Raw genomic sequence first — 250000 nt, 5'->3', positions numbered from 1 at the left:
TCGCTGCACAGAGCCGTAGACGATCATGTCACATATCTAATGTAACCTAATATTCTAGCCATGCGTGTTGGTACGTGTGTGTGTGTGCGCCGTGTGCCGGTGTGTGTGTGTGTGTGTATGTGTGCGTGTCTGTGTTTGTGTGGGTGTGTGTGTTAGTGTGTGCGTGTGTGTGTGTGCCGTGTGCGTGCCTGTGTGGGTGTGTGTGTGGGGAGAGAGAGAGAGATAGAGAGAGAGAGAGAGAGAGATAGAGAGAGAGAGAATGTATGTGTGCATGTGTGTTTTTATGTGTGTGTGGGGGGGGGGGGGGGGAGTAGTTAAGTCGCATACAGCATTGTCTTTCATGTGATTTATTTCCTTGTTTGTCTGTATTTGATTCGGTTTTATCACTCTGGATACAGAGACGTTTCCTGACCCTCGCATCAGTCAAGAGAAACCATGGATTCAAGACCACTGCCAAAACAAGGAACGTCTTCTGAAGACACGGTTCGCGAAGGTATGAGGCGAAAGGGTGAGAGGGGGGGGGGGGGGATATGCCTGCTCGCTTGTGTATTAGGTGTGTGTGTGTGTGTGTGTGTGTGTGTGTGTGTGTGTGTTGTTTGATTAAGTCACAAATAAAATTATTTTGCAGTTGATTTATTGCCCTTGTTTGTTTTCATTAGGTTATCTCATCCTGGATGCAGAGACTTCCCTGGACCCTCACAATCTCCCGGAATCTGTCCAGGAAAAAAGCTTGGATCCCAGACCACTGCCAACACAAGAGGAGTCTTCAGAAGAAGCGGTTCATGAAGGTAATTTACACCCATCAATGTTGGAGGCCCGTGCCCTGGTCGACTGGTCTTCATGTGCGATACGCCAAACAGAAACAGAAGAAAATTAGTAAATCCGACACAATCAACATTTGCCAAAGCTGGCGTGCAGACTGGGTACGGTCGTGTCGTCGACAATATTTTGAAACTTGAAGCCCTTGGGGATTCGTCTGTGTTTGTTTTGAACAAGGATCTCCTTGAACAAGGTAACGATATGAAGACAACCTTTGAAGAGAAAAAAGCTGTATGGCACAGAACCTGCAGGAACAAATTTGATACCAGAAAGTTGCTCGTGCTGAGAAGAGATACTTGAAAGAAGAAGATAATGACCAGAAAGAACTGCACAGCCCCGTCAAAACAAGGAGGACGATAGGACCTGTGTGTGACCGCGATGCGGAAAAGATGGTACTTCTGAAAAACTTGTGAACGCATGTACATTTACCATCTACCAAACAAATTCGTGAATATGCAGAGATTGTGCAGGACCGATCACTCTTGGGAAAATTATCAGAGGGGGATATGCATGCCTTGGACGCCAAATCATTCATCTTGCAAGTTGACTTTGTACAATAAATCTAAAAAAAAGCCTTAGCAGAACGGGGAATTAATGACGCACACGAACAAAATGAGTTAACAGTGTTAAGTCAACTCCTTTCTTTCATTGAAGAAGAGAGAGAAAGCAAGTCCATGTCACTGTTCAAAATGTCTGAACTGTGCAAAGTGTATGACAGCCAGTTTCGTGAGCTGGACTGTTCATATAACAAAAAGGTTCATACAACAAGACTCAAAGAAAGACTTCTTCATATGGTGCCAAATCTGCAAGCTCAAAGGCAAGGTAAAGAAACTGTCCTTATTTTCGATACAGACGTCAGCAGTTTGCTGAATTTTGCAAGAACATTAGATGATGACGCATTTCATCTTGCACGTGCCGCACAGATTGTCCGTAAAGATATCCTTTCCAAAGACTATTGTTTTGACAGTACTGTTAAGGCCTCAGCAGACGTTGTTCCCGAAAGTCTGCGTGCACTCAAAGGTATGATAATGCATGGAAACGTGTCTGGTTCGACTTTGACGGAGATCAGCAACAAGCAGAAGTCAGTGTCGTCAGTTTCCGAAGTTCTGATGTTCAACACAAGGAAAGGAGACAAGAGAAGTAAACGACCCACATCTTCAAGGTCATTTCACTCAACGTCGAGGGAAACACCACTGGCCAGAAAGAGAAAATGTAAGTTTTACGCCCTCACGGCAAAGCCATTAGGGGCATGTTACACGGAAAATCGGCCTTTGTATGAAAATAAAAAATAAAAATGCAGGGGGGGGGGGGGTTGTAGACCGCTGGCTGCCGGCTGCTAGAGGAGACCTGAAATGAGCTAGGGACCGGGTTGGGTCGTCTTGGGTCAGTGCTGAAATGGTTACAGCGCCTCTACCGACTGGGCAAACTCCCCACCCAATATGTTGGGGTCAAGAAGTTCCATGGAGGGCGGGGGGTATGGAGTAACACATAGTGTTTTGCTCAGAACATTCCCACCCAAGCAGAGCCGCGCTAGGGGTACGCATTACCGTGGAGCTGGCAGTCAGTGCTACCAAATGTCGTCTGTGTCTACCACTCGGTGGTGACTTAATGTGGGTTTATGTAAGCAGATGCCAGCGCAAGCAATCTGATGCAGAGTCAGGAGGCGGTTTGGTACAAGAGAACCTTAGAGGCCACAGCCTCGGCCGTCTAAGGGATCTGTGTGTATGGAGGCACATTTGGTTTCTGAGGTTCAAGCGGAGCTGTTGCATCTGCTCCCAAGTTCCCGTCTCTCAGGAGGCGTTTTTGGTATGGAAGCAAACCTGTAGGTTGGGGCCTCTGCCTCTGCCTTTCAGGATGCCAGGACTACAAAATGTGTGTCTGTGGATCTGTGCTGTGCTGGGTCTGCTGCAAGCACACTAGAACCAGCTCGCAACAGTTGAGGTGAACAGATTGGTGACCAAGACCATCATCGGTATCTCTCCGAAGGATGGGTGTGGGCGGAGAAAGTCTCCCAGACTAAGGGCATTCTCCCCTCTGTAGCGGATGAGACTAGCCATCTCTTCCTTGAGAGTGTCACAACCTTCAAACACGTGTTTGAGGTGTCCAGTCTTGCCACACTGACAGACTGCCTTGTCCCAGTAGATGCGGCTGCTGACCGTGCGCAAGCGACGCAACAGGCTCATGGGTCTCGGGGGTAGTGGGAGGTGGTGCCCTTTCCTATTGTAGGGGAGGTGTATCCATCCTCTCTCTTCACATGTTTGTGACAGAGTCTGCTCTCTTTCCTCTCTTTTTAGCTTGGCTAGCAGCAGTTTGGCTTCCTGGCAGGAGAGCCGAACGTCTGTCATTCAATCAATCAATCAATATGAGGCTTATATCGCGCGTATTCCGTGGGTACAGTTCTAAGCGCAGGGATTTACTGTTTTATTTTTTATTTTTATTTGTTTTTTTATTTTTTTTATGCAATTTATATCGCGCACATATTCAAGGTGCAGGGATTTATTTATGCCGTGTGAGGTGAAAATTTGTAAAATTGCAGTTTAGCTGTAAGAGTTCTCACGGTCAGAGGAGGGGGGGGGGGGGTAAGATCTAGGGCAGAGGGATGGGAACGGAAGAATTAGGAAATCTGACAGTTGACGGCTAGCAGGGGTAGCGGCGGGGAGGGGAGGGCAGGTAGAGTGCGGATGGTGGGTATGCGTGGGCGTGAGAAAGTAGTCACTGAGGAAGGGAGGGTGAAACTCTGGAACTGGAGGGAACTGAGGGTTAGTTGTAGGTCACTCAGTCGCCAGCCGCGCTACAGCAAAGCAGCAATTTCAATTCAATTTTTATTGAGTATCGTAGCAGCTAAATGGAATTTTTTTACACAATACATCACGCATTCACATCGGCCAGCAGATCGCAGCCATTTCGGCGCATATCCTACTTTTCACGACCTATTATTCCAAGTCACACGGGTATTTTGATGGACATTTTTATCTATGCCTATGCAATTTTGCCAGGAAAGACCCTTTTGTCAATCGTGGGATCTTTAACGTGCACACCCCAATGTAGTGTACATGAAGGGACCTCGGTTTTTCGTCTCATCCGAAAGACTAGCACTTGAACCCACCACCTAGGTTAGGAAAGGGGGGAGAAAATTGCTAACGCCCTGACCCAGGGTCGAACTCGCAACCTCTCGCTTCCGAGCGCAAGTGCGTTACCACTCGGCCACCCAGTGGTTGACATAGCCGCTGGCCATATATGTATATACTGGCCTTCTTTAATACCTCAGAACAAGGCAGAAGGAAGTCATGTGCTCCTGTGGCGGCTCATGCTACAGAAGTGACATCCAGGCCTGATAAACATCGAGATAGACGGAAGTTCTGTATTGTTGTTTGCGGGAAAGTAAGGTAAGTGATATCAAGCTCATGATCACTCAAAATGCGTGTCAAGCGATTTAGTGATCTTGTTACCTTTCCAATGGATACATTGTTTACTCTGATAAGCAGATATGGATCCATCAAACATTGCTGTTTTGCGAAAGTTTGAGAAGATGTCGCGTAGGCATCGTTTCCCTTTTCGCGAGTTAAACGAACAACACGCGCCCCGAAACCGAGTTTACAATTTGGTGAAAGATGTATTTCTTTCACTGTGAACATGAGACTGCGTGCTTTTGTGTGTTTAATTGTCGCAGGGGATACTAAAAAGGATGTGTTCTTGCTCTGTTTTGCACTTTTACTAACTTGCTAATTTTGTGTGCGATTTTAGGAAATGATGCTTTATTTTTTATGACGAGTATAATCGTGATGATTTAATCAAATTGTCATCCTCTCATGCCATTAGGAATACTAAAGGGCTTTCTTTTTCTCATTTTGCAAACCTGATTCTGACAGAAACTGGCAGTATAGAGACTTTTAGAAATGATGCGTTTCTTTTTATGAAGAGTATAGGTTTGAAGGTCATGACCTTTTCCGATCAGTTGTGTCATCCTCTTATTCGATAGAGAATGTAAAAAGGTATATGTATGCCAATTTTGGTGCTTTGTTCAATGATATGCAGTATCCTGCCACGAGTCCCCAGACTAATCAGTCGTTTGCTAGACTATGCTGGACAGTGTGAGCACCTGCGAATTTGAACGGGAGTACGCAGACGGTCACCATCGAGGAACAACATAATGGTCTGTTACTGGTAATACCAAATTCATCTGTACATACCACATGTGACAACATCAAATTCATCGTAAAGTGCCCACACAAATCTGGCCTTGAATCGAGACCTACATTTCGAGTCAATCACGGACCATGCAGCAACCAAAAACAGTTCTTTGTACAAAAAATGATCACATTTTAAACAAGACTGAGAATAGCGTAGTCATTAGTACCGATCATTAAGTAAAGAATTTAACATGTTCTATAATGTATACCATAATTATACCATAACCATAATCAGTTTTGATTACAAAGGATATCATTCAGCACATAAATCTCATTGTTATGTAAACTTTCAGTATGCACAAACGGAATACGATATGATTAGAAAGTCTGACCATAATGGCAATATTCAGCCAGTACAAGTAGTCATTTTGCAATTCAAAAAGAGTTCAGATAATCTGGTCGTTTACTGAAATAATAAGGTAAACAGTACAAAATAAAGTAAAAACTTATCAGGTCACTTTATAAATGCATAACAATCTCACCGAAATACGATGTTTCATGATATGAACTGAAGTTTACTTAGAGAGTCATATATATATATATATAAACATGTTAGAATAAATCAAAACTGATTTTATCTTTTGGATGTGGAGAACATCTTTAATGTTTCAACGCCTTCAAGAATGTACCCAAGTTGCAGCATTTTAACAACACGGGGATTATACAAGTGGAATGTTATCAATTTGAGGCGAAAAGTAAGAGCAAGTTAATTCATGTACACTCCTTCACATGAAAACAGCTCTGCTGACTATCTAAGATCTGCACATGCTTTTTACATGAGATAATGATGTTATTGTCAGTCAAGAAACAAATTCATCTAAAAATTCCTCACTCTACACAGAAATGTTCAAAGCACTTGATTGTTGGTATGTGTTTAAATGGAAGAATGGTACTTTTCCCGTGTAAAAGCCTGGCTAGCACTAACACGGGGACCTAAATCGTTTACACGGGAAGGTATGTGCTTTTAATGACAAACGATACCGACTGAACAAACCAAGACTTCTCTTCTTGACGCTGTATTCCAAAGTGACATCTCTGACGTCAAAAGCGAAACAAGTTGGAGAAGATGTCATAATACGTCACGTAAACAATGTGTCACTTCTCCGAGGAACTGACAAAGAATTTCAAAAAAGAAGTCTGTCTCAGTGACTCCTTCATATCAACAGAAGAAATTGGATAGTAAGGTCACCGCCAGGCTGTGCATGTGTCTGTGTCGGATGTCATTAATACCGTGTCCCACAAGGTTGGTCCTACTTGATTGACTTGCCATCGTTCTTGCGAGCGACATGGAAGATTTTCTATGCTAGGTAGAAAATTCTGTATCGTAAGTGTTTGTCTGTCTGTCCGCTTTAAAGACCCTTTGGGTGGAAGTACCGTGATTGTAATGTTTTGTTTTGTCATCAATCAAACGTTCCCATAGCTTACCATTATTGCAGACAGCCTTTTGCGTGATTCTCAGTTTGTTGACAAAATGAATGTGTTTTGGGAACAATATATGAATGATCATTCCGAGGACAACCCCCACGACAAATGGGATTTCTGTAAAATTCAGATAAGGGAATTCTGCATACGATTTAGTAAAAATAAACATAAGCATTGATAATAAATCTATGTTGCAAAAGCAACTTAACGAAACAGATAAGAAATTGTCAATTGATACAAAAAAATCAGGATTTGTTAATACAAAGAGAAAATTTCAAGCACAAACTTGAAATATTCAATATTCAAGAAGCAAAGAGTGCACAAGTAAGATCTCGAGAAAGATTTATTGAACTGGGTGAGAAAAACACTCGCTACTTCTTGAATCTTGAAAAGGTAAGAGCAAACGTTATAAGATAATGGACAAATTAATGGATGATTCCGGGAATATGATTACATCACAAGAAAAAATAATGAAAGAGCAAACAAAATTTTACCACGATGTATTTGGAAAAAATATTGATTTAGACGAAAATAAAGCTGAACGTGAAGTTGATGGATTGAATATCCCACAGTTAACACAAGAACAGAAAGTTGACATGGACCGTGAATTTACTATTGAAGAAATTGGCAGAGCATTACAGTTATTAAGGAACGGATCATCACCAGGTTTGGACGGGCTTACAGCTAGTTTCGTGACGTTGTTTTGGCCGAGCCTAAAGACGATGGTTTTCAATTCTCTACAAACATCCTTTCAAGTCGGTGAGATGTCGACTACAGAAAAAAGAGCAGTTATTTCCTTACTCCACAAAGGAAAAGACTTACCACAGGACAGCCTAATTAATTGGAGACCAATTTCGCTAACAAATACTGACTATAAAATATTTGCAAAGTGTTTAGCAATTCGCCTCGCATCTGTCATTACTGATATTATTTCAGAAGATCAAGTCGGTTTTATTAAAGGGAGAAAATCAAGCGATGTTATTCGATTGATTGATGACGTAACAGATTTTATGAATCAGAAAACTGAACCAGGCATTTTACTTGCCCTTGATTTTTCACGTGCTTTTGACAAAATTTCCAAAGATTATATATATTGGGCATTTAGAAAATTTGGTTTCGGTGATAACTTTTTGAATTCCGTAAAAATGTTAACGAATAATACCACAAGTTGCATCAATTACATGGGATGGATCTCTGAGGAATTCGACGTATTGACCGGAATTCGTCAGGGGTGTAATTTTTCACCGATGGCCTTTGTCCTTGGCCTTGAACTTTTAGCCATTAAGATACGCAGTGACCCGAATATAAAAGGATTAAAATTCCCGTCATTTCATTCAAAAACCAATGTGGAATATATTTTAAAATTGGCAATGTATGCAGACGACGTAACAATGTTCCTTAAAGATAAACACGATCTCCAACAAGCACTGTTAATAGTAAAACAGTTTTCATGTATTTCAAATTTACATCGGAATGAAAATAAAACAGAGGCAATGTGGCTAGGATCCATGAAGAACAGTCTTGAGCAATACTGTAATATAAGATGGAAAAAACAGTTGAAAATTTTGGGTATAATCTTTAGAAACGATATCGGTGCTTCTGACATTGAAGAGAATTGGTCAGTACGGTTTGATAGAATTGAAAGAATTGTTGGAATGTGGTCAAAACGGAATTTAAGCATAAGTGGTAAATTGTCTATAATTAAAACTTTTTTGATATCCCAGTTTGTATATGTTTTGCAGGCACTCTCTGCACCGACAAAAGTGCTTGATAGATTAAATACTATCCTTTTTAGATTTTTGTGGAAACGGAAATACTCAAATAGTAAAGCTTTTGAAAAGGTGAAACGAACAGTTGTATGTAATAAAATAGAAATAGGCGGTATTAACATGATAAATATGCATGATATGCAGACATCCTTTTTGTTATGTTGGGCAGCCAGGTTACAACAAACAGATTTTGCAAATTGGCAATTTATTCCAAGACATTATTATGAGGTTCTTGGAAGCCAGCTGTGTTGCTTTAAATCAACTGCCAAACCGAAACAGTTTATTAATCTGACCAGAGTTAAATAAAAATTTTGGCAACAAGTTTTAAAAATATGGATTGAGAACAGATATTTTGTTCAAAAAGAAAGTATTTTTGATCAATGTTTGTGGAATAATGCAGATATTATTTTTTAGAAAGAATGTGTTGTGTTTTGATAAATGGATTGAAGCCGGTGTGAATTGTGTACGTGATGTATGGATAGACGAACATATTGTGTCATTTGAACATATTTGTGCCATTGTCGGATATAGCGCCACAAGGCTGTTTGAGTACAACGCTTTGCACACAGCCCTCTGCGCGCGAGCACTGCGAGACAACACAGTTAAAGAAGACGCGGGTGACGAGCCTCCTGCGACCTATTTTCAGGGCATGCTAAATAACCCTTCCTCGAAGAAGTTTCGTGCGATATATATATACATTGTGGACATAATGTGGGTTGGAAATGGCAGCCATTTGCAGCGAATAGTCAAGCTTAATTAAATCAGGATATACTGCAGAATAGCCATGACTAGAATCTAATAATTGCCATTGAGTAATGAAAGCGTACCGGTGCATGCTAGACTGTCACAGACAGCAGAACCTCTCAACAAACAGTTGGACTGGTGATGTCAGCCATGCAGTTGTCACAGCCCCCTTAACTATCTCTCTCCCAGCGTCCAGTGGTGGTGTGGACGAGAAAGTGCCAGAACTCAGTGGGTCCTAAGCGCTGTGTAGGTTCGGTTGAAATTGTGGTTTGTTTGCGATTTTTACTAGTGCTTGGTTCCCTTCCAGTTAAACACTATTTTGTGCATACTACCCCTGAAACCCATGTGCATCATGCTCGAGCAGGCGGGTTGGGGGTAGGAGTGGTTCACTATTTCGTGCACACTACCCCTGACATCCATGTGCATTATGCATGTGCAAGCGGGTTGGGGGTAGGAGTGGTTCACTATTTCGTGCACACTACCCCTGAAACCCAAGTGTATTATGCTCGTGCAGGCGGGTTGGGGTAGGAGTGGTTGACTCAAGGAACGAGCATGATGAGTTGTGACAGACAGCGAGAGCCCGCCACAAACAGGTTGGACTTGTCCCAGTTACTGTACCGCCTCACGTCCTCCTCCCGCCACCACAAGTCGGAAAGGTCAACGCCTGACCTCGACCGTGACCCATCCCCCGTCTTTGCAGGCGTCGTTGGATCGCCACAAGATTCTGGGCTTCTGTGGTTGGATGTTGTCTGGTCTGAACCTTCAGTATTCTGATTTACACAAACACGGCTTGTCGTTCCCTCCCCAATGTTCAGCCCCGAGACCGCCTGGTTTAATGTTCCCTGTTCACCCAAGCCTAACTCATAATCAGGTTGCGGAGGACAGACACTAGGGATGGACACTGTTCGCTCAGGGATGTTCAGTTCTGAGGGCGTCTTTGTTGACAGCGCTCGTTCAACATCGTCAGGCACTGAGTCAGTCCTTGGACTTCTCACATTAGAGGTGCTCAGTGCTCTCGCAGCAGCAGCAGCAGCAGCAGGAGGAGCAGCAGCAGCAGCAGTAGTAGTATTCACATGAGGACCGGACACAATTCTCTCAGTGGTAGAAGTGGTAGCAAGCTCACACAACGCCCCAGATTTCACTCCCTGTACCGACATCAGGTTGTGCAGCGTGGTGGGTTCCCACACTTTGGGTTGGTCTCTGGGGACGGAGCGGAGCCCTGGGGCTGGGATCTCCCTGACGTGGGGGTCGGGTAGCCAGGGCGTGTCCCCGGGCAGGTAGACGACCACCTTGTTCTCCAGGCCCTGGTAAGCGTAGCACCAGGCCGCCAGCACGTCTTGCTTCAGCTCCAGGTCATACAGGCTCCAGCACGGCAGATCCTCGATAACCTGCGGGTGCGAAGAAACGAACGAATTTTATTACTCAAAGATGAAGAATTTAAGCTGACAATCTATCCCTGCTAAAACTACGACGTAAAAATGGAGACCATCAAACCACGAACAACGGTAATGAAGAAGTGGTGAGGACTTTGCACTCAGATCATAACCCATGCAGGCATGCCATAGATTTTCGTTAAACACAATAGAGGCGTGAAGACTATTCCAAGAAAGGTAGAAGGTCTGAGCTACATATGTACTCAGCATCAGATATTGATACCACCAGCACCACCACCACTACTACATGTACCATCAGTGCCATCACCATCACCATCATCATCATCATCATCATCGTCATCATCATCGTCGACGTCCTCCTCTTCGTCGTCATCATCATCATCATCATCATCATCATTGTCATTGTCATCATCATTGTCGTTGTCGTCATCAGCATCAGCATCATAATCATCAACATTATCACCCACCAAACGCATACCACCAAGATGCACACCCCACCCTAGCCAACACACACCTTGACAGGTAAACCAGCCTGACGCAGAGCGACAATCAAGGGGCAGGTGGTGAGGTACGCCATGTAGTGGTTGAAGTCCTCTCTTGTCGTGTCCAGAAAGCCCCGCGCATCGGGCTCGTACAGGTGACGAGGGATGTTGACCAGTATCACCACATCGCTGCACAGCAGGCTGCCGGACTCGCGTGACGCGCCAGGGGTCAGCGACAGACCCTCGGTCAGTAGCGAGGTCAGCTGATCGGCACATAGCGTGCACTCTGTGATGGACACCTGGGGGTGGCTCTGGGGAAAGATTGAAGAAAAATGCTGTTGTTTTTAAGACAAGAATGTATGTCTTGCACTTGCTCTCACTCTTACGGCAAGTGGTCAGCAGCAAAGTCAGCTTACACTCTGTGATGAACACCTGGGAGTGACCGTGGAAAGAGGGAAGACATTTTTTAACACGTGCTGTCCGTCTTACGCGCACTGACACTGACAGACGCTTGGTCACCCTGAGAAGCAAGGTCAACCGAGCGGCACACAGCGTTCGCTATGTTCTAGACACCAGACAGAAATAACAAGATTCATGTTTTGCAGGTGCTGTCAGGCGGAAGGCCAGGTACCAAGGGGAGGGAAAGCGGTCATAGCCAAAGATCAAAGTGAGTAAGGGTTACTTATGCTTCACCAGTTTTTCAGCACCTGTAAAAAGTAACAAGTGAAAAATTAAGAAGCCATGAGAGTAAACGTGGCAGAAATTACTTTCAAGCACGTGAAACAAGCAGTTAATAATTATTTAAAATGGGATCAGCGACTTTGGTCTACTATACAGTTTCTAAAATTCAGGCAAGATTTTAACAGAACAACAATGGCACATGATGTGTTAACGCAGCGGGTTCATCCTCTCAACTTGGCAGCGTTCCCTTAAAATACACTTTAAATTGAAACACATTATTTACAATGTGACAGAAGCTCTTCCAGCGTGTGACGTACCTGGTGACGCACAGAGAGAGGCGTCAGGCCCGGCGTGTAGACACCAGACGAGTCGGTGTTGAGTCTGTAGCGGGTCATCCTCCGCTCGTCCCAGTCCACGGCGTGCAGCACTTTCTGCACCAAGGGAGGGCAGCGCAGCACGTGGAGCAGGTCCGCCTGTTCGAACCCCGGCGGGTTGCGGCTGTAGAGCCCCGCACACCAAATGTGGCAGCCCGGGAACCCTTCGTTCAGCACGTCCAGCACGTCGCTCCAGTACTCCTTGACGTAGATCTCGTCCACCACGAACATGACGTCATCCGGTTTGACGTCATCGGGCAACCAGTGACGGATTTCGGCCTCGAATTCTTCCTTGTTGAACGAAGGCCGGTCTATGTCGACGTCGACGGAGTTAACGCGGTCGGAGAAGTCCATCTCCGTTTCCTGGGCTTTCCTGTTTGCTGTCGGCGACCCGTGAGCTTTTCTCGACGAGGGGGGCGTTCCTAGGTCTTTCCTCGGTGACGTGGGTGTGTCCTCCAGTTTCGTCGACACCTCTGGTCTGCCTTGCTTTTTCTTGGAAGCCTGTTTCTTCTTTTCCGCCTTGGACTGTGATGGGGCAGTATCCAAACGTTGTCTTGCGGGCGGGAGGGGGTCGACTGGTCTCGACAGCGACGGAGCGGTGTGGAGCCTCTTCCTTGCTCGGGGAGAAGTGTCGAAGGATTTAGATTGCGACGGGGGAGTGTCCAGTCTTCTTCTTGGTTGCAGGGAAGGGTGTGGATCTTTGCTAGGTGTGGTGATACGTCGTTCAGTAGAAGGAGATGCGCTGTTTGGTCTTTCTGAGGAAGGTTGAATCTCTTTGGCTTTTTCTGCTGACTGGGGCGTGTCTTCTGCTGCGTGTCGCTCCTCCCCTTTCTTCTTCTTCCCTTTCGATCTAGCCTGTGTGAACAGTAACAGGGTATTCAATGCAGTACACAAAGTGAGTGATGAACAGACTTACTTTTGAAAAACCATGGAGCCAACTTTTTTATAATATTGAATTTTCTTATTTCATGACACTGCATTTGCCCTTTTCGTTAAAAAATATACCCCAAAATCACTATAATGTAGAAGTACAAAACCAGACATGACTTTTTCATCGTTATTTCCCAGCGTTTGAACAAAAAGGAATAAAGGGGATTTCCATTACCTTGCCCTTTCCCAGAGGCACACGAAAGCGAGCCACACTCTCTCTGATGAAATGACCAATGGCACGCCCCGCCGCGCCTCTATACATATTGATGATGATCACGTGACCTCCCTGTCGTACAAACTGGCGAGCGCGCAGAACCAGAATGACAGTCTTCCCTGATCCCGGCGGTCCACTCAGATATCGTCTTTGGCAATTCGCTGACAAAATGTGCAACTGAAATAGTAAACAACACAACTATTATCAAAAGCTGAACTTCTGCACTGGTTAAATGCACTGTTAACGGACCAAGGGAGTAACTAATTTGGAAAAAAAATACCGCATTACATTCACTCTCACTGCCATTAACATACAAACAAAAAATCAACTAACGATATGGTTGTTTTAACAACGGCGAGTATTAGGAGTCAGTTTATATCTACATGTATAATAACTGCGACCGCATTGAAAGTGTACTGGAAAATGCCGTTAACATGAACAACATGATCGCCAGAACCATCCACAAAAAGAATGAATCCACAGTGACATAACGTACGTAGCATGAACACCAGCCATTCAAAAACGAAGTGTGTCATCTGGTTTGCTTTTCTGAAAGAGTCGTGCCTCACGTCTTCGTCTTCTTCTTCATTTCTCTCTCTTGAATGCAGCCTTTCTTTGTGTTTAATCTTCGCTTGGTATCGACATTTCCAAATTCACTTTGTGTTTATTTCTGCTTTGTCCAACTTAAAATGGTCCGCTATTAAAAGACTATGCTTGAGTAGGGTTCCCAACATCACATCTGTACCTTTGTCACGATGCTGTATTTGAATATTGTTTTGTTTTCTAATTTCAATTTCAATTTCTTTATCATCCCATTGCTGGTAAATTCGGGTTGCTCCCTCACAGCGGAAAGCTAGCAGCAAGAAGACCATCAACTTTTGAAGATGTCTACCTACCTGGTGCTCGTTAAGCAGGATACGTCGAAACATCATGCTGCACACGTCAACGGCGTCTGACGTCACACGCACTTCTTTGCGCAGGTTGTTACCTGTGTACACCTCCACTGCTGACAGCATGCCCACGTATCTGTTGTGCCAAAGTTGTTAGCAATCATACGCATTTTCAGTCAGTTCACTCACACGTTAAATTACATGGTAAACTTACCAAGTTGAATTTATTATGACTTTAATGATCGAAGTCATTAATTAGTTTTTATTAAGATTAAACAGACTAAAAAACCGGATATGACGTCATCAAAGACATTTATAAAATGTTTAAAACAAACTTGTCTGGGGTATCCTCTGGAAGAATTTGTACCTAAAGTTTCATGAAAATATGTCGAGTAGTCTTCTGGTAATCGCTCTGCTCGGACACAGACAGACAGACAGACAGACAGACAGACAGACAGACAGACAGACGACAGACAGACAGACAGACAGACAGACAGACAGACATACATGTATCAGCAAAGTTTATTCAGGATATAGTGATACATAGTATACAGAAACACATTATTTATCTCCTGAAAATGGACACATATTTACACCTCGTATTCCATGCATACTTCACCATGCTCTCATGGACAGACTGTGGCCCCTACACTTCAAGCACGTGTCTATTTTAACATACACAGTTTAATACGAATAAAGTACACACACACACACACACACACACACACACACACACACACACACACTCACACAGACAGACTGACACAGACAGACATAATGTGTCACATACACCACCACTCTCGTCTCCATTCCCAGTCTTTATTAAAACATTTTATCAAAACTTTACTTAATGTAAAAAACATAACTTAGGAAACGTCATATTACGAAAAGTACTTACCTACTTACAAGATCCTTCATGAATGACGTCGACAACTTCCCATCAATTCCAGCAACGTATTTATTCCACCACGTCATCAGTGACGTCACCTCCATGTCAGCTTCCGGTGTTGCAGGATCTCTGGGAAGAGGAAGGTCGTCTTTGCACAGGAATACAACACCCTTTGTCTGAAATGTAAAGATAGCCAGCCGTTCAACGCCTCGTATCTTCAACTTTTGTTGTAAGCAAGGTAAGGTTTTCCTTCAACAAATTCTACTTGTTTTGTTCAACTTGGCATGCAGAATGAAGTAGTCTAAACTGAAAATCCAACATGAGTATATCATCTTACTTCTGAAGTTATTAGAATCCAGGTGTCTCCTAACTATGCAGGTTTTCCGCATTCTTCTCATACGTAGTACTGAAGCAATCAGTTGCTATTTGTCTCCACCAACCACACCGCCACCCCCACCCCAATCCCATCCTCTCACACACACACACACACACACACACACACACACACACATACACACACACACACACACACACACACACATACATATATACATATATATACACACACGCACACACACACACACACACACACACACACACACACACACACACACACACACACACACATTCACACTAAAGTTCATACCATCTGTGGGTTTTCAATAAGTCCCTTAATCTACTGTGAAAAAAGGATTCACATGAGAAAATAGAACACATGACTTTTTGTCTTAAAAAAACACCAATGACAGGTGTCAAAATGCTGTACATGCCAACACGACGCAACTGGCCAAACCACGAGAATGGCTGTGTTCTGTATTCCTACAAATTAACGTTTCACTTGATTCTTGAAGACTGAAGCATCAGAAGTCTTTTTGTTGCAGATGGTCCCTTAGAACTACAAATTGGTCACAAGTGTCTTACATGTTCAGCCTCTTCTGAAGATGGGTCCAGGTCGGCGGGCGGCCAGAACGAGGCTATTTCCTGGTGCGTCAAGTTGGGCAGCGCCACCACGCGGGTGACGTGACAGGAAGGGGTTTCCGGCATGTCGTGCAGCACCCAGCGCAGAATGTTCTCGTCCTTCCTCAGCTGCTTGCCGCCCAGCACGATCCGCTTGTGAACCTCCGCCTCCGTCCGCGACTCGGCGTTGTCCCCCACTGCCTTCACCTGGCCAGGGGGAAATACAGTCAGATGTATGTACACACACACAATGAAATTAAAAGTCTGGCGGCATTGTCCCCAACTGCCTTCACCTAGCCAGGGGGAAATACAACCGTGATATTGGTTGCACAAGCAAGACGTCGTTGTACCCTTCCCAGTCCATCTTTCAAGCTTGGTGATGAATCATTCGTATAAAGATGACAGTGTGGGCGAGGAGCTGGATCAGGATGCCAATGCCACTCACATTCCACTCCTTAAAGATCACACACATGTATAAACATAACACCATAAGGCAAGTGGACAAGCAAGACTCACCTGTATGAACATGACGTCATAAGACAGTCGGACAAGCCAGACTCACTTGTATGATCATGACGTCATAAAACAGGAACACACGCGAGACTCACCTGTATGATCACGACGTCATAAGACAGTCGGACACGCCAGACTCACCTGTATGAACATGACGTCTCAGGACAGGTGGACACGCCAAATTCACCTGTATGATCATGACGTCATAAGACAGGCGGACACGCCAGACTCACCTGTATGAACATGACGTCATAAGAGAGGTAAACACGCGAGACTCACCTGTATGAACATGACGTCATAAGAGAGGTACACACGCCTGACTCACCTGTATGAACATGACGTCATAAGAGAGGTACACACCAAGACTCGATCACCTGTATGAACATGACGTCATAAGACAGGTTGACACGCGAGATTCACCTTAAGAACATGACGTCATAAGAGAGGTACACACGCGAGACTCACATGTATGATCATGACGTCATAAGAGAGGTACACACGCCAGACTCACCTGTATGATCATGACGTCATAAGACAGTCGGACACGCCAGACTCACCTGTATGAACATGACGTCATAAGAGAGGTACACACGCCAGACTCACCTGTATGATCATGACGTCATAAGAGAGGTACACACGCGAGACTCACATGTATGAACATGACGTCAAAAGAGAGGTACACACGCCAGACTTATCTGTATTATCATGACGTCATAAGCGAGGTACACACGCGAGACTCACCTGTATGATCATGGCGTCATAAGAGAGGTACACACGCCAGACTCACCTGTATGAACTTGACGTCATAAGAGAGGTTCACACGCCAGACTCACCTGTATGAACTTGACGTCATAAGAGAGGTTCACACGCCAGACTCACCTGTATGAACTTAAGAGAGGTTCACACGCCAGACTCACCTGTATGAACTTGACGTCATAAGAGAGGTTCACACGCCAGATTCACCTGTATGAACTTGACGTCATAAGAGAGGTTCACACGCCAGACTCACCTGTATGAAGACGACGCCGTGAGCGGGGTGCAGGAGCATGATGTCAATGTCCCCCCTGTTCTCCACGTCATCGGGCAGGGCGGGTGAGAGGTGGGGGTGGTGGCGCACCCACCTGAGCATGTTGTCGTACTCCAGCCCGCTGATCACGAACAGGGGGTGCGTCAGTCGGGGGCTCAGCAGCTGTGTGGGGAGGATAAGGTAAGGTAAGGTAAGGTAAGGTAAGGTAAGGTAAGGTAAGGTAAGGTAAGGTAAGGTAAGGTAAAGGGTACGGTGAGATCAGATCAGATCAGATCAGATAAGCTGAGCTGAGCTGAGCTGAGCTAAGCTAAGCTAAGCTAAGCTAAGCTTAGATAAGACAAGACAAGGTAAGAAAAGATAAGATTAAATAAGATAATGTAAGGTTAGGTCAGAGCAGAGCAGAGCAAATAGAGCAAAAGATGTTTTTTGATGCTTTATTCATTGTGTTGTGCAACTGTGTTGGAAAGACCTGTGGCCGAGGTCTTGTCGGCTACGTAGCGGCTTTACGCATATGCGCAGTCTACGGACACCGTAAGCTATAAGATGAAATCGTGGTGGGCATGACGCGAGCGTAGCGCAACTTGCGCCGCTACGTTCACCGTAAAGTTACGACAGCTCCCCCCCCTGTCGTAAACCTTTGCGCAGCACGCGTGAGGCGAAAAAACATGGCGGGCAGCACGTTATTTTTCGGATGCTTTTGCGGCGGAACTTTAGCCGTCAACGGATGTTGCTGAACAGATCCTCATTGCTTTGCTTCTTTTTTTCTAGCAAGGTGTGGATTTCAACTTCACTAAAATGTCCGCCGCGGTGCTTTGGAGCTCCAGCTTCGACAACGTGATAAAGAACAAAACGAAATTTAAAGTCAAAACCAGACTGCAAATATTTGACGTACACTGAAGAATATTTGCTACACGTTATTTTCAAACCTTTGCCTCTCTAATTATCAATCAATAAATGCTACAAATGCTTTGCCAGCCAACGCTCTATTTTCGATCAATCAAATAAGTAAAAAGCCAACGTCAGGCTGCTGAATGTTAACTTACACTGAAGGTCCTGGTGACAAGACTGTGTGCCTTCTCTCCCTTTGGGGAACTCTTCTGTGGGTCCTGCAAGACTTCAGCGCCCGCCGCTTGGTTGTAGCGCATGCTGTGCTTGTGCACGAACAGGGGCGGAACCACGTAACTGCGCATGCCCACATCCGGGTACAGGCGTTCCGCGTGCTCTCGTGCCCACTCCACGAACGCCTTGACCTTGTCCCCATTGTAGACGACCTTGAAGGCTTCAAGACTCTGTGGGAAGAAAGCACTGAGGTGTGCACATATTTCACTTTTGATATGGCTCTTTTACCAGCTGGTTTTTGTTTAGAAAACAGAACTGTTCTATTTTGTATTTCAGCATTATAAAGCGTTTAGATTATTTAAGGGTCTGCGCCAAAAAACACCACATCATTATCATTATCAAATATGTTATCTATACTCGCGTGTTTATCCTTATCCTCCTGATTCCCGTTTGAAATAAGACACATCAAAGACACATCAAAGACACATCATTTCTTCTACAAAACAATTTACTTACGAATTTACTGACACTGACTCACTAAAACAATTGCATTTACGACGCACGCTAGGTCAACATACAAAATGGGAAGGGCCACACATTCCTAGCACTGTACGTGTAGGCCTATATTATTGTCAAACTATCTGGGAACATTACGACCTTGGCTGACTCAACGTGTAATTTATTATTGTTCGAGTTCCAGTTTGTTTGTTTCTTTCTGTCTTTGCCGGTCTAACTTGAACTATACTGCTTGTTCACTCCTACCGATTTACCTGATATGTCTTGTTTTCTTTTGTCTTGGTTTGGTGTTGTTGGTGTTGTTGTTGTTGTTGTTGTTGTTGTGGTGTGTTTTTGTTGTTGCTGATACACAATACAATACGATACAATACAATACAAAACAATGCAATACAATACAATACAACACAACACAATACAATACAACACAACACAACACAATACAATACAATACAATACAATACAACTCTTCTTACTTGTCCCCAAAATGTACAATATAATACACTTCAATTCAATTCAATGGAAATCAATTATATATAAATCTTAAAAGAGGCAGTCATGCAGATGTTTTGGTAGTTGCTGTGGTTTATATTTGCATTTTATTTTTATTTGGAGGAGGGGGAGAAGGGTATAACAGATCAGAATGTCTAACGACCCACATTACCATGTCTGTGTCAATGCTTACCTCTAGTTCTTGCCGAGCCCCTTCTGGTTCCGCGGCGGCCATGACAACAGCAGTTGTCTGCCCCTGAGTGTTCACTTCCGTTTTGCCATAGGGGTCAGTGTGGAGGTCACGAGGCGGTCATGATGGCGCAGTGGATGCTGAGGAAAGGCGAGTGCAGCTACATCTGTTACAGCCCACATCTCCTTGGGTGGTTCTGTTACATGTTTGTAAACATATTATTTACACAATTAAATTACAATATTCAAACTGGTTCGCTGATCATAACAGCTGAACTTGGGACTATTCGTTGGTTCATTCGCATATGAACAAACATTGTTGTTTCGTTGTGTGTTGAGTAGTGTGTTGTTTTAACCAGTTTCTCCATACATATCTTCATCTTTATGTTGCACGGCACCCGGCATCAACACCCCCCCCCCAAAAAAAAAAAAAACTACCCACTCCCACCCCCCCCCCCAAAAAAAAAATTCCACCCCCCACTCCTACCCTGCTGGCACGTCTACTACTTTACCATAACAGATATATGTAACAAGAAGATATCTCTCTCTGTCTCTCTGTGTCTGTGTCTGTGTGTGTCTTCTCTCTCTCTCTCTCTCTCTCTCTCTCTCTCTCTCTCTCTCTCTCCAGTGTCTCTCTCTCTGTCTTTCTCTCTTTCTAAGTCTCTGTCTCTGTCTCTCTCTGTCTCTCTGTCTCTCTCTCTGTCTCTCTGTCTCTCTCTCTCTCTCACTCACTCTCTCTCTCCGAGGCTCCCCCTCTTTCTCTCTCTCGCTTGGGCCGGACTAGGAGCTCTTATCACCGTGCACGCCACAAAGTCAGTCACTGCCACGTCATGATACAAAATAGATACGTCAACCTAATATGTACACTGAAGCGCAGGTGTACACCAAGCCAGGCCGCCCTTCTCCTGACAAGTCATCATCAGAGGCTCCGCTCACATATGTAACTTCAGCAGGACCGACGACGCACTGCAGATTATCCCAGCCCGCTATTACGTTGCATGAAAGGAAAACAGGCCAAGTACTCGTCATAATCCCTATCGCGGCATATATAGGGGGGAATAGGACCGACACACGCATTTTGCCCTGTAAAGTATTACTCCTATCCAGAACAAAAGCGTTTTAAATGCGCAGTTATGCTACTGAGGGAAAGAACTAGATCGGCCCGACAGTATGTGGCAGTAATAAGACATTAATTTGTCCCCAAACAGGTTGAAACTGCGCAGTTAGGCCTAGAGCAGATAGACTAGGTCCTGTCCCATTTAATGAAACACACCGATCTGTTAAACACACTCTTTGTGCAAGTCTCTCTCTCTCTCTCTCTCTCTCTCTCTCTCTCTCTCTCTCTCTCTCTCTCTCTCGTGCAGTCTCTCTCTCTCTTTCTCTCTCTCTCTCTCTCTCTCTCTCTCTCTCATGCAGTTTCTGTCTTTCTCTCTCTCATGCAGTCTCTCTCTCTCTCTCTCTCTCTCTCTCTCTCTCTCTCTCTCTCTCTCTCTCCCCCTCTCTCTTTCTCATGCAGTCTCTCTCGTGCAGTTTCTCGCTCTCTCTCATGCAGTCTCTCTCTCTCTCTCTCTCTCTCTCTCTCTCTCTCTCTCTCTCTCTCTCTCTCTCTCTCTCTCTCTCGACAATGTCAATAAAATACACAACTTACCTTCTGACTTGCAACAATTCCAACAGAGTTGAAAGTGACTGGGACAGTCTTATGCAAACGACGTACACGAGCATAAAAACGACTCGAAACGTAAAAAGAGCCCTCTCTACCTCCCCCTCTGCGCTGAAATACACAACTATCCTTGACATTGCAGAGAACAATAGCAAAAGGGTTTAAACTAACTAGAGCGATCGTATACACTAACGCAAGAGAGCACGGCGACATTGAACCTTTAACATTCCAAGCTGATATGAAACCATGTCAAGGTTAATTCCCCGCTTGTAAAATGCAAACAGCGAAGATTTAAACTAAATACAGAAATGGACAAGAAGAGATATTGAACGCTGAGCGGAACAGGCCTGGATTGTTTGTATACCTGTTTGGCTCGCTGTGTGTGTGTGTGTGTGTGTGTGTGTGTGTGTGTGTGTGTGTGTGTGTGTGTGTGTGTGTGTGTGTGTCGTTCTTATGAACAAACGATGTTCACCTTCAGCTTTCATCTGATTCAAATAAAGTGTTATTAATTTAAATTACTACTGCAACGCTATGACTGCTCCATTAATTAATTAAGTCGTGTGTCGGCCTATTCCTTATTGCATAACGGAGACAGCACGGAGCCTCAATGTACGCGGGAACACAGAAAAGGTCACACAGTTCGCTTGGGCGCGGCATGTCACGTGTTTGTTCACATCTCGCGCTGATTTAGTGTACGTCAGTCTTCATCCAACACGGCATCTTTTATTGCACAGGCGCCAGAAGAAGAAGAAAATTAAATGCGCTTATAAATGTCTTCACATTAAACGCAGATTTGGGAATCTTTGTTGTAATTCAGATTATTCATGTGCATGAAAAAGAAAAATCAAACTAGGCTTATGCGTGTTAATTAGAGGTACGTAGCACCTTAACCATGCATTCCTTGTTGTCAATGTTAGCGGTCATTCACTCCACATGTTTGGCTTTTACAAGGGATAAGCATTCTTCAAACAAACACATGTAAAAACCAACAGCCTGACTTCTTTTTGAGCAAACGTTGGGAAGTTTTTGTTGAACAAATTTTCTTTTCTATTTTAATGTATTCATTTTGTATGGACAATAACGTGTTGTTATTACTATGGTCAAGTTAAAGCCGCCTAACCGTGTCAATCTGCCACAGTTCATTCAGCAAAAAGAAAGCTGCCACCCGTTGATTCTTGGTATGTTTCTAGTGAAAGGATGCGAAGATCGGGAGGAATTATTCTGCGAGTACGAAGATTTGATTAATGGCCTCCAGATGCGCAACTGACACTCACACCCTCCATCCAGCAAGTGTCTGGAACTGTTTAGATAAATCTTTGATTACTGGACCGAGAAAAAAGGGGAAGTCACTGTTTCGTTCACTTTCGTGTCTTCGTGTGCCAGAACTCAGTGTGTGTGTGTGTGTGTGTGTGTGTGTGTGTGTGTGTGTGTGTGTTTCAGTGCTTTTGTGTGCGTATTTGTGTGAGTCCATGTATGTTTGTATTTGTGTGTAACAATTGTATGCATTATTTTACACTGTTCTAAAAACTCATATTCCGAGCAGTTATAACTTTTGTCAATGTATCATGTATCCATTATGCTGCCCAGAAGGAACAGAAGGAAAAGTGTTACCCATGTATACAAGCAATTTTTATCCACCACAAATTAAACATCTGGGAAATAAGATTTTTGTAAACGAAAGTAAACAACCAAAGGGTATTTCTTTGGGCTTTATTAGCCTGTAAAGAGAGGTAAATCTTTTGTATTCGATTTATTGACCTTCTGACCAACCCGCCCCAACCCATCCTTTTCACCCATTTATAATAAAGTGCAGCATAAAAAATATGGTCTCAATAGCTACTACGATGATAATCAGAAAATGACGAAGAATAAGACGAAAATGTTTTTGGATCGTTTTATAAAAAAAAAATTAATTACAATTTTTTGATTTTTAATGACCAAACTCATCAATTAATTTTTTAGACTCCAAGCTGAAATGCAATACCAAAGTCCGGTCTTCGTCGAAGATTGCTTGGGCAAAATTTCAATCAATTTAATTGAAAAATGAGGATGTGACAGTGCCACCTCAACTTTTACAAAAAGCCGGATATGACGTCATCAAAGACATTTATCGAAACATATGAAAAAAGTGTCTGGGGATATCATTTCCAGGAAATCTCATGTAAAGTTTCATGAAGATCGGTCCAGTAGTTTACTCTCAATCGCTCTACACACACACACACACACACACACACACACACACACACACACACACACACACACACACACACACATACATACACCACGACCTCGTCTCGATTCCCCCCTCTAAGAAGAAAAACAACAAGTCGCGTATAAAGGCGAAAATACCACATTTAGTCAAGCTCAGTCGAACTCACAGAATGAAACTGAACGCATTGCATTTTTTCCGCAAGACCGTACACTCGCAGCATCGTCTGTCCACCGCTCGTGGCAAAGGCAGTGAAATTAACAATCCAGAAAAGCGCGGTTGCGGTTGTGCTGAGGAGGGTAGCACGCTTTTCTATATCTCTATTCTTTTTAACTCTCTAAACGTGTTTTTAATCCAAACATATCATATCTATATGTTTTTGGAATCAGGAACGGACAAGGAATAAGATGAAATTGTTTTTAAATCGATTTCGGAAATTTAATTTTAATCATAATTTTTATATTTTTAATTTTCAGAGCTTGTTATTAATCCGAATATAACTTATTTATATGTTTTTGGAATCATAAAATGATGAAGAATACGATAAACGTAATTTTGGATCGTTTCATAAAAAATAATTTTAATTACAATTTTCAGATTTTTAATGACCAAAGTCATTAATTAATTTTTAAGCCTCCAAGCTGAAATGCAATACCAAAGTCTGGCCTTCGTCGAAGATTGCTTGGCCAAAATTTCAATCAATTTGATTGAAAAATGAGGGTGTGACAGTGCCGCCTCAACTTTTACAAAATGCTGGACATGACGTCATCGAAGACATTTATCGAAAAAATGAAAAAAGTGTCTGGGGATATCATACCCAGGAACTCTCATGAAAAATTTCATAAAGATCGGTCCAGTAGTTTACTCTGAATCGCTCTACACACACACAGACACACACACACACACACACACACACACACACACACACACACACACACACGCACAGACAGACAGACACACACACACCACGACCACAGGCACTCGTCACGAGGTGGGCGTGGCCTATGTCTTGGCTGTCACTTGTGATGGACGGGGGTCTTTTCTTATGGTTTATAGTAGAAGTCTTGAGAGCGCACAGGCCCCGCCCATTTTGATCCCGACCCGCTCGTGACGAGTGCCTGTGACCACGACCCTCGTCTCGATTCCCCCCTCTATGTTAAAAAATTTAGTCAAAACTTGACTAAATGTAAAAACAGTCCGATTCATTCCGACGCTGGTTATGTAAAGGCGCGTAAAGCTCGTATCTCCTCTTTTACTATAGGTAGGAATCTAAATTGCCATACACCGTAGATAATCCAATTCCAAGCTACACACCAAATGTAAGTTCAGTCTACCCATAAGTACCAGAGATAATATTATGATTTAAGTTTGGCAGACAGACAAACAGACAAACAGACAGAGCAAAACCTATACACCGCCATATAAGGCGGCGTAACTAACTATAAACATGCAACAGAAAAACGACAATACGCATTCGTAGCTTCAACAGACTAGCTTCTGATTTAACGCTCTGACAGGCGCCTGGAAAAGGAATTGTATATGCATATCTCTCAATGTAATGCGGCATCTGTCCAGGTTCAGGCACTAAAGACGACAGAAAAAGCTAGAATCAACAGTCAAAAGTATGTAAGTCAACACAGTCTTCAATCATGTATTCCTTGTCACGGCTTCAAAAGTTTTCTGGCGCCTGTAATTAAAAATAAAACCCAACGCAGAAAAAAGAAACTTAAAAGGGCGTCCGCCCAGAACAGTGTTTATTGCCTGTGTCGGACCAGCCTGACACCCAATATGGAGTAAATGTATCTAAACAGAAAGTAGTCATGTATAAATGTGGTCGCTGAGAGTTTCTAAACTGTTACAGAGACACTGTGTTGACGTAAAACACTCAAAACTACAGACCGAGGCAGGACACTGACACGGACAGATAGAAACAGACAGAAGGACAGACGGAGACAGGCAGGCAGACAAGCATACAAACAGACAAGCAAGCACAACTCGGTCATGCAGACCTTATATATAGATAAATACAGACAAACCGGTAGACAGACAGGCGAAAGGACAAACTCATACAGATAGGCTCACATCGGACAGACAGGCAGAAAGACTGACATACAAACATGAGCAAACAGAGTCGACTCGGACTACAAGAGAGACAGAAAGAACAAGAAATTCCTCCGAGGTAGGAAAAACACCCCCGTCCTTACCATTCTCACTGCCACCAACTGAGAAGGTTATTTCCCTTTGGCCATTAATATGTCCCTCTATAAGTCCTTGTAGAATCTTAATCCACCAATAACTCCCTAACCGTGTGTTTGACTGGTCCCAATTTTTGTAAGGACCGTCTCAGGAATGTATAGAACCTGTTCACCAAGTTTGGTGACGATCGGTCCGTTCATTCTTGATATCTATATGCGAACACAAACACACAAACACACAAACAAACAAACAAACACATCGACCGAATCCTATACACACCCCTATACCGGGGGTGTAAAGACATGAAAGACCAAGCAAGCCAAGGCGGTGACAGACTTCAGTGAGACAACTCCAGACCATACCGATAACAGACAGGCAAAGTGCAAAGTTGAATTCAAAATGGCTTGCACATATGGCACGATGTGCGTGTCTGTTTGTCTTTTCAAGTTTGTGTGTGTCGGCCGGTGGGGCGGGTGTGTGTGTGTGTGTATGTGAGTGAGTGTAGTTTGGTGTGAGTGTGTGTAGGCTATGTGTGCCACATGTGTGCCACGGTGTGTGTGTGTGTGTGTGTAGGTGTGTGTGTGTGTGTGTATGTGAGTGTGTGTGTGTGTGTCTGTCTGTGTGTGTCTGTCTGTGTCTGTCTGTCTGCCTGTGCGTCTGTGTGTGTGTGTCTGTCTGTCTGTGTCTGTCTGTCTGTGTCTGTCTGTCTGCCTGTGTGTCTGTGTCTGTGTATATGTCTGTCTGTGTCTGTCTGTTTGTGTCTGTCTGTCTGTCCCTCAAACCGTGCTAGACACAAAACAGTATTCATGGCAAACATTCTTGAGATGCTATCGTGAACACACCTTGGCAACCGCGGGACCGCACATCATCACAAATTAAACACGCACAACCATTTCCACACTCTCACTGATTCACTTCATAATTAATCAGAGCTCAGACACACACGGGCAAAACCTCACTGCCTACCTTCCCAGCGGTCATTGTACTCCAGTGTCTCCAGTGAACTGAAGCGGTCACATCTTATCGGTCATATTATGTCCATTGAAAAGTCTGAGCCTCTGACATGGAGTATAGCACATATGCACAGTCGGCGGCGCACACACACACTGAGATGAATGCTTACATAAACAGCCAACGAGATTTTCAGCTCCGCATAGTGACGTTTGTATCACACACGCACACAGACACAGACATGCTGTCTCTCTCCCTCTCTCCCTCTCTCCCTTCAAGTCTCTCTCTTTCCCTGGCTCTCCCACTCTCTGTCTTTTCCACCATCTCATGTGAACCGTGATTCCGTTCACATTGTGGCAGTCTGCACACACACTGGACGTAATTATGGCGGAAAATTAAGCAACAGTCAAGTTATACTGACACAAACCACAGGCGTCTGAATCACACTCTCTCTCTTGGTCGATCCCGACTATGCACTGTGATTATTACAAACTCACGAGCGTTGGCATCATACACTCTCTCACCACTCCTATGCATAATTATATGCACTGCGCATCCTTCGTTGTCTGCCCGCAGTGTGAGTGGACGAACAACAGTATCCACGTACACACTGACGGGCACAGGTGCTGGCCCTATCACAGATGCCAGCGTAAACATGGCATACCCCATATATTTTTTGATTCAGGAAACGATAGAGAATACAACGACATTATTTTTTAATCTGTAACAAAATCGTCAATCCTAATTTGAATTTTGAGAATTTTCAGTTTTTGAACTTCCAAGCGCAGCTGAAATGCAACCCCATAGTCCGGACTAGGCAAAGATTGTTTGACCAAATGTTCAATCAATTCCGGATTGAAAAATGAGGTCGTCACAATTCCGCCTTAAAGGTACTGAACTTGTCAAATCCAGGTGCACGGAGCCCCTGGGGCTTTTAGTCATACCTCAGGCAGTTATCCGTTAGAAGAACTACCAAGTTTCATTGACTTGCACCCAAAGAGTCAAGAACTGCGATTTTTTTACGAATTAATTTCGTACTCGGACCCGGCTGGTCTTGGCCTATTTTTGGATCTAAATTTAGATCAGGTAGATCACCACATCATGCACAAAAAGACACGTCACTAGCAAACTATGTCAGACGTGATCATGAGTTTGTGTAAAACAAAATGGAGGCCGGAATCACTCAGTTGAATCGAACTCCGACCAAACACCACGTAATAACTAGGTTAATTTATGCACTCGCGTGAACAAGAAACTGTCGAGCTTCACAGATGTTGTCGTTGAGCAGTTTTGGGTTTGTTTTACTACCATAGGAGGATTTTTGAACTGTAAATGCACTCAGCTGCAACAAAAACGCAAAACGAAGGCTGTGAGCTGCACTGTGCCTTTAACTTTTGAAAAAGCCCAGATATGACGCCATCAAAGACTTAAATCGACTGAATAGACAAATACATGGTGACTACTGGTGATTTAAAAGATGGTTTCCACGGTGAGCCTGAGCACGGTATCTTTAAATCTTTCATGTAAACACTAAAACAAGATTAGCCTCAATCCGGGTGGGATATTGAGAATTTTGACCTTCCCAAGCGCGCGTAAAACATATCTCATTGATAAAAAAAAATTAAATAAAAAAAACCACTCGGACAAAACTGTAACTTTGCAAGTCTAAATACCGGCCGCGAAAAACGACTGTTTTCATTTTAGATGATGCGCAGTCGGTGAGTCTGCGTGTTGGCGTAATACGTACATTGAGGGCACAATTCTTCCCTTGGACTCACCATCTCAGCAAAGATATTCCACTGCTATGTCTCATATTTTACCAGGCTTTTACATGGCATAAGACCATCACTCCAATTGGACACATACCAAAAATGAACTGCTATCCGTGCGGAGTGGGAATTGTGTGTGTGCAATAAGTTCTTTACATGATCATATATACAAGTGCCAATCTGTGACTCGAATATCGCTAGACTGACACCGGCTATACTGTCCGGTAACATATCAGGGTGTTGATTTCTTGTACGTGTCCATATCCAAGTGGATGTATGGTCTTATTCCATGTAAAAGCCGGCCTGGCAAGATCAGAGATGGTGAGGTGAACGTTTACACGGTAAAGGATGTGCCTACTGTCACCAGAAACAAAGACACTCAACAACTCACTCAGTGTGTGGAGCACTGACTCTTTCGTTGCCCCTTTGGCAGGCCGCCTCTCACAAGTAACAAATAGCGACACGATAAGAGATGGCAGTGCTCTCTCGGCTTGCTAACCTTAGATTGCCGCCATATGGTGGCGTGTGCTAACAGTCTTATCAGCTTGAGTTCGCATAAATGTACTTAACAACTCGGAGTGAACTTGAACTACATTCGGGTCGCGATTACGAAAGTGAAAGAACTTCTGAGTTCTGCGAAGAGAATTATCATCCTGGTTGGCCAGTTTTTCGACACAAATGATTGTTTAAAAACGGGTATTTTGTTTCGACACCAGTTGTACCCGTTGTTGTTTTTCGTCGGTAGTTGTATTTGCGTTAAAGGCAGTGTTTCGATACCACTAATATTCTCCTTGTATTATCCCTTGTTTTTCTTTTCCTTTTTTTGGCCCGAGCCACAGACTAACACTATGTCTGTGTGTCTGTGTGTGTGCCACGGTGTACGGTGTGTGTGTGCCACGGTGTGTGTGTGTGTGTGTGTGTTTGAGTGTGTGTGCGTGTGTGTGTGTATGTTTGTCTCTGTGTGCGCGTGGGTGTGTGGTAACGGTGTGTGTGTGTGTGTGCGTGTGTGTGTGTATGTGTAAGTGTATGTGTGTGTGTGTGTCAGTGTGCGTGTGCGTCAGGTTGTGTCACGGTGTCCGTGTGTGTGTATGTGTGTGTGTCTGTGTGTGTGTGTGTCTGTGTGTGTGTCAGTATGTGTATGTATGTGTGTGTGTGTATGTGTGCGTGTGTGCCAGTGTGTGTGTGTGTGTGTGTGTATGTGTGTGTTTGTATGTCCGTGTGTGTGTGTGTGTGTGTGTGTGTGTGTGTGTGTGTGTGTGCGTGAGTGTGTGTGTGTGTGTGTGTGTGTGTGTGTGTGTGTGTGTGTGCCATGTACGCAGTTGCTAAAATACCACAATTGGAAAATCCCCACCTCACCTACCCTGAGGCTTATGTGTGTGTGAGAGTGTATGTGTTTGTGTGTATGTGTGTGTTTGTGTGTGTGTGTGTGTGTGTTTGTGTGTGTGTGTATGTGTGTGTGTTTGTATGTCCCCGTGTGTGTGTGTGTGTGTGTGTGTGTGTGTGTGTGTGTGTGTGTGTGTATGTGTGTGTTTGTATGTCCGTGTGTGTGTGTGTGTGCATGTGTGCGTGTGTGTGTGTGTTTTAGAGTTTGAACCAATATGGTGCTCTGTTATCCAACAAAGAGGGGTTAACTCGTCAAGTACAATCTGGATCCTGGTTTCAGTTAAGTTGTCTACCTTCGACCAAACTCCGGCGCCGGTCAAAACTTACATTCAAGCAGTGTGTGTGTGTGTGTGTGTGTGTGTGTGTGTGTGTGTGTGTGTGTGTGTGTGTGTGTGTGTGTGTGTGTGTGTATGTGTGTGTGTGTGTTTGACTGTGTGTCTCTGTGTGTCTCTGTGTATCTGCATAGTTGCGTTCTTATTCAATCGTTTTGCTCCAAAAACAAAACCAAGAGACTTCATACAACAAACTCATCTTTCATACAAAAACTGGAAAAAAAATAAAAAAATTAAAAAGCAATTAGCTTGGAAGCTGAGTGCACCAAAACAGAAAAGCAGTAATATGGTTTTTGTTTAATTTTCCGTTAAATCATGTTATTAGCGTGAACAATGAAAGGTCGGCTTGTGCCGTTTAAAATGAGATCCGATCATACATGCATATAAGCAGACGTTCACACAGAGTTAGAGTATTTCAGCGAATGGGCCCAGTGGCCCAGTGGATAAGGCGCCGGCCTCCAAAGCGGAAGTTGAGTAGGCTATTCAATCCCGGTTGGAGATTTGTCCGATCACCCAGGTCAACTTATGTGCAGACCTTTTAGTGCCATATTCCCCTTCGCGTATACATAGGTAGGACCAAGTACACACGGAAAAGATAAACCTACTCGTGCACAAAAATGAGTGAACGTGAGAGTTTCAGCCCATGAACGAAGAAGAAGAAGAAGAAGAAGAAGAAGAAGAAGAAGAAGAAGAAGAAGAAGAAGAAGAAGAGAGTAATTTAGCGTATCAATATATTCTCGTACATGTCCCTAAATAGGCTAGTGACCTGTGAGGACCGGTTAAACCACCATTAGTTCTATTCAGAGTTAGAGACTAATGACACATCTCATGTCTCATGACACATCTCATGTCTCATGACACATCTCATGTCTAATGACACATCTGATTGATTGATTGATCTCATGTCTCATGACACATCTCATGTCTCATGACACATCTTATGTCTCATGACACACCTACACATTGTTCAAAGTCAACAGCCTGACTGCTTTCTGTGCAGATTGACACAGGTGTCACTCATTCATTTGTTTCAGCAACAAACAAACAAAATGTGAAAATCAAACCTTGGTCACCCATCAACAACGTAGTGGGGGAGCGGTTGAGAGAGGGGGGGGGGGGCTATCTTTGGTAGCGACTTAAAGCAGTTTGTTCGCAAGGAAGTCCTTTTAATCAAGATGTTTGTTTCTCCGTAAAGCGTCACACCAGCCAGAAGAGAACAGATCGCTTTATTATTTCTTGAAGAGTGCTGGTAAAACATCTATCAAGGTGTGCTGCCTTACACTGACCAACAAACAAAAACTTTAACAACTGGAACAATAAAGAAAACACCCGCTCCCAAGTGATAACGGTACAAGAATCAGCTATGTATCTCCATGTAAGGCTTCAAACAAACCTCTTTGCGTTGTGAAGTTGCACTACCTTGTTTTGCCTACAAGGAACAGACAACACAAGTCGCGACTTTACCGCTGACATAGGGAGGGCACGGCAAGCTGCCGCATGCGGTTCCCGTATAGAAATAAAGGTTCGAAGACTGATCATTTGAAGACCCTGGTCTGTCTTCTATTTGAGCGTCCAGACACACAAACTCTGTCGCTGCTGCCATGGTGAAATCATGACCCGCCAGGTGCCCGGTGTACTGCAGTGCCCAGCCCGGGGGACAGGTGAGAGTGGCAGGCACCATGATGGTGGTGGAGTGAGGGGCACGGCATAGGGCACAGGGCATGTCCAAGTTCTCGTGCCCGGGAATGCCGTCGTACTCAGCACCGTAAATCCAACCCCTGTTACTTGGCAGGGTGACGTTGTCATACTGGGGCTGCATGGTCAGACACAGGCGGTTGGCGCCAGACCCTGTTACTTGGCAGGGTGACGTTGTCGTACTGGGGCTGCATGGTCAGACACAGGCGGTTGACGCCAGACCCTGTTACTTGGCAGGGTGACGTTGTCATACTGGGGCTGCATGGTCAGACACAGGCGGTTGACGCCAGACCCTGTTACTTGGCAGGGTGACGTTGTCATACTGGGGCTGCATGGTCAGACACAGGCGGTTGACGCCAGACCCTGTTACTTGGCAGGGTGACGTTGTCATACTGGGGCTGCATGGTCAGACACAGGCGGTTGGCGCCCGTCCCTGTGTGACCGTAGTATCCTCCTCCCGCAATGCCTGCAATTATACAGAATCTGTCGGTTTCGCTTTGCCAAAAAACACACATGTGATAAGATGCATAAATGTTACTGATTGAAACTAGTCTCAGTTATTTAATGAATGCATTAATTAAAACATTTTTCCACTCTGCACATGCAGCAGGATGTTGATTTTTGGTATATGTTCAAGTTGAGGGATGGAGTTACACCATGTAAAAGCCTGGACAGGCGGTGAGCCGAATAGTTTACACTGTGTCTCAGTTTTCGATGAGCACTATCGTCGTTCTTTGTGTCATCGTCGTCGTCGTCATTGTCAGAAATGGAATTTGTGATTTTAGTTTGTAACACAATACTTGTAGAATTAAAAAAAAAAAGTTATGAAACAAAGTCAAGGAAAACCTGGTGACTAACGTTATAAAAATGACGACATTGATGATGAAGATGATGATGAAGATGATGATGATGATGATGATGATGATGATGATGATGATGATGATGATGATGATGATGAAGATGACAGTGTGCAGGACTACTCACCGCTGTACACCAAGACAGCGTTGTCCGGGCACGTGGTACGGCCCCACCTCACAAAGGTCGACCCTGAAAATGCAGCAAACGGCAGTTAATTCTTTGTCCAGCTTTGGGTATCATTTGTGTTTCATTCATTTATTGGGGGGATGAGTCAAAGGGTGTTAAGGCAAAAGGTAAACAATAAATGAAATAAAGGAAGTTTCTTTCATTTTTCAACAGTACACATTTTTTTCAGTGTAAAAATTGACCTTTGCTTCTACAGAAAGTGTGACTAAAGCTTAACAATTACCTGTGGAATTGACGGTGTAAGGCAGCTGACTGAGCTGTGTCCCTCCCTGTCCAGTGTGTGTGGCCGTGTCCTGCAGGCTGACCGGTCTCGCTGTGGCCGTGTCCTGCAGGCTGACCGGTCTCGCTGTGGCCGTGTCCTGCAGGCTGACCGGTCTCGCTGTGGCCGTGTCCTGCAGGCTGACCGGTCTCGCTGTGGCCGTGTAATGCAGGCTGACCGGTCTCGCTGTGGCCGTGTCCACCTGGGTCTGCAACGACTCCAGCTGAGCGCTGACCTTATCGTTGGAGCTCTGGAGCTTGTCTTCTAGGGCCGACACTTTGTCTGTGACACCAGATATCTTACTATTGGAGCTCTGGAGCGTGTCTTCTAGGGCCGTCACTTTGTCTGTGACACCAGATATCTTACTATTGGAGCTCTGGAGCGTGTCTTCTAGGGCCGTCACTTTGTCTGTGACGCCAGATATCTTACTATTGGAGCTCTGGAGCGTGTCTTCTAGGGCCGTCACTTTGTCTGTGACGCCAGATATCTTACTATTGGAGCTCTGGAGCGTGTCTTCTAGGGCCGTCACTTTGTCTGTGACGCCAGATATCTTACTATTGGAGCTCTGGAGCGTGTCTTCTAGGGCCGTCACTTTGTCTGTGACGCCAGATATCTTACTATTGGAGCTCTGGAGCGTGTCTTCTAGGGCCGTCACTTTGTCTGTGACGCCAGATATTTTACTATTGGAGCTCTGGAGCGTGTCTTCTAGGGCCGTCACTTTGTCTGTGACGCCAGATATTTTACTATTGGAGCTCTGGAGCGTGTCTTCTAGGGCCGACACTTTGTCTGTGACACCAGATATCTTACTATTGGAGCTCTGGAGCGTGTCTTCTAGGGCCGTCACTTTGTCTGTGACGCCAGATATCTTACTATTGGAGCTCTGGAGCGTGTCTTCTAGGGCCGTCACTTTGTCTGTGACGCCAGATATCTTACTATTGGAGCTCTGGAGCGTGTCTTCTAGGGCCGTCACTTTGTCTGTGACGCCAGATATCTTACTATTGGAGCTCTGGAGCGTGTCTTCTAGGGCCGTCACTTTGTCTGTGACGCCAGATATCTTACTATTGGAGCTCTGGAGCGTGTCTTCTAGGGCCGTCACTTTGTCTGTGACGCCAGATATCTTACTATTGGAGCTCTGGAGCGTGTCTTCTAGGGCCGTCACTTTGTCTGTGACGCCAGATATCTTACTATTGGAGCTCTGGAGCGTGTCTTCTAGGGCCGTCACTTTGTCTGTGACGCCAGATATTTTACTATTGGAGCTCTGGAGCGTGTCTTCTAGGGCCGTCACTTTGTCTGTGACGCCAGATATTTTACTATTGGAGCTCTGGAGCGTGTCTTCTAGGGCCGACACTTTGTCTGTGACACCAGATATCTTACTATTGGAGCTCTGGAGCGTGTCTTCTAGGGCCGTCACTTTGTCTGTGACGCCAGATATCTTACTATTGGAGCTCTGGAGCGTGTCTTCTAGGGCCGACACTTTGTCTGTGACGCCAGATATCTTACTATTGGAGCTCTGGAGCGTGTCTTCTAGGGCCGTCACTTTGTCTGTGACGCCAGATATCTTACTATTGGAGCTCTGGAGCGTGTCTTCTAGGGCCGTCACTTTGTCTGTGACGCCAGATATCTTACTATTGGAGCTCTGGAGCGTGTCTTCTAGGGCCGTCACTTTGTCTGTGACGCCAGATATCTTACTATTGGAGCTCTGGAGCGTGTCTTCTAGGGCCGTCACTTTGTCTGTGACGCCAGATATCTTACTATTGGAGCTCTGGAGCGTGTCTTCTAGGGCCGTCACTTTGTCTGTGACGCCAGATATCTTACTATTGGAGCTCTGGAGCTTGTCTTCTAGGGCCGACACTTTGTCTGTGACGCCAGATATCTTACTATTGGAGCTCTGGAGCGTGTCTTCTAGGGCCGTCACTTTGTCTGTGACGCCAGATATCTTACTATTGGAGCTCTGGAGCGTGTCTTCTAGGGCCGTCACTTTGTCTGTGACGCCAGATATCTTACTATTGGAGCTCTGGAGCTTGTCTTCTAGGGCCGACACTTTGTCTGTGACGCCAGATATCTTACTATTGGAGCTCTGGAGCGTGTCTTCTAGGGCCGTCACTTTGTCTGTGACGCCAGATATCTTACTATTGGAGCTCTGGAGCTTGTCTTCTAGGGCCGACACTTTGTCTGTGACGCCAGATATTTTACCACTGATGCTCTGGAGCTGTTCCGTTAGAGCTGTCATTTTCTCGGTCAGCTGTTCCATGGCGGCCTGGTTCCTGTAAGAGAAACAGACACGTGTCGATGTTGCAAAGAGAATGACAATGTATCCTACATACGTGAGAGAGGCCACTCACTGCCAAACCTCGTATTTTTCAATCCCCAAATTTGGAATACATTTTCGAAAGAGCATTAGAGTAAGACCATTTAACCTAAAAGAAACTTATCATCCCATATCTCAAGGTAATGAACACCAAATATGAGGTCATTCGGTGCACACATGCGGGGGAGTTATTAGCATTTTAGAGGGTGGCATTTGCAAACTGAGTTATATCCAGTAAGCACGGCTCACAGGTTGACCACATATTATCGGATAAATAAGCATCTATGTAGCAGCAAGAACGATAATGAGTTTATTGCTGAGATGTGCAGTAGAGATTTTCGCGCAAGCATCCTTCTCTGAAACGAGGACGATGATGAGTTGCGGACAGAGATTAACAAGCATCCGTATAGCAGCAAAAACGATAATGAATTAATTGCTGAGATTAGCAGTAGAGATTTTCGCGCAAGCATCCTCTCTGAAACGAGGACGATGATGAGTTGCGGACAGAGATTAACACGCATCCGTATAGCAGCAAGAACGATAATGAGTTATTTGCTGAGATGAGCAGTAGAGATTTTTGCGCAAGCATCCTCTCTGAAACGAGGACGATGATGAGTTGCGGAGAAAGATTATTGGATAAGGCAAAAAAAAAAATAGGTGTGGTTACGGTAACATAGCCAAAAAAAATAGGGTAGGAAGGTAGACAATCACTTTTTTTTATTTTTACTTTTTTTTCTAATGTGTACAAATTAAACCTACTTGACAGGGAAATAAATGTGCGACTCGAGCGCTTTCGCTTTCATTGCGTTTTCTGCACTCGTTTTCTTGTTTTTTTGTTGTTGTTGTGACAAATGTAATAAAAAGTTATAGTGTCGGCCCCTAAAAATAGGGTAGGTCGGGTTACCGTAACCACACCTATTTTTTTTTTTAGGCCTAAGTAAGCATCTGTGTAGCAGCAAGAACCGATAACGAGTAAATTGCTGAGTTCTGCATACTGAGCTTTGTTGAATAAATATGCCTCTGTGACTGAGAACGAAGATCATCGCATGAGCAAGCATCCTCCCTGAAACGAGAGCGATGATGAGTTGCGAACAGAAATTATTGGACAAGCAAGCGTCTTTTGTTTAGACAAAATAATCACGTTTGATTGGTGGGCTGTTAACATAGACTATAGCTAAAATATAACCGGTGGCTGAGCTTCAAATTGATATCATGTAGGGGAAGGGCTCTAAATATGGACCCCTTTTTTGTTTCATGCTGATAACTACAGTCGAACCTGCCCTTAAGACCACCTGTCTAAGGAGACCACCTGTCTAAGGAGACCACCTGTCTAAGGAGACCACCTGTCTAAGGAGACCACCTGTCTAAGGAGACCACCCCAAAGGATCCCCAAGGGTTTTTACGACTGTATAAATCAACAAAAGAGACCACCTGTCTAAAGAGACCACCTGTCTAAAGAGACCACTTTTGCTCTGTCCCTTGGGTGGTCTCTTTAGACAGGTTCGACTGTAGCTTATTTTCTTGCGAAAAGGATCAGTGAAGAGGCCTTCACGAATCACTATTAAAAGCCCCCTATTCTTCAAAATAACATGATACAACTTAGTGTGCAAGTCAGATTAATACAAATATGCTTTAGATGTATATGTTTCAGGTTGATGAGAGCATTATTTGAAGCATACCAGGAAACTAAAATAAATTATCAAAAACAGAGTGAAAATAAATAAAATTATCAACTACCACAAAAAGAAGACTATTGGAATTTTTTTTTTTTTAAATCTCGAGGGCTAGTTACAGGGTATTTTCAGCAAGCTTCTTTATGAATTAATGAAAAAAAATCTGTTCACAAGTATGGAAAATGTGCTCTGTTACTAGATCTAGGGGCCTGTTAAGGGTGAAATATAGCACACTTCAAAGTTCTATCTTTATTATTCATGAAGATGAATGTGTCCCATTAACTACATGTTTTACCCTAAAAAATAAAAAATAAACGTCAATTCTGAACCAGTAGTACTTCAAATATTACTTTAAAGGACAAAAAATCTTTTTTCTGAGTTTTTTTTTTTATCGAGGACCTTAAAAAAAAAAGTGAAATGCTTTCCAAAGAAACAAAATCTAATGTCCGTGCAGTCTTTCCCCTTAAGTGAATAAGGAATTATTTAGCTAAATAAAGCATTCTTTAGATAAATAATGAATTATATATTTGAATAATGCATTATTTAAATAAAGTTCAACATTATTTACACAAATGTAGGAAAAGCAATGTTTCTAACTGTATGATTCTTTCATTTACTAAATACAGATTTTATTTAAAAACTCTTTTAAACAACTGATTGTGTACTTAATGAACTGTTTAACAATTTGAGCATTATTTATTAATAATGCATCATTTATTAATAATGCATTATTTAATGCATTATTTAGTAATAATGTATTATTTAGTAATAATGCATTATTTATTATATTATACAGTATTTATTATCAAATGTATTATTTATGATATAATGCATTGTATTATAAATAATGCATTGTTTGTTTTATAATGCATTATGTATTGTACAATGCATCAGTAACGCAAGACCTGTCGCGATATAACCTTCGTGGTTGAAAACGACGTTAAACACCAAATAAAGAAAGAAAGTAACGCAAGAGACAAACACGTTTCAAAACGCACATTTTACGACGCGCATTTTAATAACTGTGTGGACAGATCTTGTAGGACCTACTTTTGTGTGTGCTGTCTCAAGTTTGTCGTTCTTTCAGTCACTTGAAGACAAAACTCTTACCTTTGTTTTTATTTCTGTTGGGAAATTCCAGTGTAAAAAAGCGTTTGATAAAGTTCGCCGTGCATTTTTATGGGAGAAATTAGTTATTTCTGATGTTAATGGGAAGTTTTTAAAAACTGTAAAAAATGTGTACGAAAATGCCAAGTCTTGCGTTAAAGTTAATAGTGAGTGTTCTGGATATTTTCCCAGTTTGTGTGGAGTTAGACAAGGGGAAAACTTGTCACTGCTATTTTTTGCTCTATTTTTAAATGATCTAAAGCCTCGTTTTCTGTTGGAAAACAGTAATGGTTTACAATCTATGTCAAGAGAGGCTATTGTGGTTGGAATGGATGATACTGATGTAAATGCTTTGTTTCAAATGTTTTTATTACTGTATGCTGATGATACTGTGATCTGCTCAGAGTCTGAAAAAAACCTGCAAGAATGTTTAAACAAAATGCACGAATACTGTTTAAAATGGCGTCTAAATATTAATGTAAACAAAACGAAAGTTATAGTTTTTTCCAGAGGTACAATTAGAAATAAACCATTGTTTACGTACAATGGCAATTTAATCGAAGTAGTGTTTGATGTAATGTAGGGGAAAGTCGCTAAACCTGGAACAGTTAAGGAGAAACAGCCGTACCAGACTAAAGAATGGATATTGCAAAGCGTTCTTTATATTGTCACATACTAGACTCTATCAGTAAATAAACGAACCACATAAAATAAAATAAAAGTCACGCAACTCATCAGACTGATCATAATAAAAATGTCTGCATTTGTTCCAAGTTGGACGCATGGGTGTGTAAAGTGGAACACTGTGTTGTCAAACTCGGAACACATACAAACACACCCTGACTCTCTTTCTAGCTCTGTCTGTGTCTCACACACACACATATACACCCAGCCACTCTCATTCACACACAAACAAGCACACATTGCCACACACACAAGATAAATAAATACGTCATAACATTTTGATTAAGCCATTTTATTTAAATGTCTTTTTTTCAACATCATATTTTGATCTTTACCAAGGAAATATCAAATCGGATAACAATTTAAGCCTTAAATGTAAAACAAAAAGATAAATAAGGGCTAGGTCTAAAAAGGACTGAGAAACAAAACCTTAAAAAACAACAGGACAAAATAGGCAAAGAACCGATTTCGCAGACAATGTCCTTTGTCTTCTACTGTCAGCGCAGTCATCGTGTGATTACTGTGTGCACTTCTGGTACTATAACATATCCTCAGGGGAGTTGGTGCCACACATGAAGCAGTACCACGAAATTTCGCAGCTTCATTTGTACCCCTCTTCTGTTGACAAATAGATATAAAAGGGCTACCTGCCCAATTGACTAAATGTAAAAATCATTACGCATAAAGTCTCAAAGCAAATAACTAAGAACAGATTTAAGAACAGATTTTGCAGACACAAAAAAATGGCTAAGTACAGATTTCGAAGTCCTTTTGTCCGCTGCTGTCAGCGCAGTCCTCGTGTGCCCACTGTGTGCACCTCTGGCACTGTATCATGTTCTCAGGGGAGTTGGTGCCACAGATGAAGCAGTACCAAGTGCTTTCCTTCGGGATAGAACGCATCGTCGCGAATGTTCTCCTTTTTTGCCATCTGACCAGAAGATATTCCCCTCTTGTTTTTCTGAGCAGAAGATTTTGTAGCTTCATTCTTTCCTCTTTTCTGTTGACCTGCACGCCTTTTTGCAAGTGAAATCTCCAGCTTTTGCTTGTAAGGAGAAGATTGTTTTTTTCGTGATGATCTCTTCGACGAGCTTGTGGTTGTGCGTTGCAGGACATCAGCAGCAGGTAAGCTTACATTTGCTGCTGACACCAAGCAATCATAATGACCAGAATCTCCATGTCCAGTGTACAAAACAACGATGGGGGTGACGTTGGCAAATTTATTTCAGCTTCAAGAATGCTATTGATTAGTTCTTGTTCTATCTCTGGTGTTAATGTAGAACGTCTTCCTGTGAACTTTACTTCTTCTTTTGCAAATTTGGTTTTTTTTCCTTCTAAATGACTTTTAAGAGTTGTGACAGTGTAACCGAGTGCCGAAACACTACGATCACCTCGGGAAGCGAAGTGCAATCGAACAGGATTGAAAATGTTAGGGCTAATTTCTTAGCCCTATAAAAACTGTTATGCAAACCCGAAGGTTTCCATGAACATACAGACAATCGGGAGCCACCAGACCCCATCACAAACAGAATTCCACAACTCACCGGTGTTGACTTAAAGGCCAACAACTCGGGTGCAGAGTCTGCTGTGAAAGGAGCGGTAGCCTCCCCTGTCACAACAGTAACACCATATGCTCTTGATGCGCAACACAAACCCATATCTCCGTTTTTCACTGCCGACAAAGCGCAGCCCATTTCTTCTGGTAACCACCGCCGTTCAGGTCTCATAATACTGTCAAACAAATCAATCAATCATTCAATAAAACTTATAGAAGGGAAAAACACAACAAAACCGAAAAGAGAATTGAATACGTGAATAAAACAGCAGTGTTCAGTTTATTGTTTGATGAGGGTAAGATGGAACAGAATGCGGCAAAGCTGGAACACTGTTCCATGTTTGCCTCTCTTATGTGTTCCATCATTGCCGCATGGCACCTGCATGGATTTCGCGTTTTTCTGTTGAATACACGTGACGTTTCAAATTTTTTTTCCGTTCAAGTTATTGCAAATCTATGAAGGTTTATCACAGCAATCAAAATTTTACGTGAACGTATATAGATAAAGAATAATAATACGAATTGTAGACGGTAGAAATAAGAAGAAGAAGGAAGAAAAGTTTAAAAAACGTACCATTTTTTTTTTTTTTTTTTTGCCGCGGTAGTCATTTTTCTTTCTGGAATAATATCAAGGAATGTCACTAGACATTTCTGCAAAACAATTGTTCATGAATTGTTCCCCGTTGATCGCATATTGAGGTGTTCCAAGTTGGCCGACTGTTCCAGGATTGGTGACTTTCCCTTACTTGGGCCTTAAGATTAATTATAATAATAAATTTTCAGTCGCACAGAAGAATCTATATGATCGTGCCTCAAGGGCAATGTTTATTCTTTTGCATACTCGTAGACAATTGTCACTGCCTGTGGACATACAAGTTGACCTGTTTGAGAAAATGATTGCTCCAATTTTACTGTACGGATGTGAAGTATGGGGTTTTGGTTCCTGTGAACTTGCTACTAAACTTCAATTGCGTTTTTATACAATTGTTTTCAAACTAAAAAAAATCAACTCAAAATGCTATGATATTTGGTGAACTTGGAAGATATCCACTAGATGTTAATATGAAATGTAGAATGCTTTGCTATTGGTATAAACTGATCAGTCATATTCATACAAATAAATTTTCAAGTATTGTGTATTGCTTTACTTATAAATTGTATATCAATAAGATGATTGAATCTAATTATTTATGTTTTATTGAAAAAAAACTTAAATGATATTGGTCTCTCTGGCCTTTGGACTTTTCAAGAAAATGTTCAATACTCAAGCGCATGGTTTAAAAAGAAAGTAAAAAGAAGCTTGTATGACCAGTATATCCATAAATGGTTTACAGAAATTGGAAAAAAAAATGTTTTGGAATTATCGAATGTTTAAAGATATTTTTGCATGTGAAGACTATGTCACACACCTGCCATATCAGCAATGTGTTTCAATGATGAAGTTTAGAACATTAAACAACAATTTGCCTGTACAGAAAGAACGTTATCTTAATATCCCGAGGTCAGAAAGAATTTGCACCAAATGTGTATCACAAGACATAGGTGATGAATTTCATTATTTATTTGTCTGTGATTTTTTCAAAGAAGAAAGAGCTGAGTTGTTACCACCTTACTATTGGAAAAAACCTAATGCACTTAAAATTAAAAAGTTGTTTGCTACTAAGAAAAAGAAATTGCTAAAGAATATTTTGGACTTAATTAATAGAATTTGTAACAGTTTTTCATTAAAAAAAATTAAAAATCTTTTTTTTCCCCTCCATTTATTTACTATATTAGCATATATCATGATTGTATTGATTTGTATTTATTGTTCAAAATGCCCCCATGGGTTATGGACTAATAAAAAACTTGAACTCTGTCTTTTATTCTTGTGTATTAATGACTGAAGTTCTCAGTTCTCAGTTCTCAGTTCTCAGTTCTCTTTCTTTATTAGCATCTGTTTCTTGCCTTTTTGATCTGTTCCAATTTCCTTTGTTTATTTCATAAACTGGATAATTTGTAATAGTGACCTTTGAGTCGGTCAATTCATGCGTTTTGTGCTTAACAGGCAGTGCCCACTAATATTGTCAGCTATGCTAGATAGATCGCCATTTTACCTGTATTACCACTTCCATGCAACTCAACTATTAATGTTAATATCCAGAAGAGACACACAGTTCCTCAGTGTACACGCAGAGGTGTTTTTTTCTCCAGCGGAAGCAGAATCAATTTTACTCTCTAGAAAAATGTTTTTTAAACACAAGTGCAAGCAGATTATATTTCACAGTTTTGTTTCTATCACTATATGCTTAAAAGAGATTTTTAAATTAACATGATGATTTGACTCTGCTCAAATGTGCTATTTAGATACTTTATCCGAGTTTTCCATACAGCATTTTGCTGCAGTTATAGCAACGCGTATTCATCAAAGTCATAGTCGTCTGCAAAACCCAACAGAGCAAAACACACACAAAACCGCATGTTAATCATTACAAGACAAAGTAACAATATGTTTATGGTAAACATTTTCCAACGTTGACTTTGAGCCCCTTGACTGCAAGAAGAATTGTTTTCTTAAAATATGAAAAACATAACATTTAAAGTGAAACAATTACACAAAACTGAGAGAAAAAAAAAATTGTCTCCAGGGGAGGCAATCGTCTTGCTGCACTTCAAAAGGCAATATAGAGCGGTTGTTTCCCTTGCCAGAGTTTTTTGTGTTTTATTTTTGATGTTGTTTTTTGATGACAGCAAAAACGTACCAGCCAGTCAAGGGATGAAGGACGAAGTCATTATTTTAGAAGAGGATTAAAAGTCCAAGTAGTAACCCTGGATAACAATTTGTCTTAGACTTTAATAGTGTAAGATAATGTCAAAGAAAATAAATTAGTTGCAGAGAATTGCGTGCGTGCGTGCGTGCGTGCGTGCGTGCGTGCGTGCGTGCGCGCGCGCGCATTGTCTGTATAGCTTTGACTCTCTGTGTAAATCTGAATATGAATCTACTATTTGTAATGTAAAGCCTGCTGTTGGTTTCAACTTTCAACAGATCACCAAGCCACATACTGTTCAGCAAGCGGACAACAACTCTTCTATTTCTAACGCTTCTGTTGGTGACAGTTATGTCACTTGCCGTCTCTGTTGCGAAGGCTACCTTACCCAGAACTTAACACTTAAAGGGATAATTCCTTAAACAAAAAATATATTAAAAAAATGTAAAAGATCCTCAGAGCACTTTACAAAACAAAGTGTTTTTAAAACTTCATTAAATGTCAAAGTACTGGCAAACAAAGAGGACTCTTGGTGATGGATGGGTTTGGTTTCGTCCAAGGAGTTATTTCCCTTGTTTTTGTACGTGATGCCTTTTACTAGGCGGCCGCGTCATTGACTGCGCGAATCGTCTTGCCGCCAGGACTGAACTTCTCCACTACTATTTGCATTTTCCAACACCGGAGAGAAGCAACACCCTGGAGCTCATTCACTCACTTTGATTTAATTAATTACCATACTTGTGGTGAGTTTTCGAGCAAATCGTGTCGTGTGCGTCTAGATAAGGTGCAGTGGATTCCCCACATTCTTCAGATTCGTCAAATTCGTTAAAATCTCCCCCCCCCCCCCCCCCCCCAAACGGTCAGATCAATAGTATTCCTTTAAGGACGATGACGTCAAGACTGCTCACGAAGTAATCGTTTTGTCCTATAACTAGACCAACAGCATTGTCGTGGACGAGTCAGCAGGCCTATATCCAAATCTGACTGTTACCAAGCACATCGGGCATGTGCCTCAGAGGACCTACTGTGTGCGACAACCAGTTCCAAACAGACGAGTGATGGGTAATGGTTTGTCCTGTTTTGACTCTAATGCATCCTCCAAGAAGCTGGTTGGCATTGTTAACTGCAGATCGGTCTTTTGGAGACAAGTATTGTTAACCTGGCCAGACAACAAACACATTTTGTATGAAAAGTATGATGCCACACCTGTTCCATTGATGAATCAATGTATATATGGAACAACATGAATATACAATATAAACATAAATGCCTCTTTTTCAAAAATTTTATTAAATATCATATTTATCATGTAAAGGATGTCATGAATGAAATCGGTAACATGATTTCATTTGAAGAATTATGTCAAAAGGTTGGTTATAAACCAGCCAGACAATTTGAGTATAATGCGTTATGTACAGCACTTAAAACAAAACTGATTAACGCATTGCCATACCGATATGTTCTGTTGCAGGGTTTGACTCGTATTGGTAATATTACACCAAGGGAAAGTAAGAACTGTTTTGGTTAATTTCGAGGTACAAACTCCGAGCGCCTGTTCTTTTTGGCAAAGAAAGCATAATGTTGTTCTGGAATCAAGACACTGGCTGTTAGCTGTTAATTGTACAAAAGAAGAACGACTGCGTCTGCTTCATTGGAAAATTTTACACAGAATTTACCCAACGAATATTTTACTAAACAAGATGGGTTTATGTCAAACTAATAATTGTGAAGTTTGTAATGAACTGGATACACTTGAGCACTTCTTTTTTCATTGTCAAGAGGTGAGGAACGTTTGGAAACTATGTAAAGACTTTATTTATAAGCAAATTTATTATAATATAACTTTGAATGAAACAGATATATTATTTGGTTTTTGGAATGAAAATTTAAAAAACGATCAAATTTACTTTATAAATTATTGTATTTTCAGTGATAACAAAAATGACCATAGGAAAAATTAAGTATGGGAAGAAGTTAGACTTACGTATTTTATTGGAATTAGAGTTAAACATTAGACAGAAGTTTATGTTTTGTATAATATAAAGTTGATTATGTTATACAGAAAAAGACCAAGGAAGAAGGATGCTCCCCGCCTAAAAAAAAAACAAAAAAACAATCGGGCAAAAAATATGGGTTGAAGCATCCTGCATGCAACTGAGGTCAGAAAAAAAAAAAAAACCCCAGACGAGTGACACTCTCTATGGTCGGAGAAGAATGAAAACCATTTGGGAGGGAAAATCTCGAACCCTCTAGAGTGCAGCCTTCGGAAGAAATATAGTGAGATAATAACAGCAAGGGGAGATAAGACCCACTGCTGACAGTAAGCAGAGCGCTGGTGGAAACACGTTGCATATCAAATTGAAAGACAGATAAATATTCGTCATTCTTGCCAAAAACTCATTAGTTGCGCCTTGCCGTTTGAGCTTTGTATCCCTTTATTTTCAAACTATTTTCTCAGTTAAACCTGAATGTCTTCATTTGGGACCAATGCTGGGAGAACAGCACGTCGAGATGCTGTTCTAACGGCAGAACATTCCGTGGGGATACTGTTCAGTCGGCAAAACATCACGTCAACGTATTGTCCTGTTGGTAACTTAAACGTATTGTCCTGTTGGTAAAACGCATTGTCCTGTTGGTAAAACGCATTTTCCTGTTGGTAAAACGCATTGTCCTGTTGGTAAAACGCCAGTTGCACTGTCGGCACAACGCCGCTCGTCGTCAGCAGATCGTTAGTCACGCGAACTGTCCGTCGGCGAAACACTACGTCATAAAAAACACTACATCAGAAAACCCTGACTTGCTTGTGTAGAATTCCCGTCGGCAAAACACTACATCAGGAAACTCGTACTTGCTTGCGTAGAATGTCCGTCAGCAAAACACTACGTCAGGAAACATACCGTGGCGCTTACTTGCTTGCGTCGAATGTCCTTCCGAAAATCTCTAGATCAGGAAACCCTTACTTGGTTGCGTAGAATGTCCTTCCGCAAAACTCTACGTCAGGATACCCTTACTTGCTTGCGTAGAATGTCCGTCAGCAAAACTCTACGTTGGGAAACCTTTACTTGCGTATATGCCGGAACGTGACAGCACAATCTACCTTTGGAGGCGGCGAAGTCAGTCCAGTCACACAGAATTGAGATTTTAGCGCTAATTTCTTAGCCCTATAAAAACAGTTAAGGGTACACAAAGGTTTCCAAGAAAATACAAGGAGACAGCAGCCGCCAGACCCGATCACAAACAGAACCCTACCGTGAATCCACAAATGTCAGCGACGTTAAAGAAACGTTGAGCTTTAAATAGCTCGCGCTTCTCAACGGCCGATAACTCTGCAGAGACTGCTGTCAAGGATGACGGTAGTCTCCCTGTCACACGTAGATTGTCTGTCGGAAAAACGTCGTCGGATGACCCTCATTGTCCGTCCCCAAAAGGTTGTATCGGCAGACAGTTTCTCATGTGGATTGAATGTCGGCAAGACGCTATGTCGGCAGACAATGAAGGGACAAAGATACTTCACGTCTGTCGGCTCAGTGTCTGTCGGCGAAACAGGTCATGGGGAAAGATAACAAAATGTAAAACGTTATTGACATCTGACAACACAAGGACAATCTCCACATGATTGGTATCATCAGGTGTTATATTTTGGCAATATTAAATGAGTGTGGTATTACAAGAATACATACATGTATATTCACCCTGACACAGACACAAACACACACACACACACAACAAGACACATACAGACAGAGAAAAAATTATTTCCTCAGTTACAACAACCCCCACCCCCCCCCACCCCCTCCCCCCCCCCCCCTTCTTCCTTTTCCTACCTTTATCTCTCTCGCCCCCTCTCTCTCTCTCCCTCATTCTCTTACTTCTATATTTCTTTCCCTGTCCCCTCTATCTGTAATATCTTCTAGTAACGACAGTGGATCAGTTTGAGCCATTCAAAGTGGTGAGAATAACAGTCAAAACTCGCCGAGCTACGTTGCACGTGCAATTTAATGCATGACGACGGGAGCAGTGGCCTAGTGGATAAGACATCGGCCTCCTGATCGGAAGGTCGTGAGTTCAAATCCCGTCCGCGGCCGTCTGGTGGTTTAAGGGTGGATATTTTTCCGATCTCACAGGTCAACTTATGTGCAGACCTGCTGGTGCCGTAACCCCCTTCATGTGTACACGCAAGCACAAGACTAAGTGCGCACGGAAAAGATCCTGTAATCCATGTCAGAGTTTGGTGGGTTATAGAAACACAAAAATACCCAGCATGCCTCCCGAAAGCGGCGTATGTCTGCCTGAATGGCGGGGTAAAAACGGTCATACACGTAAAAACCCTATCGTGCAAAAACATGAGTGAACGTGGGAGTTTCAGCCCATGAACGAAGAAGAAGAAGAAGAAGAAGAATGCATGATGTGCAGAACTCTTCGACGTCTTGCAACTCTCAGATCTTCCGAAAACACACGCTGCCCGACTGTACAAACACAGGACACAAGGTGAAAAGAAGCACTCTTGTTGGCACACCAGACAGGCACCGACTGTACAAACAGAGCACACAAGGTGAAAAGAAGCACTCTGATTGGCACACCAGACAGGCACCGACTGTACAAACAGAGCACACAAGGTGAAAAGAAGCACTCTGATTGGCACACCAGACAGGCACCGACTGTACAAACAGAGCACACAAGGTGAAAAGAAGCACTCTGATTGGCACACCAGACAGGCACCGACTGTACAAACACAGGACACAAAGTGAAAAGAAGCACTCTGATTGGCACACCAGACAGGCACCGACTGTACAAACAGAGCACACAAGGTGAAAAGAAGCATTCTGATTGGCACACCAGACAGGCACCGACTGTACAAACAGAGCACACAAGGTGAAAAGAAGCACTCTTGTTGGCACACCAGACAGGCACCGACTGTACAAACAGAGCACACAAGGTGAAAAGAAGCACTCTGATTGGCACACCAGACAGGCACCGACTGTACAAACACAGGACACAAGGTGAAAAGAAGCACTCTGATTGGTACACCAGACAGGCACCGACTGTACAAACAGAGCACACAAGGTGAAAAGAAGCACTCTGATTGGCACACCAGACAGGCACCGACTGTACAAACACAGGACACAAGGTGAAAAGAAGCACTCTTGTTGGCACACCAGACAGGCACCGACTGTACAAACACAGGACACAAGGTGAAAAGAAGCACTCTGATTGGCACACCAGACAGGCACCGACTGTACAAACACAGGACACAAGGTGAAAAGAAGCACTCTTGTTGGCACACCAGACAGGCACCGACTGTACAAACACAGGACACAAGGTGAAAAGAAGCACTCTGATTGGCACACCAGACAGGCACCGACTGTACAAACACAGGACACAAGGTGAAAAGAAGCACTCTTGTTGGCACACCAGACAGGCACCGACTGTACAAACACAGGACACAAAGTGAAAAGAAGCACTCTGATTGGCACACCAGACGCACACCAGACAGGCACCGCACACAGGACACAAGGTGAAAAGAAGCTGTGACTTTTATCGGCACACCAGACAGGCACCGACTGTACAAACAGAGCACACAAGGTGAAAAGAAGCACTCTTGTTGGCACACCAGACAGGCACCAATGTGTATGTGGTCCGTAATTTCCCCTCCCTCACTATCATCTTAAATAGGCTCCTTGGCCTATATACCTTAACAATCTGCTAAATAGTACTGCCAGGCACTTCGCGAACTAATTAATCATTTTGACGCTTGTAAATAAAGGTGATAACATCACCAACAGTGTTGAGGATTATTAATGCATTGTGCATTATATTCCTGGGCCTATTTCCGTCCCTCAAAGCTCATCAATTAGCATCGATGATAACCAATGATGACATTTAAATGAAAGTACGCAGATTAGATTCATTTGTACTTGTCGAATTTCAACATTAGATATAATCTGTCATTGACAGTGGAAGTTCAGGTATTACTTTCTTGCATTAATGTTTACTCACACACACACACACACACACACACACACACACACACACACACACACACACACACACACACACACACACACACACACACACACAAAGAAATAGTGCCTTCATCTGTAAATGCATTTCTGCGAAGAATGTGTGATTGATTAAGAAATTAGAAACAAAGGTGATATAAGTATTCAGTCATTGGCATTACTGTCATCAGATTACAAACACATATACATCTCCATTAGCCATGGTTCTGGGAACAATACATTGAAAGTATGATAAATGGCACATTGAGTCGATAACTACATTTGTAAATGACACCCCCCGCACACACACACACACACACACACACACACACACACACACACACCCCTACATTCCGCGAGAACTTAATGTATTAAATGTCAACAAACGCATTACAACCACCCCACTTCAGTTGCTGTTTTTGTTTTGCGATATGTTCAAGAGTTTCACCTGAGCAACCACATGTCTCTGCGTGCTTTTATATCAGATAAGGGTGTGTGTGTGCTTCAGAGCAATACCTAACAGTGAAAGTCACTGCAGGCTTTCCTGAGGGTAACGCTATTCACATCATGTCCTGTGAAGATCACGTATATGGACGTCAAAGAACGTCGTGACAAATACTGTTGTGTAGATACTCTGAAGGTTTTATTTCGGGACGTCCCCCCGGACAATACTTTTAATTTTAAAAAGTAGATCAAGATTTTAACAAGTAACAATTGAGAAAAGACGAGAGCTTTTTTGAACCATCTACATTTACAGCCAAAGACCAAAATGTAAATGATTCTAAACACGGTCACTGCCGTGTGACCTGAGAAAGGAAACCAACGTGCATCGGTCCCGGTGTAGGATCCGGTCCGGTCCCCCCTCTGAAGTAGTCCCCCGGGGGACCAATTCGTGGCAAAAACTGCTCTATAATGGTCCCCCCTTAGACATCCAGCCTCGTTGATCTTAGGCATTCAAGCCATTTTCAATCTATATCTTCGTCCGGTATTATGTAGTGCACAGACAGCAATCTCTTTGTTTGACTATATTTTGCAGAAAATAAAATAGATCTGATTTATAATGCCGTTCAAAAGAAAAATGACATGAAATAAAATGAATAATAAATAAATACTGATAAGAAGAAATGAAACCAGTCTCTGATTCTTTCCTTTCTTTTCTCTAAAATTGCTGGTAACATTACTAACATTGTAACAAGAAAAACGAGGCTGGATGTCTAAGGGGGGACCATTATAGAGCAGTTTTTGCCACGAATTGGTCCCCCGGGGGACTACTTCAGAGGGGGGACCGGACCGGATCCTACACCGGTTAGCCATATAGGTTGAAGGGACGTTGAAACAAGGACCAACCAACGAACCTTCTCCTGTGGCCCGAAACATGGAGTTATTGCCATCGGAGCCATCCGGGACGTGAATTTTACATCCAGTGAGCTAAGCAGTGTTTCACGCAGTCAACTATTGAAATTACGAATGTTGGACTTACAGATATCGATTTGCTTACCGAAGTAACTTTTGACAACGTGTACATATCAGGACCTTCTGCCAGAGCCTGATATTCTGTCAGGACTTTCCAAACAGAGACACAGTGCACACATTTGAACACTTTGCTGTTTGGTGTTCTGCCCAAAACTTTAAAATAAAGTCAGAGTGTTCTCAGCTGGACCCGTTGTCATAGTCTGGTGTGATGACAGAAGCTTTAACACAGAAACAAAATGTGCACAACTGAAGCTTTTGTCATAGTCTGGTGTGATGACAGAAGCTTTAACACAGAAACAAAATGTGCACAACTGAAGCTTTTGTCATAGTTTGTTGCGATGTTATACTGTTCAAAAAAAGAAACGCATAGTTGCTACTTGCCAAATTTGTTTTATTTTTCGAAAAAATTAACAGAAAATCCAATATTTAGATTATTTGTTTGAAATTTGGTATGGACACAGTTGAATGCACACACAGTTCATTTGCATCTTCAAATCAATCAGTCAATCAATACGATTGGGTGCCGAGGCTGTCAAGTCAGTAGGGGGTGTGACTGCCTTGAGCAGCAACAACTGCCCGGCACCTTCTGGGCATGGACTGGATCAGATGCCGGATATCTTGCTGTGGGATGGTGTCCCACTCCTCCTGATGTGCCTGCAATAGATCGCGGTGATTTGCCGGCGCTTCTTCTCGCCTGCGCACACGTCTGTCCAATTCATCCCAGAGGTGTTCTATCGGGTTCATGTCTGGCGACATGGATGACCAGGGAAGCACCTGGACATGGTGGTCGGTGAGGAACTGGGTGGTGAGTCGTGCTGTGTGCGGGCGAGCGTTGTCCTGCTGGAATATGGCATCCTGGTCAGCCAGAAGAGGAAGGGCGTGTGGGCGCAGAATTTCCTCCACGTATCGCTGGGCAGTTATGCGCCCTTGGACGTGCACCAGGGTGCTCCTTCCAGCGGTATTGATTGCCCCCCACACCATGACGCCTCCACCACCATGAACGGGTGCCTCATCCACACAGTTGGGCGCATAACGTTCGTTTACTCTCCGGTAGACCCTCCTCCGACCATCATGTCGCTGGAGCAGGAAGTAGGACTCGTCGCTGAACCACACGTGTCTCCAGTGATTCCGGACGGTCCAGCGAAGGTGCTGGTTGCCCCACTGCACTCGGTTCTGGCGATGGCGGCGGGTGAGGACAGCTCCTCTGTGAGGTCTGCGAGCTCTCAAACCAGCTTCATGCAGGCGGTTCCGCACGGTCTGGTCCGATAATCGGTGTGGCCCGGGGAGAGCCTGGACAGAAGATGAGGCCGACAGGAAACGATTCCGGAGGTGGCGGAGCCGTATGAAGCGGTCGTGAGCAGCAGTTGTCGCCCTTGGTCTTCCCGCTCGTGGCAAGTCAGCAACGGAGCCAGTGGCTTGAAACCTGACCCACAGTCTACTGATGGTGCTCTGGGACACGTGGAAGTGCCTGGCGATTGCACTTTGACTTTGGCCTGCTTGTAAACGACCCAATGCAATTTGGCGGTCTTCTCTGCTCAATCGGGCCATCTTTCGTCGCTGAATTGTCGTCTGATTTCTTTGTGGCGAACAATCCGCTTTTATGGGTTTTGGAAGACATGGTGAGAGCTCAATATTCCCCGAGTTTCACGAGATTACACTGAAGCATGACGAGTGGTCATGCCAAATGAGCAATTTTGACATTGTAGCCACTGATAACGCATGCGTCACGTGCAGAGCTCACTTGTGGCAATGGACGAAAGGTCGACGACCAGATAAACATTTTCTGCAGTTTGGTGGATATCCTTGTAGCCATATAACTAAATTAACCAAATATTACAAGCTATGCGTTTCTTTTTTTGAACAGTATAGAAGCTTGAAAACAAAGTGTACACACGTGAATATTTTTGTATCATGGGTTGGGGTGATGTCAGAGCGTTAAAACAAAGACAAAGTGTACACAGCTGAACGTTTTATCATGGGTTTCGGTGATGTCAGAAGTTTCAAAACAAAAACAAACAAATCCGGAACCTGTCATACTTTGGAGTTTTGCAACAATCTTCAAAAATATATCAAAAGTACAAATCCGGACTTTTCAGAAGTTTCAAATAGATACAAACAATACACATCTGGACCCTCTCATAGTTTGTTGTAGTGGTAGAAGTTTCAAACAGATACAAACAGTACACATCTGGTGTTCTGCTAGACGTTTTAAACAACAATACACGTCTGGATCCTCTCATAATTTGTTGTAGTGGTAGAAGTTTCAAACAGATACAAACAGTACACATCTGGTGTTCTGCTAGACGTTTTAAACAACAATACACATCTGGATCCTCTCATAGTTCGGTGTTCAACTAGGAGTTTCAAACAGTACACACTTGGACGCTCTGCCACAATGTGAAGTTCTCTCAAGCGCTGTCCATGTGCTGCCACAACCACAAGAGCAGCACCGCTGCTTCAACATTTCTCCACCCTGCCGACTGTATTCGGTAGATACAGTCTACGTTTGACCCCCACAAGTAAAACGAAGGACAAAAGATGTCTTACACCACAAGTTCCAATAGACTGTGTGTCTGCTTGACTATGCACTTAGCAGCCATACTGTTAGTCACACAAGGTCTTTGTCGTGGCTTCAATCTTTCCGGCAACCAGTATGAAATGTCCTCTATGGATCTGGGCGATGCACGCTACAAACATCTAAAACCAAATACTCTTCAAGGTCAAATGTCACCTCTGGGTCTGAATACTGTAAGCTACGAACATCTAAACCTGAACAGCCTTCAGGCACAGTACAACAGAAAAATTGCAGACTCTGGAATGGTTGTAAATAGAACCTCGCCCACAGCAGGAAAACTAATGGAGAGTTTGCTAAGTTTCCACACGGCTAACAGCACAATGAAGGCGGATAACCAACTGAAGGTATCTTCTGATCCTTTGCTAAGTTTCCTGACGACGAACGGCAAAATGAGGACTGATCGCCAACTGACGGTGTCTTCTGATCCTTTGTCTCAACATGCTGTGACAATGCAGAAAACACAGCCTGACTCTGTATTTCAAACTTTCCATCTCTTTGCTGATGACTGCTTTGGGGAAGACAGGGATTTCATTGAGTATTCTGCCATGCAGGGTGAAGTACTTGGTCTTTACATCAAAACAAGCATTATGACCAAAATTGTGTGTCAGTGGAAGATATCGGTACCAGAAGGCCATTTCATGTTCGTAGAGTTTGATTCCACTCTAGAACCATGCCCTTTTCAAAAGATAACGGTTGCCTACGAATTCCCCGTCTTTTTGGAGGATATTATCGGATGTCCGTATGGAACAAGCTCTGCATCTTATATCCCCCTGTTCAACTTTGTCCACTTCAGGCTGGAGAGTGATGGAGACAATTTCTCTAACATAACACATTTTCGAGTGAGGTTTAGGGCAACACGAGAAAACCTCCGTACAAAGCTAAACGTGCTCGATACTACAGCGGTCTCTGGATACATGACCTCACCAGGTTATGATGGCAAGCGGCTGGCTCCTCCGTTGATGCGGGCTGTGCACAAGCTAGACGTACCAGAAAACCACACCATCATGCTCAGCTACGAATCTTTTGCCTTAAACTATATGGCTTGCGGTGATGATATTTTATTTGTACTGATTGACAGAGCAAGTCAAAAAAAGAAAGTCATTTCGACGTGTAGAACAGAGCTTGGATCCGTTAGTATATTAAGTGTCCCTTTAGAAATCCACTTTATTACAGACCATCACGTCCAGCCAGCTGGTTTTAAATTTTACTTTACAATTCAGCCGTTCAGCAGAACTCCCCAGATACTGAAGAGCGGGCTGTTCAACTGCTCCGTGCCTTACTACGCCAGCTTCAAGCAGCACGTGCACTGCAACATGAAACAGGAGTGTGAGGGAGGGGAGGACGAAGGGGGTCACTGTACCTTCAGCAGTCCCGCCTGTAACGGTTCTGTGGCCGTCAACAACAAGTGTTACACGCTGTATCCTAGAAATTTTAACAGCGTTTCTCCGAGCGATTCTCTTCAAAGCTTATGCCTGCAGAAGAACGCCAAAGTTGGTATGATGAAGACGAGAGAAGAGTGGGAAGCATTTTCACTGCTTCTTCGTCGTCGGAATAAGTTCGGAGGTGTGGGTGACAAGATTGGCATCGGGCTGATAGGTTATGAAGCGGGCATGCCGCAGTACTACAGGCGCATGTTCAGATGGATGGACAATACTGTCAGCTTCAACATTAACGCCTCATCAGCATTGATTAAAGACTTCAACTGTGAGCGATTCGTTCCAGCTATTTGTGCGTTTTATGATGTCCAGACGATTCCACCTGTCAGGGCAACCTATTGTCAGCAGGTGTATTCCAAAGATTTTGTTTGTGAATTCTATGTTGGCTACGCGAACAAGACCAAGGTTTTACGACCTGATCTACATTTTACACCGACAGACTTTCAGTGGAACAGACATTCTGTTGTGGTGTGTCCTGATGGTCAGACGGCTTTCAGGTTTTTGTCGTGTCACAGAACGAGTCAGTGCGGTGTTTTGACATCCCTGCACCACTGTCCGTTCTCGTCGTCATCTGTTGCACCACCACACACTCTACACAGCGACTTACCACAGCTTCCTAAAGCTGTGTCAACATTTCCCTGTCAAGATGGAAACGACACCGTTCCCTACAGCTTCTTGTGTGACTTCTGGGAAGACTGTAGAGACGGATCAGATGAAGAAATATGTGATCACAGCCAACCGTGTGAGGGGTACAGGTGCAGGAACGGCCAGTGCATTGAGCTGAGCCAGGTCTGCGACACATTCTTGCATTGTGTTGATTACAGTGATGAAAATGATTGTCCCGTTTCCATGGGACACTGGAATCCACCTCGGACCTACTCAGTGCATCCTCCAGCAATCATCAATTTTACCTCGTCAGGATCCATCACTCATGCAACGATGAACGCAGCTGATGCATGTCCAGAAACTCACTTTCGCTGCCAGGGCCAGCTAGACTACTGCCTACCTGTGTACGTTCTGTGTAACGGAGTGTATGACTGTCTGGGTCACGAGGACGAAGCAGGCTGTGGCAAGGCAGAGCTGTGTCCAGGTTTCTACCGCTGCTGGGACTCTGCCGTGTGTCTCCACCCTAATCACCTGTGTGACGGCGTGTCCTCGTGTCCGCGCAATGACGATGAAATGTTTTGTGCTGGGACATGCCCTGAAGAATGTCAGTGTCAAGGCCATGCATTTGTCTGTACTGGGCGTTTTCACACTCAACAGTTTCCTCAACTGAGATACCTAGATGCTGCTGGTTCTGGTATCAAGCCTCAAGATGTTTTAAACCACTCGTATCTAATTTGGACCAGTATGCAGTCGTGTGGAGTCGATTATCTGCCAAAAATGTATCATCCAAACCTGAGATTCTTGGAACTGAGTGAGAACCTTTTGACAGTTGCCAGCATGGATGTCTTTGTGGACATGATGAACCTTGAGACTCTGAGCCTGGCTGGCAATCCCTTAGTCTCACTGCTTAAAGCCACGGCGGTCACAAGAGAAAGTAATCTTAAACAGCTTGACCTTTCAAGAACGGAGTTACTGACATTTGACGGTGACGCACTTCAGTATTTTTCTTCTATACAGGTACTGAATATTTCTGATGGAAAGCTGATCCGGATTTTGGAGAACAGTTTTCAGTTTGCTTCTTCTTTACAGCGTCTAGATATCCGAGGCAATCCAATCAAAGAATATCCCTTCGATGTTCTCAAAGGTCTCTCTGCGATACAATTTCTTTACAGCAGTGATTTTCGATTTTGCTGTAGAGCTATTTTACCAGACCATTATGACAGTATAGTGTGTCAATCGCCACAAGATGAGTTATCTTCCTGCCAAGACTTACTTCGTTCAAACACATATCGTGTATGCCTGTGGCTAATAGCTGCCATGTCTTTGCTAGGAAATGCAGGAAGTTTTCTGGTCAGATGTGTTGCACAACACAGAGTGGCCAAGACAGGTTTTAACGTCTTTGTGACCAACCTGTGCTTGGCTGACCTGCTGATGGGTGTGTACCTGGCCATGTTGGGCACAGCTGACTCCCTGTACAGAGGTCAGTACCTGTCTTACGAGAGATCCTGGACGGCCAGCGCTGTGTGCAAGATGGCGGGGTTTCTGTCCCTGCTGTCCAGCGAGACCTCCGCCTTTGTCATTTTCCTCATCACACTGGATCGCTTCATCGTGCTGAGATTCCCACTCAGCCCCAAGAAGTTTCGTACAAGGTCTGCACTGGTTGCCAGTTCCATTGTCTGGATTGTTGGTAAGCTTTTGTCATATGACTGCCTTTCAAAAAACAATAAACAAAACTTGTTTGATTGCTTCGAGTATACTTACTCCACTTTAACCACAGAGTTTTGCTTTCCTATACTAGAGGCAGACTGGTCGAAATACCGTAACCTGTCCTGTACCAAACAACCAGACTATTATAGATTCATTTCCCCACGTAGTTTAGGTCAAGTGCCTCATGCTCTTGTAAACGTTGCATTAATCACTAAAAACAGAACACCACCCATAATATTTGCGTTTATTGAGTAAAAGTGGGTGAGTAAAAGTGCTAAAATGCGTTTGGGATGGTATTCCGGCTTTTGTTGTTGAGATTACAACATCGACATCATTTTTTCCCCACCAACTGGGGATCGAGTAGACAATATTTTGCAAGTTTCTTTGAAGAGCAATGATTTTATTGTTCTTGGATTTTTAACATGTATATTAAACTACTTGTAGTAGCTAAAGGTCTAAAGCCTTCCTACTCAACTGAATATTAATCCTCAACAGGTAATATACATTTAAAATCTCCAGAAACCATATCAGGGCAGTCCATGAAGATGTTGCTTGGAGTTTCATTTTGGTATTCTCTTCCCCACGTATATATGTACTGCAGGAATTCAGACCACAACACATTAGTTACAGGCATTTAAAGAAAACTGACCTTGGCCATCGGTTGCAAATCTGTTGAACTTAACAACAAGATTAACAACATATTTAAAAGATAGTTAAGTCATTTAATTCGTTGGTTCTGTTTGTTATTCAGAATACTATTCACGAACAATTTCGTCAATCTTTTTTGTCAAATGCACTGACTTCCCATTATAAGATATAATGAGCAATTTTCAACACACTTTTGAGTATGGTAAGCACACAATAGAAAAGTGAGAAATGTAGCCAGCCCATGTTTTCTCATTTCAGGTTTCCTGCTAGCAGTGGTCCCCTTGCTACCTGTGACGTCACACTGGGAATTTTACGGTCAGAGCGGAATCTGCATCCCCCTGCCTATCACCAGAAAAACTTTCAAGGGACGTGACTATTCCTTTGGCATTATCATTATCCTTAACTTTGTCATTTTTATTTTCATCGCTGTAGGCCAAATCGTCATCTACACATCCGTTCGCTCCCATCAGTTAACAACAGACACAACGAAGACATCCCAGGACTCGACCATCGCTCGTCGTCTGCTGACAGTGGTGTTGTCGGACTTTGCGTGCTGGTTTCCTGTCGGCGTGCTGGGTTTGCTGGCGTCGGCTAGTGTTCCTATCCCAGGCGAGGTCAACGTGGCTGTGGCCATCTTCGTGCTGCCGCTCAACTCGGCGCTCAACCCGTTCCTCTACACCTTCAACATGATGGCTGAAAAACGACGGAAAGCTTTGGAGGTGAAGCTGATGAAGCTACTGGATACCAGACCCGTTGCCAGGGAAACCGAACCTGAGCAGAATGCTGCGTTTCCTGGATCCTCGAACATTCACGACGATCTGACCATTGAAGACGCTGTCAGCTTTCTGGCCAAGAGTCTGGTATCTAAGGCAACTACACGGGAGAAAATTAAAGCTCTTCTCGCCTACATCCCGTGTGAAGAAAACGGTTTAACGTGTAGTGAAGACGATAACTTACAGTGAAAATAACTTACAATGAAGATAACTTACAGTGAAGAAGAGAAATGTATATGAGTGCATAGTAGGGTAATACTGATATCCGTTGAGTGGAAGCGATGAAACAGTGTTTAAGACATATAGACTACGTTCCTTTCCATGCATGTTAGTCAATAGAACGATTTAGTTCCTATTTCTATAGACTAAGTGGTACATCAATGTTTGTGTATACTACTTGGACATGAAGGAGCGTTTTTACCCAGGATGCCAAGTCAAACAGTCTAAGAGTTCACGTTAGGATTGTTTTTAACAAAGTTCTGCCTGCTTGTCAATGCCACCTTGCTGAAACTTGTACAATTGGCGAGGCACGGAAAATGTATATCTCGTCTTCATTCAATCAAAGAAAAGGTCATGTGAATGAATGCCTGGTCGATGAGCAAACTGATTCCAAGTCGTGTCCTGTGTCTGACTGTATGTGTTTTTGTGTGTGTCTGTCTGTGTGTGCGTGCGAGCGTGTTTTCTTTTTGTTTGGTCGCTTTGCAATGGGGAGACCATACGCCACATTTAAATAAAATGAAAGATGCGCAGAATCTGCTTATATCAAAAGTATGAGGACAAGCACATGTGCACATTCAAAATGCAGGATTCGTCACACTCAGGAAGTGAGAACAAATTTAAAACATTCGCTCTATCTCATAGAATGCTTTCGTTTGATCATCATGTGACACAGGTACTTTGTGAACATTATAATTATTATCTATGATTATTATCTGTCTTCACATTTACATCAGATCCTAGTCACGGCACCAATATGTCACACATACACAAATGATAAAAGTTCTTCTATGATTGATTAAATCTGGGCATTTGTAACAGGACGTTCAACTGAAATGACGCACAAGAGCAGGACAGGTGAATTCCCAGCAGAAGTTGCAAGCAGAAAGACATTCCGTGTGGGCAAAGATACGAACAACTCGCTCGGTCTGAACGCAGACACCAGTACAATGAATGCAGAGGGCAAGCCGCATAAATCTTCTGTTCTTTCCACAAGATACTCCACAACAGTGGCGACCCAACAAACCGATTCGCCGTTAGAAACGTTCCACCTGTATCACGAAGACTGTACTAGCGGTTATGGCAAAACCTTTTCCGCCATGCAGGGTGAAGTGTTTGGTTATTACTCAAAAATCCGGACGAAAGGAATGTACCAATGCTTTTGGAGGATAGTGGTACCCTTTGGTTATTTCATGTTAATTGAGTTTGACTTCTTACAAGAACCTTGCACTTCTCCAATGCAGATATTTGTGAAGTACGAATCTTTTTTACCTCATGTGTCAGATATGATGTGTTGGTACAGACGTTTTGCAACTTTCATACCATCATTAAATTATGCAAATTTTTACATAAACCGCGGAGACGAGGACCTGTCTAACCAAACCTTGTTTAGAATCCGATTCAGAGCAACGCGAGAAAATCTTCGTGAAAAGCTGAATACAGTGATGACCTCACCTATTTCTGGTCTCATTACTTCCCCGGGTTATGACGGCAGGCGATCGTACCCCCCATTCATGGACGCTGTGCAAAAGATAGACCTGCCAGCAAACCATAGCATCATGATCAGTTTTGAACGCATGGATATTTACAATCAGAAGCGAAACATAGGTGACGAATGCCAGAATAACGTTACTTTCACCACAATTGACAGAGCAAGTCAAAGAACAAAAGAGGTTCTTGTGGCCTGCACAAATGAAGATCTTCCTATTCGTACTTACACCTCACCTTTGAACATTCATTTTACTACCTTTGATGCCGGTCCACCGTGGACCGGGTTCAAGTTCAAGTTTACAATCCAGCCATTCAGCAAAACTCCCAAGAGACTGAAGAGCGGGCTGTTCAACTGCTCCGTGCCTTACTACGCCAGCTTCAAGCAGCACGTGCACTGCAACATGAAACAGGAGTGTGAGGGCGGGGAGGACGAGGGGGGTCACTGTCCCTTCAGCAGTCCCGCCTGTAACGGTTCTGTGGCCGTTAACAACAAGTGTTACACGCTGTTCGTACAACCACTTGCGTTATCAGGTACTTCATCTCACAACTTCTGCCAAAAAAGAGGTTTACAGCCCGCCATGATGAAGACGACAGAAGAGTGGGGAGCATTTTCAAAACTCTTATTCAGCCACAGTAGGGTTCTCGACGAAAAGATTGCTATTGGGTTGGTATACTATGACTGGAAAATGCCTCAGTACTACAGGCGCAGTTTCAGATGGATTGACAACACCATCAGCTACAACATCTTCACTGAAGGATATACTCGTTGGAGTGGTGTGAAAACGTGCAAGCAACATTTGCCAGACGTGTGTACATATTACAATGACCGGACGATGCCACACATCTACTCGTTTCTCTGCGATGTGTTCTTTCTATCCGTGTATGCCTGTGAGTTCTATGTTGACCAAACACACGGAAGGAATGAACACCAACTGTCACGACCCGCACTGCATGTGCCCAAACTGGCTGTCCATCACTACAGATATTTCTTCAAGGCGTGTCCTGCTGGCCACTTGACTCTAGACTTCCTGGCGTGTCATGTACAGGGTAACTGTGGCGTTTTAAAATCCCTGCAACACTGCCCGCTCTCACCCGACAGTGTCGATCGTCCACAAAAGACCAACAACGTTGAACTTACAAATGTAAATGCAGTTTCAAGTTTTCGATGTAAGGAGGCAAACATTGCAATTCCCTATAGTTTCGTATGTGACTTTCGTACAGACTGCAAAGACGGATCCGACGAAGATTTCTGTGACCACAGCCAACCGTGTGAAGGTTTCAAGTGTGACAGTGGTCAGTGTGTTGAGCCAAAAAGACGTTGTGACATAGGTATTGACTGTGTTGATAAGAGTGATGAAACCGAATGTGAACACGTTCAACAGAAATCTCAGGTAACCCCCATCTTACCTCCAGCAGTCATAGACTTTAGTAGCTCACATTTGATACCCGTTACACATGTATCTATGGACAGAGGTGACTCTTGTCCAGAAACACACTTTCGCTGCCAGGGCCAGCTAGACTACTGCCTGCCTGTGTACGTTCTGTGCAACGGAGTGTACGACTGTCTGGGTCACGAGGACGAAGCAGGGTGTGACCAGGCAGAGTTGTGTCCAGGTTTCTACCGCTGCTGGGACTCTGCTGTGTGTCTCCATCCTGACCACCTGTGTGACGGCGTGTCCTCGTGTCCGCGCAATGACGATGAAATGTTTTGTGATGGGACATGCCCGGAAGAATGTCAGTGTCAGGGCAATGCATTTATCTGTGATGGGCTTTTTGACACTCAACTCTTCACTCAACTGAGATACCTAGACGCTGCTGGTTCTGGTATCAAGCCTCAACATGTTTTACATTACTGGTATCTGATCTGGATCAATATGCAGTCTTGTGCAGTTGATTATCTACCAGTGATGGATTTTCCCAACCTAAAATTGTTAGACCTGAGTGAAAATCTGTTGACAGTTGTCAGAATGGATGCCTTTATGAGCACGAAGAACCTTGAGATACTGAGCCTTGCTGGCAATCCTTTAGTCTCACTGCTTGGTACTGTGTCGGTTACTCAAGGCAGTAGTCTCAAACGGTTTGACGTTTCCAGAACTGATTTGCGAACATTTGACAGCATCGTTCTAACGAATTTCACTGCTATTAGGGAACTTAATATATCTGACGGCAAATTGCTTCAAATTGCGGACAATGGATTCCGTTTTGCACCCAGTCTATGGCAGTTAGACATCAGGGGGAATAACATTAGGGAATACCCTCCAGATGCCTTTAAATCACTCAGAGAACTAAGAGTTCTCTACGCTACTAACTTCAGATTCTGCTGTAGAGATGCTTTACCAAAACATTACACTGACATAGTGTGTATATCATCACCTGTAGGAGATGAAATATCTTCTTGTGAAGACCTTCTTCATTCAGGCATGTACCGCGCTTATCTGTGGTTAATCTGTGTCATGTCCATCGTTGGAAATGTAGGCTGTTTTATGTTCAGATTTGTGACAGAACATAAAATGACTAAAACAGCTTTAGACATTTTTGTGACCAACCTGTGCTTGGCTGACCTGCTGATGGGTGTGTACCTGACCATGGTGGGCACAGCTGACTCCCTGTACCGAGGTCAGTACCTGTCTTACGAGAGGTCCTGGACGGCCAGTGCTGTGTGTAAGACGGCGGGCTTTCTGTCCCTGCTGTCCAGCGAGGTGTCAGCCTTCATCATCTGTCTCATCACCTTGGATCGTTTCATCGTTCTGAAGTTTCCGTTCAGCAAAAAGAAGTTTCGAACAAAGTCTGCCTTGGTTGCCAGTTTCCTGGTCTGGACTGTTGGTAAGGCTCCGCTGGGTTGCTGTCTTTGAGCGTACTAGTGACATTTTAATGTATCCTGCTTCAAGATTTTGCTGTCATCTAAAATGTTGGTTTACTCTTTCGTGTTAGTCTCGACTCTGTCTGCCTTCATATTCTTTCCAGTGCTTGCAGTTATTGATACAGGACGCAGATGACACCCGTGCTAAGCTGGGTACTCTAATCTGTAATCTAGTAAATGCGTGTCACCGCTGTCAGGGGCGAGAAAAAAAAGACGAATCGAAAACAAGAACAGAGTACACGCGGACACACAGTCTGCAGTGATTACCCAAACATAGAATTAAAAATGTGAATAACTGAAAGTTCAAACACTGATTTTAAGGTATCCCTTGTGTGTGGTGACATTATTACAAACCGCGCTGCGAAGATGTGAGACTTTTTTCCCGGGGAGTATCCTTACAAAACACACACACACACACACACACACACACACACACACACACACACACACACACACACAAGTTCCTATTCCTCTCAGGCGTTTTAGAGGCCATCGCGCCATTTGTTCAGTCAATTCCGGGCCAAAGCGTTAATTACCAACTTGAACTTCTACCCGACTGGCAAAGTGGCTTTATCTATTGTGTAGAACTTGGAAGATATCCCAGGACACGGTTTTCAGGTAGTGGAACGTAGACACGGCAGATGACAGAGGGTAAAACAATTACAGCTGCCACTGACATTCATGTGTTATTACTATGTCTGTTTAGTTTTGCAAATCTCAGAAATAACATAGATACCGCTGTAAGCCAAACGAGAAGCAAATATAAAACCACTCACATGCATTCGCATACAAATATACCAACATAAACTACAACCCAGAATTGTTTAAACGGTTTCAGGGTTCATGATGGCAGCAATTCCCTTGCTTCCGATGACGTCTCACTGGGAGTTTTACGGTCAGAGCGCGATCTGTATGCCAATGCCCATCACCAGTGAAACCTTCCAGGGACATGGCTTCTCTTCCGGCTTCATCGTCGTCAACTTTGTCCTCTTCATCTTCATCGTTACAGGACTAAGCATCATCTACAGTTCTGTTCAGTCAGAGGTCCTGTCACAAACATCCCAGGACGTAACATTCGCTCGTCGGCTGTTCGCCGTGGTTGCATCAGATGCTGCGTGTTGGTTGCTGATCGGAATACTGGGTCTGCTGGCGTCTGCTGGTGTCCCCATCCCTGGCGAGGTCAACGAGGCTCTGGCCATCTTCGTGCTGCCGCTCAACTCGGCGCTCAACCCGTTCATCTACGTCTTCAACATGATGGATGAAGCACGACGGACAGCTCTGGAGCTGAAGCTCATGGTCATGCTGCAAGCCAAAAACATTGCAAAGAAAACAAACACTCGGAGGCATGGACATGAAAACAAGCCAGAACATCTGACAGATGGTGTCCAACACAGCTGTACTGTGGGAAGTTAGAGCCGTTTGTCCGTCACTTGACCGTAATATACACTCCAAGTCGTCTCCCCTGTGAATTTTCCGATTACTTTAGAATTAAAGTACAGACAATACGACAAGAACTTGACTCTCAGCTAACCTCCACCACCAGCAAATTCACAGAGAAAAAATTCTCAGGAACATCTTTCTCGGGTTTTCACCATGTGTCAGAATGTTTTGTCAGAGAAAAAATTGCTGAATCCAACCGTAAGACATGTGAGCTTGACCCATTGCCCTCGTGCATTCTCAACCAGTGTATTGATGCGCTAGTTCCATGTATTACCGGTATCGTCAATAATTCGCTGGCCACCGGGATCTTCCCATCTGTATACAAATCGGCGGTAGTCCGCCCTCTGCTTAAAAAACCTTCCCTAGACCCTAACTGCCTAAAAAACTTCAGACCCGTTTCAAATCTTCCTTTTTTCTCAAAATTACTTGAAAAGATAGTTCTCTCTCAGATCATTGGGCACCTCACCCAGAACAAGCTCCTCGACCCCCATCAGTCCGCGTATAGAGCTGGCCACTCAACAGAAACCGCTCTCATCAAAGTTGCAAATGACCTCCTCTTAGCTCTCGATCAAAAGCATGTGTCTGTCCTTTCTCTATTAGATCTCTCGGCAGCATTTGACACTATTGACCACTCCGTTCTCCTAACAAGACTTCACAATTCTTTTGGTATTTGCCACACTGCCTTAGCTTGGTTTAAGTCCTACCTCACAGACCGCTCTCAGATAGTCTCCATTGACGGCTTCCAATCTGCTCCATCCCCATTGACTTTCGGTGTCCCCCAGGGATCTGTGCTTGGCCCGGTGCTGTTCATCATGTACACGAAACCAATATCTAATGTCATCTCTCGCCACTCTGTTTCCTATGAAAGCTTTGCTGATGACACTCAGTTACAAAAATCTGGCCCTATTACTGACCTCCCCAACACAATCGAGACAACTAAGAACTGCATCTCTGACTTGAAATTGTGGATGACCGAAAATAAATTGAAACTTAATGACGACAAGACCGAGATCATGCTAGTTGTACCCCCTTCTCTTAAAAAAGAACCATCCCTTCCTGCCCAAATCTCTATAGCTGGAACTGATATTCAGTTGGCTTCTCAAGTACGAAACCTCGGTGTCATCTTCGACGAAACTCTCTGCTTCAAACAACAAGTCTCCACTGTCTGTAGAAATGCCTACTATGAACTGAGAAAAATTAGCTCCATCCGCCACTGCCTTTCTTCCGATGCCACAAAAACCCTCATTTGCTCTCTCGTTCTTTCAAGGCTAGATTACGGAAATGCCCTTCTTTCTGGTTCTTTTGACTATCTCATTGAAAAACTGCAGAAAGTACAGAACAACTCCGCTAGATTAATCACAAAGACCCCTAAAAGACACCACATCACACCTGTTTTGAGATCTCTTCACTGGCTGCCTGTAAGAAGTCGTATTCAATACAAAATTGCATGCATTTGTTTCTCTTTCTTTCATGGTACAGGACCTGCTTATCTCTCTGAGATGTTATCAAAATATTCAAACCTCTCCTCTCTTCGCTCTGCAACAGATACCAATGTACTTAGTAAACCAAAAAGAAACAGAAAATCAACTAACTATGGATTTGAGAGATCCTTCAAGTACCAGGGACCTCTTGTCTGGGAGAAAATCCCCCGGAGCATTAGGGATTCCCAGTCACCATCTGCCTTTAGAACAGCCCTCAAAACACACATGTTTAAGTTAGACCTCTGAAGGAGATCCCATGATCGGTGAGTCATTGGCGCTGCCACGTGTATTATCTACTAAAGTGTGGCGTTCGTGAAGATGTGTATGTGCCTGTATGTGTTGTACTAGTATAACGTATGCGTACATGGAATGACATTGCGGGTTACCTGAACATTGACAATGACGAAAGAAAGATTGTGTGTGTGTGTGTGTGCGCGCGCGCGTGCGTGTGTGCAGGGGCGGACGAGGGGGGGGTTTCAGGGGTTTCCGGAAACCCCCCCCCAGCCAAAAATTTTTTTTTTAAATGGTGTTTTTTGGGGGTATTAATCAGTGACAAAATCTGCTGCCTGAAACTGGTAATGATCATCCTCAAAATGCACCAGATTGCACCATTTTGCATCCTTTTTTACAAAATTTTCCGGGGGGGCATGCCCCCGGACCCCCCTAGCAAGCTAGGCGCTTTGCGCCGTCGGCTCGGCGCTTCGCGCCTTCACACCCATATCTTCACAATATACTTTTGGAAACCCCCCCCATAAAATGAACTGATCCGCCCCTGGTGTGTGTGTGTGAGCGTGCGTGTGTGGGTGTGTGTGACTATGTTTGAATTTATTCGGATTTAGGGAAACTGGTAATCTTCCAGTAGGTATTAATTTAGTTTTACTAAAGCCTGCTGGGACACAAGTAATGGGTTAGTGCATTTGTAAACAGGAATCGCTTGACAAGTGGCCCCCTTCATCCCCCCCTTCCTCGTCCTGATATGGCTCTACGTAGTCGGCTGGACGTTAAGCAACAAATAAACAAACAAACAATTCGGATTTAGTTCTCTTTCCTTGTTTGTATTATGATTATGTAAGTGTAAAGCGCTCTGGGCTTGTCACCACGAGGTTTACGCGCTATATAAGTAATCGTTATTATTATTATTATTATTATTATTAATGAAGAACTCGTAGACCTGTACGTTTCGTGAAAAACAATGCAGGCTTTCACTAATGTTTGTCAGATTAGATGGGTTTCTTCTTTGTCGGTTATAAATCTTCTTTGTTGACCTATGACTTCTCCTCAGACTAACCAGACAACTGTAACTGTGTCAACGCAGTTACCAATTTGCCTTCCGACCTTTTTGACAAAACTCCCCCTGTAGACCATCTTGACCATCTGGTGCTCATTCAAAAATAAGTCAAAGCAACAGTTCTTTATAAGCGCAGCTTGGCAACCTTTACATACGAGAAGAACGAAAAATCATTTATCTATCCAGAACAGCTTTTTTTGTTATGCTATCTTGCGTATCTCTTGTGTTATGTCATTTCTACCGATGCAGGTGTGGAACGCATGAGCAGTAGAAAACGAGAAGATTTTGCGTCCATTTTGAGGGGTACCATGACAAAAAGCGCTTTATTTTAGCAATGCCTTAATGGATTGATTCAAAACTTGGATCACTACATGTTTGAACTCAGATATTATGCACTCTTCCGGAAAATATTTTTAAACCCATCACAGGTTTGTGAATTTACATTCAAAAATTCATGACTTTGCATGCACACAGACAAATGGTTGTTACAAGAACTTCCAAAGTTTCATTTGAGTATGACCACTGACGGACATTTGCTAGCCATGTAAACACATGAGTAGAAATTGAACGTTCAGGCTGTTTGCTATTGACAGCGGTTATATCGCTGAATGCCTCTGAAAACATGCTGCGGTCACGGATGACTGAACATGGCAGTCGCGCTGCAATCCTCCAAAAATATTTGAACGTGTTTACAGGACTAGGAAACGTAAACTGGTGACTGTATTTATGTAACCGTGTGCCGAAACACTACGATCACCTCGGGAAGCGAAGTGCAATCAAACAGGATTGAAAATGTTAGGGCTAACTTCTTAGCCCTATAAAAACTGTTATGCAAACCCGAAGGTTTCCATGAACATACAGACAATCGGAAACCACCAGACCCCATCACAAACAGAATTCTACAATACACCGGTGTTGACTTTTAAAGGCCAACAACTCGGGTGCAGAGTCTGCTGTGAAAGGAGCGGTAGCCTCCCCTGTCACAATGATGTAACCGAGTGCCGAAACACTACGATCACCTCGGGAAGCGAAGTGCAATCAAACAGGATTGAAAATGTTAGGGCTAACTTCTTAGCCCTATAAAAACTGTTATGCAAACCCGAAGGTTTCCATGAACATACAGACAATCGGAAACCACCAGACCCTATCACAAACAGAATTCCACAATACACCGGTGTTGACTTTTAAAGGCCAACAACTCGGGTGCAGAGTCTGCTGTGAAAGGAGCGGTAGCCTCCCCTGTCACATTTATATGAAAGTTTGGCAGTATTTGTAACATTTATTTGTCTGTACGCATGTAAAGTCATTATTTTTTCTTATGTAAACTTTCAAAATTAAAAAAAACGTTTTAAAACACTTTCCGGAAGATTGCTTATCATCCCAAAATATATCTGTAACGATGCAAAATTTTACCAGACGTATGTCTCGTATGAAGACTTAAGATCCTGAAAGTTTCAAATCAATCCATTATGGCATTGCTAAAATATAGCGCTTTCTGTCATGGTACCCCTCAAAATGGACGCAAAAACCTCTCAAGCGTTCAACACCTGCATCAGTAGAACTGACATAACACAAGAGATACGCAAGACAGCAAATCAAAACAACCTGTTCTGGATAGATAAAGGATTTGGCTTTCTCCTCGTTTGTAAACGTTGCCAAGTTAAGCCTATTCTGAATTTTTGTCGATTTTTTAATGGGTACTTGACGTCAGGTCGATTTTGGGTGTACCCTGACTTCGGCGGCGGTCACGTGATACTTAAAGCAGAAATCTTTGATCCGAAAAGTGTGCCAGGTAGCCAAGTGAAGGGCCTTCAATGGCATATAAAGTTTGAATAAAATGACACGGGAATGATAGTTTTAGTTGGGGTACGACAAGGGGTGCAATAATAGTTTTGCTCAGTTTATAACCCATCGAACTCTGATATGGTTTACAGAATTTTTTTCCGTGCGCACTTTGGTAGTGCGACAATGGTTGTCACTGGCTTTAATAATTTCTTGTGGTAAGAAACGACCTGAATTCCTCAACACTGGGATAGTAGAGAATGGAATGACATGAATGATGCATTATGCATGCGGAACAAAACAAACTATGAATTAAAGTAATCTGTGGAGATGTCATGCCACATCATTGCCTTTCAAAATAAGGCAGAATAATGTTTGCGATGCTTTTAAGCCGTTTAGTAAATGAGCCTTTATTGCTTTTGTACTGACATCTTTTAAGTAAGATTGGTTGGCATGAATTTCTAATAAATCTCTCTCTCTCTCTCTCTCTCTCTCTCTCTCTCTCTCTCTCTCTCTCTCTCTCTCTCTCTCTCTCTCTCTCTCTCTCTCTCTCTCTCTCTCTCTCTTAGATCGTTGTGTAAAACCATGTCGAGGAAAATATATTTGTTGAACAGAATAAAGCACTTTCTTGATCCACACTCAAGGTTATTATTTTAAATGCATACATACAAACCATCACGGATTATTGTTCGACCATCTGGGACTCTGCCAGTGCAAACATTTTAAAACCACTGTACAGTCTACACAGACGAGCACTAAAATCAGTTCTATTAAAACAATCCAGTCTTGTTTTCGACGATTATAAAAAACTTAAGATTTTGCCCTTAAAAGAAAGATTTAAATCAAATAAAGGCGTGCTCCTTCACAAAATCCTTTCCGGCCATACACCGAGTGCTTTCATTACACAATTTAAAGCCAAACCAAGCCGAAAATTCAACGTCCCCATTCCGCGGATAGATCTCTTCAAATCAAGTTTAGCTTATTCTGGCAGCGTTTTGTGGAATTCTCTCCCGGAATCAGTTCGAGTCCCAACAAGTCTCAATACTTTCAAAAAACACCTCTCATTACATTTAATGTCAAATTACGAAAAGTCACAGTGATGGAAGACTTCGTTCTGATTATTTTCATATTGATCATATCTGTCCATAAAGCATCAGTGTTTCATAACGCGAGAATGTATGTATAGCCTACAACGTGTGAATAGTTTTTCTGCCTTTTTTTTTTTATTTTTTTTTTACTGTCATGCTTATCTTTTGTAATTGTTTTACGTTTGTATATATATATATATATATGTATTCAAGATTAGAATAGTCCCTCTCTGGGCGAGGGCTGGTTGAAAAGAAGCTCGTTTATATTGCTTATGCCACAACCCTCGTAAAATGAAATTTGATTTGATTTGATTTGATTTGATCTCTCTCTCTCTCTCTCTCTCTCTCTCTCTCTCTCTCTCTCTCTCTCTCTCTCTCTCTCTCTCTCTCTCTCTCTCTCTCTCTCTCTCTCTCTCTCTCCTCTCTCTCTCGGGGTCCACTAATGAGCGAAGGGATAATGGATTAACCAGCAATCATCTACGACTGGTTGCCATGTTGCTAGAGGAAACCATCGCAATGGTTATCAACCGCTCATTCTGGCTAGAGTAACAGACACTGAATAGTTTAAAGGCACAGTAAGCCTCCCGTAAACCATCACAGATACTGTCAGGCTTTTACACACAGTAAAAACACCCTTTCATTTAAACACTCACCACTTGAGAACATCCTAGGTGCCCTCTGTAAAGAGCGAGCAATTTTCAACGAATTTATTTTTGCGTGGTTTATCTTACCCCTGATCCAGTTTCCCTTTTTGGCTCACGAAGTGTAGCCTATGCGATGCTAACTTTTGTCTGTCTGTGCGTGCGTGCGTGCGTGCGTGCGTATGTATGTATGTATGTATGTCTGTGGTAGAAACTTTAACATTTGAAGACGTCATATTACATTGACGTCACATTATGACGTACGAGGGTTAGACGTCACGCGATGGAATTACTGAAAGTCTCGGTGACTGTTATTTTGAGCGGGCCGAGACTATTTGGCAGTCGTGTCCATGTAAGTAGGCTACATGCAGACAGACAGATCTAGATCTAGTGTCTCGCTTTCTTGCACAGTTTCACCTATGCTCTTTCTGTGTGTGTGTGTGTGTGTGCGTGTGCGTGTGTGTGTGTGTGTGTGTGTGTGTGTGTGTGTGTGTGTGTGTGTGTGTGTGTGTGTGTGTACTGTGTGTGTGTGTGTGTGACGGAGTGATTGAGTTTGTGTTACTGTTTGTTGATTTCTTACGTGAGCCTTGAAGGCTTCGCCTCTTGTTCACAATGCAGTCGTCAGTTAGTAATTTAAATGCGACTCGAGCTCGCTGTGAGCTTATCTGCAATAGCACGTTATTATGTACCTCTGACTATGCACGAAACAAACGGCTGTAGTTCACAAGAACTCTCGCGATGGTTTTGACTGTTCAGAGGAACTGGCGATAGGCATAAACCGTCGTCTGCTACGAGAACCACGACCTTGTGTGACCTTGCTTCCGGGCGTTTCTTTTTTCAAACTTTCAAAACTTCGAATTGTACTGATCTTGTCTTGATGAAAAAAGAATTTTTTTTATGATTTAAGAATGTTTGTGTAACAAGCTGTCAATTTATTATTTAGATTTTAAAAGTTAGGCCAAGCGCCAAAACGCACCGCTGTCCGATTGTCTCTGAGACAATCCACAAAATTAATTCTTTGAAAATTGCTCGCTCTTTACGTAGGGCACCTAGGATGTTCCCGTTTGGTGAGCGTTCAAATGGAAGGGTGTTTGTACTGTGTGTAAAAGCCTGACAGTATCTGTGATGGTTTACGGGAGGCGCACTGTGCCTTTAAGGTATATTCCCAAACACAAAACTGTTTCAGATCCCCACAGAAATACTATGAGCTCTGCACATGATGACAAACACACTGCACATGATGACAAACCGACACACACACACACTCTCTCTCTCTCTCTCTCTTTCTCTCTCTCTCTCTTTCTCTCTCTCTCTCTCTCTCTCTCTCTCTCTCTCTCTCACACACACACACACTAACACTACCACACACTCACACACACACACACACACACACACACACACACACAAACACACTGACACACACACACACACACACGCTGACACACACACACAGCCCCACATTCATCCTAACCCTCCCCCCCAACACACACACACCCTCCTCGGGAAACACACACACCAAAACCCATCCCCCCCCTCCCAACCTATGCGCACACAGCGCTGCCAAATGATCTTGCGGAAGACAATTTCTTGCGCCTGTGAACCACTAAACAGCAGTACGGTAGCTGGCCAGGGCCCGTATGCATGAACTGGAAGTCAGAAACACTGGAAGTAGAGGCCTCTTTTGAAAGTGGGAACTCCCGAAGTTAACTTTCTAACTGTTCCCTATGCATGAACGCCGTAGTGCTGACTTCGAGAGTATTCGGTCAAGGTCGCAAAAATTTTGGGGAATCCCAACTAGTACATGCGTGTGTTAACGGTAAGCTTGGCGACCAGAAGAAACAAGTCTCATCGCGAGTTCAAAAGGGCGAACATTGAGCGCGCTGTATAGTACCAACAGCGTTATTGCTGTTGTTTTTTGAATGGTTAAACGAAAGGGTCGGTTCAAACCTGTGATGATTGTCTTGGAATCGAATGACTGCCTAGCTATGACAATGACTTTGTTGACTTGAATGTTAGGTAGAAAAATAAATGATTATGTTGAACTTTTTTTCTCCTTTTTTATTTTAATTTTTATCTCAGTTGCATGCAGGCAGCTTCAACCCTTTCTTTTTTGCCTCTTTTTTGTTTTGTTTTGTTTTTATTTTTGTTATTGGGGAGCATCCGTCTTTATCGATCTTTTTTTCTGTTCTTTTTTCCTGCTTTTTATATTAATGTACAGTTGAAAGTCAAGATTGGATTTTTTGTGAAAGCATAGGACAGTTTCTTTACACAATTAAAAACAAGTCGCGTAAGGCGAAATTACTACATTTAGTCAAGCTGTGGAACTCACAGAATGAAACTGAACGTAGTCCGCCGCTAGTGCAAAAGTGACGAGCCTGTTTGGCGCGGCAGCGGTTGCGCTGTGCTTCATAGCACGCTTTACTGTACCTCTCTTCGTTTTAACTTTCTGATCGTGTTTTTAATCCAAACATATCATATCTATATGTTTTTGGAATCAGGAACCGACAAAGAATAAGATGAAATAGTTTTTGAATCGATTTCGGAAATTTAATTTTGATCATAATTTTTATATTTTCAGAGATTGTTTTTAATCCAAATATAACATATGTATATGTTTTTGGAATCAGAAAATGACGAAGAATAAGATGAAATTGTTTTTGGATCGTTTAATAAAAAAAAAATTTTAATTACAAGTTTCCGATTTTTAATGACCAAACTCACTCATTAGTTTTTAAGCCACCAAGCTGAAATGTAATGCCAAACCCCGGCCTTCGTCGAAGATTGCTTTGCCAAAATTTCAATCAATTTAATTGAAAAATGAGGGTGTGACAGTGCCGCCTCAACTTTTACAAAAAGCCGGATATTACGTCATCAAAGGTATTTATCGAAAAAAAGGAAAAAACGTCCGGGGATATCATACCCAGGAACTCTCATGTCAAATTTCATACAGATCGGCCCAGTAGTTTAGTCTGAATTGCTCTACACACACATACAGACACACACACACACACACACACACACACACACACACACACACACACACACACACACACATACACCACGACCCTCGTCTCGATTCCCCCCTCAATGTTAAAACATTTACTCAAAACTTGACTAAATATAACAAGTCGCGTAAGGCGAAAATACAACATTTAGTCAAGTAGCTGTCGAACTCACAGAATGAAACTGAACGCAATGCAACGCAGCAAGACCGTATACTCGTAGCATCGTCAGTCCACCGCTCATGGCAAAGGCAGTGAAATTGACAAGAAGAGCGGGGTAGTAGTTGCGCTGAGAAGGATAGCACACTTTTCTGTACCTCTCTTCGTTTTAACTTTCTGAGCGTGTTTTCAATCCAAACATATCATATCTATATGTTTTTGGAATCAGGAACCGACAAGGAATAAGATGAAAGTGTTTTTAAATTGATTTCGAAAATTTAATTTTGATAATAATTTTTATATATTTAATTTTCAGAGCTTGTTTTTAATCCAAATATAACATATTTATATGTTTTTGGAATCAGCAAATGATGGAGAATAAGATGAACGTAAATTTGGATAGTTTTATAAAAAAAAATTTTTTTTTTACAATTTTCAGATTTTTAATGACCAAAGTCATTAATTAAATTTTAAGCCACCAAGCTGAAATGCAATACAGAAGTCCGGGCTTCGTCGAACATTACTTGACCAAAATTTCAACCAATTTGGTTAAAAAAAAATGAGGGCGTGACAGTGCCGCCTCAACTTTCACGAAAAGCCGGATATGACGTCATCAAAGACATTTATCCAAAAAATGAAAAAAAGGTATGGGGATATCATACCCAGGAACTCTCATGTCAAATTTCATAAAGATCGGTCCAGTAGTTTGGTCGGCTGAATCGCTCTACACGCACGCACGCACACACACACACACACACACACACACACACACACACACATACACACACACACACATACACCACGACCCTCGTCTCGATTCCCCCCTCTATGTTAAAACATTTAGTCATAACTTGACTAAATGTAAAAATGAACACAGAGACAAAAACCGGTTGTTGCAGCCTGAATGCAATTCAGGCCTATAAAGAAAAAGATTAATAAAAAAAAATTAAAAACATTTTTGTTCCCAGCGGCACTTGAACCCAGAGCGCCGGATCGAATTTCCGAATCCGTAACCACTGCACCATGCTACTCGTGTGAAAAATGCGTTATGATAAGATGTAATATGGGTTATTCAGTCGTGATGGTTTGAAAGCTCGCCACCTTCGCCGAATGACTCGAGCTCGTTTTTTTCGGTTAGTAACTGATCCAACTGTCGCTTTTGAGCCACTCTGTTTCAAGCATTTCATCTAAATTAAACAAGAATGTCACAGTTCGTGTCTATGGTGCAAGGTAGCCGACCGTCTCATTGTAGCCAAGTTACGACAGTTGCTCGATTGACGCATTTCACGTCTTCGATATTCTGTCTGAGCTCATTTCACAATGAGCTGCCTTAAAAACAGGAATGTCCTGCAATTGTAGTATGCGTTGGAGGTTTCTTTTGGATGGGTAAGGACCCTTAAGAAGCGATATCGTGGTATAATGATGTCAAGTGAGAGACCCTGCAAATTAACATTGAAAGTGGGAACTTCGGAAGCAAAGTTGCCAGCTACTCGGTATGCAAGAGCTAAATTGAAAGCCGAAGTAGTGGCTTCGAGAGTTCTGAGGTCAAGGTCGAGGAAATTGGGGGAATCCCAATTAGTGCGAATGCGTTTGTAAACGGTAGGCTTGGTGACCAGAGAAAACAAATCTCATCGCGAGTTCGTAAATGGGCGAACGTTGATCGCGCTGTAGCTTTTACTATAGTTGTTGCTTCTGCCTGGTTGAACGAAAGGGTCGGTTCAAAGCTGTGATGATTGTCTTGAAATTGAATGACTGTCTATAATAATGATTTTGTTGACCAGAATGTTGGGGAGAATAAAACATTTTTTGTTTATGTGGTGGCGAAGTCGGTTATGTTAAACCTCTTCTTTTAAATGATTGTGTATCGGTAAAACTGTTTTGGACAAAATAGGTTGGTTAGAGCGAACGTTTGGGTTACTGGTAAATTTGAAAAGGCAAAAATCAATCAGTGTTTGGGGAAACAAGCTATAAGGTGTAGTGAAAAGAAGATAAATTCAGTGACTTTCATATTAATTGGGAAAATGTGTGTCCGAAGTTTTACAAAAGATAAATTGTTGTACTTTGGTATTTGTAAATTTTGTTTGTCCTCGTTAATTGTGAACAGGATGTATGTTTATATAAAGTTGAAAGTCAAAATTGGATTTGTTTAGCCTCCGCGCGTGTGTGCATGTGTGTTAGACATAGACATGGACATGGAACACTTTATTATCTCAATTACGAGAAACTCGGGTGTGGTGAATCACAATAAACAACATAAAATGTAAGAAAATAAATAAAATATCGAGGCGGCAATAATCAGCTCATAATAGTGTGTGTGGGGGGGGGTGGGGGTGCACACACACACACACACACACACACACACACACACCGTCGAACACACACACACACACACACACACACACACACACGCGCGCACACAAACAATTATACCCGCACGCACACACAGGCAGGCAGGCACTCGCACAAATACATACAAACACTTTCACACACACACACACACACACGCACGCACACACACACACACACACACACACACATGTGCGCGCGTGCATGCAAACAAACGAATGAATGAACAGACGCACACCTACACACGCACGCACACACACACACACACACGCACAGTCTCACACAAACACACTCACACATGCACACAAAGACGCCCATTTACATAGAAACACCCCCTCCTATAAGCGGGGATGAAAGAGTGGTGGCCAGTGACCCAGAACGAACAAAAGTCAAAGCTGGCAACTCAGGTTTGTATTCAGGGAAATTTACACGAAATGCACGCACGAGATACGACTTTTCTTTCTATTTTCTCTCTTTGGGACTTGCATTTGTGTTAGATCGGTTTGATATGAAAAACCGAAGAAAAGCCCTGCTATTTTGCACTGAGAAACTTTGGAAGTAGCGTGTTTACTCCTGGGTTTTGCTGTAGTACAATCACCCTCACTTACTTACTCGCTTGCTTCAAAAGTAAGCAAACTACCATCAATTACTTCCTCGCTTTGCTTCGAAGTAAGCCCTTCTTCCGGCCCATGCATACGAAAGTGAGGCAAGTTCTTCCGATGTCACTCAAAACTTCGGGAGTTTTCGCGAACTTCCCCCATAAGCATACGGGCTCTGACTTTGTGATCATAGCTCGGTGGAACGCGACCGGTTGAACATTGACTGTGTGCACTCTGGCGATATCAAGTCTAAACGGTAAGTGAAACATGTCATGCCAAAAAATGTTCGTGTGTGTATGTGCCGTGTGTGTGTGTGTGTGTGTGTGTGTGTGTGTGTGCGTGTGTGTGTATGTGTGTGTGTGTGTGTCAGTGCGTTTGTATGTGCGAGTGATTGTCTGTGCGAGTGATTGTCTGTTAGTGCGTACGTGTTTGTATGTGGGTATGTGTGTGTGTGCGTGTGTGCCGTCGGAGTGTTTGTCAGTGTGTGTCAGTGTCAGTCTCTTTGTGCACGGAGTGTATGTGTGTGTGTTAGCCAGTTTGTGTGTGTGTGTGTGTGCTTGTGCTTGTGCGTGTGTGTATAGTCAAGCCGTTTTGTCGGAGGGGGGGGGGGGGGTATCAGCCCTCAGTGTCGGTGTGTCAGTGTAGGTCCGGGTGGCACGGTGTGCCGTGTGTCAGTGTAGGTCCGGGTAGTGTGCTGTGTGTCAGTGTAGGTCCGGGTGGTGTGCCGTGTGTCAGTCGGTAGGTCCGGGTGGTGTGCCGTGTGTCAGTGTAGGTCCGGGTGGTGTGACGTGTGTCAGTGTAGGTCCGGGTGGTGTGCCGTGTGTCAGTGTAGGTCCGGGTGGTGTGCCGTGTGTCAGTGTAGGTCCGGGTGGTGTACCGTGTGTCAGTCAGTGTAGGTCCGGGTGGTGTGCCGTGTGTCAGTGTAGGTCCGGGTGGTGTGCCGTGTGTCAGTGTAGGTCCGGGTGGTGTGCCGTGTGTCAGCGTAGGTCCGGGTGGTGTGCCGTGTGTCAGTGTAGGTCCGGCCGGTGGTGTGCCGTGTGTCAGTGTAGGTCCGGGTGGTGTGCCGTGTGTCAGTCAGTGTGATTTTAGTTGAGTCGAGGGGGAGTGTGCATGTGCGTTTTCGTCATGCGTACGTGCGCGAGTGTGTCCCGCTATGGCTAAATAGGCTGTTGCATCATGTGTCACGGGTCGGTCAGTTGCACCCTAGCTCTGCCTGTCTGTGTGTCCCGCTATGGCTAAATAGGCTGTCAGTGCATCATGTGTCACGGGTCGGTCAGTTGCACCCTAGCTCTGCCTGTCTGTGTGTCCCGCTATGGCTAAATAGGCTGTTGCATCATGTGTCACGGGTCGGTCAGTTGCACCCTAGCTCTGCCTGTCTGTGTGTCCCGCTATGGCTAAATAGGCTGTTGCATCATGTGTCACGGGTCGGTCAGTTGCATCATGTGTCACGGGTCGGTCAGTTGCATCATGTGTCACCCCGGGTCGGTCAGTTGCATCATGTGTCACGGGTCGGTCAGTTGCACCCTAGCTCTGCCTGTCTGTGTGTACCGGCGCGTGCACAGGGCGCAATTATTAATTAGTTTGGCTCAGTGTTCAACGGCTGTCTTGTTACACGCCTCGATCTTGACTGACAAATGCCTTCAATATTCATCCTTGACTGAATCATAGTCTTGAGAGCACATGTCCTTGAGTGCAAAGGTACGTCGGTGTCAAAGTTCTCATGCACCCCAGTCACACCCGCACACCTACCAAAACTGAGTCAGTTCAGTGGCGACTGAATCTCGGCGGCTGCGTCCTCGTTTGGGTGTACTTGGTACATAAGCACCGAAAACGCTTGGGTTTTGTGTACCGAAAGTTGCCACTGCGTCTGCCCAGTCACGATAACAGGTCAGTCAGTGCTCGGTTCACGCCGCGAGTTGTGCAATCCTTGCAAAACATTTTATTGTCACGGTGTACCGACAGCGACAATCTCTGGGTCAAAACAGTGGGGCGAATCAGTTGAGACCTGCGGCAGTCTTCAGACATTGGACATTGTGTACGATATTGCTGAGTCAGTCTCGTTCAGTTACAGGAGGCTCACATCTCAGTTTTGAGAAGGTGAAAACAGTCCATCGAATTTTCGAGATCTATTCTAGAAGTCTGTTCACTGACGCTCAAGGGACTTGGCTGCCATTTATATCGTCAGTCAAGGTCAGTTTGTTCAGCAGGCCACGTGTGTCGTTTTTTGCCAGTCAGTGGCTGCTCGGGTTTAATGTTCAGATGTTGCACCCAGTGAAGAATGACGACAAAATGAATTGCACAACAGAACGAGATGTAGGCTAAAAGGCTGAGGATTAGCAGCAGGGGTGGTAGGGGAAGGTTGCCTCAGTAATATGGACCGGCTCCTATATATACATGGGTGCAACTCTGCCGGCTACACGCCGGCAGCCGGTTTTTGGTTTCATCGGCTGCCGATGTTGTTGTTCCAGGAGAGGGTTTTTTTTTGGCATTTTAAATACTAAAAAAGCTGGACCCCAACTTTTGCCGGTTTTTGGAATTTTCCAGGTTGCACCCATGTATATAATACTAGAATGAATACCCGCTTCGCCGGGTAGCCGGCTTCGCCGGGAAGAAGTACTTAGAGCCGTACGCCGAACTATGGACCCGCCAAGCTTAGGTCCCTCCCAGATTCGTGGAATGGGAACAGCACGAAAATGATTCAGTGGCCATAATGCCATTCCTGACCATATCGAGTCCCATCCTTGTCGACGAATGTAACCGTGTTAATCACCTTTGGAGGCGAACTCCACTCAAACAGGACTGAGCAAGTTATGGCTTCTCAAAGGAAGGCCAGTACATAAAATTACACAAAAGCCGCCAGACCACATCACAAACAGAACTGAAGAATGCACAGGTGTTGCTTACATAGAGACACACACACTCACACACACACACACACAAACACAGAGAAGCCGTATCTATAGAGAGATAGATGACAGTGTATTTTTCGCGTGGCTATAAATTGATTCGACCTTTGCACTTTTACAGTGAGGATAATTTACGGGTCCAATTTACGTTCTGTACACTGCGTTGACCTTCTAAAAATAGGTAACAGTAACAGAACGCCGGGAATATCCGAAGACGCTCAGCGCAGTGGACAGCGCAGTGTAGTAACTTACAACTGAACGGGAAAGCCACACGAAGGAAGGGAGATAAACGCCAAACACTGGAGAAGATAAGGAAGAGTTACTTATAATGGTGAAATGAACACAAAAACGAAAATGAGTTCAGCGCTGCGCGCTGAGAGCACGTGTTGAAATATCTCATCGATGATATTGTGTCCGGGGTGTAGCTGAATACGGTGTCCAAATTTGAAAAAGATCCACCGAGAACTTTGGCGTTGTGATGTGGTGTAGCGGCTATGGTGTGTCGGTATGGGGGCCCGGGTAAGCTGAGGTGGAACCAAAATAGCTGAGGTGGAACCAAAATCGGTTCCGCGCTGCGCGCTGAGAGCACGTGTTGAAATATCGACCAGGTTGTGTCGTGTCCCGGGTCTACTTGAATATGCCCACCAAATTTGAAGCAGATCCATCGAGAACTTTGGCCGTGCATCGCGCACAGATACACAGACAGATACACAGACAGACACACAGACAGACACACAGACTCTAGTCGTATATATATATAGATGGAGCGCCTCCTGTTCTCACAAACTCAAGTTACTGTGCTTGATCGCTCAACTAAACATGTCATTCGCTGCATTTACACTCTCTGGATAACTTGCACGTGTCAGAACGGTTGCAGAAACACAAACCACAAAACCGTTAGGCTTTTTCTCTTTTTACATTTAGTCAAGTTTTGACTAAATGTTTTAACGTAGAGGGGGAATCGAGACGAGGGTCGTGGTGTATGTGCGTGCGTGCGTGCGTGTGTGTGTGTGTCTGTCTGTCTGTGTGTGTGTGTAGAGCGATTCAGACTAAACTACTGGACCGATCTTTATGAAATTTGACATGAGAGTTCCTGGGTATGAAAAGTCGGTTTGTTCGGAAGGCCCTTCAAAACAGTCGGAAGAGCCTCCCGACTCAGACGAATAGAAATTTGTCGGGTGGTTGTCGTAAGCGTGTCGGTTTAGTCGTAAGGCGATTCTGATTAGTCGTAACGGTAGTCGGAAGACTCGTAAGGGTGGTCGGATTTGTCGGTAGCACTGATGATAGTGTCGTTCGGATTAGTCGTAATGGTGTCTGATTTGTCGTTAGGGCAGTCTGATTTGTCGTTAGGACAGTCGTTAGCTAGTCGGTTTAGTCGTTACACTGGTCGTGAGAGTCGGCTATTGTTCGGAAGTTTTTCAGCTAATAATCGGGCCTGTCGTTCTGCAGTCGGAATTGTCGTTACTGCAGTCGGAAGTGTCTGGACACATGTCGGATTTGTCGGCCCTAAAGTCGGGTGGTTGTCGTCTGCTTGTCGGCTACATGGTCGGATCAGTCGTAAGGACAGGTCGGGAGTGAAATTTGGAGCCGAATTTGCATCCGACACTTCCGACCTAGCCGACTTAACTATCCCCGACACTTCCGAAAAATCGTATATGTGAGACCCAGGCACAAAGAGCGAGCAATTTTCAAAGAATTTATTTTTGTGTGGTTTATCTTACCCCTGAGCCATCGTGAACCCGTGTGATGCAGTTTCCTTTTTTCACAATGTAGTCGTCAGTTTGTAATTTGAATGCGACTCGCTGTAAGCTTATCTGCAATAGCACGTTAATGTACCTCTGAATCTAAACGAAACAAACGGCTGTGATTCACAAGAACTCTAGCGATGGCTTTTGACTGTTCAGAGGAACCGGCCGGGGTGGCGATAGGCATAAACCGCCGTCTGCTACGAGAACTACGACCTTGCGTGACCCTGCTTCCGGGCTTTTCTTTGTTCAAACTTTCAAAACTTCGAAATGTACTGATCTTGTCTTGATGAAAAAATAATTCTTTTATGATTTAAGAATGTTTGTGTAACAAGCTGTCAATTTATTATTTAGATTTTAAAAGTTAGGTCTAGCGCCAAAACGCACCACGGTCCGATTTTGTTATTAGACAATCCGCAAAATTAATTCTTTGAAAATTGCTCGCTCTTTACGTAGGGCACCTAGGATGTTCCCGTTCGGTGAGCGTTCAAATGGAAGGGTGTTTGTATTGTGTGTAAAAGCCTGACAGTATCTGTGATGGTTTACGGGAGGCGTACTGTGCCTTTAACTTTGACGCTTAAAACAGACTAGTTTCTGTCCACAGCCAAAGCTGTTATCACACAACAATTGCTATATATGACAGCTAAGTCTGTATTCATTTTGTTACATTTTAGCAGTGTTGACCCGGAGTTTCTAAGGCAAAAAAATAATAGCAAAAACTCAAAGCATGCATGTTCCCTATAAATATGGACCACCTTCAACAAATAGAAGAAAATAAAAGCTAAAGGCTGGTTTTATAAATACATTAAGAAGCTTGCTGAAAATAACCTATAACTAGCGCTCGAGCTTTCACAAAAATATAACAAATAGTGTTCTTTTCGTTTAAGTTGATAATTTCATTTATTTTGTCTCTGTTTTTGATAAATTTCTTTAGTTTACTGTTGTGCTTCAAATAACGTTCTCGTCAAACCGAAACAGATACAGCTAAAGAATATTTGAATTAGTCTGACTTGCACACTAAGTTGTATCGTGTTATTTTGAAGAATATGGGGCTTTTTACGGTGATTCACTGATCCATATTAGGCGCCCAGGCTCCTAATATTTGGACCATTTGTGAATGTTTCTATATTTAATATTTGCTGAATGTCTATCAAAGCTAATTCGCTCTAATTAGGCCTAACGGTAAACTAAAGAGAGAAAGACTACCAAACACAAAATCAAACTTCTTTGCAAGAAAACAAGCTATATTTATCAGCATGAGACAAAAAGTGGTCCATATTAGGCAACTTTCCCCTATTTGCCGCAGCAATTCCGCATTGTTGGTGTAGTAGTAGTAGTTAGTAGTAATAGTAGTAGGTAGCTAGTACCGGTAGTTTCTTCGTTTTCTTCTCATATTATTTTGTCGCTCATCTTCTGCCATAAGCATTATCGTGGTTTTTTTTTTTAAACTTTCTTCTTTTTCTTCTCATGATATATTCTTGTTGCTCATCTTCTGGCATAAGCATTATCGTTGTTGTTTTGATGGCGGTGCTAAATACATGCGTGTGTGAGGAGAGTGTGTGTGTGTGTGTGTGTGTGTGTGTGTGTGTGCGTGTGTGAGGAGTGTGTGTGTGCGTGTGTGAGGCGTGTGTGAGGCGTGTGCGTGTGTGAGGAGTGTGCGTGTGTGTGTGCGTGTGTGAGGAGTGTGTGCGTGTGTGAGGAGTGAGTGTGTGTGTGTGTGTGTGTGTGACGGTATGCGAGTGTGCGTGTGTGCATGCAATGCACGAGAGTGTGCGCTCAATTTTGTGCGTTTGTCTATCTGTCAGTGTCTGTGTGCCGCGCTTTCTTTCAAATCTGCATCTCATGTCAAGTGGGGGCTTGACCCTGAAGACTATGATCAATGCATGGTAATCCCACATATTACTCAGTACTGTTCTCAGGCTTAGGCCACTCAGACGCTAACGGTTTTGACTGATATGACGCATTGTTCTGACCCTTGGCCTGACCGATAATTTGACATGTAGGAACTTGAGATGTTCTAATCTGACAAAGCCAGAAGAGTTGGACCTATACATATTTTCAATCCAGGTCCAAGTGATCTATTGTCATCTCAGTCTGGGAACAACACTGGCTGCTTATCCTATATGTTTGTCTGTATGCAGGGAATCTCCTAATAGAGACAAATTCAACCTTCAGTAACCTAGACTCCAAACAAGACTACCAAAATGGCCCCGGGAGGACTGAACGCCGCGCTGTCGCTGGAGAATCCGGTGTTCAAGGCTTTCATCACCTACGCCGTCATCGTCATCGTCAAGACCATGCTGATGAGCATCGTCACTGCCCTCAATCGCTTCAAGAACAAGGTCAGCAACAGTTTTGAAGGAAAAAAAAAGAAACGTAAAAGTAAACAAGCGTTGACTTTTACTGTGACGCGGTCAGGACATCACACTGACACACACACACACACACCCACAACCTGTATCTCTCTCTCTCTCTCTCTCTCTCTCTCTCTCTCTCTCTCTCTCTGCATAGTATGCATTTGATTTTATGAATAACCACATATGTATGATCTTCATGCCTCATCTTTATCATCATCATCATCATTATCATCATCATTATCGTCATCATCATCATCATCGTCATCTTTATTATCACGTTTTCCGACCTCCTTTTGTTGGTTAACTTTTTAACTTTTTAATTTTTAATTTTTTTTATTTTTTTTTGTTTTTTTAATTATATAATTGTGTGTCTATGCGTCCCAAGGACAGATTGTAAGAAAAGGCGTAGCCTTAAATCTAAATCCTTGTAAAATAAAGTTCAATTCAATTCAATTCAATTCTCTCTCTCTCTCTCCTTGAAAAATAAAGTTCCATCATCATCTCAGTCTCTCTCTCTCTCTCTCTCTCTCTCTCTCTCTCTCTCTCTCTCTCTCTCTCTCTCTCTCTCTCTCTCTCTCCCCTTGAAAAATAAAGTTCCATCATCATCTCTCTCTCTCTCTCTCTCTCTCTCTCTCTCTCTCTCTCTCTCTCTCTCTCTCTCTCTGTCTCTCTCTCTCTCTCTCTCTGTCTCTCTCTCTCTCTGTAATGTTGATAGAAAACTGTGCATTTGAAAGGCAAAACCCATGCTTTATCTGCAGGCCTTCGCCAACCCGGAAGACGCGCGAGGCATGAAGGACAAGGAGGGGGGACGGCTGAAACCTGTCACAAACCTCGATGTGGAGAGAGTGCGAAGGTAAGCTAAACAACCAACAAAACACAGCCTCACAAACTGCTTTGCTTCCATAGTCTCTCTATCTGTCTCTGTCCCATAGAGAGAGAGAGAGAGAGAGAGAGAGAGAGAGAGAGAGAGAGAGAGAGAGAGAGAGAGAGAGAGAGAGAGAGAGAGAGAGAGAGAGAAATGAATTGAATTGAACTTTATTTAACAAGGATTAAGATTTAAGGCTAGGCCTTTTCTTACAATCTGTCCTTGGGACGCATAGACACACAATTATATAGTTAAAAAATTAAAAATTAAAAAGTTAAAAAGTTGACCAACAAAAGGAGGTCGGAAAACTTCAGCACGTGATAATAAAGATGACGATGATGATGATGATGACGATGATGATGATGATGATAATGATGATGATGAAGATGAGGCATGAAGAGCATACATAATTATGTGGTTATTCATAAAATCAAATGCATACTATGCAGGTAATTATAAATACAAGCTGGTAGCAATCGAACATGTAGCAATAGTAAAACAAAAATATGTTCAGAACATACAATGCCATTGACTGTCAATGCACAGCATATCTTTGACGTAATACTAAGTGTGGTAAATCAAAAGGCGTTAAAGGCACAGTAAGCCTCCCGTAAACCATCACAGATACGGTCAGGCTTTTACACACAGTACAAACACCCTTCCATTTGAACGCTCACCAAACGGGAACATTCTAGGTGGCCTACGTAAAGAGCGAGCAATTTTCAAAGAATTTATTTTTGCGTGGTTTATCTTACCCCTGAGCCATCGTGAACCCGTGTGATCCAGTTTCCCTTTTTCACAATGTAGTCGTCAGTTAGTCATTTGAATGCGACTCGATGTGAGCTTATCTACAATAGCACGTTTTTATGCACGAAACAAACGGCTGTGGTTCACAAGAACTCTAGCGATGGCATTTGACTGTTGAGAGGAACGGCGATGTGCACTGATAAACCGTCGTCTCAGTGCTACGACCCTTGCGTGACCCTGCTTCCGGGCTTTTCTTTTTTCAAACTTTCACAACTTCGAATTGTACTGATCTTGTCTTGATGAAAAAAGAATTCTTTTATGATTAAAGAATGTTTGTGTAACAAGCTGTCAATTTATTATTTAGATTTTAAAAGTTAGGTCTAGCGCAAAAACGCACCACGGTCCAAAAACATTTTGATAATCATCGATTCACGGCTATCGCCAGTTTACATCGATAGAATGAGACCCGAAGGGAAGTAACTCATGTTTGACCTGAGTTCAGGATGGGTCCAAAAAGTGTTCGAGACAATCTGCAAAATTAATTCTTTAAAAATTGCTCGCTCTTTACGTAGGGCACCTAGGATGTTCCCGTTTGGTGAGCGTTCAAATGGAAGGGTGTTTGTACTGTGTATAAAAGCCTGACAGTATCTGTGATGGTTTACGGGAGGCTTACTGTCCGGGCGTGATTTCCGGTATCATAACAGCCGTCCAGCACCAAAACGAGGCGCCATTGGTGTTGGACCAAGTCTACGAAAATAAATTCTTTGACAATTTCTCACGCTCGACAGAAAGCAGCCAGTATGTTCCCGTTCGGTGAGCGTTCAAATGGAAGTATGCTTGTACTGTATGTAGACGCTCGGGGAGCTCTGTGATGGTTTACGGGAGGCTTACTGTGCCTTTAAACTACTCAGACATTAAGTGGTTTTTAACACATTTTTAAAAACTTTTTAATGACTTTAAGTGCTTAAAGAAAGCGAATTCCAAACTGAAGTACCCGAAAAAGCAAGACTGGTCTTTTTCAGGTCAATTCGTGGAATCGGTGGGATCAAGTTGACCGACCCATATCTGTGGGTAGTTTTATTAAATAATGATGTAATGTAAATCGGCACTTTACCGTAATACAATTTATGCATGAAAATGGCTTTGTTTAACTTGAGATGCTTTTCCAGTGGAAGAAAGTTAAGCATTTTTAATTTCATATCTGTTGAGGCATTATCCTTTTCGATGAGTTTGGCCGAGCGACGATAGAGAGAGGCTAACTTTTTCAAGTGGACATCACTGCTGCCATCCCAGAGCGTCGAAACATAATTAATGTGAGGCATTACATGAGCATGGTGGAACATTTCCAGAGTCCTTCTGTCCGTAAATTGCTTTAACTTGGATAGGAGGAAAACGTTCTTGGCAACTTTCTTGCAAATATGCTGTAATTGTGCCTGCCACTTGAATTCACAATCAATAATTACCCCTAAAACGCGATGCTGTTGAACTTGTTCAATTGATTGCGTACCAATAGTAACATTTAGTTTGAGTGGAGAAATCTGGTGTTTTTGTCTGGTTGCAATTTCCATACTTTTAGTTTTTATTGGATGGACAAGCATAGCATTAGCACTACACCAGTTATTTACATCGTTTAAAGCTGTTTGAAGGGAGGACTCTATTCTTTCTTTCTTTCTTTATTTGGTGTTTAACGTCGTTTTCAACCACGCAGGTTATATCGCGACGGGAGGACTCTATTACTGGAACAGACTTTCCACTTGCATGAAGAGAAGAATCGTCAGCAAAAAAATCACTTCTTACATTACTATCAGAAATGTGCAGTGGCAGATCATTGATATACAGACAGAACAAGATCGGCCCAAGCACTGAACCTTGAGGCACCCCGCATTTCACAGTCTCCTCAGTAGATATTTTACAGTTTAGGGCAGTATATTGAGATCTGTCATGTAAATAGGAAGCAAAGAAGTTACACACTGAACTGTTTCTGACATACAACTGTAATTTCTTCAATAGAATTGAATGATCAACAAGATCAAACGCTTTTTTAAAGTCGAGAAACACAGCACCACTGATTTCAGATCGGTTTGTTGCAGACAACCAGGTGTCGCATAGCGCGGTAAGGGCGCTATGACAAGAGTGATTTGTTCGAAAACCAGACTGAAATTGATGGAAAAGGTTTCTGCTTTCTATGTACGCGAGCAAATGTTTGTGAATATGTTTTTCCAATGGTTTGGATATAATGGGTAATATGGGAAATGGGTCTAAAGTTATATGGGTCGGATAAATTTCCGCCTTTATGGAGTGGAATTACTTTTGCTTTCTTTCTTTATTTCGTGTTTAACGTCGTTTTCAATAACGAAGGTTATATCGCGACGGGGGAAGGGGGGAGATGGGATAGAGCCACTTGTCAATTGTTTCTTGTTCACAAAAGCACTAATCAAAAATTTGCTCCAGGGGCTTGCAACGTAGAATTACTTTTGCTCTTTTTAACAAACTTGAAACTAGGTACAGTATTTTGCTTTATGCAGAGATTATACACATAGGTGAGTGGCTCCACAATAAATGGTGGAGCTAGTTTGGTCAAGTAAGGAGGAATCTTATCAGGACCCATGGACTTTTTATTCTCAAGTCCTTCTAGCAGCTTCCCTACCTGATGCACTGCCATGTCTGGAATAGTAAACAAGTCGCGTAAGGCGAAAATACAACATTTAGTCAAGTATCTGTCGAACTCACAGAATGAAACTGAACGCAATGCAACGCAGCAAGACCGTATACTCGTAGCATCGTCAGTCCACCGCTCATGGCAAAGGCAGTGAAATTGACAAGAAGAGCGGGGTAGTAGTTGCGCTGAGAAGGTTAGCACACTTTTCTGTACCTCTCTTCGTTTTAACTTTGTGAGCGTGTTTTCAATCCAAACATATCATATCTATATGTTTTTGGAATCAGGAATCGACAAGGAATGAGATGAAAGGGTTTTTAAATTGATTTCGAAAATTTAATTTTGATCATAATTTTTATATATTTAATTTTCAGAGCTTGTTTTTAAACCAAATATAACATATTTATATGTTTTTGGAATCAGAAAATGATGGAGAATAAGATGAACGTAAATTTGGATCGTTTTATAAAAAAAATATTTTTTTTACAATGTTCAGATTTTTAATGACCAAAGTCATTAATTAATGTTTAAGCCACCAAGCTGAAATGCAATACCGAAGTCCGGGCTTCGTCGGAGATTACTTGACCAAAATTCAATTTGGTTGAAAAATGAGAGCGTGACAGTGCCGCCTCAACTTTCACGAAAAGCCGGATATGACGTCATCAAAGACATTTATCAAAAAAATGAAAAAAACGTCCGGGGATATCATTCCCAGGAACTCTCATGTCAAATTTCATAAAGATCGGTCCAGTAGTTTGGTCTGAATCGCTCTACACACACAGACAGACAGACACACACACACACACACACACACACACACACACACACACACACACACACACACACACACACACACACACACACACACACACACACACCACAACCCTCGTCTCGATTCCCCCCCTCTACGTTAAAACATTTAGTCAAAACTTGACTAAATGTAAAAAAATCGTCTGGTTTACATTTCAGAGAGAGAGAGAGAGAGAGAGAGAGACTGCTAGAGAGATAAAGGTTGTGTGTGTGTGTGTGTGCGTGCGTGTGTGTGTGAGTTGGAGGTCATCTTCATCACAGTAGTGTTGAACTAGTATTTGAAAGGATCTTGAACGAAAAATTAGTACCTCAACACGGTTGCCTAGTGGGTAAGGCGTCCGCCCAGTGAGCGGGAGGTCGTGGGTTCGAACCCCGTTGGTCCGGTGTCAGAATAATGTGACTGGGTGAGACATGAAGCCTGTGCTGCGACTTCTGTCTTGTGTGTGGCGCACGTTAAAGGCTGCCCTTTTCGTAGCGTTCATTAATTAATTCCTATTGTTTACATGTGCCAATAATGTTATAAAACTGTACCTAAGGGGATATAATAACGATTGGCTGTAGCTTTCGAACACAGAAAAAATTATTTCAGTATTGCAAAGTGGTGTTGATAGTGTCGAATGTAAACAGAACAGTCTCAAAGTGAAAGTGGATGTTTTCTGGAAATTGTGAAGTTAACAAGAATACAGAAAAGCGCGCTTTCCTGCTTAGCACAATACACTACCGCACTAATCTGCCTTATCTGGCGTGTCAATATCACTACGTTTTGCACGTGGAAGGTGAGCGATTTCCTTCACGCGGGGATTGACGAAGCTGTACTGTCTGTGTTGACGGTCTAAAAATAGCCCAAGACCTTGAGAACTGTTGCTAAACATAGCAATAAACTTTATAAAGAATTAATTATTTCTCGTAATTGGTAAGGACTTCAAAGCTAAAACTTTGCAGGAAGCTTAATTTATACATCCCCGTAAGGATGGGAAAAGCCCTGGAAGTAATTAAAATTATTAAATAGGACTATGTCAGCCTTTAAATGTCAAAGCAGCACCGCCCGTGGCCGGACTGGGCGTTAAGCAAACAAACAAACAAACAAACAAACAAACCGACAAACAAACAAACCGGCAAACAAACAAACGAGAAAGTAAGATTCCGCTTGCATGTTGAACACGGAAAATTGTTATCGTTTTCACGAGTTTTCATTCACAAGCACCTGGGAAATAAATCTCATGTTCCCCAGGCAATAAATCCCCGGTTACCATAGTTGCAGGAAGCAGGTTATACATGGATAATCAAAAGCAAACCCAATAGAAACGCTCGGGGATTCTTCGGCTCTTTTCATTGGCGTTTCCCCAGACCTAAACAGACGACACTGCTTTGCAAAGTTCCACAAACGAACTGGCAAACTGGCAAAAGTAAACAAAAAACAAAACTACTTCATGAAAGGTCATAAATTCATCATAAACAAATGAAACCTACCGATATGTCTTGTCTTTTTACAAAGTCATGGAGTGCGTGTATCTGTGTTTCGATACACAGACGTTCGGAGAAACACGAACGTCAAGTTCAAGTCAAACCAATTGACCCCTGACACACACATTTTGACCCGTGCACAATACGTTGTATCGATAAACGAAGCGCAAATAAGAAATGATAATAAAAGCAAAGAAAATAGCAACAAGACATGCAAACATCTAACAAAGCCGAGCAAGCAGAATGACAGGTCTAATGAAAAACAAAGAGGCACTGAGTCGGAAACAAGATCGCGATTCTTTCCTTCGCTGCACGACGCAAATCTTCTGTGACCTTTGACCCAACGTAGCTTCCACATTCGATCAATAAGCTTAATATTTACAACTGAAAGCCGAGGGGGTGGAATACCGAGATGAACCTACAGAACTGTGCATCCTCAAACCTGACATATTCATCCCAACATTTTATGAACTCAAAAACACAGAAAGTTGCTTTCACACGCCAGCTTTGATTGACAGTGATTATCAAAACAGAACTCGTGTGGTTATCAAAACAGAACTCGTGTGGTTATCAAAACGATACTCGTGTTTCAAAGCATGGCTCCCTGTGTTGATTGTGCACTTATTTTCTCACTACCAAAATGATGACAAAAACGATGTCGGTCCTCGGGGGGCATATCGACTTTTGTTTCATATAATATGAAACAAAAGACATCATATGAAACAAAAGACGATATGCTCCCCCTCGGACCGGCAAAAAAGCTGGTCTGTCAACAACCCATCAAACATCTTATAATGTCTTGCACAAGAACGGCATTTTTATTTATTTGCCAGTACAAACTCAGTTGTGACACGAATTCAGAATATGGCGAATCAAAATGGGCAAGATGCGTCCAATAAAAAAACTCCTGCTCCAGCCCCCCCACCCCCCCCCCCCCCTCCGATAAGTATGTGTGAGTAATCGTATCGTATCTTGCAAATATAACACAGGTTTATTATGACATTGTTTCAGATGCCACCTGAACGACCTTGAGAACGTGATCCCCTTCGTTCTGATTGGTCTGCTGTACGTCGCCACGTCACCGGCTCTCTCCACCGCGCTCTTGCACTTCCGGCTGTTCGCTGGTTCCCGGCTGTTCCATTCAGTGGCTTACCTCCTGCCGCTGCCTCAGCCCTCGCGAGCGCTCGGCTTCTTCGTGGGATATCTCACCACCTTCTCCATGGCCTATTCCACCGCTGCAGCTGTCGGCTTCGCGCTTTAGAATCATTGTCATTCGCTCAAATTCTTAGCGCCCTGGCGTATGCTGCTGTGAGGTGAATCCAAAGGTCGTAAGCTAACATTATATCAATGTTGTCATCACCGAATCGTCTGCATTATCTTTTGTGGGGAAGGAACACAAAACGTAAATCCACTCTTTTGTTGATTTTGTACATTGTCAGCTTGAGTGAAAGAGCAAAGAAACGTGATTATAGGAGTGTTTTTGTTTGAAATTCAGATTTTCATTGTTGAAAGAGAGAGAGCGAGCGTGTATGTACTCAACTTTTGTACATGACTATTTCACAATACCTTAAATTGATCCACTACAATCCCTCCATTCTTTTTTCTTTCTTTCGTATTAACATAATTATAAAAACATTTTCTTGTTTTTAACTGTTATAGACATTTGTTATAAGTTGTCTGTTGTGATTTTCTAATTCGTTGAATTAGAAACGGGCAAATACAGAATAAATTTGGAGTGCAAAGAATGTGTTTATGTGTCTTTTGTTGTTTTTGTTTAGGCTTGGTTTCTGGATTTAAAAAGAATAGGCTTATTGCTAGATTTGTTTGCTTAACGCCCAGCCGACCACGAAGGGCCATATCAGGGCGGTGCTGCTTTGACATTTAATGTGCGCCACACACGAGACAGAAGTCGCAGCACAGGCTTCATGTCTCACCCAGTCACATTATTCTGACACCGGACCAACCAGTCCTAGCACTAACCCCATAATGCCGGACGCCAGGCGGAGCAGCCACTAGATTGCCAATTTGTAAAGTCTTAGGTATGACCCGGCCTGGGTTCGAACCCACGACCTCCCGATTACGGGGCGGACGCCTTACCACTAGGCCAACCGTGCCGGTTTATTGCTAGATAAATGTATTCGTTGGTTTGTTTACTGGTTGATTAGATTGTCACAAGTTGGTTTTATTCGGTTTCATGTATGGAAAACTGTGTTTGATATTGTCATTCGACGCGCATACCTGCAATTGAAAATTTGCTAGCCTACATTGTGACTTTACATTATACATTATATTAATTGATCTACAATGAGTGAAACCAATTGACTTCCAGTAGGGCGTCAGATACCAATTTTCATTTCAGTCAGAACATTTGTGCGAATGGTTGATGTGGTTTACGAGTAAAGATAACAAGTCGCGTAAGGCGAAAATACAATATTTAGTCAAGTAGCTGTCATTTTTCAGCAAGACCGTATACTCGTAGCATCGTCAGTCCACCGCTCATGGCAAAGGCAGTGAAATTGACAAGAAGAGCGGGGTAGTAGTTGCGCTAAGAAGGATAGCACGCTTTTCTGTACCTCTCTTTGTTTTAACTTTCTGAGCGTGTTTTTAATCCAAACATATCATATCTATATGTTTTTGGAATCAGGAACCGACAAGGAATAAGATGAAAGTGTTTTTAAATTGATTTGGACAATTTAATTTTGATAATAATTTTTATATATTTAATTTTCAGAGCTTGTTTTTAATCCGAATATAACATATTTATATGTTTTTGGAATCAGCAAATGATGGAGAATAAGATAAACGTAAATTTGGATCGTTTTATAAATTTTTATTTTTTTTACAATTTTCCGATTTTTAATGACCAAAGTCATTAATTAATTTTTAAGCCACCAAGCTGAAATGCAATACCGAACCCCGGGCTTCGTCGAAGATTACTTGACCAAAATTTCAACCAATTTGGTTGAAAAATGAGGGCGTGACAGTGCCGCCTCAACTTTCACGAAAAGCCGGATATGACGTCATCAAAGACATTTATCAAAAAAATGAAAAAAACGTTCGGGGATTTCATACCCAGGAACTCTCATGTCAAATTTCATAAAGATCGGTCCAGTAGTTTAGTCTGAATCGCTCTACACACACACACACACACACACACACACACGCACACACGCACATACACCACGACCCTCGTTTCGATTCCCCCTCGATGTTAAAATATTTAGTCAAAACTTGACTAAATATAAAAAGTAAGGTTGGATTCTGTAATGCCGACCGCATTACAAACCGAAGATTTAATTGTTTTAAAAAGACGAAGGAGTCAGGTTTGGATTAATCTTCCAACCTGTGCTTTAAACTTTTTGAAAATGTATCAATAATATTTGCAACACATCGAAATGCATTGTGATTAAAAAAAAGCAGGAACTGTCATCGTAATCTCACACACACACACACCGATCCAAAAAGAAACTGCGCACAACATAGTGTCATCAGAAACGTTCAACAGGCCAGTGGTATGTGAACGATAACAAGCATCCGAATGTCTCGTGGTATTTTATTTTGGAAAAAACACCAACAAGCAATCTCCAATTTCTGGCACTAAGTCTGCTGGTCTGAACCACATGAAATCGGTCACAATAAGGAAGCATTTCGTTTCAGCTTATATCAAAATTGGATGCACACATAGTACAAAATCATGTATGCGTGCGAGTGTGTGTATGTGAGTGTATGCGGACATGCCGTGTGTGTTTGCGTGCGGGCAAGTGTGTGTGTGTGTGCTTCAATTACATACTCGCCAACGGTAAAGCCATCTTCAGTTTCAGGTATAATGAAGTCCTGTTTCATATTAGGGCACACTCCTTCTCGTGAAAACAGTTCAGCTCGCCATCCTAGATATGATCTGGCCAGGCGTTGTCCATGGCATCTGGCCCTCCCTCCACATAATCACATAGCAACAACGGACACCCCGGCTGCTCTCTGTGCACAGTGCAATTGTTTTTTTAAATAAATCAATTTAGTAAATACCACAGAATGTGAAACAAATGAAACATAATGGATAACAGTTTTGGGATGCACATGTAGACCGTAATTTGGACCACAGTGACTGTTTTCGCAGAAATATTCATCTTCCCTAAGTGCTATGCTGGATGTCCCTGAACAATCACTTGAAGAAAGTGGTTCTGGCAATAACAAAAAAGGCCATGGCGGCAGTGGCCCCCCAGCCAACAATGAAACACGTGGCGCGGGACGGCTGCGGCAGCGGAAGCAGATACGATGCGGTGTGCAGAAAGCGGGAAGCGGCGAAGATCCGGAAGATGTTAATGGCCCTGTCGGGGTCAGGGTCAGCGCTGACGTAGAGCAGACCAATCAGCGTGAAGGGCACGACGTTCTCAAGGTCATTCTGGTGACACCTTTAACAAAAATTGATGAAGAAAGTTTAAGACGAGAGAGAGGGGGAGAGAAACACACACTCGCACAAACACAAAGAAACACACACTCAAAAATTAGAGAAAATGAAAGGAAGACATGGTTCCGGTAGTATTAAGACAACCAAACAAGCTGAAGAGACTTGCGACAACAAAACCCAGTGCTGACATTAAATGGGGTCAGGACAACCCCGTTCCCCATGCAGTAGCTAGAATTCCAAAATCTAAGAAAAAAAGGTTTCCACAAGCTTCCAAAGTTTACCATGAGATTCTGCGTTACAAATAATGCTACCGCGCAGGTGGACTGCCTTCACTTTGCAAACGTAGGGGAAGGGCTCATAATATGGACCGGCTCCTAATATGGACCACCTCCAGTTCTGACAAACTTACGGCGCTAGAGCGCTCAAAATAATTTCATTCGCTGTATTCATCCTCTCTGGATAACTTGCACATGTCAAAACAGTTGCAGAAACACAAACCTCAAAACCGTTAGGCTTTTTCTCTTTTTTTCACTTTTGGCAGCGTTCACTCTAAATTTGCCGCCTAAAACGGACTCGTTTCTGTCCACAGCCAAAGCTTTTATCACACAAAACTTGCTATATATGACAGCAAAGACCGTATTTGTTACATTTTAGCAGTGTTGACCCCGAGTTTCTACTGCAAACAAAAAATAATAGCAAAATATCAAAGCATGTGTGAGTCTCCTAATATGGACCACCTTCAACAAATCGAAAAAAATAAAAGATAATAATAATAATAATAATAAATAACTTTTCTATAGCGCGAGTCCCATCAAAAGGCTATTTTCATTAATTCATTAAGAAGCTTGCTAAAAATAACCTATAACTAGCCCTCGAGATTTCAAAAAAATATAACAAATAGTCTTCTTTTCGTGGAAGTTGATAATTTCACTTATTTTCACTCTGTTTTTGATAAGCTTCTTTAGTTTCCTGGTGTGCTTTAAATAATGCTCTCATCAACCCAAAACAGATAAATCTAAAGCATATTTTAATTAGTCTGACCTGCACACTAAGTTGTATCATATTATTTTGAAGTATAGGAGGCTTTTTACAGTGATTCGTGAAGGCCTCTCCACTGGTCCATATTAGGCGCCCAGGCTCCTAATATGGACCATTTGTGATTTTTTTCTGTATTTAATTTTTGCTGAATGTCTATCAAAGCTATTTTACTCTAATTAGGCCTAACGGTTAACCTAAGAGAGAAGGACTACCAAACACAAAATGAAACTTCTTTGCAAGAAAACAAGCTAGTTACATATCAGCATGAAACAAAAAGCGGTCCATGTTAGGAGCCCTTCCCCTAAGTGTATTGAAAGCATAATTAAATGTCATAAACTAGGCAAAGAAAGGGCATCTTTGTGAGAGTTGGGTTTGACTACTTCAAATCTTATGGTGAGAGTCCACAAGGGCTTGACAGGTATGAGAATGAGATGGCGTTTGTGTACGTGTTTGTGTTATATGTACTAGGACCACCGCGTCATATCATGTGCTATCCGTCTAGCCGCCAGGGGCTTCTACGGCCTTGAAGCTCATTCACTCACTTTGATTAAATCAATAACCATACTTGTGGTGCGTTTTAGAGAAAATCATGCCGTGTGCATCTAGATTAAGGTGCAGTGGATTCTCCAGATTCTTCAAATTAGTCAAACTCGCCATTGCTTCTTGCCTTACCGTCTGGGGTAGTATCTGGCGAGCTTGATTTATGTTTTCACGATGCGGAGAAGGCCTTGAAACTTACCGTCTGATTCTCTCGACAGTGGGGTCACTGGCGGTCAGCGCTGTGCCCGGGGCGGCGAACCGCTTGACGTCCTCTGGGTTGACGAACACCTGCCGCCATCACACAAAGCAGTCAATCAAACACTCACCTGGCCAGCTCATTAATTCACTGATTAACTCATCTTTATTTGTGGCCATTTCTACGAATTTGGACACTGTTGACAGAAGTCTCTGATTGGAAAAACGTGGGGTCAAAGTTGGAGCAAAATTTATGCACATTTTCCTGACGGCTCACTGACTCTCAATTCAAACTGAATTTCTAAGAATGTCAAGAGTGTAACAGTGATATCACACAAATAAATAGAGCTTAAACAATGACCACGAGTTGATTACTGGAAAATAAACCACTCGTGGGTATTTGCAGCCGCTTGGTAATTCACGAGTGTGCGGAGCGTGAATTACCAAGCGGCTGCAAATACCCACGAGTGGTTTATTTTCCAGTAATCAACGAGTTGTCGTCATTGTTTAAGCTATTTATACAACGAACAACACGGGTCGAACATGCAGTCATGCAGACGACATTTTGTAGGCAATTTCATTTCAGCCTAATCACTCAGAGTGTCAAATGCGCGTCATTCAAATAGTCCCTATTCTTTTACTTTATTCTTAGTCTCCGACTCGTCGGCATTATACTTGTCTCGTCTAAATATCGGACCCCATTGCTACGATTAAAACACAATAGCCTTTATATAGCTATTCTGACATTACATTCTGTGTTAAAATCATGTTTTTGTCAGCAACAAGGACCAGAATGGTCCATGTCGTTGATAGCAGACGACGGTTCCCTTTCCGCATGAAGCCACGGAAATAACCGAACATTGAAAAAAAAACCGGACATGTATTACGGAGAAAACTCGGGATAACCGGATGTTTAGCATTACGTCAATATGCTAGGAATCATATGACGTCATGACGTATCGTGCTTGCCTACGTAGATTGTATATGTTCGAAAGTCTGACTTCTGTTGTGAATTCGCGTGGTGAAGACTGCGGTAAATCTGTAGATGATAAGAGAACAAGGATTGTCTCAGAAGAAACGACTAAATGTTTCAGACCGGTAACTTCATTTCAACATTGCACTATATAATGGACGTTCTATGTGACAGGAGAGTTTGCTGATTTTGTGTTAAACATTGGAGAGATCGTCTGCTAGAATCAGAGATAGGTCGCTTCAGATTGCAGCTTCTGGAAATTTGCAAGGTTTGTTGCCTGTTAAAGAACTGGATTTTACACGTACAGTAAGCAACAACAAAATCACACACAAAGCAAATGGCATCGTCTGTCGACTAGTCACAGAAACAAACCTGGCGAGGTATGCGTGTACTTCATACACGTCAGCCATTGTTGTTACAGTTTTGAGTCAACGTTGTACGTATTCTTCCGCAACAGGGTCCAATCGTCTGGGTTTCAAATGTTCTAAAAATAAATTCTAGTGTTGATTATTTTTTAGCCCTCTTTATTCTTACTTCGAATAATCCACGTGTGATTTTTGGTGTAATCAAAGTAGTTCGTTCTAATTTCTCACTTGTCTAAAAATAATCAACTAGATTTAATCCACCCCTCGGTTGCATTGCAGGAGTTGTATAAACAGATGTAACTTATGGAAAACAGTCTTGGGATACATATAAACATAATTTTGACCACAGTGACTGTTTTCGCAGAAATGGCCGCAATTTGATAACCCCGTCGGCCGAAATTCAGGGCCAGGGAAGGCACAGGCAGCGAGGGAGAGAAGTGGGCACCGCCCTAATATAGCTGGCCCGAGATTAGTCGGGATCTCTAACATCTCGTTCCCCTACAACTAAAATTGGTTATGGGACTACCTATACCTTTACCAGCCGATCAGTTTGTCATTGCCATGATCGTCTGTTTCTTCAGCATCAGTATCTTGTTATAACTCTCAGCTGAGGCTGTTACAATTCAATGCCGTGGCACACAAAATAAGAGATTTTGTCCCCTAAGTTTTCTTCTCTCCCGTACCCTCGATTTAATACGAAAAATTGATGTTTCTGTGTATGACCTGTGTGTGCGTGTGCGTGTTTGTGCGTGTGTGAGAGAGAGAGAGAGAGTGTGTGTGTGTGTGTGTGTGTGTGTGTGTCTTTCTTTCTTTTTTTCTTTCTTATTTTCGTGTTTTGTTACCATGTCCTTAAAGGTTACCATTAACCTGTTTTCGAGGAAGCAGTTGACAAACCAAAAGTCTAGGAAAAGCTGATTCGCAGTAAGCCAGCTCAGTGACTGGCGTACCACGAGATAGAACTTGAAGAGAGAGAGAGAGAGAGAAGGAGAGAGAGAGAGCACCCATTGCACACCGGTACGACCGAACTAACGTATTCTTTCCGTGACTGAGCATAGTTTCAGTCTTCAATCAATCAATCAATCAATCAATGAGTCTTATATCGCGCATATTCCGTGGGTACAGTTCTAGGCGCTCTGCAGTGATGCCGTGTGAGATGAAATTTTATACGGCCAGTAGATTGCAGCCATTTCGGCATATTTACCTTTCACGGCCTATTATTCCAAGTCACACGGGTATAGGTAGACAATTATTAACTGTGCCTAAGCAATTTTGCCAGGAAAGACCCTTTTGTCAATCGTGGGATCTTTAACGTGCACACCCAATGTAGTGTACACGGGGGGAGGTTCGGACACCGAAGAGAGTCTGCACACAAAGTTGACTCTGTGAAATAAATTTCCGCCGAACCTGGGATCGAACTCACGCTGACAGCGGCCAACTGAATACAAATCCAGCGCGCTACCAACTGAGCTATATCCCCGCCCCAGTCTTACCGAACTCAGGGTGGTAAATAGGCGACAACATTCTCTTCCATCATATAACATGTCACGTGACGTCGTTGAGACCGAGTGAAGGTATATCTCCGAGGTATAGGGTATTCTTTCAACAGTAATTTATTCCAGCGTCGCGGACGACGCTGGTATCTGCGGTCGGGAAAGACTTTCCACGAATTTGCCACAGGGCGCCGCCATGTTTTCTGTGCTCGACTGCGAGCAGACCACAGGCACATTACACCCAAAATTCTTGTAGGCATACACAGACGCAACACAGCATATACAGACAATAACACCCACAACACTTCAACTGCATATGAAAGGAATAAAAATAAATCCGCAAATCAGTCGCGCACAATACACCAGTTAGAAAAACAAGGAGTACCAAAGCGGCGTGCAGAAACTAAACTGACTCGGAGACTGAGAAGAAACATTTATCACACGATGTGGATAGCAAACATTAAAATAAAACAGATAAGTCAAGCAAAAAATAAACACAAATATCGAAAACACAATAAACAAAGGTAAAGAAAACAAAAAGAGATGCTTGCCGACAGTCAGTGTGTGTGTGCGTGGTTTGCCGTGTGCGTCAGCGGGGTGTGTGTGTGTGTGTGTGTGTGTGTGTGTGTGTGTGTGTGTGCGTGCGCGTGCATGCGTGCGTAGGCTACGTTCTTGCGTGTGTGCGTTCGAATGAGAAAGAAGAGAGAGAGAGGATTGAACAATGAGGTCACGTTCTCTGTCACATGAATACATATACACACACTGAAGGCTACTTCGGACACGAACACTTGCCAACAACTGTGGTTGGACATGCTTTTGAAATGTAATATTTTTTCGACATGATTTCTGGACATACGAATCCCGCTGTGTTGCCTACTGATGTTGCGAATGATGAAGGTTTTGAGTTGACTGACCTTGAGGAGGGATTGCATCAGGCGTTTATCGTCTCAAATTATATCCTTGCTACTTTTCAGGAGTCAACTATTGCCATTCATGGTAACTTGGATAGTCAATGTTTTTATTTGTTTGATTCCCATCAAAGAAACAGAAATGGTAACCATTCTTCAAATGGCGCTGCAGTTTTGATGTCATCAAGTTAATTCCTTTGCAGAATTGATTGATTTTCTCAAAAGCCATTATCAATGTGTTTATCAATTTCTGTTCATTTCTGTCCAACTGCAATGCAAACTCAATGTGGAGGAAACAAGGATTCATTACAAACAAGTCATCCCTGTACATCAACAGATTTATGTACCTCAATCAATACTGCTAGTATGAGTGACAGGAATCTAAAAGAAAAAACAACCAAACGCAAATGTACTACTACTTCTACGACTCGTTTGAATGTAAAACAGAAATGTAACACTATCTGTGACAATGACGGTTCTACGACTCGTTTGAAGGACAGTATAGATCGAACCTTAACCCACAACTACGACAATTTGTGTCAGACTTTTTTGAACAGGAAAATATGCCTCTGTTCAACAGTAACCAAAACATGGAAGATGTTTTTGAAACTTTACAGAAATGTAACACTAGCCTATCTGTGACAATGTTGCTTTTGAATTGAACCCACATTTGTTGAACAGGAGAGAATGTTCCTGTTCAACAGTGCCCAAAACACTGAATCTGACGTTTTTGAATCTTTTCTGTCATCTAACTGAATCTGACGTTTTTGAATCTTTTCTGTCATCTAACCCAATTGCTCATGACTTCATCGATCTTGAACATGCCTACTTTTCAAAGAAAGACAGACAAAAGCGAAATCTGCATGTTAGCCATCTGCCTGAAATGGTCAATGCACTTTTGTAAAATTGTCACAGCTGTTATGCACTTTTGTGAAATGGTCAGTGCTGTTGTGCACTTATGCAAAACTTGGTGCTGTGCTGTTAACATTTGAACAAAATGCATTTTGTTCAAATGTTTAGTGCAACTTGCTACTATATAATCGCTGTATGCGCTTTGTGGTAATAATGCACTGTTGTGAAAAGTTTGCGCTAAATGTTGGCACTATGCATCATTGTTGGAGCACCCTCCTGTAGATGCACCACAGTGCTGAAAAATGTACTTATGAATCAAGCATTGACTGAAATAAACAATTTATATATCCAGCACAACATGCAATTCATTAACTTTTGACCCTAACCTTTAACACTTCCCAAAATAAATCTTTGGTGGACATTGCATCGACGCTGTTCATTTTGAATGAACATTTTTCTTGTTGATACCTTAGTTCGGTCGTACCGGTGTGTAATACCTCTGAGGAGAGAGAGAGAGAGAGAAAGAGAGAAGGAGAGAGAGAGAGAGAGAGAAAGAGAGAAGGAGAGAGAGAGAGAGAGAGAGAGAGAGAGAGAGAGAGAGAGGAGAGAGAGAGAGAGAGAGCTTGAAGAAAGAGAAAGGCAGAGATAGAGAGAGAGACAAACAAACAGACAGACAGACAGAGACCGTACGGCAGAGCGAGTCCATAAATCAGGTCACCAGTCCAAAACACTCACCGTGCTGAGGCTGAGTAACTTCACGCTATGTTAAACACTCAGTGGGCTGAAAATACTAGACTCTCTAACTACATCCACAGGAGCGTGTATTAAAACGCCGGGCGATCTACTCCTTTGTACAGCGGAGAGGTTGAAAAGGAGTAGATCGACCCGGTGTAACACGAAATTATTACTCCACGAAAAATTTACTCCGGAGTAAATATTTCGTACGAAATTCTTACTCCGAGTACACTTTTCGAACGAGAAAAGAACTCCCCAAGGCACGAAAAAATTACTCCCTCCACGAAATTTTTACTCCCATTTTATTTTACTTTCAGTAAAAATCTCGTACGCAAAAATGGGATGCGGGCGAAGGGATAATGCCAATAAGTGATCTCGCGCACACGAATGTCGCGCTACCCTCCTTCCACCACCAAGACTAACAGGGGACAAGGGAGTAAAAATGTCGTACACCTGGCATGGGAAGTTAAATTTATTCGTTATTTATTCGTCAGGGGAGTAACATTTTTGTACCAAATGTTTACTCGGAACTCACTTGTCTTGGGGAGTAATTTTCTCGTGTTATGGGGGAGTGCTTTTTTCGTAAAGGGAGTAACTTTATCGTGCGAAATGTTTACTCCGGAGTAAAAATCTCGTGGGAGTAATTTTCTCGTGTTACACCGGCGGCGCTTTGAGACAAGCTCCTGTGATGACATGTTTCCGCCAACCTTGTTTCGGCCTCGGAACATGGAGGTGAGAGGCCCCATGATGAGAGTCTTGCTCAGTACGAGTCCAGAGTAGAAAGCAAAGTTGGTGAAGGTCTCATTGCTGAAACCCAACAGGTCCGACATCTTTGCCGCTTAGCCTTCAGTCGGTTGGGCCTATCGGTCGCAGTAAAGCGGCAAGGTGACTGAAACAGAAAGACCGTGCGCCGTGCAGTGTTGAAGTTGGATAGATGGATGGATGGATAAGATTTACAGTCCAGTGAGGTTACCCTCATGGAAATTCGGGCTGCTTTCTCCCCGGGGAAAGCGAGCTGCCATACATACGGCGCTACCCAAGTTTTTTTTTTTTTCCCTGTATGCGTGTATTCATGTTTCCTGAGACTTAATGCCGTGTGAGATGGAATTTTTTTACTTTATTCCAAGTCCCACGGGTAGGCTATTTGATGGACATTTTTTATCTATGCCTATACAATTTTGCCAGAAAAGACCCTTTTGTCAATCGTGGGATCTTTAACGTGCACACCCCAATGTAGTTCAGGTAATTCTGAACTGAGTCTGTTCAAGCTTCAGCATATGGTGCGCACACAATAATGACTTGAAGACACTGAGTGGCACTGAGACAGAGATCGAATCTCACAACAATTAATATCCACAGCCATGTGTGTCTTCTGCCTCCGAACACACACGCTACAGAGCTCGACTCAATGTGCGCAGTTTCGTATAAAAATTATCTTCCAATTTTCCTACTGTGTTTTATAAAATAATCATATTATGAAAGCACATACATTCTTATCTTAGTTTTTATGTATTCATTGTTAGCAAACATCGGCACTATTCATGTTTTATTTTAAACGCAATCATTGTTATTTATAGATCACAGGCACTTGATGTAAAGTAGGTCACACACGTGTAAATGTTGTGCCCAGTTCTTGTTTCTGTCTCTGTTATTATTTTAGTTAGCAGGTCTAGTTGAGCACGTATTGTGCATCATGTACCCTCTACTAGTCATTGTGCATTTTAGTTAATGGACTGATGATGTCATTTGTATGGAGTCGACGCACGTGCGAGGATATGTATGTGTGGGAGGGGGGGGAGGGGCGCGGGAGATGGAAACTTGCTGTATGTTATGTAATGTATATATTGTGTGTGATACGTGGAAAATGTGATACTATTTATTTGCATGTGTGATACAGGGACAATGTGATATCTGTAGGCCTAGGCCTATACTAGTGATTACTGTGTGCATAGACCTATATCTAATATAGGTCCCTGCTGTGTGTGATACATGAAATGTGATATGAATGCTGTTTTTATATGTTATACTCTTACTTTCTGCCTATGTCTTAATCCCAAGCGCAAGACAAATTCTTCTATGTGAAAATTGAAGCCAATAAAATTTGAGCAAGTTGAGTTGAGTCAGTTGAGGTTGACAGGCGTGCACACACTGGCCGCGCTCAGACACACGTCGGTCACGCAAACTGGATCGACTGAGCACATGATACGCGGCCAGCAACACCGCCACCGTCACACGTGACACACACACACACACACCGTCACACACACACACACCCAAGACATACATACACACATACTACACACACTATACACCGACACATACTACACACACACCGTCCCGGGCACACACTGTGACACACGAAATAAAACTAACACTCACACAGAGCCGCCTACAGCGGCTGACACACACACACACACACACACACACACATCACCACCACCACCACTGACCAACAACAACAACAACGACCGGCAGGAATACACCAAATAACACAAAACACGGCCCCTTCGCCTAACAGAAACGGTAGTGACAAAATGTGGGCATGCTGCTTGAAGCCCCGCGGCCCGAATACCACACCCGTCCGCTCGAACAAAACAGAACTACTCAAGTTTGTGACTGCATTCCGCATTGTCATCTTCCATAAAAGAAACGCCCCTTCACAGCCTATATATATCTTATCAAGCCTTCTTCGACACTGAATATCCTGGCCCCAGGTCGGTTTAGGTTATGCGAAGTTGGCTCATCTGTGTAGCAGGTCGGTGGTGATCACAGCACTATACCGTGTCCCCCCCCCCCCCCCCCCCAACCAAGAAACACCCGCACTCTAAAGCTACAATAGCAAGATAACTGAATAACCTCAATCGTGGTAGTAAATAGACTCACCAGCAAGTATCAACAATCTGATCTCACAGACCGGTAAGGTGCTTTACGGTGTGTTGAAGGTCGGCTACACAAAAAGTACAACCTCGCGGTGGAAATTCTTTTGACCCAGAAAATAGTAACTCGGAGCCCAAGCCTTCTGTGTACATGTGTGTGTGTGTGCGTGCCGCTTGCGTGAATGCGTGTGTGTGGGGGTGCGGGGACTAGGAAGGGGTGGGGGGAGGGGAGGGGGGGAGGCTCGGAGTATGTGTGTGTGTCAGCGTGTGCGGCTCGCGCGCGTGTGAGTATATATCTATGTTACAGTAAATTTGCGAAACTGGGAAATTTGCGAAATCCCTGAACATTTCAGTAAATTTGTGAATTTCCTGTTTCACTCAGGGGTTTCACAAATTTCCTAACAATTGTAGGAAATTTGCGAATTTCCTGAAAATTTTAATAAGCATGCCATTTTTTCACAAATTTACTGAACAGTAAAAAACGTTTCAGTAAATTTGCAAAATTTAAAAAAAACACCAAAGAGTCCGTTTTCTTTATTTTACGTTGTGATTTTGATAGATTTACTGCTAGAAGATAAAAAAAATTGTAAAAAAGTTGATTTGAGCATGATTTGAACCGAACATCTTCAATTCAGTTTGGGTCCGACACAATACCAACCCGCCACGCCAGCCACACGAAAGAAAGTGAAAAAAAATCATAAGAAGTTTGTGGTGTTGGGATCACGAAAACTACCAAGTCTGACTTTGCAGTGCAGTCCGCGTTTGGTTCATTTGGCTAATAGGCAACCCAGCATTCTTGCTCTGGCTGTCTAGTCTGTTTGTCTGTCTCTCTATCTATATCTTTATCTCACTGTCGCTCTTTTTATCTGCCTGTCTGTCTGCTAGCCTGGTTGGCTGGGTGGCTTTCTGTCTTTGTCTCTGCATATCTCGACGGGCCATGGTGGGCGTGATCGAATGATCAAAGAAACACAAAGGAAATATGCAAACATTAGTACGAAATCGCTCGAGATTTTTAAGTCACTATGCGATGAGTGTCAGAAAAAGATAAAGAGACCCATGACAAAAGGTGTAGTTGTTCGTCCAATCATCAGCAAGGAATTTGCATCTCGAGGACAAGTTGATCTTGTTGACATGCAGTCCATGCCAAGCAACGGTTACAAATGGATCATGGTGTATCAAGACCATCTCACCAAGTTCTGCGTCCTCCGGCCTATTAGGAGCAAACGCGCTGCAGAGGTTGCAGCTGGCCAGCTGCTTGACATCTTTCTCGTGATCGATGCTCCTGCAATTCTCTAAAGCGATAACGGCACTGAGTTCACAGCCAACATCATTTCAGAACTAAAAGATTTTTGGCCAACATTGGTATTAGTTCACGGGAAGCCGCGACATCCACAAAGCCAGGGATCGGTTGAAAGAGCAAATGGTGACATCAAAGACATGCTGGTGGCCTGGCTGGCGGACACTAAACTCAAGATGTCACAGCAGCCAATCCTGCACCAATAAATAAGACGCACCATGAAGACATTTTTACACATGATCGTCTTTTCATTGCCATATGTCTTGGTTTAAACACGGTTTTATTCAATTAAACATGAGACAATAATAAAACGAGAAATGATAGGGACACGAACTCAAGAGGATGCTTATTACGTGCCATAAGTCTGTGCTGTACATGCCCTGCTTGGTTTGTTTTTATCTTGTGTCATAATGGTATGTTCATATTTTCAAGCAAAAATGACAGTATAAGAGACATACAGAGAAAAGGAGAGAGAATTGAATTGAAATTTATTTTACGAGGGTAACAGAATAAGCAATATATACATGCTTCTTTTCATCCGGCCTTCGCCCATTGTTACCCGTAACAAACACGAAGAAATAGAAGATAAGTTTAACTATAGTACAAATGACATATTTACCATAATTAACATTAATAATAATTAATAATGAGAGAGAGAGAAAGAGAGAGAGAGAGAGAGAGAAAGAGAGAGAGAGAGAGAGAGAGAGAGAGAGAGAGAGAGAGAGAGAGAGAGAGAGAGAGAGAGAGAGAGAGAGAGAGAGAGAGAAAAGATGAGTGTCATAATGCCTTGTAATGTACTCCTTCAGATTTTATGTTAACAATTCTTATAAAACATGACAGTATAGGAGAGAGATGTGAGTGTCACAATGTACCTTTTAATGTACTCGTTTAGATTTTATGTTAACAATTTTATGAAACATGACAGAATAAGAGAGAGAGAGAGAGAAAAATATGAGTGTTTCATTTGCATCAATATAAGGAAACCAGAATCATTAAATGGTTCACAAGCAACCAACAAAGCACTTGTTTCCCTTCAAATGTGTTTCAGTAAATTTGCGAATTTCTTGCCCCTTGAAATCAGGAAATTCGCAAATTTCCTAGAATTTTTAGGTAAATTTGTGAAATCCCTGAGTGAAACAGGAAATGATTCACAAATTTACTGAAAATTCAGTGATTTCGCAAATTTCCTGGTTTTGAGAATTTACTGTAACATATATATGACAGTGGTTTTGTTTTTATGTGTGTAGGGGGGGGGGTGTTATCAGTGTGTGTGTGGGGGGGGTGGGGGTGGGGTGGTGGTGGTTGTGGTGGTGTGTGTGTGTGCCACCCATGTCTCAATTCTAGTCAGATTGTAACTTAAGCGGAAGGATGTTCTTATCCGTTCTAAAAGTGATTTGATTATTTACAGAAGTAAGAACGGTTTAAATTATGCTGCATTACGATTTACGTAACCAGTATCCGGTATAAGTAATGGAGTGTATCTAGCTCTGTGCTGCAGTTGAGCCAATGATAATACTGTAAAAAGAAAGCGAAAACCATTGCCCAGCTGGGTGCAAATGTCCTGCAGGTTCACTTACCAGTAACAATGACGTGTAGGCTCAGATCTGTCACGTCTATGCGGCAAATACGACAAAATCCTTTGCAACAGTTGCACCAGAATGTATGGAACAGTGGGGTGCGTGGTTTAGCGTACGTGTAGCTTTCTTTGTTATTATTATTATTATGAAGAGCTTATAAAGCGCGAACCACAACTGTGCTCTCCGCGCTTTACATATTAATTTCTGCCGTTTGAAATGGAATTTTTTACAGACAGACAGACAAACAGACATTTTTTACACACAATATATAACGCATTCACATCGACCAGCAAACTTCAAGCCTATTAGACTTGTTCTAAGATGCATTTCGTTTGTCTGTCAGTCTGAGAGAGAGAGAGAGAGAGAGAGAGAGAGAGAGAGAGAGAGAGAGAGAGAGAGAGAGAGAGAGAGAGAGAGAGAGAGAGAGATGGTTGTTGCTTTTCGGGTCCAGCGGACCATAATAGGCCAAATCAGGACCCCAGAGAGAGAGAGAGAGAGAGAGAGAGAGAGAGAGAGAGAGAGAGAGAGAGAGAGAGAGAGAGAGAGAGAGATTGTATATGTATGTGTGTCAATCGTGTGTGTGTCCACGGTATGTGTACCATACGTTTTTGTCAGGTCGATGTTGAAGGTACCGTTATTTGGGCGGCGGTCACGTGACCCCTGTAAAAGAAATCTTTGATCCGAAAAATATGCCCGATATCCAAGTGGAGGGTTATTAACATTAATGGCATAGAAAGTTTGAATGAATTGATACGGGAATGGGAATGAATACTTTAGTTGGGGTACGAAAATGGGTGCAATACTTTTTTGCCGAGTTAATATCGAACAAGAACACCTGGAGAGGTTAAGGAGAATTCTTCTAAATGGAGGAAGATTCTCATGCCTGAGATACTTTCTCTCACTCACACGGATGCACTCTTTCTACCTCTTTTCGAACACACACTATCTCACCCACCCACAAACATTCATTCAGCAAGAAAGAAACGGGAGAGCGTAGTAATACTGTTCATATTTATTGAACTGCAAAGTAACAAAAATAGTGCCCCCTACACGTCGAGCCAATCAGTCAATCAATCAATCAATGGTCAAGCAGCAGAGAGGTTCCACTCCCTCGTTCACTGACCGTGTGAACACGTGGCATGGTACCAACTCGCAGACACAATCACAATACCCTAGCAGACACACAAACTCGCTCATGGCTTGAGGACACAAAACTCACACGAGAGGACTCACGGACAATTTTTTTTTGTACACAAACTGCCTTACGATAACGCTGAACAAACGTACAAAGTCGTGTTACAACATGCGTACGTACACACTTCGGTGGTGATACTGATACACACACAAAAACATCCTGACATCCACAGGAGAAATTTGATGCCGGCCAATACACACATGCTGGGCTCACCCCCAAAAATAAGTAGGTCTGGAAATTACAATTAAAGTTGATAGGTAAGAACCGGTGAAACGGGTGATTACAAATGAGGATATGTCAATATACACAGGGGCGATATATAATATATGGACGATGTGTGATGTATGAGTTTCCTTTGAGAAGGAAATACAAGTATCTGTACAGACTGCTACAGCCACGGATACGACTAACGACAAAGATGATGGTAAAATGAGCAGACTGCTACAGCCACGGATACGACTAACGACAAAGATGATGGTAAAAATAATGGTGATAACTATGAGATGCTTAGTTCAAGAGAATGATCTTTGTTTCGGGTCCTTTCCACGGGACCGCCCACACCAGTGATTGAGGATAAGGACACTAGCAGCAGACCACAGAGAGGACAACACACACACTGCCCTTCTTTGTGCATACAGGAAAATGACAAGTAGGGTTGATCTTTGTAGCACTGTCCTCAGATCACAACACAAAACTATCAATCAGACAAAACCGTCACAGAATGAAACCTGTTCAGCTTCAGACAGTTGTGAGAATGTTCCCCAACCAAATCAGTTTTAACAAAATAAAACAAAGAAGTGGGGTTGGGTGTGGGAAGAGGGGGATAAAAGTAAAGAGAGAACCCATAATGTCCAAAGCCAGCTTTGCAAAGTGTGTTACCCCTGCTTTCAAACTGACTTCCATTCCCACAACAATATCACAAATCTCACCGCTGGAAAACTACAAGATAAATGGACCACACGTACAGAACACATGACTTTCTTTATTTGGTGTTTAACGTCGTTTTCAACCACGAAGGTTATATCGCGACGGGGAAAGGGGGGGAGGGGGAGCTGGGATAGAGCCACTTGTTAATCGTTTCTTGTTCACAAAAGCACTAATCATAAAATTGCTCCAGGGGCTTGCAACGTAGTACAATATATGACCTTACTGGGAGAATGCAAGTTTCCAGTACAAAGGACTTAACATTTCTTACATACTGCTTGACTAAAATCTTTACAAAAATTGACTATATTCTATACAAGAAACACTTAACAAGGGTAAAAGGAGAAACAGAATCCGTTAGTCGCCTCTTACGACATGCTGGGGAGCATCGGGTAAATTCTTTCTCGTCCCAACCAATATGGGACTCCCCCTAACCCGCGGGGGGACATTTTGTGGTTATAAAAATGCTAATAAATATATTAAACACAAGATGTTTAAACATGCTGCAATCATACACCTTTGTACAGAAAACTTGTGTCCAGTCACTTTGACTAGACCACCAGAAAGCTCAGGTCTAGAAGAAACCTAATGAAACTTTAAAAAAAAAACACCTAAAACAACAAACAAAAACCTATAATACAGTTAATAAAAAAAGGGACGCAAACATGCAAAACAGCAGAATTTGTTTTAGCACTGATTTGTGTTCAAACTTCAATGTACCGACAACAAATGCATAGCTACCAAACGTAAATGTAGAAATATAGCGATGACTCCATACCAGAGACTATGATGACTACACACGTTCAGAGCTAACTGCTCTCAAAATATCCAGCCAACATACTTTTTTTTTCGCTTTTTTTTTTTTTTTTTCCAATTTTTACAAAATCCTCCATGGACTAGGAAATATCAAAATCATATCACTACCTGATAAAAACACAAAAGACTGAACAATAATCGTGCCATTAAAAAAATGTAAAACGCATTAGTACTGTTGGCCTTAGTTTTTACTGTGGTTGGGTCACACCTGCCCTCTAAAGGTAAAGGTTAAACAAAAGGATAGCAACAGGATGCAACAAATTACCTACTTCAACATCGAACTATCACTATATGTACTTTTGAGTACATATGCACAAGCAAACAGCATGTGTTTTATTGCAAACTTTATAACAGCAAATTCTCCTGTTTTTATGTGAGAATGTTCAACATTTCCCTAAACTAGTATACATGTAACTCGTCGAGTTACACTGCATAACTATAGCTTTCACAAAACCTCACACCAGCGAAAACCAGTTACTGATAATGTTATTACAGGAATAGCATTTACCGGAAATATTTGATATTTTACTGGAAAACGTGCTTTACTTTACTTTACTTTATTTGGTGTTTAACGTCGTTTTCAACCACGAAGGTTATATCGCGACGGGGGAAGGGGGGAGATGGGATAGAGCCACTTGTCAATTGTTTCTTGTTAAAAATACCAAAACTTAAATTGGCAAGCATTTATGCCTAAAGGTTGATGTTTCATTTGCCACAATTTCTCCGTCTATTGTTTTGACAGGAGATGTACCATGTCGGGAATCTATAATGCTTTGTTTTGCCCTGACTACATACACACCATGACAAAGAATTCAATTAACTGAGTTACACAGTCCCTCAAAGTAAAATTCTCAGCCAGAATAAAATATTAGGGCATAAAAACACCTCTTGGTTTCAGCCTGAAGGACTATTTCAGCCTTTACTGTTTACTGCAAACAATTTTCAGGACTGACTGCAACACCTTCATCTTAACACCAACTTACAAACATTGCTTCTCACACAAATCAACCCCTGAGGGGGAAAAAAATACTCAAAACAAGCAGTTAATGTTGAAACAGAAAGTGACCAGAAAACTCAACCACACTTCCATTAGCCGTCAATGCTTATCTTTTTAATTAAAATAAAAAAAGCTGTAGTCAGGTAAACGTACCTACCCAACAGGTCTTGCCTGAAAATGATTTCAGTCTTTGACTGGTAGTGGTACAGACAATTTTATTCACTTATTTTCTTTCTGTCATTTTCTGCACATCAACTACAAATATGTGAAAGCAAGTCAAAAGTTATTTTCTTCATTCATTCACCCATCAATGTTTTCTGTGTTTATCAACTGCATGAAATTGTTATATTTCAAGGACTTGCGATTCGAACATTTTTGACTGGCTTTAACTGTGTTTTAATTTCAGTGTCCCCTGGTCTTCATTTTGGAACATGAGCATTCCATCTCCTTTAGATATAAGCTCTTATCTGACATCCTCATTCTATATCTTATATGCCATCCCAAATTTTGTTTCAGGCAGAAAAAAACCAACACCAATTCTGCAACAGAATTAGAAAGTACAGTGACTATGAAACAAATCCAATGAGACACATTCTGAACTTGAAGCTTTGCAACAAGAACAGACCCACAAGCTACAGGGTGACCCCCCCCAAAATACCACCCTCTAAAATGCTCATAACTTCCACATGCGTACAGCGAATTATTTCACATTAGGTGTAAATTAGCTTGAGATGTGGGATGATGATTTCAGACAGTTTCAAGTATGTAGGTTTCAAATTCTGAGATTGCCTCAAAAGTAGGAGGTTTGACAATGAGCACAAGCCACACTCATCCGACTTGAACCCTCCAGACTCCCGCTTATTGCTGTTTTAACTTGTACATTGTCTGAGGAGTGTTTTTGTATGTAAAGCCCTTCAGAAAAACCAACAGGTAAAAATCTGGAGTGCTAAAATCGGGTTAGTGTGGCTACCACTTGTGCCAAATCTCATACTTTTGAGTCAATACCCAAATTTGATTTTTTTCTGAAAGAGCATAAAAGTCAGAACATTTAACATATTAAATTGAAACTGTTTGAACTTATCATCCCATATCCTTAGTCAATGTACACCAAATATGAAGTAAACCGCTGAAGTAATTAAGGAGTTAATAGCATTTTAATGGGTGGCATTTTTGGGGGGGTCACCCTGTATTTTGTGCAAATGATAGGCAACATATGGACACAAAGCAAGTAGACTGCTACCGCTATGTACACATGCCTAAGTTATAATATATTAGAACTTTCACACGCACACTCAAAACGCCAGCCGATCATAGCAGATCTTGGTTTTCTTGGGAACCGAGCACGATTGTTTAACAATTCTTGGGAAGCAGAGAACGATTGTTTAACAATCAACGTTAACCACCTACATCACAAAATGCATGACTGAACAGTTCTCAGCAAGAGAAGACTGGAAAAAGAACCAGTGGGGCTGAGAGTAAGCAAAAGTCTTGAGAAATTCAAGTCCAGGGGGAAAAGAGAGAAGAAAGAGTTTTAAGGCAAGTCTTGTCGATGCCAGTTTCCACACAGGAACTCTTGACATAATTGTTGGTGGGCAACCCTTACAAGCGCATATTACCTGCCAATCATTTCATCACTCAAGTCTCTTGACAGGTAATAGCTGGTCTTTTTCACGTCATGCATTACTAACTCCAGCCCGTTCGCAGTCACGTATCACAAATGTTCCAATGCCAGCAATTTCTATGAAGATTCACTTCACATCCCGGTCATCAGTCCCAAATCAGACTCCAATACTGCATACGACCCCCTCACCCCAGAGTCATAAGCGTTTCCTCTCATACGGCCGCGAGGAAAGCTCGGCCAGAGGCTATTTCTTGTGTGGCGTATAGCACACGCACCATTGTTCAAGTACAGGTCTGTCAATGTTTCTGAGTGTGATCACCACCACTAAATCAACACAACTTTTCTGGCAAACCACCAGAAGTGTGCAGTATGTCTTTCTCCTTGTCTGTCCAGGTTGTGTGGCACAAAGATAACTGAAAATCTCTCAGCTGTCACCAATTGCCTCCATGTTGACGGTCTACTGAGATGTACAGAAAATCTTGTCTAGCATGTCTCTTCAATCCGCAACCTTGTCTCTTTCTCTTGGATTGACAAAAGCAACTGTAGCCATAAGCTGTTTGACACCATCAGTGTGTTTGGTAGCGTCCCACCAGCACAACGGTCTCCACTTGTGTGGGGAACTAAGTCCCTTCTATTTGGTCCTGCAGCGTCAGCCGCTGGGCCTAGATGTTCTGCACCATCTGCCTGGAGATGTTCTGCACCATCTGCCTGGAGATGCTCTTCACTATCTCCCTGGAGATGCTCTTCACCATCTGCCTGGAGATGTTCTGCACCATCTGCCTGGAGATGTTCAGCACCATCTGCCTGGAGATGCTCTTCACTATCTGCCTGGAGATGTTCTGCACCATATGCCTGGAGATGTTCTGCACTATCTGCCTGGAGATGCTCTTCACTATCTGCCTGGAGATGCTCTTCACTATCTGCCTGGAGATGCTCTTCACTATCTGCCTGGAGATACTCTTCACTATCTGCCAGGAGATGCTCTTCACCATCTGCCTGGAGATGCTCTTCACTATCTACCTGGAGATGCTCTTCACTATCTGCCTGGAGATGCTCTTCACTATCTGCCTGGAGATGCTCTTCACTATCTGCCTGGAGATGCTCTTCACTATCTGCCTGGAGATGCTCTTCACTATCTGCCTGGAGATGCTCTTCACTATCTGCCTGGAGATGCTCTTCACTATCGACCCGGAGCCATTTTCACTGTCGACCCGGAGCCATTGTCACCATCTCTGTACTGTGTTCAACAATGTCTTCCTGGAGGCACACCTAAATTGAATGAACTTTTTTCAGTCACTTCCACACCTAGGCCTTCCAAATTCTTGTTACAACTGAAGTCTCCGGCATTCAGCAACAGTCTGTGCCAAAGCCAACCCTCTCCTACCACCACTAGGATCTGTCTGCATGTATCAAACCTTCTTTGCCTTTCCGTCTTCATGCGGAAAAGATTGAAATATATATGCAGCAATCCAAAGCAGTTGTTACGATCCGGCCTGGGTGTGAATGTTCAACAGGTCTTCTTTAATGTAGAAAGCACATGCAAGCCAGATTTCACACGTGCTGATTTACAGTCAACTTTCATGAAGAAAACTCAAATCTCAAGCAGTCCTTCAAAACCCAGGAGGTCCATTGCAGTCTCCACAGCCAAGAAAGGATGATGCCGTTCACATTGATATGAGCGAGCTCCAACTAAGATTCCTGTCACATCAGCTGGGTCTGAATCGATTTGTTTTGTTGTTGTCGTCTGTTGTTGTTCACAGCATTTCCTCAAATGTGGCCATCAGCTCACTCTGGGCGTTCATGTCGATAGGGTTCACCATTCTCTGCAACACACAGTTTATTTTCTCAGCTTTGGTAAGCTAGTATTTACAGCACAGCACATTCTGATGGATTTCTAATTTGAGAGAGAGAGAGAGAGAGAGAGAGAGAGAGAGAGAGAGAGAGAGAGAGAGAGAGAGAGAGAGAGAGAGAGAGAGAGAGAGAGGGAGAGAGAGAGAGGGAGAGAGAGTGTAAGGCTTCTTTTTAAGCCTACTGTCTATATGATACTTACCGAGACAGTACTATTCTTGCACATTATCTATTATAGGCCGAAAAAATTGGACAAAACGCTGAGTGGGTACAATTATCTCCCATAACCATGCGCCACCGTGGATCCCAAGCACTGTCCGAGTGCTTCCCCCTTACAGGATGTAGGTGGCGCGTCCTCTTTCTTTATGAGCTGCAGACCCTCAAAAAGCCCATAACATATCAAGAGGGGAGGCGGGAGGGAAACTCTAATAGTACTGTCTCGGTAAGTATCATATAGACAGTAGGCTTAAAAAGAAGCCTTACAGTCAATATAACACTTACCTCGACAGTACTATTCTTGCACAGAATACCAGAGTGGTGTGAGGGTGATATGTAGAGTATTAAACTCCTTAATCAAAATCACTTAAATCCAAGGATTAAGATACCCAGGCAATTTTCGAACAGTACTACCGTAAAAGAAAATATACCCAAGAAACATACCTTAGACTGACGTGACCATGCTAGCAACCACTGCTGTGTGGTGAACTCAATGTCAAAGTCCAGGCCACTCAAAGCTTGAATACCACTGAGTCTACGGCAAGTGGCTAAAGCGATGAGGAACAATTAGTCTTAAAAATCAGCAACTTGATACTGATGCCTGCCAGGGGTTCAAACTCATTGCTACGCAGGAGTTTGAGGACCAGAAAGACATCCCCCTTGGGAAATGAAACCCGAGGTTTAGACACCGCTGCATTGCTAATACCCGAAAGGACATTAGCGATGAGGGAGGACCTGATCAAGTGTTCAGTTCTGCGACCAGTAGCGGCCGCAATCGTGGAAGCGATGGCAGATCTGTATCCAAGAAGAGTCTTAGAAGAAAGACTCTTCTTTTGATACACTTCCACCAGGAAGTTGGCCAAGTCCTGTGTTGAGGGATAAAGCGGCTTTATCCCCTTGGACAAGGCGAAGGTGGCCCAAGCTCTCCAGCGTAAGTCGTAGAGCTGATTAGTTGATCGCCTCTTAGCGTTCAAGGAAAACTCTACTGAACTCTTGTGCAATCCTAGTGCAAGCAGTTTGGAGCGCACAAGAGCCATGCGGTCAAGCACAGACTCTCTGGACGTGGATGAGGGAGGCATGATCGAGGCTGGAGCAGACCTCCCCCGTCCAGATCCAGAGGTAGAGGGTCTACGTGGGTGAGACCGCGAAGATCTGGAAACCACGGAGCTGTTGGCCAGTAAGGCGCGACCAAAATCAGTCTTGGTCGTTCCTGCAGATATTTTGCCAGCACCCTCGGAATCAGAGATGTCGGGGGATAGGCGTAAGCATCGAGGAGCCTCCACAAGAGAGTGAATGCGTCCAAGTGGAACGCATTCATGTCTCGAAAGGGGCTGACGTACCTGGGAAGCCGAGCGCTGAATCGAGTTACGAACAGATCGATCAGAGGACGGTCCCACCTTGCCCACAGACGCTGTAGAACGTTGTGAGCGATGGTCCATTCTGTGGAGAGAACCTGATCGCCCCGACTGAGAATGTCGGCCAGGGCGTTCAGTTTCCCCGGAACGAACTGGACTGACATCCGGACCTGATTGGTCTGGCACCAGAGCAGAATCTCCTCCGCCAACAGGGAGAGGGACCGAGAATTGGTGCCCCCCTGGTGGCGAAGGTAAGCTAAGCATGTGGTGTTGTTGTCCCCGTTGAAAATCAGAGGGGCCAAGGACAGGCCGAATGGGAGGGCCCGAAACTCGAACACTGTGCCCTCCCAAACGAACCGGAGCAGATGTCGGTACCCCGGGGCCACCAGGATGTGGAAGTAAGCATCCTGGAGGTCCCAGACATGGCCCAATCGTTTGGCCGGATGGCCAACCGGACCGACGAAGGGGTTTCCATCTTGAACTTGCACCTGTGAAGGTACAAGTTCAAGGTGGAGAGGTCCAACACCGGCCTGAACCGGCCGTCCTTTTTGGGGACGGTGAACAGGCGGGAGCAGAACCCCAGAGAAGGCTGAGAAAGGGGGTAGACCGCCTTCTTCTCGACCAACGAGTTCACCTCGTCCTGAAGAGCCTGCCATCTGGCAGGCTCTCGAGGAGGGGGGAACGTCCAAGGTAGAGCGGACAATGGAGGTTGTGACGACAGCGGTAGAGAAAACCCCGACCACACCACCCTCAAGAAAAACTGGTTGGAGACCAGTCTGCCCCACATGCCGCGGGCCCGAAAAAAGGGAACCGACGGACGAAAGAGGGGCAACTTGAGGGGGCGTCAACGTAGGGCCGGGACTCACTGAAAATTCTGCTGGCGGGCAGGCGCAGGCTTGCGACCACCCCCCCTGGTGGTGCTGCTTCCCCTTACCTGTCTGAGCACCCTTCGTCTTGCTTGGGAACGCAACAGGCGCCTAAGAGGAGGAAGAAGGAGGCAGTGAAACTGGCTTCTTCTTCTTCTTCTGAGGCTGGGAGCTGGAGGTGACTGTAGCACTTCTCTTACTCCCCGCCGCCGTCGCCGAAGCAGCGAGGCCAACCATCAGAGAATCAGTGTTCCTCTGGCGTGTGGACTCCACCACAGAACGAACAGTGTCCGGATGAAAGAGGGAAGAAGGCTGAGGAAACGTGTTCCTCAGACTCTTCCTCATATCCGGAGGCACTATAGAAGTAGGCAGAAAATGATCACGGAACAGGGCCAATAAAGTGGACCCGTGTTCCAATGGCCAATTCTGCCGCAGACGTCACGCACGATCGCACGGCATGCAAAGCCCGATCCACTCGAACCGTGTCAAGGACCCGAGTGGAATCGGACTCTGCCCGATCGGGAGGGTCCAACAGTGTGGACAGCGTGCTCATCCATGTCAAGGCCTGTGATTGGGCCTCGACTGTGGAAGAAACGGTGGCCTCAAGATTGTGGAACGAAGCAGAGCTCAGTTCCACCTTCTTGACCGAAGGCACCTCCCCAACGAACACATCACCGTCAGCCCCACCCTAAACACTCGAAGTCTGGAAAGGGAGAGTTCGAGAGTCAAAGGGAAAAGGGAGGGACGAAACAGATTGGACACGAGGAAACAGTGGAGGTGCGCCTCCCGAAGGAAAGCATGGCACTGAACCCGCGTCCTCCCGAGGAACATAGGTCGCGTTTGCACGTGAATCTGTACTCCTCAGGCGATGTGCTGCCGCTTCCACCGTGGCACTTAGACTAGGGTGGAACGCGAATTGCCGGCGGCCGGATCGTTCATAAAACGAGCCGCCGGCAGACGCGGCGTGAGCCTCCCGCGCCCGGGCCGAAGCGGACTCAAAGGACGAGAGGGCGTCTCAGGGAAGGACGTCCTGAAACTGTTCAAACGTCCTTCTAGCTGTGCGAGGACGAGCCTCCTGCCTCTCGTCCTCAGACCCCGGGTCCACGTCCTGTGTGTCAACACTAGACGACAGACGCTTAAGAGAGGCATCCGTGACGTCAAGACGCCGCGTGATGTCTGTCATGTACTGTTGGAAAGTACGAAGCATAGCTTCGGAAGTTCCATCAGAAACCGGCAAGGGTAGAGGTTCAGTGTTAACCTCAGGGCGACCCTGATCCTCCTCCCTATCGTCCTACGACTCACTCTCCTCTTCACTTCCCGACAACTCCTCAAAAGCAGGAGTGTAGGGAGCTTGAGGGGGAAGAGCCGAAAGCGATGAAGCAGGCTGTGAAGAAACGCCCACAGAAGCAAGAGGCCGCGAAGACCCCTGCCCCAAAGACGAAACGTCTCCAGCAGCCGAAGGGGGAGAAAAACAACAACCCTGCGACTGTTGGGTCAGCCCAGCCAACGAACCCCCGCCATTTATAGACTGAACAGGAACCCATCGGGTCTGATCAGAAAAGAAATGGTCCGGTCCGGTCGGGGGTGCCGATCCGGTCCGGTAGGGTGGTCCGGTCCGGTGCCGTACCATCCGGAGGTCCCGTTCAGCACCGAACCATCGTACCCACAGAAGTGTTCGGGTGGTTAGGTCCGGACGTGGACATACCGTACCATCCGGACCCGTAGGTCCGGTGGTCCGGTATGGTCCGGTTCGGTGCCAGACCATCCAGACCAACAGAGGTGGTCGGGTGGTCCCGCACCGGACCATCCGGACCCGTAGGTCCGGACCCGTAGGTCCGGTACCATCCGGAGGTCCTGTTCGGCACCGAACCATCCGTACGCACAGAAGTGTTCGGGTGGTTCGGTCCGGGCGTGGACGTACCGTACCATCCGGACCCGTAGGTCCGGTTCGGTGCCAGACCATACGGACCAACAGAGGTGGTCGGGTGGTCCGGACCGGTCCGGTAGGGTGGTCCGGTCCGGTGTTCCGGTCCGGTCCCGTACCATCCGGAGGTCCCGTTCGGTACCGAACCATCCGTACCCACAGAAGTGTTCGGGTGGCTCGGTCCGGACGTGGACACACCGTACCATCCGGACCCGTAAGTCCGGTATGGTCCGGTTCGGTGCCAGACCATCCGGACCAACAGAGGTGGTCGGGTGGTCCGGTCCGGACCGTAGGTCCGGTCCGGTCCCGCACCATCCGGAGGTCCCGTTCGGCACCGAACCACCCGTACCCACAGAAGTGTTCGGGTGGCTCGGTCCGGACGTGGACATACCGTACCATCCGGACCCGTAGGTCCGGTTCGGTGCCAGACCATCCGGACCAACAGAGGTGGTCGGGTGGTCCGGACCGATCCGGTAGGGTGGCCCGGTGTTCCGGTCCTGTGGTCCGGTCCCATACCATCCGGAGGTCCCGTACGGCACCGAACCATCCGTACCCACTGAAGTGTTCGGTCCGGACGTGGACCTACCGTACCATCCGGACCCGTAGGTCCGGTGGTCCGGTATGGTCCGGTTCGGTGACAGACCATCCGGACCAACAGAGGTGGTCGGGTGGTCCGGTACCGGACCATCCGAACCCGTAGATTCGGTCCGGTCCCGTACCATCCGGAGGTCCCGTTCGGTACCGAACCATCCGTACCCACAGAAGTGTTCGGGTGGCTCGGTCCGGACGTGGACATACCGTACCATCCGGACCCGTAGGTCCGGCATGGTCCGGTTCGGTGCCAGACCACCCGGACCAACAGAGGTGGTCGAGTGGTCCGGTCCCGACCGGACCACTGGTCCGGTACCGTACCCTCCGGACCCGTAGGTCCGGTGTGTTCCGGTTCGGTGCCAGACCACCCAGACCAACAGAGGTGGTCGGGTGGTCCGGTCCCGACCGAACCACTGGTCCCGTACCGTACCATCCGGACCCGTAGGTCCGGGGGGTCCGGCAAGGGCCAGAGGTACTGTCCCGCACCGGACCCTAAGGTCCGGTACGGTCCCGTACCATGGGTCCCGTCCGGACCAAACCCGGAGGTCAAGTCCAGTCGGGACCCGTGGGTCCGGTTCGATCCCGACCCGTAAGCCTGGAACGTTCCGGACCCTTGGTCCGGACCATCCGTCACCCGAACACCAGACGCTAAGGAATGGCGTGGGGTCAAGACGGTCCGGTCGGAGGTGTCGGTCTGAGCAACAGAAACAATGTTCCCGTCGCCCTGACCATTCGACAGAAGTACCACGTTCTGTCGAACACCTCCACGTCCAGTAACTAGTCGGCCGGAGCGTTTCAAGAGGGACAGCCACCAGTCACACGGACGTCAGAGGGAACCGTAGTAGCAGTGGTCGTAGGCACGAAGCCTGAAACCCCTGCCCCCACAGGACCGCCCTGAACGGGGTCAATTCGCATCCCAACCCCAGCGGGGAGGGAATTCAGAGACCCCGTCATCTCCTCCGATCTCCCCCCCCAGGAGGCCGAAACTACTGTCAAAACAGCAGCAGACGACCCAGCGAGGGAGTTCAGAGGAGGACCCGTGTCCCTCCTGGCTTCCACAGCGGTGGAAACCGAGGAGGGCACAGGAGAGGCACCGGAAAAGGAAGATTTTAATGCCAACTGCACCCGGTGTTCCCAGGCGGTCACCCATCCAAGTACTAACCGGGCCCGACGTTGCTTAACTTCGGTGGTCGGACGAGAACCGGTGTTTTCAACGTGGTATGGCCGTTGGCTGTCAAAACCTGAGTCTCTCCAGTAGCCCCTAGATCGGATTCACCAACCCCCAAAGAGGGTTGGGAATCGACCTGCCCCCGGATTCGAGCCAGGGGGGAGAAGGAAACCTTCCCCCCAGGCTTGAAACCGGGAGGAGCTGAAGCCTGAGACTGAGGGCCGGACAACGGCGTCGAAGGGGGGGAAGCCTGTTCCACTGAAGGAGAAGGAGAAAGAAGCTTTTTCTTTCCCCTCGACCTTCCCCGAACCTTCGACGGCGCAGCCCCGCCCGAAGTCTCAGGCTCAAGCCCAGCCTGTTTGAGCAAGCTCGCATTGAGCTTGCTCAAACAGGCTTTCTCCGCCCTCCCTCGCCGCAAACGCAAAGCGTTTGGGGAGGGAGAGTCGGAGCGCCGAAAGATCCCCTTCTCCGTGCGTAAAACATGACGCTGGGCGCCCGGAGAAGGGTTGCCCCCGGCAGACTCTGGTTCCGTAGAACCAGAGCCCAAAACAGGACGAGACATCCTACCTCGCCCTGTACGTACCCTTAAAGACCGAGAATTAACAAAATTCAAAGAAAATTTAGGTCAATACTCAAGTGAATGCGGCGAAACGAGAAGCAGACGACCGGTCACCACGAAGTAGGACGGGAGGCACGCCGAGTCCGCCACACAAAAACGGAGGCACAAGTTGAAGGAAACACAACGTAGCCTCAAGCCAGAAGTGGAATAACACACAATAATCCAACAGGTGATAGTCCACACAGAAAAGGAGCCTCTTAGTCCAAAATAATCCGGGAGCGTAGCAGAAACACAGCCGGTCTGACACGCGCGAAAAAAGAAAGAGGACGCGCCACCTACATCCTGTAAGGGGGAAGCACTCGGACAGTGCTTGGGATCCACGGTGGCGCATGGTTATGGGAGATAATTGTACCCACTCAGCGTTTTGTCCAATTTTTTCGGCCTATAATAGATAATGTGCAAGAATAGTACTGTCGAGGTAAGTGTTATATTGACACACATGCTGAAAATTGTGTGTGCACAATTTATTTCTGGTATTTGAGTGGTGTGCAAGTAAATACTCCAAAACTCCACAAAATGTACAAATTACACAGGTGACCAGAACTGAAATTCCCAAATTCTCAACATGGACACTGACCCTTCGCCGTTCCTGCTCTCTCCGTCGTTGCTCTTCCCTGGAGAGTGGGACGCCCGACGGTTTTTCCTGGGGCTTGATGACGGGCGGTGCCTGCATCTGAATGTCGTCCAGAGGCTGCTGGACAGGTGGAGGGAAGTGCTCTTGCCGTTGCCGCTGATGCACCACTCGGTTCAAGGCTTCATTCTCCTCGCGCTCTCTGTCAGAGAGGAGAGAAAAACAGGCCGTGAATGCTACATTCTTATCTCTAAAAAATTGAATGATAGGGGTACAAACAGGCTGACCACTTGTGGTCTGGCTTCACTCTCATAATCAAAGTCACCATCCTTTTTGTTATGCTTCATCTGGTTTCAAGTCAAGTACATTTTTATCCTCTCAAAGATGAACAATTTATCAGGACTGGTTAAAGGCCAACATCAGCGCGCGGCAGATGTAGCGCTAGTTTCTCATGCTGGCAGCGCTAAATCTAGCTCTGTGGCCTACTCAGGGCCTAGCATTGGAAGAAGTGAGTTCAGCTTACAAAGGCAGGGGGTCTGGGGGCAGCAGGAGGCCCCTAGTGGGGCCCAGGGTCAAAGCCCCTGGTGAGAGTTCGGAGGGTTATTTGAAGATTTGTGGGTGATTTTTCATCCAAGATGAGTCCTCCCCAAGAAGATTGAGCAACTAAATTATGCCTTCACCAACAAGCAAAAAAAAGACAGAAAACAAGAAAACAGAATCTTGTGTTATTTGGTCTAAAAGTGCTTACCTTCTTCAAACAAACACAATGTCACAAAACTATACACACTAGGCATGTCTTTAGCACAAATAATGTCCCTCCTTTGCTCGAGTTGAAAATGTTGAAAACTATACACAGAGAACGAACTGAACTTGTTAAAAACTATACACACTAGAAATGTCTTTAGCAGATGCCGTCAGATGATCCTTCTTGGCTTATTGTTGTTTTTTAAAAAGATTCAAGCTTGAACTGCTTGGCCTTGCTCTTTGAAGTACAGCCATTCCCACTTCCAGGAATACCTGGATTCTTTGTCACTGAATGGCTGACCACGTTCCATGTTCAAGATTGTCACTTCATGACATTGTTTAACAAGTCTAGAGACACAACACACCGGCACAAAGCATGCTCGCGCGATGCCAGAGAAAGTGTGTGCTAAAGCAAACTATCAAACCGATTGAGAATTGAACCGAACGGCGCACAAAACGAAAGCTGAGACTGTTTGGGTACACTGTTTGGGAATAACAGGTTTTTGCATTTCGGCATACACCAAATCGAGTTCCGCGTACTGGAGATGTCATTTCGGCGTAAAGTACGCTGAACGGCTTACAATGCTAGGCCCTGCCTACTACAACAAGGCTTGGTCTCCTGGAGACAGATTTTCGCTTTTAAAATCATTCCATTTCTCATAATCAAGGTCACCATCCTGGTTTTACACTGTATCTAAATTCAAGTCAAGTAAACGTTTATCCTCTCAACCATGAACAATTTCACAGGACTGGTAATCTTAAAAACCTCCCCACCACCCAAGAAAGAAAAGAAAGTAGTACAAGACAGGGGTTGGACCACAAAACTCACTTTTGTCTCTCCTGCTCCAGACGCAGCCGTTCTTTCTCTTGCTGCTCCCTCTGCTGTCTGCGATACGCCTCCTGTCTCTGCATGGCCCTTTCCTACAACACAGCACAAGCCACTCAAGCAAGGAAAACAACACCTTCAGACCTGTTTACCCCCATAAGTGTTTTGGAGTAATGCTCAGCCCCAAAAATAGTAATCCTGGCACAAAAATAGTAATCATCCAGCATTCGTCGCCAATTACAATGTACATGACAACTGTGTCTGCGAAACGCAATCATGCACATATATCGATCATTCACAAACAAAACACATCAGTCAGTTTTTGTAGTCATCATAATTTCAAAGAAGATCACATCAAAAGCACATGCATCACTGATTCTTTTTCTTTTGCTTGTAGTAGGCCTTTTTCAGTGTGTCAAGCGCTTCTCTACTGTACTTGCGCTTGCCGAATGAGTGAGGGCGAGATTTCACCACTAGAATAAGGCTCTCCAGCGTCTCATCAGACAGACATGATCTCTGGTCAGTCCTGTGCTTTTTCACCCCATTTTGCCATTGAAAAAAACAATGCCAAACATGTGAATTGATAAAAAAAAAAAAATTAAACAAGAAGGGCAAAGCCCATACGACTCACATGCTTGACCTTGACATGACCTTGACCTTCAGGGTCAAGGTCAAATAACTAAACCTAGCAATGACATCATACACTAAGAACTGCTTTACACATTTTTCCTACCAAAATACATGTGACCTTGACCCAAGGTCAAGGTCATCCAAGGTCATGCAACACAAAGCTGTTAATTCAAGACATAGGAAGTACAATGGTGCTTATTGGCTCTTTCTACCATGAGATATGGTCACCTTTAGTGGTTCACTACCTTATTTTGGTCACATTTGATAAGGGTCAAATTGACCTTGACCTTGATCATATGTGACCAAATGTGTCTCATGATGAAAGCATAACATGTGCCCCACATAATTTTTAAGTTTGAAACAGTGATCTTCCATAGTTCAGGGTCAAGGTCACTTCAAAATATGTATACAATCCAACTTTGAAGAGCTCCTGTGACCTTGACCTTGAAGCAAGGTAAACCAAACTGGTATCAAAAGATGGGGCTTACTTTGCCCTATGTCACAGATTCTCACTTGATCTTGTCATTAGCAATGGACATCGACCAGCTCAAGTTTTGCAATTTTGTCAGCTACTGCTCACTTTCTGTCTACGTGACGATAGCAGACATGCATTCATGAGCCATTTCCATTTCAACCCCATGATGCTTGTGTCATAGCAGCATTTTGATCACCTGAGTACCATCTCACAACAAGAAGGGCAAAGCCCATACGACTCACATGCTTGACCTTTACATGACCTTGACCTTCAGCTAAACCTAGCAATGACATCATACACTAAGAACTGCTTTACACATTTTTCCTACCAAAATACATGTGACCTTGACCCAAGGTCAAGGTCATCCAAGGTCATGCAACACAAAGCTGTTAATTCAAGACATAGAAAGTACAATGGTGCTTATTGGCTCTTTCTACCATGAGATATGGTCACTTTTAGTGGTTCACTACCTTATTTTGGTCACATTTCATAAGGGTCAAAGTGACCTTGACCATATGTGACCAAATGTGTCTCATGATGAAAGCATAACATGTGCCCCACATAATTTTTAAGTTTGAAAAAGTTATCTTCCATAGTTCAGGGTCAAGGTCACTTCAAAATATGTATACAATCCAACTTTAAAGGACCCTTGCGACCTTGACCTTGAAGCAAGGTCAACCAAACTGGTGTCCAAAGATAGGGCTTACATTGCCCTGTATAGCATACATAGCTAAGGTTGCCATTCTCGATAACTTCAGAAAAAAATGCGAAAATGTGAAAAATGGTCGTTTTTAAGACAACAATTACGGCCCCTGTGACCTTGAACTTGAAGTGAGGTCAAGTTGCCGCACATGTTTTTTGAGATCTTGTAACCATACACCATCAGGCCAAATCAGGTGTTGATAGACTTAATAGTGTCCAAGAAATATCCAACGTTAAAGTTTTCCGGACGGACGGACGACTCGGGTGAGTACATAGACTCACTTTTGCTTCGCATGTGAGTCAAAAATCCACTGTTTGATTGCTGACTGTAGTACTCCTCTTGCTCACTGTTTGATTGCTGACTGTAGTACTCCTCTTGCTAACAGTGGCATTAAAATAATTAAAACTAAGCTATGCTCTCTTGGGGGGGGGGGGGGGGGGGGGGGGGGAAGGGAAGTGCTTAAAGTACTTTTTGTGTCTACATAGGCACAAAAAAACTATGCAATGTTTCAGATTTCCTGACCCACCCTATGTTTTTCCTCCTTATCCTGTACTATTTTGGACCCTTACAAAAATGTACTTCAAAAATGACAAATCTTAATTTTGCAGGCTTACAAGGAAATTGACTCTTCTCTTACAACCAGAATACACCATGATTTCAAGCAAATAAAAAACTACATGCACCTGAGAAAAAACCCACTTTAATTCAAGAAGTTAGACCCCCTAACCCCAGCTTTTCAATTCAATTCAATACGTTGTTGATGTTGATTATGGGGCTTAACGTCCTTTCTTTCTTTCTTTCTTTCTTTGGTGTTTAACGTCGTTTTCAACCACGAAGGTTATATCGCGACGGGGAAAGGGGGGGGAGATGGGATAGAGCCACTTGTTAATTGTTTCTTGTTCACAAAAGCACTAATCAAAAAATTGCTCCAGGGGCTTGCAACGTAGTACAATATATTACCTTACTGGGAGAATGCAAGTTTCCAGTACAAAGGACTTAACATTTCTTACATACTGCTTGACTAAAATCTTTACAAACATTGACTTTATTCTATACAAGAAACACTTAACAAGGGTAAAAGGAGAAACAGAATCCTTTAGTTGCCTCTTACGACATGCTGGGGAGCATCGGTAAATTCTTCCCCCTCACCCGCGGGGGGGGGGGGGGGGGTGGGTGGGTGGGGGGCTTAACGTCCTCCCAGGTAACTAGGGACCTATATTGGGACATGATTTTTTATACAATGTTAAAAGTGGAGGGTGTAATGGGGGGAGGGGGACTGGAGGGTGACGGGGTGTAGTCGCTAATAAGTTTAAAGGTGCGTTTATTATCTAATATACCAGACATTTTGTTTTGGCTGGTGTACAGAATAACATCACATAAATTGCACTCGCAAAACATACCAAACACATAAAATGTACACATCAGTACACACATAACCCAAACCACACATCCAGCACCATCACACACATATCCACATACATACTCTAGTTTGTTCATTATAAAAATAAATACATTATGATTAATATCATTACTAGTCAACTTAAATTAAGGCTCAAAATAGTGTTTTTTTGTTTTTGTTTTGCTAAGCACATCATTGTGGGGCTTTTAATCAATAACATGCATCCGTCTACAATGTATCATCATTCATCCATCAACATTTATAATAAACATGTAAATGGCAAGTATACAAGACATATATATATATACAACATTAGGACATAACAGACAGACGGACATATAACATACCGTTCGCCTACAAGTAAGGCCGGAGCTTAACATAACATGCAGATTACAGTACTTGACATTATGGATGTATTACCTGCTTAATAATAATACAGTCAGTTAATAATATTGTAAAAAAAAAAAAAAAACCCCAAACAACAAGTCGCGTAAGGCGAAAATACAACATTTAGTCAAGTAGCTGTCGAACTCACAGAATGAAACTGAACGCAATGCAACGCAGCAAGACCGTATACTCGTAGCATCGTCAGTCCACCGCTCACGGCATAGGCAGTGAAATTGACAAGAAGAGCGGGGTAGTAGTTGCGCTGGGAAGGATAGCACGCTTTTCTGTACCTCTCTTCGTTTTAACTTTCTGAGCGTGTTTTTAATCCAAACATATCATATCTATATGTTTTTGGAATCAGGAACCGACAAGGAATAAGATGAAAGTGTTTTTAAATTGATTTCGACAATTTAATTTTGATAATAATTTTTATATATTTAATTTTCAGAGCTTGTTTTTAATCCGAATATAACATATTTATATGTTTTTGGAATCAGCAAATGATGGAGAATAAGATGAACGTAAATTTGGATCGTTTTATAAAAAAAAAAATTTTTATTACAATTTTCAGATTTTTAATGACCAAAGTCATTAATTAATTTTTAACCCACCAAGCTGAAATGCAATACCGAAGTCCGGGCTTCGTCGAAAATTACTTGACCAAAATTTCATCCAATTTGGTTGAAAAATGAGAGCGTGACACTGCCGCCTCAACTTTCACGAAAAGCCGGATATGACGTCATCAGACATTTATCAAAAAAATGAAAAAAACGTCTGAGGATATCATACCCAGGAACCCTCATGTCAAATTTCATAAAGATCGGTCCAGTAGTTTGGTCTGAATCGCTCTACACGCACGCACACACACACACACACACATACACCACGACCCTCGTCTCGATTCCCCCCCCTATGTTAAAACATTTAGTCATAACTTGACTAAATGTAAAAATCAAAGCAAAAACGCATATATATATATACGCAAATCATCACATCTCTGCCCAACCTAGCGTACTACCTAACCAACTCTTCATATGGGGACCATAAAAATAGACCTTAAGATGGATGTTATTTAGTGTAATGAAGAGATTATAAAAACAAACAAGAAGGGCAAAGCCCATACGACTCACATGCTTGACCTTGACCTTTACATGACCTTGACCTTCAGATAACTAAACCTAGCAATGACATCATACACTAAGAACTGCTTTACACATTTTTCCTACCAAAATACATGTGACCTTGACCCAAGGTCAAGCAACACAAAGCTGTTAATTCAAGACATAGGAAGTACAATGGTGCTTATTGGCTCTTTCTACCATGAGATATGGTCACTTTTAGTGGTTCACTACCTTATTTTGGTCCCATTTCATAAGGGTCAAAGTGACCTTGACCATATGTGACCAAATGTGTCTCATGATGAAAGAATAACATGTGCCCCACATAATTTTTAAGTTTGAAACAGTTATCTTCCATAGTTCAGGGTCAAGGTCACTTCAAAATATGTATACAATCCAACTTTGAAGAGCTCCTGTGACCTTGACCTTGAAGCAAGGTAAACCAAACTGGTATCAAAAGATGGGGCTTACTTTGCCCTATATATCATATATAGGTGAGGTATTGAATCTCAAAAACTTCAGAGAAAATGTGGAAAATGTGAAAAATAGCTGTTTTTTAGACAACATTTATGGCCCCTGCGACCTTGACCTTGAAGCAAGGTCAAGATGCTATGTATGTTTTTTGGGGCCTTGTCATCATACACCATCTTGCCAAATTTGGTACTGATAGACTGAATAGTGTCCAAGAAATATCCAACGTTAAAGTTTTCCGGACGGACGGATGACTCGGGTGAGTACATACTCACTTTTGCTTCGCATGTGAGTCAAAAATAAGCTATGAGAAAGAAAGTATGAAAGAATTATGCCCATTCTCCAGTGAAAGTTCTGCTGATTGTGGTAACTTTTTTTCTGTCTAAAACAGGCGTTGGAAAAAAGTTTGAATACTGTGCCCAATCTACACCGGAGGGTCCAGGCGAGTAGAAGAGGTGAAGGCTAAGTGGAAAACAACCATGTCAGCACAAGGGGCACGGAGACAGCTTCCTGAAATGCCTTTACAGTGACTTGTCCGATGAACCACGAGCCTGGATAATAAAAGGTAAACAAAGACATTTTAACATTTACTACTCAAGATTACCTCCCTGAGATTTTTTCTTTGACATGTATGAAAATCTACAGGTGATAGCATTATAGGTTTTTCTCCTTCTCTTGTTTTAAACTTCGAGCTTAAGTTTTGACATTCTACCCTCACACCTTACTTTTTCATCAGGTTATCTGAACGAGCTGTTTGAGGAGGTGGTGATCCTAACACTGGCCTATGGCAACACTGGCCTATGGCAGCTACAACAAAGCTCTGCATACACAGCGAGACTACAATGCAACAGTGCCCAGACTTTGACTGCTACAGCTAGACCAGTTGACAAAGCTCAAGTTGTCACCAAGCAGGACGCCTCAACTGGCGACCAACTATATAGACTGAGGCTGCCTATCTCCAAATCTGACAAAGCAAGAATTGTTACGCAAGCTCCACATCTGTTTGCAGTTTAAGCCGACCTTAAGTATGCAATAGTTATGCACCCCCCCCCCTCCACCCCCTAGTTAAAGATGTAATGTACCTTTTATTTATGTCACATATTTGAAGTCTGTGTAGCTTTGTGACAGAAAGAGGTCTCTGATGGCAGCGACCAGACAGGCAGGAAGAACTTTCCTGTTCTTTCGGCAAGTCAGTATGCAACTTGTCTGTATGTCCTGAACACATTAAAACATTTTCTTTAATTTAAGCTACATAATATCATGTGGATGCACTGATTGGGTGTAAATAATAACAGCAATTGGTACAGTCAATTCACCAAATGTGCAACAGAACCCTAATCATCAGACATTTTACAACAGCAAATTTCAAGTCCTTTTACTTTCCTGAATGTCATTATTATTTATTAAAACAGGCATCTAGAGCAACATACATATATCTAAATCTTCTTTTATTAAAGTTCACCTGAAATTCAGGCTGCTTTCCCATGCAAAGTACAAATGCAAGTGTCCATAAACCAGGGTTTAATAGTATGTGAGTGAGTTCTGATGAAAAAGTGATTGTGTTGTAATATTGGTTATTACTGAGTGTTGATGTTACAATGATTACATTATAAAAACAACAACAAAAACAACAGAACAATGTGAAGAGCAAACTTCTTCTGTGGGCATGCAAGTGAGTTAATTATTGTGTGTGTGAAACTATATGTGACTGAGTGTTACAAATTTAAATGACAACAGTTGTTCAGTTTAAATTTTCTTGGTAGCCTTTAAAGACAACAAATAAATACATTTAAAAATCAAACAAATATAGGCACCTCAAAAAAAGTTGTATGTACACCTTCGTGGCTGGTGATACATTCTTGCTCCCCTGCAAGTTTTCATTCTACAATGTACCTCAGGGTAGCTTCCTCTCTCTCCTCTTCTGCCCCTCCCACACAGTACAACACGTACAGTGGCCACTCTGACACCAGTCTCTGAAATCAAGAACAGTTAAAACTGCGATGAGCTGTTGTTCTTTCACTCGTGAATGCAATGCATGAACACTTACACAATATCACACTTATTCGCGAGTGCGTTGTTATTTCAGTACACAAACAATCATGAGCAAAAACACGAGTGAAAAAATAGCACAGACTCGAAAGCAGACGATAAGTTCAGCACAGAGAGTGGGTGTGTTTACCTTTGATCGCTGAGACAAACAAGAGTCGCAATTTTCGTCGTCACTGTTCTCACCACTGCTGGAAGTGGCCTCCTCATCTTCCGTGCTTGATTCTAGCAGAGAAGCGAGTGGTTTGAACATGTACGGTTCAATTTCGTCTGCAGTTACGCTTGTTGGTGCAGCACTCACCATCTTGACACTGTATGACGTCACGGATAATTTATTCATAAGCCAAGAGTTCCACCAGTCTCGCAAAGAAAACGAGACACAATGGCGGGTCGTTTTGGGGAAGAAATGCGTCGCTTCAGGCACAAAAATCGTCGGATTACGGCTTTAGAAGATTCCGAAATAAACCAAACATTGTTGAAGACGGTAAGAAAGCGGTTTTCTAACTAACTGCACACATCGGGAAGTGTTCGGTCACGCAGGAACACGATTCGAAGCGTTTTTGATGCTAAAACAGCATGGTCTAGTCCTTTAAGGGGAGAGGTGGCACGAAAAATGAAATCTGAATATTTGTAAGTTTTCTTTGAAGTTTAGGGGTACTTTATAGAAAGAAAGCATGAAAAAGCACCTGCATGCCCAGTTTTTGACCAAGCAAGTAATATTTTCATAAAAAAATACCAATTTCTTCCAAAAAATACGAAAATTACACACCACGCCCCATGAAATTCAAAAGACATTTTTGAAGCTACAGGCTTCAAATGCAGTGAAAATTACTCCCAGATATCAGTTTCAGACTTATACAGAGCCATTTTGACCAAATTACCCCAGTTCGAATTCAGCAGCATAAATTGAGAGATATAAATTTTTGCCCCCAAAATACCCAATCAGGCTTATATTATATTCTCTAAAAAAAATTTTTGATGGGTTTTACAAAAACCGCTCTGTAAGAGTCTAGCAAAATCAAATCTTACTCCTGTAAAAGAAAAATTATAACTCTACCACAAGTAGTTCTGACGAAATATCATTTCCCGCGTTGATACCGTCCTTGAAAACCCATATTCAGAGAAAATTGCATTTGAAAGTTTGTGAAGTGTTTCTCTACACATTATGAAGACACATTGCTGAAAAAAGAGTCTGGGTGTGTCCACGTATTGTTCCGAGTCTTCTTCGAATGATGTTGGTACTTATTCCCCTCCATCCCCCATCAGTCCAGCACCGTACACCTCCCCCTCCTGGTCTTCTCGCTGCTCCAGCTGACGTTGACGACCAGCACATCTTGCCCTACGAGCTGCTACAGCGGCCACATCTGTTGCTCTCTCCGCCTTCTGGACCCTCACCTTGTCTTTATTGGCCAAAGCAGAATGAGTAAGCTCAGTAATTGGCAAGCTCATGTGGTCCATGACCTGTGCCAGTGCAAAGTTGCCTCTGTTGAACTTTGCAACAGCCTCAGCGGTGGCTGCTTCCACCCGGTCTTTCCCAACAAAGACTTCTTTGGGGCAGTGTCCCCACATGACATTGTGGAGAGACTCGTTGCTGTTCTGGGTCTTGCCATGGGCCACGCGCTTGAGAAGAATGGGATTTGTCATTCTCCTGTAGATGGGCAGAACAGCATGCGAGACTTCCCTGGACAAGGCGGTGCCGTTGTGCCCTGCGTGTGGAGGTGGTGGTTGCCCTTCTGCCCTGGCTCTTTGAAAAAAGCACCATGAGGCTGGCCCGGCTGGACATCTGTCGTGGTGAGGGTCCTCGTCAGTTGAAGTCACATGGAAAAAAGTGGCCCAGATCGCCTGCTCCATGGCTCGCTGATCTTCAAGGTTGTTGAGGATCGCGCTACGGAAGTAGTTTTGCAAGCGTTGACACTTTTCCTTGGTTAGTCGCCCCTCCCCTCTTCCACCAAGCCTTCCATCCTTTGATGCCTTGCGGAGAGCTGTGCCCATTCTCTTGGGGAGGTGGTTGGTGCATTCTAGCTTGGTGATTGGACGTGTGGGACCGTAGGGCTGAGCTGCAGCCAGAGCATTGAACGCTGTGGAATCTCCGTCCGACAGCATAGTTCTGTACCTGAGGTTGTGACGCTCAACAGACCTGCAGCATAGAAAAATTCTAAAAACTTAGTGTAAAGTACTGGCTGGATAACTACTGTTTTGAAAAAAATATGAAAAAGACTGGGGTTCATGGGCCAACAAGGTCCTGGTGAGATACAGACGCAGACCCACGAATGAAAATGATTTTGGATATTACTTTAGTGAAGAGTATCAGGAGCCCTCTCCTAGCAGAAAATACATACATGTATTATTATTACTGGAAAGTGTGCCAATTTACATTGCTTGTGTACTAAGTCTGTATAAAGTGATTTTTTCATAGAGGGTGAACATTTAACTTGTACTTGTTAGAATATATACATACACACATCTCTCTCCCTCTCTCACACACACACACACACACACACACACACATACACACACACACACACACACACAGTGACAATGAGTTTGATCCCAACTTGTTTGGGACACTTTTTCTTTTCAATAGAAAAGTTTATCAGGTTTCCTCTGAAATTTGCAGATTCAATAAAAATTTCCCAGCCTGATCCTTTAGGACATTGTGAACATTTAATGATTTTTCAACAAAAGAAAATGTATTTGTGAAGGGTTTGTGGACAGTGTTTTGTTGCAAAAATATGTGCTTCTGTGTTGTGTTTTGTTGGTCTTCATCTTTCTTTGTAAACAAAAACAAACACCCACAATGTACCATGCTTTATACAATTTTAAATAAATTTTACTTTTTAGCGCAACCTTATTCATGTTGTCTTATTCTGTATTTGAAAATAAAGGATATAGGGAAGAGTGTATAGGCTATCAGAACAGTATTCTTACCTTCCCCACAACTCCAAGGCTGCATCCCTCTCCATAGACTTGGCAGATCCCTCATGGTTAATGCTGCAGTCAGGCTGGTGAAGCTGCTTCCACTGTAGTTGCTCAGCAGCGGTCATCCCCTCTAGTTTTTCTTTGTTCATCGCACATGTGTGACAGTATGTGGATTTCACACAGAAGTCCAGCACATACCCAGTCAGAACATCAACAACAACGCCAACTCCATAGTGTGAGGAAAATCCTCTCTTGTGCCATGTACCGTCAAAGGCAACATCCACCCAGAGAATGCCATCATCATCTTCCCAAGCACCGTCTTCCTCACCATCATCATTCACAGCATTCACTCTGCCTTGAGGAAATGTTTCCCTGTAGGCTTCCCTCACAAACTCCACTGTTTCGTTAAGTGTGGCATCTGTAGCTTCCACAATGCTGGCATTGACTCGTTTGTCTATGCGATGATAGGAACTCTTGTTCATCGCTGGCATTCCAAAGACTGTGCACAGTTTGTCCACACTGGAGTAGCCCTTACCTATCTCATGAGAGTATAGCACAATCTCTGTGTTCACTTCAAAGGGAACATTTTGTCTGTGGTTGAGGTTGTTTTCTCTTGGCGACGAATACTCTGTGCGTGAATACTGGCAGCTGTCGCAACACAGCACTAGTTCTTGGGACAAGCCCATCGAGTCACCAACTCGAATTGTCACATGTCCTGCCTCGCACTCCGGGCACTTCACATCAGAGAGAAGCGAGTTCAACTGACTGCACTCGGCAAAACACCACGAACGGCGATTTAGCTCAGCTGGTGGTTGAGCATTCGGGTCGATGCCTGCACCACTAAATCTCCTCAGTTTCGTCGCCGAAGCAGAAATACCTTCGATTTGAGGCTGATTACGGTTTACATCGCCCAAAACTGGCCGAGGTTCGACTCCGAGTCGATTCGAAACATACGCGTCACCACTATCTCTCAAAACAACTGTCTCTGCTCTGCCAACTTCAGGCGCGTTCTCGTCGCCTGCTGGTTTTTCCTTCCTCGTTGTTCGAGCATCTGAAAGCTGATTCTTCCTTTTGCGGGAAGAATGCGTTGGGAAAATCCTTGCGAATTTCGGAGTAGACATTGCTGCTTGCTTTATCCTGGAACGCCGAAGAAGAAGAAGAAGAAGCTGCTTGATAGTTGCTGATATTGCGTTACGTTGAATCGACACTGTGTTTACAACGGATAAGGCAGTTTGCGCATGCGCGTCACTGTGGTCATTGACAACGACCAACCAGAGAAGTTTCTCAAAGGTTAGAGGTTGTTCTCATGAATATTCATATTACTGTCTGAAAAAGTTGATGCGCGATCCGGCCGTTGTACGGAAATAACGGACTGTTCATGTCTATTTTTAACGTTCACAGAAAACGGGAATTCCCGCTCAACCGTTCGATGTGTTACTGCCAAGCTTATTCGGGGAATCGTGGTTGTTGCAAGGACTTGAAAACATAGATTGTTCAGCAATTTCTCACACTTGCAGCACTCACACATGTACACATACTTTGAAAATCACCACTTTATTGCAAAATAAACGATGAAATTGACAAAATAAACAACACACAGTGATTCTATGATGTTCAAAGTACCTGAAAAACACAAAAACCCAAAACACGTTTTTGAACAAATGTTTGCTAAAATTCCGTGCCACCTCTGCCCTTAAAGGCACAGTAAGCCTCCCGTAAACCATCACAGATACGGTCAGGCTTTTACACACAGTACAAACACCCTTTCATTTAAACACTCACCGATTGAGAACATCCTAGGTGCCCTCCGTAAAGAGTGAACAATTTTCAAAGAATTTATTTTTGCGTGGTTTATCTTACCCCTGAGCCATCGTGAACCCGTGTGATCCAGTTTCCCTTTTTCACAATGTAGTCGTCAGTTAGTCATTTGAATGCGACACAATGTGAGCTTATCTACAATAGCACGTTTTTATGCACGAAACAAACGGCTGTGGTTCACAAGAACTCTAGCGATGGCTTTTGACTGTTGAGAGGAACGGCGATATGCATAAACCGTCGTCTGCTACGACCCTTGCGTGACCCTGCTTCCGGGCTTTTCTTTTTTCAAACTTTCACAACTTCGAATTGTACTGATCTTGTCTTGATGAAAAAAGAATTCTTTTATGATTGAAGAATGTTTGTGTAACAAGCTGTCAATTTATTATTTAGATTTTAAAAGTTAGGTCCAGCGCAAAAACGCACCACGGTCCAAAAACATTCTGATAATCATCGATCCACGGCTATGGCCAGTTTACATCGATAGAATGAGACCAGAAGGGAAGTAACTCATTTTTGACCCGAGTTCAGGATGGGTCCAAAAAGTGTTCGAGACAATCTGCAAAATTAATTCTTTCAAAATTGCTCGCTCTTTACGAAGGGCACCTAGGATGTTCCCGTTTGGTGAGCGTTCAAATGGAAGGGTGTTTGTACTGTGTGTAAAAGCCTGACAGTATCTGTGATGGTTTACGGGAGGCTTACTGTCCGGGTGCGATTTCCGGTATTGAATATTCATAACAGCTGTCCACCACCAAAACGAGGCGCCATTGTTGTAGAGGAGCAAGTCCACGAAAATAAATTCTTTGAAAATGTCTCACGCTCAACAGAAAGCAGCCAGGATGTTCCCGTTCGGTGAGCGTTCAAATGGAAGTATGCTTGTACTGTATGTAGACGCTCGGGGAGCTCTGTGATGGTTTACGGGAGGCTTACTGTGCCTTTAAGAGTAATGTGACGTGGTGCTAAAAAACAAATTTCCATGTTTATGTACAATGAAAGTGGACATTAAAGTATTCTTATCTTATCTAACTTACCCTTTCTTCCTTTTCTTTTGCCTGTTTGCGGAACTGAGCGAAGGTGTCGTTGGCGTCGGGGAGTGTGCGGGAAGCAACGGGCATCCTGGCCTGAGAGGTGGGTGTGCTGGACAGGCTGCCCCAAGACTCAGCGTTTTTTAACTGCACAAGTGACCAGGAAAACAAATGAGCATTATTCACTCACAGGCTGAAACAAAGATTATGACTGGGTATTTCTTCCTTTTCTACACACACAAAATCAAAATGTGTTGTTTGGTTAGAACACTGTTAGCACTTTTCTCCATTATTTTTAAATTTCCATCCTTTACTATCACCACCCTCATGGGGGGGGGGGGGGGGGGGGTGTGGGGCAAGTTGGGGTGTCTGTTTTTTAAAACTAAACCAGAAACAAGTCGCGTAAGGCGAAAATACAACATTTAGTCAAGTAGCTGTCGAACTCACAGAATGAAACTGAACGCAATGCCATTTTTCAGCAAGACCGTATACTCGTAGCATCGTCAGTCCACCGCTCATGGCAAAGGCAGTGAAACTGACAAGAAGAGCGGGGTAGTAGTTGCGCTAAGAAGGATAGCACGCTTTTCTGTACCTCTCTTTGTTTTAACTTTCTGAGCGTGTTTTCAATCCAAACATATCATATCTATATGTTTTTGGAATCAGGAACCGACAAGGAATAAGATGAAAGTGTTTTTAAATTGATTTCGACAATTTAATTTTGATAATAATTTTTATATATATATTTAATTTTCAGAGCTTGTTTTTAATCCAAATATAACATATTTATATGCTTTTGGAATCAGAAAATGATGGAGAATAAGATGAACGTAAATTTGGATCGTTTTATAAATTTTTATTTTTTTTAAACAATTTTCAGATTTTTAATGACCAAAGTCATTGATTAATTTTTAAGCCACAAAGCTGAAATGCAATACCGAAGTCCGGGCTTCGTCGAAGATTACTTGACCAAAATTTCAACCAATTTGGTTGAAAAATGAGGGCGTGACAGTACCGCCTCAACTTTCACGAAAAGCCGGATATGACGTCATCAAAGACATTTATCAAAAAAATGAAAAAGACGTTCGGGGATTTCATACCCAGGAACTCTCATGTAAAATTTCATAAAGATCGGTCCAGTAGTTTAGTCTGAATCGCTCTACACACACACACACACAGACGCACATACACCACGACCCTCGTCTCGATTCCCCCCTCTACGTTAAAATATTTAGTCAAAACTTGACTAAATGTAAAAAAGAGACGTTTACATAATTTATAAATGTATTGAATATGGCCCGTGTGATTGTATGCTTTATTGTGTTTTCCCGTTTTGTTGTTGTTGTTGCCTCTTTTTTTCCTTTGTCTTTGTTAGAGATGCATAGTTTTGTAAGGTTGATGTTATTTGATGTTGCTGTGTGATGTTGATGTTGTGTACCAAAAAGAAATAAAAACGTGTTAAAAAAAAAAAAATATTTATATGTTTTTGGAATCAGAAAATGATGGAGAATAAGATGAACGTAAATTTGGATCGTTTTATAAAATTATTTTTTTTTTTTTACAATTTTCAGATATTTAATGACCAAAGTCATTAATTAATTTTTAAGCCACCAAGCTGAAATGCAATACCGAAGTCCGGGCTTCGTCGAAGATTACTTGACCAAAATTTCAACCAATTTGGTTGAAAAATGAGGGCGTGACAGTGCCGCCTCAACTTTCTTGAAAAGCCTGATATGACGTCATCAAAGACATTTATCAAAAAAATGAAAAAGACGTTCGGGGATTTCATACCCAGGAACTCTCATGTAAAATTTCATAAAGATCGGTCCAGTAGTTTAGTCTGAATCGCTCTACACACACACAGACACACACACACACGCACATACACCACGACCCTCGTCTCGATTCCCCCCTCTACGTTAAAACATTTAGTCAAAACTTGACTAAATGTAAAAAAGAACATCTGGAGCGAATATCCATGGTTCAATTGCTTAATATAGAACTATTTTAAAAATTGCCTTTTTAATAACATGATTGTATTTTACATGCATAGAGTGTATGGCTGTATGTTTGTTTCCACACCAGAACAAATACCAATAGCTTTTATGCTATATGGCAGATTAAATTCTTGTTCTTGAGAAACTGTTGTACAAGAAGGGCAAAGCCCATACGACTCACATGCTTGACCTTGACCTTTACATGACCTTGACCTTCAGGGTCAAGGTCAAATAACTAAACCTAGCATGGAACACAAAGCTGTTAATTCAAGACATAGGAAGTACAATGGTGCTTATTGGCTCTTTCTACCATGAGATATGGTCACTTTTAGTGGTTCACTACCTTATTTTGGTCACATTTCATAAGGGTCAAAGTGACCTTGACCTTGATCATATGTGACCAAATGTGTCTCATGATGAAAGCATAACATGTGCCCCACATAATGTTTAAGTTTGAAACAGTTATCTTCCATAGTTCAGGGTCAAGGTCACTTCAAAATATGTATACAATCCAACTTTGAAGAGCTCCTGTGACCTTGACCTTGAAGCAAGGTAAACCAAACTGGTATCAAAAGATGGGGTTTACTTTGCCCTATATATCATATATAGGTGAGGTATTCAATCTCAAAAACTTCAGAGAAAATGGGAAAAATGTGAAAAATAGCTGTTTTTTAGGCAACATTTATGGCCCCTGCGACCTTGACCTTGAAGCAAGGTCAAGATGCTATGTATGTTTTTTGGGGCCTTGTCATCATACACCATCTTGCCAAATTTGATACTGATAGACTGAATAGTGTCCAAGAAATATCCAACGTTAAAGTTTTCCGGACGGACGGACGGACGGACGGACGGACGGACGACTCGGGTGAGTACATAGACTCACTTTTGCTTCGCATGTGAGTCAATAAATCAGTATACTATTTCAATTGGTTCAACCTCTACCTCAGTCATTGAATCCTCAGAGTGCACATTATGTTCCTCACCACTTTAATCAAGTTTTTGATCGAGATACAGTCACTTTAGACTATTCAAAGGACCCCATATTCAGGGCCTAGCATTGGAAAAAGTGAATTCAGCTTACAAAGGCGGGGGCCCCGAATTTGAAGATTTTTTTACCTAAAATGATCTCCCCCCCCCCAAAGAAGATTGAGCAACTAAATTATGCCTTTACCAACATCTGCGTTTCACAGTGGCCTGTGATAGCAGCGAAGCCCTTGTTCGCGTAACCCGCTTTCCGGCACAACTGACAGTATGCTTTGCCAGAAATAGCAACCTTTCGGAGCCATAGTCCGTATCGGCACATTACTTCTGACTTGCCTTCCGCCTTCGGAAGGAAATCCAGCCATTCCCACTTCCAGGAATACCTGGATTCTTTGTCACTGAATGGCTGACCACGTTCAACAATGTCGCTTCGAGACATTATTTCAAGTCTAGAGCCACAAAACACTGGCACAAAGCATGCACGCGCGATGCCAGAGGAAGTGCGTGCTCAAGCAAACTGTCAAACCGATTGAGAATTGAACCGAACGGCGCACAAAACGACAGCTGGGACTGTTTGGGTTTACCGTTTGGGAATAACAGGTTTTTGCATTTCGGCGTACACCAAATCGAGTTCCGCGTACTGGAGATGTTATTTCGGCGTAAAGTACAATGATTAAAAGCAGTGATGACTGAAACAAATGGACAGAGCATAAAACAGCAGGAAAAAGCAATTATCGCGACCAGTACCTTTGATTTGGGAGCAGAGGAATGCGGCGTCTTGGCGGGCGGTCGCTTGGGCTCCGACACGGGCGTGACGGGGGGAGCAGGGTTGGACACTGGGCCTGATCCCACTCCATATGAGATTCCCACGCCATGAGCCGCTGAAACACAATGCACCAGTCTGTGTCATCATCATGGGCAAAACTAGGCAACTTCTAACTTCTCCAAAACAAAATACAACAATCTGAAAAAAACTTATAACCACACCGTTCCAATAATCACCTCCCGCTCAAACGAGTTTTTACTTACGGTCGCAAAGATTACACAGCCGAAGTAAATTGTGTTACCCCATTTGGAGTTAACTTTTAGCCATTTAGCACAGCAATCACAGGGGCAGACAGTTTGTTTGACTAGACTTTTTTTAGCAGAACAATTTCACTTGTTCATATTCGGCAGTCCGATGAGTCGTAAAACTATCTGATGCTGAGCATGACACAATCCTACAAGATAAATACAGCTTGCGGGAAAAATATCTATGACAAAGTTTAAAAGATGTTTTAAAACCTTGCTGCCCAACACAAAGAAAGCCCTTTGGTTCTAGACATACATACATCTATCCATACACACAGAGGCCAACAAATGAACTCACAGACAGTAGCACCAGGAGGGGCAGGGGGAGCAGGTTTGGTGGGGCTGGACACAACAGGGGCGGGCGGGGGGCTGATGGAATCGTGGCCCCCGAGAAAGAAGTCGAGATCATCCATATCGGCTGAGAGGGGCAGGATGACAGGCGGAGGCGCAGTGGTCATGGGCGGCACACGGGACGCCATGTTGGTGAGGAAGTTGTCGGGCTGGTGGTTGCGGGCCAGCTCCGCCTCCAGGTGAGACGTGGGGGCAGCGGCCATTGGAGCGGCGATGGAGGGGGGCGGAGACACCTTGCTGTTGGCACCCATGGCCGGGGGGACAGCTGTTCAAACAAGTAGAGAACCGGTCTTCAGACATGGGAACACAGACACACTCAAAATTCAAAACAGTTAAATACGTTTTTAAAATATACATTAACTGTTGAGAACGTATCACAGAAACTGCTCTGCAACTGTATGGTGGCACTCACAAAAAAAGGCTGATTACAGCTAAAAGCCTGAAGATTCTCACATGTGACTGTGTTAGCACACGCATCACACACACTGCTTGGAAAATGTAAGGCTGAAATGGCATGTCAATCCCCACAAATACTTCTAAAAATAATTAGTTTGAAAACTTAAATGAACATGAACAACTTTTTGTGTGTATTCCTTGCACTGAATTTTGCTCCTACTACACTTTACTGCAAACAGCACTCAAAATAAAACTGTCAAACATTTACTGTCATTAATTTATTTTACTGTTTATCCTGCCCCTTTCACTTAATTTTTGTCCGATTACAGTTCACTATAAACATCATTCTAGACAAAACTTAAATCAACTGTGCAATATAAGCTAATCACACATCATAATGACAGAAATGAAGTGGCTTTTCTTTCTTTATTTATTTGGTGTTTAACGTCGTTTTCAACCACGAAGGTTATATCGCGACGGGGAAAGGAGGGAGATGGGATAGAGCCACTTGTCAATTGTTTCTTGTTCACAAAAGCACTAATCAAAAATTTGCTCCAGGGGCTTGCAACGTAGTACAATATATTACCTTACTGGGAGAATGCAAGTTTCCAGTACAAAGGACTTAACATTTCTTACATACTGCTTGACTAAAATCTTTACAAAAATTGACTATATTCTATACAAGAAACACTTAACAAGGGTAAAAGAAGAAACAGAATCCGTTAGTCGCCTCTTACGACATGCTGGGGAGCATCGGGTAAATTCTTCCCCCTAACCCGAGGGGGGTAGTGGCTTTTAAGCCTGAATATTTGAGCTAAATGCAGTACATGAATACAGATACAATTGCATGTAAGTTGTTCCTTTCCATTTTTAAGGAAGAGCAGTCAGAAGCATTCCAATCACAAATCATATTGCAAACCGATGCCTGAATTGAAAACAACAACTAAACACAGGATTAGGAACGGTAAACAAAATGAATCTGTTTAAAAAATTTGACTGTGTCTGTGAAATTATGGATTGGTAAAAAATGTTACAAATCACGACTAGAATTTTGTTTTGTGGAGCAAACTATGCAATTGAAGAAGGAACATTTTATGCAACCGAAGAAGGAAAATAGTTTAGGCCGCTGATTTGTCTTCTTCTAACATTTTTCTTCTTCTAAAACCAATGAGAAAGGCAGAAGCTCAGTCATTCTCTAAACTATGAACATGATACCAGCACCAACAGAGAAGAGAAAGCGTGTGTGTGTGTCTGTGCGTGTGCATGTATGTATATGTATTCATGCGTGTAAGTGCATACACACAAGTCCTTTTGGGTGTGTATGCCTTTAAGCTGTGGAGTTTTGTGCAGTTTTGTAAGGCTCTGTGCAAAAAGCAGAATCAAGGAGGAGAGACCAAAGCAAGCCAAACAGAAAACGGAATCATTCCAAAACGTGCGGTGTTTGAAGTCAGGCGGTGAATGATAAAAGTGATTCTAAAAATGTCCACTTGGAGGAAAAACCAAAGTGAAGAAGAGAATGATGGCAAAGCAGAAAGAAAACCCTGAGGCAGGCAAGAAAAGCAAAACTGGCTGCTACAGGATGACCCAGGACAGTGTGTGAAATCGTGAGAATGCTAGGGGGTAAGCCAAGCGCTGAGGGTGAGATTAGTGAGATGGGTGAAGACTAGAGATGTGTGAAGATTAGAGATGGGTTGAGACTAGAGATGTGAGGAGATTAGAGATGGGCGGAGACTAGAGAAATGGGTGCACCCACCAGAGGGCAGTTTGGCACCAGGGAGGGGCTGCGGCTTGGCGGTGGCCATTGCCGTGGGCCTGGCTGGCTGCGGCGGTAAACTGGTGTGAGTGCTGGGCCGACCCGTCGCCGACGCTTTGCCCACCCCTGTCATTGACAGACACTCAATCAATCAATATGAGGCTTATATCGCGCGTATTCCGTGGGTACAGTTCTAAGCGCAGGGATTTATTTTTTTATATTTAAATTTTTTTTTTTTAATGCAATTTTATATCGCGCACATATTCAAGGCGCAGGGATTTATTTATGCCGTGTGAGATGGATTTTTTTTTACACAATACATCACGCATTCACATCGGCCAGCAGATCGCAGCCATTTCGGCGCATATCCTACTTTTCACGGCCTATTATTCCAAGTCACACGGGTATTTTGGTGGACATTTTTTTTATCTATGCCTATACAATTTTGCCAGGAAAGACCCTTTTGTCAATCGTGGGATCTTTAATGTGCACACCCCAATGTAGTGTACACGAAGGGACCTCGGTTTTTCGTCTCATCCGAAAGACTAGCACTTGAACCCACCACCTAGGTTAGGAAAGGGGGGAGAAAATTGCTAACGCCCTGACCCAGGGTCGAACTTGCAACCTCTCGCTTCCGAGCGCAAGTGCGTTGCCACCACTCGGCCACCCAGTCCTCCTGTTGTTAGCTCTCACTACCGCTTTCATCGTGTGTCTTGCTCTTTACTTACCTCCCTGTGTTCACTAGTTTTCAATCATTTCTGTCTTCTGCACAATCCTGGATTTTTTGTGGTTAAATAATAATTTAACCTACTTGGCCGTGTTTAGGTGATATTTACCTTATCAACCTTAGCAGTGAACTTTGCTTCTTGCAATTTTATAAAACGTATTCACAACAAGACATTGTGTTGAATCAAGCGTTCTCTGCCTGCTCCATCTGTGCATAGCACGGCCATACGCGACAGTGTTTCTGAAAAAGTGGCACAAGCCGCACCACACACTTTTAAGTTGCTGGCAGGTAATGATTCACTGAATTTTTTTTAAATTCAGTCTACGCGGTCAAATCTACCCACAAACCAAACGGTTTTGCAATATTACAAAAGCTCCTTTCACTTTACAAACAATCTCTTTAAATTTACACAGTATATCAAACTAAACTCTGTCTCGCCTTATTTTTTGTACTCCCCGTTTTGTTTCCTCTCCATACAACAGGCATGAAAACTGAAAAAAAAAAAAATACTGAAAAAAAAATTCGAAGGCGCGTAGCGCCAAGTTTTGCAGGCGCGTAGCGCCAAGTTTCGCAGGCGCAAAGCGCCAAGACTTCTAGGGGGGTCCGGGGGCATGCTCCCCCGGAAATTTTTTTTTTCAAGGGTGCAATTTGGTGCAATCTGGGGCTATCTGAGCCTTAGAATTGGATTCAAACATGGCCCCAAAACTATTTTACTATAACTGTGACTAGGAAAAAAAATAAAAAATAAAAAAAAAAAATTAAAAAAATTAAAAATTAAAAAAAATTAAAAAAAAGGAAAAATACGGAAATTAAAAAAAAAATACGGTTTATTTTTTTCAAAAATACGGAAAATACGGAGAATTTTCATGCCTGATACAAGTTCATTCGCATCAGTGTAAAATAATGTTCGTGGTCTCCATTCACAATATTACATGTGTGTGTAAAATGTATGCAGTCTCCTTTCAGGATCAGTTTCAAATCAAACACGACTGTGTAAAATCGATGCCGTCTCCTTTCAGTTTTACATTCAAAATGTAATTCTGTGTAAAATCCATGCGGTCTCCATTCATGTTTTCATATAGATTCAAAGATGTCTGTGAAAGTGTTTGCAGTCTCCTTTCACATTCAACCATGTTTGTGTAAAATCCATGCAGTCTCCATTCACATTCAAACATGTCTGTGTAGAATCCATCCATTCTATTCTGTTTTCATATACATATGTAGGTTCAAAGATGTCTGTGAAAGTGTATGCAGTCTCCATTCACATTCAAACACGTCTGTGTCCAATTTGCCTGGTCTTTGTTTGCATACAACGCATATATATATATGGACTGCTTTATCACAACGAGAACATAAAACACTACCAACCTGACTCTGGTGAAAAGCTGTTGTCAAAGTTGGAAGACTCAGACTCGGAGTGGACCCCTCTAGGGGGCGACAGCGGGATGCCCAAACCAGCGTCCATGATAGTGGGGTATGATGGGGGGTAATTGGCGGAAGAAGGGGCGGAGGTGGGGGGAACACGGGGGGAGGAGCGGGTGCTGGGCTGAGGGGGGAGGGTGCTAGTCGCGGAGGATGTGGTGGTCTTGTTGTTGTTGTTGACGGAGGCTGGAGGGTGGTGGGCTGTCGCCGTGGTGACAGGCGCTGTTGTCACCGGTGGAACCGCAGCCGTGCCATTCTTGGTCTCTGCCTGTGTGTACCATATTTCACAATAAAAATAATGTGGGGAAGGCAGCTCATCGCTGAATGCGGCGAAGTCCAGAATGTAAACAATGTTAATTTCAGCATAAAATTATAGAATTTTAAAGTTAAATACTTCCAATTTTTTTCCCCAAGAATTACTCTAGGACAATGTTGACCAGATTTTTTTCTGGTCGACTCGAACCTTGCAAGCAATTAGCATTCACCTACATACATGTACAAATGCAACAAGTGCAATGAAGAATCAGAAGGTCAATGTGCTGATCTTGTGCATTTAAAAAAAGCACTATTTACAGCACTTTTCTCTCTCCAAATAATTGCATAAATGAAACAGAACACTGAAGCCAATTTCATGAAAGTAATGTGGACTCTTTCCAAATTCAAATCGTGTATCCGATTCAGAGCAGCTTTTCTATACCTCCGCCCTTTTCAACGAAACACTGAAAAAGCTATGATGCTGTTTCTTTATTTGGTGTTTAACGTCGTTTTCAACCGTTCAAGGTTATATCGCGACGGGGAAAGGGGGAAGATGGGATAGAGCCACTTGTTAATTGTTTCTTGTAGACAAAAGCACTAATAAACAAGAAGAGCAAACGCTCGATCGAGTCACTTTCGCAGTTCTGAATATTATATGAGGCATCAGATGGACAGGAAGAAATTGCTATTCACAACACAATGAGTCACGTTCACATAAAATTTGAGCCCGGTCACTTTTATAGTTTCCGAGAAAAGCCCAACGTTAAGTTGTGTGTTGCCGAACAGAAAAGGCTAGTTATCTCCCTTGTTTTTCTGATAACGTTCGTAAAAGGCTACAGATGTAAATACTTTGATGTAAAGAATAATCCTACAAAGTTTCAATCACATCTGATGAACTTTGTCAAAGATATAAAATGTCTAATTTTTCCTTTGACGCTGACCTGTGACCTTGAAAAAGGTCAAAGGTCAACGAAACCATCGTTAAAGTGTAGAGGTCATTGGAGGTCACGACTAAACAAAATATGAGCCCGATCGCTTTGATAGTTTCCGAGAAAAGTCCAACGTTAAGGTGGTGTCTACGGACGGCCGGCCGGCCGGCCGGCCAGACTAACACTGACCGATTACATAGAGTCACTTTTTCTCAAGTGACTCAAAAAATTGCTCCAGGGGCTTGCAACGTAGTACAATATATGACCTTACTAGGAGAATGCAAGTTTCCAGTACAAAGGACTTAACATTTCTTACATACTGCTTGACTAAAATCTGTACAAACATCGACCATATTCTATACAAGAAACACTTAACATGGGTAAAAGGAGAAACAGAATCCGTTAGTCGCCTTTTACGACATGCTGGGGAGCATCGGGTAAATTCTTCCCCGCAACCCGCAGGGGGTTATGATGCCGTGTTATTATTCATGAACTCCAAACAGAATGAGTTGTTTGCAAATTTTTCTCTGCCGTTTTGAACTGAACATTAGAATGTTATGTGTAACTAGCATGACAAAGTTGTTGATAAGGCAAGCAGGTTGTGCAGGGTGACTTACAAAGATTACTTACCCAGCGTTTGTTATCGGGGCCACCTCCACCTCCCTTCTTCTTCTTTGGACTAGGGGTCTCTGAAAGGAATAGCAGGGCCTGTCAAAACCATGCTCCTCACAACTTAACTTATTGAATGAATGTTGTTTGACTGTAGATAGCAAAGTGGTACCTACAATACCAGAACTAGAAGAGAAAATGAAATCAAATTAACAGCTGCTAGAAGTCCAAAACTGTTCAAGAAAAGATCATTTTCCTACTTTCACCCTGAATGCGAGTCTTTTTGTGACCTTGAAATTTTATCAGGATCAGCTCGAGCTACCTCATGTCCAGAGGTCATGAATGACACCCCAAAAATCTATGAACAAGCTCTAACTTCCAAATCATTCACGCAAAATAATTTCTTCTTCATTTTTTGGAACCAAACTTGACCCTTGTGTGAACTTGATATTTGACCAGGGTCAGCCCGACTTGGATAATACCTGGAGGTCATCCAACCATGGAAGTGTGTAAAGTGTCAAAGCTCTAGATTCAGAAGTGTCAGCAAATAAACATCTTTTCATGTTTTTACGCTAACGTGACCACTCTGTTACCTTAAAAGTCTACAAGGGTCAACCAAACTTGTCTCATGTCTGGAGGCCATCAAACCCTGGAAGTGTGTGAAGTTTAAAGCTACCCCCCCCCCCCCCCCCCCCCCCCAATTTGCCACCCGAACTTGACCCTGCTATGACTTTGCAATTCGATAAGGGTCAACCAAAACTGGGACATGTCCAGAGATATTAAAATCCTTGAAGTGTCTACAGTTTTAAATTTGCAACTTCAATAACATACTTATGAGAATTGACAATTTTCCAGTTTTTGATGCGAACTTGACCACGTCATTATCTTGAAATTGGACAAAAGGTGAATCGGATTTGGAGCACGTCTGGAGGTCATCATCCATTCGATGTGTCCGAAAGTTTCAAAGCACTAGCTTTAATAACATCCGAGAAATCCTTCGTTAACAAGGCTCTCCAGATTACTCAGTTGAGCTACATAGGTGGCCTGACAAAGTCATAGCAGGTATATTTTGGACGGGCGCAGTGGCGTGGTGGTAAGACGTCGGCCTCCTAATCGGGAGGTTGTGAGTTCGAATCCAGGTCGCTGCCGCCTGGTGGGTTAAGAGTGGAGATTTTTTTCCGATCTCCCAGGTCAACTTATGTGCAGACCTGCTAAGTGACTTAACCCCCTTGGTGTGTACACGCAAGCACAAGACCAAGTGCGCACGGAAAAGATCCTGTAATCCATGTCAGAGTTCGGTGGGTTATAGAAACACGAAAATACCCCCCCCCCCCCCGAAGTCGGCGTATGCTGCCTGAATGGCGGGGTAAAAACGGTCATACACGTACAAATCCACTGGTGCTAAAAACATGAGTGAACGTGGGAGTCTAAGCCCATGAACAAAGAAGAAGAAGGTATATTTTGGTAAAGATACTAGACCAAAGAAGTGCAAAATGCATCCTTTATTGGGTGGGAGGTGTTCTCTCATCGAAGGGGCCACAGTCAATCATTGCAAAATAAATCAGTCAAGATGTAACGTTACAAGTGTTTCAGTTTTGGTATAAGTGTAATCCATTTTTTTTTTTTGCATGTGTAGGAAAGACGCTTTAGGTTCAGAGAGCTCTGTAATGGACACGTACTCATTTTGAACTATTTCTCATCTTTTTAAACCGTATCTCTCCAACTCATGTTACACTAATTCAAATCAATTGATTTTAAAATGCTTATATGGTTTTCAAGTTGAATATATTCTTTCTCCTTACCACCTGTACCATCAAGAATTCTTTCCACTTTCACCAGTACAGTGGTACCTGCGATGAAAGGACACCCTTATGATCGGGTGTCCCTACATTGAAGGTGACCTGTCAGGACAGGTTATGTTTATTTTCTTTCAGTCCAGATAATTATTATTAATAGAGAAAGTGTCGGCTGAAAGTGTCCTCTATTGGAAAGGGTCCTTTCCCTGACGGGGCCTGGCATCAAAGGTACCACTGTGTGACAGGGGAGGCTACCGCTCCTTTCACAGCAGACTGCACCCGAGTTGTTGGCCTTTAAGTCAACACCGGTGGATTGTGGAATTCTGTTTGTGATGGGGTCTGGTGGTTTCCGATTGTCTGTATGTTCATGGAAACCTTCGGGTTTGCATAACAGTTTTTAGAGGGCTAAGAAATTAGCCCTAACATTTTCAATCCTGTTTGATTGCACTTCGCCTCCCGAGGTGATCGTAGCGTTACGGCACTCGGTTACAACTGTATCACTGGAACAGCCAGAGCTGGATTCTCACCAAGCATACTTGTTCGTTGATCTTATTTTCAGTCTCCATATATTCCTTTGTTTGAGTTTATGTATTGGCTATATCTTTCACCAGATGTGTGTATGCATCATTCCGATTCACTCATTGCATCGTTGTGTTTGTAAACATTTACTGTGTCTTTTCCATAAGTGCTTGCCATTTACTCATGCAAGCTGTGTTGTAGGAATTTTGTACTGTTGATGCCATAATGTTTGTATTCCCTTGTCTGTTTGCAAAGTGTTCATAATTAGTATTCAACTATTGTGACTATATCTATATGTTTGAGAATAAGTGTGAACAGTTCCTCTACATGTGGACTTAACTCGGTTAGGCCAATCATTCAGTCAAGGCTTGTACTGCTGTTGCACCTTATCCAGAATGCTATCTGAAGGGACATAACCTGACCAGTGGTGTTCTTTTACACACACCGGTAACTAACAATTGTTTTAACTGCATGCTTGTCAACTTTGATTACTCCTTTTCATTTGCTTTTATGCTCTGGCATATCCTGTTGGCAAGTGACATCATCCGAGTATCAACCCTTTAAAAAATGTTGTCAGCATCTACCATAACATGTTTCAGGTGCAATGTATAAACAATATTCTGTTTCCTTTCGAATGTGTTGCTTTGTTCTACAGCTATATAAACAAGTTTAAAGCTCATGGAACACAATTACGTGTTCCGGTGAAAAGACTCTGGGTCTCGGCCAACTTTTTTTCACGCTGCTAAGTTCCTGACTGCCAAAAGAAAAGTGCTCAACTTGCACTATAGACATTCTTGTGTGCCTTGCATGAACGACCAACTCATCCATGCATGTTACCTTTTCTACAATCATGATCAGTATAGAAACCTTGATCAAAGATACCCCACTTCTTGATCATGAACATAATCCTTTCGAACTTTTGCACGAGGTCAGAGCGTTTTTCTGCCTACACATATCGGGTAATACCCAGTCAGCAGCCTGGGCTGCGGTGCACGAAACAAAACTGGGTACCACCCAAAGGGATGGCATACAGCTGTGGGGTAGGATTGGTTGAAATTGAGATTTGTTGTAATGTTAACCATGGCTCGTTCCCATCCAGTTGGGTGGCACCCAGTGTTGCTTCATGCACCTCAGCCCTGGTTGTTTTCTGTGCGTCATGGGTATTTTGGATTCATTTGGTAGATTGACATGGTTGTCAGGTAAGACAGTAATTCAGGCAAAAATTGCCACTCTGCACAGAGGACTGGTGGGCTGTGGACGTTTGGCGGGTGTCCAGGGGGATGGAAGCTTGACCCCAACCATTCCGTTAGGATTTTCAACATACTCAACACAGGAAGGAAAATATCTGCCCTAAATGTTGCCAAGGCAAAAGAATCTTATTTTTAAATGCATCATTATCGTTGTTTTTTTTACCACCTTTTAAAACTGTGACATTTCTGAAAATCTGCTTTAGAATGATCTAGTTGATCCATGCTCTTTGAACACAGGATGTCCGCTTCAGTATCACCAAGACATGTGTTTGCATGCATGAGGTAGTTGCATCAGACATATATATGCGAATACCCTTGTGTATGTGCACATGTATGCAAAAGAAAGAAAGAGAGAGAGAGAGAAAGAGTGCCATCTCACCAAGACCTGAAAGAGAGAGAGAGAGAAAGAGTGCCATCTCACCAAGACCTGAAAGAGCTTTTCTACTGTTGTTTGATCAAAGCCAGTGATTGAGCTAATCATTTTCAAACAAGATCAAATTGTAGCTTCCGGTCTTACCTTTCACAACAAAATCAAATCGGGCAGCAACTTTGCAATGTCCAGTCTATTTTAGTCAAGCTGACTGCTTGCTGATTTTGTTTCAGTTACATGTACTTCTGATTTGTCAAGCAAAATATCAGTTGCTGATTTTGTTTTTTATTTCTAGAATTTTTTTTGATAATTGGCAGATATTTACGCTTTATTCAATCCCTATTCAAGACAGATGCTACTGCATGACAAGAACCGAGTTCTCTGCCTTTGCATGTGACTTTTGAACACCCACAAGAATCTTGGCTGTTCTTCCAAGCTAATTGACCTTAGGCCAACAAAAAAAAGTTGTATGTTTCTGGTAACATGGCTACAAAAAATAGGGTAGGTAGGTAGGGATTTTTTTTTTTTGTGGTCAGGGTAGAAAAAAACTATACAGTGACGCAAAGAGACTGGACTTACTATACAAAGAGAAAGACAACACATTACAAAACAAATGAGACAAAAGGGATGCGGGGATCCCCTTGTGTCGTCTGCCGTCTGTTACTTTCGTTTGATGCTTTTTTTTCCTTTTTTACAAATGCAATAAAAAAAAAAAAGTCTAGGGTCGGCGGGAAAAAACTAGGTAGGGTCGGGTGACCAGAAACATACAACTTTTTTTTGTTGGCCTTGAGGCCTCTTCTAATTCTACCACAATTCGCATAAGGAACCTGAAGAAGTTACGCAAGTATCTAACCACAAATTTCATCCCATTATACGGTCTGGAACCCCTCCACACGACCGAAATGGTAGCTGTCTGTTCGGCCGTTCCAATACGTGTAGTCATGTTTCCAAAGGAGAAGGATAAAAGGCTGAGTGAGCCCTTTCTTTCTTTCTTTATTTGGTGTTTAACGTCGTTTTCAACCGTTCAAGGTTATATCGCGACGGGGAAAGGGGAGGGGGGGTGGGGGGGGGGATAGAGCCACTTGTTAATTGTTTCTTGTTCACAAAAGCACTAATAAAAAAATTGCTCCAGGGGCTTGCAACGTAGTATGACCTTACTGGGAGAATGCAGGGCGGGGATGAAGCTCAGTCGGTAGCGCGCTGGATTTGTATCCAGTTGGCCGCTGTCAGCGTGAGTTCGTCCCCACGTTCGGTGAGAGATTTATTTCTCAGAGTCAACTCTGTGTGCAGACTCTCCTCGGTGTCCGAACACCCCCGTGTGTACACGCAGGGACAAGACCAAGTGCACACGAAAAAGATCCTGTAATCCATGTCAGAGTTCGGTGGGTTATAGAAACACGAAAATACCCAGCATGCTTCTTCCGAAAGCGGCGTATGGCTGCCTAAATGGCGGGGTAAAAACGGTCATACACGTAAAAGCCGTGGGAGTTTCAGCCCATGAACGAACAAACAAAACTGGGAGAATGCAAGTTTCCAGTACAAAGGACTTAACATTTCTTACATACTGCTTGACTAAAATCTTTACAAACATTGACTATATTCCATACAAGAAACACTTAACAAGGGTAAAAGGAGAAACAGAATCCGTTAGTCGCCTCTTACGACATGCTGGGGAGCATCGGGTAAATTATTCCCCCTAACCCGCGGGGGGTTGAGTGAGCCCTGCTGAGTGGTAATAACTTGATGGCTTTACAAGAACAGACACCACCCAACCAGGCAGACAACATCCAAAGCAACCTTTCACAAAGAATATAGCGTTCCATTCAGCCCAAAGTGCAGAATACATCAAAGTAGAGGCCAGCCAGTGTTCGTATCATTGTACATCATACTTTCTTTTATTTACTGGATGATAAAAATGACTCTACCATTGACAAGTCTACAGTATGACGCAATTACAAAATGGACATTGGCGACAACACACTTAAGTCATTTATCATTACATGTACACAAAGTTTTGCATAAAACTGTAGAAAAAGTTATCTTGATTTCTTTAAAAGGAAAATACAAAAGAAACAAAAATTAAATCCAAATTTGGTACAAAAGAGAAAGCATGCCTAGACGAAGAATACATTTTGATCATAGATAATCCTTGCCACAAAAACGGTAGCAAGGAATCATTTTGCACAAAACGGACACAACTTTTCAGTGGGATGGATCGATGAAGTGGTTGTGAGAGTACAGCTCTGAGCCAAAGACTGACAAAGAAAATTCACCAGTTCAACACAGGTACAGACAGACCTTTTCTCTTGCAAGGAATGAGGCAAGACTGCCACAGTTAGCTACAAAATAGGTGGTGTGAGCCTGCCAGTGCAGTGACGTGTGGAAGCGGAGGCCAGTCAACTTTAACATCATGCCCCTTGAACACCAACATAAGCTGACAGACGCAGACAAAACGCAACAGAAAACAGTCTACCCAGCTCCCTGTGTTCACTCTAAACACACAACAAACAAGACTTGAGGTGTACTATCATCTTGCATTACTCTAAGAGTGAAAGAGTTCCATAGGAACCATAAATTCTTATTCAAATGCAGTCAACACTGCAACTTGACGAATTAAACAGGTCTACTGGACAGAACAAGGAAAACGGATATAACAAGATGGGGGAGAAGGGGGTGTAAAAATGAAATGCTGTCATGTAAAGTATGATTTATGCAGATGAATATTCTAGCACCATCGTTTGAATAAAAATATGCACGACAAATAATCTGATTAAAAGTGTATTATGCCCTAGTGACAAAACAATATCAAGCAGGCTAGTAGATGTGATACTCCTTCCATCCATCCCACTGAAAAGCCTCAATTCTAGTTGGTGCTGCACGCAACTTGCGACAATTGCAGGCAACACATCGGAAGTTTGGGACTAGACCAAACGGGGGGAAAACAAAAACAGAAGTAGGATGGAAAAAAAAAGATGAACAAAATTGGCTGGCCGGCCTCTACTTTACACACACAGTCTGCACTCTTGGCTGAACTCACACTTACCACAGACCTACAAAAAAGAGCCTTTTCTTGTAGGTGAAATGCACAACCAAACTTCAACCTCAATTGCCCTCTGAAACAGTGATTACATCAACCCTGCCTCCTACACATACAATACTTTAAACACACACACCCTCTCTTCACAATATCCATGCACTCTCTCGATCACAATTTACCAAATCGGTGAAATCGAAGACACATCTATAGGGATTTTGCCTTCCCATCAACTTGCACACTTCCAATGCCTTGGAGACACCGCATTTACAATGCACAAATCAGTCAACATTAACCACACAGAGAAGATATCCAGCAATAGAGCAGATCTACTTTTGGTTCAAGTAATGCCTGCCACACTTTGCGACAGAGGGTGACAATGCACACAAAACGAGATCAACGCTTGACCAGACATTGTCACCAGCTTTACAATACTGTTAACTCGACAGACATTTTATTTTCTCAGTGCCAACACCGCAAGGCGGCAAGGCTAGCCTTGACCACCTCAACATCTGGCTGTATTCCCTGCCTTTGAGGCTCCATCCCGGCCAGCCCTGTCACTGGCACATAAGACTGGAGACCCCCCAAGATGCAGAGGGCCAGGCACAGTTTGCTATTGGCCGACCCGCAGCTTACAGCTTACCATGCAGGCCACTGCTCGACACCATAGGTACAGCCCATGTACTCTACGGCTGCAAACACAGCTGGCCAGCACACTCACTGTCACCAGGTGGCTTTCCCTGACCCACTCTCTCTGCCCACCACCGCCTACTACTGGCCCCTTCACCCTAGCACACATTTCAGCAACAGTCCTGCACTGCACAATGTGCGGGCAAAGCTCCACTGGAGGGAGGGCCAGCCTGCCAGCAAGGCGGCTACACCCGCTCTACACACACTGAAGCCCGACTGCCTGCGCAGCCTCCCCGTTCTGTAGACCCAAGTCCCCCGACACAGGGGGCAGCAAATCTAACCTGTTTCACTCTCCGATTCACTGGACTCGGACGAACTGCTGGCAGAACTGGAGTCACTACCAGAGCTGCTACTGGAACTGGCCGACAGTCGTCCCCCTGCGTTGGCGTCACCACCATCACCTGCACACACAGCACATACTTTCACCATCAACTTCCTGATGCTTTGTCATGATGGACAAGGAAATAGCAGCACTCAGGTTATCAGTTGGGAGCGGGGAACACAATGCACAAGAAAAATGTGAAGATATAAATGGGATGTCAAGCTTACCCTTCTTGTTTGGCTTTTTGACAGTCTGACCCAACTGCTCCTGGACCCCTCTGAGACGGCTCTCCAACTCCTGCTTCTTCTCCTGCTGTGCTACTTCCTTTGGCTTGTTCGACTGTCTCTTTGCTGAAACACACAACGGGAAGCTGTTCACAATTTGCTCATGCCAACATGTGCACACACACACAAGCTAGAGGAAAAGAGAGAGAGGTCACAACATTCTAACCTTGCACCTCTTTTTCTAACCGAAGTACGTAAGCACTTCTATTCCAGCAATCACTTTAGCACAGTACAAAAAACAACAATCAAACCAATAGTTTGCAAGAAGAAACACAATCAATCAACAAGCCACAAAGGACAAAAATACAATCAAACCAATAGTTTGCAAGAAGAAACATTTTACTTTTTCTTTATTTGGTGTTTAACGTCGTTTTCAACCACGAAGGTTATATCGCGACGGGGAAAGAGGGGAGAGGGGATAGAGCCACTTGTCAATTGTTTCTTGTTCACAAAAGCACTAATCAAAAATTTGCTCCAGGGGCTTGCAACGTAGTACAATATATTTCTTTCTTTCTTTATTTGGTGTTTAACGTCGTTTTCAACCATTCAAGGTTATATCGCGACGGGGAAAGGGGGGAGATGGGATAGGAGAAAGGGGGGAGATGGGATAGAGCCACTTGTTAATTGTTTACAAAAGCACTAATCAAAAAATTGCTCCAGGGGCTTGCAACGTAGTACAATATATTGCCTTACTGGGAGAATGCAAGTTTCCAGTACAAAGGACTTAACATTTCTTATATACTGCTCGACTAAAATTTGTACAAAAATTGACTATATTCTATACAAGAAACACTTAACAAGGGTAAAAGGAGAAACATAATCCGTTAGTCGCCTCTTATGACATGCAGGGGAGCATCGGGTAAATTCTTTCCCCTAACCCGCGGGGGGTAGAAGAAACACAATCAATCAACACGCCACAAAGGACAAAAATACAATCAAACCAATAGTTTGCAAGAAGAAACACAATCGAATCAACAGTGTACAAGACAAAATACTATCAAACCAACATCACTGGGAAAAAAATACAATCAAACCAACACCATACACCACAAGATACAATCGTAAATCAACGGCACTCACTGTACGGTTTCCTGGGTTTCTTCTTTAAACACGACAACACATATTTCTCCAGTTCTCGCAGAGTTGAGGGCTTGAGAGTCTCAAAGTCTATTTCAATTTCATCAGGATTTGAGTTCCGTAAAGATGCCTCTCTCGTCTGGATGATGTGCACAACCCGTCCCAGCTTGTCACCTGCAAACACACGAAGGTCAGCTCACATCAACTCAAGAAAAACACTCACTTTGCCTGCAAGATGCATCCTTGCACAACCAGCTATTAAAACACACAGCACTATCTCATCCTTGCACAACCAGCAAATATTCCAACAGGCAGCACAATCTGCTCATTCATGTAACATATGATGACAAGAAAATCAGCCAAAATAAACAAACATGAACTCAACCCTAATTGCCAACACATTTTCCGAGTGCAATGCATATAAACACCAGTCTCTAATATTTCAAGAGGGAAAAGGCAATATTTCTTCGTTAACAGGGTTCAGTCTAGGAGAAACATGGGGGGTAGGGTGACCCCAAACCAAATACTAATGTGACAAAATGACATGTAGGCCAAGTGTGGGCTGCGGATATGAGCCCTTTGACTCGCTGAAGGGAATTATTTTTAAAGATGTTATGCCCTCTGGTGCATTGGTAAACCAAATCCTGCCGTTTTGAAAACTACTGTGCAACTCAAGGCACCCACTGACTGAACGAACTAATCATGTGAAAAAAATGATAAACCACCTTTTCTCGCCTTTTAAAAACAATAACACATGCTCTCATGAAAGGAAAACACCACCATCAAACTAACACTCGCACACACAACAATAAAAGTGAACATACATGTTACCAGTTCTTCACAAGCAACCGGGAGAAAGTCTCAACTCAACTCAAATTTTATTGGCTTCAATTTTCACATAGAAGAATTTGTCTTGCGCTTGGGATTAAGACATAGGCAGAAAGTATGGGTCATTTGACCCCAACAACCAAATACTGACAAGACCTAGTTGAAGGTGCAAAGCACCATAAAAACCAGGAAGTCCAGCATCTCTGAATAAGCCAAATGATTCAATCTAGTGCCATCTCAGTTTACAATTTGCCAATGTATAACATTACCAAATTGTGTCGGTGCATGTTATCTTGTTATGCCCTTGCGACTCACTGAAGGGAATTCTTATGGGCAATTTTCAGATGTCAATGGTGCACAAATTTACCAAATCCTGATGAACTTCTACTTTTTAAGAGAGCAATCCCGCTTGCCTATTTTTTTAAACTTAGTTATCTTCCTTTGGCAAATAATGGTTTAGTGGATGTTGTGAGTTGTGACTCCTGATTCAGCCAACACTCCTTTGTCACCACTTTTCATCCTGTTCCAATAAAGATGCTTGTAATCAGACCTCAGATGGTAAATCATCTTCCTCCCAGAACCAATACTCACCAGCCCCCCACTGGCAGAACGCTAGCAGGGAACCAGAAAAGCAGTGGATGCCAGGAGGCTCAAATGACACGCATGATGTCATCATCTTACTCTTTGTGTCCCCATAATAAAACAGCCATCACTCTGGTTGCATATATCCTGAGCCACCATTTTGGACTGACTGTCAGAATCTGAGGCAAGGTAGGCCCAATGGTATGTTATCTTGTTATGCCCTTGTGACTCACTGAAGGGAATTCTTAGGTGCAATTTTCAGATGTCAATGGTGCACAAATTTACCAAATCCTGATGAACTTCTACTTTTCAAGACAGATGTCATGCTTGTCTAATTAAGTTATCTTCCTTGCATAAATAATAGTCCAGTGGTCCACTGGATGTTGGGAGTTGTGACTCACTGATTCAGCACTCTCTCCTTTACCTCTTGTTCATCCTATTCCAAGAAAAATGCTTGTAATCAGACGTCAGGTCGTAAATCATCTTCCTCCCAGAACCACCACTCACCAGCCCCCTACTGGCAGAACGCTAGCAGGGAACCAGAAAAGAAGTGGACGCCAGGAGGCTCAAATGACACGCATGATGTCATCATCTTACTATTGTGTCCCCATAATAAAACAGCCAGCTACTGACCTGGAAATATGTCACACTGGTTGCATTTATCCCGAGCCACTATTTTGGACTGACTGTCAGAATCTGAAACAAGGGTGGCCCAATGGTATGTTATCTTATGCCCTTGTCACCTTGCGACTCACTGAAGGGAATTCTTAGGTGCAATTTTCAGATGTCAATGATGCACTACCAAATCCTTATTGCACTTCTACTTTTTGAGAGAGACGTCTTATTAATTTACCTTCCTTTGACAAATAATAGTCTAATGGATGTTGGAGTTGTGACTCACTGATTCAGCACACTTTCCTTTACCTCTTGTTCATCCTATTCCAAGAAAAATGCTTGTAATCAGACGTCAGATCGTAAATCATCTTCCTCCCAGAACCACCACTCACCAGCCCCCCACTGGCAGAACGCTAGCAGGGGACCAGAAAAGCAGTGGACCCTAGGAGGCTCAAATGACACGCATGATGTCATCATCTTACAGGGTTCCACACAACCCCAAAAGTCAAGGGTATTCATACCTTTCAGGAAAAAAGTAAAGGGTTTTTATACCCCTTCCAGATTTTTCACAGGGTATGAGTGACAATCGGTGTATCCATGAAATGTCTTTTTTTCCCCATATGATTGCCTGTCTGGTAGTTATCACCTTTGCCATTTTGAGGATAGGCTAAAGCGAACTGTGCCATCGAGATGATCAGTTTAAAGATATCGCGCAGTTTGAGGACAAGGGAGACAACCTCTGCTTCACGGCGTGTCAGTGTCGACAGGAGTGGCACGAACACGGCGTGTACTTTAGTGGTCTCAGGAGAGCAGGCGGCCTGTGTGCTGTTGCTAGTAAACTAGCAACGGCTATACCCTTTCAGCGTTTGACTCGTACGTTGTTTTTTTTTACCTCTTTGGAAGAAAACAGTTACGTATTTATACCTCTTCAGAGAGCATCTCGTACGTGATTTGGAGGGTCAAAGAGTATTATACCCTTAATTCTACATGATGTGGAACCCTGATCTTACTCTTGTGTCCCCATAATAAAACAGCCACCTACTGACCTGGAAATGTGACATAACATATTGTCTGGCCAAACAAATTCATCACTCTGGTTGCATATATCCTGAGCCACTATTTCGGACTGATTTGCAATTTCCTGCTTTGATCATTTCTGCACTGGGTTCGAGCATGCACTCTTACGCAGACCTTCCAACCCTTGCGAAGCTTCAAGTGAAACAATTTTGTCTAATTTAAGTTATCTTCCTTTGGCAAATAATAGTCTAGTGGATGTTGGAGTTGTGACTCACTGATTCAGCACACTCTCTTTTACCTCTGGATCATCCTATTCCAATAAAGATGCTTGTAATCAGACCTCAGATGGTAAATCATCTTCCTCCCAGAACCACCACTCACCAGCCCCCTACTGGCAGAACGCTAGCAGGGAACCAGAAAAGCAGTGGATGCCAGGAGGCTCAAATGACACGCATGATGTCATCATCTTACTCTTGTGTCCCCATAATAAAACAGCCACCCAGGGTTCCACACAACTCCAAAAGTCAAGGGTATTTATTTTTTTTCAGGAAAAAAGTAAAGGGTTTTTATACCCCTTCCAGATTTTTCACAGGGTATGAGTGACAATCGGTGTATCCATGAAATGTCATTTTTTCCCCCATATGATTGCCTGTCTGGTAGTTTTTGTTCTTTCGTTTTGCGAGGCATTTTTTTGAGCAGGCGACAGCACCGGATAGGCTAAAGTGAACAGTGCCATTGAGATGATCAGTATAAGGATATCGCGCAGTTTGAGGACAAGGGAGGCAACCTCTGCTTCACGGCGTGTCAGTGTCGACAGAGGAGTGGCACGAACACAGCGTGTACTTTAGTGGTCTCAGTAGAGAAGGCGGCCTGCGTGCTGTTGCTTGTAAACTAGCAAAGGCTATACCCTTTTAGCGTTTGACTCGTACGTTTTTTTTACCTCTTTGGAAATGGAAGAAAACAGCTACGTATTTATACCTCATCAGGGAGCATCTCGTACGTGATTTGGAGGGTCAAAGGGTATTATACTCCTAATTCTATGTGATGTGGAACCCTGCCACCTACTGACCTGGAAATGTGACATGTTATTGTCTGGCCAAAAAAATTCATCAATCTGGTTGCATATATCGAGCCACTATTCGATTTCGGACTGACTTTGAAATTTCCTGCTTTGATCATTTCTGTACTGGGTTTTAGCATGCTCTCTAACGCAGACCTGCCAACGATTGTGTAGCTTAAGTGTAAACATTTAGTTTTGGGGTAATTTTTAGCGTAGCAAATGGTGTTTAAATGTAGCATTGTCTAATACTCATTAGCACATCTGCATTTGTGCTATTCTGCGAAAGAATAAACATAAAGTTTATTTAGAAAGCAGGAACATAATAATGCCCTTAGAAAGTCTGTAGTGCTACTTTTCAGTGTAGACAATGTTTTATGACCCATATTCTGACCGCTACATGGAGTGAGAAGCAGAAATGAGTACTAGGACTATAAGAAAGGTAGAACAGTTGAATGCTTGTGAATTTTGTTTGAGCGTAGCAATTTTAAGCTGGGCATAACAGCGCAGCAGTTGCTATTAAAACATAGCATGCTGAATACGTAACAGATTACAGCTCTTCTAGCGCTTATTTGGGCAACCTGAAAATTTTTTAGATTTCCCTACCCAGAAGACCAAAGTACCCTGAAGGTTCTAATGCATTCCCTTCCCTGCATGCTCAAAATGTCCACTTATTTTGGACAGCACAGCACTGTAAGATCAACACTGGCTAAAAGCATGCCCGAGTGTCAGCTCCTTCTTACAGTTACCAAACAGAACCAGAGCAGTGGCACCTAAAGCTTTCTCTTCCGACGTGAACTTTCCAATTGAGTTCATCTACAATACTGAACACTTTGGTGGTCAGTGTGGTGCAATTAAGATTTTGTTCAAAATAAGGCCTGTAGTTACATTTGTATTGTGGCAATGCATTAAGATAATGATAATGTATAAATTCATATATTTTCTGCTGTCTGCATGATGCATTTAATTGCAAACTGATAATAAAATGTCAAAATTGTGACCCAAAATGGCTTCCCTAAAGAGGAATGGCTTCAGTGGGTCAACTCAAACAGTGATATTGACTAGGCCTAAAAAAAAAAATAGGTGTGGTTACGGTAACCCGACCTACCCTATTTTTAGGGGCCGATCCTATAACTTTTTATTACATTTGTCAACAAAAAACAAAAAAAACGAGTGCAAAAAACGCAATGAAAGCAAAAGCGCCCGTGTCGCACACTTATTTCCCTGTCAAGTACCGTACTTTCCGGGTCATAAGGCGCTTTCCGGGTCATAAGGCGCGACTTTTTTCCTCGAGTTCGACCCCTGGGTCTTGTATAACGAAGCGCCTAATCCGTGTATGAAATACGAAAAAAATCAAAGAGACCGCTTGAGTACCAGTCAAACAACTTGTGATAATGCATGTTTCAGCTACTAGGTACTGCCCTGCCTTTGATCTGGCCGCAAACACAGATTTCCACTCTGTTAAACTCGGTCACTGACCGGTCACTGACCCCGATGCAGGAAGTGTTTCCTCTCTCAGATATGACAGGGGAACCACCTCTCATGGCAAAAACTGGGTCATTGACCCCTGGGAAGAAGGTCCTGTCTTTTAACAAGGCCACCCAGCTATCACAATGCCTTTGGTCACTGACCGGTCACTGACCCCGATGCAGGAAGTGTTTCCTCTCTCAGATATGACAGGGGAACCACCTCTCATGGCAAAAACTGGGTCATTTTGGTGCGCCCTATTGGCCCCCTGCTCCAATGGGTGACTGGAGTACAATTTTTTTTTTAAAAAGAAGGGGGTGCGTCTTAGATAACAAAGCGCCTTGTCACCCGGAAAGTACGGTAGGTTTAATTTGTACACATTAGAAAAAAAAGTAAAAAAAACAAAAAAAGTGATTGCCTACCTACCTACCCTATTTTTTTTGGCTATGTTACCGTAACCACACCTATTTTTTTTTTTTGGCCCTACATCAGTGCATCACCACAAGAAATTATGCTTTTAATTTAGGCTTCATGCATTAACAAAACATTGTGCTAAACTTTTTTTTTAACTTTAGAAGTGGATATTGACGCAAGTATGGACGAAAAATTGCGTTTCAGACCCATCACTAAGTGTCCCATTGTGATGTATTTTTTCACTTTCCCAAAGTCGATGACAAGATAAAATCAGATTGTCCACTATGCACATCAACAAACTATACCCAAAACACTTCATTTCGCACCCTATTAGCTTACAAATATTCGAAAGATTTGGATGCTGAGAATATTTTTAATCAGTCAATCAATCAATCAATCAATGACGCTTATATCGCGCATATTCCGTGGGTACAGTTCTAGGCGCTCTGCAGTGATGCCGTGTGAGATGAAATTTTATACGGCCAGTAGATTGCAGCCATTTCGGCGCATATTTACCTTTCACGGCCTATTATTCCAAGTCACACGGGTATAGGTAGACAATTATTAACTGTGCCTAAGCAATTTTGCCAGGAAAGACCCTTTTGTCAATCGTGGGATCTTTAACGTGCACACCCAATGTAGTGTACACGGGGGGAGGGTTCGGACACCGAAGAGAGTCTGCACACAAAGTTGACTCTGAAATAAATTTCCGCCGAACCTGGGATCGAACTCACGCTGACAGCGGCCAACTGAATACAAATCCAGCGCGCTACCAACTGAGCTATATCTCCGCCCCATAGCGGTGTCTCAAGTGTAGCGTCTGAAACGCAACCCAAACAATCGCAGAAAATGTGTTCGAAACTGGAGTTCAGACCGGTTTCCTTGCGTTGACGGAATTCTCCGGGAAATTCCACACAAACCCATGACGTTTACACAGAAAATCCAAACACATTTTGACCTTGGGATACCAAAACAAGAAGGGCAAAGCCCATACGACTCACATGCTTGACCTCGACCTTTAGGGTAACTAAACCTAGCAATGACATCATAAGAACTGCTTTACACATTTTTCCTACCAAAATACATGTCAAGGTCATCCAAGGTCATGCAACACAAAGCTGTTAATTCAAGACATAGGAAGTACAATGGTGCTTATTGGCTCTTTCTACCATGAGATATGGTCACTTTTAGTGGTTCACTACCTTATTTTGGTCACATTTCATAAGGGTCAAAGTGACCTTGACCTTGATCATATGTGACCAAATGTGTCTCATGATGAAAGCATAACATGTGCCCCACATAATTTTTAAGTTTGAAACAGTTATCTTCCATAGTTCAGGGTCAAGGTCACTTCAAAATATGTATACAATCCAACTTTGAAGAGCTCCTGTGACCTTGACCTTGAAGCAAGGTAAACCAAACTGGTATCAAAAGATGGGGCTTACTTTGCCCTATATATCATATGTAGGTGAGGTATTCAATCTCAAAAACTTCAGAGAAAATGTGAAAAATGTGAAAAATAGCTGTTTTTTAGACAACATTTATGGCCCCTGCGACTTTGACCTTGAAGCAAGGTCAAGATGCTATGTATGTTTTTTGGGGCCTTGTCATCATACACCATCTTGCCAAATTTGGTATTGATAGACTGAATAGTGTCCAAGAAATATCCAACGTTAAAGTTTTCCGGACGGACGGACGGACGGACGTCCGGACGTCCGGACGGACGACTCGGGTGAGTACATAGACTCACTTTTGCTTCGCATGTGAGTCAAAAAAGTGACGCGTCCAGTCTTCCGGTTACTGGTGCATCTGAAACGGAAAGTAGCACTTTTGAGGAGAGGGGTCACTTGCCATCGTAGTGCGCTGTGGGCCGGCTGGGGGCGGGTTGCTGTTTCATGTGCCCGTTTCTTTGTTTATTTCCGTGTGTGAAATCGGCCTGCGGGTCTGTTTTTCCCTTGTACGTGCGCGCGATAGCTCTCGCGATGTATGAGTGCGACTACACGTGCCTTGGCGATGGAAAGGTGTCCGGTGATGCATCAGAAACGGGATCGTTGATTTTAGTTTGATACATGTTTAATGTTGAATTAAGTTTTGTTGTTATGATGCAGAATCTTGTTGGTTAATATAGTTTTTATTTGTTCCATATTTGTGTGATCATGATCCGACTTTTGAAGTTTATTGTTAGCTGTGTTACAGACATTTCGGTGGACACCATTTTGGAAAGGTGTCCCATGATGCGCCCATTATCAAAACTTCACAGATTCTGATTATTGCATAAAACTAATGTCTTTATGGAATTTATTGCACACAATGAACAGTTAAAAAAAAGAAACTTATACATTATTTGTCTTTAGTATTTCCCCCCTTCATAATCAATTTAAAATTCAAGGCAAAAAAAAACAACAATTAAATCAGCTATCGTCACTTAAAAATAAAAAATAAAAAGTCTGTTTACGGTAACCCGACTGACCCTATTTTTTTCGCGCGACCCTAGACTTTTTTTTGGCATTGGGGAAGAAAGAAAAAAAAAAAAAAAAATCCCGACCTACCGACCCTATTTTTACATTTAGTTAAGTTTTAACTAAATATTTTAACATCGAGGGGGAATCGAAACGAGGGTCGTGGTGTATGTGCGTGTGTCTGTCTGTCTGTCTGTCTGTGTGTGTGTGTGTGTGTGTGTAGAGCGATTCAGACTAAACTACTGGACCGATCTGTATGAAATTTGACATGAGAGTTCCTGGGTATGAAATCCCCGAACGTTTTTTTCATTTTTTTGATAAATGTCTTTGATGACGTCATATCCGGCTTTTCGTGAAAGTTGAGGCGGCACTGTCACGCCCTCATTTTTCAACCAAATTGGTTGAAATTTTGGTCAAGTAATCTTCGACGAAGCCCGGACTTCGGTATTGCATTTCAGCTTGGTGGCTTAAAAATTAATTAATGACTTTGGTCATTAAAAATCTGAAAATTGTAAAAAAAAAAAAATTTATAAAACGATCCAAATTTACGTTTATCTTATTCTCCATCATTTGCTGATTCCAAAAACATATAAATATGTTATATTCGGATTATTCTTCTTCTTCGTCGTTCGCTATATTCGGATTAAAAACAAGCTCTGAAAATTAAATATATAAAAATTATTATCAAATTTTTTTTTTGAAATCAATTTAAAAACACTTTCATCTTATTCCTTGTCGGTTCCTGATTCCAAAAATATATAGATATATGTTTGGATTAAAAACACGCTCAGAAAGTTAAAACGAAGAGAGGTACAGAAAAGCGTGCTATCCTTCTCAGCGCAACGAATACCCCGCTCTTCTTGTCAATTCCACGAGCACTGCCTTTGCCACGGGCGGTGGAGTGACGATGCTGTGAGTTCGACAGCTACTTGACTAAATATTGTATTTTCGCCTTACGCGACTTGTTTTGGCCTATGTTACCGTAAACAGACCTTTTTTTTTTTTTTGCCCAAAGTTTCACATGCTACATATGTTCTTACAATTTTGTTTTTCAGTTTGTCATGTGGACACTTGCCTTGATTTTAAATTATCTTTGTTAATAAGTTCATTTGTATTTTGGGTGTGCCTTACTAAATTGCAGACCTGTTTACTTTAAACCCAAAGCAAGAGTACTTTCCCAAACAGTTGAGTGTAATTTTTCAAAAGGTTGGTGTACTTTGCAAGCAAAGCCATATGGGCTATGGAAAATGTGCGCGTGGGTGCAAACGTGTTTGTGTAAGAATAGCATGTCTTGTGAACACCTTCAGAACTTAACTCCTTCCAATACAACAGGGATAAAACAATTTTATTTACCTGTCAGTTTGTAGCATTATAACCAGTGTCTTCCAAACAGATTAATAATGAAAAGATGAACTTCGTGAAATAACATCTGCGGTTGACAGTGGCAAGTTCATTTTTACAATCATCTCAGAAAACATTGCTTCAGCACGGACTACAGCCTTTTCTTCTGGCAGGATTAGCTTTGCGGGAATGAACTTTATAATTCCTTGGCAGCTTTCAGCGGATTTCTTTGCAGCAACTTTGTCAAGGTGAGTTTTGGAACTGCAGTGTCGTTCGATGTCATATTTCCCTGTGTAACACGAGAAAATTACTCAGAGATTTTTACTCCGGAGTAAACATGTCGTACGAAAATTGTACTCCCTTCACGAAAAACTTACTCCCCCATAACACGAGAAAATTACTCCCCACGACAGGTGTGTTCCGAGTCACATTTCGGTCGAAAATGTTACTCCCCTGACGAATAAATAACGAATAAATTAACACGAGCAATTTACTGCCCACGCCAGGTGTACGCAACTTTTACTCCCCTGTCCCCTGTTAGTCTTGGTGGTGGAAGGGGTGGAGGGAGGGTAGCGCGACATTTGTTTGCGCGAGATCACGTAGGCCTATTGGCATTATCCCTTCGCCCGCATCTCATTTTCGCGTACGAGATTTTAACTGGAAGTAAAAAAAATTGGGGAGTCAAAATTTCGTGGAGGGAGTAATTTTTTCGTGCCTTGTGGAGTTATTTTTTCGTACGAAAGGTGTACACCGGCATAGGCAACGGAGAAATTTGATTTACAATACTTGGAGTGTGCATGACTGTTTCCCACAGTAGACTCCACAATTCCTGGCTCTTTCTTATATTTCTCCAAGAAAATCTGCTGCTTCTGCTGTTTAGACTTGGTAGTCATCCGAAACTGGCAAAACTGCCATGATTGTCCAGACGATCGCACGTGCCAACAACTGAACAAGGTTTCCACAGCTGAAAACTCGCTGTCAGGGTTATCTCCCTTAGACCAAAACCGGTATCAGTTGTACCATCCCGTAATCAGCACACCAACACTGGAAAACGTATTCTAGACTTTTTCTTAGTCGTATTTTGTGCGTGTGTCGCGTATTGTCGTACCGATAATAATTTGGCGTACAAAATACGCCCAAATCGTACTGGTAAACAGGTCTGAAATTGTTATAAACTAAATTGTGTTTTAGGTGCCATGTTAAAATTTCTTCGAGTGTTGGTCAGACTGCACATGTGACATTGAAACTATAGATTTTCTGATCAAACATGTCCACACATGATATATAATAATTTATATTTTGTGTGCATGCATGACTCCATAACTTAATCTAAATCAAAAAGACAGCATTTCAACAAACAACAAGAAGGGCAAAGCCCATACGACTCACATGCTTGACCTTGACATGACCATCATACACTAAGAACTGCTTTACACATTTTTCCTACCAAAATACATGTGACCTTGACCCAAGGTCAAGGTCATCCAAGGTCATGCAACACAAAGCTGTTAATTCAAGACATAGGAAGTACAATGGTGCTTATTGGCTCTTTCTACCATGAGATATGGTCACTTTTAGTGGTTCACTACCTTATTTTGGTCACATTTCATAAGGATCAAAGTGACCTTGACCTTGATCATATGTGACCAAATGTGTCTCATGATGAAAGCATAACATGTGCCCCACATAAGTTTTAAGTTTGAAACAGTTATCTTCCATAGTTCAGGGTCAAGGTCACTTCAAAATATGTATACAATCCAACTTTGAAGAGCTCCTGTGACCTTGACCTTGAAGCAAGGTAAACCAAACTGGTATCAAAAGATGGGGCTTACTTTGCCCTATATATCATATATAGGTGAGGTATTCAATCTCAAAAACTTCAGAGAAAATGGGAAAAATGTGAAAAATAGCTGTTTTTTAGACAACATTTATGGCCCCTGCGACCTTGACCTTGAAGCAAGGTCAAGATGCTATGTATGTTTTTTGGGGCCTTGTCATCATACACCATCTTGCCAAATTTGGTACTGATAGACTGAATAGTGTCCAAGAAATATCCAACGTTAAAGTTTTCCGGCCGGCCGGCCGGCCGGCTGGCCGGACGGACGGACGACTCGGGTGAGTACATAGACTCACTTTTGCTTCGCATGTGAGTCAAAAACAAGGAGTAGGAGTTTATGGTGTCCCGTGTAATTCTGTAACACTGTAATGGTTTGTTTTTTTCTCCTGAAAACCAAGTGTGACCAAATTTTATACTAGCTGGGCTACAACAACTAAGTGGTGTTGTTAACATTTATAATAAATTTAGTTTCATTGTACTTTCCTTTGCTAATTTAGAGAAAGTTTTGTTTCTAGTGTTGCGGATGCTACGGTGTCCCATTGTATTTACAACTCTTTAAGTTCACACATGCAGTTGGGGGTGCAAGGTCTGTTCTAAAAGTCTTATTGCAATGTCATCAAGCATATCATAATCAAAAATTTACTACTTTTTTTTGTAATATTGATGGTGATGGTGTCCCAACGTTGCATCCGTAACGCCAGAATACCCCCCGTACTAAACATGCTGCTCCTGGTAAAGGATTCATGGTATTCATTTTGTCATTTCAAAATCTGTTTCTACATTGTTCAAGGTATCTAAAACCTTAACAGTTATTGTTTTTATTTTTATTTTAAATTTTAGCTCATTTTCCCCCTTTTGGTACTAGTACTGTAGATGAACTCAATTGCAAATGGCCAATATCTCCACTTCTGACATGAACTTCTTTCAGCTACCGACCATAACCATGGCCAAAACTTCCACTTTTAACTTTAAGTTAAATATCATCCGTACAACCGCAAATTGTTTCAAATGTGCTTGTAATCAGACGTCAGATGGTAAATCATCTTCCTCCCAGAACTACCACTCACCAGCCCCCCACTGGCAGAACGCTAGCAGGGAACCAGAAAAGCAGTGGACGCCAGGAGGCTCAAATGACACGCATGATGTCATCATGTCTTACTCTTAGCCACAGGCTGACTTAAAATCTGACTAGAATTACTTTCTGGCCAACAAAAAATGTCGGACTGGTTGCATATATCCTGAGCCACCATTTTGGACTGAATTTTCCATTTATTTCCATTTGTACTCTTATTATCAAGTAATTTTTGTACCGAATGTGTGTGCAGGTGTGCTCTTCTACCGATTTTGAATGACCTGAAGCATTTCTGATCCCCCTACACTAAATAAGTTAATAACCCCTGGTGTCCCTATCTATGCAGAATTGTTTTGGGACAGCAGCTGCTGAATACATCATTTTGAGATTGATACTGCTATACATTGATGAATATTCATTGTGGAGATGATTTGGGAGATCTCTGTGGGTAGCCAAAAATTGTCTGTGTGTGTTGTAATCTATCTTAAAATTGGTCTGGAATATTTTCATGAAAGAGGATATGAACATAATCACTCTCATAGAGCACTAAATGTCCTTTATTAACACCCCCCCCCCCCCCTTGCTGTGGTAGGATGCCACCACAAAGTGGCAAAATTGTCATTGTGACAGACTGCAGGGAACAATGTAACCCTAACAATGATCATCAGAGGCTATAATTTTACCAAGTTTCAAAGCTCTAGTTTCTAAACATTCAGTGATTCACTTTCTAAAAGAATATAATTTCCCCCTTTTCTCTTTACCCGCACCCAACCTTGTTGCGACTTCGACATTCAACAAAGATCAACCAAACTCGTGTTATAATTGGAGATAAAAAAAACTGCAAACATTTGCGCCCTGTCAAAACTAGGTTCTGACGTGTTTTTTTTTTAAAGGGGTAATTTCTGTATTTTTTTCAAATTTGACCAGACTGTGTGTGACCTTAAAATTTGACTCAACCAGACTTCCAGTGAGTCAGTAGGTCATTCATTTATTAAACCCCAAAAGAGTGGTAAGGTTTTTTTTAAAGTTAAATACTTCAAGGACATGGTTAATTGTTTCCATATTTTAACCTGGATTAAACCCCGATGTAATCTTGATATTTGATTTGTCAACCAGACTTCATCATGTCTAAAGCAGAAAAATATCTGAGAGAAGCGCTATAGCAATACAGGTCACCAAACCCCAACATTGTATTAGGTATCAACGCTCTAACTTCATAAACTTCTGAGGAATTGATCATTTTTTCTTCTTCTTTTTACCAGAACTTTACCACACTATGACCTTATAATTTGCCATGGGTTTAACTAGACAGTCAATGTGTTTGAGGGTCAGAAAATCCTAGATTTCTGGCAAGTTTCAGAGCTCAAACCAAATTTAAACGTCAAGCCTTTTTATCTGAGGACAGCCTGACATGGCTCATTACGAAGACTGTTCCCAGGGCTCAGGCAAGCATAAAAAAATAAAAAAATAATACTGTAACATAACTTACAGATGAGGTATCTGAATAAACAGTTCTACAACATGATGCTGAACAAAGACAGATTTCTGGCAGGCAGCAGCAGTCATTTTTCCCACTCAGATTTGTGAAAGCTTGAGTTCCGTTTTCTTGACCATTTAATTTTAAAATTATTTGATCTTGACAATGAGCAATATCTTCCCTCATCATAATTAACTTGATTTAATTGCTAACATTATTTGGAATAAACAAATTTCTTCCCGTTTTGTGCCAGGCTAGTACAGCATAAAGGGACTTGTTAAGGTAAACCTTTCGGGATCTATATATATATACGACTAGTGTCTGTCTGTCTGTCTGTTCGCGATGCACGGCCAAAGTTCTCGGTGGATCTTTTTCAAATTTGGACACCGCATTAAGCTACACCCCGGACACAACCTCATCGATGAGATATTTCAACATGTGCTCTCAGCGCGCAGCGCTGTTCGCGCTGAACCGATTTTGTTTTTGTTTTTTGTTGTTGTTGTTGTCGGGATCCACTACCAGTAACTCTTCCTTATCTTCTCCAGTGTTTTCAGCCGCGATTATCTCCCTTCCTCCGTGTGGCGTCAATCCATATTCCCGTTACTACTTTTAGAAGGTCCCTGCACGTTACTATTTTTAGAAGGTCTCCAGTGTTTTGCGTGTTTATCTCCTTTCCTTCGTGCGCCGGCAAAGCTGGCGAAAGCCGGGTCCCAGGCGCAGCCTGGTATTCGGCTCTACTTCTTCCCGGCGAAGCGGGTAATCATCTAGTCTTAAATATATCAAGGACTTGCCCCAACTTCCCAAAACTGTTTAACATAGCTCTTTGATGGCTCCCAAAGCAACATGCCAGGTAAACCACACTCTTAGCCGTCACAGGCCTACTGTACTTGTCACTACATTCCAGTTCATGGATGGAATGCAGTATCCAGGGCCATCTTACCAAATACTTTGGCACTCCATTATCATACAAACCACAGGTAAAAATCCATCAGAAAATGAAGGTGCAGACTGAAGATGGCATATCCAGCGCCAGAATAAACAGGAGGCACAACACAGAGCAAGACCAGCGCTTTCTTCTCTCACTTCACAACCACCTGCCACACGGGCAGTTAGCACACACACGCTAGCCAGGCAGCTGAGTGCTGTGCAGAGAATGAGTGAACTGACACCAGCACCCACACTGACAACACTCACACACACCGCTCATAACCAGAGAGGAGAGACAAGCTGCAGCAGAATGAGAGGCTGACACAACAGCCCTTCCCTTACCTGGCAGCTTGTTGATGTCCAGACTCAGCTGTCTCTTTTCATCGTACGACATGGGTTTCACATTGTCCTCGTCCTCACTGTCAAACGTCGGCAGCCCCGGTAGCGCCTGGCTCCCAGCGGTCGACACCTTGGCTTTGGAGGTCTTCCTACTGCTGGGCCGTTTTGACCGAGGTGATTTTGGTTTCTTGTTTTTCTTTGGCTTGGGAGTGTCTACAAGAGCCCCTGAGGGGGGAGCGCTCGGCACAGCACTGTTGGGCAGGGATGGCATGATGGGGGGAGGGGGCACCACTTCTGCAGTCTCTTTTTTAAAGTCAAACACCTCCTTCTTCTCTTTCTTTTTACGCTTTTTCAACTTGACTTGTTTTTCTCGCCTTTCCTTCATTTTTTCTAAATGTTCTTTTGTGAGAGCTGCAAGTTCTTCTTGTGTGGAGGACAACTGAAAGAAATTGTGAAATAGGATCATCACCAATTAGCACAGAGATAATAAAAAAAAAAAAGGTCATAAATCACAAAATACAATCGACACACAGAAAATGAGTAAGCAACAAGTACATACTTTGATCATAAATATCAATTTCAGATGCAGTGACCTTAAATCTATCACAAAACACATCAGCAATTTTCTGACTAACTAAACGCAGCACACATTCACTTATTAGGGGCAGCTTAATGAAATCTCTTCAGACTTCCTAGACAAATCAAACACGCACAACCTTGCACCACACAGACCAAACACTCAGAAAAAGCACTTACCAGCTGCTGTAACTCTTTAATCCTCTTTTCTCGTTCCTCTTCGCTGATTGTGCCGTCGTCCTGGTTGTCCGACTCTTCCTCAGAGGTCAGCATGGACTGCTCCACATCCTCACCCTTGACCATGCCGGACACGCTGGGCGGGGGAGTGGGGTCTGTGTGGGCTGGCTCCTCCGGCATCTTGGCAAACTTCAGCTCAAACACATCCTGCAAAACCACACCTTCTTGTCAGCTCCTTACAGACACCAAATATACCCTTGGCTGTGGTGCCTCAACATGTCGCTACTGGCACATACTTAATAGATCAGGCCATCTCATCAGCTCCTTACAGACACCAAATATACCGAACATGTCGCTACTGGCACATACTTAATAGATCAGGCCATCTCATCAGCTCCTTACAGACACCAAATATACCCGTGGCTGTGGTGCCTCAACATGTCGCTACTGGCACATACTTAATAGATCAGGCCATCTCATCAGCTCCTTCTTACAGACACCAAATATACCCGTGGCTGTGGTGCCTGAAGGTTTTGCTACTAGCAGTCATTTCATCAGCTCTTCCTTCCAGCTATCAAACAAACCCATGGCCAAGTTTGCTTCAGTCTTGAACATGCTTGTAATCAGACCTCAGATGGTAATTCATCTTCCTCCCAGAACCACCACTCACCAGCCCCCCACTGGCAGAACGCTAGCAGGGAACCAGAAAAGCAGTGGACGCCAGGAGGTTCAAATGACACGCATGATGTCCCATCTTACTCTTGTGGCCCCAAACTAAGCTCGCTTGTGGTCTCGCTTCCCAGCAAGCGGCTGAACTTTTAGTCAGATAAGTTTAGTCTAATTAGTGTTCGTCTGTGCACTTAAAAGACCACTGGGTTGATATACCTGTACGATTCCCTATCTAAGCAACCAGCTTCAAAACTTAAGTGCTGTAAGATCAACACTGGCTTAAACCATCCCTTAGTGTCAGCTCCTTCTTACAGTTACCTAACAGAACCAGAGCAGTGGCACCTAAAAGCTTTCTCTTTCGACATGAACTTTCCAAAAGCAAATGGCCAGTATCTCCACTTCTGACATGAACTTCTTTCAGCTACCGACCGTAACCATGGCCAAAATTTCCACTTTTAAGTTAAATATCATCCGTACCAGAGCAAATTATCTTAAATGTGCTTGTAATCAGACGTCAGATGGTAATTCATCTTCCTCCCAGAACCACCACTCACCAGCCCCCTACTGGCAGAACGCTAGCAGGGAACCAGAAAAGCAGTGGACGCAAGGAGGCTCAAATGACACGCATGATGTCCTCATCTTACTCTTGTGGCCTCTAGCAGAGCAGCCAGCTTCAAACTTTAGCCAAGGCACCAGACAATCAGAAGTGTAAACAAGGCATCTTACTTCCCAAACAGGTCTCTGTTTGAACATTACCACCCACTTTAGTCTCCAAGTCAGTTATAAACAGAGTTGAACAGCATAGTAAAAGCAACTGACCTGCAGCTTTCTGGCCATGATGACAACATCAGTGTCGGGAGCGTTGTAGCGGTAGCAGTTGGAGAAAATGAGACGCATGTCCTGCTCAAACTCTTTTGGAGTGTTGTAATCTCGCCTCTCCATTTTAGACTGCAAAAAGTTTCCACAAACACTCAAAAACACCTTCAAACAAGATAAGCAAATACTCACAATCTTTGTACGTACTATGAATTAGAAACAAATCACCTGTAGCTCCACAAATGCTGAAGCTAAGGGTTGTTCCCTACTTTCTGACCCACACCTGCCCCCACATTAACCTTGAAATTTGAGTAGGACCTAACAGATTTTGGTCATGCCAATTGTGTGAGGTTTTATAGATCAAACTTCACAAATGTTCAAGGATATTTTCATGTTCCATTTCAATTAAGATGCAAACTCAACCCCCTGCAAATTTGATGAGGGTCAAACAGACTCGGGCCTTACCTGGCGGTCTTCAACACGAACCAAAAAGTGTGCACAGTTTCAAAATCCAGTTTGGAAAAAATTTACAAAAATGATAGTTTTCTATTATTTGATATGATCATGACCACACTGTAACAAGGGCCAACCGGTTTCCAACATGTAGTAAAAGCCGTGAGAGTTTGAGCCCATGAATGATGAAGAAACATCTACTTTCAATAACATCCAAGACCTGGACTTAACTTTTGTTGTTGTCAGACGTCCTAACTCTGCTTATTACTAAGACTCTCCACTTCCCTGGTTTTCCCACAGGACCAAATGACAGAAAACCTACCTTGACGGTGCCCAGATCCATTGGCTTTTTGATGACGGTGAAATAGTCCTTCAGACCAAGAGCATCAGCATCCACTGGCTTGAGAAAGGGCCAAGCAATGGTCTGGAAAAGCAGCCAAACTTGCATAATAACCAGCACGTTTGCTTCCTGGCGATCACATTCACAGCAACATAAACAAATGCTTAGGCCCCCCCCCCCCCCCCCCCCAAAAAAATAGTCTGTTTACGGTAACCCGACCGACTCAATTTTTTTCGAGCGACCCTAGACTTTTTTTTGGCATTTGGGGAAAAAAAAATAAAAAAATCTTTAACGTAAAAATATGGTTTTTTGGAAAAAAAAAAAAAAAAAAAAAATCCCGACCTACCGACCCTATTTTTTTGGCCTATGTTACCGTAAACAGACCTCTTTTTTTTTGGGCCTTATTTCAACTAAGGAAAGTGGGAGTGAGGGTTGTGAGAAAGCAACCACCATGATGGTTTTCAAGAGATTTCCTTATAAGAATGCAGATTGTCTGTTTAAATTGACCTGCACCAAGGCATCCTGAGTAAGGGCAGTCTTTGTGTACATACCTGTCTTTATTATCAAGAACATTCTGCTTGTGAACTTAGTGGTTGCAAACAAGAACAAGTTAAGCTGGCAACCAATGGAGATATAACCGTGCTAAACTGTTTGGCAGACTGACCTGATGCTTTTTGGTGTGAAGCTCCTTGACAATCTGTGCACAATACTTGAGCTGCTCTGAAAGTTTGCCCTTCTGCTTCTTGCTGCTTCCCTGGGCCTGCAAGGTACAAGTCTAACCTAAATTAAAATCTTGTTAATCTTGCAGCAACCAAAACCAAATCCCTTAAAGTGTTAGTAATTGCTGAAAGCAGAGAAAAGCAGTGGAAATGAGAAAAGTGCAATATTATTATACAGATAAGATGTTAATTTAGTAAAGATTTCCTTACTCAGTATAACATTACAAATTTAAACACACAAAAATCTTCTTTGCAGTGATTCGACGACTTCAAAGTGCAGGGCACAGTAACTCTGGGTGGATCGAACATTAAATATCTCGAAACCGAACACGCTGTGAAACATTAGGCGCATAAATGTGAATGAAGGCTGAGGCTGACTGTCTGTGGTGTTACAGTTGACAACAATCTACACTCATGAGTGCTAAGTGAAGTGCTTGACAAAACAGACAAGATAAGGTTGCCCACAACCAGCGGTGCAAAGCCTGACCAACAGACGTCTGCTCCCCCAACTCCATGTAAAGCAAGTAGTCTCTCAAGTGTGGAAGAGAGAGAAGACTGACAGCAGAGCAGATAGGATACGGTAGAGTACATGCAGCAAACATGCAAGTTTTTATAAGATCAATTCACCTCTGAAGGTGTCAAAAGATGGCTATTTACCATCGTGGATACTGGAGTTCCCTGTTCTTCAGGCAAATCACGCTTGGGTTTCTTGATCTGCCGAACACTTTCTCGACGAGCAGGAGTTGGATGGGCATGGGTATTAATTTTTTCTTGCTCAAAGGACTGGTCACCATAATCCAATGGTGCCATCTCATTGGCGTAAGCACTAGGGGTGGTTGTGTCCGCTTTCCTTTTCACACCCTTTCTTGTCTGCAAGCACAACAAACATCAATACTAGCTTGCCACAATCAACACATTGCTTACTAAGTTTATAATTATCAGGTTACTCGCCTTAAAACCAATTTTTAACAGGCACAGATCCTTCATAGACTTTACTATGCATTAATAGCATAAAAACCCTGTCAACTGATGTAGATCAACAAGAGGATGTGAACCACTGACAATTTCATTCCTTAAATTTGCCAGAAAGATTGTCCATCTGAGTGGCCAGCGGAGGACGTTTTGAATTATCTAAAATAAAGTCAAAGCAACTTTTACATGGCGATTAGTACTGTACTATTTTGCTCTACCATAGTACATTTTTGAGTGATACAACCAAAAATGGATATCAAAATGTGACATTGAGCCCATGGCTCTTTTCGGGGTATAAATGCGAAGCGTTTTTCTTCTTGATTTGCAGAAATGTATGCGTACAGGGCTCAAACTACGAAAGCTGGAAACAAGCAATTTTATTTTAAGACAGTACTTTTCGTTCTTAACAACTTCTCTTCTTAATCACTTCATAAAAGTTGCCTAGATTTTTCAAATAATTAAAAACAACCTCTTTCTGCCCCTCGCCCAGACTTTAACAGAAAACCCTTGAACCTGAGCATATCAAACCCAAAAGGAAGTCCCAAACTCGCCACACACATAATGCAAAGGCTAGCAGCACACCTACCACAAGCCCCCTCAAAGAAGAAGAGCAAGAGAGAGCAATATCTACCTTTGTGGGTTGTGCGGGAGGAATGACCTGGTGTTCAGAGATGGCGGGCTGCACTGACTCCAGGTCCACAGAGGGGTTGAGGGACATGGCGGAAGAGCCCGCACCATAAGGGTTTGATGACATGGAGGAAGGTGGAGAGTAGGCAGTCTGAAATGGCAAAGCAAAAAATGCATCCTTCTGTGTGGAACAACAAAGCACACACAACCTGACTTCATCCTTTCACGCTATATGATGCACAAAAACTGACTGCATTCTGTCACTTTATATGATGCCAGTAAACTGTAGGAAAAACTGGCAAGGAAACTTCTGGTCAGATTGTACAAAGCTGCAGATCTCATATCACACAGTTTGGAAGCTCGACTGATGATGTGTCATGTCACCAAGCCATGAATCAGTCATCTCTACATAGAGAGCTGGGATTAAACTTGGGTGTTGGTCTCACCTCCATTGATTATGGATCAACCCACGGTCCCTTGTACAGAGACAAGTTGCCCTTGCCCAGGAGGTGTAAATGCTAACACGAGCGGGAAAGGAAGCTTTCTAAACCCCACTCACAACACTAACCTCATACTGCCTCACAAATCAGGAACCCATAAGATGTTTTCATGATTACTTCCTAACAGTACCTGTGTCTGGGAAGTGCTGTTGGAGTTGGAGGGCAGCTTGCCAGTGAGGGCAGCGGTAAGACTAGGCGGGGAGGAGGACTCGCCGCCACTCTCCATGTTGTTGGAAAAGGACTCCAGGGAGGGAGGTGCGGCCACGCCAGGGGAGGTGCCAGGTGTGGTCAGGGAGGTGGACCGCCTCAGCTTAGTGGCTGCAGCCGCCCGTGCTGCTGCTCCCTTGGCTCCTTTCTTGGCCCCCTTCTGTTTGCCGCTCTTAGTCACCTCAATCTCCTGCAGCCCCACACGCATTGGTTTTACACCACACATTCATCCAACATACACCTCTTAGATAGCTCCACTTGCATTTCTTTACAATTTCAACCAGTAAAACCAAGTGTAAAACACAGTGTTTAAATAACTCTTGCAAAGGAAACCGCTGCCAGGCATACATCCTACTGTTCATATGATTTAACTAAGATTCCTTCAAATAAATACCTGAAATCAGCAACCAATGACATTGCTGTACATTTGATGCCATGTGAAACAATGAAGAAAGAAAAGCAGGCCTTCTCAAGATTAATATGTATGAAAATCACCCAACCGTACATGCCTTGAAATTCTAACAAGCTCAGTTGACTATGACACTTTTCATAACACATTGCAAAGACATTGACACAGTACCTCTGTGGGCATCTTGGCCACCTTGAGCAGGAAAAGCTTTTCCAGCTCCTGTGCCATGACAGTGATGTCATCCCCGGGCTGATTGTAGACATAGCAGTTGGTGAACATGGTGTTGAAATCCTGGACGCACTCCTTGGCCGACCAGTATTGGCTGCCTTCCAGCTTCCTCTTGATGCTGCCCAGGTCCATGGGCTGCTTGATGATCTTGTGGTAGTCCTACAACAACACAGCCATAGCTATCATCAAGTCTCACCAAATGCCCTGGTGCAGCTGTCCCAAGGCTTCAGCTACGCAGCATTCCCAATGACTAATGCAACACCTTTAACAAAGCCTTTTTTCATGTTGAGATTAAACTTTGCAATTTTTTTTGGATCAGACACAAGACGTGACTAGAAGTAGAACAAGAAGGGCAAAGCCCATACGACTCACATGCTTGACCTTGACCTTTACCTTCAGGGTCAAGGTCAAATAACTAAACCTAGCAATGACATCATACACTAAGAACTGCTTTACACATTTTTCCTACCAAAATACATGTGACCAAGGTCAAGGTCATCCAAGGTCATGCAACACAAAGCTGTTAATTCAAGACATAGGAAGTACAATGGTGCTTATTGGCTCTTTCTACCATGAGATATTGTCACTTTTAGTGGTTCACTACCTTATTTTGGTCACATTTCATAAGGGTCAAAGTGACCTTGACCATGATCATATGTGACCAAATGTGTCTCATGATGAAAGCATAACATGTGCCCCACATAATTTTTAAGTTTGAAACAGTTATCTTCCATAGTTCAGGGTCAAGGTCACTTCAAAATATGTATACAATCCAACTTTGAAGAGCTCCTGTGACCTTGATCTTGAAGCAAGGTAAACCAAACTGGTATCAAAAGATGGGGCTTACTTTGCCCTATATATCATATATAGGTGAGGTATTCAATCTCAAAAACTTCAGAGAAAATGGAAAAAATAGCTGGTTTTTTAGACAACATTTATGGCCCCTGCGACCTTGACCTTGAAGCAAGGTCAAGATGCTATGTATGTTTTTTGGGGCCTTGTCATCATACACCATCTTGCCAAATTTGGTACTGATAGACTGAATAGTGTCCAAGAAATATCCAACGTTTAAGTTTTCCGGACGACTCGGGTGAGTACATACTCACTTTTGCTTCGCATGCGAGTCAAAAATCAAACTATGAGGCAAATAGCAAGCAAGTTTTTTCTTTTAATTATTCACTTCATGTTCAGTTGAGGTTTTTTTAGCATCCTTGTGGCACAAGCGATAATACATTCAGAAGGGCAACTCCAACCAAAAGGGTTCAGAACAAATTGCACTAGTACTACTAACCTTCAAGTGGAGCTTATCAGCGTCAACAGGGACGTGGAAGGGCCAAGCATAGTGATGCTTCCAAAGCGGGTACAGCACCTTCTTCAGCAGGTAGCTCAGCTGGTTGGTCAGCCGTCCTCTTGACCGCCCCTGTTGCGACGACGGGCCTGCGCCCAAAGACCCTGGCTTGGCCACTGGCTCATCATCCTCGCTGGCGTGGTTGTCAAAGTCATACACCTGCACACAATGTCCACTACGTCAGCATCAAGAAAATATTTCTGCAGTCAGTTTAAGCATTACAAAGTTGTTGAGAGTAGACTGAACATTCCCATCAAACTGCCTATCCCTCACAGGCTAGGCTTCACTTTGTCTCGGGCATATGTGATTTGGTCAGTTTTTACTATCTTCTCCATGCAGGGTCCCCACTGGTTTTTAGAAACAAAATTCCATGACTTTCCCATGAGCCTCAATAACATTTTCCATGACTAGATCCACAGGTCGCCATTTCCGAACACGCAAACTTTTTACGTCTTGTCACTACCAGTTTTGACACTGGCTTGCTTTGCACTGAATTTGAGTCAGTTTCTACGCAGTGTCTCTTCGACAAGCAAGTCAAGCATTTGCTACGCAGTCAGATTATCGGTAATGCTTGCTGGTCCTGTCATTTCACTAAACTGGACCAGCCACTGTTTGTATCCATCTGCACTTTCGTAAATTCCGTTTCGTAACCGTCACTGTGACTTGACGAACTGTCATTTTTTTCACCGCGATACACAGTTCATTGCGAAGATCTTCCTCGGTAATTCGTTCCAATTCTGCATACTTTTTGTTGTCAAGAAACAACTCGAAAGAAAGTTTCAAACTCATCATCCTCCATCTTGCTTGTCGAAGCGCTAAAGTACTTTATCGATGCAAAAACAAAAGCAGAAAACTTCGACGAAACCGACATGACGAGATAACGGAAGGAAGTGAGCCTCGCTTTGGCTCAAGTGCCGTTAAAAATACCGTTATTCTCGTATGCAAATACGAACGAGAAGTTGGTCATACGAACAAGCCTTGTGCTGGCGACGCAAATCGGGGAATGGCTGGGCAACGAAAATCGCCACTGGCATGCTAAAGGTTAATTTTTTTTCTTTCTTATTTTTGTTCAATTCCATGACTTTCCAGGCCTGGAAAATTAAAAATCAAATTCCATGACTTTCCATGACCTGTACGAACCCTGCCATGGCACCCATTTCCCTTGCATTCTGGATGACTGGGGACCCTTACAAGGCGGACAGTGAAGGGCGAGGGAACAAACAAGTGAAATGGCAATGCAGTGTCACTGAATTTGTAGTTTTGTACTTGTGCACTGATCAACGATCTCAACCCCCAAAAGGAAAATATAATTAGTTAAAGTACATTCCTACTAGATTATGTATGCCAGGATGAATCTCGTGGGTCAGACCATGACCATCTTCCTAATGCAAGACAGAATGCCCCCACGGTTGCTCAATGAACTAATATTCAGAAGAACAGCCCACTTTCACAGCTCCAATCCCATGCACTGCACCCCACCCCCCCCCCTTTTTCTATGTTAATAATAATATACTCACAGAGTTGTCCATCTTGGAGGGTGACTTCATATCACCATTAGACCTGTGTAAAACAATATTCAGTTAAGACATCTGGCAAAAAGAACTGCACCAAACAAAGGCCAAACAATGCTTGCATTAAACAATCCTCATTCCATTGAACTATTTTGATTAATTTTATTTCAACATGGTGCATTTTTGAATCAGGTGTTTGAATGTTCGAATGTTTTTGCCTGTGTTAGTATGCTTGCAGATTGTATTGATGTAGTGTTTGAGTTTCGTTGTTCACTTGTGTGCTGAATGCTGCTGCACATGCTTTTGCTTTGCTTTGTATGTATTATGTATGTTTGTCATTGTAAAGCGCTTTGAGAATGTAAAGCGCTCTATAAATCTCCCATATTATTATTATTATTATTATCTGCTCCCAGCTGGTTTAAGCTCAGCACAAGCTAACCCTGATAATGTCAGACAGACAAAAGCTTTTATTAACTCAAGTTGCAATAACTCAACAACATTTACCAAACCACACATACACAAACAAGGCTCTTTAACAAGCAGATATCAATTTCCTACTGAAAATATGACATCACTCTGAAAAATTGTAATCTCAAGTTGAATAACTTTTGAAAACAGCCGCCATATTTGCATCTGTATACCTCATATAATATCAGCTACTGTGACAAGGTGTGCATGTGGGGGGTGACCAATTTCAACTGATCCGATTTCTGTTCGTATCTTGCCATTTTAACTGATCTGATTTCTGTTCATATCTTGTGTAAGCTGACAGAAGGTTGGTAGGGTATGCTGTTTTGTGGTATGAGACATAGATAAAGAATACAATGAGTAGTTCCTGGTTATTATTATTTATTTTATTATAAATTTTTTTTTAACTTTAAAGGCATATGTGACCTCGAAAAAAATGTCTCAGGGAGCAATATTGTGTAAACTAATTTTTGCATGTTAGAACATTCCCTTTCACTTGCTTGTTCTCAGACTTGCGAAGGACCCAATTATAAATCAATGTATGAATAAAGTAAGTGCTGATTTGAGTTTTGTTTGTTTGTTCATGGGCTGAAACTCCCACAGCTTTTACGTGTATGACCGTTTTTACCCCGCCATACGCCGCTTTCGGAGGAAGCATGCTGGGTATTTTTGTGTTTCTATAACCCACCGAACTCTGACATGGATTACAGGATCTTTTTCGTGCGCACTTGGTCTTGCGTGTACACCGAGGAGAGTCTGCACACAAAGTTGACTCTGAGAAATAAATCTCTCGCCGAACGTGGGGACGAACTCACGCTGACAGCGGCCAACTGGATACAAATCCAGCGCGCTACCGACCGAGCTACAGCCCCGCCCTATATGAGTTTTCTGAAAGAGTTGTCTTCGTTGCCAGGGCATGATGCAATAATTACTGTTAACCAGTATCCCCTACCCAGGATAAGTTTGGGAGCTCTGCCCATAAAATGGCACAGCAGATTTGGGGGATTTCAAATAAGTTCAGGCATTCTGCCAACACAATTGATGGATGCTCCCCTCTTCTTTTTGAAAGACAATGCCTCTTATAGTGAGTATCATTCACTTTTCACACTAGCATGTATCAGTTTTGTCCCCACCCCAATTATTTGGTGTCTTGTTAGGTAAGAATGGGGGTTAGATGGCCTTTTGCTAGCAGTTACATGTACCTTTACCTATCCAATATGCCCACATGTGGAGGGCCAAACACTTCACAGCAGCCTGCGACAGTTAGGCTATAACACATGCAGCTTACACTTTACAGTCGAACAAGTCACAAATTGGCAAATGTCACTATACTCTTTCCTATCATTAGAGCAAATCCAAACACAAAGACTGCCAACATTAGAGCAGTTTCTTAATAATTTTAGTCCTCATGTATACAGAACAGCATTTAAGGACGCGAAGAAAATCATGACATTATAGACGTAAATGGTACTGTAGTGGCTTCAGTGTCCGAAATCTTCGCTTCTGCATAAGCCACAACATTATGAACCTTCATTATTTATTTAAAGAATAGGGACTCCTTGATGGATAGAAGCACAGCCTATCGATTTAACTGATAATAGATGCAAATTCCAGGAAAAAAGCACTATTTCCTACACGGAATGTCCAAAATCTAGTGCAATCTCTTGGCAGTGTCAAACCTTTGTTTATTCTGTGGTGAATGCCGTCTGTTTCAAGCGCGAAATGAGAGCTACCGACCCTGTCAACTCTACTCAGTAATGGAATACAGTCTGGCAAACTTTCGTGCCAAATAAACGCTAAACGTCGTACCTCACATTTTCACAGGAACGTGAAAATTCTGCGAAAAACTGTCGCTACGTGGTCAGTGACTCATTTTGCATGTGACCGACAAGGGAAAATGGCGGACACAAAGAGGTTCAATGAATCGCAAAGCGGTCAACGCAAAGAATGCCGATTGCCAGTGATTTTGCCATTACCTATGCTCAACATAACATTCATAATTCTAGGACACACACCAAAAATATATAGAAGACACTGAAAACCACATACCAAAGCTACATTTGACAGAGAAACGACACAATACAAATGTCGCGTTTCGACCTGACGCAAGCCGAGGTTGTTTATTGTCTGAAAGCGTCTAGACATGCGTCCGAACCGTTAATTCTACAACATACTCGTTAATTTTCGACTCATAACATAGCACAATAGATTCCTCGAGTAAAATGGAATACCTTTGCTGAACCTTGGGAGTCAAGTCGCATCAAATCGCCTATTTACGCCTCAAATGACTTTCAGCACACAGCGCGAGACCGTCCAGACATGGCGGCTGCCTTCAGAGGTATTCTGTGAAGATACTCTGTGAAGTTTTCACAAATAATCAGCCACAAAGTGTTCAAACACTAAAAATTACAACATAGTACCCTGCATTGACGTTTGGGACTTTCTGCTGGTACCCTTGCAGCGCCGGATGGCTCTTTGGGTCCATAGTTTAAGCTAGATTCACCGGCACACCATTGGCATTGGTCAACAGCATCCCACACTACCGCATACGATTTGGGCCTATATTTATAGCTTCAGTTTAAAAACGGTGGATTTGATTGGTCAGTTTCATCACATGATGGAAAAGAGTTGTTTTCTCAGCATTAATATATCTCATTTTCTGATGTGAAAGAAATTGTTTAGCTGTTTTTGATCTAACTTAACACAATACACACCACATCCATGTAATCAAAAGCTTGAGGAATGAGTATTGTGCTATGTTTCTTCGACTACGTTTCAACCACAGCCGACTCCGACAACCGGGTTGTGGTTGTGCAATGTGCGCTCTGATGCGATTGGTATGCAATGTCACGTGACGACAAAAAAACTCCGCATTTGTCCTGAAGAATACCTTATGTTATACGGTTAACGGACATAAAGTAAGCTTACTGGACAAAAGTCAGTTTTGTATAAAAGCATTTTTAATTACAGGCCAAGCTATAAAACATAAAAGTTTATTCGCGCATACTCTGGCGCGAAGAACACCACAATACTTCCGTCTTCATCTCATTACGCATGCGCAGTCGGTTTACATGTGCTTCCGCAGAATCCTTCAACTTACGCTCTGTTGAAAAGAGAGGAACGATCACAATAATTATTATATCGTTAGGTAGGTATTATTCCCCTTTCCAAAAATAACGTGAACATCTCATTAACCTCATTACTTGTCTGTGTCAGTAGATAAGTGGAAGTTGTTCATTTGACAATGCATCGACATTTATAAGTCCGTTTAGTCATTGTTTACAGTAGCCTCGAGAGGGCATACGTTGGGATGTCTACTCTCTTCTTCTTCCATTCACTCGGATCTGCATGTTATCGTTATGGCTGTCATCGGCTTTTAGAAACATTCACGCAAAGTCAGCGAGTCGTTGTTCTGATCATCTGTGTTTGGTTCGAAACATGTAAATGTAAGGTTGTTAAAATCGGAGTGGGATGCAACCTTTCAGAATTTCAGAATATTTTCGTCACGTCGTCAATTGCTGACTTTTAGTGACTAGCGCTCTTTAAGAGGACAAAGACGGAGAAAAAATCAAAAGTAACTGAGGATAGAAAAGACTTAAGCATAAAGGAAGTAGTCAAACGAAACAAAACGATCAAGGAGGAACTGAATATAACTGAGACCCTACTCTAACTTTGAAACAAAATAAGGAGTGGGGAGGAGTTAGAATGAGAGTTTGGAGAGCTCCCCTCTGAAAGATACCAGAGAGGGAGCCTCGGCAGCAGCTGCCGGGAGGGAATTCCACACGGGGATGGTACGCGGGAAGAAGCTGTATTTAAAATAGTTTGTACGGGCGGAAATTTGGCGAAGTTTAAGGTTGTGGTTGGATCGAGTTCTGCCAGTGCCAGGGGTGAGGTAGGGGTCTGGGGGGATATCTACCAGGTTGTTGATGATTTTGTGGAGCATTGTGAGTTGGGTCTTGGTGCGCCTACTTTCTAGGGTTTCCCATCCGAGTGACTGCAACATGGAACTGACACTACTTTCATAGCTATAATCGTGTGTCACATACCTTGCTGCCCTACGTTGAATCTGTTCTACCTTTTTGGTCATCTCTACGGTGTGCGGGTTCCAAACTGCACTACAATACTCTAAGTGTGGTCGTACGAGCGTGAAGTATGCGTTGGACTTGGTCTTCTTGTTGGTTGTGCGTAGGTTTCTTTTCAGGAATCCGAGAACGCCGTTTGCTTTCTTGGTAACACGGTCGATGTGGGACTTCCATGAAAGGTCACTACAGATATCTACACCTAAATACTTGGAGCTGGTTGTCTGCTCTAGTGTGAAACCTTTCAAAACATAGTCAAAGGTGGTTCTCTTGCGTGATCTGGAGCAAGTCAAAACACTACACTTCTGTGGGTGGAATTCCATACCCCAAGTCCTTTCCCACTGTGACAAGGTGTTTAAATCACTTTGAAGGAGTCTACAATCCTGTATGTCTCTAATTTCCCTGTAGACAATGCAATCATCTGCGAACAACCTGGTTTTAGAGATGAGTTTATCTGGGAGGTCGTTGATGAAGAGGAGAAACAAAAGGGGCCCCATTACTGTTCCTTGTGGCACTCCGCTCACTACTGGGACTTGGTCTGATGTTTCACCATCTACAACTACCTGTTGAGTTCTGCCTGATAAGAATGCGTCAATCCATTTGTGGGTGGTCCCCCTAATGCCGTAATGGTCTAATTTTGCCAGGAGTCGACGGTGTGGGACACGGTCGAACGCTTTAGAAAAGTCTAATATTACCATGTCTGTCCGTTTACCTAAATCTAAGCTAGCGGCCAGTTCATGTGTGAGAGTCAGAAGTTGAGTTTCGCAGCTGCGGCGTGCTCTGAAACCGTGTTGTGCGTCTGTTAGGATCTTGTGCTTTTCTAAATGGGCCATGGTGTTGCTGGTAATAACATGTTCCTGGAGCTTACAACATAAACTGGTGAGTGAAACTGGTCTGTAGTTGGCTGCGTCGTGCCTGCTTCCTTTCTTAAAAATGGGGGAGACGTTCGCTCGTCTCCAATCCTCGGGGACTGCCCCTTCTTCCAGTGATTTGTTGAAAATTACAGTTAAGAGTGGTGCAAGCTGGTGGGCGCACTCTTTGAGAACTCTAGCTGGAAGGCCATCAGGACCGGAAGCCTTGTGAGGGTTTATCTTCGCGAGAAGTTTGAAGACACCCTCTTCCGTGACCTTGATGTTGTCCATGGATGGATAAGGACATCCTTCGGGAGTGGGCAAGTCTCCTTGTAGATCTTCTTGTGTGAAAACTGACTGATACTGTGTGTTGAGTATGTTAGCTCTATCCTTTGCTGCTGAGAACAGCATGCCCCTAGCTGGGTCCCTCAGTGGAGAGACTCCAGTTGTGTCTCTGCGTAATGACTTAATGTAACTCCAGAATCTTTTCTGGTTACCGCCGTTGGCAGGGGCACCCTCTGCCACAGATGGTGGGTCAATCAAGTTGTTAATGTATGACCAGTAGGCGTGTCTAAGTTCTTTTTGGACTCTTGTCTTTAGCTTGGTGTATTGTGTTCTTGCGTCTGTGTTATTCTTGGCCTTTTTGTGCATGCGCTGTAACTTCTTGTTAAGGTTCCTAGCTTTTGGCGTGAGCCAGGGTCGGGCTGCCACGACACCGCTAATTCTCTTTGATGGAATGTACTTGCTCATGAGTGAGGTTAGCATATCCCTAAACCTAGTCCACGTTTCCTGAACTGATGATGTTTGTGTTTCCGCAATAAAGTCTTGTTTTTTGCTATCAATTTCCTGCCCCATAGCCTCAAAGTTTGCTTTACGAAACTGGAGAACGGTTTTTGGTGACCTTTTGATGTAGAATGGTCGTAGTCTGCTTTCGACCACTAGTGTCTCGTGATCGCCGATACCCGGGGTTATGTCAGTGTTGTTGACGAGTGTTGCGTTGTTAGTGAAGAATAAGTCAAGTATGTTTGAGGTGTCCTCAGTTATGCGTGTGGGCTGGTTATTGATCTGTTCGAGGTGGAAGTCTCCACAGATATTGATGAGTTCCCTGGATATTGTAGCGTGTGTAGCATTTGGTTTAAGTGATTCAGTCGGCCACTCCACATCAGGCAAGTTAAAGTCGCTTCCCAACATGCATGTGTTGGTGTCCATTATGCGAGTCTGCGACATTTCTTTTACATAATTTGCACTTAGGGGTGACGTTACATACTAAGGGAAGAGCGAACATTTGAGATTGGTTCGGTGTGATGGTGAACCTTGCAGTAAGTACACTGGGTTTGGTCTGGATACTACCAAGTACAGGAACCTGTCTGCTGACCACTTCATCAACCGCACAGTTGTAGAGCAACACTCAGTTTTGTCATACTTAATCAAAATGCACACAGAATGCGCACCCCACAAATTGATAACATCTGAATTGTATCTACCTTTTCGGCATCTGAGCAGCTCTCATACGATCTCTGCGAGGCATGCTCTTTTTACGTTTTGAAAATCGCGAGAAATCCAATCATTGGCAGATGCAGCTCTTGCGAGATAGTCGTACAACTTACTTTGATGAGAATTGACGTTTGCAAGAGCTTGGAATACTGACTGATAGGGTCTATTAGTATTATCCAAACAGATGATGACAATATATATTCAGTTTTACTGTGGCAGGGTTTAACCTAGGAGAAAAAGGCAATGGGACATTTGTCCCCCTCAACCAAATTTCGATGGGATATAGTCTAAGGCAAAAAGCACCAAAGAGGCCTGTACGCGTTTTGACTAAAGATTCAAAATGATGCAATATGGTGCCATCTGAGAATTAGCCACTATATCCTGTTATCTGTGTGTGTGTGTGTGTGATCCGATATAAAGTGTACATTTGGTGGCGCAGTGGTATGTAATCTCAATGCGCCCTTTGATGCACTGAAGGGAATTGTGATGGGACATTTTCAGATTTAATGCACCAATGGCGCAGGGCGCACTAGTAAATGAAACCCTGCTGTGGAATAACTGCTTTTTCCGTGGAATAACCAAATTTTGTCATCATCCCCCTCTTGACTTTTGGTTGTTTCCTTCATAACAAGGTGTGGTTGTGATACCTTGCCAACAGGTTGACATTCTTTATTTTTATGTTTTCTTGCAGGTGACCTTTCAACAGAGGGGTTTTTCTAGTTCTGTAGGCCTATTGATAGTAATTAGTATATTATATCGCTCTAGCAAGTATTTTTTATTCTGTGTTTCAGTCAAGAGGTGATGTCAGCAGAAGACAGTAAAGGGGCGGGAGATGCCTCCGAGTCCAAACACTCTGCACCTGCTTCTTCAGGGAGCAAGTCCTCGTCTTCATCTCAGGTACTGAACACGAGACATGCTATGCATTAGACTTCAGTCAATGTGTGTTGGGCTTTTCAACTTCCTGTATCTTTAGCACACTGTATGATGATTTTTATTTCACATCCAAGCATGTCGTTATCAAAAATGACTGAAAGTGAACGAACAGTACATTTTTTCTTTACTTAGTCAAATGTTGGCCAAATGATGACCAAATGATATGTTAACCTTTCCAGGAGAAAGAGTGATATGCTGTGAGTTTTGAGTGTTTGCACACTTGAGCTCTTCTTTTTAAAGGTAATTGCCCATTCTTATTATATGGGTCATTCTCAGAAATGGTGGTCCAAAGTGTTACATACAAAGTAAAAAATAAAGTGTCAAGAAATACAAAATAATTGTTTTTACTATGAAGTCTATTGTTTGCTATACATAATAATGCAAAAATTAGACAAAAAGAGTAATTGGTTGCTGAATAAGAGACGTTTTAAAGTGTATTTACGTGATGAATGTTGTAACATGGAAACCAAATTCCAACTTTAAACCACCTAAGCCTTCAATCCTTTGTGCATTTTTTATCAGTTCTGCAGTATTTTTGTGTTCTACCTGTCACTGCCTCTCGTCAAATGATTCAAAACAACGCTGGGACTGGTGTACTTTTATTTGTCAATAGCACCGTAAAACTGCAAGAGAATAAAAAGGTCATCAATACAAGACCCATGTTCACCAATGATAAAAGTTAGAGGAACAAGAAGCATGGTCACAAATCTTCCGACAAGACAATCATTTATAATGCTAAAACCATGAGAAAATAAAAGAAACATCGAAGCGCTATTACATAATTACTCATACCTCGTTGTCCAAGGAATCTAGAGGCAGAGAGAGTTCCATGAGTTCAGTGGCTTTCAGTGGGAGCGACCCAGTGTCGCTTTCATGAGGTTCTCTTGAGCGAAAGAACCCAAGATGGCTTACATTTACCGCTCAGCCGGAAACCCGCGCATGAATACAGAAAACTGTTACTTGAAACAATCCACCGAAAAACCATCGAAAAATCCCGAACCACAGCTACTCATCCATCAAAGGGCAAGTACACACATCAGTAAAAAATGTCCATAAAAGGTGGCAAATTAAGAGAAAGAACCCGGAAAGATGGAACTATATCGCGTTATAACTTAGGAGTAAAAAAAGGGTTTCCCGAAAGTGGTCAAGGGGAAAGAATCCATGCAAAGTTATAAAAAGTTAGTTACATTTAAGGGGTTGCTTCCCTTTAACTGCATGGCAGTTACACTCCCACCTGAATCATCTACTTTAACTTTAAGATGATTTAGAAGTCCAGGAATATCAAACAGGTAATAAAAGTTCGAGTTAGAACTATCGCTAGAGAACTTAGAAAAGGCTATTCACGTTCACTGGGTTAACTACTGAATGTTCAAGCAAAAAAGCTGTCCGTAGAAAGCTTAAAAAGGATATACAAGTCCAGCGGTTTGGCTAATCATTGTTCGAAATGTTCTTTGGGAGAAGAACAATAAGTTTGTGAACTGGTCTTTCCAGGTAGGACCTCTGGCGCAGAGGTTTTCCATGTTTATCAAGTTCAGAGGTTGCCATGAGTAGTTTCACCCTTCTGACACGTCCGTCATCGCCGGGAAAGGTTTTCACAACCCTGGCTGTTTTCCAGTCTGTCCTGCAGATCCCATCTTCTTGGAGTAGGACAATGTCACCTTCCCGGATATTGTCCTGCGTTTGTTGCCAGATGCTTCTGGTTTGCAGAGTTTGCAGGTATTCCTTCTTCCATCTGGTCCAGAAAGTGTCTGCAAGGTACTGCACTCGCCGCCATCGCTTCTTCAGGTACAGGTCTTCCTTCTCGAAGACTCCAGGAGGAGGAGGCATGACAATGCCAGGCTTCATGGTTAAGACATGGTTAGGCGTCAAGGGCAGTGGGCCGTCTGCTCTTTCAAGGTTTTCCACAGTCAATGGTCTGCTATTGACGATAGCCATCGCCTCGTACATCAGTGTTCTTAGGCAGGATGTGTCGAGTCTAGCAGCACAGTTGTCCAGAATGCCTGTAAGGACGTTGCGGATGTTGCGTATCTGTCTTTCCCAAATTCCACCCATGTGGCTGGATGATGGGGGGTTGAACTTGAATTCGCAGTCCAGCTCAAGCAATCGAAGTGCGACTGTTTTGTGGTCCAGCTCCTTCAGTTCTTCTTTTAGCTCATGTTTCGCCCCAATGAAGTTTGAGCCTTGGTCACAGCGTATCATTCGGACCTTGCCTCTGAGAGCGATGAAACATCTGAGGCCATTCAGAAATGCATCGGTTGTCATGTCATCGAGTACCTCAATGTGTACTGCTCTCATGGCCAAACATGTGATCAAAAGTCCGTATCGCTTGACTTCCTTACGGCCTTCCTTCACAGTGAAGGGTCCAAAACAGTCTATTCCACAGTAGGTGAATGGCGGAGATGGCTCTACTCTTTCCTTTGGGAGGTCAGCCATCTTTTGGCCTTTCGCCTTTCCACGATGTCTGATGCAGGCTGTGCACTTGTTGATAAGTGACGAGACAACTCTTCTGCATCCCAGGATCCAATATCCGGCAGAGCGGATTGCGTTTATTGTCAGGCTCCGACCTTGGTGGGCTGTCTTTTCATGTTGATGTGCAGTGATGAGGTGAGACACGTGGCTGTTTTTCGGCAGGATCAAGGGGTGTTTTACGCCATAGAGTTCTGAAGTCTTCTTGATTCTGCCTCCAACTCGCAGCAGGCCGTCTTCTTCAAGAAATGGGTCAAGCTGGCTGAGCGGGCTCGACTTCGACTTCAGATCACTGACGTCAAAGCTCTCTCTTTGGATACATTTGACAATGTTCTGTTCAGCTCTCTTCTTGGCTTCGACATCCGAGATCTCCTTTCCCCGTTTGCGTGCACAGCACATGACGATTCTGGCAACAGCTGTGACTGCGCGTCTGAGGCTGGAGAATCTCCTGATTCTCTCTTCAAAGGTAGTGAACTTTGCCCCTTGTGTAGTGTGGACTGTTGCGCTCTTGATTTCTTTGTCCTGAGGGTCCACTTCAATGTCTGCGTCATTCATTGTGATTTCCCTTTGCCAGAGAAAATCTGGTCCTTTTAGCCAGTTTGATGTGGACAACTCATCCACTGACAATCCACGAGAGGCATGGTCTGCTGGATTCTCTGATGTTGCAATGTAGTGCCACTGGTCAGGATTGGACCTTTGGCAAATCTGTTCCACTCTGTTCGCGACATACATGTGGAATCTTGTTGTCTTGTTTTTGATGTATCCCAAAACCACCTTTGAATCAGTCCAGAAGAAGTTAGTGATGTTTGGGTAGTCAAGTTCAGCATCCAGAAAAGCTGCCGTCTTCGCTGATAGTACAGCTGCCTGAAGTTCCAATCTTGGAACTGTTGTTGCCTTCAGTGGAGCTACTCGGGCCTTTGCCATGACAAGAGTGCAGTGTGCTTGGCCGTCGTCACTTCTCAGGCGCAAGTATGAGCACTGCCCGTAACCTTGCAGCGAGGCATCGGAGAAGTGGTGAAGTTCAACTCCGACTGGCGAGCTGATGTTCCCCAGGTAACATCTTGGGACTTTGAAGTCTGTGAGCTTTTGCAGGTCACTCATCCATTTCTCCCATTGTGGGCGGAGGTCTTCAGGGATAGGGTGGTCCCAACCAGCTCCGCCTCCACACATTTCTTGGAGAATCATCCTTCCCACTAGGACTACAGGTGCAATGAGGCCCAAGGGGTCGTAGATTGATGCTACAGTGGCCAAAATTCCACGTCGTGTCAGTGGGTTGTCCTTTGGGTTCAGCTTGAAGCAGAAGCTGTCTGATTCCATACACCACTGCAGCCCCAGGACGCTCTCAAGTGCGGTGGTACCAAGGTCCGTGTTTTTGTTGGCTTGAGCAGCACCCCCGCGCTCAGACTCTGGAACGCTGTTCACGACCTCATTGCTGTTTGAAACAATCTTGTGTAGCCTCAGACCGCCTTTTGAACAGATGAGCCTGGCCTTTTCGAGCAGATCAATGGCTGCTTCAGCTGTGGACTCTCCCTTCAGGCCATCGTCCACGTAGAAATCGTTCATGAGAAAATTTGCAGCCCTTTCTCCCAGGTGTTCGTGGTCTTTGGCAAGTCGCTTCAGTGCGAAATTGGCGCATCCAGGTGAGGACGATGCACCAAACAAGTGGACTTTCATGCGATAATCGACTGGAGCCTTGGAGAGGTCTCCATCCTCCCACCACAGAAACCGTAGATAGTCTTGGTGTCGTCTTTCCACCCGGAACTGGTGGTACATTTTCTCCACATCGCATGTGAAGGCGATGGGGCCTTGTCTGAATCTGCAAAGGACTCCCACCAGTGAGTTGACGAGGTCAGGGCCCTGAAGCAGATGATCGTTGATACAAGTCCCTTGGTATCGAGCGCTGCAGTCGAAGACTACTCTGACCTTTTCTGGCTTTTTGGGGTGGTATACTCCATGATGGGGGATATACCACTGAGTGTCGTTCATTTCATCACTTGGGACCTTCTCCGCATCCCCTCTGTCAATGATTTCCTTCATAAAGGCTGTGTAGTGTTGTAGGTACTGAGGTTTTCTTTCAAACTGCCGTTTTAGAGCCATGACTCTATGATAGGCTGCTTGTCGATTGTTGGGCAGCTTTGGCTTGCCATTTCTGAAGGGAAGTGGCATTTCATAATGTCCATCCTCTGTTTGATGAATGCCTTCTTCAAGTGTCTTCAGAAATTGTTTGTCTTCTTGGGACATCGTTTGGTCAGGTGGGCTCAGTTCCTGGAAGTCTTGCTCCATAATTTTCACGAGATCTGCCGTCGTGACCTCTTTAATGTGAGTCTTCTGCACATAGGTCACTGATCTCTCTGGGTGGTAAGCTGAGTGAGCAACTTCCCCTGTGATCACTCTATGTGAGGTTCCGATAGCATCGAAGCTTTCTGTGATGCCGCCGACGATGCTCCAACCAAGCTCTGTCTCAACTGCATATGGCTGATCATCGTCTCCAGTGACACAGTTCAATGGTGCCAGTGCTCTCGGGCAGTTATATCCAATCAACAGCCCAACGGCGCAGTCTTGTTTGGGAACCAAGACGTTCTCCAATCTGCTCAAATGTGGCCATCTGCCTGCCGTTTCTGGTGATGGAATGTGCTCATCGTCAAGCGGGATGTGATCTCTTGAGTAGGTGACAGGCAGGTGTATCGTCTTCTCCGAGTTGAAGCCTCTGACCCTCAAGTTTGAGTACTTCTGACATGCCACTGTGACGCTAGTGTCTGTCATCGTTGTCAGCTTCAAAGCAGCTGGTGTGGAGGAAGCCTGCAAGTCCCTTGCCACGGACTCCAGAACAAATGTAGAATCAGACATCGTATCTAGGAGTGCGTAGACCAGTATCTCCTGGTGTGGGTTTTCGTCTGTCGACAGAAACACTGGGACGGCCATTGACGTCAAGCTGCTCTCTGTATTTGAGAGAACCTTCCTGCATGATCCATTCTTTAGATCAGTTTGTTGAGTATCCTTCTGATCATCCCCTTTCATTTCCTTTGGAGGACGCTGGTGATTTGACGACCAGTTGTCGTCATGAAGGCTCGTAGGATGTTTCTTGCTGCACTTCTTGCAGTCACACCGTTTCGTGCAGTCCTTTGACATGTGCCCTGGTCTTAGGCACCCAAAGCACAGGCCTTCCTTTCTGACGAAATCCTTTCTTTCTGACATCTGCTTTCTCATAAAGTCTCTGCACTCATTCATTGAGTGATGTTGCCTTTTACAAAACAGGCAACTTGTCGAGGATGCAGACGTCTGGGTGTTCTCATTGTGGTTGTTGGAAACCATGTTGCCGTTCGTATTCAAGACTGTCTTCGGAGGCCGAGGTTGTTCATGATGCCTTTGGCTTTGTGGCCTTGGACCCGCTGGTAGAGGCTCAGCGGAGAGGACTGGGTCATTCACAATCTCAGATTCTTCGACAACAAATTGCGTGAATTCCTGGAACGTCGGGTATCTGGCCTTGTCTCGCTTGGTTGTTGCCGTTGTCCGATTCCATCTGTGGGCTATCCAATCTGGAAGCTTGGCTGTGATCTTTCTGATCTCACGCACGTCGTCGAGAATTTTCAGGTCAGGTACTTCGGCAGCTGCAGCTTGACACTGGAGAAGGAAGTCAGACAAGTTGCGAAGGCCCGCTTTATCCTTGTTAGCCACCTTAGGCCAGGCGTCCAGTTTGGTGCGGAAAGCTTCAGAAACGGCAAAAGGGTTGCCAAACCTCTTTTCCAGAATATCCCGTGCTTGCCTGTATGCATCGTCACTTCTGAGCATGAAAAAGCCACTGACGGCCTCCCTGGCCGGCCCACCTAGGTAGCGTTTCAAGTAGTGGATTTTGTCTGACGGTGCGATACCTCTATTCTCAATCAGTGAGGTGAATGAGAAAATCCAGTCAGGATAGTGAAGTGGATCGCCAGTGAAGATGGGTGGCTCTGGAATAGGCAATCGACTTGTGGTTATTGCCCTTGCTAGGGCATCTGCAAATTGTTCGGTAGTTTGGCTCCAAGGAGTAAACACTGGAGCATCATAGTTCAGGTTTGTTCTTTGTGCGTGAGTATCAGACTGATGCAAGGCCTGAGCTTCATGACGCAGGTTCGTTCCTTGTGAGCGATCACCAATCTGACGCAAAGCCTGAGCGTCGTGGCGCAGGTTTGTCTTTTGAGCACAATCATAAATCTGATGAGAGGCCTGTCTATGAGGCATGATGTTGTTCCAATCATCAATTTGATGCAAGGCCCGTCTGTGTGGCATAATGTCTTGTCTCTGTGGTGCAGTGTGGCTCCCTTGGCTTGATTGTGAACCACTGTTAGGCTCGTCAAGCACTTTCAGTCTTGCTTCCTCCATTTTCAACTGAGCCACAATTTTTTCTTCTTCTATTTCTCTTTTCATCTTTGCCATCGTTCTTTCTGTTTCCATTCTGCGTAGATTTTCTTCAAATTCAAGCTGTTCCAATTTTTCTTGTCTTTCTTTCTCAAGACGCTGTGACTGTAGCTTGGCTTGTAGAGCGGCAGCTTCAGCTGCGGCCAGAAGTCTCTGTGATGAAGTAGAAGAGGCCTTAGATCGCTTTGACGCATGAGAAACTACTGAGCGTACAGGATCATTCATGTGCTTTGTTGCAGTAACAATCTTGTTCATGGTTGAGACTGCCATATTTGCCACGTCGTTGAGCAAACCATCAGTGCTTTCTTCACCATCATCCAATTCATTTATCTTCTCAGCAGTTTCTCTCAGTAGGCTGATTCGGGATGTAATCGCTTGGCGCCTTGAAATCATATCTTCACAGTCCACAGTGCTCTGTTGTAGCAGACTGTCAGTGTCAGTAAGAAAGTCCAGCAACCCACAATGTTCAGAGTGAAAGGCTTGTAAAAGTAGTTCTTTCTTGTAGCTTCTGCCCTTTTCTGTCAGTTTTTGTTCCCTTGCAGAACGTCTGACGCTTTCTGAGTTCTCTTGTCCTTCGTTCATTTCAAGAGGGTTCAGATTTTCCTTTTCCATAATTTTGCCAGTCGATGTCTTCCAAGTTCTGGCCGGTTGTTGACCTATGTCGAAGGTCAATGGTTGAAAGGTCGCCTTTCTCTTCAGGCGCGTTTTCCTTTACTCTGGTAGCGAGTTCGTTTTACTCTGGGAACGAGTTTTACTGTCACTGCCTCTCGTCAAATGATTCAAAACAACGCTGGGACTGGTGTACTTTTATTTGTCAATAGCACCGTAAAACTGCAAGAGAATAAAAAGGTCATCAATACAAGACCCATGTTCACCAATGATAAAAGTTAGAGGAACAAGAAGCATGGTCACAAATCTTCCGACAAGACAATCATTTATAATGCTAAAACCATGAGAAAATAAAAGAAACATCGAAGCGCTATTACATAATTACTCATACCTCGTTGTCCAAGGAATCTAGAGGCAGAGAGAGTTCCATGAGTTCAGTGGCTTTCAGTGGGAGCGACCCAGTGTCGCTTTCATGAGGTTCTCTTGAGCGAAAGAACCCAAGATGGCTTACATTTACCGCTCAGCCGGAAACCCGCGCATGAATACAGAAAACTGTTACTTGAAACAATCCACCGAAAAACCATCGAAAAATCCCGAACCACAGCTACTCATCCATCAAAGGGCAAGTACACACATCAGTAAAAAATGTCCATAAAAGGTGGCAAATTAAGAGAAAGAACCCGGAAAGATGGAACTATATCGCGTTATAACTTAGGAGTAAAAAAAGGGTTTCCCGAAAGTGGTCAAGGGGAAAGAATCCATGCAAAGTTATAAAAAGTTAGTTACATTTAAGGGGTTGCTTCCCTTTAACTGCATGGCAGTTACACTACCCAACACATTCTAGTTATGAAAGGTAAGGACTTCAACTAATATTGGTTAAAAAATGACATTTGGAACTGAATAAGGTGAATGTCGCAACACAGAAACGAAATGCTTGAACCACTTTCGGTTCCTGTGCGACAGACATGAATCTGCACTGTTTGGCCTTTCCTGCCGGCAAAACCCGTCTGACCCAAAATAACTACACAAAACACAATTCGTCAGAGTTTGCTGTATTTGTTGAAAGTTCCTGTTGCGTTCAGATTACCCATTTTAAGTACTTGATGAATGTCGAACATCGACAATCAGAGGATACGAAAACTTCTTGGCTGCTTTGTTCCGCTAAACTTCGCGCTTTGAGAGACTGTTTGCACTCGATATCCTTCCGACACTACATTGTCGCCATCCGCGGTGTGTAAGTTTGTGACAAAGCTTTGCAGGCTCGACAATTAAGTAAAAACTATCTTCAGTAGGTCGGGAAACGACGCCATGAGTTTCAGCAAATGATATGATTCTGGTGTTTTCTGTGAATATTTGGCTGTGATTCAAAGGACTATTTTCTTGTTCGAACTTCCTGTGCGCCAAAGAGCTAAAAATAGCCGTGATGTGGCAAAGTCATGGAGCACATTGCTGTCCGATGTTCGCGCGTCGAGTCCGGATACGATGCGTTACAACATTCATAATTTTTTGTTCGAAGCCCGTAACTTCAAATTCAGCGTGAGTTTTTGCAAAGATGTGTTGCTACGTCCAAGACTGAACTCCTGACTGTCGATTGCAGTAATTTGTTCATGTTTGCATTTAGCCATGAGACTGAACATATTGTTGATCACGAAAGTCGTGTAACGCTTCGGCGATCCGGAAACGGCCGAACTTCGCAATTGAAAAGCACACAAAAACAGCACCGACGTATAGAAACCATTTTTATTGACATACAACAATGCTTTAATGTCTCAGGAATAGATTCAGATGAAAAAAGTCGTGGTAGAAATAATTTTAATTTACTTTTTCATGATTTCAAATGTGTCACCCCTACTCACTCTCACTGGACCACCATTTCTGAGAATGACCCATATATCTTATTATGGATGTGGCTGCTACCATAAGTTGAAGGTTGGCCGTTGTGTCATTGCACAGAACTTCGGCAAACGGAACAATAGAGTAACTCAGTGAGCTTGAATGTACAATGGCACCTGTGATCAGAGGACATTTTGGGGCCAGCTGAAAGTAAAAGTGTTGTTTTTGTGGTAGGTGTTCCTTCATGATGTGTACACTTTTTTTTTCAGAAACCCAATTACACACTCAAGTTTACACTGGCAGGACACACAAAGGCACTGTCTTCAGTCAAGTTCAGTCCTAGTGGAGAGTGGCTTGCTAGCTCATGTACGTTTATAGTCAGTTAAGTTGTTCTGTTGTCCTTGCCACCCTAGTACTTTACTTGCATTTGTGCACGTCTACAATACTGGAACCCGACAGTGGGGCATAGAAACTGTAACCTATGTCATTTGCTATCCTCTCAGCATTACACCCGTATGGAAAATGCTGACTTCTCATTTCATCTTTTCATTGGATGCACTGAAAGCAAAAACAGTAGAACATCAATTATGTGTTGTGGGTTTTTATGTACAGTGGAACCCCCCTTTTAAGACCTCCACCAATCTGAGAAAATCAGATCTTAAAAAGGAGTGAGACTTCAAATTGGGGTAAATTTACCGAGCTTATGAACAAAAAATATAAAAAGACAAGGTCTTAAAAGGGAGGAAGTCTTAACTTGGGGGTCTTAAAAAGGGCGGTTTCACTGTATATGTTAGAAGCTGAAAATTAATAACATGGGTTCTGAAGAAACATGTCCCCAGTTCTGTAAATCACTAAATGTCAACATTGGCAAGGTTTCAAAACTGATTAGAGAGAGAGACGTTTTGCGTTTTTCCTGGTCATCTTCTTGTAATTTTGGGATTGCCAGATCTGTATCCTTTGTCAGTGCTATTTACAAATCAGTATTTGGTCCCATTGTCAGAATAGATGATTCTGACCTCTTTGTATTACAGCGGCAGACAAATTAATCAAGATCTGGGGAGCCTACGACGGAAAGTTTGAAAAAACTATCAGTGGTCACAAGCTGGTGAGTCATTGATGAAGAAAATGAAGTCATTCTTTTCCAGCTGTTTTTCTCAGGGGTTTCTTGGAGTTTGTTAGTTTTAGATTTTAAAGTTTATGGGTTGGTAAAAGAATTGAATCTGTAAAAGCACTGTTATGAAGCAGAGCATTTTTTTAACAATTTTTAAGCTTTTGGTTAGTAGTGAATGGGTGTGTGCATGCATTTGTGTGTGTGTGTGTGTGTGTGTGTAACTTAGTAAACTACTAAAGAAGTGGAATGTGTTAAATTGTAGCCTAAAAGCCATTACAGTGGTACCTGTGATGAAAGGACACCCTTGGGATCATCCAACAGTGTCCCTACATTACAAGTGGCTTTTATAACAGGCACATTTTAACAGGTGTCCTCTAATTGGAGGGTCCTTACATCACAGGTACCACTGTAAACGTATTCACTCAGGGTGTTTGTTTTTGGTACCCTGTTTTGTTAGCACACCATTATTTATTCAACCTGGAAAGGTAAATAATTTTCAGTTTGTTACTTTTGAAGGCATCTTATACTATAACTTGTATCATAGTGTTGTGCTTTTGTGGGCGACTCTTTAGTGCTGCATGGCTGACACGTAACATGGTGCATCGTATCAAATCCAACTGTTGTGTGGTGCCCTGTTGATCATAGTGTAAGTACTGTTGAAGGTATCACATTCTGACAGCAAGTCTCATTCTGCAGGGTTTATCAGACGTGGCATGGTCCACAGACAGCAAACTTCTGTGCAGCGCCTCTGACGACAAAACACTCAAGATCTGGGAGTTCTCCACAGTAAGGTTTTTGCTTTCATAGCCAGTCAATATGGCGTATGTTGTGCCATTGCATTGTTTTGTTGCAGGTATGTGATGTGAAGAACCAGGGCTCCCACTTTCGAACAAAGTTGCGGATGTCAGAAATGTTGAAATGTGAAAATGTTATAATTAAATGTGTACAGATATATGTCAGATTGCATCATTTTGTGTGAAAGTTTCAAAATCGCCTGAAAATTGCCAGCGCTGTTTGAAATATGTCAATTTATTTATAAAGGAGATTTCTCAGTCACTGTGGCATTTTGTGAAAACTGAGTATAGTACTGTAGAGTATTACTTGCGACATTTGTTGTATAAAACATGAAGGCGTAGACACACTAGGTTTGACAGTTTGTGGTTATTTCTTGCAGGGCAAGTGCCTGAAGACGTTGAAAGGCCACAGTAACTATGTCTTCTGCTGCAACTTTAACCCTCAGTCAAACCTCATTGTCTCAGGCTCAGTAAGTATACATCTTGTTATTTTCCCCCCTTTTGTGTTCACTTTGCTACAGACTTTGTACAATGCATGCATGAAGAATTTACAAACAAAACAAAAGAAAATATTTTGTGCAAAGGTCTTCTTTAAATTGAACACGAAGTTGTCTTTGCGAAGTCTTTTTAAAGAAAATTCAGTGACGCAGCTTCGGGCAGCGGGCACGTTTAAAGGTTGTGCTTGTTTGGTTGGGTTTTTATTCTCAGATAGGTATTGAGTTAATTTGTATTTTTCTATACTTTTCATAAAGTCTTTTCCATTACTACACCATTGTACATGTCTTGTCAGCCCTTATGTAACACCAACTGAAGTTGCCCAAAGAAAAAAGGATAAGATTTTAAAAAAATAAAATAACGGGAAACTACCAGGCATGACAAAAAACATTGGTTCAGTAATAAAACGGTGCATGCAAGCTATGTTTTGGTAGACAGAGCATGTACTTATCTTCAACATAAAAATAGATGCTTTGTGGAAGTAACTCTGTTTTTTTTGCGCTGTGGCACAGTTATTTTCCTTGAAAGTGAGTTGGGATGCCAACACCAGGATAGCTTCACAGTGCATGATTTCAAAAGAAAAAGTCATCATATGGACTGGACACTGCAATTGAATTTTTCCTTTCAGCGACATGCACTTAAGAGCTCATTGCTAACGGTGACGCTATCTGTGTGTTGCATGTTGCCTCACCTTCAAGGAATAAAACATTTCCACAACGCATTAAAATCCAACATCCTCTGTTTGAAAAGCTGTTTATCTGAGTTTTTCTGAGAAGTCCTGAGTTTCTCGTCTTGAGATAATTAAGTGGTCTATGTCTGTTGAAACTGGTGTTGTTTTACTGACTTCAGTTTGATGAGAGTGTCCGTATCTGGGACGTCAAGACAGGGAAGTGTCTGAAAACGCTGCCAGCGCACTCGGACCCTGTCACAGCAGTGAGTACTTGAACTCCAATTGATTCTCCGCTGTTCCTGGTTTTCTTTCAACATTGCTAACAGTGGTGGCTGACATGATGAAGGGATGTAATATGACCAGCACTGTCGCTGCTTACCAACCCACCCATTTACCACCACCTCCACCCCATTATACTAACAGCAATGTCTTCTCTACTGTTCCTTCTTTCCCCCAAAATGCTTTGTTTGGACATTCATCTTTACACTAGGAGTTTGTCAGTAGAAACGGAGATTTTTCTCAGCAAATCTAAACACCAAAGAATTGTTTCTGTTGTCGTTGTGATGTTTGTTGTATTGATGAATGTGTTTATTGTTTTCCACTGCTTCTGCTAATCAGTTGTTCATTCGTCTGTTGTATCAGGTTCATTTCAACAGAGACGGCTCGCTCATTGTCTCCAGCAGTTACGATGGTTTATGGTGAGTCTGTTCAGTTTCTTTTTGTGTTTGAATGTAAAACATGAAGAAACTCATTTTGGATTAGGCAGTTTTCTGTTGTATTCTTTTGGCAGATTAACCCTCATTTTTTTGTTTAATGCTCTCTCCTAATGGCATTAAGAAAGCGCTATATTTGTGAAGCATGTTTGTCAATTTTTAACGAGCTAATTTTCATGTATTTTTTGGTTCTTGATTTTTGCAGTCGTATTTGGGACACAGCATCAGGGCAGTGTTTGAAAACTTTGATTGGTAAGTTTACTTTGCATTTGAATAAGCAGAGTTGTTAAGTTCATATTAACACATAAAGCAAAGAAACCTGGAGTTTTTGCCTGTACCTGTTGAAGAGATTTTTGACTGACATGCGAAGCAAAAGTGAGTCTATGTACTCACCCGAGTCGTCCGTCCGTCCGTCCGGAAAACTTTAACGTTGGATATTTCTTGGACACTATTCAGTCTATCAGTACCAAATTTGGCAAGATGGTGTATGATGACAAGGCCCCAAAAAACATACATAGCATCTTGACCTTGCTTCAAGGTCAAGGTCGCAGGGGCCATAAATGTTGTCTAAAAAACAGCTATTTTTCCCATTTTTCCCATTTTCTCTGAAGTTTTTGAGATTGAATACCTCACCTATATATGATATATAGGGCAAAGTAAGCCCCATCTTTTGATACCAGTTTGGTTTACCTTGCTTCAAGGTCAAGGTCACAGGAGCTCTTCAAAGTTGGATTGTATACATATTTTGAAGTGACCTTGACCCTGAACTATGGAAGATAACTGTTTCAAACTTAAAAATTATGTGGGGCACATGTTATGCTTTCATCATGAGACACATTTGGTCACATATGATCAAGGTCAAGGTCACTTTGACCCTTATGAAATGTGACCAAAATAAGGTAGTGAACCACTAAAAGTTACCATATCTCATGGTAGAAAGAGCCAATAAGCACCATTGTACTTCCTATGTCTTGAATTAACAGCTTTGTGTTGCATGACCTTGGGTCAAGGTCACATGTATTTTGGTAGGAAAAATGTGTAAAGCAGTTCTTAGTGTATGATGTCATTGCTAGGTTTAGTTATTTGACCTTGACCCTGAAGGTCAAGGTCACGTAAAGGTCAAGGTCAAGCATGTGAGTCGTATGGGCTTTGCCCTTCTTGTTGTTCTTACAAATACAAAAAATGAGAAAAGACTCAGTAAAGAAAGCATAACACCCAATCACACACATACACTCACACATACACTCACAAACACACACACCTTCAAAGATATAGAGCCATAGCAAGTTTTTGTAGCGTATCAAGAACATGATTGCCTGTTTACAAGTTCAATTGTTATGAAGTTTTGTTTTGAAATGTACATTTAGTAATAAACAAAATTGTTTCTTGTTTGACAGATGATGACAACCCACCAGTGTCTTTCGTCAAGTTTTCTCCCAACGGAAAATATATTCTGGCAGCTACACTTGACAAGTAAGTCACAAAGCAAGCCATGCTAGGGGCATGCAACTCATTGTGAAAGCCTCAAATCTACTGATGCCAATAGTTCTCGGCTTTTGTTAAGATGGACAGAAGGCTGCCGGAAGGTTACACACAAGTGACAATCTTTAATGTTGCAAATTGGTCGAAACTGAGTCCTAGTCAAGGAAATACCTTTGGACTGTGAATGGATTGGTAAACTTTTATTATGCATAGCTGTTGTTCAATCAAATCAATGTGTCTTCAATTTGTGATTCACTTCATTTGTGTATACATGTACTTGTATTTAATTACTGGGATGCTAAATGTCCACCTTATTCATGATTTCTGGATTGGAAAAAAGTTCAAAAATTGATTTCTGGTTTGGCTCTCAGACATGTTTCATAACTTTCAGCAACGTATGTTTAAGTTTGGGGCTCTGGGGATTTCGAATTCAGGTTTGGACTTAATGTGCCCCCCAAACAACCCTGTAATAAATTAAAATGACTATTCATTGCTTAGGCTATGGTGCATAAAGCCATGTGGCTTTGCAGATGTGGAAAACACCTTGTGAGGGTTTGTGCTCCCCGCTTCAGTGCAGCAGTGAATAGAGCAAAGAAATACAGCCTTTGCCATTAAAAACGCGACAAACGATCGACGGAGGTTTTTATGTTACTGGTTATAGCAAGCACCTGTGGTTTAGACTTCGTCAAAAACAAAAAAAACCTGCACGGAAAACTCATGCAAGAAGACACATAAAACACGTGGCGTTTCATTGAGTACAAAATTGAAACGAAAAAGCTGGAGTTATGAATGGGTTATAGTGTCGAGAACTGCACGTGTTTTCCATTATCGGTACTTACAGCTTCAAATCAACACAAGTTGTGGCCGAAGCAACCGACAGTGGCATTGACAGTAATAAAGGTCACGGGTTTTGAGTGAATGAAACGTTTTACTGAATTAAACGCCACGTGTTATACGCGTCTTCTGACATGAGTTTTCCATGCACTTTTTTGTTTTTGATGTCTAAACCACAGGTGCTTGCTATAACAAGTAACATAAAAACCGCCGTAGATCGTTTGTCGCGTTTTTAATGGCAAAGGCTATACTTGCTTGATTTTGCCAGAACTGCATATGATCGGGTAAACTTAAGTTACGCCCATTCACATTCCTAAATGTCAGTGCTTTCACTTTTTGATTGAATATTCTTGCTATGTTTCAGCACATTGAAACTGTGGGACTACTCAAAAGGAAAGGTAAACTAAACATCTACTCTTAAAGTTTTTGTGTAGTAAAAATGCTATCTTTTCCTTTGCAATCTATTTCACCAGAAAACTCTGTTTTTGAGTCACTTGAGAAAAAGTGACTCTATGTAATCGGTCAGTGTTAGTCTGTCCGGCCGGCCGTCCGGCCGGCCGTCCGGCCGGCCGTCCGTAGACACCACCTTAACGTTGGACTTTTCTCGGAAACTATCAAAGCGATCGGGCTCATATTTTGTTTAGTCGTGACCTCCAATGACCTCTACACTTTAACGATGGTTTCGTTGACCTTTGACCTTTTTCAAGGTCACAGGTCAGCGTCAAAGGAAAAATTAGACATTTTATATCTTTGACAAAGTTCATCGGATGTGATTGAAACTTTGTAGGATTATTCTTTACATCAAAGTATTTACATCTGTAGCCTTTTACGAACGTTATCAGAAAAACAAGGGAGATAACTAGCCTTTTCTGTTCGGCAACACACAACTTAACGTTGGGCTTTTCTCGGAAACTATAAAAGTGACCGGGCTCAAATTTTATGTGAACGTGACTCATTGTGTTGTGAATAGCAATTTCTTCCTGTCCATCTGATGCCTCATATAATATTCAGAACTGCGAAAGTGACTCGATCGAGCGTTTGCTCTTCTTGTTATTTTGGTTGTAGTTGAAACGCCAAAAAATGGATAACCATGAACAGATCAGCTTTCTGGTGTAAAGTACAAGCATTAGAATTTGTTGTATTTCTGTATTTGGTTATAAACAGTTTTGATTTCTTGTCTTGCCTCTGCAAAGGAACACTCCGTCTGGGGGCAGGGTAGCTCAATTGGTAGAGCACTGTACTTGTGATCTTAGGGTCACCGGTTCGAATTCAGGCCATAACAAACATGGGTTAGAGTGGGATTTTTTTTTAATGAATTTTGAAAGTTTCATATTTTCAACTGCGTGGAAAGCAACCAGGGTTTTGATTGTTGGTATCCCTCCAAGAGGAAGAATGATTTCCTCACGTTGAAAAGCCTGGACAGATGTTTGGTGGTGAAATATGTTTGCTTTCGTGAAAAAACAATGTACCTTTAACAACAAGGACTTTTGTTTCAGTGTTTGAAGACATACGTGGGACACAGAAACGAAAAGTACTGCATCTTTGCCAACTTCTCTGTCACGGGTGGCAAGGTAAGTCTGCCCAAGGCACAGTTCTGTTGGTGGGTAACCAAACATGAACATCTTCAGGCGTTTGGCTGAATTCATTTATTTGAGCTCCTTGGATACAATTTCAAACCAATTTCTCTGATTCATGCCCTAATTTTCTTCTTTCTTTATTTTATTTATTTTTTTTTATTTTTTTTTGGGGGGGGGGGGGGGGGGGGGGGGGTCATGGTTGACTTTCAGACCTTGTTCTGCATCCCAGTGAGATGCTGAGGTGTGACTAGGTACCTATAGATGGGGTTGGCTAACCTAATACAGTACAAAACTTTAATAATATCTCACATTAGGATAAATTTGTGTTGTGTCTGACAAGGACTGAAGGAGGCAATTGAGCGTCGTGAACATATAATAATACTGCAGTTCAGGTTTCAAATGGAATCAAAACAGGTAGGGCTGACCAGTTAATGATTTTATTTTGTCATAAAAATCCGGTCAAAATAATGGAATTTTGGGGATTATGCACTCTGTCACTACATCTTGCCGCCTCTGTATGAACTAGGACTAGAGGCGACTGGAGTTGGGGTTTTTTTTTGGGGGGGGGTTGATCCAAACTGTTGTTTATAAGTCCCTCTTTTGTTTAGGTGATGTTTAAAATAGAAGGTTGTTAAACAATTTCTTGTTAATGCATGCACACAGATAATAACACTCATGAGTGTAAAATACAAATGCTACCAAATCCTTTCATTAGTTGGGTGTACCTACCAGTGGATCACTGTTTGTGTGCTTGTGTTTGTGTATCTGGACATGACTTAATCCCTAAAATGCCATGGATTTATGTTCACAGTGGATCGTGTCTGGGTCAGAAGACAACATGGTGTACATCTGGAATTTGCAGACCAAGGAAATTGTACAGAAACTGCAAGGACACACAGGTATGGTTAACCAGTGTTTTGTTCAAGAAATTGAATGTCCTACCACGGAAGTACCACTGAGAAGTATTTTTTTCTCTCATAATTTGTGTAAATTACGGGTAGTTTGATGTATCCTATATGCATTCTCACTGCGAGGCATGCATCACACCCTTTGTTCCAAGTATGTGCAAAAGATGTGAACTTTCATGAAGTAGATGTGACGTTTTGTGGAAAAGATTAGAAGTATTGTTGGGAGTGAGATTTGCGGGCAGAAATTATTATAAGTGTGAACCACGAAGGCTTTTATACTATTTGTAGCTTTTCTTCTAAAAATAGAGAAACATATCTGTGTGTGTGGATGTGTATTCATTATGTATCTACTGGCCGTATAAAATTTCATCTCACACGGCATCACTGCAGAGCGCCTAGAACTGTACCCACGGAATATGCGCGATATAAGACTCATTGATTGATTGATTGATTGATGTATGAGCATGTTTGTTTTGAGACAGAGAGAGAGAGAAAGTGTTGTTACTCCATTCTTCTTTGTGGTTATTTCATTTGGTTTGTGCATTGTCCCCTTTGCATTTTGTCCAGGAATAATAGAGAGAATACTAATACCAGGCTCTTTTTCTTTTCAGATGTTGTGCTGTGCTGTGCCTGCCATCCTACAGAAAACATCATCGCCTCCGCCGCTTTGGAAAACGACAAAACCATCAAATTGTGGCGAAGCGACATCTAGCGTCTGCCTGTGTTGAGCATCTCATCTCATATTCACAGGACAGTTTCACCCCTCATCAACATGTATGTTTTACACTGCAAGTAGCTGTTTGGAATGCCTGAGGAAGAGAAGGAAAATTCCTGGATGTATTTAAAACCATTAGAGAACAAACTCAAGTGGTGAAAAACGTTCACGCAATTGTTGTTGTCTTGGACTGCTATGTTGCTTTGAAGTGCAACAGATCATGTTGAGCTGTGTTGAAGTATATTTCTTCTCGAGGAAGGATCGACAGACCTGCCCGCTTCTATGATTTTACTACAGTAAATGATCATCTACTACGGGCGCTACATAATGTTTTGGAGAGTTTGTTTTTACTTGTTCGTTGTCGTTGAATCTAAATTGACTTACAGCAAGCCTTCAGATGGTCATATGCGATTGACTAGGCTCTAAACTTCAGTAACTAACTGGCTGATATTGTGTGTGAGTGGTGTTTTTATTCTAAGAAACATACATTTGTGAGCATTTGTGTTGCCTGTAGCAGTTATTTTTAAGAAACGGGTTTTAGCTGCTGCTGGAAACAGCGCTTGACTGAAAACGGCGCAGCACAGTTTCACCCCTTATCAACATGTATGTTTAACACTGCAAGTAGCTGTTTGGAAAATGGTTGAAAACGACGTTAAACACCAAATAAAGAAAGAAAGCTGTTTGGAATGCCTGAGGAAGAGAACACTGGAATCAATGCTACCAAGGAATCATTTTACAGGTGGGCAGGTCTGGAAGGATCACCTGTGTTCATGTCAGCTCATTTGGGCATCGTTGTCGACTGACGATATTTCACATTGGCTTGACAGCAAGGCACCTGAGGAACACCGGCTCAAAGTAATTGAGTCCAGCAGCGTGAGCTTTCCTAACTCTGCCATTAGTACTCATGGACAGGTGTGGTTGGAAACAGTTTCAGGTCTGGATATTTATGCTCCACTGGTGTGAGAGATCATGTTCAGCGCGACAGATCTGTTCAGGCTTTTAAACACGATACGTGCATCCTTTACATCCACTAAACGCTTGCCAACATTCTATAGCCTGGCTACTGCCTGCAGACCTGCCACTTGTTACACTTTCAGCGTAGCATGCTACGTTTTCAGACAAATTGCTACGCTGTTATGCCAAGCTTAAAATTGCTACACTCAAACAAATAATGACGAGAATGCAACCGTTCCCTTTTTGAGTCACTTGAGAAAAAGTGACTCTATGTAATCGGTCAGTGTTAGTCTGTCCGGCCGGCCGTCCGTAGACACCACCTTAACGTTGGACTTTTCTCGGAAACTATCAAAGCGATCGGGCTCATATTTTGTTTAGTCGTGACCTCCAATGACCTCTACACTTTAACGATGGTTTCGTTGACCTTTGACCTTTTTCAAGGTCACAGGTCAGCGTCAAAGGAAAAATTAGACATTTTATATCTTTTCTCGGAAACTATCAAAGCGATCGGGCTCATATTTTGTTTAGTCGTGACCTCCAATGACCTCTACACTTTAACGATGGTTTCGTTGACCTTTGACCTTTTTCAAGGTCACAGGTCAGCGTCAAAGGAAAAATTAGACATTTTATATCTTTGACAAAGTTCATCGGATGTGATTGAAACTTTGTAGGATTATTCTTTACATCAAAGTATTTACATCTGTAGCCTTTTACGAACGTTATCAGAAAAACAAGGGAGATAACTAGCCTTTTCTGTTCGGCAACACACAACTTAACGTTGGGCTTTTCTCGGAAACTATAAAAGTGACCGGGCTCAAATTTTATGTGAACGTGACTCATTGTGTTGTGAATAGCAATTTCTTCCTGTCCATCTGATGCCTCATATAATATTCAGAACTGCGAAAGTGACTCGATCGAGCGTTTGCTCTTCTTGTTCTTGTGCGTTCTGGTACTCATTTCTGCTTCCTTCTCCGTTTATCAGTCAGAATATGGATCAAAAAACAATATCTACACTGAAAAGTGGCACTGGAGTCTCTCTAATGGTCATCATTATGTTCCTGCTTTCTATTTCTAATAAAAACTTTTTAAATGTATATATATATTATTGCGCGAGATATCAAAAATGCAGATGTGCGAATACATTTTAGACAATGCAATACTTTAACATCATTTGCGACGCTGAAAATTCAAAACAAATCAAGTGAAAGGATGATCTTATTCCAGGTGAAAGCCTGTACAGATCCATGGTGTGAACATGAACGTGTTCAGGTAGGGACGGTTCCTCAGGGGTGTACATTTGGTATTACGTGCTGCCGTAGGTATCATATGATCTCATGAAAGGCAAGCTCAATATGCAGTTCAGGTAATACTTTTTATTACAGTTGTTTCAGCAATGATTGTTATAACTGTGTCATGTTCTGACAAGATAACTGTGTTGGATGGAAAACATGACAAGCAAGATTGTGAGAAAACAGGCGCAGTTACAAGTATTTTGGAAAAGCAGTTGACTGTTGTTTATAATTTGTCATTGCAGCTGCACAATGTGGCGGTCATCAGTGGAGTCTCCAGAGCCATTATAAGGTCATTCATAACAATAAGAATTAGAAATTACTTTGTATTGGCAACTCAGAAACAACTATAAGTGTTTGTTTTGCAGAGGGAGTTAACTTCACTATTTTTATTTTATAAGTTTAATGGCTCTGGGCGCAGTCAAACCTGTTGGTTTTAGGTATCCATTGGATAAGTTTCATATTCCACACAAAAACAAAACTTTTTTATTGGTGCATGTGGAGATGTATGCAGGCCAGATTCCCTTTGCACTAGCTCGTGTGTGTGTGTGTCCCCCAATGTCTGTCTCTCCCTTATCTTTTCCATATTTGTTGATATGGCAGTATTCTGCAATACAGAGGATCCCCCCTTTTATGACCTAAAAATCTTAGAAATCCAGGTCTGAAACGGAGAGGAGTCTTAAAATAGAGTTAAAATTATACTAAATTACATCACGAACAGAGAATCTAACAAAAAGGTTCAAAAAGAGGGGAGGTCGTAAAAGGGACTACACACCTTAGTTATTTAATTACTGTGGTTGGCAACATTTCTTCTACGAAATCTCCAGGTGCTAGTCCAGTTATTGACAGAAAGAATCACGTAAAGATTTTCCTGAGTTATCCAAAAGGGACTGCTGCTATGTTTGCTGAAATGTAAAATTGTGGTCTGCCATATTTACTGACCCTGCCAGTGTTTAGATTTACATCTTAAGTTTACATACACATGTAGACACATTCGCAAAAGTCGAGGAGAGGTTTCTCTTGCATGTAACAAAGTACATTTGAAACTTATTTGTTGTCACACCTCAAAAAAAAAGAAAAGGAATAGAAACATGACACATTCCTAATTTTATTCATACCTGAAGTTGTTTCAGATCAATATCAGTAGTTTAAGTTATGATACATTGTGATAATTTTCAGTTTTTGTATGTTCCAACGTAACGGGTTTGGAACTGGAAGTTCTTAAGTCATTCTATTTAGCTTATGAAAATTGAAAGGTTTGGATCAAGCAGCCACTTTTTCAAAGCAAGACAGGCACACTGCGAAAGGCTAAATTTTACGGCAGATGATTTTGTTTCTCCTCACTCAGAGAAGAGCGACATCAACATCATTTGAGTTACAATGTAGTTCTAAACATTATTTCGTATTTGACCTGTACATATAAATTGACGATGCAATAAAAGTTGTAACACTGCTTCTGTATCTCAGAAAGAGCAAAAGAAAGAATGTGTATGACTGTGTGTGTGTTTGCTTGCCTATCTTAAACCTGAAGAGTAGTGATTAAACTACATGCAATTAATTGACTTTTGAGAGAAAGAGGCGGACACAATGAAGGTCTGGGTCATTCTGCCACAAGTGCCGATGGCTGATACCACCTAAACACGCATACACTTCTGACTTGTGCATCTCATCTTAAGTCGGGGTAAACCCCAGGAACATGCCTCTAATGGCTTTGCGGTAAGGGTGTAAAACTTGAATTTCTCCATCAAGGTTTCAGTCCAACTTCAGCCATAGAGTGCATGAAAGAATCTTTCAAAGTGGCTTGCTTTCGACAGAAGTGACAGGCCCTATTGTTTGCAGTACGACCGAGCACTTGAGACAACTGCTCTGGCTTTTTAAAAGGCACGCAGTCAAAGATTTGGGTAGGACAGTAGGGACCCTCACATGCACATGAAAGAACAGTATGCATAGGCAAGCCAAAGGTGGATCAGAGGTGCTTTGTGTCCAAAAGTGTATTTCACTGCACGTATAGAATCATCATTCCGTTGCGTAAACTCATTAGCTATGTCTTGGCACAAGCACTTTTACTGAACATTATAGAAGCTCAACTGCACTATCAGCTACATGTTTTGACCCAACATGCAGTATAGCCTTTCCGTGTCTTGTGAATGTCTCCCCAAACTCAACAGTATCATTTTAATTTCTTGCAGACACACACAAGCTGATGCTGCTAAACACAAAACGATGAACATTTACAAAACATCATAACTCAAAAGAAATAACAAAAAAGTTTTGGGGCCTTTGATTTATTTCTAAGCATCTCTCTTGTTTGCTCTCCAAACGTCCCTCATAAAGCTCGGGCATACATGCAAACACATCCACACAGCATGCATCTGAAAAACAACTACACTGTTATTATAAATTACAAACAAGAATCTCTTCAAAATCTTTTCCTGCCAATTCTAGGATAAACAAGAAAATACATTCACACCCAAACAATGATTTCTTTCACAACCATGAATCTCTCTCCCTTCTCTGTTGCTGAAATATGTCTCTGGGAAACTGCGAAAGGACACATGCACACCCTTGTATTCAAACAACAATTTCAATTACAGACATGACTCGCTTTCTTCTATCGCGCAATTACTCAAGCACACGTGCGCACACACACACATTGTCCTTCATACACACATACACAAGCACAAACAACAGTGTCTTCCAACAATAACAACACCCATGGTTCAAAGCCACAGCCAGGTGTTAACAGCAGGCCGTGGCTTTCTAGGCGGCAGGGGGTCAGGGTCACATTCACGTCTGGACGCTGACGGCACCTCCTCCTCCGGGTCTGGGTGCCACAGGCCGTGAATGACGCGCTCCAACGCAGGACTGTACACGCTGTGCGACGGGATCACGCTGCGGTTCAACTGTCACGCACAACACACAACACAGAGGTCAATCACATGGGATCGACTCACTGGATCCAAAAGGGTTCTCGTAAGTACAAGGGTGGGCTGAGAAACGTGTGCGATACATTACATAAACTCTTTTTAAGACCCACAATTTATGACTCCCTTTTGGTTTTAAGACCCTGTTTTCTCAGATTAATTTTCTCTTCATAATTTCGTTAACTGTACCTCCATTTTAAGACTCCCTCCATTCCTAGGCCTGATTTTTTCACAATTTTCAAGGTCCTGAAAGTAGTCATTTAAAAAAAAAAAAAAAAAAAGTATATTAAAAATTTATATTTGAAATTTCCATTGTACCGGTACTGTTTTCCATGTAAAGATACATTCCTTCCGTGCAAACAACCACACACACCTACACAGCTCTGTCCATGTGATACATGGGATAGCACCATCCTTCTGCTTATGTCATGAATTCATTTTGCAGCTTGACCCCACAGTCAGTTATGACATTAATGAATCAAGAATTTCCTGACCTGCACAGAAAAAGCAGCCAGACAATTTGGGGGGGGGGGGGGGGGGGGGGGGGGGGGGGGTTATGTCCAAGTGCAGAAACATAAGGTTAATGCAGAAATTATGTGCGTCTTTTTCTTCAATGCCCATGCTGCCTGAAAAATATAAAATATTTAGCTGCTGTTCTGTGAATATTTTGTCTTTACAAAAAATACAACAAAAAACAAGTTGTTCTGACGTGCTAAAGTCAGTACGCAAAAATCTTGCTCATTGGCACAGTTTCCCCCTGGTAGCTGCGTATGCCTTACACATTTTTTGTTTAAAGCAGATACAGAGAGGGCTATACACAGAAACCCAAGCGGTTCAAGTCCAGACTGACCTGTAAAGTTTCCAGGAGGTCAAACATGGAGATGGGAGGCCGGTACACTGGGGGTCTGTCGGCCAGGGCTATCTCATGGGCCGCTGCCTGCTCCGCCACATCCACTGATGGCTTGAGGCTGGGGGTGTGGTAGCCACTGTTGGTGATGGTTGTGGCTTCGCTGGGGGGGAAAATGACACAAGATCTTTCAAATGACAAAAGATCTCGCTTCTTCTTTGTTCATGGGCTGAAACTCCCACGTTCACTCATGTTTTTGCACGAGTGAGTTTTTATGTGTATTACCGTTTTTACCCCGCCATTCAGGTAGCCATACACCACTTTAGGGAGGAAATTTTTTTTTCAAACTTGTTCTCTTTATTCTCATAAAACAAAAACAAAAACCAACAAATTCTCAGACAAACAGAAGTGAAGAAGAAACAAATATGAACACGTACTGCCACCCCTCCCCTCCTTACACCTACCAATAGACGAAATCCGTCAATAACTCAATGGGGCTTGTATGAGTTGTGAAAGGGTGCTTTCAGGCAGACAAACATTCCATGGGCCTATCAGTTGCCAGTGGTGCGTCTGAAACGTGTGGACAAGGAGCACTTGTTTTTATTTGTCCCCAAGGGTATTCACTCTTTCACACATCCAACATCGTCTATTTTCCAACTTTATGGAAGCCTGCACTCACCTGTTGAGAGAGGTGTCATGTGTGATGGCCGTCTGTCGCAGGTACGGGTTTTTCACCTGACAACCCATGGAGAAGCGCATCCGCCCTTCTCGCACCTTGTAACCGCTTCGTTTCTGCATCACCGCTGACAGGATTTTCTTCACCTGGATCTGCACACATCAATGAACCCATTGGTTTTGTTTTTTTCAGAGTGGAAGCAGGCTATTTTTGCGTGTGAAGTGAGGTAAGAGCATTTCTTTGTGAGTGCTCATAGGAGGAAGACAAAAACAGGCTAGCATCTCAGGTGCAAGAAAATGATGCAGCCACACAGCTTGAAATCAAAAATGTTAGTAATAAATTTTCATTTGATTAATATACTTACCCAACTCACATATAGCAATTAACCCTAGTTCAGTGCTGGTGACGCTGTACGCGTCCCCTAGGTAACAAGGGAAGACAACTCTAAAAAAGAGTGACCGTAGACCGTCAAGGGGTCAAGGCCAGACCGAGATCGAGGTTGCCTTCCGTATGCGCGTGCATACGCCGCCATGTATTCATTCTAACCGAAGCCCAACTCACTTCTTTTTTAGATAGATATACCCCCAACAGCGGGGAGGCGGGAGGGAATAAACGATGCGAGTTGGGTAAGTATATTAATCAAATGAAAATTTATTACTAAAATTTCTGATTAAATTACATATCTTACCCAACTCACATATAGCAGATTGCTACTGTAGGCGGAGGGAAATTCACAATACCAAGAGCGGAGAACTTGTCCTGCCGATACCATAGCTGGTAGAGCAGAACTACCGTCCTGTCGCGCTACCGCGACATTTCTGAGGTAGTAAACGATAAAAGAACGTCCTCTGAGCGCCAGTAGGGTAACTCCAGAACCTCTGAGAGGAGACCGGAGCGGAGGACTGCTATTGACCAGGCCCAGGTTAGGACCTCCTGAGCTCTGACCGCAGTAGGCAGGACTGCTTGATTGTCACATGACTGGCCTTACCATCAAAGACAGGCCTACCTGAGTTGATGGAGATAAAGAGTAGTTATTTGGCTTACGGAACTAATAGGCAATGTCCGGGCCCGGTATCGGATGAGAGCCCTAACCGGACAGTTAAACAAGTCATGGTCTCCGGGAGCAAGTACCTCACTCAGGGAGGGGATGCGGATAATAGGGGATGATAGACCAGATTTCTGGTTTTAGTAAGGAAATCTGGCCTAAATTTGAGAGAGAAAGAGCCATCTTTTTCAAACCGAATACCAATCCCGGGACGGGAGCTGTGACTTATACCATGCTGCGTCAAGGGAAGAGCCCTTGAGGACGCTAGCAATACTGTGATGAAGGAGAAAACTCCTAGCTCATTGCAAAGTAAAGAAAAATCAAGGAGCCGACGTAGTGAAAGCTACCACCGAGTGTAGCTTCTTAACTCGCGGGAGAAAAATGGCCCTGAGGGACGTAATGCCTAAGTTGAATCACTGAACCAGAAGGAATGTGATTCTATTTATTATTGGCAAAAACATAGATGATCGATGTCTTTTGCGTAAGTGGAACAGAAACAAAACCAAAGCTAAAAGCTTCTGTGCCAAGACTAAGGTCAGCCACATGATGGAGTCCTTAGTTCTTTCCGTAAGCTCTTAAAACAAAGTGCTGAAACTATGGAAGTTTATGAAAGCACTTTGTGTTGCCCAGCGAAAGTAGCTGACAGAAGCCTCTACCGTAAGGGACAGGTTTCGCCGGAAAAGGTCAATCTATGAGATCGCGGACCGTGGCTCATTGACCCTAAGGATATTTGAGTCAGAATATGCACCAGTAAGTTGAGCATGTTCTGGCGAGTTTCGTGAGTTACGTCTTACGGACAACCGGAGAGAGCGTCAACCTCACTGTCTCTGTCTTTGCTAGTAGAGTAAGCATGACCGCTTTCCGTGTTAGATTAGCAAGGTTAGTTTTTATAACGGATCAAAGAATCCGATCTCAAATGCTCCAAAACTAGGCCATAGGAGCAAATCCCAAGCCAGTCGGGACTGGAGATTTGTTTTCAGCCAACCGAAAAGAGGCTCCCTTAATCATGCTGGCGAATCGCCCCCAAATGAAATATTGCGACCTAGCTGTTTCAGTGTAACTGATATCGCGTATCGTCTTACTTCAAAGACGTGGGAGAAAATTCGGAAAGCCAGGATAGGTGGTTTGCCACCTGCATTGAACGGAGAGAAGTGAAGTTCTTTCCGTTAACATTACGCCATTTGGTCCAAGCCAGTCAATGTGACACGTAAAACGAAGACGTTGAACCCCTATGGGATCTCTGGACCAAATCCAGAGTTGAGGCAGAATCCCCTGAGCGTCTCAATGATTCCCATACAGTAGCCACCCGTGTGGCTTGAGTGTAAAAAAAAAAAAATTTAAAAAAATAAAAAAACGGTGCCCTCTTGCCAGCCTTAGAAGGCCTGAAAACCAAGATTGAATGGGCCCATACGGTGCGACCGGCAGGCCGCTCAAAATAAAATCGAGAGTATTGATCTTCCATGCTTCGGGGTCCGGGAATCGGGAGACGAACATCGGCAGAAGGCGATAGTACTGAGTGGCAAATAATTCTATCAGCGGCTTCTCCAAATTCGCCCGAAGGAGTGGTGAGATAGAGTCCATTCTGTGTGGACATTCTTGGCCGACCGACTTAGAGAGTCGGCCAAGTCATAGAGGCTCCCAGGAAGGTACTTCGCTGCTAATAAGATCTCGTGGTGGTAACACCACATCAGAATCTCGCATGCTCGATGTGGCAGCGATAGGGAGCGAGAGGCCCCCCTGCTTGTTGAGATAAAACGCCACTGTGGTGTTGTCTGATTGAATCAACGCATGTTCTCCTCTGACAAAGGGAAAGAATTCCACAAGAGACAGAAAACTGCTTCGATGGTGGAGGGAGAACCAATGGGAACGCCTTGCATGAGCAAAGGTGTGAGAATCCATTATTTGATCGTGTTTGAGAACCAGTCGAGAAAAGACACTAGCATGTTCCAGCCCTTTGTTTGTTTGCTTAACGCCCAGCCGACCACAAAGGGCCATATCAGGGCGATGCTGCTTTAGACATTTAATGTGTTACAGTCCCGCAATTTCAGTTTCCACCTGGAGTTCAGGACTTCTAGAAAGGGCCGCTTGTACAGTCTCCCCAAAAGGGATCAAAGCGTCCATGGATTCCATTTGACTTGGAATCAAAGTCAGAGCCCTGACTGAGGCTCTGAATTAAATAAAATGTTGCCACTTCCGATCTGTTTTGTGTATCAAAATGTGGAAGTAAACATTCGTTCGATCTATGGAAGTGACCCAATAGGAAGGCCCCAGTGTCTCCCTCAATAAAATGGGAGTCCTAATCCCCACCAGCCGCTGTGTAGTGGTAAAACACAAAGGCGGGAAGAAGGGTGATGCAGAGCACTAAAACTCCAGTTGATATAACTGCCAAGAGTGTGAGTGAAAGCACCGACCCCCACCGCTAACCTTCCCCGAGGGGGGAGAGGGGTGGGTATTTGGCACAGCGCCCAAGGAGAGAGCATGAAGATAAAAAGCCAAAGCCGAGACCGGCTAGCCTAGTGCTTTTCTTTTGATAACAAGACAAAGCCGAGGCCCGCCGTGCGCTTTCCTTTGCTGTGAGCTTCTCTTTGTCAGAGAAGAGTCCGCGTTTGCATAGAGGCGGAAACGAAACGAGAACCTTCGAGCAAGGAAGAGATTAAAGTCTCGCCAACAGAACCATACTGTCGGCCGAGGCCTTCTACGAGGCGAACAGCAAAGCTACATCCTTTGTATATGCGTCCTGACAGAACACAAAGGTATCCAGTGAGGAAGTAACCACACAAGGGAGAGAACGAATCAAAGACGATAATTATAAAGAAGTGCGGCCACAATCTTCCACAGCCAGGAGATCCTTGTTCTTGCAAACAGACAGTTCTCCTTGCTATAAACATCCAGATGGATACCAGCACATTGTGGGATACCAGGAAATGAAAGGGCAGATGAGCTGGCGAAAGAAGGAGCCGTGGAAGACCAACCTGAAAACAGTGTCAGCTTTAGTGAGCAGAAGACAATCATCAAGGCATTGATGAGGCCAAGGACAAACAGAGATGACTACCACTACCAAACAATGTCCAGAGAGCAGCAAGTCAACCTCATCAGGCTGCGTACTGGCCACAACAGGCTCAATGCTCACATGAACCGAAAGTTCAAGCTGACGCCATCACCAACCTGTGCCTGCGGTCAAGAAGACCAAACAGCGGAACACATCTTACAGCGATGTCCCTTACTAGATGAGGAACGAAAAGAAGTGTGGCCGTCACCAACTCCCTTGCAGACCAAACTAAATGGCAGTCGACAGGAGTTGGAGAAAACGACAACATTTATCACCAATGCTGGACTGATCGTGTAACCTCTGCGAACGCCAAGAAGAAGAAGAGAAGGCCAGCAAGGCGATATCCGTCACCCCGGAAGGAAGAGCCCGAAGTTCCGCTCTTGTGGAAGAAATCTCCGCAGCCAAAGATGAAACCTGCGAACTGAGCGAAAGTAGCAAAGCAGCTACGTCCACAGCAGCCCCCCCCCCCCCCCCCCTTAAGACCCCCAGATTTCAGACACCCCCCCTTTAAGACCCCCAGATTTCAGACACCCCCCCCCCCTTTAAGACCCCCAGATTTCAGACACCCCCCTTAAGACCCCCAGATTTCAGACACCCCCCTTTAAGACCCCCAGATTTCAGACACCCCCCCCTTTAAGACCCCCAGATTTCAGACACCCCCCCTTTAAGACCCCCAGATTTCAGACACCCCCCTTTAAGACCCCCAGATTTCAGACACCCCCCTTTAAGACCCCCAGATTTCAGACCCCCCCCTTTAAGACCCCCAGATTTCAGAAACCCCCCTTTAAGACCCCCAGATTTCAGACACCTCCCCCCTTTAAGACCCCCAGATTTCAGACACCCCCCCCTTTAAGACCCCCAGATTTCAGAAACCCCCCCTTTAAGACCCCCAGATTTCAGACACCCCCCCTTTAAGACCCCCAGATTTCAGAAACCCCCCCTTTAAGACCCCCAGATTTCAGACGCCCCCCTTTAAGACCCCCAGATTTCAGACACCCCCCCCCCCTTTAAGACCCCCAGATTTCAGACCCCCCCCTTTAAGACCCCCAGATTTCAGACCCCCAGATTTCAGACACCCCCTCCCCCTTTAAGACCCTGCTTTTCTGTTTGTTCATAACCTCTGTAAATTAACCACTATTTTAAGACTACCTCCCTTTTGGAGGACGTAAAAGGGGGGTCCTCTGTATTTGAACAGTCTACTCATCACCATGACAATCGTCATGCAATGCAATCACGACCAATGTCACGGTGCCAAGACGCACCTCAAGGGCGTGAACGACCAGCCTGACGACACTGTCCTGTACATCCTGCAGCCCCATCTCCCAGGCACACACCAACGCTCGCCCATGGATCAGGGCTATGTCTGGCAGCAGCATGTCCCGTGACACAAAACCTGCATGCAAAAATAAAAACAAAAATAAAAAAACACAGCGTTACAATACCTGAACACAGAAATACTAAATAACAAGAAGAGCAAACGCTCGATCGAGTCACTTTCGCAGTTCTGAATATTATATGAGGCATCAGATGGACAGGAAGAAATTGCTATTCACAACACAATGAGTCACGTTCACATAAAATTTGAGCCCGGTCACTTTTATAGTTTCCGAGAAAAGCCCAACGTTAAGTTGTGTGTTGCCGAACAGAAAAGGCTAGTTATCTCCCTTGTTTTTCTGATAACGTTCGTAAAAGGCTACAGATGTAAATACTTTGATGTAAAGAATAATCCTACAAAGTTTCAATCACATCCGATGAACTTTGTCAAAGATATAAAATGTCTAATTTTTCTTTTGACGCTGACCTGTGACCTTGAAAAAGGTCAAAGGTCAACGAAACCATCGTTAAAGTGTAGAGGTCATTGGAGGTCACGACTAAACAAAATATGAGCCCGATCGCTTTGATAGTTTCCGAGAAAAGTCCAACGTTAAGGTGGTGTCTACGGCCGGCCGGCCGGACGGCCGGCCGGACGGCCGGCCGGCCGGCCGGACAGACTAACACTGACCGATTACATAGAGTCACTTTTTCTCAAGTGACTCAAAAAGAAAACACACCAGGTTAGGTACTTTTTTTTAATCAATTTTTCAGCATGTAACTGCCTTCTTTAGGATTGTATGGGAAGAATGGAATCAGTTGAATCTCCAGTTGGCACAGAGTTACTGTCAACAACAAAAATGCATAATAACACATTCAGTCAACCAGTCCAAGAGTATACACCAGGTTGAAATACACTTGAATTGATACACACTTATACAGCCGTTTGTTTTATTCCGTCGTCTTAATCATTTCATTCTTAGGGCCCCAACACTAAATTGAATAAATGAATACTCCAGTAAAAAATAAGCCTGAAAAGCAAGAGACAAGAAGAAGGCGTCGTACTCAGACAACCACTTCTGCACAGAAGTTATATGAAATGCTCACTCACCTAAAGAGCTTGTACTTTCCTCAACTGGTTTCGAGCTGATTTTGGGGGCATACTGCAGTGGGTTCACACTCACAAAGCGTTGCTGCAACAAATAATACTTATTAAACACTTTTAGTCACTGCTCATACAAACACCTCTTTTTTTTCAACCTGCCTTTAACAAATATGCGGAGGAAACAACACATGTAGAGTACACATGAGTGTACACGCTTATATAACAAATGAAAACACTGTGTGAAAAGTTACACCCAAACCAACAAACACACACACACACACACAGAACACACACACACACAGTAGATACCTGCATGTTTGCACGGTGACTTCCAGACTGTTTGCGTTTCAGTTTGCTGCTTGCATCTTTCTGCAGTTTGGAAGGTGAGGTTGAGGCAGACTGTAAGGCTGCTTCTTTGGACATAACTGAGAAAGAACAGGAGAAAAACAAACTGCATGTCAAAATCAGGCCTGAGCAAGGAAGCCCACACAAGCATCAACTGCACCACTACTGCCAATGAAGCAAACAAACATTGTGGAGACATACAGTACGGTGCTTCCCAATTTTTTCTGCATGTGTTTGTTCATGTTTCCAAGCCGTGAGACTTTTGCTCTGAACTTGGGATCTTTATTATGCATATATCTTGCCACAATACATAATAAGGAAGCATTCGTTGTTGCCAAACTATGGTTACAGTTTCGAGTGGAAGTTTACGTAAAATTGGGAACATACTAACTTTAAGTTTAACACAGTGAGTGTCGACTAACTATCCGATGTTTCATCTAACGCTACACAAGGCTGCTGTAGTATTTTTTGGTATATCTTATTGAAGGTTGATCATCAAACCCTAGAAGTGAGCAAAGCTTCAAAACTCTAGCTTCCAAAACATCCAAACCTCAACGTTAAGTTTTCTTTGTTCGCGGACAGATGGCCAGTCCGTCCGTATGGGCACTCTGCCAGCTGGCCACTGCTCGTCACTAAGACTCACCAATTGCTCAGGTGAACCGAAAAATGTTACATCATACACACACAGACATACAACAAACAAAACAAGAGGCGAAGCCTTCAAGGCTCACGTAAGAAATAGACAAACAGTAACACAAACTCAATCACTCCGTCACACATACACACCCACACACACAGTAAGCTTAGGTGACACTGTGCAAGAAAGAGAGACACTAGATCTAGATCTGTCTGTCTGCATGTAGCCTACTTACAGGGACACGACTGCCAAATAGTCTCGGTCCGCTCAAAATAACAATGACCGAGACCACACACACCACGCGAGAGAGAAAGACTACAGGGAGGCATGCCGTCATGATGCATTAATTGACGTCAAACACTTTTGACCGTGACGTAATCTTATGCGAGCTTTATCCATAGTCTTGGATAACCACTCACACATAGACTCGGAAATGTTAAAGTTTCTACCACAGACATACACACGCACACACACACACACACACACACACGCACAAACGCACAGACAGACAAAGTTACGATCGCATAGGCTACACTTCGTGAGCCAAAAATGAGTGAACAACAAACCCATGGAAGAGCTGACGCTCTGGCACTTGGCAATGATGGCGAGAAGAAACTCGTTGTGCAGATGAACTGCAAAAAGTGAAAAACTGAAAATCACACACAGAAGAATTCACAACAGAAACATAGCACCGCTCCTTTTGCCTGGCAAGCCTAAAGTCACAAGCAAGTTAGACTACAGTACCGACCCCCCCCCCCCCCCCCCCCCCCCCCCCGTACACACACAGAGGCAATGTCACTCTAATCTGCACCAGAGTATCGCGTGCATAAAGCTGACAAATCTCAGGACACTACACACAGTCAAACCTCTGACTTTCTTTCACACGGCAATAGACTATTATTAGAAATAGCTCCGTCAGGATTTGCAAGTGTTGTGGAAGAGTTGCGCCCCTTACCCCATACAAACAGGAAACATGTGGTCGACCAGTTTAAACCACCATCACAGCAAATAACTGACTCTGATGTGTATGCTATGCACAGACCTGGGAACCCCTGTTTTACACTTGGGAGTATTCTCAAACAAACTTGGTGTATTTTCCGAAAAATGAGCGTACTCCACACAGCATTTCAACATCCATGCTTCACATATATATATATATAGATACTTCAAACGCATCCGTCGCACCGTTAATTTAAGTTTACCAAGGCCAACAAAAAAAAATAGGTGTGGTTAAGGTAACAGCCACACAAAAAATAGGGTAGGAAGGTAGACAATCACTTTTTTTTTAAACTTTTTTTCTATAATAGCAGAGCAACCAAGCGTGTAGCACTCGCAACCGAAGAAGATGCCGCCATTTTTGTCATGGCAAGCGTCTGTTGGGCCTTTTTAGTAGAAGGAGTTATTTCCCTTGCATCGTCTGTCGTCTGCATGACGACTCGAGCGCTTTCGCTTTCATTGCGTTTTCTGCACTCGTTTTTTTGTTTTCATTTTTTGTTTTTGTTTTGACAAATGTACTAAAAAGTTATAGGGTCGGCCCGTAAAAATAGGGTAGGTCGGGTTACCGTAACCACACCTATTTTTTTTTTAGGCCCATACATTTTAATTTAAAACAAATGCTTCTTTCAATGTTCATGTGTCAAAATATTGGATCGGCTTCGGGATACCCTTGTGAAGAAAAGTAGTCCAGGAATTAGTCTCGTCGTATTTTCATTCAACTGACCGTACTGATCGTATTCTAGACAATCATGCGTACAAAATACGGTGAAATCGTATGGGGTCCCAGGTTTGTATGCAGAGTCCAATAGATATATGATGCCCCCTTTTTTTTTTAAATCCGAACATCGGAGCCATGATTCATTTGATGGCCTGCAGCGATCGCTAAGCACGCGTATCAGTTTCCCATGCTGCTATGACCTTGACCTCAAGTGAAACTCACATGACCTCAGGCAAAAAACATTGTCGGCTATCACTCGGGGCAAGCAATCCGGCAGTCCCGGGACAAATCGTAAACTCTGATGTGTATATTTTTGAAACGAGGTAAGGGACCCAACTTGCTTGTAAATCCAGACAGTTATTTCCGGAAAACGTCTATTGTTTAGAAACATTTTATGGCATTCCCTACAATTCACTTAGTCAGCTCACACACACACCAAAATCATACCTGCATCTGATTTGAGCAGTCTTCTGGCCTGAAGATCAAAGTCCTCCTTTGAAGTCTGTAAAAAGTATAGGACAAAAAATCATCAGGAACTTGTCTCAAAATAAACTGGTGAAATGTTCTCTGCAAGGAATGGATCTCCGCTAAGCCTGCTCATCGTCATCAACTGAAAAACAGTGGAACACCTTCTTTTTCTTACAAATTGATGTCCATTTACTTTGAAGACTACTTCCTTGCACTGACTTGGTTTTCTAAGATTTTTGGCAGTTGGTGATTATTTGGTTACAAGTGGGAGGGGGTCCTGTTTGTCTTTTTTAAATAATGGCATATAACCATTTCACAGGTTCCCCCATACTTATGCCCTGACACGAGAAGTGCTCATGATGATGTCCTTTATCATCAGTGTTTGCAGTATATTTTACCTTTTTCTTGAACCATGATGCCAGATTTTGGAAGTATCTGCAAAAAAAAGAAGAATTTGTTCATGTGTACAGTACAAAATGTTTAGAATTCGATGTCACTTTCAGAACACTAATCAATTACAAAGCAATAAAGCTGCACAGCAGTTTATTTTCGGAGTATGGAACACATTTGTAGTGTGTATAAGTGGTTGTAAACTAAACTTGGCCAAAAAATTATTGCAACAAATTTCAAACCCAAATTAAAGCATTAATCCCTGTGTCATTTTATATGCCAGAGAAGGCCGTTCACTTAACCTTCAGGATCACCATTTGGATTATATATTTCTTTTACAGGGATCACGTGACCGCCGCTCAAGTTAGGGTACCCTCAAAATCGACCAGACAAAAACGGAAGAGCCGAATAAAAAATCGACAAAAAATCACAATAGGCAAAACGATGCAACTTTTACATACGAGAAGAAGGTCAAACCAATTATCTACCCTGAACAGATTGTTTTGTTTTGCTATCTTGCGTATTTCGCGTGCTATGCTATTCCTACTGATGCAGGTGTCGATCGCAAGAGCGGTCAAAAACGGGACTTTTTGCATCATTTTTTAGGGGTATCACGACAAAAGAGTCTGCACTTTAGCAATGACTTGGTGGATTGCTTTGAAACTTTCAGAATATTTTACCAACATACTAGAGATACTTCGAGAGAAATGATGGATTGTTACAGGTGTTTGTTAAAATGTTATGCAATTTTTTGAAAGAAGATTTTAATCTCATCGTAGGATTGTTTCCTTGGGTCAAAAAAATGTATGACTTTGCATGTCTTTAGAAAAATGATTAATACACACACTGCTAAAGTTTTATGTGCGTGTAAGCACTGACGCAGATTTGCTGGACCAGTAAACACACTACATATTTAAGCGATGATTCTGGTGCCACAGCGATGCCCAGCCAAGCGTGACCGTAGCATGTTTTAAGAGGCAAGCAGCGATAACAGCTGTAAGCGCGAAACAGCGTGAACGTTCCATTTTTTCCTCATGACTTTGCATGACTAGCAAATTAACGCCAGCAGCTACACGCAAATGAAACTTAGACAGAATCTGTATCAATCATTTATCTGTAGATATGCAAAGTCATGAATTTTTTGGACACAAGTGAACAATCCTATGACAAGTTTAACAACATTTTCCGAAACATTGCGTCACATCTGGATAAATAACCGTAACGATCCAAACTTTCGCACGAAGTATCTCTAGTATGTTGGTAAAATATTCTGAAAGTTTCAAAGCAATCCACCAAGTCATTGCTAAAATGTAGCGCTTTTTGACATGATACCCATACAAATTGATGTAAAACGTTCCGCTTTTTGACCGCTCTTGCGATCGACACCTGCATCAGTAGGAATAGCATAGCACGCGAAATACGCAAGGTAGCAAAACAAAATAATCTGTTCAGGGTAGATAATTGGTTTGACTTTCTTCTCGTATGTGAAAGTTGCAACGTTTTGCCTATTGTGACTTTTTGTCGATTTTTCATTCGGCTCTTCCGTTTTTGTCTGGTCGATTTTGAGGGTACACTTACTTGAGCGGCGGTCACGTGATCCCTGTAAAAGAAATATTTAATCCAAAAGGTGATCCTGAAGGTTAAGTGAACGGCCTTCTTTGGCATATACAGTTTTAATAAAATGACACAGGAGTTAATGCTTTAATTTGGGTTTGAAATTTGTTGCAATAATTTTTGGGCCAACTTTATGTGAGTGTACTTTATTGCCTGCCTTGTAAACTTCGAAAAAGAGATTACGGAAGTCAATACATAGGTCGGATTGATTGTCTTCATTGGCTACTTCCTAACGACTTGTAAGGGGGCATTTCATTGGCTTACAATTTGTAACAGAGCTTTTGATTGTCGGAGTGCATACAGACTTATCACTCCTGCATACACTCGGAGTGTATAAAGCTTTTGCCTTTCGTCTAGAGCCAGCTGGACGGGCGCTGCCCAGCAAGACGGCCCACCAGATAGCTAAGCCTAATAGTAATACTGCTCATTATATACAAAGACTCTCCTGATTACTCACATGAGTCAAAAATGAAATCAATGGTCTATTTGAATGGGTGGTGGTTTTCAGTTCTCTTCCCCTAAAATACATGCGTAGCAGACGATATTTAGCCAGCCTCAAAGTGCCAACCTAGTCTAGTAGTAGTACCGGTAATCTTGAACTTTAGTGTGTTAAATTCATAGCTCAGAATCCAGTGGCATTCTTTACTTATTATTAATGCAGGTCCCTGTAATCAAGCCAAACACGGTTGGCCTAGTGGTAAGGCGTCCGCCCCGTGATCAGGAGGTCGTGGGTTCGAACCCCGGCCGGGTCATACCTAAGACTTTAAAATTGGCAATCTAGTGGCTGCTCCGCCTGGCGTCTGGCATTATGGGGTTAGTGCTAGGACTGGTTGGTCCGGTGTCAGAATAATGTGACTGGGTGAGACATGAAGCCTGTGCTGCGACTTCTGTCTTGTGTGTGGCGCACGTTATATGTCAAAGCAGCACCGCCCTGATATGGCTCTTCGTGGTCGGCTGGGCGTTAAGCAAACAAACAACAACAATCAAGCCAAAGAACATTTGTCGTGAAACTCCAAACTTAAGCAAAATTAATTAATTTGGTTGTTTGATCAACGAAAATGACCCGAGAATGTCTACGTTGTCATCCAAGGGACATCACTAAGGCAACGGGAGTTTCCTCCCCTGTCGCCTTCTTTGACGCATGTAAACGAAATGTATTCCGAGCATTCGTACAGTTCATTCCGTGACTCCAAAGGGATCTAAAATGACTTGTTCTGCTTACAACTTACAAGTGCAGGTTCTGCAAATTTGGAGGCTTAAAAGTTAAATGCCTCTGAATTCCAAGCTATGAATTTAACACACTAAAGTTCAAGATTACCCAGGTGCGTCTTTGAGTCTTTTTCCATCTCATCTTCATAGAACTAGAACTAGAGGTATACTGCAGCTCTGAGACTGTTAGGATGAAGACAGCGGAAGAAATTGGAACCTTGAATGTTCAAATATCAACAGCAAAAAAACATGCAAATATGGAACGCGTGAACTCGATTGAACATGGACAGCAAGGATTATTTTGCACAACAACAGTACATATAAACTCACACTATGGATGACTCTCCAAGTTCATCCGTCAAACTTTTACGAGCAGCAATCAAATCTAAGGGCGCCGCCATGTTGTTTGCTTTCAGCCTCTTTTCCGAGTGTGGCCGGAAATTCACGAGACCGAACGGAGCAGCTTGCGACGTGGCATCAATGCCTTCCATTGAGCACACCCCCTGTAAAAGTAGACGTAGAACGATCAATTTTTCTTTGCTGTCAGTGGAATGAAAATTAATGTCAAATTTTAAGTAATCCAAAAAGGATACATATTTTTTTATGCGGGTAGATTTACAGCTTGTATTGCATTTCCGTTTTTCAATCGAAAACATTTGATCTTTGATTGGGAAGCACCCGGCTGTTACCTTTTTCGACTTCCGCTACTTCCGCTTACAGGCTTGCAGACAAGTACGTGGCTGGATTGCCGGTGGATTTCGGCCAATTCTTCAAAATGCCGAAGCAAAACGAATTAATGGACAAAGCTGAGGATGTCGCAGATCAGGTAGGTTTCTTCTTGATCACATTTGCTTGCCTTTTATTCGATAGTAAAGATAGTACGTATGCGAACATGCGTGTTTTGATAAGAAGCCCTTGAGTTCACACACATCACTCACTCAAAAAATCCCATGTGTTTGGTTTTAATAGTTAAAAAACACCTAACTTAACAAAAGTAGAAGCTGGTTCTGTTGACGTTATTATCAGACACAACTTATATCTAAAATGCAGATCCTTGACGTGATTTGAGCTTGCATCTTTCATTCACATACTGGCCACAGGGTCTTTCCAGATTGTCATCTATCCAGAGTTCAACCGAGTGAAACTGAGAGAGGGCCACCTCATCCTTCAGTGCTTCGCTCTGTCAGTGTCGCTGTCAGTTTGACCCTTTGCCCCACCATACTGCTCCCTCATGACTTCTGATTCGCTTTGTTTCTTTTCCGGTCCCTGTCTGTATACTTTACAAAGCATAACGTGTTTTACTGTTTGACGTTTACAGTGTAACTGTAAGCCAGTGTCTTGTCATTGTATAATTATTAAGAATATTGTGTAAGTTCAGTTAAGTGCTTTCTTTTGTTTTACACTATGCCACTGCCTGTCCAGATGTAATTCACATGTGTCAGTAGGTCAAACTTGTTCAATGGTCAGGTACAGCTCATTATCCGCTACCAGTAAGTTCGTCACACGGTAGATTCGTCACGGGTGACGAAGTTACCGGCAGGGTGGGCGGCTGTTTATGCTTAGAGCTTATGAGATGTTTGATTTGTGGGAGAGATTCAAGATTCACATTTTTTAGAGAGAGAGAGGGAGAGAGACAGAGAGAGAGGGAGAGAGAGTTCTCAACTGAGCAGTTTTCACTGACACGGCACAGTCCGAGCGCAGGGCCTCACATCCATGAGAGGTAGCATAGGACAAATGTCCTGGCCAATGTAAAAGTGATAGGACATTTGTCCTGAACAAAAACAAATCAATAGGACATTTGTTTCCCGTAACAAAACGTAAATATAATTAAACTTGACTAGTTTCTTGGCACGAGGGTAAAAGAACAAAAATACTTTGCTTGGCAAAAAGTGAGCAGCTTTGACTGCCACAGCTGCCCCCTTTTCTTGTTTTGTCAGCTGTCGGGTTTCAACTATCTCCTTGTCTCTCTGGAGAGATGGCACTTGCACACTAACAGCATAGTTTTTGGTTTCTTGATGATCGGTAAGGGCCGATTTGCAAAAGTTCGAACAGCCAACGGTAAAAGTGTTGGACTTCCCTGTGTGCTGACATGAGGTGCAAAACATAAGTTTCCTCTCTGGGTCATGCGACACACACGGGAATGATGTCGCCCAGCTTGAGACGAAGTTACGCGTGGGGGTGAGGGAGGGGGTAGTGTCTTTCTTCGGCTCCGATGTTTGACTATCGCGATCGACATTCTCACCTGGGCGATCGGGCTCTAACTGCTCTGGGGCTGGAGGAAGCTCAGTTTCCGTGCTACTGACAGATGATGAGGAAAGGGACTTGAAGTGTAATTTCTTCTGTCCCTTTTCTGGGATCAGATTTCGTTTAGGCGGCATGTTTGTTATTTTCGGGGAAAGCGCGAAGGGAGGCAACTCTCAACTGGCTTCGAGCCTTCCGAGTTGCGAGCCTTGGAAACTCTTTGGTACTATAGGCACAAAGTGTCTAATTTCGTCTGCTGCACATTGCTTCGCAATACATCGATAAAATAGCATAAATAGCATTCAAACTACTGTAAATTGAGAAGTACTGACGATGTCTGGATCAAATGATAGAATAATCGGACATTGACCACTTTGTGACAAAAACAATAGGACATTTGTCCTCCTGCATGAAAAATGTATAGGACATTTGAAAAAAATATCCTCATATGTCCGATGTCCGACGTGGATGTGAGGCCCTGCGAGCGTTGTTATTTTAAAACGCGAGATCTACTCATTGAGCAGTTCTCAACTGAGCAGTTTTCACTGACACGGCACAGTCCGAGCGTTGTTATTTTAAAACCCGAGATCTACTCATTGAGCAGTTCTCAACAGCCTGTAGTCTGAAAGAGGGAGCGAGAGAGAAAGAAAGAGAGAGAGGGAGCGAGAGAGAAAGAAAGAGAGAGAGACTGAGAATAAACAATAGAGAGAGGGAGAGAGAGAGAGAGGGGGGGGGGAGGTGCAAGGTTGTATTACCATTACATAACAGCCGCGCTCGGACTACTGTGGCGAACTTACTGGTAGCCTCATTATCTTGGGCGAAGAATCTTGGCAGTTGTTGTTACTGTTAGGATTTAAGCTTTCGCGCTTGGCATTTCCAAAAGTTAGTCCCATGGAAAAAAACCACATACTACAACTTTAAGGGACTGAACCCTTTTTTAAGTGCATCAAGTTTGTTGATGCATGCATTCAAATTGTCCATGCTGGTGAATGTACGTGGGAGTTGCACTTGTAGCCCATGAACGTAAAAGAAAGAAGGTACTGAGGGACTACACAATACCCATTCTTCTGTGCTCACGGGCTGCAACTCCCATGAACAGTCATGTGTTTTTACGTGTATGATCGTGTGTTTTTTCTCCACACTTTTCGGGGTATGCATGCTGGGTAATTTTGTATTTCTGTAAGTGTAACCCGCCGAACTCAGACATGGATTACATGATCTTTTCCCTGCATACTTGATCTTGTGCTTGTGTGTGTCTTCTCCATGGCCCAAGGTCTGAGAATGTCTGAGCCCCATTCAACAAGATCCCATGATCAATGTCAGAGTTTGGTGGTTCATGGAAAGACAAAAAATACCCTGTACCTCTGAAAACAGGGTATGGCTGCCTAATGGTGGGGTAGAAAACAGTCGTATATGTCAGGGTTTCATTTACTAGTGCGCCCTTTGCTATTGGCGCATTAAATCTGAAAATATCCCATCACAATTCCCTTCAGTGTGTCAAAGGGCGCATTCAGATTATGTACCACTGCGCCACCAAATGTACACTTTACATCGGATCACACACACACACACACACAGATAACACGATATAGCGGCTAATTCTCAGATGGCACCATATTGCACCATTTTGCATCTTTGGTCAAAACGCGTACAGGCCTCGTTTGCGCTTCTTGCCTTCGACTATGTCCCATCGGAATTTGGTTGAGGGGGACAAATGTCCCATAATCTTTTTCTCCCAGGCTAAACCCTGTATGTTGAGGACGACTTTTTAGAAATTTGAATATGTGGGAGTTTAAGCCTACAAAGTGGGAAGAAGAAGAAGAAGAATATTGAATACATGTAACTTATTGTTTACAATCTATTGCACAGGTGCTGCGTCACTCCAAACATGTCCTGCCCCACATCGCTCGCTTCTGCCTCATCAGCACTTTCTTCGAGGATGGCATCCGCATGTACACACAGTGGAATGAACAGAGGGACTATATGAATGCGTCATGGGGCTGCGGTTACGTTCTGGCCACTCTGTTCGTGCTCACTAACCTGGTGGGTCAGATTGTTGGATGCGTCATGGTCCTCAGTCGGCAGAAAGTGCCCATCGCCTGTGGTCTACTCTTCTCCATCATCGCTTTGCAGGTAAAAGACAGTCATGAGAGAGAGTGTGTGTGCGTGTTTTGGAGAGAGATAAAATGTTTGTGTGCAAGAGAGACAGAGACGGGGAAGGTGATCAATCAATGAGTCTTATATCGCGCATATTCCGTGGGTACAGTTCTAGGCGCTCTGCAGTGATGCCGTGTGAGATGAAATTTTATACGGCCAGTAGATTGCAGCCATTTCGGCGCATATTTACCTTTCACGGCCTATTATTCCAAGTCACACGGGTATAGGTAGACAATTGTTAACTGTGCCTAAGCAATTTTGCCAGGAAAGACCCTTTTGAGAGAGGGAAGTGCTTAGTGAGAGCTGTTAGGCCAAACAAAAAAAATAGGTATGTTTACGGTAACATAGGCCAAAAAAATAGGGTCGGTAGGTCGGGATTTTTGTTTTTTGTTTTTTTCCCAAAAACCATATTTTTACGTTATTTTGCAAAAAAACAACCAAAAGATTTTTTTTTTTTTCCCAAATGCCTAAAAAAAAGTCTAGCGTCGCGCGAAAAAAATAGGGTCGGTCGGGTTACCGTAAACAGACTTTTTTTTTTTTTTGTTGGCCTTAGAACTATTACACTGGTTTTTTTCTCTCAAAAAGTTCAGTCTACAAAGTGATGGGTGCTCAGTGTATGACTTCCAGAACATTGACATGTTTAGGGGTGTTTTGGAGAGAGGTAAAATGTTAGTGTGCGAGAGAGAGAGTGAGAGAGCTGTTAAAACCGTTACACTGTTTTTTTCCCAAAAGTTTTTAAAGTGATGGGTGCTCAGTGTATGACTTCCACACAACATGTCAGCATGGACGATCAAATGCCAGAAGTGGTTTTTCAATGTATTGTCACAGATACAGATACATGTTTAGAGGAATTCTAGGTGAGAAAGGCAACCAGAATGCTTAGTCATACACATCAGATCCAAAAACAAAGAGACTGCCAACCTTCCAAAATGAATATTTGTTTATCTGTTCACTTACAAGATCGTTGGGTCGAAATATCTGTGAATGTATTGTTTTGTCAATTACAAACGTTCCAACAACCTACCTTTCTTGTTTTTTGATTCATACACATCAGGCCAAAAATGTGCATCTTGTGACTGTGCCATCCTGTACTGTACATAATTTTGTGAAGCCAGCATAACAAACGTCTTAGTTTTGATTTCAGACTCGCATACAGCATTTTGTGAAGACAGGGTAACAAGCTTCTTTGTTTTGATTTCAGACTATCGCGTTCAGCATTTTGTGACGCCAGCATAACAAGCGTCTTTGTTTTGATTTCAGACTATCGCGTTCAGCATTTTGTGACGCCAGCATAACAAGCGTCTTTGTTTTGATTTCAGACTATCGCGTTCAGCATTTTGTGACGCCAGCATAACAAGCGTCTTTGTTTTGATTTCAGACTATCGCGTTCAGCATTTTGTGACGCCAGCATAACAAGCGTCTTTGTTTTGATTTCAGACTATCGCGTTCAGCATTTTGTGACGCCAGCATAACAAGCGTCTTTGTTTTGATTTCAGACTATCGCGTTCAGCATTTTGTGACGCCAGCATAACAAGCGTCTTTGTTTTGATTTGAGACTATCGCGTTCAGCATTTTGTGACGCCAGCATAACAAGCGTCTTTGTTTTGATTTGAGACTATCGCGTTCAGCATTTTGTGACGCCAGCATAACAAGCGTCTTTGTTTTGATTTCAGACTATCGCGTTCAGCATTTTGTGACGCCAGCATAACAAGCGTCTTTGTTTTGATTTCAGACTATCGCGTTCAGCATTTTGTGACGCCAGCATAACAAGCGTCTTTGTTTTGATTTCAGACTATCGCCTACAGCATTTTGTGGGACCTGAAGTTTTTGATGCGTAACCTGGCCCTGGCCGGAGGTGTCCTGCTGCTGCTGGCGGAGAACAAGGCGGAGGGGAAGAGTCTGTTCGCCGGCCTGCCCTCCATGGGCGAGAACAACCCCAAGCAGTACATGCAGCTGAGCGGTCGCATCCTCCTGGTGCTCATGTTCCTCACCCTGTTGCGCTTCGAGGCCAGCTTCCTGCAGATTGTCATGAACCTTGTGGGCACGGCTCTCATCCTCCTCATCGCCATCGGTTACAAGACCAAGCTGTCGGCGCTGGTCCTGGTGCTGTGGCTGACCGGCCTCAACTTCTACTTCAACGCTTTCTGGAATATCCCCGACTACCGCCCCATGAGAGACTTTTTGAAATATGACTTTTTCCAAACCCTGTCGGTGATCGGTGGGTTGTTGCTGGTGGTAGCGTACGGGCCGGGTGGTGTCAGCATGGACGAGCATAAAAAGAAGTGGTAACACTAGGTTCTAGGCTTTTGTTTTTGTTTTAGTTTTTTGCATGTTGTTAGCATGTGACAATGTCAGTCAGGCTTGAATGAATAGATTGAAGAATCATTGTGTGAGATATTCCTCAACCCCCCCCCCCCCCCCCCCTGGCAACCCCCTCCATCCCTTCTTAGTATTGTTTGAGCTTGTTTAGGAATGAATTAGTAAGTCCACACAGAAATTTTTCTGATTGTTCTTTGACGTGTTATTTGAAGTTGCTGGGTTTGAAAGTGACTACTACAGTACTAACCACAATGTGTTTGAAACTGTTTGGGTTTGGGTACTGTTTGCTTCACAACAGTTTTTGCAGGTTATGCTGCTGTTTATCAGTCAGTTGAAGTTCCAGGCATTGTGCTAACCCCTGCACGTGTGGACGCACTGAATTGCTGCTTTGTGTTTATTTGTAAGGATGTGTGACGCGTGGTTACAAATAGAGCAATACATGTAGACCACTTGAAGAGTTGCATGATTTGCTTCAGAAGACGAGTATTACAGCCCCATCACTCATTAAGCACTATCCTAATGTCTTGCATGTGTACAACTAGGGATGTGCTCTTTTTAACAGGGTGAGATTGTGTATGTGAATCTAAGCTTTTCTCTGATAATTCTGTATACGGTCATATTTCAATTGTACCAGGCTTGGAAGTTTTGGATGACAACCAAAAGGCAAAGAAAATCCTTGATAAATTTTTTTTCCCCCGGCTAAATAATTATATAGTGAGCTTCTTCTGCATTTGGAACTAATGACCGAATTTTTGTTTCGTTCATTGTAACAGCACACCAGTCTTTTTTATCATTATTATTTAAATGGGCTGTGCGGTTGGAGGTGTATAAGTGCGTGTATGCTAATGCTTGAATGGCAGAGAAAGTGTGAGCGCAAGAAAGAAATGGTAGATTAGGCGCAGCAGGTCTATTTCTTGTTTAAACTTTTGAAGACCTTTTTTTTTCTTTCTAGTCTGGGTATTGGTGTGTATTTTCTTCAGTTAAGCCGGTTGGTGGGGGTTAAATCAGCGTACATCTGACTTGATAAACACAAACAAGGTGTTGGTAGCAGTGTCGGTATAGAGGTGCGTTGTGTGTGTTTGGTTCTGCCTGGCGCTTTTGCTTGACGAGTGTGAAGAAATGATTCAGCTGTCTTAATGTTTTTTGTAAGACTAAGAGTGTGCATTTGAGTCTCTGTGTGTTGATCTGTATGTGTGAAAGCATTCAAAAACATGGAAAGAGTCATTTTGTAATTGCTGTTTTGTGTATTTGTTGTGCTGAATTGGAGTAACAGTCCTTTGATAAAAAAAAATGTGAAAAAAATTCAAATCACTCGGTCATTCAGTGTCTTGGACAAACACGCTTCATTGCACAGTCAGTGTAATCGCACCCAGCACTCCAACCCAACCCTGTTTGATTCTCACAATGTAGACTGTTCTTGTTATGTTACCATCATATATTGTGTTTATGGTGAATTGGTTCAGAGACTTTGATTTTGTTGTTGGTTTCACACAGCAGGGTTATCTTTGTTCAAGTGTGCGTAAAATGCATGAACCGTTTGAATCAGCATGCAGATGGAGATTTTTTTCTCTCAATTTTTAGGATAGCGTTGTGTGTTTGCAAACCTGTGAACATTACCTTTCGTATGAGGTGTCTATGATGCGGTTTTTTCTAAAACAATTATCCCTCATTCCTACTATTTTGATATACATGTACGACCTTTGTGTGTACGTACCAGAACGAGCATTGACATGTTTTCCAAACCAGCTTCCATGATTTTGCCTGTCAGCTTTACTTTGAAAGATGTGCCTGCTTGCTGTGTTCATAAAATATCGCGTCTTTGGAATGTTACTTAGAGTTTGCATTCTGCCGCACTACGATGTTTGTTTTTGTCATAACTGAATCAGAGCTTTACGGCCAGTACAAAACAAAATTCAGACAGTTTATAGATTGTAGGTAGATGTAGAAGATAGGATAGAGCGCAGGGGTTGATTGCATGGCCATGATTAGCATTTCAAACTTCAGCTAAGCACACAAAGACAGTAGACTTACAACGGCAGGGCTTTGCTTTCTAATTATTCACAGATTTCCACAGAAATGTAAAATTGAGTACGGTAACAGAAATGTGCTGAAATTTGCATCAAATTACCCCATTTTGAATGTAAATTTCATAGTTTTCTGCCTTCCTCCGGAAATTTCCATGACTTTTGCTTTTCTTCAGTGGAAGCCGTGAGCAGCCGTAGTAGTGATAGCTGTAGTCTTAGGTGGAAACCCAAATAAAGGTGTTAAGCTTGCCTACTGTGCGTCTTGCGCCAAAGGTTTTCAGTGACTTTAATCTTCGCCTTCTGTTCCATTCATATTGTGTTACATCACTATCTCAGTGTTGTTCCCAGACTCGGGAGGACAATAGGTCAGTTGGACCTGGATTCAGATTATGTATGGGTCCAAATGTCATGTCTATAGTTGTTTTGTCAGACGACCTCCTAGTAGTCCTACATGTCAAAATTATCGGACCAATGCGTCAGATCAAAATTGTATGCGTAAAGGACGGAAGACTGGGCCTGGGAACAACATTGGTGTCTGTGTTTTATATTTATCCTCTCAAAATTAAGTAGGCAGCAGAAGAGTGGAGGTGATGAAGAGAATCAACTGGTTTGATTGGCAAGCACTAAGTTTGTGTATGAAGCTCTCCCTCTGTTCCATCTTGTTGTTTGAACATCACTCATTTACGACACTTTGAATGATAAAAGGTAGAGGCTGCAGTCAGTGTGTGAAGTAAGAAGAGCAGGACTAGCGTTGAACTTCTATTTACATTACATGTCAAAAAAAGGATAATACGATGCATTTATTCTTTATATTAATCGTGTATAGATGCGTGGTACATGTAGCAATCAAATCAACAAAATCTTGTATTCTCATCTGATTTGAAATGCTGAAAACGACAGTGTGATTTCAGTAACTAGTTGTTTGAGTGTGAGTGGCAATATTGGATACATTTTTTTGTAGGAATGGTTGAAGTTGATTACTTCCTGAACAGGTTATGGAATATGTTTATGCGACACAATGTTACTTATGTCTTATGCTTCAAGGCTCACATCATACGTCTGTTTTCCGTTCTGCTTCTGTGCCTTGATTTTTGTTGCTGGCACCTGATATGAGGACAGTATTCCCACATGTACGGCTGTTTTTGCGCCTGGGCACAGGTTACGATGAGTCACATTTAGACGTATTGAGCAGACATGTATGTCTGATGTAAAGCCTGATATTTAATTTGGCAAAGTCAGCTTTGCAAAGTTAACCTCAACGAAGGTTACTGAACCAAGATTTGGCACTGAGTTTTCTGTAAATAGACTTTGCGAAGTCTTCAAAGAGTCAACTTCAGGCTCAATTAAGGATGGCCTTAAAGGTTTATGGGCTGAGAAAAAAATGAAAGAGATCTCTATGAGAAAAGTATTTATCACATTTGCCAGGTGGACGAGAAGAGTGTAACTGCCAGACACTATTAAGGCTAACGTTCTCCTTTCTGATTGTTTGGAAAAGAAAATGAATGATGGCTGTTACAATATCATCACTGTGGTGGAAAGACGCATAGAGGTTCAAGACTAAAAATGGCTTTTTTGAGTTCAGGGTCCTATGTGCTGTACATTTTGTGTGTTCATCTTGCCTCTAAGTTTTCTTTTTTTATTTCAATTCTTGTTATTGGCTTTTTGTTTGGCTGTGGATTCGGTGAAAGTGACACATCAGGTTATCTGAAATTTATCTTGCTGCTTTTTCCCCGCTATTACCTTCTGCATGTTTATTGTTAACTTTGTGTGGGAAATGTGTGTGTGTTTGAGTGTATGCTTGCTTGTGTTTGTGTTTTGTTCATGATATGGCTTGTGACGCCAAAGTGTCCAAGTCAAATTGACATTCGTCGTCATACTGTTGTGATATGTTCCACATGCAGAACTGCCCGTTACAATTACCTGGTAGGTTATTGAAGTGTTTGTAACGTAAATTAAAGAATACCTGTATTGACCTTTTTTCCGTTGTGCTTGTTTCAGTGTGGTTTGTACGTACATTTTGGATCTTATTAATAACTCCTCCATGGGTGCTGATCACTCGATTTAAAATGTGAAGCCATGAATACCAATGGTTTCTTTAGCCTGTTGGAATACAAAATTGAATTCCAGCTTCTGGGATTGCCGCAAGCGCCTGTGGTCTTTAACGTAAATGCTCAAAAAAGCAACGATCAGCAAGTAGACGTGCATGTATACACTGTGAAAACAGCGTGACTGGAAAAAAAGATATACAAGTGTCAAAACTCCTGCTGCTTTATTTATGTGAAGCATTATTGCCATTTGAATCATCAGCACTAGGTGTGTATCGTTGCATAACTGTACTGTTGTCTGTTCAGTCCTTCAAATACACATGTAAATAACACTGTGTTTTTGTTTTCATTTGTTACAGTTTCACCTCCTCGTGTGTGTGTGTACAGTGTGTGCTCTAGCATGTGTAGTCAATTGGTACAGGAAAACATCCTATAAGGACTCCTCCCAAGTAAAATGCATCAAGCTTTTCTGTGTCATTCAAAGAGGACTTCATGCAAAACTAATGGCGACAGCTTCACAGTTTGGTTCGTTTTATAGCCGAGCAACAAAAGAAACGCGAATTTTCTCCAGAAAAACGTTTAATCACAATTTGAATATTTCATTTCTCATGAACGGTACATCGAAACGAATCAAAATAACGGTGGAATGTTCTTCAAACAATGTTCTTGGCTATGTCATAGTCTGTCGATGCCACGGGCAAAGGAAGCCAGGACAGATGGTCAAGTATGGTGTGTGACCCCCATTGACGTTGATGACGGCCTGGCAGCGGCGTCTCATAGAGTTGATGAGTCGGTTGATGGCGTCTCTTGGGATGTTGCCCCAGGCTTGGATAAGGGCCTGACGCAGGTTTGCGGTAGTTCTTGGTCCTGGGCGAATCTGGTTGAGCTCTCGTTGAAGTTGGTCCCAGAAATGTACAATGGAATTCAAATCTGGGCTGAGGGCGGGCCAAGCTATGATGTCGATGTTATGGTGTTTAAGGAAGGCCTGGGAGACCCTGGCTGTGTGCGGTCGAGCGTTATCTTGCTGCAGAACACAGTTTCTGTGGGCCTGGAAAAAGGGCACAACATGAGGCTGTAGGATCTGATCCACATAGCGCTGTGCTGTGATGCCGTCTCCCCGACCAGGACCAAGATTGTTGAAAAACACAGGTCATAGGGTTTGGTTGAGGCCGATTCCACCCCAGGCCATGTCGTTTGGTCCACCCTGGGCATTGTGTTTCATGGCGCAGTCATCAGCATAGCATTCACCTCTTCTTTGGCACACTCTGACACGCCCATCAACATGACTAATGCAGTAACGGCTCTTATCGGTGAACACAATGTTTCGCCATTGTCTCCAGTTCCAGTTGATGTGATCCTGGGCCCACTGCTGGCGCGCCATGCGATGTCTTTGAGTGAGGACTGGTCCTCTAGCTGGACGGCAGTTTTGGAGGTCTCGCTCAGCAAGTCTTTGGCGTACTGTCTGGCCACTGATGGGTCTCTGGTGGTTCCCGACGGTGTTCCTGGCTGTTTCATTGGCTGTATGGAATCGGTTTATCAAATGCTGACGCAGGATCTGGCAATCTTGCCTTAGTCTGGTAACGCGAGGTCTTCCACTCCGCTTTATATCAGCAGTGCTTCCAGTGTTGACAAAACGTTGCTGAAGGCGATATACTGTTGACAGATGCACATTGAAAGCAGCTGCTACCGCTTCTGGGTCATCACCAGCCGATAGTCGACCCACTGCCCTCTCGCTTTGTTCTGGTGTCAATCTTGGCATCTTGGCTCTGTCAAAAATGAGACTGACAGAAAGCGTGCCGTGGTCTCTTTTTATTGCTAATGCATCAGTGAACACATCTCACACATCAGGTTTCTCCTACTCCGCTTGCACGTGCTGTAAGCGCGCATCATGTGTATCTCGTGGAATCTGCTTGTCCCGTGCGTTGAGACAGCCACAATGGGAAAATATTCACACAACTTTGTTACACATGACTGCACATGGCATCTAAAGGTGGCCAAAAAATTATTGCAACAAATTTCAAACCCAAATTAAAGCATTAATTCCTGTGTCATTTAATTAAAACTGTATATGCCAAAGAAGGTTGTTCACTTAACCTTCAGGATCACCTTTTGGATTAAATATTTCTTTTACAGGGACCACGTGACCGCCGCTCAAGTAAGGGTACCCTCAAAATCGACCAGACAAAAACGGAAGAGCAGAATGAAAAATCGACAAAAAATCACAATGGGCAAAACTTTGCAACTTTGACATATGAGAAGAAATTCAAACCAATTATCTACCCTGAACAGATTATTTTGTTTTGCTACCTTGTGTATTTCGGGTGCTATGCTATTCCTACTGATGCAGGTGTCGATCGCAAGAGCGGTCAAAAACGGAACGTTTTACGTCAATTTGTATGGGTATCGTCAAAAAGCGCTACATTTTAGCAATGACTTGGTGGATTGCTTTGAAACTTTCAGAATATTTTACCAACAAACTAGAGATACTTCGTGCGAAAGTTTGGATCGTTACGGTTATTTATCCAGATGTGACGCAATGTTTCGGAAAATGTTGTTAAACTTGTCATAGGATTGTTCACTTGTGTCCAAAAAATTTATGACTTTGCATATCTACAGATAAATTAAAGACATGCAAAGTCATACATTTTTTGGACCCAAGCGAACAATCCTATGACGAGATTAAAAACTTCTTTTGAAAAATTGCATAACATTTTAACAAACACCTGTAACAATCCATCATTTCGCTGGAAGTATCTCTAGTATGTTGGTAAAATATTCTGAAAGTTTCAAAGCAATCCACCAAGTCATTGCTAAAGTGCCGACTTTTTTGTCATGATACCCCTAAAAAATGACGCAAAAAGTCCCGTTTTTGACCGCTCTTGCGATCGACACCTGCATCAGTAGGAATAGCATAGCACGCGAAATACGCAAGGTAGCAAAACAAAACAATCTGTTCAGGGGAGATAATTGGTTTGACTTCCTTCTCGTATGTCAAAGTTGCAAAGTTTTGCCTATTGTGATTTTTTGTCGATTTTTCATTCGGCTCTTCCGTTTTTGAGTCACTTGAGAAAATGTGACTCTATGTAATCGGTCAGTGTTAGTCTGTCCGGCCGGCCGGCCGGCCGTCCGTCCGTAGACACCACCTTAACGTTGGACTTTTCTCGGAAACTATCAAAGCGATCGGGCTCATATTTTGTTTAGTCGTGACCTCCAATGACCTCTACACTTTAACGATGGTTTCGTTGACCTTTGACCTTTTTCAAGGTCACAGGTCAGCGTCAAAGGAAAAATTAGACATTTTATATCTTTGACAAAGTTCATCGGATGTGATTGAAACTTTGTAGGATTATTCTTTACATCAAAGTATTTACATCGGTAGCCTTTTACGAACGTTATCAGAAAAACAAGGGAGATAACTAGCCTTTTCTGTTCGGCAACACACAACTTAACGTTGGGCTTTTCTCGGAAACTATAAAAGTGACCGGGCTCAAATTTTATGTGAACGTGACTCCCAGTGACCTCTACACTTTGACGTCTGCTTTGGTGACCTTTGACCTTTTTCAAGGTCACAGGTAAGCTTCAGGTATGCATTGTGTTGTGAATAGCAATCTTCCTGTCCATCTGATGCCTCATATAATATTCAGAACTGCGAAAGTGACTCGATCGAGCGTTTGCTCTTCTTGTTGTCTGGTCGATTTTGAGGGTACCCTTACTTGAGCGGCGGTCACGTGATCCATGTAAAATAAATATTTAATCCAAATGGTGATCCTGAAGGTTAAGTGAACGGCCTTCTCTGGCATATTATACGTTATTTGCGTTTTTGACCAAATATGACATTTTACACAGATCGAGACAGTCATTGTTCTCTCGAGGTGAACAATGACTGTCGAGATCTGTGTAAAATGTCATATTTTGGTCAAAAACGCAAATAACATCTATGTATCGATCGAATTCCTTTCAGGTACTGACTTTGTAGTTGTTTTGACGATTGAACGAGCACTCACACATGCAATCAAACACACACACCAAGAACACCTGTTTACACCAAACACATACACTTCAATGCGCCACAAAAATAGTGCAACTTCAAAAGTTTATTTAACTTTTAATTAACATTAGAATATTTGATTATCACAACATTTTGTTCAGAACATAATCAAAGGAACGGAAAATTCATGAACATCAAATAAAACATCAATTACAGGGTGGGCCATAAAAAGTGTCCACATTTAATTTGTTAATATTTTTCCTGTAAAGTGATATTTTCTTTTCTGTTTCAGATAGAATTTGAGACAAGCATCTTAGAATTCTTTTAAAGCCTGAATGGATCGCATTCCAGTACAGGAAAGGACCAAAATCGTTGAACTTTACTTTGCTACCAATTCTGTGGTTCTCGCCCAGCGCGCTTTTCGGAGAGAGTTCCCTGGCACACACTGTCCATGTGCGAGAACTGTGAAGCGCCTCGTGGCGCACCACACTGTTACTTTTTCGCGGCTCAGTGGTGGCTGGATGTGTTCATGGGGCTGATTAGGTGCCCAAAATCTCATGTTTTGTTTGTTGACATGTCCACTCAAATGAAAATGGGCTTCATCGCTGAAGAAAATGAGGTCGAGAACTCCTGGGTTGTTTTCAATTCTTTCAGAAATGCTTTGACTGAATTCTAACCTTTCTCTTTTGTTTGCATCAGTTTGTTGTTGGAGAATTTGTATCTTGTACGGAAACAATCCTAAGTCTTTGTGTATGATCCTTCGTACAGATGTCCTCGAGATACCGACTTCCTGTGACAGCCGCCTTGTTGATTTTCGTGGGGATTCCTGCAAACGGTCCCTTACTGCTTCAATGTTAGGTGGACTTCTAGCAGAAAATAGTCGACCACTATGTCCTTTATTGTTATCTGCGAGACTACCAGTGTTCCTGAATTTATCCACGAGGCGCTTCACAGTTCTCGCACATGGACAGTGTGTACCAGGGAACTCTCTCCGAAAAGCGCGCTGGGCGAGAACCACAGAATTGGTAGCAAAGTAAAGTTCAACGATTTTGGTCCTTTCCTGCACTGGAATGCGATCCATTCAGGCTTTAAAAGAATTCTAAGATGCTTGTCTCAAATTCTATCTGAAACAGAAAAGAAAATATCACTTTACAGGAAAAATATTAACAAATTAAATGTGGACACTTTTTATGGCCCACCCTGTGAATTGCTACATCTCTTTGCACTGTCAGTGTCAGTAACTGTTGTACACACTTGTCGTCACCCTGTCTCGCGATCAAGACTGGACGAGTTCATTGAGTTAGCTTGTGGGGTTAAAAGCAGAGACAATTAACACGTTTGGTCTTATTTTGTTATTGTGATGTTCAAGTTGTTTATGGTACAGTTGTGGAAAGTAGGCAGAACTTGCATTGTCGTGGATGGTGGCATGTCAGGTTCATTTTCTGCACTGAGGAAGAAATTCATATCTTGAAAGGACATGTCGAAACTACTTGCCCCGCGCATATCGACTCGGCCGGTGGCTGTGTGTGCAACAGAGCTGAGTGAACTTTGAGAGGGGTTTGAATTTGGCCGCGGCAAAACTTGGAGTTGTGTTGCCTGCAATATGAGGGAGTTAAAAGTCGTCTTTTGTTTTCAATTTCTTCCCGAGATAGATCTGTAAATCGCTTCATTTTTACAGTTTGGCAGACGTGTGTATTGATCTGTGGGTTAATCCGTGTGTCCCAAATATGAAGTAAGTAGTTCCTTTGAAGTTTCGGTTAACCTGAAACGCCCAAATATGAAGTTTTGTAGGCTTCTGACGTCACATGGCTCAAAGAAGGGAAATCCAATGTCCAATCGATACATAAAGTGTTAATAAAATGACACGGGGATTAATGCTTAAATTTGGGTTTGAAATTTGTTGCAATAATTTTTTGCCCAAGTAGTATGCGAAATGCAAGGCAAAATAAGGCAGATTTTGGTCTTGTAATGTAATTCTCTTCTCCAACAACTAAGTTTTGTCCGGATGTGCTGTGAATTTGCACGTTTATGTTTCAGTATGCTGTCACAAAGCAAAACAGGTTAAAAAATTAATGAAAGACAGACAGTGTGTGTGTGAGTGTGTGTGTGTGTGTGTGTGTGTGTGTGTGTGTGTGTGTGTGTGTGTGTGGTTGATGGAGAGAAGGAAGGAAAAATAAAACACAAACACACCGTCATTTTGAAATTATCTACATGTACAAGCATTTAATTGCATAATGTTGTCATACAAGACAGAAATGCCCCCTCCGAGTCAAATACACATTTCAAAGTCAGTGTGAACGCTATGCTCTCACCAACTTCTTGTTGCTGCTTGCCACATAGACCACTTGCTGCTTCATCACCCTCACACAAACTGAAAGTTGTTCTTACAGCACCAACATCGAAGTACATGTCACAGCTTGTTCAAAACTGAAACTCTCAGCCTGCTACACAGACCTACTGGTGAGGCTGGACTTGCATGGAAGGAAATATCCTAAATGCTGCTAAGTTGATGTTGGAAGGTTTGGTATGTCATTTCTCTATTCTGGTCAAAAGGCAACCAAGCTGATCAAATTGTGTTTGTTTGTTTGTTTGTTTGCTTAACGCCCAGCCGACCATGAAGGGCCATATCAGGGCGGTGCTGCTTTGACATATAACGTGCTCCACACACAAGACAGAAGTCGCAGCACAGGCTTCATGTCTTACCCAGTCACATAATTCTGACACCGGACCAACCAGTCCTAGCACTAACCCCATAATGCCAGACGCCAGGCGGAGCAGCCACCAGATTGCCAATTTTAAAGTCTAAGGTATGACCCGGCCCGGGTTCGAACCCACGACCTCCCGATCACGGGGCGGACGCCTTACCACTAGGTATCAAATTGTGTATTCCTGTAACTAACGCATTTTTATACAAGAAAGCTTACTTTTCCAAGCCTAGGTTGTTAAGATTACTAGTATATATTTCCTTTGTGCACATAACCTACATTTTCTATTAATTGCATATTATTGATCTTTTCCCTGGACTACACTAGAAAAGTTATCTAATGTGTACACTTTGGCTCTACGTGTATAACTCTAACATTTCAGCATCATGTAGTGTAAATCTAGCACTGGTGAAAAGACCGATTTTATTTTATAAAGACAAAAAAGCATTTCATTTTTTAGTCATTTTCAAATTCCTGATTATTTTACAATTGAAAGCAAAAACTCAAACTCACAATACACATGATAATTAACAATCAGATCTAGAATTACATCTATTGGAACAGTCTGAATGACGTGCTTGTAATGGCAACAAAAAGCCTCTTTAAAATGGATAAAACTAAACAAAATTAGCGACAGCCAGCAACATGATTTCTGCAACGTATTCATTATCAACATTTACAAATACTCACAAAAAGTTGGTCATATAAACTAGCAACTGCCAAGAAAGCGGAATATAATGGAAAATTTCCTAAATAAATTATCATTTAATTAATATACTTACCCGAATCACATTAGCATTGAGTCACCTGAGATGCTTATCACTGAAAAACGCTTACCCGGCTAAAGAATTTAAAGGGAAGCAACCCCATCACCAAAACGAAAGTGAAAGTAGCTTTGGTAATGGGCCAGTACACCGGGAGTTACCTCCCATACGGGTGTATGCCACGTCACTTCCTCTAGGAACACGTGCCTATTATCATACGGCTTTAAAAAATCTTAAAACCATAAGCGGGGCAGGTGGGAGGGAATACAGTATGTGATTCGGGTAAGTATATTAATTAAATGATAATTTATTTAGGAAATTTTCCATTTAATATCATATTCTTACTCCGAATCACATTAGCAGATAACATCAACAAGGCGGTGGGCTAGAAATGAATCAAAACTCACCATCAAGTTCTGGACAGGAACTGGCCTGCTGCTATGAGCGCTGGAAGGCCTCTGGAGCCATCCTGTCGAAGAGCTGTGACGTCCCGAAGATAAAAGTTTATGAAAACATCTTCGGAACGCCAAAACGCAGTTGTCAGCACCTCCTCTAGACGTCTGGAGCGCAGAACTGCCAGAGAGGATGCCCACGCCCTCGTCTCATGGGCTCGGGCCGAGTCAAGTGGCAAGGAGGGCATAACCCCCCCCTCTTTGTGCGCCTCCACTCATAAGCCTGCTTGATGAGCGAGGACACCCACCGGGCCAACGTTACCTTCGACAAATCTTTCTCGCGCCTAGTAAGGAGAGAGATAAACAACAACTTCTGAGAACTAGACCGAATCGGCTGAGTCCGGGCTAAGTACAGACGAAGTGCCCTCACAGGGCAATTGACCGAATCGGGGTCACCCGGGGCCAACGCGCTGGTCAGAGCCTTAACTCTAACCAGCGGAGAGGCCTGCCCCGGAGACTGATTCTTGGCCAGGAAATCAGGCCGGAAACGCAAAGATGCGGAACCGTCCGGCTCAAAGGAGATATCTCCAGGCTGACCCGACAGGGCGTGGACCTCGCTACCCCGTCGGGCCGTAGCCAACAAAAGGAGAAACAGCGCTTTGCGAGTGACATTGAACAGACTGGCCTCGCTTAAAGGCTCAAAATCCGCAGAACGAAGGAATTCCAGGATTAAAAAACAAGTCCCACTTGGGAGCGGGCAAACGAGCTTTAGCTTCCTTAAGAGCAGCCCCTTTAATGACTGCAGCTATAACGCCCCCGACTCGAACAGAACGACCAATCTGCTGAAGAGTCGCCGAGATAGCGGAGCGCCGGACCCTCAACGAGGAGACTGAGGCGCCCTGTGAAGACATGAAAGAGAGGTGGTTAGCGACCTGAATAGAGCGCGGAGCCACCGAACTCACCCCTCTAGCTGAACACCAGGCAGTCCATGCCTTCCAGTGGGAAGCATAAACTGAAGAGGTGGACGCTCTATGCGAGCGAGCCACCAAGTCCAGAGTCAAAGACGACGCCCCAGAGCGCTTCAGCGAGTCCCGAACAACTTCCACACGTGAAGCTTCAGAAGACTGGGCTCCTCGTGTGGAATGCCTGTTCGGGGCTGCACTAGTTCCCCTCGCCCGAGTGCGAGAGGAATGGGGGGCCCTTGGGCAAGCCGAAGAAGATCTGGAAACCAGACCTGCGACGGCCACAGAGGAGCGACCAGAAGAAGAAGGGCCGGCTCCTCCATCTCCGCTTTCCGGATTACTCGGCTGAGTAACGGAAAGGGAGGAGTCTGAAGATCTGTATGTGCCCCCCAACCCTCCCTGGACGCATCTGTAAAGAGGTCCAGGTCGGGGAGGGGCACGACGATCGGAACACCTCTGCAGACCCACTCCGTGTGCAACCACGGAAGGGTCGCAGACTGGAACCATCCCTGCAAAGGGATGAGGGCGTCCCAGTCCACCAGAGGAGAGTCCACAAACGGCTTCAGCGCGAACTGAAGCAGACATTTGTGGACCCGGCCCAGTGAAACCAGAAGAGCCATAGACTCCATCTGCCCCAAGATGGAGGCGAGCGAGCGGATGGAAGCCATCAGGAGAGGTAAAGTGGAGCGAATCTGAGCTTGGAGCTTGTCCACCCTTCTCTGAGAAGGCTGGACAGTCCAAGCGACCGTGTCGAAAGACATCCCCAGATAAGTGAATGTCTGTGACGGGGTCAGCTCCGACTTTACCCGGTTGATCGAGAACCCCAACCAGTTGGATTCTCGAAGAACCGTCAGGGTATCCTGCGAACAGCCGCTCTGGGACTGGTTCATGATGAGCCAGTCGTCCAGATAAGCCCGCAGACGGATACCCTGGGACCTCACCAGTGCACAGACCTGTCTCACCACCATGGTGAAAATCCACGGTGCGAGAGACAGCCCGAAAGGGAGTGCGCGAAACTGGTAGATCTGATCTCCCCACCGGAAACGAAGCCATTTCCGGTCGGTCGGATGCATAAGAATGTGAAAGTATGCGTCCGTGAGATCGATCGAGGTCACCCAGTCTCCTGGGCGGAGAGAGTCTCGGACAGAGGCTGGCGTCTCCATCTTGAATTTTATCTCCCTCAAGAAAGTATTGAGGAGAGATAAATCCAACACGGGACGCCATCCTCCTGATGCTTTGGGAACAGCGACCAGACGCCCGTAAAATCCCAGGGAGCTGTGGACCCGAACTCTCTCCACCGCGCCCTTCTGCTCCAGGGAGGCAATTTCCGACTGCAAGACGGAACGTGCTTCCTGCGAGAAGGGGGGCTTGAACCGCGGAGGCACTCGGGTAAGAGGCGCCTTTTCCTCCCGCCAGAGTAGACGGAAGCCCGAACTCACCACTCCCACAATCCATTGGCTGTCTACTACCGACATCCAACGAGAAAGTGCCCGGGAGGGGCCTCCCGCCATCACCAAGGTGGAGGGCGGGAGGGAGGTGAGATCGGGAGCGCTTCATTGGGGGTGTGGCTTACTTCCAGAGCCGCCACGCCCCCTCCCCGATGCCGTCCTCTTCTTCCCACCACGAGCGGCCGGCGAAGCCTGCCGCTTCTGAGCTGGCTTGGGGTTAGACGATGTCTGAGCCTGCTTCTGTTTAGAAGGCTGAGACTGTTTCACCCCCTTCAGAGTGTAGTCAAGGAACTGACTGTCCTTGTTTGACTGAATCTCCTTCTGTCTGGCATCCAGTGCCAGCGGACAGAAGAGAGACTCCTCTGAGACCGGGGAGACTCTCAAGGTCTCCCTAGTAGCCAGCTCCGTGAATTGGGACTGCGAGAGGAAGAGATCCCTCCTGCAGAGTACCGCTTGGGTGTACTGCAGGGAGGAAAGACGCAATTGTTCCTCATTGACCTTGGCCAATGCGGTCAAAAGCGCAGAGACATCGTCCGCATTCTGTTCTTCACTGAGAGTGAAAGGAACTAGCGAATCGGTCAATGCCCGAGACAGAGCCCGAACGAGAGTCTCCGCAATGGAGGACAGTTCGATCTGCCGACGTCCAACCTCCTCAGCAGAGAGGAGGGAAGCCTCGGAAACCGGCAAAACCGAATCACGCTTGATCGGTTTAGTCAGAAGAGGCAGCAATTCCCGGGAAACCGGAAGGGTAGCCCTAGGGAGTGCAAAAGACGCCAGCCAATTCTGGCTCTGATTGGGCATGCCAAGCTTCCTATTGGCCGTAGGCACGAAGGAAGAGGCTTGGGCAGCTAAAGCCACCCACTGCTGAGCTGATTCCGGAACTGGACCAAAAGGAAGCAGTAACGGAACAGGCACTGGCCGAATACCACTCCCCGCATGTGCTGGACGAACCAGTGAATGCGAAAGTTGGTAAGCCACTGACGGAGACTCGGCGAACCGGAAGGAAGAAACATCCTCCTGTGCCGGCCGGAAGTCCGCCATGGCAGAAGGAACGAATGATGCGGAAGAGTCCGCAGTCACCACCCCTTCAGGAAAATAACGAGACGTTACTTCCGCCGCGACGTCAAGAACAGACTTGAGCTTCGACGGAAACACGCCCCGCGACTCCTCGCTGACCACTGATGGAGCATCAGAATAGTCACACGTGGAACCATGACCGAAGTCACCAGTTCCGGAAGCAGAAGCATGCCCTGGCAAACCGGAAACCGGAAAAGCCTGAGCACTAACGTCATCCTGCCGCCCAAAACCCTGTGAAGGTAAAGGGTAAGCAGGACGACCAT

General features: G+C 43.2%; 8 protein-coding genes, 2 long non-coding RNA genes and 8 other non-coding genes across 23 annotated transcripts; 3 read left to right on the top strand and 15 right to left on the bottom strand.

Annotated features, from left to right (window-relative positions):
• Positions 1 to 3623: 3623 nt before the first annotated feature.
• LOC138949136 (uncharacterized) lies at positions 3624 to 26925 on the bottom strand. Its single transcript, XM_070320898.1, has 11 exons — positions 26580 to 26925; positions 19553 to 19745; positions 18339 to 18584; positions 17278 to 17457; positions 15720 to 15962; positions 14808 to 14974; positions 13916 to 14045; positions 12981 to 13196; positions 11819 to 12730; positions 10853 to 11131; positions 3624 to 10332 (listed from the first exon to the last, which is right to left on the bottom strand). The coding sequence occupies exons 2-11, from the start codon at positions 19592 to 19594 to the stop codon at positions 9484 to 9486; spliced, it is 3264 nt and encodes a 1087-aa protein (XP_070176999.1). The 5' UTR covers positions 19595 to 19745; positions 26580 to 26925; the 3' UTR covers positions 3624 to 9483.
• Positions 26926 to 76865: 49940 nt separating this feature from the next.
• Positions 76866 to 92026, top strand: LOC138949134 (microsomal glutathione S-transferase 1-like). 4 transcript variants are annotated; one of them, XM_070320894.1, is made up of 4 exons: positions 76866 to 76983; positions 83520 to 83720; positions 84494 to 84588; positions 91289 to 92026. In XM_070320894.1, the coding sequence occupies exons 2-4, from the start codon at positions 83583 to 83585 to the stop codon at positions 91536 to 91538; spliced, it is 483 nt and encodes a 160-aa protein (XP_070176995.1). In that variant the 5' UTR covers positions 76866 to 76983; positions 83520 to 83582; the 3' UTR covers positions 91539 to 92026. The 4 variants fall into 4 exon arrangements, with proteins under 4 accessions (XP_070176995.1, XP_070176997.1, XP_070176996.1 ...); XM_070320896.1 differs by lacking the exon at positions 76866 to 76983 and adding an exon at positions 77352 to 77465; XM_070320895.1 differs by lacking the exon at positions 76866 to 76983 and adding an exon at positions 78465 to 78614.
• A 1787-nt stretch (positions 92027 to 93813) lies between these two features.
• Positions 93814 to 104812, bottom strand: LOC138949135 (microsomal glutathione S-transferase 1-like). Its single transcript, XM_070320897.1, has 4 exons — positions 104662 to 104812; positions 102486 to 102667; positions 96460 to 96548; positions 93814 to 94686 (listed from the first exon to the last, which is right to left on the bottom strand). Exons 2-4 carry the CDS (start codon positions 102606 to 102608, stop codon positions 94437 to 94439), a joined length of 462 nt encoding a protein of 153 aa, XP_070176998.1. The 5' UTR covers positions 102609 to 102667; positions 104662 to 104812; the 3' UTR covers positions 93814 to 94436.
• Positions 104813 to 108525: 3713 nt separating this feature from the next.
• On the bottom strand, positions 108526 to 184878 carry LOC138949128 (bromodomain-containing protein 3-like). 2 transcript variants are annotated; one of them, XM_070320887.1, is made up of 24 exons: positions 184311 to 184878; positions 181618 to 181660; positions 180044 to 180259; positions 178696 to 178911; positions 178039 to 178305; positions 177413 to 177559; positions 176437 to 176679; positions 175755 to 175865; positions 175073 to 175174; positions 174301 to 174429; positions 172816 to 173019; positions 172063 to 172498; positions 156631 to 156801; positions 155494 to 155616; positions 155226 to 155345; positions 147307 to 147365; positions 145439 to 145760; positions 143344 to 143469; positions 141142 to 141459; positions 140520 to 140653; positions 136804 to 136944; positions 123813 to 123904; positions 122246 to 122441; positions 108526 to 114904 (listed from the first exon to the last, which is right to left on the bottom strand). In XM_070320887.1, exons 2-24 carry the CDS (start codon positions 181645 to 181647, stop codon positions 114836 to 114838), a joined length of 3972 nt encoding a protein of 1323 aa, XP_070176988.1. In that variant the 5' UTR covers positions 181648 to 181660; positions 184311 to 184878; the 3' UTR covers positions 108526 to 114835. The 2 variants fall into 2 exon arrangements, with proteins under 2 accessions (XP_070176988.1, XP_070176987.1); XM_070320886.1 differs by having other exon boundaries at positions 184500 to 184878.
• On the bottom strand, positions 120995 to 121113 carry LOC138949558 (5S ribosomal RNA). The gene has a single exon (XR_011450335.1). It is a non-coding gene; the product is annotated as a 5S ribosomal RNA (ribosomal RNA).
• LOC138949129 (uncharacterized) lies at positions 131633 to 134828 on the bottom strand. The gene is made up of 2 exons (XM_070320888.1): positions 133967 to 134828; positions 131633 to 133175 (listed from the first exon to the last, which is right to left on the bottom strand). Exons 1-2 carry the CDS (start codon positions 134641 to 134643, stop codon positions 132281 to 132283), a joined length of 1572 nt encoding a protein of 523 aa, XP_070176989.1. The 5' UTR covers positions 134644 to 134828; the 3' UTR covers positions 131633 to 132280.
• Positions 157996 to 158136, bottom strand: LOC138949583 (small nucleolar RNA SNORD10). Its single transcript, XR_011450359.1, has one exon. It is a non-coding gene; the product is annotated as a small nucleolar RNA SNORD10 (small nucleolar RNA).
• LOC138949580 (small nucleolar RNA SNORD10) lies at positions 158494 to 158634 on the bottom strand. Its single transcript, XR_011450356.1, has one exon. It is a non-coding gene; the product is annotated as a small nucleolar RNA SNORD10 (small nucleolar RNA).
• Positions 158994 to 159134, bottom strand: LOC138949581 (small nucleolar RNA SNORD10). The gene has a single exon (XR_011450357.1). It is a non-coding gene; the product is annotated as a small nucleolar RNA SNORD10 (small nucleolar RNA).
• LOC138949579 (small nucleolar RNA SNORD10) lies at positions 160000 to 160140 on the bottom strand. The gene has a single exon (XR_011450355.1). It is a non-coding gene; the product is annotated as a small nucleolar RNA SNORD10 (small nucleolar RNA).
• Positions 169267 to 169400, bottom strand: LOC138949584 (small nucleolar RNA SNORD10). The gene has a single exon (XR_011450360.1). It is a non-coding gene; the product is annotated as a small nucleolar RNA SNORD10 (small nucleolar RNA).
• Positions 173438 to 173574, bottom strand: LOC138949585 (small nucleolar RNA SNORD10). The gene has a single exon (XR_011450361.1). It is a non-coding gene; the product is annotated as a small nucleolar RNA SNORD10 (small nucleolar RNA).
• Positions 173991 to 174128, bottom strand: LOC138949582 (small nucleolar RNA SNORD10). Its single transcript, XR_011450358.1, has one exon. It is a non-coding gene; the product is annotated as a small nucleolar RNA SNORD10 (small nucleolar RNA).
• Positions 184879 to 185094: 216 nt separating the features above from the next.
• Positions 185095 to 211734, top strand: LOC138949132 (WD repeat-containing protein 5). Of its 2 annotated transcripts, XR_011450171.1 has the most exons (15): positions 185095 to 185227; positions 189295 to 189400; positions 199009 to 199105; positions 199771 to 199844; positions 200547 to 200636; positions 201025 to 201114; positions 201989 to 202072; positions 202452 to 202507; positions 202728 to 202774; positions 203920 to 203995; positions 205203 to 205236; positions 206335 to 206409; positions 207227 to 207314; positions 207935 to 208659; positions 208712 to 211734. XR_011450171.1 is itself a non-coding variant. In XM_070320890.1 (14 exons), exons 2-14 carry the CDS (start codon positions 189305 to 189307, stop codon positions 208033 to 208035), a joined length of 1008 nt encoding a protein of 335 aa, XP_070176991.1. In that variant the 5' UTR covers positions 185095 to 185227; positions 189295 to 189304; the 3' UTR covers positions 208036 to 211734. The 2 variants fall into 2 exon arrangements, 1 of the variants encoding a protein (XP_070176991.1); XM_070320890.1 differs by having other exon boundaries at positions 207935 to 211734.
• On the bottom strand, positions 190023 to 190694 carry LOC138949127 (uncharacterized). Its single transcript, XR_011450170.1, has 2 exons — positions 190229 to 190694; positions 190023 to 190059 (listed from the first exon to the last, which is right to left on the bottom strand). It is a non-coding gene; the product is annotated as an uncharacterized lncRNA (long non-coding RNA).
• Positions 197092 to 197730, bottom strand: LOC138948106 (uncharacterized). The gene is made up of 2 exons (XR_011449886.1): positions 197298 to 197730; positions 197092 to 197128 (listed from the first exon to the last, which is right to left on the bottom strand). It is a non-coding gene; the product is annotated as an uncharacterized lncRNA (long non-coding RNA).
• An 813-nt stretch (positions 211735 to 212547) lies between the features above and the next one.
• On the bottom strand, positions 212548 to 228121 carry LOC138949130 (transcriptional adapter 1-like). The gene is made up of 10 exons (XM_070320889.1): positions 227946 to 228121; positions 224801 to 224837; positions 224382 to 224436; positions 222787 to 222852; positions 221548 to 221663; positions 221245 to 221326; positions 220085 to 220215; positions 214732 to 214880; positions 214056 to 214215; positions 212548 to 213184 (listed from the first exon to the last, which is right to left on the bottom strand). The coding sequence occupies exons 1-10, from the start codon at positions 228104 to 228106 to the stop codon at positions 213002 to 213004; spliced, it is 1140 nt and encodes a 379-aa protein (XP_070176990.1). The 5' UTR covers positions 228107 to 228121; the 3' UTR covers positions 212548 to 213001.
• Positions 228122 to 228246: 125 nt separating this feature from the next.
• LOC138949133 (surfeit locus protein 4-like) lies at positions 228247 to 238733 on the top strand. Its single transcript, XM_070320891.1, has 3 exons — positions 228247 to 228441; positions 231726 to 231989; positions 233805 to 238733. Exons 1-3 carry the CDS (start codon positions 228391 to 228393, stop codon positions 234300 to 234302), a joined length of 813 nt encoding a protein of 270 aa, XP_070176992.1. The 5' UTR covers positions 228247 to 228390; the 3' UTR covers positions 234303 to 238733.
• The last annotated feature ends 11267 nt before the right edge of the window (positions 238734 to 250000 follow it).

Source organism: Littorina saxatilis, linkage group LG15, assembly GCF_037325665.1.
Source record: "Littorina saxatilis isolate snail1 linkage group LG15, US_GU_Lsax_2.0, whole genome shotgun sequence".
NCBI lineage: Eukaryota > Metazoa > Mollusca > Gastropoda > Littorinimorpha > Littorinidae > Littorina > Littorina saxatilis.
The sequence above is the reverse complement of the archived record's forward strand: the minus strand, read 5'-3'. Positions and strand labels throughout refer to the sequence as shown.

Coding starts and splice junctions, on each gene's coding strand:
- LOC138949136 (XM_070320898.1), bottom strand. CDS start 19,594: ATGGCCGCCGCGGAACCAGAAGGGGCTCGGCAAGAACTAGAG. Junction 15,963..17,277: donor ACGGCGTCGTCTTCATACAG/GTGAGTCTGGCG, acceptor CCCCCTGGCCAG/GTGAAGGCAGTGGGGGACAA. Junction 14,046..14,807: donor ATGAAGGATCTTGTAAGTAG/GTAAGTACTTTT, acceptor TTGGCACAACAG/ATACGTGGGCATGCTGTCAG.
- LOC138949134 (XM_070320894.1), top strand. CDS start 83,583: ATGGCCCCGGGAGGACTGAACGCCGCGCTGTCGCTGGAGAATCCGGTG. Junction 83,721..84,493: donor TCAATCGCTTCAAGAACAAG/GTCAGCAACAGT, acceptor CTTTATCTGCAG/GCCTTCGCCAACCCGGAAGA. Junction 84,589..91,288: donor GATGTGGAGAGAGTGCGAAG/GTAAGCTAAACA, acceptor ACATTGTTTCAG/ATGCCACCTGAACGACCTTG.
- LOC138949135 (XM_070320897.1), bottom strand. CDS start 102,608: ATGTCGGACCTGTTGGGTTTCAGCAATGAGACCTTCACCAACTTTGCT. Junction 96,549..102,485: donor TGTTCCGAGGCCGAAACAAG/GTTGGCGGAAAC, acceptor TGATGGCGGCAG/GTGTTCGTCAACCCAGAGGA. Junction 94,687..96,459: donor ACTGTCGAGAGAATCAGACG/GTAAGTTTCAAG, acceptor TTTTTGTTAAAG/GTGTCACCAGAATGACCTTG.
- LOC138949129 (XM_070320888.1), bottom strand. CDS start 134,643: ATGGGCTTGTCCCAAGAACTAGTGCTGTGTTGCGACAGCTGCCAGTAT. Junction 133,176..133,966: donor GCCTTGGAGTTGTGGGGAAG/GTAAGAATACTG, acceptor TCTATGCTGCAG/GTCTGTTGAGCGTCACAACC.
- LOC138949128 (XM_070320886.1), bottom strand. CDS start 184,564: ATGGACCCAAAGAGCCATCCGGCGCTGCAAGGGTACCAGCAGAAAGTC. Junction 156,802..172,062: donor GGACATCAACAAGCTGCCAG/GTAAGGGAAGGG, acceptor GTGTGTTTGCAG/GTGACAAGCTGGGACGGGTT. Junction 155,346..155,493: donor CAAAAAGCCAAACAAGAAGG/GTAAGCTTGACA, acceptor CTGTGTGTGCAG/GTGATGGTGGTGACGCCAAC.
- LOC138949132 (XM_070320890.1), top strand. CDS start 189,305: ATGTCAGCAGAAGACAGTAAAGGGGCGGGAGATGCCTCCGAGTCCAAA. Junction 200,637..201,024: donor AGATCTGGGAGTTCTCCACA/GTAAGGTTTTTG, acceptor TATTTCTTGCAG/GGCAAGTGCCTGAAGACGTT. Junction 202,073..202,451: donor ACTCGGACCCTGTCACAGCA/GTGAGTACTTGA, acceptor CTGTTGTATCAG/GTTCATTTCAACAGAGACGG.
- LOC138949130 (XM_070320889.1), bottom strand. CDS start 228,106: ATGGAAGGCATTGATGCCACGTCGCAAGCTGCTCCGTTCGGTCTCGTG. Junction 221,327..221,547: donor GTCACCGTGCAAACATGCAG/GTATCTACTGTG, acceptor TATTTGTTGCAG/CAACGCTTTGTGAGTGTGAA. Junction 214,216..214,731: donor CATGACACCTCTCTCAACAG/GTGAGTGCAGGC, acceptor TTTCCCCCCCAG/CGAAGCCACAACCATCACCA.
- LOC138949133 (XM_070320891.1), top strand. CDS start 228,391: ATGCCGAAGCAAAACGAATTAATGGACAAAGCTGAGGATGTCGCAGAT. Junction 228,442..231,725: donor CTGAGGATGTCGCAGATCAG/GTAGGTTTCTTC, acceptor TCTATTGCACAG/GTGCTGCGTCACTCCAAACA. Junction 231,990..233,804: donor TCTCCATCATCGCTTTGCAG/GTAAAAGACAGT, acceptor TTTTGATTTCAG/ACTATCGCCTACAGCATTTT.